The sequence below is a fragment of the Marmota flaviventris genome, chromosome 6, assembly GCF_047511675.1.
Source record: "Marmota flaviventris isolate mMarFla1 chromosome 6, mMarFla1.hap1, whole genome shotgun sequence".
NCBI lineage: Eukaryota > Metazoa > Chordata > Mammalia > Rodentia > Sciuridae > Marmota > Marmota flaviventris.
In genome coordinates, this window is record NC_092503.1 from 18903983 (window position 1) to 19192340 (window position 288358).

Sequence of the window (288358 nt, forward strand, 5' to 3'; positions counted from 1 at the left end):
GATAATGGAAGAGAACAAACAGATAAGAATGGACAGAGTTCCCTGATTTCAAAGGACTTGTATTCTACTTGTGAAATACAGAAATTTAAAAAAAGTAAAATATATTGGCGGTTGTGGGATTATAAAAACTAAGGAGAAAAATCAAGTAGAGAATGGGGAGAAGGCCCCATTGGAGGGGGATGGTGTTGCAATTATACATAAGGTGACAAGGGAAGGCCTCACTGAGACATGAAGTTATGAAGGAGGTTAGAGGGGAAGTCTTGAAAATATGTTGGGCAGAAGCATTCCAGGCAAAAGGAACAATATAGAGAAAAGTCTGAGGCAATTCTGTGCCTGTCAGGTCAAGAAACAGATTTCCAGGCAACAGGCATTGGGATAAGTTCTTTTTTATTTTTTTGTATTTTATCTTATACCCTCTCTACAGCACATTGATGTAGAATTTGATATAAATTCCATTTTGCAGAGAAGAAACGCAGCCTACGAGGAGATTGCCCACTGTGCCAAAGCTGGCCAGTGCTGTAGTGTACTTGCTATGCAGCCTGGCCCTGGGCTTGATGTTTTACACACTAAGCCAACAGCTGAAGGGTTGATCAAAGGGATTTCTCTTGGAGGTTGGACAGCAAGAAGGGGCAGTGGACTCAGAAGGAAAGGGTCTGGTTGAGGAACAGCCTGGAAATATCTAAATATTCTCTTTTTAGAGATTGGTAAAAACACAACCATTCCTTTCTTTGCAGACTCTTTCTTTCATAAATCCTGGTATAGAATTTCAATATAAAATCTCTTCTGATTTTCCATATTTTTGATATTTAAATTAGGCCTTCTAAGGTTTTTCCTTCCTATTTTCAAAAGATAAGGAAAAGTTGCAGTCTTTGAAGTTAATTCAAAAGTACTTGAAAGCCATTAAGTTGTCCTAAGAATCTGGTTTTGCCTCAGAGCAAGGTCTGGAAACCAGATTTTATGCTCTGTTTAAAACAGTGATAGATGTTAAATGTCTTCTTTCTTGACTGCTTTCTTATTATTTTTTAATTTTTAGTTCTCTTATCTCATTGGCTCCCTTTCATCTCTCATAGAGGAATCCCTCGGGATTTAGAGGATCACTACTTATTTAAGGGACTGCTCATGATGTAGCTAAGGAGATCTGCCATCAGCATTGTTAAGACAAATAATTACTATCGGAAATGATGACTGGAGGGCAGAATTTTGACAGGGTCAGGGGGAGAAGAAGGGGATCATGACTGGGCAACCAGGAAGCGGGGGCGGGGGGAGGAAGTGAACTGCCTGAAGTGGCACCTCCAGAAAGGTCATGGTGCCCAAGTGCCAAACCCAAGCTGCTGCTTTAGCTGGGATCCTGGATGGCCTGCCCTTCTGGGATCTGCTTTCCTTGGACCTTTTCCTTAGGACCTGCTTTCCTTTCTTCCTCTCTCCAAATTTGTGGGTAGGAAATCAAATCAATAGTAACTACTGTTACTTGTACATGTGTGATTGTTAAACACTTCGAGTTGTTTGTCCTTATAAAGATCAGCATTTACAGGGGCTGGGGCTGGGGCTCAGTGGTAGCACACTTGCCTGGCATGTGTGAGGCACTGGGTTCGATTCTCAGCAGCACATATAAATAAATAAATGTTTATTAACAACTAAACATATATATATATTTTAAATAATATATATAATATACATATTTTAAAAATATCAGCATTTACAAAAGCTACAGAGAGATCAATAAATTTGGCCAGTCCCAGTGGCTCAGGAAGCAGAGTTAGGAGGATAGCAAGTTCAAAGTCAGCCTCAGCAACTTAGTAAAACCCTGTCTCTGAAGCTTGTCTGTTATGTATTATGGGATCACTTTGTGCCTGGGTGATGAGGGGTCCTAAAATGATCTGCATTTGAATTTTGAGCACCATAAAAAAAGAAGAAAAGGATTCCAAAGTCGAGCTTCCAGACATTGGAAAGGATGGAGTAAAGCAGTGTTGAATTTGTCCCTGAGACAAGACAGCATATCATTTATGGAGCACATACAGCTGCCAAGCTCTGTGTGAGGCTATGGAAATGATTGGCGTAGGTTGTTACCATCCCTTTCCTTTGACAAATGACCCTCATTTTTCGAAGTTCAAGTTGTGAAACAATGTCCCCAGCACATAGTTTTTTTTAAAATTTTCTTTTTCTTCTTTTTGTTTTTTATTAAGGATAAAAAAACCTTAACAGACTCATATGATATGTTATGATCATATACATACCCAGTAGTGACTGTGATTTTTGAAACTAGATTTGATCTGTTCATTTGGAAACATGTCTTAGAAAATAACACGGTTTTGGTATGTCTAGTGTATATTTTATACTAAAACACCAAGATTTATCACTAAATTAAACCCATAGAGAAATCCTGCCATGGGTCACACAAACAAGCATCATATCTTTATTTCTACAAAATAAGACCATTGTCCATGAATAATGAATCAATTGCTTAAGGCAGTTTTCTTGTCTCTCCATTTAAAAAAATATTTTTAATCCATATGAGACATGCTTAAATTCTTCATCTATTTCTTACTTAGGGCGATTTTTAGAATCTTCACTTTTTCTGTCTCTCCCGCAGGGTGGTTTGCTGGATATATGGTGCTTAGGATCGAAGGTGTCACCTCAGGGGTCATGAGATGAAAGTTCACATTGTTTTCTTTTTGTGAAAATCATTTTTTATGCTGGCTTAAATGGTGCCACTTGTTAGTAATGCATCACAGAATTGTTTTATTTTGAGCTAACCCACTCAAGAATTTTTGCTCACAAATTCCAATTTTTAAAACCAATTCTTCTCCATTATTAAAATCTATTAAACTTAATTTAAAAAGCATAAATGTAAAAGTTATCCAAAGGAAACTATTCTATTTGTACTGATGAAATGTTGTTAATATCAAATTATCTTCTCTGTGTTTCAAGTTATTTTTTAATCTTGTTAAAGTTGGAAGGAAGTGATGGTACTAATGAAATAGTAAGTCCTGTGATGAGAATGGTTGAAACTAAGATGATATCGCATTGTCCTATTTTTGTATATCCTTGAAAATTTCCAAAATAAAAAACTTAACTTCTTGCTTATACTTAGTTTTAGCCATCTCATTTAGAAAAAACACTATTTTAAAAAAATTCTTGCTGTTAATTGTCTTGTAAATTTACCAGAATTTCTCAAATTGAAGTCAACATTAAAATATTAAATTAAAAAGAAAAATTCAATGTTTTCACAATATACATTAACTTTGTTTGCCTATCTTGGGCATAACTTTCTTACATATAACAATATTGCCTTGAGTTTTATTCCTGCCATAGCAACACACACACACACACACACACCTATTTATTAGAAGAGTTGAATCAAAAGGTAAACATCCCTAGGTATCATTCTATGAAGGTAGCTAAATGTCACTGGCTGCAAAGACATTGATGGGACTATAATAAGCAGAAGAAATCACATTTACCAGACTTCCTCCAAGGAAAAGTGGTTAAAAGAATTACTTTGAAAACCCAGGGGATAAGAGTAGAGACACCCCAAGATGAATGTTGAGTATAGACAGGGAGGTCCTACCTGATTCTGAGGCTGTGGTCAGGTAATGGCAGGCATGTGCTTGCAGTGTGTAGGGCTTCTCTAAATCTTGGACTGAACTTCTTAGAACAGTTTGGCAGAGCCTCTAGTCCCTCCCTCTATGCCTTATCCTACAGAACGTATGACCCATCTCCTCCATACATGTTGAATAAATATTTTTAAAGGATTAGATCAAAGAGGCAACAAATTACTAATGTGCTTACTTATTGAGGCGAACCCTAGTCCTCAAGGCAATTTGAAAAACAAATTAAGATGAATTTTAATCTTAAAATGAATTAAAATTAGAATATTGGAAAGAAACAATTGCATTCAAAAGACTCTCTTAGCGGGCAAGGCAGTAGGAAAGATGGTGGAATGAGATGGACATCATTACCCTCCGTACATGTATGACTGCACATGTGGTGCAATGCTACATGGTGTACAACCATAGAAATGTAAAGTTGTGCTGCAATTGTGTACAATGAAAAAGTGCATTCTACTGTAATATATACCTAATTAAAATTTTAAAAAGACTAACTCTCAAGATGTTCACCTCATTTTGGTTTACAAATTGTAACATTTCACATCCAGACTCCACTTGTCTTTACCACTAAATGTGCAAAGGCTTCAAAAGAGAAAATGCCCAACTAAAAAGAGGTAAAATGCCAAGGACAAATGACCACGCGACAGCTCAGAAAGCCTACCGGACTCTCCTGCAGAAAGTAAGACTCTCCCTTGGAGGATTTTACCCATGGTGTGTTGCTTGAGGTACTAAAGGCCTGTTTCCAACATTTTCCATGAGCATTGTAGACACAGTTTGCAGATATAAAGAACATCAAATTCAGCCAAGCAGTTCCAGGTTAACAGAAGGATAAATATAGTCATGACAGTGCTGGTTGTTTTTTTTTTTTTTAAATCTTCCAGAAGGCAAAAATGTGAAAGACATGGCCTTGATAGACCGCCACATCTTTCTCATCAGACTGTGGAAAATTAGTCTCCTCTTGTTAAATAGAAAAGGTTAGGATTTAATAGTTAATGAAGCCAAGGGAATCTGAATAGATAAGAGCTGCCTCTGTACAGGCTGCACTTGGACAAGCCCAAATCCTCTTATCTCTTTTCAGAAAGTCAGCTGTTTGAGAGATATTGTTTTAAGCAGCCAGGTGACAGGAACCGGAGCATATACAAGGAGAACCAGTAGCTTTTTGGAAGATTGCAAAAGCAGGATACAAGAAGAGGTGCTGCTTCTCAATTTTATTGGGTACTCTAACAACATACCGAATTTCCCCCCTGGATTCAAAACACTAATCCCTGGGTAGCTGAACTTTAAAATATTTACAGCATTATGGACATATTGTGAAATTCCTATTCTCTCTTGTTGCTTGCACTGTTCTTTGTTCTGTATTCTTTCACTCTCAAGTTGCTCAGGGTAGGAAATGTTCTGAGTTGAAGGAAACTCAGGAGGAATGAAGAGAGGGTCACAGAGGAGTTCAAATAGTATGCCTTTGAACTAAGGGTTATTTAGGGCCAGTAAGATAAGTCTCTTGCCCCAATTCAATCTAGTTAGTTTTTATCCCTTTCGTACTTACTTGTTTGCTCTGGAAAAAAAAAATCTATCCCAACCTCCCTAATTCTCCAGACAGCACCATGAGTATAGGTCATGATTAATAGGTCATGAGTATAGGTCATGGATTAAGCTTTATCCACGGCTCCCAAGCAAGACTCTTCCAATTCCCTGGGGACTGATGTGACAAATGCCTCCTAATGCTCCTACTTTTGTTAACTATACAAAACAAATCTCTTTCATTTTTCCCCATCCTTTCATTTTCAAATATTTCTTTGCTTTTCTTCCTACCATCTAGACTTTCACCCCAAAATTCTGCCCTCTCCCTCATCCTTTCTTATCCTATGTCTATAATGCCTAGAGCCCTCAGTTGCTTCTCTGAACATTCATTTCACATTCTTGCCTCAGCTGATGCTGGACTCATTCTGAGGACATTGTTTCTACCAATTACAGGGAACCCAATCTCAGTAACATGACCCAGCATACTTCTCACTCTCAAAGCTATGTCCAGGCCATGAGTTCTCCTCTCTCATGTGAAAAAAAAAAAAAATCTTTACTCTTTTGGGATTTGTGATACCCCACTTAATCACCAGCTCTCCTTGTCACCAAATTCCTTGATCTCTCTCTTTCTCATGCTTTAAAAGCACCTGTCATGCAGCCTTATTCTCCTGCCAAGCCCCACCTCCACACGGTTCATTTTCCTGTTCACATGTATCCTTGCAGCACCCTCTGCAAATTTTGGTCTTGCAGCTCCAATCATCTTCACCTTTCCTCACTTTAGCTCCTCATCCATGTGGTCTCATACTCAAGGAGACCTTTCTCTGATCACAGTGCCCTGCATGCTCCTCATTCACATTCAGGTACATAGGTACATAGCTTGTCCTTTGGTTCCTGTGTTCATCAGCCTCTTCCACGGCCTCACTCCCTCCACCAGGCCTCTGTCTTCCTGTCCATCAAGCACTCTTCATCCTTTCTCATGCAATTTGGAATCCTTGACATAGCACTATAGTCACTTTCTTTTACTGTTCTTGCCTGCTTGGCCTCTCATTTCACTTGCCCAGCTAAACCCTAACCTGAAGTCAACCTAGCTTTAAGTCGACTCCATCTTTACTTCCAACAACTGATGATTCTGATGAATATTATACAGCCAGGTATATTTGTGGCACTCAAATTTCATCGTCTCAGCCTCACTCTGGTCTTTTTAATGTTGATCCTAGAGCCAGTTTGCTTTCCTCTGATTCCATGACAGGTGCCTCTGCTTCTAACAGGAGACTTGTTTGGATCTGATATGAGTTCCTGTCAAGTCATCGTCTAGTCTCCAGAATCTGGGAATCACTTTAGATATTTAAAGTAAATTTGACTTCTCTGTCATGGTCCATTATGGATTGATTTGTGGTTTTATACATTAGATTAATCAGCGATTCTATGTTTCTCATTCTCAAGTTTACAATAAGCACTTCTCTGTGGTTCTCATCTATTGCCTGTTCCTTTGGGTGCTGGGAATTGTGCTAGCACTGAATACACACTGTGTTAAAATTTATTAGCGTTACCTATCAGCAAACAGTTCTAAATCCCATCTGGGTCACTTCCATAGACTTCAATTCCCGCATGCTCACTGCTCGTTTCCCTGTCCTGGTTGGAGTTTCTTCTAGGTCCCTGCTCCATCCTCATGGATCCTTCTGACCCAGTCGACCCCAGCTGTATCCTAATGAAACAGGTATTCAATTTTAATCCTTCTGTGAGGTTCCATTCATGTAATATGAGAATCTTAGCAACTTCCTTCTCTTTTTTTTTGTCTAAATCAAAGTTAGATGTTCTAACTTCTTTGATGTAAAATGAAATAGTTGTCCTTGTAACCCAAAGTATTGATTAAAGTCCTCTGACTCTAGAGTAAAATTGAACTTGAAAGCAATTTATAAATTTATTTTAGGGCCAAATTATCCCTCTCCTGCATTTTATAAGGATATATCTTCATACATACTTTGTGCATAATTTTATATTCTTTTTATTTGAAACATAAATATTAAAATAGTATATCTTGCTGTTTAAGAACTCTGTGCTTCAATTCCATGTCTAGAGTTGAAGTTTTTCTCTTTTTCTGTTTATTGAACAAGCTATACCCCATTCTCCTTTTGAATACCTGGAATAAAATATACATCATTGAATTATTACAGCTAACAATTATCTTTTCCATTATTCAGTAATTTAATGATCAACTTCTTCTCAAACTAATGGGCTTCAATTTGCTTGTAACAATTCTGAAATGATAATAATAGTTCTGTGCTAATCATATCTTGGTATAAGAAGTGGCATTTTAAAATGAGTAAAGTGAGAGAAAATGAGAAACCAAAGATCACAAAGCAATTTGTTTAAGATATAAAAACAAGACCATCAACGCCTACACACTAAGAATTCCCCACTCAGAAGACATCAGATTTAAAAACTCCAAATGGCCAGGCTCAGTGAAGCATACCTGAAATCCAGTGACTCTGGAGGCTGAGGCAGGAAAATGGCAAGTTCAAGGCTAGCCTTAGCAATTTAGCAAGGCCTTAATCAACTTAGTAAGATCCTACCTCAAAATGAAGAATAAAAAGGACTGGGGATGTGGCTCAGAGATAAAGCACCTCTAGTTTCAATCTCCATTACCAGAACAGCAACAACCACCAAACCAAGCCAAACAAACTCCAAATGCAATTGCCAACATACTGACAAGGGAAGGACTGGCATTGTTCCTGTTCCTATTGAGCCCTACCCAGCCTTCAAGTCCCACTGAACCTACTGATCTCACCAGGTCATATAGATATTTCCCATTTGAATTTTAAAAAATCCTTTTTTTTGGGGGGGGGGATAGGGATAAGTCATTATTTAGCAAAGAACAGATAGGATCATAGGTGTCCTGTCAGTTGCATGAGGCACACATACTGTAAATGGTGGGGAAATTCCCAGCTGGATCCATCTTGTGAAAAGAACGATAAACAAACCAGATGGGATGATAAACAGGGAAGCTGGGTCATTTACCAGAAAAAGAAGGAAGTTGGGTTGACCCCCATAAGCACAAGACCATTGACTCAAAAGCATATTTTTTTTTTTTTTAATTTTTTAGCTTTCGGCGGACACAACATTTTTGTTTGTATGTGGTGCTGAGGATCGAACCCGGGCCGCACGCATGCCAGGCGAGCGCGCTACCGCTTGAGCCACATCCCCAGCCCCAAAAGCATATTTTTGCTTAATAAAAAAGCTTGGGAAGAGAAATGCTGTCATATCACAATTCTACAACACAGGAGAATATTACAATAAGCATGTACCGATTCAATCAAATAATTTTTGAGTGACATAACAATGCAAGGTTTGCACCAGAATGCAAGCAGACTGGCAGTGTTTCTCATTTGAACTAAGTGTATCATCCTTATTTAAAGCAGCAGCTTCCCCCAAACCTTGGGAATCTCATATTAGAACTCACAGTTACTCATAGAAGGGCTATAACAAACTATTATCTGCCTCTAAACTCATATATGTCAAATCCCTCACCTGGTGTCAAAATCTATTCCTACAACACAGTTCAGCTTGAGTAACTTCCTTTCTCAAAAGTCTACAATGGCTTTGTCCTCACCAGGAGCAAGTTTCTAGCACAGAGTTCCAACTTCTCCATTCTGTAGCACCTTTCTGACCTTTCTGCTTCCTCACCCAGAGCTCCTTTGAATTAATCATGAATTTCCCTCCCTTTAGCTTTGCTCAGGCTGTTCCTACAGCTTGTTTCATTTTCTTTATCTCTCTGTGTCCTAAGATCCTTTAGTCCTTGTTCTAACATTCCCTCCATGAATCCTCTATTAATACTCCAACTCAAAGTTCCCTGGAACTCCCAAGTTCCGTCACACTCAAAGACGCTGCCTACTGCCTGGTGCGGGAGTTACTTGAACTCGTGTCTGATCTCCATCCATAGTTTCCTATGTTCTTGGGTCTCCTACAGGAGTGGTGCTCCAACTTAGCAAGCATCAGAGGGCTTGTTATAGCACAAATTTGTGGACTTCACCTCACAGCTTCTGATTCAGTAGTTTTAGGGTAGGGGTCAAGAATTTACATTTCTAGTAAGTTCCCAGGTGTTGCTATGCTGCTGGTCAGGAAACCCTTGTATTATGGGCCTGACATAATGCTTTAGACATAGTAGGTTCAACAAACACTTAATGGATAATCGGGGAGCAGGCATGCTGTTAGCCATGCTTTTCAACTAAAAATAAGTTATTCCATTAAGACTTACAATAGAATGTCTAAAAATATAGATAAGATGGGTTTTATTTCAGATTATGAAGAGAAGCAAAGTTTAAATAAAATGAAAATGTTGACAGATTCATGGTTAAGTCTCATTCAATCTATTCTGCTCTGTATTGGGACTCTTGAGAGTTGGGGTGATAGGTGAATAAAGAAGGGAAAGGAAGGAAAGAAATGAAAGAAAGAAGGGAATTGGAAGGAATGAAAACTGCAAATTTCCTCAAAGACTCATGTCAATTGGAGTAGTTCCTACTTTGCCAACAAGGAAATAGGAGCTCCAAAATGTCACATAGCATGCACAGCACAGAAACAGAGCTCCAGGTTTTCAGTTTGCCAGGTTTGATGCGCATTCTGCTCTGCTTGTGGCTCTTCTACAGAGTCAGTAACATCTTATGTGAAACTGAATACCAGGCATTAAGAAAATATTAGGATTGAGCCCAGGAAAGCAACCAAAAAATTCCCAATTTATTTTGAGTGAGTCATAATGAGTAGATGGCAAATACATCATGTACACGCTGTATGTCACTCACTATTCCCTAGACACCATAATGATGTGCCTCCTAGGCTGAAACATGAAACTCTGGCCTCTGCCTTCACCTGGTCAAGAATCAAGGCTCTGTGGTATTACCTGCCCTGCGCCCCTTTCAAATATGCATGTGGCCCTTTCCAGCTCTTTGGGAGAAATGGGAGAGATTAGAGCTGCTGCCACCCAGAGGTAAGAATAAGTCCATGAAACTAATTATCAGGGAAGGTCTATATCTGGAAGTAGGGAGAAAAGTTTTATGAAACTCTGTACATCATTTGTCTGCTTTTGGAGATAAAAAGACAAAACAGATCTAACATGACAGTCGAACAGAAGATTGCTGGCATAACATAGAGTATGGGGTTGGTTGGGTTTTTTGTCTCATGAATACAAAAAAAAAATGAAATCCACAGATAAAAAGGCTTGTGGGAGCAAAGTAACAGGATTTATTCAAATAGTAGAAAGAATTAAAGCAGAACTCCTGAAAGAGGAAAGGTCTCAAGAGACAGTTTCTAGTGAGTGGTTATTGTCTAGAGGTTTATATGAATCGACAGGGTTAAGGAAGTTAGGCTGTGACCCAAATCTTTGTACGGCTCTCAGTGTCCACGAGCTCTTCACTCACCCTTTGGTCCAATCAGGTTACTGTGCCTTTTGGGAAAGAGGGTCTGGGCACTAGGCAATGGATGTCTCAATATCAGTTTTTCTGCTTACATAGGAGTTGGCCTGACCTTAATGGGACCCAGCTTGTATCTGTGGTCTCTCACCCCTCTCAGTTTCTTCTCTGAGCATCCCAGCTCTTTCTTATGCTGTATTGGGCCCAGACAGCCCTCTTATGACAGGGACAGCTTAGGGAGGGTGTTGCCCAGTAGCAGTGGTTACTTGGCTGGAAACTTGGTGGAGATGCAAGGTCTTAGGTGCTATGTCAATGTACTGAACAAGAGACTTGGGGGGCTGTGCAGGGGACCTAGTAATTTGTACTTTAACAAATGGCCCTCCAGGAAATTATTCTTTAAGATATAATTTAAGCTTTTATTATCCATTTGTGGAAACTGTTTTGTAATCAAACATGTATGATACACCCCTACCAGAAACAGAGACTGAAATTACAGCAACTGTACATATGAGAATATAGCCATATTCCTCCAGAGTTGAAACCAAGGGGCATGGTTAAAGATGATGTACATTTAGGAAGAAATAATTATTAAATTTAATAAATAAATTATTAAATTTAATAAATAAATAAATTCTAGAAGCCAGAATTTGTTGTTGTTTTTGTTGTTATATTATATCCAGCTTGACAAATATAAAACACCATGTATATTTTATGTAGATGTCACATGAATATTGCATTTCATATGCAAGTGTGTTTAAAAAAGAAATGTGCAGCATTTGAGAAAATAAAAATTCAGAAAAGCACATAAAAGACTCAAATATACAGCATATTTACAGAGGACAAGACTACTATAAAGATGACCATTTTCCCCAAGTTAATTTATAATAATAACTGGTCAAAATTTCACCATGCTTTACTTTTTGTTAAAGAAGGGATGAAAGCAAAAACTTCTAAAATTCTTCTGGAAGATTATATAAAATTAGCCAAGAACTCTCTCATATGTAAGAGCAAATGTACCAGCTATCATTACCTGACACTAATAACACATTATTACATTACAATAGTGTGGTAATTTAAAGACCAAGAAATCACAATACAGAAAACTACATAGATAAATTCATTTGATGCAGGCTAAAGTTTAAGAACCACAGCTAGTATTTTACTAATCGACAAATAGGCAATCGTCCACGCTTCAGTTCTCTTTTCAAGGTCTGCCACCAAATCATCAGCAATTAATGGTTCAAGCCAAAAATCTCTAAGTAGTCTAAAGTTTTCTGACATCAAAATATCTTTATTTTGGGGGTAGTTTTTAAAAAAATGCAAAAGCTTTTTTTCCTCCTGATAGTTTTGTTATTTTTACAACTTTGTGTTGTATTGAATATATATTTGAAAACAAATATTTAAATCATGATATGAAAAAGACTGCAACATAAAATGTTGAAAGATCATTTAAATTATCACCATACCTAACATTTATTTTAGAGTAGGAAAAACAGGTTCAGAAGTGTTACACGACTCCCTGAGATCCTAGCACCCTGTTCATTCTCTTCCCTCCATCTGTCTTTCAAGAGACACTCTTTCATGAGGCACTTCGCTTTCACTGAGTTTGTGCATAAGAAAAAAAAAGGCTAAATAATAATAAGTACAAAATAATAAATAGATAGTATCTTTAATTTATCTTGGCCATCATTTAACATTACAATCCATATCTAGGTATAATATCTCTGCTAGTAATTAAGCATGTCGTTCTTTAGGTCATTTTAAGTGTTTGATTTTTTTCAGTTTTATAAGTTGCTGAGGTTATGAACTATCTGTCGAGACTCTGAAAATATTTAAGACTCTTATTCCCCAAAGATTCTTATTTGATTTGGGCACACACACACACATGCCTGCACACACACCTTACGTGATCCTGCATCTAAATCCAGAATTTTCCCTTTGAACTCTGTCAGTGAACCCCCAGAGGTTCCACAGACTCCAGGTTAAGAACTTGTACTGTAAGAAGTCTCATTTAACATCAAGGGTAAGGAAACATCCTCCCAGGGTTATCTTTTTCAGCTAAAGACCTGTTTGGGAAACTCTTTTGCTCCTCCATGAATGTCACGTAAGTAACAGTTCCCCATGTTTTCCTCACTTCAACACCTTGTTTCCAACTGACCCTATATTTGCTAATGTCCAACAGTAGTGTCTTTGGGCAGATCTTTCAGTTTTCCCTCTGTGGACATCCTATCTCCTTCTCCACATGAACTCCTGCCCTGTGAATATTATTGATGGCATATCCAATTTTAATTTTAATATACTTCATTTACTAGAGATAAGCAAGACATACAACTCTCTGCTTGTGTGCTGGACATAACAGATGAAGCAGAAATTATATGCACATTTGAAAGTCATGTTAATTTTAGGATTTTGTTCATGAATGAGTTGCTGGAGCCTCTCTTTTTCACTTATTTTCTCCTTTGTGACTCTGACTCTCAAAATGATAGAATTCCCAATGAGCAGTCACAAAGAGCAGATTAGTCTAAAATGTGTTCTAGTAAAGAAGCTCATCCAGAGTTAATGCCAAGGGACATGTCACAGCAGATTTAGTTTGCACAATAAATAAAGAGCTTGAAGAAGCCCAAAGGCAGGGTTTTGAGGGTGGGCATAGAGTATGCCCTGGGTGGTGAGAACGGTGAGAGCTACAAACCTTACAGACCAAGAAGACGGTGACAGTGTCTAAAATCCGTTATGTATATTGATACTTTGATGCAGTCATCCTGTGTTAGGAGATCCCAGGTGAAACTGTGATGATGCTATCTAGTTGTAGTAGCTCTAGAAGCCATTAACATAGGTTGATTTGGTGGGTCACATAACAGAAAGCAAAATTCATAGGACCCATCATGGTATGTGAATGGGAGTGGGTTAAGCAGGTAAGTAGAGGAGGGCCAATCAACTGCTTGGCTCAGTGGGAAGCACACCAAGGGATCCACACTGCCAAATGTCATTAAATGGCAGCAACAGGAAGATTTAGGGAACTGATGAGTAGGTAGATCTCAGTAAATCAAGTTTATTTATTTTTTTCTCAATTTCCTGAAAATTATTTTAAGAAAAATAAAGGACCATTACTATCTAGATTGGAAAAAAAAAATCTAGTCTTGCTTTGAAAGTATTTTGTAAAAGATCTGAAAGCCTCTGGCAAGTAATGAGGACTATGTAAAATAAGCTAAATAAAAATTATTTAAAAATCAATTTAAAGCTAGAAGATCATTTTTCAAAAGGGCCTCCTTTAAAAGTGAACCATCTTTGAAGCTCTAGGTTTCATAGTCAATAATCTTTATTATGTATGTTTTGAGTAACTAGATACAGCTAATGTATTCATTATTCATGACAATTGTACACTGCATCATTTTAATCTTCATAATCCTTTATAGACATTAGCTAATTTATCTGTAGTAGGGCCCCTGGAGAGTGCAGTATTATTTCTGTTACTGGGCAAGCAAAGGAATTAATGCAAGGTGAAGGGCTGTGATTCTCTAAGGCCTATTTCTAAGCACTGATTCAGCTGAAATATCGAAGACAAACTGTTGGCTGTGAGCAACAGAAAGATATAATATTTGCCAGTTTGATTGGGAAGTGTTGCTGCTGTTCACTTACTCTAGAAAGCTTAAATGAAGCAGGGATCTGGAGGCAATTAAGAGCCCGGCATGCATTTTCACTTTAACACTGTGATTATAAGGCCAGACTTTTGCTACCTGCAGAGAGTCACAAGGAGTGTTGCAGGTCCTTCTCCCTAGGGGGATAGAGACAGTTTTGCTTTCCTTGGAGCTCCTTGTACCCTTTCTGCCTGAGTCATGATAGAACCTCCTCAAAGTGGGCATCTGCACAATGAGGCTGCTCACAATGCTCTCTCTTCCTTTCCCTCACCATTTGTGAATTTCTTTTGATCAATCGTATTCATTGTGATGGAAAACAATTTTGCATGAGAACTTCCTAACATGTTGGAAGTCAGTACTCAAAGGTCTGTGTACATATGGATTTTAAGTGCAGTAACTGTCCTCTTGGTATCTGTGAACTGTGGGGCCCCTGGGTTCTCAGAACCCAGAGCATACTCTGAGCTTACCTCAAAGTGTTCCCTTCCCACTTCTTCCTAGAGCCAATGAAACTCTATGACCCTCTCTTGCTGATCTTTTTTTCATTTTTTTTTGTTTTCCCTAGAAATTGTAATGATGAAACTGATTAGAAGTTGATTTTGGAGGAACTGGTAGGATATTAAAATTGTGTATCTCTATATCCCCAACGAAGCCAAATCCTTCCTTTGGAGTTTTCCTGTATTGGCTAATCCAGTTTTAACGCAGAGGGTGTTGAGTAGGTTGTATAGGTTGGCAGTTTCACGATATAATAATTATGTGAATTTGGGAACTCAGGCAAATTTTTCCATTTCTTTTAGTTTTAGCTTTCTTATCTATAAAATTGGAGTGATCAAAGTATTGCCTGATTCATCTTAAGCATTACAAAATTGTGACTTTTCTCACTTCAGAGCAATTTTAATTTGACAATTAAATATATCTTAAATTTAGATCTTTTTAACAGACTGTTTTCCTTTGATTTGTTTTTTAAATAAATATTTACTATTTTTTATTTCTTACTGTTGGAATGATATTAAAGAAAATATCACCCTTCATAAGAACAAAAACTGGCTTTTCTATAATTCCCTAAAATTTTGTTACCAACATCATACCGGAATCTCTGTAGCTTTATGCTACCTCTGTCTACTGTTACTTCCTTTTTGGAAATTCCCCTTCAAAAACATTTCAACATTTCCCAACATCTTCCTCTCAAACTTTCAAATCCATCCCTCTGGCTGAACTTAGACTTTCTTCCATTTCTTTAAAGTCCATATAGTTTCTGAAAGCTAGAGATTAAAAAAAGAGAGAGAGAGAGAGAGAGTGGTCTGTCCACAAGAGATCATAACAATAAAGAGAAGAGGAGGGGCACTGAGGGGAGAGATAGTTCATCTTGATCCTGGTAGGAAAGAGAGGACTTTAAATACCAACACCTAAAATTTCTTTTATTTCCATTCTTACTGGAGTTGCTTCTCTTGAGATGCTGTCAGCAGAGAGGCACAGCAGTGGGGAACCCTGTGCATTAACCGTGGCACGAGCATGCTCACAGGGTGACAAACATTTTCAAAGCTAGTAAATAGCCAGTGGTTGGAAAAAACAGAGGTAAGACCCAACAGGAGGGCAGAAGTGTCAGTAAGTATTCAAGGGCTCAAGGGGGATCACAGAGTCATCTTAAAATGGCATCTTTCAGGGCTGTGCAGACAGGAGCAGAGACCTTCATCTTTTTCACAAGTCAAGGTTGCTGTCCTGTGACAAGCTGAGAGTAGCCTCTTGAGTTTCAGAGCAGTGAAAGGTTGTGTGTGATAGGAACTGGATACAGGGTTGTCTGGTGCCCTGAGCTAAACAGCACAGAAAGAAAAAGCTGGAGGGAGCAACTGCTTTGGGAAAGTTGGTTGTTTTGAGAACAGCTGAAATTTGGGGGGAAATATGGTAATATCACTTGAGTAAAATACTTGATATTAATACCCATAAATCTTTCTTAGATGAGAATACAAATGTTGAAACTTGCAGAGATGAGGTCTATTCTTTTTTATGCTTTTCCCCCTGAAATATAGTCTTTGTGTTAAAGGAAAAAACTGCTAAAATAATAACCAACTCTATAAACTACTCTAAAAATTTTTATAAAATTAAAGCAACTATTGAAAATTCTCCTATCATTTTTAGTAGCTTTCTTGTCACTTATATTAAATTAGGTTTTGGTCTGGCTTGGGGATATTACTTTCTTTCTCTCTCTTCTTATAAGAACCTATCTTGATTCTTCCAAAGGCAGAAAATAATTCATTTCACTTAATACTATTTCTCAAATATCTGTCTGTATTTACTCCTCTATAAATAGTCTGTCATCGTTTGTTCCTTTTATGTATGTTAGAGGCATTTTCCCTACTATAGGAAGTAAAAACTCTATGAATATCCCCAAACCAGTCATTGTAAATCTGAACTCCAACAAAAACATGTGAGAAAGTTAATCTTTTTGTTCCTAAAAGGACAAATACAGAGAAGCTGAAATGAATGAGCGTGGGAATGTGAGGGAAGTACAATACAATACAAATGTGTAGCATTTAATTATGAAATTGTGGTAAAGAGGTGAAGCCAACCTTTACTTTCCTTTGATACATCTAAAAACCACCCACCTGAGCTCCTTTATGTATGAAAGAGCTTGAGTACATCTTTGGGTTAGTGCAGAAAAGGAAATGGGATTCATCAGACTCAGAAGGTAGAGCCCAAAGTATCCATGAGAACATAATCTTGGAAGAAGCTACAGCAACCTTAAGAAAGGGAATGGATTTTCTCTGGATTATGATGTAGGATTTGAGGCCAATCATACCATGGACCTAATGGGACAGCATAACCCCAAATGTAGCTGATCAGGAGTCTAAGGCCCTGACTAGGTCCCATGCCTAACTTGGCCAACACACTAGCTGGTTAATAGCAGTAGATACAATTTAGAGCCCAAGGTTCCTCATCAGTAAAATGGGAATAATATTTTTGTAACTCCCAGTCTAATAATCTATTCAGGGTCACTAATGGATACTGAAGTATGTAAAATATTGTTGAAAAAAAAAGAGACAATCTCACGGTAGCAACACCATGTTACTTTTAGCTTATAAAAGAAAATGCATCTTCATAATTGATAAAATAGGCAGATAGTATCTTATCAAATGATCCAAATTAACATCACCAGCAATAATGGAACAGAGATCTTGTGGAAGAGCAACTTTGTTTTGGGGGATGCATGTTGAAGTATTTATCAGTGAAGTATTATGCTACCTATAACTTACTTTATACTATAAAGATAGAAAATAAGTGGGGCCAAACATTAATGATCAGTGGATAAAGGCGAAGGGTATATGGAAGTTTATTGTACTATGCTTTCAAATTTTCAAAATAAAATGTATAATGTCTGAATAATTATAAATAAAGCACTTGGTAGTGTATCAGGCACCGTGTCTGTGCTTACTTAGTTCATGTTAGTCAACCTTTTCCTCTGCTAAGTTTGCTCACTTCTCCCTAGTCATGATAAGCACCCACAATGTTTTTTTTTTTTTTTAAATATTCTTAGGTCTAGTTACATTGACCTAAACAAAAATAGTTTCTGAAAAAGCATTAAGCAGAAAATGGCAGAGTACTGTAGAAATGCCAGGAATGGCAATAACTGGCAGCTCTGTAAGGTTGCTCTGTTTCCTAAAAGGGCCATCTTAAAATGGTAAGTATTAAGTATTTTGCAAAATTAAGAGGAAGAAATCAGTAGTTTAGAAAAAAACAATAGCCAGAATATTACCATTTCTCAAATAAGAAAATAGAGCATTTATCTCATAGTAATGCAAAATCATGATTTTTTTTCTTAGAACCCTCACCCCAGGGTAATTGCTATATATATTATAAACTTTTACCCAAAGGTAAATTGTCATTATTATTTTATTCAGATGAGTAAAATATTATTAATTTTTATCCATATGATCTTATTAATATAATTATTTTAAAATTCATATTGTTAATATGAATATATCTTATTCATATGAATAAAATAATAATATTAAAAATTATTATCAGAATCACTATCCTCTATGTTCATGACTGTGAAGTTCTAAGGAATTGAGAAGGAAAAAGGAAAACAATTTACCATTTGAAAAAACTAATTACTGAATAGGCAGATCTTGAGTAAAAACCATCATGCTGAAGATTTCTAAAGACATGGTTGGACAAAGAGCAGGGCAAATGTGTTCAAATGGATAATGTAGCATATGGTAAGGTAGGGGAGAGAGGATGGCTAAACTCTGATTGCAATAGAACAGTAAATTAACATTTAAAAGATCTTATGCAATATGATATTCAGAGTGGAATAAGTATAAATAAAATGTGGGAACATGGGAAATCCAGTAGTTGGAAGGCATTAAAGCCTTGGTCTTAGATTTTGGTCTTGGATTTAGGAAGAAATTGAGAGTAGAATTTTATAAGAATTCTAAGAAAGGAAATACAGTGACAAAGTGATACTTGGAAAGAAAAGTTTTTCAAATGTTTTAAATAGATCATGGATAGAGCAGATTCAAGGAGATAAAGATCTTGTTTGGAAAGCAATGTTAAGACAGAGACAATGGATGTTTGGAGAGCACAGAAGGATTGCTTTGCTGGATTTTGAATGTGTGGGAACCAAAGAAGGCTGAAATGATCTGAAGGATATTGAGATTCCCAGAAAGCACAGGAAGGAAAGATGGTCCTATGTGAGCCTGGAGTGGGTTTTCTGAGGCTAGAAACCAGGCTAATATTACACCCATTGCTTTTACTCTCCTGTTCCTCTCAGTCATCATTGCAAAACAGCCAGTCCTTGTCTTCAATTCTGGTCCTCCTTCTTCCCAAACCTGCTGTGAAAGGCTCTTCTCTGAATGTCTGAGCTGCACGGGCTCCAGGTGCCTGCTTGCAGCCTCCCAGGACTGGCTGGGGCAGGGTCAGTGCCTGGGTGATTAGTAGCTTGCTGAGGTATGCACTTTAGCCACTGCTGCTCCTGTTTCTTTGTTGTTGTTTGGTTTTGGAGGATTTCAAATGATAATTGATTTTTAAAATGTTTATTGCTCTCTCTTGCCCTTTCCTCACAAAGAAAAAAATGAGTCCCCTGCAAATGTTCTCTCTCAATCCAGTTGTGTGGCACAATCATAGGTATGTGTACACAGAATAGATGACTGGGTTGCTGTCCTCTCCTGGAACTGCTGACCCTCTATGGGGTCACCCTCTCCACACAATGTGTGGAGTTCTCTCTCTCTCTCTGCTGCTCAGAGTCTTGGGTAGAAAAGGTGTTAGTCCTTTTTGTGATTGTCACTCAAACTAGCAGGGTACTCACACAACTCTATATGATATCAGATCATCTATTTATCATGAACATGGTGGTTTTTCACATGGAGCTAGGCTGGCAGAGAAATTTATGTGACACACAGTATACATTGTACTTATATGGAATCTTTGGAAGTAAAATATGTCCAGAGCTTTACCCCATAACTCATAACTTACCCATTCTATATGGTCATATTTAGGATCATTGGCCTCTTGTGAATACAAAGAAGACTGAAGACATAAGGAACATGAATACATGATCATGTCCTATAGGGTCTTTTCGTCATATTGTCCCTGCCTTATTTTGCCATTACATGTCAGTATTCAAATTTCAAAGGTAACTGGTATAAATAACTTAGTTAGGTTCTCTTACCTCTTCTGGGCAGAGGTTGTCGTGCCAGAACACCATAGTCATAACTGGTTGGGTTGTTTTTGTATCATTCTTTTCCCTGGTTCCCAACCAATGGGGTGGGGAACAGCTGGGCTGGGGTTTCTCTCCCTAGCAGAAGGTTGTGGGATGAACATTTTTAGCAAGAGGAGGCCTCTGAATATGGCATGCCTGATAACCTGCATATCCCCAACACCTGTCTCCCAGCCAGTGTGTGGGCTGCTACACTCCAAACCCATTTTGTACTTTGCTACTGTTTTTATCTGTTGGTTTATGTGTTTTCTGCCATTGTTGATGTTTCTCCCTTCACTTCAATTGCCAAAATTCTACCTACCCTTAAAATACAATTAAAACTGTCCAAGAAGTGTTCCATGCTTATCTGGGGGGGGGGGGAATAAATTTTATCATTGTTTTAATCAATTAATGTAGCTATTTGAAACAGGAAATGTTAAGACAATTCAATAGAGCAAAGTGGATTACTCCGTTAGGTTAATTACCATGACATTTTATGTGGCATTTATTTAGCATCATTATGTACAACTTTTTATCACCTATTCTCATGTCCATTTCTCATCTCCCCAACTGTTATATGTTATTTGAGATTACATAATAGGTGCTTAATAAAAGACAAAAGTCCCTTCTGTCATCTTGGAGAACTCTCACATGTCTGGTTGTCTCTTATAAATCAATGTCCTACAGAGCTTACCCAACTCCTTGGGGTACTAGTGGACCAGAAGTGTACTAAGGATCCACTCACTAGAGCTCTATTTTGTCAGAGAGGGGAAGGAAGATATCATATTCCATAACAGAGAGAAATATCAGGAGAACAGTGGACAAGGAAATACAATGAGCTTGATGACCTAATTTTAAGGCAGCAAGTATTTCAAACTCTCAGAATTTTATCCATTCCAAGTAAAGCCCCAAAGGCAGTTAGGTGGGTTATCAGAATTCTTTCCCACTGAGGTATGCCACTGCATAACAGCATACTTTGTTACTGCTTTTATCTGTTGGTTTATGTGTTTTCTGCCATTGTTAGTGTTTCACCCTTCACTTCAATTGCCAAAATTCTACCTACCCTTAAAATACAATTGAAACTGCTCAAGAAGTGTTCCATGCTTATCTGTGTAAGACAAGAGACTCACAAACTGGAATATTAATTTAGAATCTAGTGGGAAACCAAAGGCTGTGATAGTTTGACCTTTAACACAGTCTATTTCAGACTAAATGTTATTAGGGAAGTACATTACACAAGGTTTGTAGTGAGAACGAGAATCTAATCTACAGCTGATGGCAGTTCCTCAGTAGAATCACAGTTTAAGTGAGAACCTAGTTTGGTGGGAAGCTGAAAGGAAAAGGGAATAGAATTATAAGTGTACCAGGGTAACTCAGGAGAGCTGGAAGGACACACAGCAGTTATATGAAATAGATCAGCAACCATCAAAAGGTTTAAACAACTCATGTATTTACAACTAAATAAATGCTGGTTTTGAAGCCTGCCAACAAGAACTCAAGTTGAGAAGTAGTTAAAATCTACTAAGTTAGAGAAAATACATGAGAAAGAAATGGTATAAGAAGTGAAAGTTTTAAAATAAAAGAAATTACCTTAAAATATTCTACTCTTTCTCTGAAGAGCCCATCTACAGAAACAATTTTTAGAATGACGAAGCATGTCTAAAAAAATCCCATGGTTCAGCATTACATTTTATTTGAAAAGGGAATTTAAGTCTTTTAACCATTGTATAAAGAGTAAGATAGAAAAGTATAAAAAAGATGAAATGACTTTCTCATCATTAGACAATGAGTCAGCATGGGCTAAAATTTTGAAATATAGATTGCTTGGCACCAACTCTGGGAAAATGCTTTTGAACTCTAAAAATCCTATAAAAATGGAAAGAATAATTGCCCATAAAGTCTTAGTACCTTTCATATAGTAAGCATTTTACTCATTGTGTTGAATTCACTATATACAGAAAATTGCTTTTGTTCTTTCCTTCTTTTTCTCTTGAACTATTTTATAAATTATCTTTTTTTTGAGTCTTGATATTACCTGAGCTTGATATAAATTATTTTTCCATTTTTATTCTTATACTTTATTGCTTTATCCCTCCTAACTGTTATGTATTTCATTGTAACTAATTATTATAAATGAAGGATATATGTTTTTCATAATCCTGGTTCATATTTAGTTTGTTTCCAATTTTTTTTACATATTACCAACAGTGCTTCAAAGACATTTTTTGTGTATATTGATAGAACCTCTTTCTAAAGATGGATCTTGCTGGACCAATTGGTAGGATGCATCTGTACTTTTGTAGATATGCCTACATGATGTTCCACAAACTTTATTCCCACCAACAATGCATGAGAATGCCTGTTTTCCCAAGCCCCAGTCAATGTGAGCATGTTAAATATTTTATGAATGACAATTTTATTCATGCAAAATGTTATGTTATTTTAATGTCTTATTTTTTCTTAATGTAGTGAGCATATTGTTAACTATTTTAAAGTAATTTATTCATTTTCTTGAATAGGCAGAATCAGTTTTAAAAATTTATTATCTTTTAATTGTATTATTAATTAAGTGAATTACAATTTTTAAAAGTTAACAACACTTTTAGAAAAGTATTTGTGATTTATATTGTAATGACTGATGTCACCCTCACACTTGACCTATAGTTTTTGGTGAGCCCAAAACTTCATTTTTCTCATGCAAAAGCAGAGATGTGTGTGTGTGTGTGGGGGGGGGGGGGTGAAAGAGAGGGAGAGAGAGAGAAAGTAGTGCTTTATCACCAAGGTGGCTTTTATTCAGGATTTCTTCACCAAGCTTATATATCTGTCCCTTCATTATCTGTCTTATGATGTTAAAATATTCATGAGTACAGTCTATCTGGATACGTGATGAGATTGGTATCAATGAGGGAAAATGTCAGAATAAGGTGAGGGTTATTCTCTACCCCCCTTTGGAATGGATTATTAAAGGATCATTCAAAATTCTCCTTTATGATGAACATCTTTTGCAAATTCTTTCTGTGACTTCAGTTCACCATTAAACCTAACGTCCCTAATTCATCTTAGAGATTCTTCTTTATTCTCAGGAATGGAAGATAGATACACTAACTGAATCTTTTAGGGGGTTGTGGGGTTAGTAAAGGAAATTCCATGACAAAGGAAATAAATGACTTTTACTGGAAAAAAGTAAACATTTTTACTGGTTTTATTTTTTATCACGCAAATCAAGTCTACATTATCAAAAGAAATGTTCTTTGTGAGATCTTTTGGCAAATGATTGATGCCATCCCTGTGGCTGCTGAAAACTTCCCTGCGTTTGCACAGGCCACATTTCTCTAATCTTATTTCCATGAAAACTCCAGTGGAGAGTGACAGCCTATGTGGCAACACTTGACTGTGTCACATGACAACAGGGCAGATCAGAGTCCGACAAAGGAACCATACTGGTCTCTGTTGTCAATCTTATTGACAGAAAAATGGATCATTAAAAAGGGGCATGTGAAATTATAGACCTAATTTAGTTCCTGTGTATTAACTAGCAATTCGATAAGGCCTGAGAGCAGCCTTCATGCACTGGTTTAAAAATCTATTTAGTCTAGTCCCTAGAAAAGACAGAGACCTGCTGATCTCTCTCCCCTTCTCCAAAACCTGTTTTCTGCAGACTTAGAGAATATTCAGTCTTATAAAAGATGGAGGTATCATTTTAAAATGTTTCTCACATTTTAATTTTAGATGTAATTCAGGGAGAACAAATCATTTGTTTCCTGATTTGAAGATTTGCTTTTATACTTTGAAATGTTTCATTAAAATCTCTGTGATTCTTTTTAACTTTGGCACTACTGTTTAAAAAGATTTGCTTATAAGAGTCACCCATTTGACTCTAATTTTATCTCTCTATTGCTGTCACAAATACCATTGTTAAAAATTGCTATTGAATTCGGAAATAATTAGGGGAAATGTGACAAGCAGAGAGATTTATTACAAACCTAAATGCCTATAAATTCGAAAAGTAACTATAGTGATTAGTTCATCCTTCATAACTTTTGTTTTTTAAGACACATCTTAGTGATATTTTTAGGTCTAATGGAGAACCAAATAGAGAAATCAAGGAGAATATCCTGTGATTCTAACTTTCACCAATATGCACTTTGTAAAAAATATATTTTTTAAAAAATAAGGAGCCACTCACTTAATGAGGAGTTATCAGTTCAGCTTATACTGCATATTCCCAAGATAGTAAGAGGATAGTATTTTCCTCTATACTAACTTTACAGACAGAACATGGCAAAAAAGGTAGACCAAATTTTATGTTTTGGTGGCTGGTTGAAAATAAAATATTTATACTTTTTTAACATCGATAACCAGTTGTACTAACCATGTAGAAATATAATAGGTAAAGGATACCATTTAAAATAACAACAAATAGAGAAAATCTCTAGGTATTACATTAAAAGAAGTGTCTCTTTATGTGGACAAAACTAACCTTCACTAAGAAACACATGAATGACTTGAGTAAATGTCTTCCAAATTGGAAAACAAAGTATTGTGTGAATGCCAACACTTTCCCAAATGATGTTTACAATTGATGCAATCCTCTTCAAACATTTGAATTCTTGAGAAAATTTTCTCAAGTTTATTTGAAAGTGAAACCATTCAGAATTGCCATTTTGGAAAAAGAATTATAAGACAGAACTTGCTAAAGACTTGAACATATTAAAAAACTAAAAACATGAAATATCATAGTACGTGTCATGATAGATAGGCAGATCAACAAAACAGGGTAGATACAATAGAAAAAAAACACCCAGATTAAAGTTTTTAATACATGATTTAGTACATGATTAAAATGACATTTTCAATGACTTTCCAATGAGTAGGGAGAAGAATGAAATTGTTCAATAACTTGAATGGTTGGATATGTTTTCAAAGGTCACATTTTTATTTTGCTTGTATCAGAAGTGCCACAACATAGTGTGCTATACTGGGCCTGGATCCAGATGAGCTGGGATGAGATGCTCTCAGTTACCAGAGTGGCTGGTAAACTCCACTGTAAGCCCCCCAGAATGCCATGAAAAATAGCAATTTCTGATGCAAAACATGCTAGAAAGCAATGGGTTCAAAAATTAAATGTAAATGAAACTGTTAAAGAACTACCAGAAAATATGATCAAATGACTTGGGTCCAGGAAGTCCTCTGGAAAATTAAAACAGAAGTTGTGAAGGAAAATGAGAAGATTTGATGAGATAAAATGAAAATTTCTAAACCTCAATAGTAACAGAGTTAAAGGGCAAGTGACAAAATGTGGAAAATATCCAGCAAAGTAGAAATAATTGAAACATCCTACAAATCTATAAGGGAAATACAGAAGGCTCCATATTTTTAGAAAGTGAAAGTATGAAAGAAATTTATACCAATGGTTTTTAAAAACCATCAGTCTTGGGAAAAATGTTAAAGATCATTTACATCAAATAAATGCAAATTAAAAGAACAGTGATATTTTTTCAGTTATCAAATGAGTAGAGATAAAAAGATTCCTAATTCCCAGGGTTGGCTAGCACATGGGACATTGAGCACTTTCATATATTACTGAGGAGTAAGTGATCTGAGATAAACTGTTAAAGAAATATTTGAAAATCAATTTTCTAGGCCTTTAAATTTTTTATACACTAGGAACTGGGGTTGTGGCTCAGTGGTAGAGCACTTTCCTGGCACATATAGGGGACTGGGTTCAATTCTCAGCATAAATAAATAAATAAACAAATAAAATAAAGGTATTGTGTCCATCTGCAACTAGAAAATATTTTTTAAAAAGTCCACAAACTATAACTTATAAATCTTAGGATCTATTCTAAGTAAATAATTAGAGATGGGGCCAAAGTTCACTATTAAATGTTCATCTCAGCATAATCTATAAAAGGAACAACTTAAAGAAATTTAAAAGTTCTTTAAGAGGAATATCTAGACAGTTTGTTACGTTTTTACTATGGCATTCTGTTTAGTCATTGAAAATGTTACAGAAAATGCTTATCAACTGATAAGAGAAGATATTCACACTATAAGGCCAAGCAATAAAATGCAAGTTTTAAGAATATGATACCATTTCTGTAAGTCAATCAATACATAAGCAAACAAAAACATAGTTAGGCAGACAGCAAAATGTAAATGATTATCTAATATATCTAAAGCATAGATAACATTTACCTCCTCTAGATTTTTTTTTCATTTTTTAAGTTAACTACACTAAACATATTCTTTTCTACCTATTTGTTTTAGTCAGCTTTTTTGTTGCTGTGACCCAGAGACCCAACAAGAACAATTAGAGAATGAAAAGTTTATTTGGGGGCTTACAGTGTCAGAGATCTCAGTCCATAAAAGGCCAACTCCATTCTTTGGGAGCTGAGGTGAAGCAGAACATCATGGCGGAAGGGTGTGGTGGAGGAAAGCAGCTGGGAATCTAGCACCAGGAATCAGAGAGAGACTAAGCCCAGCTCACAAAATATATACCTAAAGGTATGCCCCTTGCAGCTGCACTGACCACCTCCTGCAGCCACACTCTACCTGCCTACAGTTACCTCTCAGTTAATCCCTACCAGTGATTAATGCACTGATTGGGTTAAAGCAATCATAACCCAATTGTTTCTCCACTGAACTTTCTTGCACTGTCTCACACATGAGCTTTTTTGGGGGAAAGATCATATCTATACCTTAACACTATTTTTAAAAGATTTTATGAAAATACAAAAAAAATTAAACTATGGTTCATTCCATTTTAACTATGCTCATATATGCATGATTTGAGTTGCTGATGAAAACTGTGGCCACGTATCAGGACTAACATCAGAGAACTGGTATTCTATTATTGATTTGCTGCAATCATAGAAGATAGGTATGATTTCGAAGATGGCATGACAAAACAGGATCAAAATATTCAGTCGGATTCATGCACTAGCCAAGATTCCACAATTCCAGTCTTGCCATTCCACAGAGATAGCTTTGCCTGAATAAATACTTTTTCAACATCTAATATATATATGGTAATTTTTATAAATTTTGAAAATTCCTACTCTTACTTAAATTGCAGAGCTGTACATCATTTTTCTGATGAAAATTATACTAAAATTCACTATTATTTTATATTTGTTATGAACAATTTATTTAGTACTATATTTCAATCTTATTTATTAGTTAAGAAGTAGTTTTACTTTTAGAACTGTAAATAAAAAGGGAATGCTTGATCTAACCTGTCTTGGTGGCACATACTAAGTGAGATATGGCCTCTGTGTTCATGGGTTTGAGAACTTAAAAAATTAATGACATACCGTGATTTATTTGTTTTTTTCAGATGCAAAATATTAAAATCTAATATTTCCATAAAAATTATTATGTTGAAAATGTATTCTTTTAAATTTTATTAATTTAAGGATTAAAAGTCAATTTTATTATACATAGTTCAAATTTACAAAATGATGTTTGAGAGACATAAAATAATTTTCAGGATGAATATCTTTTACCCCCTTGATTAAATTTGTTTCTAGAAAAAAATTGTAATGCTACTATAAATAAAATTGTTTTCTGTTTTCTTTTCAGCTATTTTTTTATTTGTATAAATGCAGTTAATTTTTACATGTTTATCTAATATCTTGCAAATTTACTGAATTTCTTTATTAGTTCTATCAACTATTTTGTGGCTATTTGGGATTTTCTACATACTGGGTCATGTAACTGGCAAATAGACATAATGCTAGCTTCTCCTTTTTGGGAGAGTGCCTTTTATTTCTTTTATTAACCTGATTGATCTCCTTGTACTTCCAGGACTATGATGAATAGAAATAAGGAAAATGGGCATCCCTGACTTGTACTCAATCTTAGTGGAAAGCTTTCATTTTTTTCCCGCTGATGATGATGTTAGTTGTGGGTTTTTCATAAATGCCCTTTATTATATTGAAGAACTTTTCTTCCAAAACTGTTAAGTTTTTATTAAGAAAGAAAACTGAACTTGTCAATTGTTTTTATCTTTAATTCAGTTTACATATATTTCACATAAACTGACTTGTATTTATGAAACTAGTTCTGCAGACCAGGCCACAAAGTCAGGATGTATAATTGTGTGTGTGTGTGTGTGTGTGTGTGTGCATGTGTTGCTGGAGGTGAAACTCAGGGCTTCATGCATGCTAAGCAAGGGCTCTACCACTGAGCCACATCCCCAGCCCCATTATGTATAATTTTTTGGTGTGTTGAATTTCAATTGCTAATATTTTATTGAGGATTTTTGTATCAATTTTCATCAGAAATATCGGCTTTCCATGGTTTTCTTGTTTGTTCACTTTTGTTTTTATTTTTTGTTTGTTTGTTTCTTGTGATGTTTTTGTCTGGCTTAGGATCAAGGTGATCCTGGCCTTGTAAAATGGGTTGGAAAATATTTACTCTAGCTTTAAGTTTTGGAAGAATTTAAGAAGTATTGGTAATAATTATTTGACTGTTTGGCAGAATTCAGCCAATCTAGTTCTGAAATTGTCTTTGTTGGAGGGATTCTAATTACTTCTTCAATTTGTTTACTGATTATTGGTCTGTATAAGCTTTCTTACTGATTTAATTTTGGTAGATTATAGTTTTTAGGAATATTATCCTTGCTTATCTAGTTTGTTGGCGTTACAACAGTCCCACCTTTTTTAATTTCCAAGGTATCTGTTGTAATAATATCTCCACTCTCATTTCTGTTTTTATTTATTTGAGTCTTCTCTTTTTTTTTCCTCTTTAGTCTGCAAGGACTTTGTTGATTTTATTTATTCTTTCAAAGAATTAACTCTTGGTTTTTATTAATTTTTCTGTATTTCTGTTTTGAGCTTTATTATTTCCTTCCTTCCTTTCTTGGATTTAGTTTATTTTTCTCTTTCCCTAAAGCATAAGGACAGATTATTTATTTGGGGTTTTTCTTCTTTTTTAATGTAGCCATTTAATGCTATAAATTTCCTTTTTATAACTGCTTTTGCTGTATCTCATAGGGTTTGATAAGTTTTTTCCACTGTTGTTTATCTCAATGCAATTTTAAGTTTGTTTCCCTTTTAATTTTCTTTTACCCATTCAGGTGCATGTTGTCAGTTTTATATAGTGTAAATTTTTCTAGATTCTTCCTGTTATTGACGTCTTATGTCATACCATAGTGCTTGGAAATAATACTAGTTATGACTTTTAATCCTCTTGAATTTGTTAAGACTTTTTTTATACCTAAGTTATTGTCTATCCTAGAGAATGTACTATAAACAATTGAAAAGAATGTGCATTCACTTTCTGTTTAATGGAATGTTCTGTATTTATCAGTTATGTCCATTTGATCTGAAATTCAATTCAAGTCCAATACTTGTAAAATTTCTGTCTGATTTACCTATCCACTCATTGTTTGAGTAGTTAAGTCTCCTACTATTATTGTATTTCTATTTCTTTTTTCATGTCTATTAATATTCAGCCATATTATATGGATGAGCACTATGATACTGGGTGCATATATACATATGCACATATAGATACACACACACACATACTTATAATTGTGTCTTCTTGATTAATTGATCCCTTTATTTTAAATAATGACCAATTTTGGCTCTTGTAACAGTTTTTAACTGTTACAGAAAATAGAAGCCTATTTTATCTCTTATAAACTAGCAACTTTGTCTCTCTTTTGATTACTATTTCATTGGAACAAACCATCCCTTTACTTTCCGCCATAATGTTATAATAGACCTCCTGTGGGCAGCATATAGTTGTATCTTGTTTGTTTTTTAAATCCATTCAGCTATTCTATGTCTTTTAATTGGAGCATTTAATCTATTTATACCCAAGTTCATTATTGATAGGTAAGGACTTACTCTTGCCATTTTGTTAATTGTTTTCTGGTTGTTTTATACATTATTTGTTCCTTTCTTCCCTTCTTGTTGTCTAATTTTGTGGTTTGGTGATTTTCAGTGTTAAGCTTTTATTTTTCTCTCGTTCTCATCTGTGCATTGGTTGAAATTTTTTGTCTTTGTGGTTATCACGGGGCTTTAAAAAAACATAGTTATAATGGGTTAATTTAAGCTAACAAAAACTTAGTTTTGGTTACATATAAATATTCTAGGATTTAATGCTTCCATACAAATTACATTTTTGTCACCACAATTTATATATTTTTATATTGCATATTCCTCAACAGTTGATTACAGCCATAGTAATTTTTGACCATTTTGTTTGTTGCCATGGTAATGAAAAATAAGATGTCAGGATTCTTAGTAGCTCAGACTTTATAGTTTTTCCTGTTCTCATTTTCTCCATAGTCAAAAGATTTAACTGCTGGGATTCTTCTTGATACTAGGTCTGACATGGGCCCCAGGTGCCACATGGTGCTGTTTCCCAGAGCACAGGTGCTCAACACTACAGTGGAGCTGGAGGTCTGGGTTCAATGTCTTGTTGACTGTTGTGAAATCTATGACTTAGATGCAGGTTCACTCTCTTAGGCACAATTGGATACAACTGTTCCACCAAACCAAGGAATTTAACTCTGAGTCCCTTACAAATAACTCAGGCTCAGGAGGAACAGATATATCGCTGACTCTCTCCAAGGGGTCAGAGTGATCAGAGGGCAACACTGGCACAGTTCCAGAGAAAATGCGGTATTCCAGAGGCTCAGGGCCAGCAGGCAGGGCATAGCTACAATTCAGGTTCCAGAACCAACAGGGTACAGTGGCAGCTTGGGCACTGGGACAAAGACTAATGTATAGTGGTGACTTTGAACCTTGGAGTGGTGAGACACAGTGGTGGTCCAGGTTTTGTGTGGCCAGGCACAGTGACATCAATACCTCAGGAATGGTGTGGTGAAGTGATGGTTGTGGTTCTGGAGATTGGGAAGCAGGGCAATGTTGGCTTCACTCCCCAGAGAAGTGGGTCAGCTCAGCAGCTCAGACTTGGGAAAACTGGTCAGCATAATTGGAGGAAGGTCACTGCACTCTTCATGAGAGTATGGGGAGTTATAGACCAGCCAAGTTTATGTTTCCATAGGGAGCCAGGTGACATGTAGCTAAAGCACCAGAGTCATGACTGTTTCCTTAGGTCAAAGCTCTAAATACCTAAGGCTGAGGTACTGGTTTAATTCAGGTACCAAAGGAATGCACCTGCTTTACCAGCTCAGGTGTGGCTTCCCCTCTGGGCTGGAGCATCTGGTCCCTAAGGGGCAGAATGCCAGTGAAAGTATCTGCTCCCCTGGACCAAAGCTCTAATTTTCTGGAGGCAGAGCACTGGATTGGTTCGGGCACATAGGGCCATGGATGCTCTGCCAGCTTGGTGCAGCTTCTCCTGATCCCAGAGAGGCAGGGCACTATGTGAGCTTGGGTGCTGCAGCCACAGCTGTTCTGTTGGGCCTCTGCACCAAGTAACCATAAATGTGGTATAGTTCCTGGAATGGGGAGGTCCTGGAATGGGGAAGATGGAGTGCCTCCTAGGTGTCTTGTTCCCAGGGGATAAAGAGCTATAGCCACTCAAATGGGGAAGGGTGCACTGCCATGTGGGTGGGCACGGTGCGATGATGTCAGACCTTAGGGATGGAAAGATATACTGGCTAAAGGCCTCAGGAACAGCAGGCAGTCAATGGCTCCTATTGTGCAGTGGCAGCTTGGGTCAGTGAGGGTCAGGGTACAATGTAGGCTCTATCTCTGGAGTCCTGCAGCTGGGTACATTCCAAATAGCTCCCTCAAGTTGAGTTCAGGATGTGTGAGGACTGTAGAATTCTCTAGTATCAAAGGCAACATCTGTCTGCCATGGTATTGGGGGTTGCTGGGGAACTCTTGGCTTCCTTTTCCCCAAGGGAGATGTCCTTCCTGGTTGTGAGCTGCCCTTGACTCCAGAGGTGGGGTGGCAGAAAGAACATGCTTTGTACCTTTCTCTAAATGGCCATCCTGAGTTTCTATGCTCCACAGATCTCTACTGGTCCATTCTTGTACTCCAACACTCACCTTTAGTCATTGTAATTGAAATTTAGTTGTTTGTTCATTGTGTGGGTCCATTGTTATGGGAGGGATGAGCATTAGGCACTTCTAATTCACCACCTTAATGATATGTGACAATGCATATCATTTAAAAAATTGAAGTCAAATGATGGGGTTTAAAGAAGAGAGTTCATGTCCATGAGCAAGTACATTCAGCAAAATGTCTTAAACATTTTGGAATCTTTAAATACGCTTTTTATTTCAAGGGATTTGTTTGAATAAAATTGGTCAAGGATGATTGTGTGATTTGTGATATCATGTTGGTGATTCTCAGAAAATTCTGGTTACTTAGACTACTTTTACTTCAGGTAGCTCTCCCAGTGAACTTGGGGCTGAACTTGTATCTGGAATGCACACATGAAAGGCCCTCCTGACAGAAGTCCAAGGCTCGTCTTAGTGGATCATGGGTAGTGCTCCACAGCATGAGTCACTGGTGTTTTGAAGCAGCAATTCGGCCATAATGTGTTTCCATGGTTTCCACACTTATCACTGTCTCCCTTGGTAATGAGCACCAATAAAATATGACCTGACTGAATTATAGCAAGAGAAGAATCTGAAGAACACTCTTTTTATAGTTTCTTTTCTTATAAAACACTTGGCTGACTCCTTTTGCTAAGGCTATCCTAAAATTTACTGTTCAATGCAGTATGAGGTAATTGGCTTTTAGTATTTCAGGATGATTCTGTGCTGCAATCAGATCAATATTGTGTGCCTTGTCTGTGTTATTAGAAGAAAAGGAAATCTGCCTAGAATTACTGGAGAGTGGCACAAGTAGGAAAAAGCTCAGTGCTACCAATGTCCCTAACATGCTTGAAATGTGCAAAACTCCACAGGTCACTGCATGCAGCAGTAACCGATGGAACTGTCAGGTAGTGGTGAATTAAAAATCAATTGTAATAGAAGTGATCTTCCTTGGAGCTGCTTTGAGACACACAGTATTCAACTTTCAGCTGGCCATGGTGGGTGATGGTAGCGATAGAAACAGTTTTTCATGCTGTGTGGTTTAAGGGTCACAGTTATGTTGACATTGTTCGTGGAGGATTCAACAACTCATTATGTTTTCTGTGCTAGACTGTCTTTATGTTTCATAAAAATTGCACCATTATTAGGACAAAGGGCCTGCTTTCTGCCACCCTTAAACCCAAGTCCCCCTCCCCTCCACTGCAGTCCCTTCTCCCTCTCCTCTTGGTTTTCCTGCACCTGGCTTGACAAGCCCTTTGGCTTCCCTTGTTGGGTGTGGAGGTGAGGGCTTTACCAGTGGACTCTTTGGAGCCTGTCTTAGAGGGAGATGTGACATGATTTTGTTGTCATGAAGGACCTTTCATCTCAAGCTTTTGGCAGATTAGTACAGCAAGCCAGGGCCGCTCTTCCTGGGGCAGTGCAACCTGACAGCAGGCATCCTGGCTGCTTGGGCTTTTACTGTTGATGAAGCCTGAGTCATGCAGAGAAAATCCCTGGCAACAAGCTATAGGGGCCTATTTTTTTTTTCCTGACTACTGGGAAAGCCCTGTGGATTTAGAAAACTCTGGTCACAGCCATATTATTCTATCATTTGCTTGTTGTGTAAGTTTAATCAACTTAATTGCCATCTCTTGTGTACAGGGTCCTCATTCACAAAAAGGGCAAAAACAGTGATTTCTATAACACAGTAATGGTGAATTTTAAGTGAGATAATGCATCTAATGATGGGGCATATGATAAAACTCGATAAATGTCATATAATTGTATCATGGTTTTTGAGATACAACATTTTTTTAATCATTGCACATTCCTAGCCATTTGAGGCAGTAGACTACTTTAATTCAGGATAATATGTATCTATATCTATATCTATCTATCTATCTATAGATATAGATATATTTTGAAGGATATATATATATATATATATATATATATATATATATATATCCTTCAAGAAGTACTTTTATCTTTCCAGAGGCTATTAAAATTCTATTATACTAATAAACATTAATAATGTATATGCTGAATGTCTGTTAAAATGTCTTATTATAAATACTTTTGCTTTCAGCTCTACAGACGTGCTCAGAAATGGTATAGATTCTGGGGCAGATGACTCTATGAATTTCATGGTGTAAGGAAGTAATGACTCCCACTTTAGGCAAGTTTGAAAATACACCCTTCCTTGTCTAAACTAAGTGGCAAGTCCAAATCAGGAAACAACCAAGAAATTATTTCTGTACTCTTGGGTCTGTTTTCATTAAGTCTTTATCAATTATGTATTGAGTAGCTATTGAGTTCTATATATGAAGTGTTATGTGCTATGTGTTTTGGGACTATATAAAACAAATAAGACACAGCTTGATGATCCCCCAGAGCATCCTATAGTAAGAATATATTACATGCAAAAAAAAGTTGGTGTGAAAAATTAAGAGTTATATAAATACAGGAGTTCAGAACATTCCCTTTTACACACACACACACACACACACACACACACAAGTTCAGATTTTGCCTATGTCTGTTGAAGAGGCACTTAATGCCTAGGATAAAAATAGACTAGGACCTTCAGCCACTTGAAGGCTCCCTCCCTGGACCCTCTTTAGAGATGGTGCATCCATTTACATAAGAGTAAAGTTATGCTGGATATTTTTCTTAAAAAAGAATTGTGGGAACTCAAAACTTAATTGAGGGAGGATGCATAAAATAGAGATGTGATCTCTTTTAAACCACAAGCTGAAAAAATGACTATCCTGGCTATACATAAATTTTATTAATGTAATTAATTTGTAGACATTTCCTGCTCTGATATTTTCTAATTCAATATTTTAAAGTGTTCATAGACTTTATTTTATTTATTTTTATTATTTGGGGGGTACTGGGGATTGAACTCAGGGGCACTCAAACACTGAGCCACAGCCCCAGCCCTATTTTGTATTTGTATTTAGATATAGGGTCTCACTGAGTTGCTAAGCCCCTTGAAGTTGCTGAGGCTGGCTTTAAACTCCGCGATCCTCCTGACTCAGCCTCCTGAGCCGCTGGGGTTACAGACGTGCACTACCATGCCTGGCCTATTCATAGACTTTACATGTCATAGTGGATATTGTGCTGAAACAGGCAGGCATAAAAAGAATACCTTTGGGGAAGTGAGAGGAGAAAACTTTGTGAAACTCCAGGGAGCCACCTCTAAAGAGGAACTTCTCTAACTCCTCTTTCCTAAGTATTGGCATTTATTTTTCAAACAAAAATGATAGCAGAAAGGACCACTTTGTGACTTGAGCATTATTTAGGGAAAACAGGTCTCCCTATGACCCAGGAGATAAGAGGTATCTTATGCTGATAGTTCCCAAACTTCACAAGACAACCTTTTGGGTGGTTCAGTTTGAATGTTCACAGAAATTTCTGTGTAATGCACTTCCACAAATATCATGTTGGCTAGTGGGAAGAGAAATGTCATAAGGTAATTAAGGCCACTGAGGAAATGTAATAAAAGTGCTATTATTTCTGAAAATATGTTATATAAACATGCATTTGCTTTTTACACTACTTGAGTTAGGCCCCATGAAAATGACTTAGGATATAGCTGGTCTCTTTTTGTGGGCTGTTTATGGGCCCAGAGAATGTGCATCTTCTCTGACCTCACCTGCTAAGTTGTTAATTGACTATTCCAATACGAGAAGTTCGTAACTGTATGTAGAATAGTCATTGTGACTTAGAGATAAACAAGTTGATTTTCTCCATTGCTATGCTGAGCCTCATTTCAGTACTTTTTAAAGGTACTGCTTATATCAGGTAATTGGAGAAGTTTCTGATAGTTTTGCTACATTCTCCCTTACAGAATTACTTTTTTGGTGATTATATTTTCTTATAAGTTAGAGTCACTCAACGGGCTGAATGAATGTGTATAAATAAATAAAATTCCATTTGTAAAAATGAACTTGCAAATGTGGAATTTATAATTCATGCGACTAGACAAAAATACTCTCTAAAGCCACTAAAGTTTTGGGCTTCTTATTGAATAGATCCATTTTGCTTCAACTGCCCTTTTCATTCTGAAAGCTGTTAGCATCATTTCTAGCACATGACAGTAGTGCCCTGTACACATGTGACAAAGTGATCCTTCCTCTTGGTATGTTGCAAACTATTTCACTTTTCTGTTGCCCAGCCAAGAATACTTATGAATCTCCACCTACAATTCTGTGCCGTCATTTATTTAACATATAAATTCATATTCAGAAGACTTAATAACATATGCTCTGACTTTTGGAACACCTAATGACTGCTTTTTAGAGCACCTAATGACTGCTAGAACCTAAATAGGTTCCAAACCCTGCTATGTTGCAGAGTGTAGGATTTGGAGTCAGAGAAAGTCTCAGGTTACCCCTGCCCCATATATTAACTGTTGCATGTCAAGTTAGCAATTCTGAAGGTCCCTGGTCAGTTTCAGAACTATATCACTGAAGATGAAACCAAGAAATACACCACCAGTTCTCACAGTTTCCTCTGTGCACTTATACTGCATCCTTCAGATGGGAAACAGACCCACTGCCTCTTCTTAGGAACTTCTGCAGTTGTCAGAGGGGATTCCATGCATGTTTACAGGGAAGAGCTCAGGGACCCGGTACTTCATTCTCTAGAGCATAACATGCTCTTATGCTCCTTGTCACAGCTGCATACACTCCAAAGGAAGAGACCAAGGGCTTTGGAGAGGTAGAAAGCCAAGCACAGAGTCACTGCACAGTCTTGGACTGGCTCCAACCACTCCACCCCCAAGTACACGTGGGATAATGTGTTCTGCTCTTCAAAGCAGGTCAAAGCAGATCATGGAAATTATTTTATGAAAAGTACCTGGGATGTTGCCAAGCTCTATTTTGGTTCATTAGACCATCTATTATTAACACATGGTTTCATAATGATCACATGGTCTGAATTCTTTCCTTCCATGCACATCGTGGTGGTTTCCCCCTATTTCTAGTGTGTGCTGACAGTGGAGGTAACCCATGGTGCACACTGAATTTTTAAATTTGATCATCAGAACACTGGCAGAAATTTTTTTATGATAAATGCAGGTCTTCTGAGCAATTATTGATGGACTTTGGCATTAGGCTCACCTTTCAGAAGATGAAACAAAGAAACACAAATTATCTTTGTGGATGTGCATCTGAGCACTGGAAAGAAATGCAAGGTGAAATGAAATGGTTAAGAACCTTGGGAGAAAATAACCATGTCCTTATTAAGTGGGGTTGAAAATACAGACACTAACAAAATATTCCAATTTTTAAATTAGTGTGGGAAATGGTACAACTCATGACTAGAGATTTTAAAAAGTCAAAGCAGCTCAAAAGGTATGAGATTCGAAATACATTCTGATGCATAATTCTGGAAGACTTTGATAAAAAGGCAATTTAAGAAACTAGTATATCAGGCGAGGCCTTCCTATCTATTTTTAGGAGGATTTTGGTCCCCAAAGGAAGGGTTAGTATATACAGATGAAACAGTTTTACATACCCATGATATGTAGTGTTTTCCAAAAAGATTGAAGTTTGGCACTATTTATTCACCTTTGTAACTAACTCCAGCATCTCTAGGGTCACCAAGTTCCTGTCATGGGTTCTAGAGTTTGGAGGACTTTTGTCACTATTCAAATAGGAAGTTGTTTCTTGTGTTGCTGGTATATGTGATGAAACAGAAAAATACAGAGGGATCCAAATACTCAAAAATATGGTGGCAGAGACACCTAGTTGCCATACCCCTTAGTGACTCTCCTTTTCTTCATTATTACAGAACTCTGATTTTATTTGGCAAGGGTGGACAATGTAATTCAAAGAAAAGTATACATTTTGCAGCCTCCCTTACACCTTGATATGACTTTGTCACTATATTCTGGGCAATAAAATACAACAACAGGTGTTAATGTGACTTTTGGGTTGAAATTATTCGGCTAAGAAAAGGGGTCTTTGCGTGTCTTTGCTCTTCTGACTACTGTAGTCTTGCAATGCAGTCGTGGTCCAGCCTAAACTGTCTACCTCTGACTTCTTTTACTTTAGGGAAAAAAAAATGTATTTTGATTAAATTATATTATTTTGAGGAATGTTATATGTTATATGCAGCTGAACTTAATCAATTAGGGTTATAAGTAGATTTTAAGAGCAGGATGTATATGTGGGTATAAATCCAAGGTGGGGGAAACTTTAAAGGAATTCTATCTCCTAGAATGTACTTACAGATAGAAATGGTGATTTAAAGGAGAAAAGACACATTCTATAGGAAGAATTATTGCCATGTCACCCTCATTTTGGGGGACCTTGTTTTTAGATTACCAGCTTTCACTTAGTAACTAACATTATTAGAGGATTTCTAGGTAATGTTTTAAGAATTTTTTATGAATTATGTTCCACAGCCATTGCATCAGGTTCTATTAAACTCTCTATATTGGAAATGATGAAATGGAGGCATACATATTTGAATAATGGACTTGATCTAATGAAACATAATTATTTAGCAATGAAGAAAGAATAGAAACTCATGTGAGTTCAGAGCTCACTATCTTTCCTAGTATACTTCACTGTCTTTCAATGTAGTAGTAAAGATAAGGTTGTAGTGTTCAATTTTAGGCCAATAGGGTGGAGGAATGTGAGACATGCATTTAGATAAATTCAAGATGCTCAATTAACACCAATTGGGAGGGAAGTCTGCTGGTACTTGCCAAAGTTTCTTACTCGATTGGTTTCTGCTTAAAATTTTTATTAATGACTGTGAATATAGAAGATATATTTATTGAGCTTGAAAGGAAGGATTAGAATAAGTTTAGCCTGGAAAAGAGAAGGCTCATGAAAATGCAGTAGTCTCATTAAACACTTATTCTATAATTTTAAAGCTTTATCCTCCAGTATCATCAGTTCATATCCTGATTGAATGGTGAGAATGCTAAGTGGCACAAGACCAATGGAGACAAAACTTGGCAATATCACAATAATTGACAGTTTCTTTGAAAACTTACATATTAATTTACAATTTGATTCAGAAATTTCACTTCTAAGATATTACAAAGATTCACTAATGAGAATTTTTTAAAAAGCAGAAGATTGAACAAGTGAATGCCAATTGACAAAGCTTTCCATTGCAAATAATTTGTAAAAGTAAAAGACTGAAAACAACCCCCAAATTAATCAATAAGGCACTTATTGAATAAACTCTGGTATACTCACTCCACTGCATTGTAAAATCGAATGAGAAATTTTTTATATACTCTACTGAAAGATCTCTGTGATATAGTATAAGGTGAATAAAGCAGTGTGCAGACAACTTTACATAGCATGCTACCTTTTACTTAGGAAAGGTTTATTGGAGGGGGATGAGGAGAGAGATGAATATATTCATTTATTAAAAATTAGAATGAAAACCCAGAAATTATGTTAAATGCTGAATAAAGAGGGAGGGAGCTTACAAGGATAGATGTTAGAGTTTTCTGAATATAGTTTGATTACACATGTACCTTTCTAATCATATAAATATTTTATATAAATATAAAATAAAGTGATATTTAAAAGTATAATCTCATTTATAACTGAAAGGAAAATGTAACAAATGATATCAACTATGCATCTAGCTGATGGTGTTACTACACAGGAAGAAAATAATTCACGTGACTCTAGAAAACATTGATGTCTGTTCATCCTTAATGAATAACAACAAAACCTTAAACTGTTTTTAATATTTATACTGTAGAAGCTAGTGTAGGCATAGTTAATGTGAGACCGTTCTTATAAAATAAAAATAGGATAGTGCTAATAATGGATTCTTCAGTTTTACAGAAGGATATACACACAAGAAACACATATGCACATACATAAAGGTATGAATACATGTGTGCATATATGTTTCTAAGGAAAAGCTTTGTAGTCTGGATTTAAGGAGAATCAGTGTGAACTCATGATGTATTTTCATCTTTAAAGACCTACAAACAATGACTAATTCCAGAGCAGCCAGCACCTTCAGAATCCAGACTATGGATTCTGAAGAGGCCATTCCATTCAAATAGAAACAGACTAGTGAAAGGTGGGACAAGCTGAGGATTATGGAGGATAATAATTACAATGAAATAAAACACATAAAATTTACCTGTATTCGTGAGTTCATAATAATATTTTAAAACCTCTTAGTTATCATATTTCTTGATGAGGATATTAGGGAACTAGTAATTTTGACATCTGGTAAATAAAGGTAAAGAAGCATCTACCTGCTTTACCTATATAAATTGCATTTCAGAATAAGCAAATAATTGACAAAAAATAAAAATAAAGAGGAATGATACAATTCAAATGTTCCACTTGTTGTATTAATAAATTTAAGTAAAAGTCATCAATGGCTTGAAAATTACAAAGAGAGAGGTGTCCAGATAGGATTTTCCTCCTGGTAGAAGCACACAACGTCTCTTGGGACCTATTCTGAATTAATCCTGAGCTGGAATCTCTTCAGATTTCTAGATACAACAATTTTGCCTCTGCCAGATGACAAAGGAAATACTAACAATATGATGGTGATGTAGAAAACTCCAGATACTAAAAAATACCCTCCAGGATAAATAATCTCGTTTCTTCAACAAATAAACTTTTAGTGAAAAACTAAAAATGAGATGGATAGGGCACCTGCAGATTAAAAGAGACTTAAGTTACATATTAAGAAAGTGTAGCAGTACGATCACCTTTGAATCCTGATTCAAAGGATCAAAGGGAGGAAAAATGTGAACACTAGAAAATTTAAGATACTTAGGAATTAGCTTTATTTGGCAGGGGGCATGACAATGATATTGTGGTTTTTAAAAAGTCAGAGTCCTTATGCTTTAGAGAAATAGTGAATCATATGGGTGACATTGTACAGTCATCCAAATAGGATTTGCTTCAAAGCAATCCAGGGAGGGAAAACTGGGTGAAGATAAAGATGAAAGAAGATTGCCCACAAATGGATCTATTCACAGCTGGGCAGTAGGTACAGGCAGGGCATTCATTATTGTATTATATCTACTTTTGTGTATGTTTCAAGTTTTCTGTAATAAAATGTAAAAATTAAAATTTATCTCTTAATTTAAAATATTTCTGTTTACAAAAACAATCTGCTAGAAATCTACAGATGTAGAAGTTTAAAAAAGAAATTTATAAGAACAGAAAAATGAAAATGAAACCTTGAAGGAAAAGGCTAACAGAATTTGAGCACAGGTCACACATTTGATTTGCAGTGGAGTGAAGAAGGAACAAATTAGATGTCCAGAAAGTAACTCCAGCGCTCTTTCTATTCATGGCTGACTCTTAGTCAAAGGAATGGATGCCAAAGGGAGCCCAGTGTTTTCTGGGTCAATAAAGGGAACCAATCAGTCAAAGTTATACAAAAGCATACTTGATCAGAAAATAAAAATTTTTCCTAAAATGGAGACTATCAAGCAGCACATGGGCTTTTCTTTAGATTTCAGGCAGCTCAGGTCTGGATGAACACAGGTAGATGCTGGATAGCCACCTTAGAGGGATCTTGTAGGAAGAATTCCTCTATCAGCTTTGGAGGCTGGACCAAGGGAGCTTGAAGTTCCCTTCTTACTTGCTGATATCACCATTCTATAATGAGATGATGCTTCTGGTTAACTCCTGCTGGAGACTGGCATGTACCAGAAGCAGCACAAGAATCTGACCTGGAGAGAATTTTAAAAACACTTGATTTTCAAATACAAACTATGTAGTCCCTCACAAACTCAAACTTAAATTCTCATATTGGTGATATTGAATAAGTATAGTTTTGCCAAGTTGGACTTTAGTACATTTACTGAATTCCTAGAAAGTAAAAAGTGCCCAGATAATAAAGAGGCCAGGCCCTTGTCTGCATGCCAAGTTCCCAGATGGGTTTGGTGCCTCAAGCTCTTGCTTTCTCTTTGCTGTGAGTAGCCTGTGGCATGTATACTTGAGCTCATTTTTCTGCAGGAAACCAGCTCCTAGACAAGGTTCCATTGCCCACCTTGTAGAGCCATTTTTGATCTTTCAGCAACGTGTCTCCATTCCCACATATTTTTCTTTCAACTTTATTTCTAAGTGAAATATGAAGATTTATTCTTCTTAAAAAATAAGTTCCTATGGTCAATAAACAACTGGGATAAGTGCTGAGGGGGGCATTTTGCAATGACCCATATAACCGATTGAGCTATTCTGCTGATTCCAAAGAGAAACTGACCACATAGTCTACATCAGAGTGGGTCAGGGCCCTTACTGCCTCAGTGACCAGCATTCAGAACCTCAGAGTTTGTCTTGTAATTGATGAATTCAGAAGGATACAGTGTGGGCCTACCAAAATTCTATAAGGGAGTCCATTCCATCTCTGTGACGTTCTTTCCTCTACTTTCTTTCTCTTAGTTGTCAGTGACATGAATCTCTGCCATTCTACATGGAATATTTCGGATCTAATTCTAATAGCTCCTACATTTCAAGAGATGGATATAAACACCAGATGGATATTACAAGAAAATTGGATTGATCTGCAGTGAGTGATATATGGAAAGGCCATTTCCCAACCAAGCAAAATTGTAACAGTAAGATGTATTTAAAATAAAATGCTTCATAGATCAAAGGTGATGCTGTCTTTGGTAAAGTGTGAAATTGTTCCTTCTGTTGGGCAGAATTTGGATCAAACACACACAAAAATTGGAACATGAGCAGTTTGCTAATTATTTATTAATTATGTTATTGTCTACCTCAACTATCTTTCTGTAATACAGCAGTAAGAGTCTTTAAAAGTCTATATATTAATATGTTTTCATGCTCAGTCCAGAGCAAATCTGGATTTTTCCTGCAGAAAAATCAACCCAGCTCTATAGTTCTAAAGAGCTGACTTTAAACAGGTACCAACTCTTCAGATTTTGCTGGATTTCCAACATAATAGATAAAAATGTTCTGCATCCGTTACTCAATTCTATTTCCTCTTTTATGTTTCAGTCCATACATTAGTCCATACACCCTCTACTATCTTCCACTCATTCTTCCACCTTCCTTAATCATTTCAGCACCTGGTTCACAAGTTTGCTTCCCATGCTACTTCTGCCAACATCCCAGGTGTCCTGGTCAAGTTTTGACCAATTCTAGAACCCTAGCATTTAACGCTGAACAATCTGTGTTGAAGCTTCCGTAAATACATTTTTCTTCCCCTATACATTGTAAATCTATTGAAACTGGCATTTCCCATGCAGAAGCCACAATGATGCACCACAAATAATATGAGCTTTTTGGATATTTGCTATGACTCAATATGTTGGAGGATGATTTTCATCTAGGGTTTACTTTCCTTACCCTCCCCCTCCACCTTTAATCCTTCCAAGTCTAGTAGCTATGAAGCCTACAGCAGTAGAAAAGAATGTTTAAAATGAATCAAGCTAAGAATGGGATATACTGTTTTCTTAAAGGAAAATCCAGGAGGAACCAACAGGAAGCTGATCCCAGTGCAGTGTTTCTGCTCCTCTCTTTGTCTACCGTTCAGAGGCCAGATCTCTATGAGAGACCCCACTCTTCTTGCCAGCCTCGGAACTTTCCAAGACCCCTTTCCTATGTTGAATCAAATGCACGGCAATTCACCCCAGGGGCATATCTAAGTGGAGAGTGCAATGATTATTATTTACTTATTTTTGATCAGTAGTGTGACCTGAAGGGGTACAAAGGGGTTTTGTTTATAAGTTTTTGTTAAGTTCTTGGCCTTTCCTTGCCCCTGCCTCTGTAACCAAACAGCCCTGGGAAATCCTGGAGACAGGAGCAAAGGAAAGGACAAGGCAAGCGTGAAACTAACATTTCCTAAACATCCTTAAGATTTTGTAAATTGAGCATTTGGCAAATTTGTTTTTTCAGTAAATTGGTGGTTCTGTAAATTGACTTGGATACTTGGCAAATTGTTTTTCAGTAAATCGGTGGTTTGGTAAATTGACTTGCCTCTCTAAAGCACAGTTATCTCCTAATTGTCTCTTTCTTAGCACAAGGTCATACTGCTGCTTTCATACTCAGTTGAAATAAGGAGGGACAACATGTGCAAGGACACTCTTGCACATCTGCACATGACAAGATGACATATGCGTACCTGTACATGGAATCCACTTCCTGAATTTGAGTCATAAGGTGCAGAACAACTTCTCAACTTCATCCCCTTTTTTCACATTATAGTTTTGACTCACATTAGGCCATCTTGAAAGCAAACATCCCCAGAGTTCATGCATTTAGACTTATTGAGCATTAATCATCACAGTTGAGTGATCATGTTTAAGAATAATGCCAGCTTAAATTGCCATGACAGTTCCATTGGATGGCTATAACAAAATACCATAGACTGGGTGGCTTATATAAACATATCTCACAGATCTGGAGGCTGGGAAGTCCAAAATCAAGGCACAGAAAGATTTGGTTTCTGGTGCAGACCCACTTCCTGGATCATAGATGGTTATCTTCTCACTATGTCCTCACAAAGTACCAGGCAAGGGAGCTTTCTGGGGCCTCTTTGACAAGGCCCTCATCCCATTCAGGGGGCTTTACTCTGATTATCTCCCAAAAGGTTTCACTTTTTAATACCTTCACATTAAGAGTTAGATTTTAACATATAAATTGGGGGCGGGGGACAGAAACATTCCATCCAGTGCAGGTCCAGTGTGGCTATAAAACATGTTTATGCAAGTGATACTGTCTCAGTAAATCTCAGATGTCTTAAATGCCACATTTCCATTTTTGCTTACAATGGAATCTAAGCCCTTTAGAAAGATCCAAAGATCCTTAAGAATCTGAGAAATTCAAGAGGAAAAAAAAAAAAACACAGGAATGCAAATGAGAACAACAATGACATACATTTGTAACCTACAAAACTGACAAAGCCCAAGAAAAGGACCTTTACTGGTATTGGCTCCTACTGTTAGTGAAAATACAAACTGACACAGTGCTTTTGGAAGAGCATTGCAGACACACACTGAGTATCTCCAAGTAATCACTGATCTTTATTTATTTTCTAGGGATATTTCCTAAGGAATTAAAATATAAATATATACAAAAATTACTAACCTAGTGATGTTTGCAAAAGTTCGTAAATGGAATATATTATGTTACATTTACATGACATGAAAAGGAATACTATGCAAATATTAGGAATTATTAAGATATTTTAAGGGAAACAATAGATATATGAGGGAAACAATAGATTTTTAATCAGTATGTGTAATATAACACTTTCAAACATAGCATATATAATGTCAGGAAAAATATCATCAACAAATGTAATATAAAATTAAGTGATAACCATTATCTTGAAGTTAAGGAGTTGTAAGAGCATTTTGTGGTTTTTTTTTCCTAGACGTGTGTTTTCAAAAATTTCTGCAGTTATGTCTTCAATGATATAAGCCCGGTTTTGACCTTTCAAATTTCTTTTAAAAAATTTAATGATTTTGTTTATAAGAAAGAGAGAAAAGGGATTAAACAGCAGCCCTATTTCCCTACCAGAAAGAATTCCATGCCTTTAATCTCCCTCTTTAATTCTTCTCTAGAACAGTTTTTAAAAAGATCACTGATACATTTGAAGGGAATTAACAAAACAAAGGCTTAAACAATAAAATGGAGAAAAGATGAAGCTCATTTAGGAAAATCAGGCAATTTTCATACTCCTGCTCATTCTCTAAACACAAGCTGGCTTTTCTCTGTCTCTGCCTCTCTTAGGTGGAATACATTTCTCTTTCTCAAGCTGTACTTAGCGCAGCAGGGAGCCTGGTGTGAGGAGCCTGATGCAGGACCCCCTGACAGCAGGTGGGAGGATAAAAAATGGCAGAAAAAAGATACATCATGCCTGTCCAGCCCCTCGCACCCTGGAGGCATTCAGGGGCGGTTCGGGAAAGGGTGCCTATAATAACCGTTATTATTTAATCATAAAAAAAAAAAAAAAATCAGGGCAGTCCCTTTCAGAAAACAAACAGGAGCCCTGAGCAAGTGTCACCCAGCTCACAAGCAGCTGAGAGCTGTATGCAGCAGCAAATCAACCAGAAAAGCAACTAAGCGATTTCCAGGGTTTCATGGGAAGGAAGAAGATTCCTGAGAGTCCGTTCTCTCCTCTGGGGAAATGGGTCCCAGACGTGCCAGTCTTTTCCCGACTCAGGCCTGCGTCAGCATCCCCAGGCGCTGGAGCCTGCGCCCTCATCATTGCATAATCTGCTGGCGCGCCTGTCCGCCGGCACGCTTGACATTGGCGCCCCCTGCTGGAGAAGCACGAAAATGGCATTTGGGCTACTCCTTTTCCCAAGTTTTCTCCCTTTCCAGGACACTTTTCTCATCGCGCCACCACAGGAAGGGAATTTTCTGCAGAGAAAGAGAAGAAACGTGCATCACGAAGCACACCGTGGAGCATCCGCCCGAAGTCGTTTTGGAGGAGGGAAGGCTGGTTCTCAGCATTTTCCCCACTCAAGCTTAGGTCCTTTCCCAGCACCTGCAGGAGGTAGGGGCCAGGCCTCACATGGACAGAGACGACAAAGGGCCAGAACGGATTTCTTAGTGCCCAGGAGAACGTGAAAGGGCTGTTTTTAAAGACTTCTCATGCTTTTAACTCTGCATCTTATCGTAGAATCAGACTCTCAGCAACAAACTGCCTGTCATTTCCATAGAACTACAGTGTTATCTCTCTTGCCATAAAATTTTTAGAAATATTTAAAATATAAATGTCTTTCAAAACCTATGACCCCAATATAGTTTGTCCCCAAGGGTTCACGTGTTGAAGGCTTGGTCCCCACTGGTAGAGCTTAATGGGGACTATTTAGGTCATGGGAGGTGCTGCCCTCAGAAGGAAGTAGCTCTTAGGGAACCTGCTTAGTGCTTTAGAGAGGGTGGTTATAAAAAATCAAGACTGGCCCCTTGAGACTCTCTGGCTTCCTATCTGTCCATGTGATCTCTTGGGGTCACTTCCTTTTACCAAAGGTCTGCTTAATCTTGGGCTTTCGGACTCTAAAACTGTGAACTAAATAAATCTCCTTATACATTTCTCAGCATCAGATATTTTGTTATAGCAGTGAAAAAACGGGCTAAGAAAACCCCTGAACCTAGGAAGGGTGCAGCCACACATTTCCCAAGCCACTGTGCACTTACATCACAGAAAGGTTATTTTGCTGAGAAAAAGTGACAGTGACACGTTTTCTTTGCTCAGTTTGAATCAGATGTGACACATGTCTCACCTGAGCTGTAGCTAAATTGTGGTCAGGTTGAGGTGATGACACTGAGCAGAGATGGAGGGGCGGGCAGTGCCATGCAGGCCAAGGAAATGGACCTTTCTCAGAGTACTCTTTCGGAAGCGTTGAGGCCTTGCTTTTAATTTTAATCTGTGATTTATGCCCTTGTCTTCTCACAGTTTTCAATCCCAGCTGCACTAGAATCATTCAGGGAATTTTAAAAAAATCAATGGTGATCAGGTTCTGCACTAGACGGATTCATTCAGAATCTCTCAGGATGGGACAGAGCCATGTGACTTTCTTTCTTTCTTTTTTTTAAGGTTTCCAAATGAAGTGTAGTTATCATACAAGATTAAGAACCACTTCCCTAGTCTTTATCTTCCCAGCTTATAGAACATGACTATATACAAAGTAGGAACTCAGTAATGTTTGATGAATGAATGAGTAAATGAATGAATGAAGGCTGGGAGAAGCAGAAACAGACAAATACCCTTTTATGACAAATACTAAACTATGTGATTAATGAATAAATAAATTACTAAAAGTAGGGGAGAAAATGAAGACAGTTCTTAGAGTTGGGGTAGAAAGCTCAGTAGACTTCAAGGGAGAGGTCAGCTATCTAATACTGATGGAAAAATGCCCCACAGTAACCTGTGTTTGTTGCTGTTAATGGCCTAGTAAAATTCTTTCTTTAAAGGTGGTTTAGATATGAGGTGTCCCCCAAAAGCCCATGTGTGAGATAATGCAACAAAGTTTGGAGTGAAATGATTGGGTTTTGAGGGCCTTAACCCAATCACTACATTAATCTACTGACATGGATTAACTGTGTGGTTAAGTAGGTAGGTAGGGTGTAACTGGAAGAGGTAGGTAACTGGGGACATGCCATTGGGGTTTATATTTTTGTCCCTGGTAAGTGGAGCTGTCTCTCTGCTTCTTAGTGTCATGTCCTGAGATGCTTTCCTTCGCCATGCTGTTCTGCCATGTGTTCTGCCTCACCGTGGGCCCAGAACAATAAAGCTGGCCATCTATGGACTGAGAGCTCTGAAACTGTGAGCCAAAATAAACTTTTCCCCCTCTACATTATTCTTGTCAGGTCTTTTGGTCACAATGACAAAAAAGCTGACTGAAACAGGATGCCAATCCTGCCTGTATTCAAGGAGTTGGCCCTACAGAGGGTTTTCCTGAAAATGCAGAGCATGCAGAGCTTGGCATGCCCAGGTAATTGGAGAGAGGGCAGAGTTCCTGTCTGCTTAGAGGAGGCAGAGCACAGCCCATCAGGGAGACTAAGGATCCCGGCACACCTGGTCTCCTACCCTAACCAGAAGGTGAACTCCTGAGTCAAGGAATAATGTCTTTCTCAGACACTCCTGGAAAGTTTTACTTCCCCAAACATATAAGAGTGAACTGGCTTCCAAGGTGGGGAACCTACTGAATAATTAAGGATAAAATTAAAATTCAATGGGATTGAAAATGGGTCTACCATTCTTGCAGTGAAGGATGGCACCAAATGGAGGCCTTCAGGGCAGGTGTATCTCTAGAAAGGAGCCAAGTGCTTAAGTCATGCCCAGAAGAAAAATCACTTTCTGTTGGACAGAGTTGGCCCTTAAACTTACATCTCCAGGCTTTGAGCTGACCAGTTACCACCTTTCTCTCTCTCTCTCTCTCTCTCTCTCTCTCTCTCTCTCTCTCTCTCTCACACACACACACACACACACACACACACACACACAAATTTCCTTTCTTATTTTCAGATTTTCTGTATTCAGAAAGTGGAACTAATAACACAGTTTTTCTCATTGGTCAGGGCAAAGCAACAGCAATGTGTCTTATTAGTCACCTCAGAATGATTTGCTTTATTATTCTAAAATATCATCTCTCACCAGCTGACATTCCAAATACAACGGGTTTATTTAATGCACTGGAGTTGTTGGGTAAAATTCCCTGATAGAGGTGGGAGATTTTAGGGAAGTCTTGAATACTAACAGATACTCATCAGTGTTTCTCTAGAAAACCTCGTCTAGTCTAAGAATCACACAATTTGTGCCTATGGTTACAATGCAGCCTTTGGATGCTCATGAAATTGGAAGCTTTTTCCTCCAGTTTGGACCTGATGCAGGCCTGGGAGTCCAGAGAAAGGTAAGACGCATAGTTGACCTTCTCCCTGCTTTCTGCCTCTGTCCTCATCTGTCAGCTACTCATGTTTTTAATTTCTCTGGAATTGGGTCCATGGGAGAGATGAATATAAAGAAATGGTAAAGGGTCAGTGGCTGATACATTGTCTTCAAGTTCTGGTCTCCTCTGGCCTCACTAGATATTTGAAGCTTTCTCAGGGGACATATGTTGTGAATCTTCTGAGGTTCTTGACCATCAAGTCCCTCAAAGTGGGAAAGCACTGTTGCCTGTCACCTGGTGGTCAGGTGTGACTCCCAGCTCAGTCCCTGGATTCACAGTTGTCCTCTGCTCTCTTCAGTTCTGCTAGGAACTGAATGTTTGTGTACCCAGAACTGCTATGTCAAAATTTAATTCCCTGTGTGTTGGCTTTAAGAGGCAGGGCCATTGGGAGGCAATTAACTTATGAAGGTGGAGCCCTTATGAATAGGATTAGTGTCCTTCTAAGAGAAATAGATGAATACAAGTGTGTGGTTTATATACACAGTGGAATATTATCTGTCCTTAAAAAAGGGAAATCCTGCCATTTGTGATCACTGGAAGGACAGTAGGCTAAGTGAAATAAACCAGACACAGAAGGACCAACACTACATGATCTCACTGACATGTGGAATCTAAAAACTTCAAGCTCACAGAAGCAGAGAGTAAAAGAGTGGTTAGGGAGTGGGGCAATGGAGAAGCATTGCTTGTACCTGACAGCAGCTGCCAATGCCCAACTAGTAACCCCACAGCACTTACCACTGCTCTTGGTATCACTGCTTCCTATACAAGCAAATAAGAGTCTCCACATAGTGGCTTCCTTTGGCCATAGGAACCTACTCAGCTGAATGGGGACCACTAGAAGGACTGGTGAATTAGGTCCTCCAGGCAAGGGGTCTTTGAATGATGGTAAGGGTTAGTGGATAAGCACCTCAGATACCTTCCCCATGTGTGGGCAACTTGAAGGTGTCTCTACACAGCAGCTCCGGAGCCATATCACATACTATTTGTGTGTGTGTGTATGTGTGTGTGTGTGTGTGTGTGTGTATCATTAACCTGTTCATTTCAAAGTCATATTATGTTGTCTGAGTCGGGACACATTAAACTTAGGCTAGTAACATAAAGTTGTAAAACACATTTAAGGTCTTAGAGTGCTTATTTCTTATTCATGCAAAATGCAATTGTATTTGTTTTCCAGGTGAATAGATGGCTGAACTTAAACCAACAACATTAATAAACATCATGCAAAATCTAATATAGGACAGGAGAATTTTCATGGCTATTGTCTTCCACATGTTACTTAAAGATGAATACTGCTGGATCTTGTGGCTCTGACATTTCAACATGTGCCCTCTACATTTTCTGCCTTAAGGAAATCAAACAATATGAAATCACAAAAGGGCTGTTTTTGCTCTAGCATGGAAATAATACTTGTATCTCATCTGTTCATATCCACTGGCCTCAGCTAGCCCAAACATCCTTTTCACTTGCTAGAGGCTGGCAAATATCATCTTTGGAAACCTAGACAGGAGAGAAGAATCATGTATTAGTGGGCACTGTTGAGGTCTAACATATACAGCTGAATAAAAATAAAAATATTTTCAGATAGATCCAAATATAAATTATAATATCGTAACTAATGGTAGAAAACATTGGCTACTGGTTGCAATAAACTAATGGTGGATGAAATCTATTTAAACAAGAAAATAAATTAATCTGCCATAAAGGAAAAGTGGCAAATGTAATTACAAAATATGCTGCAAACTGTTAATATCTCTAAGGTATAAATAAATTCCAATAAATGGGTAACAAAACAACAATAAACCAATTCAAAAATGGGGAAAAGATATTTGTAGAATGCCTAGAGAAGATATAATCAAATTGACAATGATGTTATAATCTCCAGCAATCAATGAAAAGTTTCACCTCTCAGAACTATGGAAGTTATTTCAAATGGGTGGTTCTAACTCCAAAGAAGCTGTGGGAAAATAGGCAACAGTTTAACATTATTGTAGGGAATGTGGATTTCAATAACTGTGTGCAAAGTAATTTTATTTTTATATAAATTTTATGCAAGTGTGTCCCACAACTCAGCAACTCCACATTTGAAAATCTATATAAAGAAATCGTTGCACTTATGCAGAAGGATGTAAGTTTAAAAATGTTCAACTTTATATGTAATAGGATCAACATTTATTAAATTTCTAAATATTAAATAAATCTATGAAGTGTGCTGAGCTTTTGGAATAGATTTTCCTATGCCATATATGATTGCCCTCTCTTAAGGAATTTGAAAAGTGTATATATTTGAATAAGTTTGAATATGTGTTTTTAAGACATGACTGTAAATCTCTGGGTCTAGCACTGGTTCTATTTGCACACTCCAGCTGCTGCCTGACAAAGATAATTTTCTAGTTTAGGACTCCAAGGTAAAGTAGAATCTTTTATCACGAATACCATCATTTTAAATAACAAATATATATTTTTTTGGTATAACAGGTAAATTCCTACTATTAAGTTTTGTTTCTTTCTCATGTTGCTTTTTGTTTTCATTTTTTAGGAGAGAAGAGACTTGGTCATGATAATGCTTTATGCGAAAACCCTGAGTTCCAGGTTTCCACTCATCTGCTGGCTGGAAAAACTGGTAAAAGGGGTTGGGAAATTGAAACTTGTATGCACTGCCACACCAGAGACAGGCAGGTCCTCACAGGTAAATTAATGAGGCAGCAGCACACTAAAGTCACACCAAGCTGACTTGGTTAACACCCCAGGGACAGCATTCTTTGGTTGAGTGTGGTACTTAGAAGTACTCAAAAAAGAGACAGCAAATAGACCTTCTTTTCCTTGAAATATAAACAAGAGCCTGCAACTGTGAAGAGGAGGAAGATGGAAGGTGGAAATTCAGGAGGAAGAAAAAATGTATAGCAAGTATACATTTGCTATACAAGCTGTAATTTTGTTGGAAATTGGAGTAAACAGACCTGCAACATCAAACTTTCCCCCTCCCCCGCTTGGTCTTCCTTGGTTTTAGATCCTCACAGGTTAGGATTGTTCTGGTTACTCAGCCCTGCGTCTGAGGCTGGGAATCATTCCATACCTCAACAGAGCTTTAAACGTGGCATCGAGTTATTTCATAACTGAGTCTGTGTTTTATCACACAAAATTTCAGCCAAATTAAAATATAACAGATGGGAAAAGTCACTTGGAAAGGAACACTAATGAAGCAATTTCACATTCTCTTTGAACTCCAGGATTAATATGCTGATTTCAAATAACTGAGGATATGTTTCGAATCCTTGGTAATATAAATGTGTGCATGCAGAATCCAAGCAGCAATCCATTCTTTGGAACCTGTGAGGAAAATCTCACCACTCCAGATGTCATTGTCATGATGTGTCTTCCCCATCACCAGGTGCTGAGCTTCTGCTGTGCACGGCCCAACCTCAGACTGCTGCACCCACTTCCTACCTAGAAGTAAAGCAAGCAGAAAGCAACAGGCAGACAGCTCTGGCCACTCCAGAGCCCTCAGGCCAGGCAGGCCAGGCAGGCCAGGCCATATGATGTCACAATGTCACAGTCGGGATCTTGGCATCAACAGTTCACCAGTTTTACTCAGATTTCCATGGTTTTCCTTGTTCTCGCGCGTGTGTGTGTGTGTGTGTGTGTGTGTGTGTGTATGTGTGTGTGTTGAGTTCACACAGTTTTATTACCCATGTAGATCTGTGTACCCACCACCACAGTCAAGATTTGGAGCACTTCATCAGTAGGATACCTTTTAAAACTGAACCAAAGCCTGGCAGCAACTACTCTGTCCTCCATCTCCAAAATTGTGTGATTTCATCAGTGTTAGAAATGGAACCAGTATGTAACCTTGTGTGATTGACCTTTGTTCACTGGCTGATTTCCTCTCTACTTCTATGGGTTGCTACAGAGGGCCGAAGAATCCCTTACTATGCTTGTGTCTATTTCTCCTTTCAGTTCTGTCAGTTTGGGGGTCATATTTGTTGAGATTCTGCTATTTGGTGCATACACATTTAGGATTGTTTTTCCTTCCTGGTGGACTAATCCTTTTATTATTATGTAACATCCTCCTTTCTCTCTAGTTATCTTCTTTGTTATATTGATCTAGCCACTTCTTATGTTTTATAAAAAATAATAGTTGCATGATATTTTCCCCACATTTTAATATTTTACCCTTGTTGAATTTAAAGCAAGTTTATTGAAGCAGGATTGTTAGATTGTGCTTTTGCATCCAAACTTTGAATATTTACACCTTTTGATTGGTCTCTGCAGGCAATTTACATCATAGTAATTATTGATAGGCTGGCATTGCAATCTAGATTTTTTTTATTGTTAGTTTACTAGTTGTTTTCCATGCCTCTTGTTCCTTTCTCTCTTCCTGGTGTATTTTTGAGTGTATCTTTTGGAGTAGCATTTGTTGTGGTTGCTCTGAGAGTTATAATATGCATACCTGACTCAAAGAGGGCACTGGTTTCAATATTTTATCACACAAAATGCAGATGCCTCCTTCTACTCCAGTCCCTTTACCATCTCCAAATGTCATCATCTTGGATGCAAGATGGTGCTGTGATTTTTGACTCAATCAGTTTCTAGAACTTATGAGGAAAATGCTCTTTGGGTTATTCCTTCTTCCTTCCTGATGCTATGATATTCCCATTTTTATCCCTTCCTTTCTTTTGAAGCATTTATTTTAACCACTCTTTAAGGGAGGTCTGCCCACAATGAATTCTTTCAGTTTTCTCTCACGTGAGATTGTTTTTATTTCCTCATTGTCCATGAAGGATAGTGTTTACCAGAAGCAGAATTCTGTCCTGACAATGTTTTCTCCTACAGTTTTTAAGTATTGTGCCTTCTGACCTCTCTAATTCCAAACGAGAAATCTGTTTCATTTCAGTTTATCTTTCAGAACAGGTCTATATCATTTCCCTCTTCTTGCTTTCAAGACTTTCCTTTATCTTTGCTAATTAAAAGTTTAATTATCCATCCATCTTGGCATATGGTTTGTTTTTTTTTTTTTTTTTTTGGATTTCTGTTATTTGGGCTTCAGTCAATTTCTTAGATCTGTAGGTTTTTGATTCTTTTTAGATTTGGAAAGTTTTCAGTCATTATTTTTTTAAGCATTATTTCAGCCTTATTTCTTTTTTTTCCCCTTTTCTTCTGGGACTCTGATGATATAAATGTATTTTTGACATTGTCTTAACAGAATCTGGAATCTCTGTTCACTATTTTTTTTAAAGACTTTCATCTATTTTCTTGTCATTCACATTATGTAAATTAACTTTCCTAAAATTAAAAATTTGCCAATTCTATCTTTCAAATCTCCCCTTTACTATTGATACAGCTGGTTATCCTGCTTCCCACATGTTGAAGTTTGAACATTAGAGAAGCACTTCTAGGCAAGCATATGAAGCAGGATTTATTTAAAAAGGGGTAACACAGACTTCTCCCAGGAGGGAGAAGGGGGCCATGGCTGGTATCCTGGTATCCCCAGAAGAGAAGTGTTTTGCCCTTTTTATATGTCCTCCTAGGCTTCCTTTGTTCTCCTGCCTTCCCCCCTTATCTTTCTTCTTCCTGCCTAGGTGACTAGGCTCAGGAACTGCTTGGTGGGATGGCCAAAAGGTGGGAAACAGGTGGGCTGAAGGGGGAAGGGCAGGATGTACACAAGGACACATTAACAACCTCATAGCTCCCTGTGGGGAGGGGAAATTCCTGGGACTTGGCAACAGTTTGGAGCAGGGGCTGGTTCTTGATAAGATCCCTCAGGGGTCAGTCTCCAACTTCCCAGACTCACTCAACATTGGCCTCCTAGATCCGACCTGACTGATTTACCCTCACGGACTGCCTAATTCTGGCTTCACTATTTAGTTCCTCCAATAACATTTTTCTTTCTGTTATCGTTTTCTACAATTCTGTAATTTCCAAGAGCTATTTCCATTTGCTTCTTTTTTATAAATTTCTTTTTTTTTTTTGCTGAAGTACTCTAATTTCTATTAGAATATTTATAATTGGTTGATGAAGAATTTTTATAAAAGTTCTTTAAACTCCTTTTTCAGATGATTTTTGAACAAGACAACTTTGATTTTCTTTCAGTGTTGGCAATAATTCATTTTCTCATTCCATCATAATTTTCTTGATTCTGGATATTAACCAATGATATTTTGGACATTTTGTCTCTTATGCTAGAAAACTCTGGACTCTATTTCTTTTTGAAGGCTGTCTCACTGATTAGTTTTAGCATGCAACTCTTCTCTATTTTTGCACTTTATTTTAATTTGCAGAGCCTTTATGGTGATGTTTTCATTACCTGGCTTACCTGGTGCTCATGGGTTTCTGTTGATCTTTGCTGGTATTGCCTCAGGAATGGATCTGGATTTCCTCAGGGAAGCTGCTGAGGGTTCTTAGTGGGAGTGGGGCATGATGGCATTCTTCTGTCTATGCCTCCTGACTTTCATTGTCTCTGGCCAGAGGAGAAAAGCCTCAGTCAGCAGACACAAAATGACTTTCTAAACGGGACCCCTTTCTCTGACTTGGTTCTTTGCCTCCCTGTCGTTTTTATGAGTGGGAAAAGAATCTTGGGTGCTTGGGGACCAAGAGGCTTCCTTGACCAGGTACCAACTATAGCTGAGTCCTTTCTCCTACTCCATTGACCTGTTTGGCATCTCAGTTAAAAAGGGAGTCTCACACTGAGAAACTGATGTAACTCCATTTTTGAGAAAACAGCTTCTACCTCAAGGCCTGTCCAAAGGAAGGGGTCGTGATCCTTGTCCTTGGAAAAACCCACAGAGCTCTCCTAGGCACATACCCACCCTGCTGAGTTGTTTGTCGGCAAATAACAGAAGAGATCTGTGGTGTCAGGTGTCCCTGACTCAGTTAGGCTACCTGAGGACCCATAGCAACCCCCTAGCAACTACCAATCAGCATGAGACAGGGAAAATACCTGAGATGCCAGATGACAGCCCCCCCCCCAGTAGCTTATGGTGGTTGATAACATGTTGGGAAAACATGTAGTTTAGCACGTACACCCCTCGTGGCCTAAACTAATCAGTTCAAAGGAATCTCCCTCTTGTACTAACCAATCACCCCTACCCAATTTGTTCCCACCAGTGAATGTGATAATCAATGTTAAGAGTTGTTGTTTGATTTTTCCTGCGGTGTGAAATGATTTGCTGTGTGATGTTGTGACGCATAGAGTATCCCAAAAAAACCTACAAAATCTCACTGAACAAAGGTGAAAAAACCAGCCTCTACCTCAGAGCAAAGCCTATCCAAGGAAGGGACATGATCTTTGTCCTTGAAAAGACCCATAGAGCACTCCTAGGCACATTCCCACCCTGCTAAGTTGTTTATCTACAAATGACAGGAGAGATCTGCTGAGCCAGGTGTCCCTGACTCAGTCAGGCTAGGTGGGAACCCATAGCAACCCCCTAGCAGCCACCAATCAGCATGAAACAGGGAAATACCTGAGATGCCAGATGACCCTCCCAGTAGTTTATGGTATTAGGAAACCCTGTAGTTCAGCAGGAACACCCCTCTTGGCTTAAACCAATCAGTTCAAACGAATCCCCCTCTTGTAGTAACCAATCACCCCTACCCAACTTGTTCCCCCCAGAGAATGTGCTAATCATGTTTTAGAGTTGTTGTTTGATTTTCCCGTGGTGTGTGATGATTTGCTAAGAGATGCTATGATGTATGTGGGGGTCCCTGCCTTCTCCAAAGAATGTATAAAATGCTGTAAACTCCGGGCTAGGGGCCTCTCAGTGTCACCAGTTGCTGTGTGCACGCATACACACCTCTTTGCTGTTTACATCGATCTTGGTCTCTGGTGGTCTTTTGGGGGTCCTGAATTCAAGCAATACAAGGACCAGGACTCACTTCTCGGGACCGCTGCTTTGGGAATGGTTGTGAGTCCAGGCTGGAGCTTGCAATAAAGACTCTTGTGTGCTTGCATCGGATTCAGCTCCTGGAGGTCTACTGGGTCTCATGAATCTGGCATTACAACACCAGGTCTAGAAGAAGAATATTTCCTCTGGTTGCTTGCTTGTGTTAGGTTACCAACCGATCATACTTACCAACTGTAGCAGTTCACCTAATATTGACAGAGGGATACCTAATCTAGGAGAATAAAACCCTATCGTCGCTGCCTTTTTCTATGCTTAGTCAGAAAACAATAAGTCTGAATGGGTGGGGGAGAGGGAAAGGGTTGCCCTGCTGCTGTGCTGTTCTCCAATGCTGGGATTTTAAACAGGCTCATCTTCTTATCCACTTAGCTACGTTGGTTATTTATTGAATCATTTCCAGACATTATAATTGGGTTAGTGAGGGGGATCAAAAATTAGACCAGAAGTCAGGATCTATCAAATAGATTTTTTTAAAGTCATAAATAAATGGTCACCTAAAAATAAAAGGTATACTAATATACAAGAGCAGCCCTTGAAACTTTATGAAGAATTGTACCAAAATTTTAAAGCCTGGAAAAAGAATACTATATTTCAAAGTAATCAATGTTCTTGTACTTTATCAAATATATATTTCTTTCTTTTTTTCCTTTTCCTTTATCAAAAATAGATTATCAAATATATATTTCTTTCTTTTTTCCTTTTCCTTTATCAAAAATAGAGCACGGGCTAAATTCCAATTTGAATAAGTATACTGATCTTCCAACTTCCCTTGGGACTAAAAATCACATGTGGTTTTCTTCATGTTCTATCTTTAACTAGTGGAACATGACATTTTTGTAAATTGAGGTAGATGCTGAGTTCTACCAAGGTCTGACTGGAAAGGAAACGCCCTGGAACACTCTGGAAATGAAACAATCTTCCTACTTGACTTACACACATATCCAAGCATAGGAAGCTATGTTTTTGAAGTAACACTCTGTCCCTGGTTTGAAACAGCCTTATTTTCCTTGACATCTTTTTATCTGCTTGATACTTTTATGAAAATAAAGGAATAAAGAAATGTTTCCTGAAAAAAAAAGTTAAAAACCTCATATTGACATTTACAAGTGCGACATTTGAATGAGGATCCTGGCTGCTACAGCAAATCCATGCTCACCTCAGCCCTCCCTCCTCCCACGTAACAATTCTGCTGCAAAAGGAAAGCATCTCCACCTTTACTTCTTCATTGAAAACCTTCCAATTAAGTCTTTCTGCTCCTATTTCATTCGGAACACCTGGTGGCCCAGAATTCTGATATCATACATCATTTTGTATTTAGATGCTATCCTACTTTTCTTCAGAACATGGGATCTTCAAACATGGAATTGGCAAGGGGTTAAGATTCACAAATTATCTAACTCAATCTTTTCAAGAGAGCAAGTTTAAACCAAGGATTTACATTATGTTTAAGGACCTACAGAGAAATCAATTTCATAGTATCACTTGATGATGCATTCTAATATTGAATAGCCTCTAAATTATTTCTATGTAAAAGTCTCTAAATTGACTGCATATTTGGATAGTCTTAAAAAGAAATCTTCATCAGAAGAAAATATTTTATTATTGTACTTCCTTATGATATTTGGAAACCAAAAATAAATTTCGAGAGCAGTAGTTCTTAGCAGTTTATAGGTTATAATTCCTGTAAGAATCTGCTGTAAGTTATGAGTTTCTCTTTATATACATCTGAAACCCCTCAGGGTAAATGTTGTAGAGATCCCCAACAAGAGGTGGAGAAAGAAGCTTGGTCAGGTCTGACTCTATAAGACTTCTCTAATCACTGGATCTCCATTGCTCCTGCTTCCATTCTCTTAGAATTTTTTTTTTTTTTTTTTTTAATCTGTTGTACTCTTTTGGTAGTTGCAGGAGGTACAGAGGTTGCTTAAAGCAATTGCAAAGTTCTCACATTAAAATCCTTTGCCTGGAGTACCGGTAATTTTCTCTCAGAACTCTCAAGCTGTATCTTCTAAACTTCAAAATCCCTCAAATAGGGATTTCAGGGAATAGTCTATCAGTATGGTTCTTTGAATTTATATAACAGAAACAAACTCTGGTTAACTTGAGGTGGGGGGAAGCCACTGAAGATGACAGCTGAGTGCCTCAGTTTTGAAGAAAACCCAACTAGCAAGAATAACAAGTAGTGCTAATGTAATGACCCCCTTGTAGAGATGGTGCTCAGAACTCATCTTCAGCTCTGTTTTGGCTGCCAGAAAACACACATACACACACACACACACACCAGTAGAAGGAATATGGGTCAGGAAGAGATGAGAAACATCCATGAGAGCAGCTACAGGTTTATAAGAAGTTAAGAATGTTACTGTCTTAGATTTTGCAATGACCATAATTATTCTCCTAACTCATCATTTTACATAAATCAGACCTACATGAATTTGGAGGAACCAGGTGGAAACATTAGTCAAAGTCAAGAAGGACATATTTTTAGTCACTTTAGATATCACCAGCTGGCTGGATATGAACTGGGTTCAAAGGAGCTGGCTGTACCAGTGACTAAGAAAATGGCAAAGAAACCACAGGGCACACGAATGCAAGTTTCTAAAGCAGGACAGCTCGGCGACCCCAAGAATTAGCTCCAGCACCGAAAGGAGCAAGACAGTGAGTGCACCTGGAACCCCTGTTTTCATTTAGGGGAAAGACATTCAAGAAAGTTCCACCCAAATAAGGCAAGGGATTGGGTTTTGAAGGGTGGAGTCTTGCTTGGTGATGTCTTGTGGTCAGCAGATTGGCTGACGCCTTGGAAAGCCACACCCATCTCAGGTACTATGTGGGATCACAGTTAGAGAGAGAGGAAAGGCACACATAGGTCATGCAATAATGTCGGGCCAGTCCCTCGTATGCTCAAATGCACATAGCTCTCACATACAGCCCATGGATGGCTTGCAACATTCAGATGTGACCAAACAATGCAACCCAGGAGAAGAAATTCTAAGAAGATGGAAAGGGGCTGTGGAGATCAGTGGACAGAGAGGTCTTAAAGGACAGAATCAGACCTGACTGAAGACCTTTCTCTGCCTCTTGGTGGGGATTTTGCAGCGTTTACTGTGAGGGATCTGAGAACTGCTTTGAATCAGTAATGGGGAGATCACCCATTTTCCCCTTTCTCAATGAGAGTGTTAAAATTGTTAATATCACTATCATATTTTATCATCACTCTCAAACTTTAAAGATTTTTGCAAAGGCAAGTTACATCTTTATTAAAAAGCAGGTAAAAAACAAAGGGATGCCCTTCTGGACAAAGATAGAGGTGAAATACGTATAATGCTATATATTTGAAACCTTCTCACTTTAATTGCCTATTGAGCTTCCAGATCAATGACTTCCTGCCTGGCTTAATGGTATATAAATCAAGATCCACTTTTGAAAATGAAGCCATCATCAAGATGGTTTGATGGTTCATGGTACAGGTCTTCTGTGGGCTTTACAAGATACTACTATTGACAAACTACCATCTGGTGTTATTGCAAACTAAGGGTGAAACTCTTTCCTTTAAGCAATGTGAACTGTGGTTCTATTTTCACTTGAAGACTATTCAATCTGATATTTTTGAAAAGTAACCATAAGTACATACGTGTTACATATGTAATTTGAATTATTTGGACCATTAGGCTATTAAAATGGTTCAATTATAATCTATTAAAAACAATTCTGTGAGTTTTTGTGCAACATTCTGTGGGTATTTAAAATACATAATACATGAAAATTGTGATATTTGTTTTTTGTTTACATTCAAGGGTACTATAGCCCATTATTTAACAGAAAAATGAAATCTTATATCAAATAATATAAAATGGTCTTAATGGAAAATTAGTTAAACAACAATGTATAACTGAAGAAATAGAAGTTATCAGCCATATTACAAGCATCCTGTCCAGATTTCTAGAGGATAAAGGTTTTTGAAATGTGTCAGGGATATTTAAACATCTCATCAGGAATTTCAACTTCCCTCAAGGAACTTTTTGTCTTATCTGCAAATCACAAATTAAACTACTTCTTTATCTTTGTATTTATGGAAGCAGAAATGAGTACTTAGGTGACTTAATGTTGATAGAAATGAAAAGGTATGGTAAATATAAGAAGACTATATGAATTGAAAATAAATCTTTGAATTCTAATTGAATATTCTAAGATCTATATTCCTAGATTCTACTTCTAATAATTTAATGGCTGTAGATGATTTTCTAGAGAAATTATAGTTCTTAGGAAAACCTTAATATTATTTTCCAAAGTTCATTTTCTACATAACAGATGGTAAAATATGCAGACTTTGAACACATGCTATTCTAGAAGTAATTGAATTAAAAATTAACTAAATCCATGGAGATGTTATATAAACAGTTCTGAGTTCCTTGAGAAAAAATACTTGGCAACAATATTATATTTTATTATTAATTAATGGAATGATCATTCATCAGTTTGTGTCTAATATGATTTTGGCCATTTACATAAGTATAAAAATAGCATGGAACTTGCCTTTTCAAAATCGTTAAAATGCGATAGTGATGTTAACAAAATTTGCCCATTTTCACCAATGATATAAAACCATGATTTATATTATTTAGTCACTTAAATATTAATCAGTCTTTAATATGACATAATTATTTGAATGTTTTCCCCAAAATCATACACATTTTTTGATGAGATGTCTGTGAATATATCAACTACCTAGAGTGAAGAGACTTCCTTGTATTACCTGAATTACTGATTCTGAATAGCATGACTAATAGTGAAAATAGGAAGTGTCATTATATATCAGATGGGAAAGGCATTTATAGATTAGATTAGTAAATATTTATAATTGTAAAATTAATGAAAAATATTTGGTTTATTTGAATAAAATTAGAATTGTTTAAAGTTATGAGAATATACATATGCATGGTAGAGTTATTTGTTAAATAGTTTCATCTAAAAAATAAATCATATGTGTGGTGATACAGCCATCTGGGCTCAACCAAAAAAGAAAAAAAAAAAAAAAACAAGGATATTTAGCTTAAAGTTCTAAATGCATTCAAGATGTAATGGAGCTATTCTATGAAAATACACCTGTAGTTAGAAGCCATTTTATCTAAATTAAATGAATAAAATCTGTTATATAATTGATTAGACAAAAACTTTATAACAACAGATTGAAACAAAATTCTTCACAGAGTTAATTTCAGAAATTTCTGTGAAAACCATTATAAATCTCCTTTAATCTAAAATTTAAAAAAAAATTTTATATAAACAGTTTGTAATAGGGCCCAAGCCAGGGCATGAAGGTGGCAGGGCACAGTGTTTCTTCTATGAGAAATTCTCCCTTCTTATGTGGCTCTTCTTGCCATTTCTCTTTTTATTTTCCTATTTTCCAGGAAGCAATGGCTGCAGTGGTTTGTTTGGAATGTGAGGAGGATACAAGGTAGATCCTGGCTATCATAACAGATTATTGTGCCGCCTTTGCTTGTGTGTAAGTAAATTATATGTGTGGGGCTCTGAGACTAGAATTTAACTTTTGTTTTGTTTTGAAAAATTCAATACCTAGAAGCCAGTTGAGAGTTAATTAAACTATCAGCAGTTTCCAGATTCATTTAAATGAAGACTATTACATTTCAAACAACACTTTAGTGGACACTGTTGTTATGTAAAGGGCGAACTACAATCCTGTACTTTGGTGGAGGCAATGAGTAGTGGAATCCCTCTGTGTAATGATAGATACTTCATTATCTTAGAGTTGCACCCTGAGGATGATTGCTATTATCTCAGAAACAGTCCTGTGACCACAGAAGAGAAACACTGTTTTTTGTTGTTGTTGTTGTTGTTGTGTTGTTCTTGTTTGTTTGTTTGTTTGTTTGTTTGTTTCTGCCCTTATAAGAGCTACAGAGGAAGGAGAGATTGACCTTGAAATATTAGGGAGGCTATTAAGAGGTAATATAGATACTGTAGGTAGTAAGGGGCTACAGAAGAGTAAATGGAGAGATAGGTCTGACCCTTTGTCAATGGCCAAAGGGATTTGAGGCACTGTGACATTCTTTACAGATATACCCTACTTCACTTAATGAACCCAAGGGAAAGTATTATATGAAAATGTATCCCACCAGTCATTTACTGTGATCCACAGACTTTACTACCTCAGCTTTTCAACAATCTCTACTCTTCTTACACATGGAGATCATGCTCAGTGCAAACAAGACATCGTCTAGGGAATGTTATTTTAGAACATATGTGGAGAAATTTTTAGCTATCTCAATAATGAAGAAGAACCACTGCTAATGTAGTGGTAGAAGGCAAGGATATTAGACATCCTGCAATTTTTGAGATAGTCACATGCCCAAAAGAATTATCTTACCTTTTATATGATTTGAATGGCCCACCACTTGTTTTTGAAAAACAGTTAATAACCCCAGAACCTAACTTTTTAAGATATATAAAACCAAAGTAATTTTTTAAACTTTTAATGTTCATGGAATATTTGAGGATTTAAATAATTATGTACGAAAAGGACAGTGTATATAATATTGTCCTTGGGAATTTACTCAGTAAACCAGATTTCAAAATGTGTCATACATGGCAATCCCATTCAAAATATTTGAGTCATGATTACAGACCACCTGTAAAAAAGTGTGTACTTTAAAGAAGAACTAATACTAATCCTCCTCAAGTTATTCCATGATACAGAAAAGGAGAGAACACTGCCAAAGTAACTCAACGCAGCCAGCATCATCCTGGTACCAAAACTAGTCAAAGACTACCAAGGAAAAAAAACTTCAGACCAATATCCTAGATGAATATAGATGCCAAAATTCTTAATAAAATATTGGCATCATGCATATAAAAAACACATTAAAAAGACAGTGTACTGTGACCACGTGGGATTCATCCTAGGGACAAAAGATTAGTTAATTTATTGATACAGAAATCAATAAATGTAATTCACCACATAAATACACTTAAAGACAAAAATCACATGATTTTCTCAATAGATGCAGAGAAAGTATTAAACAAAGTACAGCACCAATTCATGTTTAAAGCACTAAAAAAACTAGGGATTGAAAGAACTTACTTCAACATTATAAAGGCTATTTACAACAAACCAAGGCCAACAATATTTTGAAGGGAGAACAAAATGAAAGCATTTCCTTTAAAAATAGGAAGAAGACAAGTATGCCCAATTTCACCACTCCTATTGAACACAGTCCTTGAAACTCTAGCCACAGCAATTAGTCAAGAGAAAGAAATTAAAGGGATACAATTGGAAAAGAAGAGCTTAAATTACCTTTGTTTGCTTATGACATGATCCTAAAAGACTTCAAAAATAAACTTTAACAATAGATTTCCAGAGCTTAAAATGATTTCAACAAAATAGCATGATACAAAATCAACACCCCTAAATCAACTGCATTCCTATACTCCAATGAAGAATCTGCTGAAAAAAAATTAGGAAAACTATCCCATTCTCAATAGCATCAAAATAAAGTAAATAAAATAAAACATACTTGTTAATAATCTAACAATAAGAGTTTGTGAAGGACCTCTACAATGAAAATTACAAGACACTAAAGAAAGAATTGAAGAAGACATTAGAAGATGAAAAGACCTCCCATGTCCTTGGATAGGCAGATTTAATATTGTTTAAATGACCATACTACCAAAAGTACTATGCATATAGAATACAATCCCCATCAAAATTTTAATGACATTCTTTATAGAAATAGAAAAAAACAGTTATGAAACTCATTTGAAAAGAGAGAGAGAGAGAGAGAGAGAGACCCAGCATAGCCAAAGCAAGAGGCATCACAGTGGCAGATTTCAAATTATACTACAGAACTATAGTAACAAAATCAGCATGGTATTGGCACCAAAACTGACATGAAGACTGAGGGAATAGAATAGAGAAGACACAGAGACAAACCCACATAAATATAGGTATATTAACTAGACAAAAGTACCAAAAACACATTGAAAAAAAGGTAGCTCTTTAAACAAATTTTGCTGGTTAAATCAGAAATCCATATCTAGTAGAATGAAATTTAACCCCTTTCTCTCACCCTGCACAAACTCATGCAAAGTGGTTCAAAAACCTAGGAATTAGATCAGAAACCCTGCAACTGCCACAGTAGGCCCAACATTCCAACAAGCTGACCCAGGAACTGACTTCCTTAATAAGATTCCTAAAGCTCAAAAAGTAAAATTGAGAATCAATAAGTGGGATGGCATCAAATTAAAAAGCTTCTTCACAGCAAAGAAAACAATTAAGAGCATGAAAAGAGAGCCCACAGAATGGGAGAAAAATCTTTTTATGTCCTAAGTACATGAAAAGATGTTATTTTGGGCATCTTTATATATCCAAAGGTGCCAAAAATAACACCAAAAGCAAACAACCCAATAACTAAATGGCAAAGGAACTAAACAGACACTTCTCAAAACAAAAGAAAAAAGAAAAAGAAAAAGTCAACAAAATATGAAAAAATGTCCAATACCTCTAACAATTAGAGAAAGGCAAATTAAAACTACACTGAGATTCTATCTCACTCCAGTCAGAATGACAATTATTAAGAATACAAGTAACAATAAATGTTACAAGGATGTGAAAAAAAGGATTCACTCATACATTGTTGGTGAGACTGCAAATTGGAAAAATCACTCTGAAAAGTAGTATGGAGATTCCTCAAAACATGAGAAATGCAACCATCATTTGACCCAGTTTTCTGACTCCTTGGAATATATCCAAAGGAGTTAAAATCAGTATACTACAGTGACACAGTCATATTAATGTTTATAGCAGCACTGTTCACAATAGCCAAACTATGGAGCCAAACTACATGCCTTTCAATAGATGAATGGATTAAAAATGTGATATATATACACAATGGTGTATTGCTCAGCCATAAAGAAGAAGACTTTATTACATTTGCAAATAAATGGATGGAACTGGAGAATATCATACTAAGTAAAATAAGCCAGTTGCAAAAACCAAAGGTCAAATGTCTTCTCTGATATGTGAAAGTTAATTTTAAAATAAGGAGGTGGAGGGATAAAAAAAAGAATACAAGAAAAATCACTGCAGTAGACAAAGGGGAATGAAGAAAAAGGAGGAAAATGGGATAGGGAAAGACAGTGAAATGAATATTATTGGACTTTCCTAGGTACATAAAAGAAAATACCACAGTGAATCTCACTATCACATACATCCACAAGACAGATATTAAAAATTATATGTATATTTATATATGTAATTATATATATATATATATATGTAAATAGATAAAGATCAGTAGAGTAGAGGGAAGGGGATGGGGAGGGAGGAGGAGAGGGAAAGGGAAAGTACTGGGGTGCTGAGAGCCACGGCAGAGTCTGTATGGTCCCTGGCATTTTGCCAACAGTATTGATTGACAGGCGAGGCATTACTATCCGCCTCTGCCGCAACTTTTGAGTTCTCGCACTATTTTGGAGTTCTCGTGGGGATTTCCGGGGATTCCCCGAGAGTTCCCATTGGTTGGGGAAGTGCAGGAGGAGGGATTTTCCGGGAGAGATATTTCCGGCTGGGGGTTTCCTGGACCAGCCGCCTGGCGTTCGGGAGGGGGCTGTGTGAAGTGTTTTCCTGCAGTTCAAAAATAAAGTTTGTTCTTGCTTCAGTGGCTTGTGATTTGTGCCCAGCCAGACTGCGGCACTGGGGACTGAATTAGAACAAATTATATTCCATGCTTTCATAATTGTGTCAATATGAATTCTATTGTCATATATAACTAAAAAGAACTAATTAAAAAGTACTATGGTGGGGCTGGGGTTGTGGCTCAAGAGGTGGAGTGCTCACCTAGCATGCATGAGGCACTAGGTTCAATCTTCAGCACCACATAAAAATAAAATGATATTATGTCCACCTATAACTAAAACATAAATATTTTAAAAAAAAATACTACAGTAGTTTTCATCTGAGACTGTCGTGAGTTAGAAAGATGCTTCCTGAGAAAGTCAATTCCCTACTGTGTTCCTCAGTTAAATCACTAATTGTATTTTTCTTAAGCTGGTATATTAGGCTTTATTCTCTGCCTTACACAAGTATGATTCTGATAGGTGAAAGATTGTTTGCAACCACATTCTTTGTGCAGGGTCACCATACTTTTGTTAGGCTTCTAGTCCTAACCAACATTCTGGGTGGACTGAACCACTTTAGTTTTTGCACAATGAAGGAGATTTATTGAAATTTGACTAAAAAAAAACCTAACAAACAAATGAACAACAACAAAAAGAAAACAGGCACAATTCTGATTACACATTTATTAATATTTTAAAATCCTTAACATTGGAGACAAAATTTCTTCTAAGGACAATAGCTCTTTTTCTCATTGTTGAATTTTTCAAAGATAGTCCTCTTGACTCATTTATGATTGATCTTGTTTTACTACTAATTTGAAATGTAGGCAATTCAGAATGAGATATATAGAATATTATTACAATCTACAGATTTGTTAGCAATTTACTGAATCAGAACATTTTAAGCTCTAACAATTCAAATACTAACTTTAATACCAACGCATTAACATTAGGAACAATTTGTAAGATAGGGAAATTTCTATTTTCAATTACCCTGATACTTTATCAACAGGCAAAGTCCTAGATCACTAGATATATTTCTTCTCTACAGAAAAAGGGTGGTTCTGGGCACCTCCTGGTTACTTCTTCTTTCCTTTCTTCCCCTTTGTGTCAGGAGCTGGGGTCTTCTTCTCTGACTCCGCCCGCATTGCTGCCTCCTGAGCAGCCAAAGCTTCCAATCTTAGGTGCTCAGCTTCCAGCAACTTGTTTCTGTACTCCTCCCGGATGGTGAAGATCTTCTGTCTGGCTTCATCTAAGGAGTTCTGTTCCAAAATAAGGCCTCAAACAAATCAGTCCCACTTATAAAGGTTTATTGCCAAAGTGGGGGAGAGGAGTATAATACCTTTATCCTTCCTTAGGCCAACAGAAGGTTGAGGAAAATTATTGAAGATGAAAATCATGGTTTCAAGGTTTATCAATAAACAAACATGAGACAGCAATATAAGATTTTAACAAAATAATAAATAAAAGCTTTGGTAGGAGAAAAATAAAGAGAAAGGTAAAGAAAGAAAGTATGTAGGGATTTTTAGTAAAGAAACCATTTGCTTTAAATGAGTTGAGGTAATATCTATATAAAACAGCCCAGTGTTGCTCATAGAGTGACTGTGCTCAGTAGATGGCTAATTCCCCCATGTATTCTGGCTCTCACAACATGTATCTGAGCTGTACTTGAAGAACTTCCAAAAAATACCACAGTTTATTTTCTTTGTTGGCTTTTACTCACATCATTCTACAAAACTGCATTTCTCAAGGACACTGGTCACCAACAGGCGGCTAAATGCAGGAGTGTTTTATTGCTTTTGTTCATATTTAACCACACGCTGTCCTCCCGGATGAACTGATTGCCCTTGGCTTTCAGGACATCACACTTCACCTTTCTTCTGTCTTACTAGCTGCTTTTCAGTCACCTTTGCTGATTTCTCCTTGATCTCTTAGTGAGGAAGTGGTCATGCTGTTCATTACAATTCCAAAACTGATGTAATAAAAGAATAAGGACTGATGAACTGATACTAGCCTCAAGAGAACCTTCTAGAGATTCCTGCTCTTTTCTTCATTCTGAATTGTTCAAGAAATTTTCCATGTTTCTGCAACGGGTACAATTTTGTCAAGATATAGGGACCAATTGCTTGTCAGAACAGACTTCCCAAAGCGCCTGATGAAAGTACTGCCTCTACCATCCATCATAAAATTGGATTCCCTAAGCCAAATGCCCAAAGACAAGATGATAGCCTTGACATATGATATACAGAGAGAGCAAGAATGGGGGTGGGGAGACATACTAAGGTTTTGTGTAAAGTAAATTTAATCTGTGTCAGTATTCTCTTGATAATTGGCATGTTTTCTCCTGTTTGATAAGAAATATGTTACTATCATGTTTCTCTTAAAATGGCTCCACTCAAAACTAGGGTGTTTATTTTGCACCTTACACTTTAATGAATGGGGTCTGAATTCAAAGTTGTCCCAGTTAATATGCAAATTTTGAGAATGCTAATTTTGAAAGGGTACCTAGTGAGGTCCCTTTAATGAAGTGGTAATAGATAAGACAGATCATAAAATGAAGACGTAAACCATTTGGCTCTCTGGGGAAAAGTCCTTCTAGGGAGAAGCAGTTAAGTTCAAAGGCCCAGAGGGGCTTGTGCGTGGAAAGCCGAATTCAGTATGGTAAGAGCAGAAAGATAAGAGGGACCTGGGCTATGGCTATGTGGAGCTCTAGGGGTCATAAGTCTGTGTTTTGCCTACCTCCATTTTAAAAATACTTTGCCAAAACCATCCAGTTTTCTTCCAGGTACTTGGTAGTATTGACTTCTGTACTGATTTTCTAGAGATTCTATAACAAAGTACAAGGTGAATAGCTTGAACAACAGAAACTTAGTGTCTCACAGTTCTTGATGCTAGAATTTCAAAATCCAGCTACCATTAGGATTGGTTCCTTCTTTGAAGCTGTGTACCACAATGGGACTTCCTTTAATTAATAAAATGTGAATGGAAATAACGTGTCATTTCTGTGGAGCAATAGTAACACCTGATGTGCACTTTTATTGTTTTATGCCAGGGTTGGTAAACTAAAGCCTGGGGAACAAACAGAATAAAATTTGTTTTTCTAAGTAAAGTTGCTTTTATTTATAGGTGATCCCATTCATGTAAGTATTACCTTTGATTTATAAAAAATGTTTACTGTCTGGATCTTTACAGGGAATGTGTTTACCAAATCCTGTGTTAAACCACTGACATGTTGAGGGTTTTGTTACCATAGGTAACAGATTATCAGATAATCAATTGATTATGATATACAATGGATCAGCAACTGCTGATCATAGAACACATCCTAGAGATGGCAAAGATGAAGTAGGGATACCAGATAGGGGACCGTAGCAGACTCTGAATGGATAGCAATGATGGTTTGGACTAGGGTGGTGGGGACAGACACAGTGAGAAGGGGTCAGACTTCCTTCTATTCAGTTATTGTATGATTCTGTGTGTGTGTGTGTGTGTGTGTGTGTGTGTGTGTGGTGCTGGGGATTGAACCCAGGGCTTTGTGCATGCAAGGCAAGCATTCAACAAACTGAGTTACATCCCCAGCCCAGTTATTATGTGATTCTGATTGTTTTTGAATATTACAAAAGGAGGGTCAGCTGGGATCCATGTGTGCACAGGCGTATGACCCCTAGCACTCCACATAACCATAGGACCACTTCCCTCTTATCTGTTTCCCCCACCTCTCTGCTCACTTCGCCCTTCTGCTTTTAACATACTTAATTCGGCTCCCCATGAAACTCACCCGCATTTCTCCATACATGTCCAGGACTTCATCCTTTAACTTAGTCCGCTCTTCCTGATCTACGTCTCTAATACTAAGCATTCTGTTCCTGTATTGCCGAAACTGATGAATTTCTTCTGCCTTTTGCATTGTTTGCAGCTGATTCAGCTCCTCTGTTTGCAGCATAGCCTCATCATTTGTTTTCCTTGATGTAAAATCAACAAAACAAATCCATGTCTTTCGGGCACTGTAGAAGACACTTTACTTTAAAACTCAAAAATAAGTTAAAATTGTGTCAAGAATGTGGTGGTCTGAATCAAATCAAACATTAGGGATAGAAAAAAATAAACTATTAATTTTTAAATGCTCCATTTACTGAAGCACTGATATTTCAGGAAAATATTTTGGAAAATGTCAGTAAATTTGGATATATCATTTGATGTGTGATTGTGGAACTGTTTAAAACTACATGAATATTTTGTAGATTTTCCCTCTTTTGAGCTTATGTAGTTAAATAATTTTAATATTTCCAAATTTACAAATATGCATGAGTTACTGTCTCTCCATTAATCTGATTATCTGGTTCTTAAGAAAACTGAATCTGTAATTGAATAATAGTGGCAGGTATGATGGGAATTTTCTGTAGCTCAATTTGACTTAATCTGGCCTCAAATTAAAGTTTTTACAAAAAAGCATTTAAATGCATTAGTGATTGAATTCGTAAAATGATTGCCAAAGTTGATATGAAAAACCACATAGTTCTAAAAATTTTTTTAAATTACTAATAACATTTAATTTCAAAATTTCAGTTGCTTAACAACTGCCCATTGGCAATGTATCCAAAATTCTATAACAAAGTTGTCTGCATTAATAATGTTTATTAAAACTTACCGTACATATTGACTTAAGTCCACATATTCTAGTGCTTTTTGAATGAGTTCTGGAGATATTTCCAAAATTGTTTGGGATCTTGACTGTTGCCCTGCTTAAAAAAGAAGACCTAGGTTTGTTTTTTTGTCTTGTGGGAGTGTTTTGAAGGAGGAATTAAACCCAGGGGTTCTTAACCACTGAGCCACATTCCTAGCCCTTTTTTATTTTTTGACCTTTTTAATTTTTAGATTTGTTTTAATTAGTTATACATGACAGTAGAATGCATTTATGCACTTTGATATATCATACATAGATGGGATATAATTTCTCATTTTTCCGAGTGTACATGTTGTTTAATCATATTGGTTATTTTTATTTTTTGTTTTTAAGGCAGGATCTCACTAACTCACTTGGAGCCTTGCTAAGTTGCTAAGGATAGCCTCTACCTTGTGGTCCTCTTGCCTAAGCCTCCCAAGCTGCTGAGTTTACAGGCATGTGCCACCGCACCTGACAAGACGTGGGTTTTCAATAACTCATAAAGAACTAAATTGTTGCTATCTCTCAATTTAATTGAAAATAATATTTTCTGTTAAAAAAATAGACACCAATTTGACTTGACATTTATTAAGGTTTTATCAAAAATATGCATAATGATATTTTATATTTATCCCCAGTATTGAAATAAAGGAGATAAGAAGATTAATGTACTCCATTAGAAGAGTAACACATGTTTTCTAATTGCATTTAAATGAAAGAAGAGACCATAAGCCTTACTTTAAGTTACAGAATGACCCAAACTTTAAAGAGCTTAAGCAATGTGTGAAAACTATACCAAGCACTATGGGAGTTGAGATATAAATGTTTAAGACATTATCCAGCCTCCTAGAAACTTACCATAAGTAATACATAAAAGATAAATACTGAAAAATTAACAGCAGCTAAAATTTTACTACAGTAGACCCATGGATTTAAGGCTTTAGATTCTGTAGGTACTACTCTTCTGGTCTCTCCGGACCATTAAATCTTTTAAAAAAACTTTTGTTTTTATAAAACAACAAAATTTGCATACAATAACATTAACCCATTTTAAGGAGATAATTCAATCCATTTTGAGTACCTAGTTGTATGACCAAAAGGCAGTTTTAAAACATTTCCATGATTTTAATGAGACCTCTTGTGCCCTTTTGCATTCAGCCTCAACTTTCATCATTAGCTCCAGGCAACCATGAATTTTCCTTTGTCTCTATATTGGTAGCTTTTATTGAACAGTATCTCCCAAAGTTCATAGTTTGCATTAGGATTCATTTCTGGTTTTGTATATTGTATAGATTTGGATAATTGTATTGTGACATGTATTCACCATCACAGTTTTATACAAAGTAGTTTCTCTTCCTGCAAAATCCTCCATGCTCCACCTGTTCTTTCACTACACCCCTAACCCTGGCACCCACTGCTTTTATTTTTCCTCCTTTTATTGTTTTGCATTTTGCAGAAGACCATGTAGTTGCAACAGTGTTTATAGTCTTTTTATATTGGCTTCTTTCGCTAAGTAATACATCACTAAGTTTCCTCCATCTCTTTTCCAGTTTGACAGACCGTTTCTTTTTGTGGCTGAATAAGACTCCATTTCCTAGATGAACCACAGTTCATCAATCTCCCTATGGAGGTCATCTTGGTTGTTTCCAAATTGTGGATCTTATGAATAAAGCTGCGCAGTAAACAACCATATGTAGTTTTCTTGTTTTTTTTTGTGTGTGAATACGTTTTCAGCTTCTTTGGGTGGATACCAAGGAATGCAATTGCTGTATGGTATGGTAAGAATGTTTAGTTTTGTAAGAAACCACCACAAAACTGTCTTCCAAAGTGGTTTTGACATTTTTTTTTATCCTACCAGCAATAAATGAGAGTTCCTATTGCTCCAAATCCTCACTAGTACTTGGTATTATTAGTGTTCTAGATTTTGGTCATTCTAATAGGTATGTGGAAGTACTTCCTTCATTTACATAATGACCTAAGTAGAGCATCTTTTCATCTGTTTTTTTTTTTTTTTTTTTTTTTTTGCCATCTTCTTTAGTGAGGTGTCTCATCTGTTAAGGTCTTTAGCTCATGTTGAAGTCCTGTTGTTTGTTTTGTTATTGTTGATTTTTAAGGATTCTATGTATATTTTATTAAGTAGTCTTTCATCAGATATATCTTTTGCAAATATTTTCTCTAAGTCTGTGACTTATTTTTGAATTCTCTCCATCGAGTTTCTTGTAGAGCTGAAGTTTTTAATTTTAAGAAGTTCACCTTATCAATTTTTTCATAAATTGTGCCTCTGTTATCACCAAACACCAGACCATTTAGATTTTCTTCTGTGTTATCTCCTAGGAGTTTTACGTTTTACATTTAGATCTGTGATCCATGTTGTGTTAATTTCTGTGAAGGATTATAAAATCTTTTTCTAGACTCATTCTTTTGCAAATGGATATGGAGTTGTTCCAGCACCATTTATTGAAAAAACTCTCTTGTCATCATTGCCTTTGTTCTATTGTCAAAGATCAGCTGACTATCATCTTAATTCATTTTCTGCTGCTATAACAGAATCCAAATGACTGTGTAATTTAAAAAAATTTAGTTCATTTGGCTCACAGTTCTAGAGTCTGGGAAGCCCAAGAGCATGGCTCCAGCATCTGGCTAGGACCTTTGTGCTGCATCATAACATAGTGGAAGGGCAAGGAAGTACCTGTGAGACAGAGAGAGGAGATTGGGTCAAATTCATACTTTTTTACCAAGAATCCGCTGCTCACATAATAACTGACCCATTTCCACAATAATAATGACATTAATCCATTGATGAGGATGGCACTCTCGTGGCCTAATTGTTACCTATCAAAGGCCCACCTTTTAACACTGTGAAAATGGTAATCAAATTTCAACAAGAGTTTTAGAGAGGGCATTCACACCACAGCAGTTACATTCACTTGGGTCTCTCTATTCTGTTACATGCATCTATTTCTCTGCTCTGTTGCCAGTATCACACTGTCTCCATTATTGTATCTTCATAGTAAAACTTGAAGTTGAGAAGTGTCAATTCTCCAACTTTCTTCTTCTTCGATGTAGCAATTGCCTTTTTGAATCTTTTGCCTATCCAAGTAAATATCAGAATCAATTTGTTGATATCCACAAAATAACTTGCTGGGATTTTGATTGGGATTACATTGAATTTATAATTCAATTCAATCAGAATTGACATCTTGATAATATTGAGTCATTTTATCCATAAACACAGAATATCACTCCATTTATTCTGTTCTTTGATTTCTTTCATCAGAGTTCTGCAGTTTTATTCATATGTATATTTGTATATACCCTGTTAGATTATTATTGTTGAGGGTACTAATGTAAATGGTATTGTGTTTTTAATTTCAAGATTTACCTATTCATTGCTGATATGTAGGTGAGTTACTGATATTTATGTATTAGCAAAGCATATTGAAATCTTGCTATAACCACTTATTAATTCCCTGAGGTTTGTTGTAGCTGTTGTAGGTTTTTGTCAACTCTTACAGATTTTCTACAAAATCATATCATTTGTGAATAAAGAGACTTTTATTTCTTTTGGACAGCCTATTTTTTATTTCCTTTTTTATTGGAGTGGCTAGGACATGTTAATGGGGTACATGTGATATTTTTATATATGTATATATTGTACAATGTTTAAATAGGGTAAAACATGTCTATTTCCTCAAATATTTATAATTCTTATGACAAAGCTTTCAATATAGGTTCTTCTTTTTTGGATATTACAGTTCATTATTGTTATCTCTGCTCACCCTACTGTGCTAAACAAATCAAAATGCCTATCTATAACTTGGTACTCATTCTTCCTACCCCCATACTCCTTTGCCTCTGTTAAGTACCATTCTACTTTCAACTTCCATGAGATCAGCTTTTTAATATTCCTTATATGAGTGAGATCATGCAATAAATGTTTTTCTATTACCAGCTTATTTCACTTTACATAATTTTGAATTCTATCCATGTTGTTGCAAATGTTAATAGTTCGTTCATTTTTATGGCTGAACAGCATTCTGTACCAGATTTCCTTTATCCATCCATCAGTTGTTAGACATTTAAATTATTTCCATTTCTTGGATATTATAAAGAGTGTTGTAATAAACATGGAGTGCATATGTCTCTCTGACATTCCAATTGTATTTCCTTTGACTATATGTACATTAATAGGATTGCTGAATCACATGGTGATTATATATATATTTTGAGGACCGCCATAATGTTTTCCATAATGGCTGTATTAATTTACATTTCTACTAGTGTTCCCTTTTCTCCATATCCTCACAAACTTTTTTTTACTTTTTGAAAAAAAAACACTTCTATGGAAGCAAGGTGATATTTCAATGCAGCTTTAATTTGCATTTTCCTGATCATTAGTGATGTTGAGCATTTTTTACACATACTTGTGGGCCATTTGTATGTCGTTTTTTGAGAAATGTCTATTTAATTCTACTGCTAATTTTCTAGTTGGATTGTTTGGTGTTTGTTATCATTTTGTTTTTATTTGCTATTTAGATTTTGAGTTCCTTATATGTTCTGGATATTAATTCCTTTTCAGATGTTTGGTTTCAGATAATCTCTTTACTTTTAGAATTATTTCCTTTGATGTGAAGAGGACCTTTATCCTTTATCAATTCACTTTATGTAACTTTATGTAATTTCATTTTTTGATGTAATAAAACTTAATATAATGACATTTGTGCATTTTTGCCTTTTTTGTGCTTCTGAAGTCTTCTCTAAAATATCCTTACCAATTTCAATATTTTAAAGTACTTCTCTTATGTTTTCTTCTAGAAGATTCATGAGTTTCAGGCTTTATTTGTAAGTCTTTAATTTTGAGTTGATTTTCATGACTTATCAGATACAGAAATATAGTTTGATTCTTCTGTATGTGAATACCAAATTTTCTCAGCAACATTTATTGAAAAGAATATCCTTTCTCCAATGTGTGATCTTAGCAATTTTGTTGAAATGTAGTTGGCTGTAGAGGTTTGGGTTTACTTCTAGTCTCTTTATTCTGCTCCATTGGTCTATGTGCCTGCTTTTATGCCAATACTATGCTGTTTTGATTATTGCAGCATTGTAGTTATTTTGAAATCAGTAAGCCTAATGTCTCCTTTTTTCTTTTTGATCAAGATTGTTATTTTTTGTAATTCTAAACAAAATTTAGGATTGTTTTATATAGTTCTGTGAAGAACACCATTGTTATTTCGATAGGGATTGCATTGAATCTAGATTTCTTTGTGTAGAATGGACTTTTTAACATTACTTTAGTCCTTGGACATGGAATGTCTTTCCATTTGGTAGGTCTTCTTCAATTTATTTTATCAATGTTTAATACTCCCTATTGTAGGTACCTTTTACCTCTGGTTCAATGTATTCTTTGGTACTTTATTTTATTTTTGTAGCTATTATAAATGGAATTGATTTCTTGGTTTTTATTTCATATAATTCACTCTTAGCATTAATTTTTCTATATTGATTTTGTATTCTGCAATTTTGGCTAATTTATTTATTTGTTCTAATAATTTATTTGTTCTAATTTCCTGGTGAAATCTTTCAGTTTTTCTATATATATGTTTTACCATGAGCAAAGGTGACAATTTGACTTTTTTTTCCAATTTGGATATCGTGCATTGTTTTTTTCTTCATGGATTGTTTGCTTTGGCTAGGACTTTCAATGCTATTTTGTTTGCTTCTTCTCTCCCTACTTCCTTTTCTCCCTATCCAGGGTCCCTTTTTTCTATTGTATTAGTCTCACTTCAATTTTTATGAGACCACTCACCCACCTTTATTTTCCTCTTTCCTTTTTAGCTTCCAAATATGAAAGAAAATGTACAACCCCTGAATATCTTATTTTGCCTAAAGAAATGTTCACAAGTTTCATCTATTTTCCTTCAAATGACATAATTTTATTTTTCTTTATGGCTGAATAAAACTTCATTGAGTGTATATACCACATTTCTTTATCTGTTCATCCAATGTCGGATACCTTTGCTGATTCCATAGTTTGGCTATTGTGAATTGTGCTGCTATAAATGTTAGTATGCCTGTGTCACCATAGTATGATGGCTTTAATTCTTTAGGGTAAATACTGAGGAGTGCTACAGCTGGGTCATATGGTGGTTCTATTCCTACTCTTCTGAGGAACAGACATGCTGATTTCCATAGCAGTTGTATTAATTTATAGTCCCATTAACAGTATAGAAGTGTTCCTTTTTCTTCACATCCTTTCTAACATTTATTATTATTATTTGTATTCTTGATGGCTGCCATTCTAACTGGAGTGGGATGAAATTTCAGTGTACTTTTTTTTTTAAAAAAAAAAAAATTCCTTTCCCTAATTTTTAATGACAGTGAACATTTTTTTTCATATATTTGTCGGCCACTTGTAATTCTCCTTTTGAGAAGTGTCTATTTAGTTCATTTTCCCATTATCAATTGGGCTTTCTTGTATTAACTTTTTTGAGTTCTTTGTATGTTCTGAATATTAATCCTTTATCAGGAGAGCAGCAAGCAAAGGTTTTCTCCTGTTCTGTAGGTTCTTTCTTCACATTCTTATTTCCTTTGTTGCATCTTCTTAATATGATGCTATTCAATTTATTGACTATTGGCATTATTTTCTGAACTATAGGAGTTCTATTGAGAAAGATATTGCCCGCACCTATATGTTGGAATGTTGACTCTGTTTCTTCTATGAGTTGTATAGTTTATGGTCTAATTCGTAGGTCTTTGGTTCATTTTGAGTTGACATTGGTTCAGGTTGAGAAATAAGAATCTAGTCTCACTTTGCTACATATGGATGACAAGTTTTCCCTGCACCTTTTGTTATAAAGCCTGGATTTTTCTCTACTACATTTTTTGGCAACTTTGTCAAAGATTATGGCTATCTCTGAGGTTTTGTCTCTGTGTCTTCTATTCTCTACCATTGGTCTATGTGTCTGTTTTTATATCAGAACCATGACATTTTTTTATTACAACTCTGTAGTATAATTTGAAGACAAGTATTGTGATGCCTCCAACATTACTTTTTTGGCTTAGAATTACTTTGGATGTTCTAGGTCTTTCTTCCAAATAAATTTTAGGACTTTTTTTTCTTGTTCTGTAAAGAATGTCCTTGGTAATTCAATGGGGATTACACTGAATCTGTATATTGCTTTTGATGTCATGGACATTTTAACAATATTAATTCTGCATATCCATGAGTATGGGAGTCCATTCCATCTTCCTGTGTCTTCCTCAATTTCTTTCTTCAGTGTTCTATAGTTTTTATTGTAGAAGTTTTTCGCCTCCTTGGTTAGGTCTATTCCTAGAATTTTTTTTTGAGGGTATTATGAATGGAATTCTTTTCCTGATTTGTGCTCTCAGCAGATTCATTATGAATGTACAGGAACCCTGTTGATTTTTGTATGTCAATTTTGTAGCCTGCTCCTTTGCTGAATTTATTAACTCTAGCAGTCTTCTGATGGAGCTTTTTGGATCTTCTAAGTATAGGATCACATCATCTGCAAACAATGATAATTTGACTTCTTCTTTTCCTATTTTTATTCCCTTTCATTTCCTTCTCTTGCCTAATTGATCTAGCTAAAGTTTATAGTACTATTGAACAGGAGTATTGAAAGTGGGGATCCTTGTCTTGTTCCAGATTTTAAAGGAAATATTTTCAGCTTTTCCCCATTTACTATGATGTTGGTTTGGGGTTGGTTGTGTATAACCTTTATGATGTTGAGGTAGGTTCCCTTTATTACTAGTTTCTTCAGTGTTTTTTGTCATGAGTGCGTGCTGAATTTTTTAAAAAGCTTTCTCTGTGTCATTGAGATGACTAAATGATTTTTGTCCTTAATTCTACTTATATGATGAATTACAATTATTGTTTTGTGTGTATATTAAACCATCCTTGCATCCTGAGATAAGGCCAACCTGGCTATGATGTGTAATCTTAATATTGACTATCATTTGCTATCACTCTTCTACATGTGGATGACAAGTTTCCCCTGCACCTTTTGTTATAAGCCTGGATTTTCTCTACTATAATTTTTCTACAATATCATTTGCTAATACTTTATTTAGGAATTTTGCCTGTAAGTTCATCTGGGATATTGGTCTGTAGTTTTCTTTCCTTGAAGTGTCCTTATCTAGTTTTGATGTGAGTATAATACTGGCTTAATAGAATGCATTTGGAAGTGTTCCATCCCTTTCCATTTCAGAGAATAAATTAAGGAGAATTGGCATTAGTTCTTCTTTAAAGGTCTGGCAGAATTCAGCTGAGAATCCGTCTGATCCTGAGCTTTGTTGTTGTTGTTGTTGTTGGAAGGCTTTCTATAACTACTTCTATTTCATTGCTAATTATTAGTCTGATAAAGTTTTCTATGTCCCATTGGTTTAATTTTGACAGGCCATGTATGTCAAGAAATGTATCCATTTTCTCTAGGTTTTCCAATTTATTAGAATATACATCTCAAAATAGTCCCTAATGAATCTCTGTGATGTTTGTAATGATTTCTCCTTTTTCATTCCAATTTTTTCTTTTCCATTTTTCTTTTGATTAATTTGGCTATGGGCCTATCAATCTCAGTTATCTTTTGAAAGCATCAACTCATTGTTTCATTGATCCTTTGTACTGTTTGTTTTATTCTAAATTTTACTTTTTACCTTCCTTCTGCTTGTTATGAAATTTGTTTGTTCTTGTTTCTCAAGGACCTCGAGATGCATCAAGTTGTTTACTCCGAATTTTTCTGATTTTCTTATATAGGCACTTATAGCTATAAACACTCCTCTTAGAAACATCTTCATAGTCCAGAAATAATTTTGGTATGTCATATCTCTATTTTTGTTTGATTCTAAGAATTTTTAAATTTCTCCTGATTTGTTCTGTCATTCATTCATCATTCAAAAGTGTATTGTTCAATTTCCATGTTTTTATATTCCTCTTCTTAAATTTTATTTTATTGGTTCTTACTGGTTAGACATAACAGTAGAATTGATTTTGATAAAATTATACAAGCATAGGCTATATCTTATTCTAATTGGAACCCCATTTCTTGTGGGTAGGCATGATGGTAGGGTTCAATTAGGTAATTTAATATGCATACACAGGAAAATTATGTTGAATTTATTCTACTGTCTTTCCTATTCCCCTCCCTTTCTTTTATTCCTCTTTGTCTAATCTACTGAACTTCTCTTCTCTAACTGCCCCTCCTCTCTTTATTGTGGTTTAGTTTCCATACATCAGTGAAAACTTTTGGCCTTTGGGTTTGGGGATTGGCTTATTTCACTTAGCATGATATTCTTAAGATCCACCCATGTACTGGAAAACATCACAAAGTCACTCTTCTTTAGTTCTCAGTAATATTCCATCATGTATATATACCACAATTTCTCTATCCATTCATCTGTAATGGACATCCAGGTTGGTTTAATAGCTAAACTATTGTACTGCTATAAACATTGATGTGAGAAAACTGGGTCAAATGGTGGTTATGTTCCAGTTTTTTGAGGAATCTCTGTACTGCTTTCCAGAGTGGTTGTACCAATTTGCAATCCCACCAGCAATGTTTGAGAGCTCCCTTTTTCTCACATCCTTGCCAACATTTGCTGTTACATGTATTCTTGGTAACTGCCATTCTGGCTGGAGTTCTATGGAATCTCAGTGTAGTTTTAATTTGCATTTCTCTGATTGCTAGAGATGTTGAACACTTTTTCATATATTTGTTGATCATTTGTATTTCTTCTTTTTAGAAGGGTCTGTTCAATTACCTTCCTTATTTATTGATTGGATTTTTATTATTATTATTTATTATTATTATTATTATTAGTAGTAGTAGTAGTAGTAAGCTTTTGTAGTTCTTTGTATATTCTGGAAATAACAATCTATATGAGATGTAGATGGATAAGATTTTCTCCTATTGTGTAGATTCTCTCCTCACATTCTTAATTCTCTTGCTTGTTTCTTTTTCTTTCTTTCACTGAGCCACATCCTTACCCCTCTTAAATTTTATTTAGATACAGGATCTAGCTTAATTGCTTAGGGCCTTGCTAAGTTGCTGAGGCTGGTTTTGAACTCATGATGCTCCTGCCTCAGCCTCCCCAGCCACTGATTGTTCCCTTTACCAGTATGAAGTGAACTTCTTTGTCTCTTCTGATTAATTTTAGCTTAATTACAGGTGTGTGCCATTGTGCCCGACCTGATTTTTTCTTTTGCTATGAAGAAACATCATAATTTGATGCCATTTCATTTATTGAATTTTTATTTTATTTCTTGTACTTTACATGTCTTGTTCAGGAATTCAGTTCCTGTGCCAATATGTTGAAATGTTTTGCCACATTTTGTTCTAGTAGGTGCGGAGTTTCTGGTCTAATACCTAGGTCTTTGATCCACTTAGAGTTGATTTTTTTTCCTGCATGGAGGTAAGGATTAACTTTCATTCTATTACATATGGATTTCTAGTTTTCCCAGCATCATTTGTTGAAGAGGTTATCCCTTCTCCAGGGTGTGTTTCTGGAACTTTGTCTAGTATAAGGTAACTGTACTTATGAGGGTTTCTATCTGTGTCTTGTATTCTGTTCCATTGTGTTGAGAGCCACAGCCGAAGGGGCCCCAGCAAACTTCCAGCTGCCGGCTGATGATTGGCTCACAGCGGCCCCAGCAACATCTAGCTGATTGGCTCCTCTGCGGTGATGCTCATTGGGCTGTTTCCCTGCCCTTTCAGACCACGGAGCTGCTCATTGGGGGACTTTTTTGGCTCCGCCCACGTGACCCAGCCAATTGGCCTCAAGAGCAGGAGGATTGTGGGAGGTGGAGAGAAGCTTGTGTGGGAGAGAGAGGCTTGTGGAAAGCCGGTGGTGGCAGTTGAGGCTCTGAGGGTTTTTCCTGAGAGGCTGTTTTGTTTGGCGTGTGTGGTTCTAAAAATAAAGTTAGTTTCTTTTGACAAGTGGCTCCTGATTGTGCCCAGCCAGACTGCGGCATTTGGTGGGCCGCACGGGGAGCGACTGAGGGTAAGTGAAACTGCTCGCCCCTGAGGGCAGGGCAAGAGGATGGGTAGCCATTTTAAGATTCCTCTTTTGTTATTTTGTTTCACTTTTGTTTTAAGTTGCCTGTCCCTGGAGATATGTAAGATGGAAGAAAAACCGCTCACATCTGAGGAACAGATAGGGAGAAAGGACGGATGGACATTTCAGGAGGCTATTATAATGATTTTGTGTTGTTCCAATTTTGTTTCACTCTGTTTCAGTTTTGTTAGGCGTTATCTTGTTGGGTTGTATTATAGTAGAAATACGGGATCAGAAATTAGTAAAAAACAAACTGAAAGAGTGTTAAGTAAATTGTTAGAGGAAGGAGGCATCTCAGTAAAATCAAGAACAATCAGGGCATATGTTGATACAATACAAAAATGTAGCCCATGGCTTTTTAAGGAGGAGTTGTTAAATATATCACAATGGAACCATCATGGTGAAGATTTAAAAAGAATAGAAAAGAAAAGCCCAGGGACTCTGCCAGTTGGCACATTGCCATTGTGGACGTTCATATCTTGTTTGCTTAGTCCAAAGCCTTCAGTTCAGACAATGGTAGAGGAAGGAGAAGACATAATGATTCAAGTAAAAGAGAAGGCCTCTCAAGCTAGTCAGACAGAGGAAAAGATTCAAGTAAAAGAGAAGGCCTCTCAAGCTAGTCAGACAGAGGAAAAGATTCAAGTAAAAGAGAAGGCCTCTCAAGTTAGTCAGACAGAGAAAGAAAGTGTAAAACAGAAAAAGCCATCAGGGGGAAAGTTACAACAGGAGACTGCTACTAACACCTTTCTATCACCAGAGGGTGTAAGTGTCCAACCAACAGCACCACCTCTACAGGAGACTGCTACTAACACCTTTCTATCACCAGAGGACTAACAAGGCCACCTCCATATGCTGGGAGGTCCCCAACCCCCGCAGTTGATAGTTGGGATCCTGAGACAAGATCTCAAATATTAACATGCCCTGTATTTGAGGCAGGAGGGCAGCGATTTTACCAAGTTTTAAATTTCAAAACAGTGAAGCAGCTAAAAGAGGCTGTAACAACCTATGGTCCTCAAGCACCCTTCACTGTAAGCATGGTCGAATCCATTAACAACTTGAACATGACACCAGCAGATTGGGCTAATATGTGTAAAGCTGTGCTAAATGGAGGACAATACCTGTTATGGAAGGTTGCCAATGAGGAATTTTGCAAGGAGACGGCTAGGCGAAATGCAGCAGCTGGTTATCCTCAGAGAAATCTAGATATGTTGTTAGGAAAGGGACCTTATGAGGATCAGCAGCAACAAATTGCATATGATCCTGGTGTATATGCACAAATTGCTGCAGATGCAATTAAGGCATGGAAGACTTTACAAGGACATGGAGGTTTACAAGGTCAATTATCTAAGGTAATACAAGGAGCTAATGAACCTTATGCTGAATTTGTAGATAGGCTTATTCAAACAGCTACCAGAGTTTTTGGGAATACAGAACAAGCAATGCCATTACTAAAACACCTGGCTTATGAGCAAGCGAATCGTTGGTGCAGAGATATCATTAGACCATGGAAACATGAAGATTTAAACACATATATTAAATTATGTAGAGACATTAATGAACAAGAGCAAGTCGTGGCAGCTGCAGTAAAACAGGCTTTAGATGCCAGAGACATTAATGAACAAGGGCAAATTGTGGCAGCTGCAGTAAAACAGGCTTTAGATGCCAGGCCAAGAACATGCTACAATTGTGAACAAACAGGACATTTTAAAAGGAATTGCCCCATTGGAGGAGGGTTTAACAAAACTAGGTATCAAAGGAGTAGAATACCAGGTATTTGCCCACGATGCCGTAGAGGGAGACATTGGGCTAATGAATGCCGTTCTCAAACCACCATAGAGGGTACTCCATTATCAAAAAACGAACAAGGACCAGGTGTTTATCCACGATATCGTGGAGAAAGGCATCGGGCTCCATTGCCAAAAAATGGACAGGGGGGCCCAATGCTCCGGGGCCCAAAACCACAAATATACGGAGCACTGGAGGAACCCAGCAACCCCATCAGGGTAGTGCCCAGGACACATTGTCCATCAGATCCCTCATCAGACAAACCAGAGGGAGCGCAGGGTTGGACATCTGCGCCTCCGCCAGAGCAGTACTAACTCCAGAGATGGGAGTTCAAATCATTCCCACAGGGGTGAAAGGACCTCTTCCCAAAGGAACAGTAGGCTTATTATTGGGACGCAGCTCTTCTACTCTAAAAGGACTTATGATAAGTCCTGGGGTAATTGATCCCGATTATGAAGGTGAAATAAAAATTATAGCCAGTTCTCCAAAGGGTATATCAGTAATTTCACCAGGAGATAGAATAGCACAGTTACTAATAATACCCAGCCTACATGATAAATTTTCCAGTCGTACTGTAGAAAGAGGTTCCAAGGGATTAGGCTCCACAGGTGTAGACTGGGCTATGCTTTCTTTAAATTTAGATTCTCGCCCCATGCTAGAACTAAATATTCAAGGACATGAATTTAATGGGCTACTGGATACAGGTGCAGACCTTAGCATCATCTCTCGTCAAGAATGGCCAAAACATTGGCCATTACAACAAGCCACTCAAACGCTTCGAGGCCTAGGAGTGGCGACTAATCCCCATAGAAGTGCAATGGTATTAGATTGGAAGGATCCTGAAGGATGTGAAGGAACTATACAGCCATATGTATTGGATCATCTTCCCGTAAATTTATGGGGATGAGATGTCCTAGATCAATTAGGTTTGACATTAACAAATAACATCAACCAAAATGCACCCACTATTATGACTAGACAAGGTTTTAGGAAAGGAAAAAGATTAGAAAAACAAGAACAAGGTATAGCAGCACCAATACAAATAGATCAAGGAACAGAAAGACATGGGTTGGATTTTCAGAAAGGGCCACTGAGACAATAAAAATTACTTGGAAATCAGAAAGACCAGTATGGGTTCCTAAGTGGCCCCTGACTAAAGAAAAGATACAAGCAGCCCATGACCTGGTCAAACAACAATTAGCGGAAGGACATATACAACCTTCTGTATCTCCCCATAATACTCCCATTTTTGTCATCAAAAAGAAATCTGGTAAATGGAGATTATTGCAAGATTTAAGAGCCATTAATAATGAGATGGTTATTATGGGACCTGCTCAATCAGGGATTCCTCAGTTGTCTGCTTTGCCAAAAACCTGGTATGTTTTAGTTATAGATATTAAAGATTGTTTTTTTTTTCAATTCCAATTCATCCTGAGGATAGTCCACGTTTTGCATTTACTATCCCTGCACTGAATCATGAAGGTCCTGATCAGAGATATGAATGGAAAGTACTCCCTCAAGGGATGGCTAACAGCCCAACTATGTGTCAAATTTATGTTAACAAAGTAATCCAGCCACTTAGAAATCAAAATCCTGAACTACAAATATTTCACTATATGGATGATGTATTATTAGCACACAAAGATAAAAACACATTGCTAGAATGTTATGCCACACTTACAAACTTATTAAAAAATTATAATCTAGAGATAGCAATAGATAAAGTACAATTAAATTTTCCAATTAATTATTTAGGAGTTCTATTATCCTCAACCATGGTCCGTCCACCAAAAATTCAAATACGAGTAGATCAACTCAAATCACTTAATGACTTTCAAAAGTTATTAGGAGACATAAATTGGATAAGGCCTTATTTAGGTATACCAACAGGAGAGTTGGGACCTTTATTTGATATCCTAAAAGGTCCATCAGATCCAAATTCACCCCGAATGTTAACGCCTGAAGCAAGAAAGGCATTAAAAATCATTGAAACATATATGGAAAATATGCATTTGGATAGAATTGATATAAGTTTGCCTTTATTATTTATTGTACTACCAACAAAAAAATATTCCTACAGGAGTATTTTGGCAAGAAGGTCCATTATTATGGATACATTTATCTTATTCTCCTAACACTATTCTTACTAGGTATCCTGAGGCTGTAGGACAATTAATACTCAAAGGAATAAAAGCAGCAAAGGGAGTGTTTGGAATTTCTCCCAATAAAATTATTACTCCATATACTATGAATCAAATTGATGAGTTAGCTAATGAGTTAAATACTTGGGCAATAATCATGTGCAAATCTAATGTTTCATTTGATAACCACTTACCATCTAATCCTTTATTGTCTTTTTGGTCATTGCATCCTGTAATTTTTCCAAAAATGACAAGAAAAACACCTATCATGAATGCTCCAAATATATTCACTGATGGGTCAAATAATGGTACAGCAGCAGTAGTTACCCCTGATCAAACTTTTACATTTTTAGTACCCAAACAATCAGCTCAAAAGGTAGAGCTTAATGCAGTTTTACAAGCTTCTGTGATGTTTAAAGATTCTGTATTTAATTTATTTTCTGATAGTCAGTATGTAGTTAATGCTATAGTATCTCTTGAAGATGCTGGTAGGATTTCCCCTTCTTCTACTGTTTTCTCTTTGCTTTCCACTATACAAAGTCTAATCTGGGACAGAAAAGATCCATTCTTTATAGGACATATCAGGGCACATACAGGATTGCCTGGAGCCCTTAGTTTGGGCAATGATTTAGCAGATAAAACTACACATGACATACATATTTTTTCTACACTAGAAGAAGCTATAAATTTTCATAAAAAGTTCCATGTCAATGCTAATACTTTACAAAAGCGTTTTAAAATAACTAAGGAACAAGCTAGACAAATAATAAAACAATGTCAAAATTGTGTGACCTTTTTACCACAAGTTAATCTTGGAGTCAATCCTAGAGGATTGATACCTAACCATATTTGGCAGATGGACGTCACACACTTGCCAGAATTTGGAAAATTAAAATATTTGCATGTTACAGTTGATACTTCTTCTGGATTTTTGATGGGCTCCCTTCATGCCGGAGAAAAAACTAAAGATGTTATAGCTCATTGCTTACAAAATTTTGCCACTGTGGGTGTTCCAAAACAGTTAAAAACAGATAATGCCCCTGGTTATAATTCTACCTCTTTTAAACAATTTTGCTCAACATTTGGCATTACTCATATAACAGGAATCCCATACAATCCACAGGGACAAGGCATAGTTGAAAGAGCTCATCAAACTATTAAAATGTACTTATTAAAGCAAAAAGAAGGAATTGGGAAGGGGTATATATTCCCCAAAGATAAACTTAAAATAACCCTTTTTACTCTAAACTTTTAAAATTTGGATTCATCAGGACTTAGTGCTGCGGAAAGGCATATGTGTCCAAAAAATGTACATAAGCCCAAGGTACTTTGCAAGGATATTCTAACAGGACAATGGAAAGGTCCTGACCCAGTAATTGTCTGGAGTCGGGGGTCTGTTTGTGTGTTTCCACAGGGAGAACAGCAGCCGATTTGGATTCCAGAGAGATTAACCAAGGTCCTGACCCAGTGATTGTCTGGAGTCGGGGGTCTGTTTATGTGTTTCCACAGGGAGAACAGCAGCCGATTTGGATTCCAGAAAGATTAACTAAAGCGATTTCTACAGACCAAAAAGAAGATGATTTGGCTCAAATCCATAACAACTGATATCCAAAACTCCAGTTTGGCTATTCTTACATCTGCAACAGAACCAGGATGCTTTTTTCAATATCTATTTTATTATTGCCCTTTGCCATATCATGAAGTTCTATTTTGTTTTTTGAGCTCATACAGACCTAGGTTAATGTTTTGCTGATCAGTTCTATTTTTTGACTATAGAGTTTTTAAACATTGCAATGGAGATTTCACCTGTAAAAAGTTATAAGGCCTTTACTATAATGTTATGTGTTGTATGTATTATATTATGTGTGCACACTTGTGTTTTGTGTTATATGTTTGAATGTATGTATGTCCATATATCATATATGATGAGCGCTCATGATAAAATGGATCCAAATATTTTTTTTTCACGTGATTTATATGGTTTAATTTAAATTGGGTAAACTACTGTTGAGGATTGTTTTAATATGTAAACAAAAAAGAGGGTTAACAGATCTGTTTGTTTACTTTCACCTTTCCTTTTCATTATATTTAATAATTCTCTTAAAGATAATGTAAATTGTTAAGAAAATTGTTTTCTTTTAGTGCCTTCTGTAATGTTACATAATTTTTTCTTTAGCCATTATTGCCAGAATTCCTATCTTCATCCCAGTGCCGGTGAAGACAATGTAAATTGTTAAGAAAATTGTTTTCTTTTAGTGCCTTCTGTAATGTTACATAATTTTTTCTTTAGCCATTATTGCCAGAATTCCTATCTTCATCCCAGTGCTGGTGAAGACAATGTAAATTGTTAAGAAAATTGTTTTCTTTTAGTGCCTTCTGTAATGTTACATAATTTTTTCTTTAGCCATTATTGCCAGAATTCCTATCTTCATCCCAGTGCTGGTGAAGTCAAAGATAAAACCAATCTACAGCTTCTGCAATAGCCATCACTGAACTGCTTTCAGAACTTGCCTGGACACATTGTGAACTCACCTGTATGCATTGTGAACTATCTGTTGGTGCAGCGACTTGTGGTAGTGTTGGGGTATTTTTGCTGATGATGTCATTGGTGGTACAATTTTTCCAAAAGGAGCCGTCAATTGGCTTGGTGTATCTTCCTCCCTTCTGCTTGTCATGATTGTCCAGCTAAAATTTGGGGGCCAACAGAGGTGAGGCAAAGAACCTCACCCCCCGCTGGTACAAAGACCTCTCCACAGGTGTGGCTGTATATTGGACCGGTAGTCAATGACGGGTAAGATCCAATTGCAATGGTACCAACCTAACGGGTAAGGACCATATGTACTATTGGACAACCTAAGGCAGGCACGGTCCCTAAGCCACATGCTTTTTGTTTAAACAGAGAGGGGGAGATGTTGAGAGCCACAGCCGAAGGGGCCCCAGCAAACTTCCAGCTGCCGGCTGATGATTGGCTCACAGCGGCCCCAGCAACATCTAGCTGATTGGCTCCTCTGCGGCGATGCTCATTGGGCTGTTTCCCTGCCCTTTTAGACCACGGAGCTGCTCATTGGGGGACTTTTTTGGCTCCGCCCACGTGACCCAGCCAATTGGCCTCAAGAGCAGGAGGATTGTGGGAGGTGGAGAGAAGCTTGTGTGGGAGAGAGAGGCTTGTGGAAAGCCGGTGGTGGCAGTTGAGGCTCTGAGGGTTTTTCCTGAGAGGCTGTTTTGTTTGGCGTGTGTGGTTCTAAAAATAAAGTTAGTTTCTTTTGACAAGTGGCTCCTGATTGTGCCCAGCCAGACTGCGGCACCATTGGTCTTCTTGCCTATTTTAGTGCCAATACTATGCTGTTTTTGTTACTATAGTGCTGTAGTATAATTTAAGGTCTGGTGTTTATATTTCTATAGAGTCTCTTTTGGTTGATTTCTAATTTCATTTCATTTTACTCTTATAAGATATAAGAAATTATATCTTTTTTTTATTTTCTAAGAGTTGCTTTGTGGCCTAAAATATGACTCATTTTGGAGGAGTCTCCATGAGTCACTGAGAAGAAAGTGTATTTGCCTGTGTTTTATGAAATATTCTATAGATATCTGTTAAGTCCACTGGATTTATAATAATTTTTAAGCTCAAAAGAGTCTTTACTGAGTTTACATCTGGATGAAAGAGGTATGTTGAAATGACCCAGTATTATTATATTCTAATTTGTATAGTGTCCATTTTATGTGATTAGGTGCACCAACATTTGGGGCATAAATATTTACTATAGTTATATATTTTTTGATTGTTCCCTTTACCAGTATGAAGTGAACTTCTTTGTCTCTTCTGATTAATTTTAGCTTAAAATCTACTTTTTCACAGATGAGTGTATTTTCTCCTGATTGTTTTCTGGCTCCACTGGAATGGTATATAAATTTTCATCCTTTCACTTTCAGCCTGTGGCTATCTTTGCCTTTCCGTGTGTCTCTTGGCAACGTATAGTTGGATCTTGTTTTTTAATTCATTCTGCCAATTTATGTCTTTTAATTGCAGAATTGATACCATTTACATTAAATGTTATCATAGAGTGATATTAATTCCTGTCATTTCAATTTATTTCCAATTTCGTTCTAATGTTTAATTTGATCTTGTTTCTCATTTGCTTAGCTGCTGTTCAACGGAGACTTAGTAATGTGTTAGTCATAAGGTTTTGTTTTTTATTTTCTCTGTGTGAATTTAAGTATTTTCTGTTGTTTTAACTTAATTTCTATGAATTATTTGAGCTTCTGCTTCTCTTGGAAGGTTTTTATTGCTAATTTTATTCTGAAGGATAGATTTTGTGAATATAGAGAAGTTGGTTGACAATTATTTTTCTTTTTCTTTTTCTTTTTTTTTTTTTCAATACAATGCCTTTATTTTTATGTGGTGCTGAGGATCGAACCTGATGCCCATGCTAGGCGAGTGCTCTACCGCTGAGCCACAATCCCAGCCCTGACAATTATTTTTCTTTCAGGACTGGGAACACATGATTCTAAGTCCACTGGATTTTAGAGTTTGTGTTGAGGAATTTAAAGTAATTCCTTGGAATTCCTCTAAATGTGACCTGACATTTTTATCTTGAGGTTATTAAAATTCTTCCTTTGTTCTGTATTTTAGGCATTTTAATTATAATTTGTCATGGGGATGTTCTTTTTTGATATTGCCTATATTCCAAAGGTTTGGGAACTTTTTAGTAATTTCCCTGAAGAAGTTGTCCATTCCAAAAGCCTATATCTCACAACCCTTTTCAATCCCAATGATTCTTAACTGGGTATTTTAATGTTGTCCCAAAGTTCTTGTTTATTCTGATCATAGTTAATTATTTTCTTTTCTTTAATACTGTCTGAATGCTCAAGGTCAGTGACTTTGTCTTCCAGTTCTAAGATTCTGTCCAGTGTAGCCTACTCTATCAGAGAAACATTCAACTGGACATTTTATTTGATTTATTGTGTATTTCATTTCCAGTATTTCCTCTCCTTACTTGTCCTCTACTGACTTGCTTAATGCATACAATTGTTTTTATATGTTTCCTTAGAATTCAGCAATTATTTGTTATAATAATTTGAATTCTTTATCTTGTATTTCATCCATTTCAAAATCTCTGTAGTTGCTGATGAATTATGAACTTTAGAAGGCCTTGTGTTACCTTGCTTTTTCATAATTCTTATATTCCTATGCTGGATTTTATGCACATGTTGGGATAAACTTCTCTTCCACGCTTATGTATGAGGCTTTTGTAGGGCACAGCATTCTCTTGCCAAAGAGTCCTAGAGTGATCTAGATTGAGACCCTTCATAGGTGTGTTATCCACAGACTTTGTGTTTATTTTATCTGTTTTTGCTACAGAAGTAGATGTCCATGAGTGAGACCTAAGACTCCTCCCCTACAGCTATTCCTACTTGGGGCCTTGTTGGGGGTTTTGCCTCTTCTATTCTTTGTATTAAAGTGTAACTGAGGTTTGAGTGTCGTTAAGTTTTGTGTTCAGCAATGTATACTTTCTTTGGACTGGGTGTATTTCAGCAGCAGAGTTTCTACCCTGTGAGCTTGAAGTGTTCCTAGAGATTTCCAACACATTACTAAGAAGCAGGAATCCCATTTCTTGAATCCTGATTTATGGATCAACTGAAAACAGCCTTCCTCTAATCCACTATCTCAATACCCCATTTGAAAAGCAGAGATTCCATTATTTGCTTTTTATAATCCACAGAGGCTTACATGAGATAATACATATAAAGTCACTCTACAAATTAAATATTAATATAAAGGGAATTCCAATAAGTGTTAGTGCCACTGTCATGTGTATCATTGCTTATTAAATAGGCACTTTGTTTTCCATCAGCTCAGATATATCAGAATCTCTTATTTGTACAGTAAGAGAGGGGTCTTTGAATGTTGTAATTTTCCTCTTTACTATAGAAATCACTCAAGGCCATGTTTTACTCTTAAAACCCTTCTTAACTTTAAAATTCTCAGAATGAGTCAGCAATATTGAGAGTAGAACCAACACTGTAGTTTTTGAGAATATTTCCTTCCTAAATATTATTCTTTCTAGCTTGAGTTCTGAACAAGTGGAGAAACAAAGAATAACTGTTATTATTGATTCAGGTTAAATTAGAGATGAAGTTTGATGTGAGAAATAGAAAGACCATTTTCACAGAACCCCAGGGTTGGCAGACTCCTCCAGCCCATTGGGTTGCTCAGGGAGAAGCACATATTCAGGCTCCTGTGGGGGCCAGGCTCCCAATGGATTCCTTCCAAATGTATCAATAAATAAGACACTTAGCCCCAACTGGACTGAAAAAGTCCAGGAGTTTCTTAGGAATAATCACTCATCATGGAAACCAGGAGTGTGGAATGTCATTTCCCTGTAAAACCTTCCATCAAATATTTTGATTCATTTTAGTGAAGAATTATAAACCACATAGACACAAGTCAAGTCAATGTGACTCCTGTACCACTGAAAATTGCTCTCTTTCAGCATTTTATAAATAAAATACTTAAAATGTAAAAAAAATCTATCATACAGCATGCTGTAGATAAAAGAATGTGAATGGCATTTTCAGTATTTGTAGCCACAGAAAACTTATACACAAACATACACAAAAAAATACCTGCTAATTTGTTTTTTTTATGCCCACTTTTTCTTTAAATATTTAGCAATCAAGTTCTTAAGTAAATTATCAGTTCAGATAAGTAAAATGAAAACCTTAAATCCAAAATAAATTTTTTTTTGTTTTATTAACCTTAGCATCACATATATGTTAAGGGTCTTTTATAGAATTTTTATTTCAATACTTACCGATGGTTTCCTTCTTCAAACTTTGCTCACGCTCTTCCTTCCCTGGTGAGGGCACTATTCCACTTTCACTGCTAACAGTTTTTGTCAGATCCTTTAAGCCCTTGCTCAGTTGCCACGTCTTCCACAACATACTTCCTCCTCCTGATAGTAGTATATCCCTACTCTGTTGACACTGAAGACTCTTTGCATCTGTCTCTTTCAAAAATGCAGTCATTTCTCCTACAACATGACATGTACATTGCTGATAAAGTTTGCCTTCTACTAAATCATGGCAAAAAGTAACAGGGCTTGCATGTGGGAACACAGATTTTGGAGGAGGTGACTCAATAGCTTTGCAACTTATAATCACAGCACTAGCAAAACCTGTCATCTGTACCACCAGAAATGGTGTGAACTGCAGGATGGCAGTGTCTGGAAGCTGCCTCAGGTTATCAAAAGTTTATAAAAAAGTAGAAGCTTTTGGGAGCTGAGACAATACAAATAGAAATGAGACCTTGGAACTACTTGGGCTGCTGTGAAGGTGAGCCCTGGAGAAAGTGCCACCAGCCCTGTCCCGACCACTGTACATTTTAAGGTACTTCTCTCTGGTAATGGAGTCCTGTGTGTAGGCACTTATAAAATTGTTCTAACTTATATTTGAAAAGGGATTCTGCTTGTGAAATCCTAAAGCTTGGTGGTTTCTCTTTAATCCACTGTTTCAGTTCCCTACGCCATGCAAAAACTGTAAAACTTACCACAACTTCCACATTAGGCAGACTTCATTCCTCTATTTATTAATTTGGATGACTTAATTTGCACTATATTTTGCTTTGAATGAAAGGCAGCAATAGGGTAATGCTTAAGAGCATGAATAAATGTTGAAACAAAAGCAAGACATACAGTAGTCAAAATTTGGTTCTTGAAAAATATTATCAAAATTGATGTACCCCTAGAATAAGACTGATCAAGAACCAAAGAGGAGGAAATTAAAAATTATTTCAATAATTTTGACTTAGGTAAAAATAGATGAATCTCTTGTAAAAACAACCATGCCTGATATAGGAAAAATTAAACTGCCAAATAGTGAGACACACAGAGGACATATTGTATGAATATAAACAAATGAAATTAAAGAATAGGCCAAATTAATTGATGGTGGTGGAGTTTAGACTAGTGGTTACCTTGAGAGAGAAAATAACTGGGAAGGAGAATAAGAAGACATTTGGGCTGCAGTGAATATTTTATGTCTTGATTTAATCTAATGGTGGTTCCATATGCAAAAATCAATCAAGCTGTACCAGTAAGATTTGTGCCTCAACTCTGTGTATGTTTTATGACAAGGTTAGGCTTCTCAGAGCCTTGTTTTCAACTAGAGATTCTCCTTGGCCTGTTTTTCTCAGCTTTAGCAAAGAATCCTGCTAGAGTCTCCCTACCCAAGCTCCTCTTTCCTCAACCCTGATATCCAATCAAGTTTCTTTTCCCTAATCATTAATACTAAAGTTTCTCTCAGTAATTTTCCACCCACTCTCCCTACATTTGGGTATAAATACCCCCTTGTTTTTGTTATATTCTGAGTTGAATTCTATTTTTCCTTTCTATTTCAGTAGTCTTAAAGTCGTTCTTATTTTTTACAATTGTCTGCATATTTTGTCCAAACACCTTAATACAATTTTCAAAATAATTGAATCTATATTCTAAAGGTCAAGAACTGGATCCTATTCACCCTTGTCTTTCTAGCATTACATTGGAATCCAATAATGGAGGGATGGGATTGGGAGTTAGAAATATTTCAAATTCTAATTTTGTCACTTTCTCGACATATGACTTAGGAAGAGTAAAAGTGATTCTCTGAGCTTTGGTCTCTCTATCTGTAAAATGGAAGTAGTAATGGACTGCCTCATAATTATGATATATGCAAATGGGATAATACACAAAAAACATAATTCACAGTGCCCATTCCAGGAGTAGGGTGATATTGCTATTCACACTATTCATATGAAAAGGGATATTATTCCTGTAACAATTATTGATTGACATTCCTCAAGATGTGAACATGGAATAATACAATTTGGAATGTGAATCCCTCGTGCCTCCATGAAAGCCCAGAGGGATGATAGGTAGAGGTAGCCAAGGTGTTATGAGAATACATTGACATGGAGGGCCCATCTATGTGCTGGCTCAGTCTCTGGGTGTCTTGTGAACTTAGACATATTACTGAGGCACTCTGGGCCAGTGTTCTAATTGGTAAATTGGAAATAATGTTGTATACAGTTGATTCTACGTATTTGCAGATTCTGCATACATGGATTTGAACAATCATGGATCAAAAATATTTGAAAAAAGTTATATTGTCATACACTAGGTAGTTAGTCCTTTGATTTATGCATATGTATTAAACATGTACAGAGTATTTTCTTTATGTTATTCTCTAAGTGATATACTAAAAAACTGTTTATGTAGAATTTATATTGCATTAGGTATTTTAAGTAATCTAGAGATGATTCAAAGTATGCAGGAGAATGTGCAAACACTACATTATTTTACATAAGGGACTTGAGCAACATTGGGATTTTGGTATCCATTGAGGGTCCTGAAACCAATGCCCTGTATACGAGGGCTGACTAAAATTAAAATAATGTATGTTGACAGGCCCAAGGCAGTCGCTCAACAAAAGTACCTAGCTTTATTATGATGATGACTATTGTTATTATTTACTGTAATTGTTATTTTATAGGTACCAGATTTATAGCAGTAGACCTGCCTTCAAGTTTCATGCTAGTATTTTCTAGCTAGTTGTACTCTCACTTTGGTTTTCTCTAAAATTGGAAAATCCTATCTACTTGGGAGGAGGGAGTAGGATATAAATGATAAAACAAGTGGAAGTGATTTGATAAATTAATTATTATATATACTGATCTGAAATTGCAAGGCCTTGCAATACTTGAGACTAGGGATTCTGAAACATTTCCTCTTCACCAAGCATGAAGAGCTGACTAATTTTTAAGAAGTGCAGGCAATAGCTTTGTGTTCAGAGGCAGCAGGGACAGGATCCACTGACCTTCTTCCCCAAATTTAATCTGGCTGTCAGGCAAAAGCAAACTCTCAGGGAAATCAGGTGGTCTCTTAAATAACTGGTTGAGGTAGAGCAAACGAGCTTGAGAGGCCTATAGGAGAAACATTATCAGTCTTTAAAATGCTTTGAAAATTAAAAAAAAAAAAAAACAGTACAGGCAACAACATGTTAGTGGTGGGTGAACAAAATAGGAACACGTGAATGGAATAAGACAATTTGAACCAGGCTAAATTTAATAAATAAATTCAAATTTTGAGCCATCTGTGATTTTGACAGTTATTTTTAAAAAGATATGAAGAAGCAGTCCTAGGCATGCTATCTTAAATCCAGGTGCTCCTGAATCTTTCTCATCTACCCCAATTACCCTGAGTGGGGACCTGAAACACTGAAACAGTAGTAATAGTGTTTCACTGGGGCAAAGATTCCTGCCTCAGGCAGAGAGTGGAGGGAGAGAATATTTCAAGGTAGAGCAGCGTTTGCCTTCTATCTAGGGCTGGTCCAGGAACAGGCAGGCATACATTAAACACTGCTATGCTTTATGACTTGAGGGCCTTAAGGGTAAATGGAAATATAGCCCTGGCTCTGTGAAAGAGAGAGGAAACTTATAGTTTGGATGAATAAGTGGCACCATTACGTGCTTTGGTTTTGCAGATCCTCTGGGAATCAGGAAGGTAATATTTTACATTGTGTCCAAATGTGGTCTTAACATATTTAGCTAGGCAATGTCTGATAACATTCAGGTATCATTCCTAAAAGGAAAATTGCATGATTTCACCAACATGGCTCTTCCTTCATATCATGTCTAATGATGACAAGTAAAAAAAAAAAAGAGAGGTTTTCAGTCACATGACCTTAATGGCTCTTCCAGGCTCAGTAGTCTCCCAGGCCTGCTTCATGGCTCGGATTTCATCTGCTCTTTCTGTATCTTTTTTCACATCAAATAATTCAGTTTCACTGTGTTCAGAAACCAACCTCAAAATCCAGTAGGGTTTATTTGGATCTTCTTGTTGCAAGTGAACAGCGGGTACCTGAAAGGTAAAATGAAACTTTGAGGCAAATGCTCTTCTCTTTTCAGTAGGATCTAAGTTTTACACCCAATTCATCCTTTTACTATTCAGTATTTGCACAGGAGAAATGAAATCATAATTCACAGAAGACTGTACAAGAATGTTCATTGCAGTTTATCAACCGATGAAAGGATAAGTAAATTATATATTCCTATAATTGATAATGTATTATATAATATATACTCCTATATATATTCCTAAAGTTGCATACTACTTAATATGAAGCATTATGAAACTACTGTTATATACTATTGTGTGGATGAATCTCTCAGGAAGACATCATACTGCAATGAAAAAGTTGAGCACAAAAGAGCACACCTTGTGTGATTCACTTGTATAAAATTCCATAACAGTCAAAACTACAGTTTGAAAGCAGGTGAGTGGTTGTCTGGAGGTGAGGTATAAGGAGGACAGAACTGACTGCAGTGAGCTTAAGGATGTTATATAATCTATACCTTGATAGGGGCATGAATTATATCATGGTTACAGTTGTCAAAAGTCATTGAATTGTACAATTAATATTTGTACATATCACTCTCTGTAAAATATACTTACAATTATGCACAATAAAGTTTAAATTATACTGATTTGTACTCATAACATCTCTTCACAAAAATGAGAGCAGCATAGTTGACCATTTCCAGGTCTGTATACTTGCCATCCATTCATTATGAAAGTGAACAACATTTTGAGCTTTCATAGGATCCTGGCATGGACCATAGGCTAGGGCAGCCTTGACACAGAGTGGGCAATTTCTATATATTTGATGCTCATTGATGGCAATCAGGTAGGGAGAGAGACTTTAGTTCTTCACATAGCCTTTTTGCCATTGTTATGGTTTAGACATGAGATGTTGCTCCCAAAACTACTGTGTAAATGCAGGAGGTAAAATGATCAGATTCTGAGAACTTAACCTAATTTGTCCATCCTATTTGAATGGACGGAGTAGTAGCTGTAGGCAGGTGGGCAGGGCTGGAGGAGGTGCACCTGAGGCCCTGGAAGGGTGCATCTTCCCTGAGGTCCCTTTCCTTTCTCTTTTCTCTCTGTGAGTCCTGCCTCAATGGCATGAGCAGCCCTTTTGTCTTGGTGCTTTGTCTCACCTTAGGCCAAAGGGATGGAGTTTGCTAAACATCAACTGAACTTCTTAACCTAACAATAAACTTTTCCTCCTCTAAGATACTTTTGTCGGATATCTTGGTCACAGTGATGAAAAGCTAACATGGCCACTTTCTCTGGCTCCTATTTCTCTCTCATTGCCATCATGCCTGTTAGCATGCCGAGGTGTCTCTCAGATTTCTATGGATTGTTTTTTTTTTTTTCTCCACCCTTTATCTTCTGATTGAAAAATCTCATTCAAGCTATTTCTCATCAGGGGAAGAAGACTTCTCACTGTGAACCAGCCTGGAGTCAGTTTGGGAAGTGGGATTTTCCAGGAAATCTGCCAGACAATTAAATAATAAAACTTATGAAGTCACATAGCACTTAGGTTGAGACTGTCAGTTATCCATGTGCAATAGTGCATTTGGGAAGGGAATGGTTGCAGCCATTGAATGAGGTTTTCATATACAGTTTGGTTGTAGTGCTACCCAAAAGACCTTGCTTTTTACAAAATTCCTCTAATATTCTGTTGAGACCAAATCCCACAATCAGAAATTCTTTTATTTCTTACTTTTAAAAGAGGGGAGTGAAGGGGGAGAGGGGAGGGGATATGAAGATAGGAAGGATAGTAGGATGAAACAGACATTATATATATATACACACACACACACACATATGTATATATATGGTTGCATGACCAATGTGATTCTACAACATATATAATCAGAAAAATGAGAAAGGATACCCCATCTATGTATGTTATAGCAAAGTGCATAAATGCATTCTACTATCATGTATAACTAATAAAAACAAAAAAATTTTAAAAAAGAGTTTTTAGCTTTTATCATCTTTTAAATGGCTGATAAATTAGTTTTTCAGAAACTTTTCCAGGATCAAATTTTGATCAGGAAAGAGAGAGCTATGAAGGTACTAAGGGAGCTGCGTGTCTTTTTGTTGTTTTTAGATATTTGACAGTGAGTATATTTGGACATATTATACACATGCAACCCATTCCAATTAGGATTCCATCTTGTGTTTGCACATGATGTGGAGTTACACTGGTCATGTATTCATATATGAGCATAGGAGACTTATATCTGATTCATTCCACTGTCTTTCCTATTCCCAACTCTCCTCCCTTCCTTTCATTCCCCTTTGTCTAATCCAATGAATGTCTGTGCTTCCCCAAATACCAGACAGGTCCAAAATACCAGACTGACTTGATGTTGCCTCTGCATGTCTTTGCTCATTGCCTCAGTTCAGGGCCTACTTCTTTCTCCTAGAAGAGGTGGGATTAGATACCTACCATTCCTACCACGGCACACACAACATCTAACACTAAAGTCCTGTTATCTTTGGCTTCCTGTTTTTCAGTGTGGGTTATTTAAGGGTAAGGACTATATGATATTAATCTTAAAAATCCACATTCCAGTAATAGTGTCCTGCATACTGATAGTTCAATTAATACTTTTAAATATTGAGCTGCTGAAGGGGTTTTGGGAAAAATGTCCAAGAAATGTCCTCAAGGTATCTAGGTTGCTGCTGCAATCCGGGAGATATAATTATTCACAATTTCAACTTCTGTACAATTGGGCAAATAGGGAACCAATGAGCCAAGGTTCACTAAGTGACTCCGATAGGAGAAAAGACCACACCCACCTGAGGCTCAAAGCGAGGTGCTTGTTTTTCTTTGGTTGACCTTTCTCTGTCTGAAGACTTTTCTTTGCCTTTCCTTGTTGTTTTGGAAGTTCCTGAGGATTTTTGACCCTCACTGATGGTATGAGAATCTGGACTTCCCATGGTAATTAATTCTTCATGCTTCTCTCCATGAGCTAGAGAGACACAAAAATGGAAACTAGTGGACATTATATGACAATAAAATCATTTCACGTAAGAACCAGGGGAGTGAGTTGGTGAAATAAATTCATATTTGTTTTCATTCTTCAACAAGCAAACATATCTTTTATGAAGGTCTGCTTAACTCTTTTTATAAAATTGAGTTTAATTCATCTATCATCAACACCCTAGGTGTATGTGGGTCAGTGGGCGTTGACATCTGACACTGTGCAGCAATCACTACTATTTAATGTACTTACATTTTCATTTGTTGAATAATTTCCCTGTCTGGTACCTGCAGTGCAATATTGATCTCATTTATCTCAGGTCTAATCTTTGCTATTTCCCTCTTAACTATTTTTACTGCATCCCATAACTTTTGATATGTTTTGTTTTCTTTTTAATTTATCTCTAAGTATTTCTTAATTTATCTTGCTATTTAATCTCTGAGCCATGGGTTAAGGGTATATTGTTTAATTTCCACATATTTCTGAAATACCCAACTTTATTTATTATTGATTTCTAATTTTCTTCAATTATTATCAAAGAACACATTTACATGATTTTCAGACATTTTCAGACATAAATCTTTGACATTTATTTAGAGTTGCATTAGCTATAGTTTATCCTGCAGATCTTTCAAGTGCCCTTGAGAGGATTATCCTGCTGTTGTTGAGGAGACTACTCTATAGATATTTGTTAAGTCAATTTGGTTTACAGTGTTATTCAAGTATTTTATTTCCTTTTTGATTTTCTGTTTAGTTGTTCTATTCATTTTCAAAATTGGACTATTAAAGTTTCCAACTATTATTGTCAAATTACTTATTTCTTCTTTCAGTTGTACCCATTTTTTTGTATTTTAAACTGTGTTGTTAATATGTGTTTTCTTTCTTGAATATGTGACCCTTTTACCTTTATAAAATATGTCCCTTTGCTATTAGTGTCTTTTGTCTTAAAATCTTTTTTTCCCCTAGCATTAGTATATTTACCCTAGGATTCTCTGGTTACTATTTGCATAATACTGTTTTTCAATTCTTTTTGTCTTCAGACTATTTGTATCTTTGAAACTAAAGTGTGTCTCATAAACAGCATCCAGCTAGATCTTGTTTACGTTGTATAGTGTATTTACCTTGTATTTAAAATTATTACTAATAATGAGGGATTTATGTCTTCTATTTTACTGTTTTCATCTAGGGCTTATCTCTCTATCTCTCTTTCTCCCCCTCCTCCATGGATACCTTCTTTTGTCTCAAATAAATAGTTACTAATGTACAATTTTAATTCCCTTGTTTTTTGTTTGTTTGCTTATTATATATTTTTATTTTCTTATTGTTTTCCTTGAGATTACAATTCAAATATTAATTTATAACCATCTACTTTGGATTCATGCAGTTTAATTTCAATAGCATACAAAAATCTTTGCTCTTAAACAGTTCTGTCCTTTATGCTGTTATTCTAAATGTCATCTTACACATGTTGCGTCTATCAACATTGACCCATTATTGACTTTAGCTTGGAGTCAGCCTTGTGAGTAGGGTGTTTCAGGAAACCACCAGACCAATAATAATGATATGACTTTGGAATAAGACCTTGAAGAGCTCTAGCACCATTTTATTCCTGACGGCTGCCATCTTGGACTGAAACATAAACCATGGGTTTTTAATAGAATATATCTTGCTTTCCTTAAATAAACACTTTTTATTTGTTTTGTAGTTTTTTAATTGCTTTATGGAGAAGCTAATTATCAAAATTCTTACTCTACCATTTTCCCCAATATGCTCCTGGATTTGTTTGCTTCTCTAAACCTGCTAAGAATCTTTACACACAAATAGTCTGAGGCAGGGTCCTGAGAAAATGGGCAGTTTATATGTCAGTTCTCTCACAGCTGCCTGGAGACTTTGTTGGTAGTCTTTGGAATTAAAAAGAACTCAGGGAGAAAAGGTGAGATTCCATTCTAAGCAACTTGTTTCTTGCCTGTGGTGAGTAGGACAAGATACAAATGGACTGGTAACACGTGAGCAGAAAAATAGGATAAATGAGCCCTCAGAAAGAGAGTCAGGTTATTTAAACCAGAGAAGAACAAGGCATAAAATTAGAGATGATGAACCACAAAAAAACAGGAACAAGAGAAGAAAAAATAAGAAATAAAGACAAAGATTTTTATAGGAAGTCACACAGTAAAATCACCTTTCATCAGAAACCCAGGACAGGCTTCTGAATACACATTTTCTCCTGTGCTCTTTGGCATTCTTTGCCAGCCTAAAACTTGAAGGTTGAAGAAACACTGCTTGCACCGAAATGAACCTTTCCTTCAGTATGAGGGAAATGGGCTTCAGCCAGCCTCATTGGCTATAGTCACTTCTCTAAATTCTTGCCCCAGTAAAATCCAACTCCCAGAGATCTCATTGACAACAGAATATAAAGTAAACTGTATTTTATAGTCCTACTTGTGGATAGTGCTGGTTAAATGAACTTTATCAACACTGGAGTAGAAGAATGCTTTTTTCACTTGGTGCTTCCAGATAACTCTGTTACTGATGATGCTGTGGTTTCTGTAACAGCAATTCACAATTCTGTGAATGTACAAGTATCCTGTGGATCATACTCTGAGAAACACTGCCCTAAGAATTCTACACACTTGTCTCTTTTGTTAGATGCAAGTACTACAAAGGGATGGCCCGAAAGGCTGAGCATTAATGGCTTAGAATTCAAAGAAGCTAAAGATACTTTGCAAGGCTGGTTTTCAAATTTGATCCTGCATTTGAGCCTGTGAGGGCTAATTTTTGAAATGGATTTATGGCCACTCCCCTAAAGTTTCTGATTTGGTGGGTCTAGTGTGGGTCCTCCATGGGCACATTGTGGTGTTGAGGCTGCTAGTCCAAGGACCACACTTTGAGGATCACTGGTTTACATTTAGGTCCCATAGTTTGTGATTTAGAAACTTAATCCCCAGCGCAACAGTGTTCAGGGATGAGACCTGAAGAAAAGAGTTGGTCACGAGGGATCTGCCTTCATGAATGGATTAATGCCATTATTGTGGGAGTAGGTTTATTATTGAGGGTGTGGATTTCTTATCAGAGAATAATTTTGGTCCCCTTGCCTCTCTGTCTCTCTCCAACATGTTGCCTTCTGCTGTGTTGTGATATAGAAGGCCCTCACTAGATACTGGCACTTTACCCTGAAGTACCCTAGCCTCCATAACCATTTGCCAGTAAATTTCTGTTCTTTATAAATTATCCAATTGTGCTATTTTGTTATAGTAGCACAAAATGGGTTACAATACCTTATGTTCTATTAATTCTTTTTAATAGTTAAATATCCAGGTGGCAGAGAGGCAAGTAATTTTTTTTGAACCCTACTATGTTTCTTCCTAGTTTGATTCTCAATGGGTCCCAGACAGGCAGATTCGGAGAGTATCTGTTGATGTAATTTACTCAGTTAATGTAATTTACTGCTAAGAGTTGAATCAGCATTCAAATTTAAGTTCAAAAACGCTGTCAGTCCTTTACAAAATCAAAGTTTTGTGAGTCACCCCATTAGCCAAGTAAAATAGTAATCGTAAAAAATCCGCATTTCATCAATTACTTGATGCTCTGATGTTACGTTCACATTGGAAGCAGGTCACACTAGTAGATGGCCAAGGGATGATGGGTATCACTTGTTCTTCTACTGACAAGACCAACTGCTAAGAAGTGTTGGGCCATAGAAAATTTCATGGTTAAATAATTTCATGACTTGGCAGTGAATCATGGCTCAGGCATTGGATACATTCAATTTACCGGGTAATTTGAGCCTAAGTTGCCCCTCTGTATAATGAAGATACTAACTCCGCACACACAAATCAAACTAATCACTATAGAGCAGGTAAAATAGCATTCTACCTAGTATCATACACCCTGGGTTTCTAAGGTGTTTAATAAATTTCTGCTGAAATTGAATCTCAAGGTATTCCTGAAGTACTTCTGGGGCTCTCTTTTCTAACTGCCCATAGTTAGTAATGGTTGAGTCATACCTTAAGGTATATTTGAAACATACTTGATATGTAAATTTATACATTAATATGTATAAATTTATACTTGATATGTAAATCTATACCCACTATTTTGTCAGACACAGCTGGTGTGTGCTGCCCACTTTCCTAATGTTGTTAATATAAAACTAATTTCCATATTTCTTAATGGCATAACATATATTAGCTTTTTCTCCCATAAAGTACAAGTTTTTGGAAGGCCAGAACATCATTATATACCTCCTTTCAAATCCCTGATTTCACATCTATTATAATATGGAATTCATAATGCGCATTAACTCCTGTCAGCTTCCCCATCACTCTAATAAAATTCCTGAGGGAAACAAAGAAAGAAAAATTTATTTTAGTTTAAGCTTTCAGAGGCCTGAAACCCATGGTCACTTGACTATTGATTTTGAGCCTGAGATGAGGCAGACCACCATCACAGTGGAGAGTGTGTGGTGGAGCAAAATATATATGTTTTTGATAATGATACCATTTATATGTGTTTCAGCAAATATACCAGAACCTCAAAGGCATAGGTCAGCAGCATAAAGATGGTAAACATAGGCAAAAGGAATTTAAGATCATGCCACAAATTCATCTGAAGGCAGATGATAGCACTAAGTTCCTCCCTGCTCAAAGTCCTCCAGTTTCCTTAAGTGAAAGGTACCTTGATAAGCAATATTTACTGCAACTTAGGAATTAAAATATACTAAAGGTGGCACTGTTGCCTCATGTTAACCAGAGGCCACATTTAAAAAAAAATTTAAAAGAAATATCCTAGGTTGAATATTACTATAATTCGGGCCTTATTTTGTATTGTGAGATTGTGAGCTGAGCTATAAAGATGTGAATTTTTGAAAAAAAAAATCAAGTTTTACACTTATTTCTCACAGAAATTCAGTATTTGATATGAGTAAATAAAGCAACATTTCTATTGACTTTGGAATGAATATTTTAAACAATATAATAATAAAAAGAACTTGATCAATTTCTTATTGACATAAAGTATTTATATTTTAAAAGCAAACAAATTAATAATTTGAAAACTTTAGTAAATAAATGTTTCTAAAATATATCATACCCTTAAAATTAGGATATGTGGGTTTTGAGTTGTAAATATTATTGAAGCATAGCAGTCAATGCATTGATATGTTTTAATAATCAAACTGTCTAAAAATCCACATTTACAAATATGCCATTAAAGATCAATTATTCTGAAGTTGAAAGCTGCCTTTCAAAGATTGTTCAACATTTTCTTCCACATAGAAAAACATCCTAATTCATTTTAAACACAATTCAGCTTTAGTTTCTTCACTTGCTGCTTTTCAGCAACAAACATATTATTCAATAGAAGGTGTAATTTAATTTTAGCAGCTGCTCTTTCATACAATAAATTTTCAAATGTTATATCAGAAAAGAATACATATTATTTCTCCTAAAGCCTTTCTGCTACTTAGAGAATAACATCTTTTAAAATACCACTAGGACCTAGGAACTTCTATACATTATTTTGATTCTTCACAACAACCTTGAAAGACAGCACTTATTCTAGTCTTGCAGGTGATGAACATCCTGGTTCAGATCACTGAACCTAGGGTGGTTTAGCCACTATGCTGTATTTCCCCAATTGATAATACTGTTCCTTTAAAATTTTTAATTCATTTTAACTTTGTTCTCTTACATAACTCTGTTTTTCTTACATTATTTGATATTCTGATAGTATTGTACTATATGGTGCTAACTTGCCTTGGAAAGCTTAAAACATTTCCCCCAATATTTCTTCCTTTATTGTTGCAGGTTCTTATAAATCCTAATGGATTTACACACCAGTTTCACCTATGAATACAATCTTAAATTAAATTTAACCAGAACATTCAGTAGGTTTTATTGTTGTTGTTATCATTTTCCAGTGCCTGGGGCTGAACCCAGGACTTTGCAAGTATTCTACCACAGAGCTATGCTGTAGTTTTCTTTTCATGATTTATGCTGGGATTATTTATTCCCTGTCATGTAGTTTATATTTATACTTGCTATAAATTACAATAGTATGACTATTTTGGAAGTAGCAAGACAGGCATAACAAAATATTGCAACGTAAAAAATCATGAAAGAAATACAGGCAATTCATGAAAGAAGCCATGCAGGAAAAAAAAAAAATGGGATTTGGTTCTCACTCTTGATTTACTGTAATTTCTAGTTTCCAGGAACATAAGGTAAAATTTACTAATACTACAAACTGTCCTTGAAGAACAACAACAATGCAACAAAAAAATGAGAATAGCTTTGCTGAACACATTAGCATGAACAAAACTGTGCTGTTTTCCTATTATTTTGATTTATTTCTGTAATAGTGAATATTTTTTATTTGCACATAGGTCTTTAGCATAAAATATTTAATTCCACTGATATTAAGCAGAAACTATGTCTCTACATCTTGGGATGGGGGAATACACTACCACAATTTGTACCACTCTTTCTAGCACTGATTTACACACATAAAAAAGAATTTTTTTTAGGTATAGTATGTGCCAAGAAATTTCGATTTGGACCACGGGGGAGGTGGAGAAAGGATAAAGGCTGATTTAAAGGATAACAAAAGCAATAGCCTGACAGGAAAGAATATACAGAGAGAAAGAGAGAGAGGGAGAAAGAGGTGGTGGGGGGGGGGCGGGGGAGATAGTAATCCACAAAGAGGAATAAACAAATAAGATTAATAGTTTGTTCTCAATTATTTTTCATTTGAACATTGTGGGCATGGACAGTGGATTCCGAAATAAAGGCCTCCGAGTCACTGCTATAGGGAGTCTTTAAGGCAAAGTTCGGGAGAGTTGGGTGGACCTAGGACACCTTCACTGCATCCAAAGGAAGGCCTGGGGCCCACAGCACTGGGTCAGAGAGGCTGCTGCAAGAGCAGCGACAGCCAAAGCCAGTGCCTTTGCCACCACGAGGGAACCAGAGGGAACCAGTGGCACATGCAGCATTAGACATGGCCTGCAAGGAGCTTTCAGCTTGTATGTGATGCTTATTCATGGAAAAACTCTTCTCTTCTGGTTAGCAAGAACACCAGATCAAAATCTTGCCTGTTCTGTATTTCAGACATCCTCAGTGGTGCTGGGCAGTGGCTGTGGAGGGGAGGCTGAGCTAGAATGAAGAGATAGTTCAACAAAATTCATATTCCATGAGATTAACTAGGGAATACGTAACAAGGTCGAATGTATATCATTATTAAGCAGTTGCACAGCTTTTTTGTTCACAAACCAGTTTTGAGCACCTGAACAACTGCTTTGGGAGTTATACATGACACAGATGAATAGCAAAAGAAGTGGCCGCTATGTGGCTCAGAGGCCACGGCTTTCTCTTCCTGTATCTGTGTCAGACATCGATCAAAGATGACAACATTTTCTCACTGAGCACAAACCCAGCCTCAGAATCTTGTCAACACGGCAGGCCAGGGAGCCATCAGGATTTAGGCACCTGCTGACACAGGCATAACACTTACACGCATCCACTCAGTGAATGTTAGGGAACTAACATTCTGTCTGGATCTAGTGACACAGAGATGAGTCTGGGAAAGACATGGTTCCTCTCCCCAAAGAGAAGAGCACTACAGGGGAGGACAACAAGGTCAGGATTTCCACACAGTCGAGGCACACAGAGTACACTGGGAAGAAGTGGGGACTCTTCTTATTTATTTTAATAATTTTTCTTTGAATCATATGACCCACACTAGAATGTGCCCTTTTAATAAACGTACTAACAACCGTTTTCTCTTAACTTCTGTATAAATGAAGCTCTATTAACACTTACCTGTTTGGGTCTAGGTGATAACACAGGCAAGCAAACACCTGAATAGAGTTTTTAACAACTGGTAAATAAGGCAATAATAACAAGAGTAGTTTACATGTCTCCTTTCATTCAGTCACTCAACAAATATTATGGAGTGCTAATCGAGTGGACAATACCTAACCAGTGGCTACACAAGGCATCAGAAAAGCAAACATAGACAGAACTCCTTGCCTCCCAGGCTTCCATTCTAGTAGGGGAATTTAGAGAGTAAGTTCCCCCTTATCTGCGGAAAATATGTTCCAAGATCCTCAGTGGAAGCCTGGAACTACAGTTAGTACCAAACTCTCTATATATTTATATATAATGTTTGTTGCTATGTATACATACCTACAATAAAGTTTAACAAATTAGGTGCAATAAGAAATTGACAAAAATAAGTAAAAATAAAAGTCAATAATTATAACATGTAATATACCATATTAAAAGTTATGTGAATGTGGTCTCTCTCAAAATACCTTAATTCCTTATTGCACTGTGGTAATATGTTCAGTTAATGGTTGACCACTGATGACTAAAACCACAGAAAGGAAATTGGGAAAAGGGGAAATTACTGAACACTGTTAGAGGATGATAAGAGCAGAGGGTTTATCTTGTCACGTGTATGATAGATGTGCACTAAAAACTCTACAAAATACCAAGGAAGCTCTGATGTGGTCTAGCATGGAATGTTAGAACTAAGGCTTATAGGATCAGGGAGCTTTTACTTTTGATGTTATTCTCTCTTGTTTTGTGTAGTTTTATTTTATTTTAAAAATAATGTACATGTATTATTTTATTAGGCAATTTGGCTTCAATTTGAGCACATAAATAGAAAACACACACTTCATCCCAATCTGTAATTGAAAGATTTGTTAATATTTGAAGAGCTTGACTTTAGTTTTATGATTTTCCAATAACTACAGACAAATATAATTTTAAAATGTAATAAAGTTTCCTGTGTGTTTCTTGAAAATGCTAAGGTATAATCAATATGTAATTTTTGCAAATTATACAAAATGTGTTTAAATTGGCCTAAATAATCATGTATTTTGTTTTTCAGGAACTAGGCAGTAATAATGTGAAACATAATTAACACAATGGGAAATATGGCAGGTCACAGGAGATAAATTATAGACAACAGTTCTAATAATTATGTGATCCACTTAGTATTAAATATTTATATGAAACACAACATGCGCATACAAACATTTAGGGTGACATACCTTTGTTATCACTTTTCTCTAATTCTTTTAGTGCTTGAACAAATATCTGCTGACTTTCAGTGAGAGGCCAACTATTATACAATATCAAGCACTGTATGATATACTTGTAGTTCTGTGAAATAAAACACAGTGTTTAAGAATAAGCAATAGGAATATACACAATATGTACATAATAGAATTTGTTACACTGGGCATGTGATAAGTATATACTTTTCCTTATTATATGCTCATAATTTAATTCAATAACACTGGATGTTCTCAAACTCTATTGCACAACACTTCATAAGTTTAACACTCTCGAGGCTGGGCTTGTGGCTCAGCGGTAGAGTGCTCACCTCGCATGTGCAAGACCCTGGGTTTGATCCTCAGCACCACATAAAAATAAAAAAAAATAAAATAAAGGTATTGTGTCCAACTACAGCTAAAAAAATAAAATAAATATATATTTAAAAAGTTTACACTCTCATATCTCCACTTATGCCTGGCCATTTTCTGTTTTTATTTTTTGCCAGTACAGTGGGTATAAAGTGAAATCTCACTGCTGCTGTATTTTGCAGTTTTCAAATTATTAAAGAATTTGAGTAGTTTTTTTCATTCTCTGACTTTTAGGATTTTCTTTGTGCTCAGGCACAAAAATGGCCTCCTACATCATCATTTACTGCTTTTGTGGAGTAAAATTTCACAATTAAATCTAAAATACCTTTGGAGTCCACCTTTATTCATGGAGTTAGCTTTTGGTCTGGTTTTATTTCTGTCTTTGTAGAGGTCATTTCTGTAGTACCATCTACTTGATGGATTACCTTTCCTCCTTTGATTTATGATATCATCTTAATACTGTATCAAATTTTCATAGAAACATGATCTGTTTCTAGTTTTTCTCCTACTGCTTCATTTATGTGTTCTTGTACTAATATTATTTTATTGCAATGACTATTTAGTTTGTCTTAATATTTAGAAAGGGATGTCCCCTATCTTTGCTTTTCTTTTTTAAAGTGGACTTAACTGTTTGTGAGTTTTGATTCATTCCTATTCTGAAAAACACAGTGGGAATCTTGATTAGCACCACATCGAATTTAAAAATTAATTGGGGGAATAAAGGATGTCTTAAGACCATTATGACACCTTATTGAAAAGCATGGACTGCTTTCCTGTGTTAGAGAAGCCATCTATATTCTTTAGTTGTTCTAATCACCTCAATGACCTTTACTAAAGGATCAAGTTTTTCTATGTAGAGAACTTGTGTATTTTTGGTTAAGTTATGGTCTAGATACTTGCTGCTGTTGCAAGAGTTGGCACATTCTACTGTCTGATGCATTAGTGCTGCTTGTAGAGGAAGGCTACTGAGTGTTATAGTTGTAGAAGCAGCAGAGCATGGTGAGTAAGGGTATAGCCTCACCAGTTGGATCTGTCTGAGTTCGGGTTTAGTTTTAGCACACACCTGGTATTTGGCATTGAACAAATCACTTAAGGTCTATGTGCTCTTGGTTCCTCAACTGTCACATGGAGAGAGTGAAACTGTTTACTTCAAAAGATGATGGGAGGATTAAAGATCAATGTACATACACTGTAACAGGTACATAGTTGGTAAATAAGTAAATATACAAGAATTTGCTATTAGTAATGTCTTGCCAATCTTCCTAAAATCTCTTGTTAATTCTGAATTTGTCTATTCTGTTGGTTTCTTTGGTCATATAAGTCTGTAAATAACTCAGTAATTCTTTGAAGTGGAATTTCTATTTTGTTTCTTCTCATTGTTCTAACTTTCCACCATCATAATGTTCCAGTATCATTAAATATCAACAATGATAGTGAGCATTCTTATCCTAATTTTAGTAGAAATGCACTTTAATTTTGTATGTTCATATATTGCTTTTGTATATAAGATTTCTCAATTAATTTCAAGATTTTTGGTATGTAACATTTGCAGTTTAGAAGTTCTATGCCTAGTTTGATACGAGAATGTTTGAAAAATACCCAAAGGTTGTTGAACTTTATCAAATGTTTCAGGGTTATCCGATTGTTCTCATCTAATCTGTTACTGTGGTGACTTATACTGACAGATTTTTTTAATTGCAAGCCACTCCTGAACTCCTGAGATGAATGCTCCCTGATTGCCTGGCACATTAGAACTGATTATCTGTTATCTATACTTCTTCATCCATTTTTATAAATAAAATTTACGCATTTATCTTGTGTTACTCTTATCTAGTTTTGGAATCAGGATTACAGTAATCTCTTAAAAGGATTGGAAAGTTTAAACTTTTCTTCTGATTTTTGGAATAACTTACTCCTTGAAAGTCTGATCAACATGGCTTTTGGCACTTTGACAAGGGGAGTCTTGGGAGATGTTGATTACCTATTTAATTTTATAATTTTTTGTTCTTTTATTAAGATTTTCTTATGAATCAACTATTGATATTCTCCACCTCCTCTTCCCACACAGGAATTTGTGTATTTCCCAACCCCCATCCCTGCCAGGTTTTAAATTTGCTAGCATAGAGTTGTTTATAATAGTAATAGCATTAAAAACACCTATAGGGTGTAGTTATACATCAACTGTATTTTTAAATTTTGCATTTGGCTAATTTATATCTTCTCTCTGTTTAATTGATTGATTTTACTAGAAGTATATTTACTTTATTAATCTTAGAAATAAGTACTTAGGGTTTATTGATTTTTTTTTTTTGCGTTTTGCTCACCATCTCATTGATTTCTGACCTAATTATTAAAATCATTCTTCAGCTTTGAGTTGATCTTGAATCCTTTCCTTTTTAATAGCTAAGCCCACAGAGTTCTAATCATTCATACCTCCTTATTAATTAATCTAAAAGTCAATATTACACTAAATGCTACTTTAGATGTTGTATTTAGATGTTGCTTAAATTTTTCAATTTGAAAGTTTTCAAATAATCATTGAGTGCTATACTTTGCATAATTTCTTATTTGATATATTTTATCTAATTTTCACATTGGGGACTTTCACACTATCCATTAATTATTAATTTCTATTTTATTGCATTATGCTAAGAAAACATAACTACATAGTACAGATAGCTTGGATTTTATTGGATTTTAATCCACTAATTGCTTATTACACGGTCTGTATTTTTAAAAATATCCTGGATGTGCTAAGAAAAATTGTGTTCTCTGTTTTCTTGGTGTTTTATATAGATATCTACATAATTAGATACGTAATTAAATTTTTCAAATCATCACTGTTACGATTTGGATAAGGACTTCCCTCCAAAAGCTCACTTGTAAGACAATGGAGCAATGTTCAGAGGTTCATTTCATGGATTAATTATTTGAAAGGAGTACTGTGGCTAGGTCACTTGGGGGATGACTTTGGGGTTTGTATTTTGTCTCTGATACCTCAACCAGCCTCTCTGCTTCCCAGCTACCTTGAGCTGAGCAGTTTTCTTCAACCCTACCCTTCCATCATGATGTCCTCCCTTGCCCTGGACCCAGAGCAATGGAGCTGGATGACAGTGTATTAAGAAATCTGACCCCATAAGCCCAAAATGACTTCCTCCTCTAAGCTGTTACTCTCAGGTATTTTTGTCACAGAGGTGAAAAGCTGACAAATATATGCACGACCATTCTCATTTTGTTTTTCAGCTTGATTTATTAGTTTGTGAAAGACATGCATTAAAGTCTTCAATTGTGAATTGTACACTTATCTTTTTTTTTCCCCTGTGATCAAAGTTTTTGAGTCTTATTTATTGTCTCTTGGTAGTTAAGTGCCTCTGTGTTTCTTAATGTCATATCTACTTTATTTATTTGTTTTTTAATTTTCATATACTATCCCTGTTGAAGTCTATGTATTATGACATTTAAATTATTATTATAGCTCTCTCTTGATTAATGTTTACCAGATAGATTTTCCTCTCATTTTGTCTTTACATTATCTGTGACCTTTTATTTAAAAGTATTATTTAGAACTACTTATACTTGAATATTATTTTTATATAACTTTAGAACTGTAGCTTTTCAGTTGATTATTATGTTGATATTTATTGTAATTACTGTCATATTATGACATATTTCTGGCACCTTATTTTCTTTTCAATTCCTTTTACTATTTTATGCTATTGTTTCCAATGGCTGTGCCATATTTTATTCTGCTGTTTTAAAATAAATGCATTGTCTTTTTTCCTTTCTAACTTGGGTCACATACACTCACCTTTTATTAATGTGTAATTGTTATAAGAATATGACCTTTAGTGGTATGTATTATAACTTATTTTCAAACTAACATGATTACATATACATCCTACGGTTGGCATAGAGGTTAAGTTTGCCATTTGATTAAAGATCTTAGCATAGAGAAACTGTTCAAGAAAGTCTCATTCTTCAATTCAGGTTGTTCACTGATGGCATAGCAGATAGAAAGTATTTGACAACTTCTAGGAAGAGAATTATTTTATTGTTAGATTTTTTTAGGAGCAGTGCAATTGAGTGATAATTTTTAATGTTAATATACCTGCTGTGGTGTGCTAGAATTTTCTTCTACAGATGACATAGTGACCACTTCCTCCTCCACCAGAGGCTGACCAGTATCTACTATTGCACTTCCAGGTCTACTCTTATAGGATTTCTGACTTCCCTGTGCAGATTTCTTCTTAGAATATACTTCTGGCTCTTTTTTGGTTGATAGGTGACTTGAAAGAATTTGCTTGCTAGCTGAATGAGAAAAATAGTAAGTATAATATTAATATGTGATATGCACAACTATTAATAAAACAGTTATATCCCTTTATATTATGTTCAGAGGGAGAGGTTTATCTTAACAAGATAAAAACTACCACCACTGGATTCTTTGGAATATTATGGCTTTAAAGAAATCTACTCTAATAATATGTGACCTGCATAGAGTACTACATATTCTGAACAACCACTGATTGCTAAAAGAATATGTTACAATCTCTTATTCATTTGCTGTTGAATGAATGACACCACACACCAGGCAACTGGTTTCCTTTAATTTTTAATTTCTATATTAATTATTTTGTAATGAACAGATGATATAAGTACCACTGGGAGCAATAAAAACAGAAAGGTATTAAATGTTATTAATTAATTTTTCAAATATACTTGGAGGTACATTAAGTGAATGAGAAAGAAATTCCATTTCTAGTCATGACTGAATAATGGGCACTGGACACATTCTCCTATCATAAAAAGAATGATAAAATTGGACAAAACTTATAAATCAACTCTTTTCAGCAACTGGACAATATACAGTCCAGGACTGAAATCCTTGAGAGTAAGAAAATGTACAAGGTGATCTCTCTACTTCCCCAGATTTCTGCCTGAAAGCACTCAGGCAGACACAGGAAGGTGCAGTCCTGAGCAGTAATTCTGCCAGGTTCAGAAATAAATATGGAGTTGTCAACTGAGTAAGCAAAGAGACATATCTGAGCAGCAGAGGTGCTTAGGATATACACAGGAGTTCATCTGAATCTTTTGCTGAATTCTGAACTTCCTTTTTACAAACACTCAATAACTCCTGGCAGATCATAACTACTAGAAGAGATCTGGGAGCAGGAGTGGGGAGTTAATGGAGATTCTGTTAGTTGCACAGTATTGAGAGATATTGATGTTCTCACCTGCCAAAATGAAGTGAATTTAATAAACACACAGAATATGCTGTTGAGACCCAAGGAAGTCCAAGCTTCAAGAACAGAGTTAGCCTGACGTTAGAGTAATGGCAACTCAGGACTGGATTCAAAATATCTCATGATCAAATCTTGGTAGAAGCATGCTAAATTGTTAATAAATTAACTAACTTCCAGAACATAGTTCAACATTCTTTCAATGAGGAGAGCATAATCTAGATCATTAACAATGTTGCATGCACAATGTACAATACATAATTGATCTATTAAGAAACATGAAATGTGACCACATCTGAAAAATAAAGTCAACAAAAGTAGAAGTAGGAGGATTGTGAGTTCAAAGTCAGCCCTAGCAATTTAGTGAGGCACTAAGCAAGTAAGTGAGACCCTGTGTCTAAATAAAAAATACAAAATAGGGCTGGTGATGTTGCTCAGTGGTTGAGTGCCCTGAGTTCAATCCTTGGTGAAAAAAAAAAAAAAGGAGATACATAGCTGACATAGATGATGGATTTAACACACCTGTAATCCCAGCTATGTGGGAGGCTAAGGTAGAAGGATTACAAGTTTGAACCCACCCTTGGCAACTCAGCTAGACCCTGTCTCAAAATAAAAAATAAAAAGGTTAAGGATGTAGTTCAATGGCAAAAAAAAAAAAACTCTCTGTGGGTTAAATCCCCAGTACCACATATACACAAAATAAAAAACTTTTGCATAAGCTGTTAAGGGAAAAGATGAGAATATCTAACGAAAAATGGTGAACACCAACAAGAAAAATAAAATATATATAGAATCAAAAGAAATCTATATTTAACTATGTATGAAATATAATTTCCTATCAAATTGAGAATAATAGATCAGTGAACTTGAAGATAAGTAATAGAAATAATCTAAAAAGAAACATGGAGTGGAATAATGGATAGAGGCTAATGGTATGATATTGCAGTAGATTAAAAAGTGACCCTCACAAAACAAATACATACACACAGAACCTCAGTATATGACTTTAATTGACATAGGGTAGCTGTATCTGTAATTAAAGTATGGATCCTGAGATGACATCAGTCTGGAATTATACTCATGCTAAATCCAACAATGGTGTCCTTGAAGAATCAGAAAATAAGAAGATACAGAATCATAAAGAAAGACATGAGCCTTGTGAAGATTTTCGGTCTTCCAGAATAGTGAGAGAATATTTTTTGTTTGTTTGTTAAGTTACCCAGATTGTAGTACAATAGTCTCTCCTAATCTATAGGGATATGTTCCTAGACTCCTGTTTGATGCCTGAAACTGAGGTTAGTAACAAACTCTAAGATGATATTTCCTTAGAAGACACAGAAACAAACCTATATAAATACAGTTATGTCATACTAGACAAAGGATCTAAAAATACATTGGAGAAAAGGTTGCCTCTTCAACAAATGGTGATGGCAAAACCGGAACTCCATATGCAGCAAAATGAAATTAAACCCCTATCTCACCCTGCACAAAACTCAACTCAAAGTGGGTGAAGGACCTAGTAATTAGACCAAAGACCTTAAGCCTAATAGAAGAAAAAGGAGGCCCAAATCTTCATCATATTGGCTTAGGACCTGATCTCCTTAACAAGACTCCTAAAGCACAAGAAATAAAATCAAGAATCAAAAATTGAAATGGATTTAAACTAAAAAAGCTTTTTCTCAGTAAAAGAAACAACCAGTAATGTAAAGAGAGAGTCTGCAGGGTGGAAGAAAATCTTTACCACATGCACATCAGATAGCACCATAATCTCCAGGATATATAAATGACTCAAAAAACTTAACACCGAAAAAACAAATGACCCAATCAATAAATAGGCTAAGGAGCTGAACAGATTTCACAGAAGAAGAAATACAATCAATCGATAAATATATGAAAAAAATGTTCAACATTTTTAGCAATTAGAGAAATGCAAATCAAAACTACTCTAAGATTTCATATCACCCCGGTCAGAATGGCAATTATCAAGAATACAAACAACAATAAATGTTGAAGAGGATGTAGGGGGAAAAGGCACACTCATACATTGCAGGTGGGACTGCAAACTGGTGCAACCTCTTTGGAAAGTAGTATGGAGATTCCTTAGAAAACTTGGAATGGAACCACCATTTGACCCAGCTATCCCACTCTTCAATATACACCCAAAAGACTTAAAATTGGCATTGTACAGTGATGCAGCCACATCAATGTTTATAGCAGATGAATTCACAATAGCTAAACTGTGGAATCATCCTAGATGCCCTTCAGTAGATGAATGGATAAAGAAACTCGGATATATATACACACAATGTAATATTACTCAGCCTTAAAGAATAATGAAATTATGGCATTTGTAGGTAAATTGAAGGAGTTGGATAATATCATGCTAAGCAAAATAAACTCAATCCCCCAAAACCAAAGGCCAAATGTTTTCTCTGATATGTGGATGCTGATGCATAAAGGGGGTGGGTGTGGGGAGGTGACAAGGGAGGAATGGAGGAACATTGGATTGGGCAGAGGGGAAGGTAGGGGGTATGGGGGTGGGAAAGTTGATGGAATGAGATGTACATTATTATCCTATGTAGATGTATGATTGCACAAATGTTGTGAATCTGCATCGCATATAACCAGTGAAATGAAAAGTTGTGTTCCATTGGTGTATAATGAGTCATAATGCATTCTGCTGTCATGCATAACTAATTAGAACAACAGCACCAAAAAAAATCTAAGATGGGCAATCAATAAAAGAAAAAAAAAGCTTTCATTCACATATATATGATAAAATTATAAATTAAGCACAATAAGAGATTAATTATAATAACAAAATATAATAACATACTGTATTAAGAGTTATGTGGATGTAATCTGTCTGTCTGTCTCTCTCCCTCTCCCTCTCTCTCTCTCTCTCTCACTTAAAGTATTTGTACTTTCACATTTTCACTTAAAGGAAACACTTTCCAAATCCAAATTTCCAACATCACTAGTCTTGGGTATTGGGACTATTATTAAGTAAAATAAGGGTTACATGAACCTAAACACTGTGATACCATGACAAAGATCAATGATGACCTGATAAGCTAGATAGGCACTAAGTGACTAATGGGCATGTAGTGTATAACGTGAGGACACACTGGAAAAAGGGATGATTTGCATCTTGGGCAGGACAAAGAAAAATGGTGCAAGATTTTATCAGACTACTCAAAATGGCACAAGATAAATTGCTATTGCTAGAATTTTCCATTTAAGATTTTTGAACCATACTTTATCATGGGTAACTAATTTAACTAATCTAGTTCGCTAAAGCAACCCAAGGAAAGTAATGCAGATATCAATGGTATGATGTACGTATTTTTAGTCCTAGATGGAACTCCTATAAAAGTAAAATACTTAGAAATAAATTTTTAAAAAAGTATTGCAAAATCTGCTCATTGGCAATATGAAAATTGCTGACAGAAATAGAAGACTAAAATAAATTGGGAGATACACCCATATTCATGAGCCAGAAAAACTCAAATTTTGTTAAGCTCACCAAATTCAACACAAGCAAAAATAAAAATTGAAAGCTAAGATTTTCAAGCAAATGTGTTTTCAGAGTAAAATAGATATTAAATCAATTGATTAAAACAGAGTCTAAAAGTAGACTCACACAGACGTGGTCAATTGATTTTTGAATACTATCAAGGTAATTCAATAGGTAAAATATTTTATCTCCAACATACAATGCTAAGACAACTGGATATCCACATGGGAGTAAAAAGAACATTTACCTCATTCCTGATATCATACATAGAAATTATTTCAAGATGGATCATAAAAGCAAACATATGTTAATATTATACAACTTATAAAATGAGTCATCAAATAAATTATTTATCATCTTAGATGAAGCAATTTTTTATTAAATGAAACAAAAAAATACTTGTAATTTTTTTTAAACAACAATTTTGACTTTATCAAAATTAAAAGATTCTGTACTAAAAGTTTACTGTTAAGGAATTAAAAAGAAAAGGCTTCGATTAGAAGATCATATTTGCAAAGTATATATTTGATGAAGGGCTCTCTAGAATAAAAAGGATAGTTTAATAAGAATAGGGAAACTCATTAAAATATGGGTGTAATGTGTGCATAGAAATTCACTCAAGTTATATACATGAAAAAAACACACATAAATATTTTTAATCATTAAAATCATTAAATCCTTTAAATTAAAAAATAAAATTGCCTTTTAAAATCCCACTTATATAGACATCATTTAGAAATATTCTGTGGATTGAGCAAAAGGATCCTTACTGTTTTGTGCACTTGTTATTTAAGTAAGCTTCATGGGCTTTCTTATTTATTGTTTGTTGTTGTTGCTGTTATTGTTATTTTTTTATTTTATTTTTTTTAAATTTTTTATTACCGGGAATTGAACTCAGGGACATTCCACCACTGAGCCACATCCCCAGCCCTATTTGTATTTGAGTTGCTTAGTGCTTCGTGGTTTGTGAGGCTGGCTTTAAACTCTCAATCCTTCTGTCTCAGCCTCCCAAGCCGCTGGAATTACAGGTCTGAGCCACTGCATCTGGCTTTGTTGTTATTTTTATTTACTTATTTTTAAATTAATTTCTTGTGGATATACACGATGTTGAGATTCACTGTGGTGTACTCCTGTATTTAGGAAAATTATGTGAGATTCATTCCACTTCCTGTCCTTTTCCTATCCCCCTTACATCCCTTTATTGCCCTTTGTCTATTCCACTAAACTTCTGTTTTCCCCACTACCTGCCACCATTACATGGGTTAGCTTCTACATATCAGAGAAAGCATGCAGCCTTTGGTTTGGGGGATTGGCTTATTTCACTTAGCATGATAGTCTCCATTTCCATCCATTTACCAGCAAATGTCATAAAATTATTCTTCTTTATGGCTGAGTAATACTTCATCATGTACATATACCACATTTTCTTTATCCATCTGTTGAAGGGCACCTAGGTTGGCTCCATAGCTTAGCTATTGTGAATTGTGCTGCTATAAACATTGATGTGGCTGTGTCACAGTAGTATACTGATTTAAAATCCTTTGTATATATACAGAGGAGTCAGATAACTGGGTAAAATGGTGGTCCCATCCCTAGTTTTTTGAGAAATCCCCATACTGCTCTACAGAGTGGTTGCACCAATTTGCAGTCCCACCAGCAATGTATGAGTGAAACTTTTCCCCCACATTCTTGCCAACATTTATTATTAATTGTGTTCTTCATAAATTAACATTCTGACTAGAATGGCATGGAATCTCAGTATAGTTTTAATTTTCATTTCTCTAATTGCTGGAGATGTTGAACATTTAGTTGTACTGTTGTTCTGGATAGAACATTGTATTAGGAAAAGAAAAAGGCTCACACTACTAATTTCTGTGTAAAGTGGTTGGATATCAGAGTATTTGCAGTGGCCTGCAGCTCAGCCCACTCTTCCTAACCTTGCCCACCCACAGTTGTTAGGGAGAGAAGGAAAGAGGTCAATAGTCTGTGTCACCAGTTAATGTCTATATTGCTTGGTAGGTCCAGATATACCCAACCCTCAAAAAGCCCACATATACATATTAGACTAGAAATATGTACAAAACTTATTTTATATATAAAAAGAAATTTATTTTTAGCAGTTTGCTAGCACACTTAAGATAATCAACACCAGCTCTATTTGGAAGCAGCACCCAGGAAGCATGCTGATAACCAAATAGCTATGCAAAGGTCAAGTAGAAGATATAATCAATTAGAGAAATATAACAGGATGGCAGAAAAAAATTCTGCATATCAAATCAAATGTAAGTAGATTGTATCCTCTATTTAAAGTCTAGAATCTTGTATTGAACAGAAAAAAACTATAAGAGAAAGTAATAACCTAATTTTAAACTTATATTAATTTTAATAAATAGAATATTATAAAAAACAATAAATTAGAAATAAAAGAAAGGCAAAAGGTCTTTTAAAATGAGAACATTCTTCTAATTATTAAAGCCCATAAAGAAGAAAATAAATTTTTATTTTTCTTCAAGGTGAAGAGTCTTTAAAGTATAATTATAACCAGTCTGCTGATAGTCATAGCCTAATTTGAAACACAAATGTCAGTGGCATCAAATAATGGTTTTTTAAAAAATATATTATTCTACTACCAATTTTTACTGATTTAGATGGTAACTTGCTGTCTTATCTTTAAACCTTTAAAAAATGTTACAAAAAACATAATTTATGGATCCAGATCCCCCTGTCCAAAAGGCACACTTACACTGGGAGCTCACAGTTTTCTCACTCCCCAGGAAGTTAAATACTGGGATGAGAGCTTGGCCTTTTCCAATGGAGCTCACCATGGTTTCTTCATTTTCTAGCACCTGAAGCTTGATGAATACGTCTGGCTTGGATGTACGTACCTGTATTGTAAGAGGATGCTGTAATGCCACTTTAACACAATACCTATTGGGAAAAATATGAACTTCATAAGCAAGTGCATTGTTTTTCTTCAAGTCAGTAAACAAAATGGCATAATTTTCTAAAAGCATTGTCAAAAAGTAAAACCACGCTGTGAAGTCCTCTTTAGCAAAGGATCCCAACATGGTAGGGTGAAACAAAATGAGTCTACTTTTATCATCCTTAAATCCCCAAGTAGGAAATGCATCTTTTTGTTTGGATATGATGAGCCACTTTTGAAACTTGACAGACCCAAAAGCCACCATACTTCATAGAGCTGCAACCTGCTACTACCACACCAACTCATTCCATCAGATCCTCCTTCACGTTGCACAAAGAGCACAGCTTACAGAGGCAGAAGCCTTCCATGCATCACTCTTCAGTGTTCTCATTTATCAAACACACAGAGAAGCTGAAATAGCACCCACAGCCTCCACCCTCACCCTTTTCCGTATATATGAGAAACCTCAAAATCTAAAACGTGCAATCTAACCCATACTTTCTAACTCCTCCCTGGTGCCACTGAAGAGTTGTAGGGGCCTTGTTTGTTTTGTCTTATTTTGTTTTGTTTTCATTTTTTCTATTTCTAGTGATTCCTTACAAATGCTCAGGACTTTATCAACTTTCCACTTCTCTACAAACTTGCCCTTCTGAGTATCCTGCTACCTGTATCATAAACACTCTCTCTTTGTTCCTCCTTGTCATTAACATTCCTACATGTGCAGTTGAAGCAAATACATCCACCTTGCAGTCCGGATGGCCACACTTCCTTTCTGGGAGCCATCTCGGTAGATCACCTACTTCTGCTCTTCTCACCATGTCACTTTCTGTAGTCTGCTCTGTCACCAACCCAGGCGCTAAACGTGTTCTTGTCAAGGTGTCAAGCAGCTTATCACTACTGTATACAAACTTCAGTTCTCGTCTTCCTTGACCTCTCAAGAGAAACTGACAGGGTTGATTCTACCTTCATTTCCTCCTGCTTTAAAAATCCCCCCCATGAGCAGAGCAACATTCCCTCTTTTTTTCAGGACTGCTCTTTTCAGGCTTCTCAGACATTGACGTTCCCACAAATATCAAGAGAATCCTAATGTTCTTTTCTGAGTCTGATTCTCATTTTATACAATTTCCTGGGTACCCCACAAGCCAAAACAGAAAAACAATTCCCAAACAAAAGTGTCCTACCAGCCATATACCTGTGTCACGTGGCTATTTTGCTTGTCTATTAAACAGCTAGGAAGGAGTTAATTGTCTTCCTGTTGACCACCACCTTACACATGACTTTCTCCCTCTGTATCCTCTACTGCATAAATGGCACTATCCAAATATTTGTCAAGCCCCAGGTATTCCAATAAATCAAGACTCTCAGTTTTTGCCTTGATTTGTTAAAATCCTTTTTCCTCTCTCCAGATCCAGGTCACTATAATGGACTGAAATGCGTCCCCTCCTCTCACAAAAGATGTTTTATAGTTCTCACCACCCCATGTCTCACAATGTCACATTATTTGGAGATAGGAGTTTTCAGAGGTAATCAAGTTAAAATGAGGTCATTTGGGAAAGAGTCCTAATGGAACATAACTGGTGGTTTTATAATAAAGAGGGGGAATTTAGGAATAGAGTCACATAAGAGAAACACCATGCAGAAATTGAAGCAGAGATTGGGGTGCTGATCCACAAGCCAGGTAGCACCAGCAATTATCACCAAACCACAGGATGCCAGGAAAAGTGAAAGGACAGATTCTCTGCACAGCCCTCAAGAGTGACCCACCCTGCTGACACCGTGATTTCAGACTTGGAGCTTCCAGAGCTGTGAGACAATGCACTTCTGTTGTTTAAGCCCAGTGTGTGGAACTCTATAATGCTACTTAAAATGATCAGAATTATAAAACTCCAGTTATGATTCTAATAATGTTCAACTGGGACACTATATTAAAATACAACAAAATTCTAACAATAGTCATTTCTAGGTTGTCTGGTTATGGATGACTTTTCTTTACTTAGTAATATATTTATATATTTTCCAAATTTTCTGTGCATAATAGTATGTTGTGGTTTAAATGTGAACTATCCCATAAAAGCTCATGTGTGAGACAAATTCAAGAGAGAAAATTAGTATTGCAACAATGCACTCAACACCAACAAATATTTAATGAAGGCCAATTATGTATCAGGTGCTGTGCTAAGTCCCACATTGAAGACATGGGTTTGGCCAATTCACATAGAAGTTCATGGGAAGGTAATTAGCTAAAATTTGTATGTCATATTCTCAGAAAGAATAAAGGACTTGAACATCACCTGAATGAACTATATCTACAGTCTTTAATGCAAAGATTTTATTGATGAATATTATTATTAAAATGATAAATTTTTCTAAGTGTAGAAGTGGAGAGAGAATATCCCATGATAAGAGGAAAAACAAATACACAATAAAACTGTATGGTCTATATGTCAGGATGAGCTCTTTAGTTCCAGTGAGAGGTTTCACTGTGCTTGATGACTGGGTGAGGCTGATGAACTCCATTCTTTGTGATCTGGATTTTATTCTATAATTGGTGAGACACTGTCAAAGATTTTGTGGTAGGGAAATCACATTTAAATATGAGTATTAGAAAAGTGATTGCTCTGGAATAAAGTATGAATATATAAGTGAATAAAGGGAGAATGATAGAGTAAAAAATGGAATATAATGGAATCATAGATTCCAGAAACAACAGTTTTATAGCTTAAACATAATAAAGGCCTGAAGTAGTGCAGGGACATTGAGAATAGAGAGGAGGGCGAGCAGAGACATGTCAGAATTAGAATCAACAGAACCAGTTAATGAAAGAGCTTGGATTCCATGCACAGGATATTCAAGGAGAGTATAGATGAGCATAAAAGGGTCAAGGTGACAGGTAGAAGAGAAACCCCACCAGGAACTGAGATGGAGCAGAGATGGAGCTGAACAAGGAGAAAGAAGTATCAAGGAGAATGTGTAACTAAAGTCAAGTAAGATGAAGTCTAAGAAAACATCATTAACATTATGTGCAATCATGTAGTCTTGATCCTGTGAAACACCCATGTAATCACATTACACTAAATTCATTCTTTCCAAATGAGTATAGAAATTGAAATTCAAAACTGATGCAAGATTTTCCTGCAGAATCAATTTTTATCCAGAAATATTAATATTTTTAAAATAATGCCTGTCCCCATCTATCATATACTTATACCTGAATAAAATTTTCTTATCATTGGGTATGTAGTAATCTCTGATTTCTTTTATGGTGAAGGTATTGCAAGGTGATTCCCGGGAGAGGCATGGGAGTGGAGTGTAAGAACCAATGAGGCGTAGCTTCCATCGAGAGCTTGCTGCATACATGTCACCAGTAAATGCTTCAGCCACAAATGTGTATCCCTTCTATAAGAAAGAGCAATTACACAGACAGGACTTATATTGTCACTGTTCTCTTAAATGTATAATATAGATTATAATATTAAAATGCTTTACTATCTCGATATACATATAGATCCCAAGATCTCTTAATACACATGGAACCACTTTCAGTAGGCCTTGAAATTCCTCTTAGAAAGTATCATCTTAAATTTTTTCAGGAAAATTATTAACATTTTTTTGTGTGTGTGGTTCCATAAAAATAAAATAAAGTACTTTATTGTGATAGATAATTCTATGCTTTCTTTTAATTCCCCTAATGCTTCCTAAGGCAAATTTTAAAATGATTACATCATTCTGGAATAGCTCAATGGCTTCTTATTTGAGTTCCCACTCTCAAAGACACATCTTTCTCAAATACTGAGATGAAGAAATCAAGAATTCATAAGTGGAGTTCCCTTGAGATGGCAATGAAAGCTATGGAAGTAACAATGCATCTGATCCCAGTGAGCCTGGATTCGTATACCGAGATGAGCTCTTGAGATTGGAGAAAACAGACTATTAAAGAATATAGGAAATTGACTACTTCATTATAGATAAAAGTTTGGTTCAACATAATTGGATATTTTGTCAAAAGAATCAATTAATCACAGCTTGATATAACAAGATGCAAAATTTCAAAGAAATTCAGGGTTTGTAAATCTAAATGCTCCTAATAAGGAATAAAAAGAGTTGTCTTCCAGTTATTCTGTTACAGAGGAAACTATGATGCTTTTAGATTTCCAGAAACAAAAATTTGTATACACACAATCCAGAATGAATAGATAAAATCTCAGTAGCTATCTAGGGATATCATCCAGAAATCCAATATTCATAATGAGATGAGAATTCAAATACTGATAAGAAACTCCTGATATCATGTTTGGGACAAATAAAAATTACATATGCAAAAGCATATTTATTCACAAAGTGTAATATGCACGGATTTATTGCTATTCTTGTGTTTGAGTTTACTGTATTAATGCATTTAAAGAACAAAACATTGACTCTTGTGTTTGTAATTTTAAGAGAAAAAAGTTATAGAATCATCTGAGAGATATTGGCAAGTGAAAATCAAAGATAAACCAGTGCTAGGATTATAAGACAGGAGCTGGCTATGCTAAATGACTTTAGAACTATTAGAATAAAAGAGTGACATAATAAGGTACCAAGAATTGAGAAATCTCATAGGTGAGTATTCTGGAACATACTGTATGGTCTTGAAGAATCATGAAAAGAAAGAGAGCAAACTATTCTATTTTTTAATTAAAATGTACCTGCAAACATGGGCTAGTAAGTTTAATATTTAACAATGGTTCTTTACCAAAGTTGTACAGCAGATGATAAAAAGGATGCCTCATGAAAAAACAAAAGAAGAAGAAATCAGATTTCTAAAAACCAACATGAATTTATGAGGTCAAGAACTAACTTATTTTTCTCTTTCTCTCATTTTTTTTCTTTCTTTCTTTCTTTTTTTTTTTTTTGCAGAATAGCATTCCATTGTGTAAAGATATCGCATTTTCTTTATCCATTCTTCTTGCTAAAGGATAACTGGGCAACTAGGCTGATTCCATGTACTGGTCATTGTGACTACTGCTGTAACAGGAAAAAAGGTGCACACACCTCTTTGAGGGGAATAAAAATGTCACCTCCTTTGGATATATGGCCAGTAAAGGAATCAGTGGATCATATGGCGTTCTATTTTTAGTTTTTTGAGGAATCTGCAAATAGTTTTCCATATTGGCTATACTACTTTACATTTCCACCAATAGAGTACAAGAATTCCCTTTCCTCTGCATGCTTGCCAGCATCTGTTATTGTCTTCCTGATGATAGCCATTCTACCTAGGGTGAAATAATATTTCATTGTGATATTGAGTTGGATCTCTCTGATGATAATTGAAATTGAGTGCTTTTTTTACATACTTGTTGGTCATTTGTGTGTTTTCTTTAGAGAATTGTCTGTTATTTTTTAGCCCATTTTTAGTTGGGTTTGTTTTATTGGTGTTCAGCTGTGTATTAGTCAGCTTTTTCACTGCTGTGATTAAAAGACCTGACAAGAACAATTTTAGAGGAGGAAAAGTTTATTTGTGGGCTCATGGTTTCAGAGGTCTCAATCCATAGACAGCAGGCTCCATTCCCCTGGGCTCAAGGTGAGGCAGAACATCATGGTGGAAGAGTGTGGTGGAGAGAAGCAGCTCACATGATGATTAGACATCAGAGACACACACCTCTTGTCAGATATAAAATATGTACGCCAAAGGCATGTCCCCAATGACTCACCTCCTCCAGCCATACCCTACCAGCCTTCAGTTTCCACTCAGTCATTCTCATCAGGGAATTCATTCACTGCTTGGGTTAAGGCTCTCGTACCCGATCAGTTCTCCTCTAAACCTTCTTGCATTGCCTCACACATGATCTTTGGAAGACACCTAATATCTAAACCATAACAGGCTGTTTTAGTACCTTGTATATTCTGGATGTCGTCATATACATCATATACATCATATACATATGTTGGATGTATCATTTGCAAATATGTTCTCTCTTTCTGTAGATTGTTTCAATCCTCCTTCTTGTTTCCTTTGCAACGTGAAAGCTTCTTAATTTGATATACTCTCATCTGTCTATTCTTACTTTGGTTGCCTGTGCTATGTAAAAAATCATTGCCTATGCCATTGTCTTGCAGTGTTTCCTCCATTTTCTTATGGTAATAATTTCATAGTTCCAGCTTTAAGATTTGGGGCTTTGATCCATTTTTAGTTGATTTTTGTATATGGTGAGAGAAAGGGATCCAGTTTCATTCTTCCACATAAGCAATACAGTTTTTCCAGCATGATTAATTGAAGAAACTGTCTTTTCCGCTGTATATTCTTGGTACCTTTGTCAAAAATCAGTTGCAGATGAGCGTGATTGATTCCTGAGTTCTTTATTCTATTCCATTATTCTATGGGTTTGTTTTTAAGCTACTATCATATTGTTGTAGTAACCAGAACTTTGTAGTATGTTTTCAAGACAAGTATTATGCCTCTAGGTTTTTGTTTGTTTGTTTTTCTCATTTGTGTATCAGTTTGTCTATTCTGTTTTGTTATTGTTGTTTTATGGAATTTTAGGGTTTTTTTTTTTCTATTTCTGTGAAAAAAGTCATTGAAATTTTGATGGGAATTACATTGAACCTTTAGATTACTTTGGACAGTCTGGTTATTTTAACAATATCAGTTCTTCCAATCCATGAATATGAATATGAACATGTATTATCTATCTTTCTGTCTTCCTTTCTTTCTCTCTCCTCTCCCTCTCTCTCCTTTGCTGTCCTCTATAATGTCTTTCTTCAGTGTTTTACAGTTTTCACTGTGGAGCTCTTTCACTTCCTTGGTTAAGATTGTTCCTAAGTCTATTTGTTTTGTAGCTGATGTGAATGAAATTGCTTTAATTTCTTTTTCAACATGTTTTTTATTTGGGTACAGAAATGTGACTATTTTGTTGATTTTGTATCTTGCTACTTTGGTGAATTTATTTATTGTAAGGTCCCACAATTTTTAGAGTATTTAGGTTTTTCTATCTAGAGAATATGTATCTGCAAACACAGTTAATTTAACTTCATCTTTTCTAATTGGATTCCTTTATTTATTTCTCTTGCCTAATTGCTCTTGGTAAAACTTCTAGTAACATATCAAATAAAAGAGATAAATTAGATATCCTTGTCTTGCTCCCAATCATAGAGGAAACACTTTCAGTTTTTCCCCATTCAGTATATTACCTGTCTTATTATACTATATTTTGATTTTATGATTTTGAGGTAGGTTCTTTCTAGGCCAAATTTCTTGAGAGTTCTATTATGAAGGGATCTCAATTATCATGAAATGCTTTTTCTGTGTAAAGTGATCATATGTTTTTGTCTTTCATTTTGTTGATGTGTTGTTGTGTTACATTTATGGACTTGTATATGATGAACTATCCTTTTGTCCCGGGACAAATCCTACCTGGTCATGGTATATAGGATCTTTTTAATACACAGTTGAATTCAATTTTCTAATATGAACAGTTTAAGAATTGGGTTTAGTTCTTCATTCAATGTTTTCTAGACTGCACCTCTAAAGCCATTGGGTCCTGGACTTTTATAGAAGAGAGATTTTAAATTATTTTTAGTTATTATAATCTCATTATATATATGGTTATAATTAATATTAGATTGTTTCTTTTCTATTCAAATTAGGTAGGTTGTATGTATTTTAAAATTTATCTATTTGTTTTACGTTTTCTGTTTTTGAAGCATATAATTAATTGTTCAAGGTAGTTTCTTCTTCTTCTTATTATTATTATTATTTTTTGTATTTTTGTGGTATCAGTTGCAAGGTTTCCTTTTGGCCTCTCACTTTATTTGGAGCTTTCTCTCTCTCTCCCCACCTCTTTCTTCCCCCCCTCTCTCTCTTTCTTCCCCCCCTCTCTCTCTTTCTTGGTTAGCCCAGCTAAAGTTTTGTCAATTTTATTAATCCTTTCAAAAACAAACAAACAAAACTCTGTTGTTCACTGATCATTTGAACTTTTTTGTTTTGATTGATTGATTCTCTGATCTTTATTCTTTCTTTCCTTTCACTAACTTTATTGACTTTTTGTAGGTCTTTCAAGTGCTTTGTTACATTGTTTACATTTCTAGGTTTTGGTGTATGCATTATTGCTATAAATTTCCCTCTGTCCTGCTTTTACTGTATCCCAAAGATTTTGTTATGTTTGTTTTCAATTTCGTTAATTTCTATAAACGTTTTTTTCCCTTTAATTTCTTCCATTATTGATTGGTCATTTAGGAGCATGCTATTTAATTTTTACTTATTTGTATATTTTCCAATCTTCTTGTTGATTTGTAATACTAATCTGAGAAGATACACATGATATAATTTATTTTTAAAAAATTATTGAGACTTGATTTGTGACCTAATGTACAATCTATGTGTGAAAAAGAATGTGTATTCTACTGCTATTGGATGGAATGTTCTGTAAATATCTGTTAGGTCCATTTTATCTATAGTATGGTTCAACTCAGATGTTTCTTTATTTTTTTAATTGTCATTCCTTTGAGAAAAGTGAGGTATTGAGGTTCTACACTATCCTTTCATTAGAGTCTATCTCTTTCTTCAGGTTAAATAATATTTGCTTTATGTTCTTATGTGATCCTAAGAACATATATGTTTATAATTAATATATCTTCTTATTTAATTGACCTTTTTAGTAATATATAATAAACTTCTTTGTCTCTTTTTACAGTTTTGCATGATTTATCTATTCTAAACCCTTCACTTTTATTGTGTGTATCTTTAACAGTGAAGAGAGTTTTTTGTAGGCAGCATATATATTTAGATCTTGTGGTTTTTTGTTTATTTATCCAGTTTATGTCATTTGATTAGTTAATTTTAGTCCATTTACACTAAGGAATATTATTGATAGTATGAGTATATTCCTGAAATTTGGTTAATTGTATTCTGCTTGCTTTGTATATTTTTTGCTTCTTTACACCTCTTTTATTATTTATTTTTTGTGATTTGGTAGTTTTCTGACATGTTAAGTTTTAGTTCTCTTCCCTTTCACTTTCATGATCTGCTCTAGAGAGTATTGGTATATTTGTGTGTTTTAAGATGGTAGTTATTATCCTTTCATTTCTAGTGTAGAATGCCCTTAAGTATTTAAGTTGGTCTGGTGGTGATGAATTCCCTCAGACTTTGCTTATCTGGGAAAGACTTCATTTCTCATTTAGTTTTGAAAGATAATTTTTCTTGGTATAATATTCTTGGTTGGCAGTTTTTTCTTTCAATGTTTTCAATGCATCTTCCCCCTTTCTTCTGGCCTGTAAGCATTCTTTTTTTTTTTTTTTTTTTTTTTTTTGTTTTACTGAGAAATCTCTCTAGGTCTCAGGGGCCTTCCCTTTGACTTGACTTTTTTTTCTTGTTGATTTTGTGATGCTTTTTGTCGAGTCTTTTGAGAGTCTTGGATCTGGATGTCCATTTCTCTTTGAAGTTTTGAGACATTTTCAGACATTATTTCATAAAATGAGTTTTCAATGGCTTCCTCTTTTCTTTGTCTCCTGGAATTTCCACAATGCCTATTTTAGGTCTTTTGACTATGTCCCATATGCCTTGTAGGCTTTCTTTATTCTTTTAAATGTGTTTTTCTTTTTACTTGTCTGATTGTGTTAGTTTGTTAGACTAGTCTTTGAGTACTAGAAGTCTTTATTTTGCTTGATCTGTGTGGATGCTCTCTGTTGAATTTCTCACTTATATTGACTAAATATTTGGTTCTGAGTTTTATGATTGGTTATTTTTAAAATTATTATTTCTACCTCTCTGGTAAATTTTTCATCCATATCCTGCATTGTGTTCCTTACTTTTTGGTATTGTTTATTTGCATTTTTTTTTGTGGTGTGGGGGATTGAACCCAGGGCCTTGGGCATGCAAGGCAAGCACCTCTACCAACTGAGCTATGTCCCCAGCCCTGTTTATTTGCATTCTTTTGTATCTCACTACATTTCTTTAGGATCATTATTTTAGGTCCTTTAGGCATCTCATAGATTTCCTTCAATTGAGATTAGCTTATTGAGAATTATTGTTTTACTTTGAAGGTGATATTTTTTCTTTCATGTTTCTTGTGTTCTTATATTGATTTATGCACATCTGTTATTACATTTATTTCTTCCAATTTTTTGAAGTCCTGGAAGTGATGAATATGAATGAGCCTGACTTTTGGTCCCTTGGGACAAGTTTGAATGATATTGAGGCTGTTTACATTAACAGCTGAAATCCCAAGGTTGTAGGCTACTTTGGAGACCTTCCTTAGCTCCCATTAGTCACATGCAGATGTTGGTAGGGGTCCTGGTCCCTCCTTGTGATGTTCATAGAGATTGGCCAGAGCCCTCCCAGCTCCCAATGCACAGAAGATGAAATGGGGAACTTGCAATAAGTAGTCCATCTTCCAGAGACCGTGGGGTTAGGAGGGGACCTCCCTGAGAGTATGCTGTAGAGTATAGGCACTGGTAGGTGTCCAGAGCGTCAGGGCTCAGCCAGGTCTTTCCTCAAGACTAGATGCAGAGACACAGGTGAAATTAAAGCCTGCACAATCAGAAACCAGAGCTTTAACCATCATATTCTTATTTGGTTCAACTATTATTTAAATGTCTCTTCCAAAATTAAGTACTGATGATTAATATTAGTAACTTATCTAGCAAAGAAGAGCTTATTTGTAGAATCTGATGTTATCTATCCCTTTGATAGACTCTACCTTAAAACAAAATTGTATTTTTTTTTCTTGAACTTTTAAATTTAATCGCAAATTAAATTAACTATTTCTAGTCTGTGGGATAGGATTTTCATCACTATCAAAGGGGACTTAGAAAAGGGTCAGGCAGCCCAGGCCAAGGAACAACCTAAGCAAAACTTCATCTAATTAAGAAGGGAGTAAAGTAGGGGAAGGCAAAAGAGGAAACCAAGAGGCCCACGGAGGCCAGTCACAGAGGGACTTTTCTCCATACTCATACAGTTGTTAGGCTTTTTCCAGGTACCGCAGAGAGTCATTTAGAGTTATTAAGCAAGAGAAGGTCATTGTCACTTGGTGGCTAGTGTCAGGAAGGAGAGGATAGTGCTACTCCTGGTCAACCTTTAAGTCCTTCTCCCCTCTGTCCTTGAGGCTTGAGGCTCCCATTTAGCACCTGCTGTCCTTAAAACTGCCAGGCATGGAGGGAAGAGGGAGTATCCAAAGATCAGGGCTCAGAGGGAGAATTGGTCCCTGCATCCCTCCATCTCCAGCTCACCAGCCTCAGGCTGAATGTAATTGTCCTCATTGAAACCATCATCGTCCTCATCTTCACCTCTGGGTGGTTCCCACTTCCTGTTCTGGGTAGTGGGCGGTGTCAGTAGCTGGCATGGTAGTGGCAGCAGAGGTGGAATTTGGCAGCAAGTGCAAGGAGCACAGAGAAGATCACACCCCCAGAACAATCCCTACCAGCACAGGCCACACCACACCCACAGTCCAGGGGTTGTGGCTGATACTGTGAGGAGCTCCTAGGGCTCCACCTGGCTTTGGTTAGTCTCATTCAAGGAAGGGCTTGCTGACATCAGTGAGCCTTGACCCTTGCCAGAGGCCTATGCCTCTGTTCTTCAGGAACTGGGCACAGTCTGTGGCATAGAAGTGGCTTCTGGCTAGGCCAGCAGAACTTGGACAGGTCTAAATGAGCTATTTCTACCCAAAAGGAAATCTAAGTCAAACTTGATAAACAGGCACAAAATATCCATAATTTGTGTGAAGACACATTTGTTACTGAAGAACTGGTTCTCTTCTGCAATATTTGTTTCAGCACAGGAGTTCTGCTTCTGGGAGGTGTCATTTATAAGTAAAGTAAATTTCATAATACTATCATTTTGGGGGGGGGGGGGGAGTGCAGGGGTGTGCCTGGGATTGAACTTAGGGCCACTTGACCACTGAGCCACTACTATACTATAATTTTTAGTGGAACTTAACTATAATATAAAAGGAATTGTGGGTTAAATAAAGTTTATAAATATGTGTTTAATGTACAGAAATTGAGTTTTATTACCAAGTTATTCTATTTTAAGTGAGACATGAATATATTTTCAAAAGTAGATAAAATAATCAATATTAATAAAAGCAACTAAATACAAATAAAATAACATACTGATAAATTGGTTTTAATGAAGTGTTTTAAAATTATGTTTAAATGTATAATATCAAATAGATAACTGCACACAAAAATATTGTTTTTCATATTTTTTCATAAGTATGAGTGTGAAACTTGCCCCATTTAACTCAAAGTAAATATTTAAGCTCAAATTGCAATTTAATAATGTGTTCAAATTTAGTAAGATCTGACTATAATATCAAAAAAGTTTATCTCATGTAAAATAATTTAAAATGTTAAGGTTTTAATAAAGACATATAAGATTTTAAATTAGAATGAAATATCAGTGAAAATAATAAAAATTATTTTAAGATATCTTTATACATACGTATGTATACATGTGTGTATATATGCATGTGTGTATATATATATATATATATATATATATGAATCTATATACACACACATGCATATATACACACATGTATACATACGTATGTATAAAGATATCTTTAAAAAAATATATATATATACACACATATATCAACTGGATTAAATGATTTTATAAACATTTTATTGCTTTGACTTTGATAAAGTTTCCTAAAATTCCCAAAACAGTTCAAAATAACTATTACATTTTTATGCTGTTAATATATTTTTAATTTATCTCTGCATTCCTACAAATATGTTAGCTAGATCTGTCTTACACAAAGTAATGCATGAATCATAGACTGAAATGAATCTCAGAAGTCAAATACAACCTCAACCCAAACAGAAAAATGAAGAGATTCAAAACCATACAGCTAAAGAATGGAAGGAGAGAGCTAAAACAGATCCTGTGGCTTCCAGTCCAGGTATATACTATCCTTTGTCATGATTCCTTGTTAGAGGGAATGATTAAAAACATAAACATAAGACTTAAATATATAGAGAGGAAAAAGGGTTTGAGGGGAGATCAGAGATCAGGGTCTATCCTTCATTTATCAGGAGCATTGCCAAGTGTTTCTTGATGCCAAAGGAATTTATGTGGCCTTTGAAAAGACTAATGGGGGTGGTGAGCAGGTGTATAATCTCAATCTTCTGAAATATTTATGAGTAGAATAAAAACTCGGTGAGAAAGAGAGATGCCAACTGATTGGTTTGGGGATAAGACTAAAATGGGCTCTATAATTCATTTCTGCTTCAAGAGTTTGAATGATTTCAGTAATTAGAATTGCTGGGAGCCATTAGCCAAGTAGGTATGACAATTTCCTTGCCAGCGTACCCCATGTTGCTGACATGTTGCAGCGACATTGAATGTAGGTGACCTTGCTCAAGGACCAAGGCAGATTAGGGTGTTCCCGGTTTTAAGATAATCGTGTTTAGGGCGTTCCCAGTTTAGGTTCCAGGTTTAAGGTTTAAGATTATTCCTGCTGGGAATAGGGCGTATCCTGCTGCCTGAGTTCCCCTTGAGTTCTCACGGGATTCAGACAGTATATTTTGGAGATAGAAGCCCGGTGGAGGTGGATTTGGGCAGAGAACGTGGATTTCGCCAGAACGTGATTGTAGACGGCTGGTGTGAGTTCGGGAATAAAGAGTTGCTGTTTGAATCTACAAGCTGTGTGGTGGCTCGTGATTGTGTGCCCAGCCAGACTGCGGCATTTGTGCCCAGCCAGACTGTGGCATAGAATATCTAATGCTTTCTTTTTATAATATTTTGGGAGGAAAAAGTGAGAGGTCCAAGAGGTAAAGGATGCACTGTAATTCACATTAACCACCTCCCCCTGTCAAATGAAGAGGAATTGTACTAAGAAAACACAGGACTCTGTTCCTCTATTCTAAGTTGGTAGTCTTCACCACTGTTATATCACATGGGGAGAATTAATTTTACACGTACCTTATTCTTGGTATAAAGGTGAGGTACCACTTTTTGGAACACCTTTGGCACTTGTTCCATTGTGTCATTATTAACGACGTGTAGTATACAGACTGGAAGTGTAGTGTAGACTTTAGGGACCAAAATCATATCTTGAGGAAACAAAAATGTTTCTCTGCAATCACAAAATTATGGACTTTTCTTAACTTGAGTCTTAAAGTTTGAAATTAGATTTAGTGCCAAGAAAATTTTTTTAGAAGTTTAAATAAAGTTCCAACTAACTAAAAGGTTCACATATTATTTCTTCAGAAATTATCATTAATTATGTTATTTTGACATATAAATCTTAACTACATTAAGAAATCCCATTTTATATATAATTTGTTATTTTTAGCTGATATTCTATTGCTCAGAAGTGAAATCTATTTCTATACTACAAGCATATTAATGTGTTATATTACTTTAATCATATTTCTAAATGTGACTATAAAATTCACATCGTCATATTTTGATGAAAGGAACATAGATAAGGATGTCTATATTATTCATCCATAACAAATGTGGAAAATTTTAACCTACTTATGAAAGCAAACTATAAATCGAGTTATTACTACTCTACTTTTACTACTATAAGTAAAACTCTACAGATATAAATACTGTATGCCATTTAAAGATGATATAATTCACCACTATTTAATAGTCTCACCTGAATACTATAAACCAAGAATTTGGTGGCTGGTCTGGATAGGTCACAGAATAGTCAGCAAAAGAAATCTTAGTTTCTTCATCTTGATAGCAAGGGTAAGATTCAATAGATTTGCACTTGCTTTTGAACATTAGTCTAGAAATGTAAAAGTAAATTGAGTATAAATGAAAAACAGGCTACTTTTAAAATAAACTCTTAAACAGAGAATAAATAGTGCAGGCAATGGTTTGATAGATTGAGTCCTTAATCAAAGTGTGGCCATGTGAGCCAGTACCTGGTGCCAAGGTAAAGGAGCCCATCCCAAGCACTCCTAAAAGATGTCTCTTGAAGGCACCCTAAGTTGTCTGAACTCTAGATCAAGGGAGAGTTATTGGTGGTAATCAAAGTTCATCGGTGGAAAATGAGACCCGAGTTTATAGCTGGGGAAATCAGAAGCAAACCAGCTTTAGGTAGCAGCCACTAAATGATCTAGAACTGAGGAGGAAAATAAGAGACCAGAATGGAATTTAAATATTAAAAGTGGGTTTGGAAAAATAGACTAAAAACAAAAACAAAAAGAACTAAAGCCATGAACAAGGGAAGAGTACTAGAGCTTTCCTTCTGCATGATTTCTGCTATATAAGGAAGTGGTGAATGCAGCTGGTTAAAAGAATTATAGACTGCAGTCTGTCCACGTTTGCCCCCTGCAAGATTGGCATACTCCAAAATTTCATGTGATGGCTCCTCTTGGGTCTTTTTCCTCCCACCCTACCAAAATCTAGATCCAGCCTTTGTAGTACCAGCAATATAGGCTCTTTTATATGAAGTCTCAGGTATTTTCTGGGATAGAGACTATAATGGACATAGAAAATGGTTCTCTATTAGAGGTCAATTCAGACCTAGAGATGTTCTTGGCTCCCAGAAGGCAGATGGTTTCATTGGTGGTCAGTGGAAAGCAAAGCCATGGAGCCCTTATGGAGGACAGAGTTCATATAAGCCAGTTGATCCTCAGTCTTTGGTGATGGGAGAAAATTAGCAGGGTTATACCTGGAGGGGTTTATAAAGCCTTTTAAAATGGTAACAAGAACAAAGAGTAAGGGTTGCCTGGGGTAGAGGTGACTTCTGCTTATAGTCCTGGCATAAATATTAATAGTTCTCCATATTTTCTTGTCAAAGCGTCTGAATGTGAATGGCAAATGACGTGATCACCATAAGAGGAATTAAATGTGGTGGTCTGCTGATGCAGAACACTGCTGTAAGGCAGATGGGACTGACCCAATCTATACATGGGCTTTGGTTGAGCCAACACAAGAACAAAGCAGGTCATATGGAGCACTGAAATGAAACCTCCCACCATTCTAAAGTAAGGGTGAGACTGAGAGTCTTTCTAAACTGTCTCTTTTTCCCCCACACTCTGTGTGTGTTTTCATCTAACTCAAGAAATCCTAATAAATATAAGGTCATCCAAATCTTGATGTACCATGTGGAATATTGTGAATGACCCATAAAGACATCCACAATAGAGGTAAAAGATCTAATCATAATTAAGACTTAATTTAGTCAGATTTTTATTGACCCCACTTCTTCACAGGGGAACTTGTTCCTTAGCATGCCCTTTACATGAAAAGTAGGTGTAGGATCTGACTAGATAGAAATCTTCCTGTGTATGTGGGTGTAGTGGCACATGCCTGTCATCCTAGTGGCTTAGGAGGTGAGACAGGAGGATCACAAGTTCAAGGCCAGCCTCAGCAACTTAGTGATACCCTAAGCAACTCAGTGAGACCCTGTCTCAAAATAAAAAATAAAAAGGGCTGGGGATGTGGCTCAGAGATTAAGTACCCCTGGGTTCTAGAAATCTTCCCAGGAGAGCCTCCACAATGCAGAAGCAAAATGTAAAATGTACAATTTGCAGAAACAAATTGTAAAATTGCAAAATGTATTTATATATAATTTTCTATTTCTCTCTTGCCCACAAATAAAGTCAATTTTTAATTTATGTTAGTCTTGTATCCAACTTTCTTCAATTCTCTTGTTAATTCTAACAGTTTTTATGCATTTTTTGTTGTGTTCTACATACATAATCCTATTACCTGTTAATAGTGGAAGTTTTGTTTCTTCCTTTAAAGCCCTCGTGACTTCCGCTTTACTTTACTGCTGTTACACCCTTCTGGGAATTTCAGGACTATCTTGAGTGTAAGTGGCCGGACAGATATCTTTGTCTCATTACCAATCTCAGGGAAAACTTTCTCTAGGTGCAGTTTTCTTTATGTCTTTCCTACGTGGGGTCTGCAGATTCTCTTAAAAATATGGCTTGTTGTCTTTTATCAGCTTTTGGAAGTTCTCAGCTATTGCTTTCTTGCATTCCAGTCACTAACTACATATACTCTAGACTCTATGAGTGTGTTCCTCAAGTCCCTTGGACTCATTATTTACTTTTACATTCTTGCCTGCTTCAGTTGGATACTTTGCCATTGACCTGTCTTGTAGTACATCTGATCTCTTCTTCTCTTCTGCCTAATTTGCTGTTATATCCACTCTTGCTTTCAAATATTAAAATGTTCCAGTATATACTTTCTGTTTTACTATATTTTATTAATAAAAGTACTAAACTTTACATCTAGTTTTTCTTTCTTTCTTCTTTATGTTCCTGAGCATTTCCATAATAGTCATATCATAGCCAACTATAATAGGATTTTTTTTCTGCCACCTCCAATATCTGGATCAGGTGAGGCTTAAAATTACATATACATGAATAGTTTTCTCTTTATTTTATTCAGATTTTTCTATCTCTTGGAACAGACTTGTGGCTAGAATAAATTTTTCTTAAGGCTCAATCTACTTCCAATTTGCCCCTGTTGTCCTCTAGGGATTTTATCTGATTACTTTGTTTGTTGGGACATCTCCCTTACCTGATCCTAAACTCTTAACTTTTGTCTTCTTGGTTCAATAAGATTTCAGGAGGCTTTGTTCTGCTTTTCTATTTAGAATTTTAGCCATGTACAACTAAGACACAAACAAAAAGTAGCAATATTTTAGATAAACTGTAGTGAAATATTTTGGATAAAATGTAGTGGAAGTTCAAAAGCAGTGGTATTTCTAACTGTAATGATTCAGGAAAAACTCAACAGGTATGGTAGCATTTGAACTGGACCCTGAAGTACATCAATGTCACTATGGTGCCTTACCTTAAGAGTGAAACTGCATACTGTTCTAAATTCATTTCCAACATAGCCCAAACTTTTTGAAGTGTATCTGCAACAATAGCATTTTCCTTTGTCTCTAAAAATAATAATAAAAATAACAATATTAAATCTGTGAGATGCCTGAAAGATCATCTTTTTCGCAGTCTTCATTGCACAGATGAAGACTTTGAAATTCACAAGTAAGACAGCTCCAAACTCACAAGCTTCTTAACCAAAAAGATCATGTGTAAAGTATAGAACTATAAACTTTTAGGTAAGATCTCTGCTCACGACATTATGCTATTTTCCTTCATCTTTAGTTTGAATATCATAAACTGTTTTTTTTGATGTAGTGGAAGATACTCATCAAAAGGGTTATGTAAGAAGAGATTCTGTCACACCAGACATTTCTTATGGAAAATCTTCATCCCGGAAAAAGCAATTCAATCCATTTTTCTAAAGAACAAGAGCTAATAGGATTCCACTAATGCTTAATCTACTGCATTTATCCACAAATGGCTTAAAAGTAGGTGATCTTGTAGGAAGATGCATCCCATAATCAGCACCCTACAGTTAACTTGACAGAAACCAACATTCTTTTTCCAATTATCCTACTTCAATTTTTTTGTAGTGTTATGGTTTGATGCAAGGTGTCCTCCAAAAGCTCATGTGTGAGACAATGCAAGAAAGTTTAGAGGAGAAATGCTTGGGTTATGAGAGCTTTAACCCAATCAGTGAATTTCTCTCCTGATAGGATTAACTGAGTGGGAACCAAAGGTGGGTAGTGTATGGCTAGAGAAAGTGGACGGGCACTGGAGACATGCCCTTCTGGTATATATTTTGTATCTGGTGAGTGGAGTCTCTATCTCCCCTCCTGATCATCACGTGAGCTGAGTTCCTCTGGCATACTCTTCAACCATGATGTTATGCCTGACTTTGAGTCCCAAAGAATCGACCTGGTTATCTCTGGACTGGGATCTCTGAAAGTGTGAGCCACCAGCTAAACTTTTTCTCCTCTAAAATTGTGGTCATGTCTTTTAGTCACAGCAGAGAAAAAGCTGGCTAAAACACATAGTCTTTCCATAGATATCTAAAACTGATATCGTAAGATATTTACCTGTCTACTGTATATATACTTAATGCATATGGGAACATAAGTCTCATTAGAGCAGAAATTTTGTCTGTTTCACTGACTTCTATAATGCTAAAATCTACAACAGTGCTTCACTCATGAGTTTTACTCAATAACTATGTGGTGAGTGAAAGAAATGAAAATACCACTAAGAACATTATTAAATGGCTAAAGTTTTCCAGTTTCTAAAGGGGAAAATAAATCATTGTATGAATTTAATTTTAGAATATATATGGACAACTAAAAGCATATTTCACCATACATTTAGTTTGATAAATACATATATTTTTCTAATAGAAAAAATTAAAATCAGGCAATTGTAATATTTTCTGTCATAAAACTAAGCAGTGAACGTTTTTCCCTTGGTGTTTCTGTATAGTTTTGGCTCCTTACATGAATGTTTTGACTATTGGCATTAAATGTTTCAAATAGAGATTTTTTTATAACAAATATAACAAATATTTTTCAAGATAACCAAAAAATCTTATTGAAGATATTTTCCTATCAACATGCTGACAGAAATACCACAATAAAATAATTAAATATAATTTCTACTCTTTTCTCTTAAGCTATAATATACACATTTTCACATAAAATTTAAACACCTAAGTATATTTGATTTAATAAATCTCAGAATACACTTGAAAAAAATGCATTTCATGCATTCTTGAAGTGGTTACTCATATGGAGGCTTCTTTATTATTCATTCATTCATTCATTCATTCATCCATTCATTTGAAATCCACTCTAGAAATGTAGAAATCTCTACGACTTAACTGATGAGTGATACAGCTCGCTGATAGTCACTGGTTAGGTATTGAGAGAAAGATTAGTTCCTTCTTTGAAAGAATTTGCAATGGATTTGAAAACAAAACTGATCACTCCCTTGTTCCTTAATTATTCATGCATTCTTTCAGCAAGTATTTATTGTGTGCTCTGTATCAGGCACTCTGCTAAATTTGGGGAACAGGAGAGTGAGTGTTGACACGCTTATTGACCTCAAGTAATTTCAGTATTTGTAGAATGACAATTAATTAGCAGAGCCATAAAGTAGGACGACTGATTCTTAGATAATTTCAATTAGCACACATAAATACAGTTATTCTTATACACACCAGTTCATTTTATACGTGTTCAAAAAATACCTGGTGTTCTGGCTTTCATAAGTAATCTAATGTAAGCCCCTCTCCACATGGATTGAATTTTAATTGCTGCTGCCATTTCCTCAGGAGAATACTCTTTGTCATTTGATGATGGCAAAAAAAATTTAGTGTCTATCCATTCTGCTGGAAAAGAAAAACAAGCTCTGGACAGAAAAGCCATATTTAATCCCTTCCCCAAATTTCAATGCTTTTGCCTACTAAACCCTCTGACATGTTCAAGGCCACCATGCTGGATTTATCATTATATTGAATGTTGCCTGTTGTCTGTTTCAGAATGGGAACATTCTTGAGAAGGGAAACACGTGAACTAGGGATACCTCAGTGAACTATTAGAGATTGCTCTGTGCAAAGAGCCAGAGGTTTTCCTGAGAACTGAAAGGAAGCATAAAAATGATGGGAATGAAGATTGCATATGGGAAGAGGGGGAAGTAAAGACAATTGGTTTGGGGGATCTTCCTAGAGTGCCTTACATGATATCACCTAATGAGTAGCTTTCATATCTTTTTAAGGTTAGGAGAAAATAAAATGGGGAAATTCTGGAAGTAGGTGTGGCAGGAATTAGGAAGGATACTCAGCAGATCCTAGGAACTCCTTGACCTCTGTGACCATATCCACGTAGATCTGTTCAACCTACACCACAAAAATCTGAAGCGCATTCTTTACCAAGTACTTATCTCTATAGGGCTAGAGATTCTTTGGTCAAGTATTTAAAATTAATACCTAAAGAAACGTCCTCTAAGGAAGAATCAAGTAATTCCACATCCAAGACCATAGCACGGAATGCAAATTTAAAGTTTGAAAGAGGCTTTGCCATTTGAGCTTTTTTCATTAAACGCCATAAAGAAATATTAAAAACCTGAAAAAGATAAAATACATTTATACATTTTTGAAACCAAGAAAATGCCATAACCTGGCCATAGAATCTTAATGATATGTAAAAAAACATTTTTAAATATATATACAATCTAACAGAAGACTCTTTTTTTGGCGGGGGTGGTATTTGGGATTGAACTCTGAGGTGTTTTATCGCTGACCTCTGAGCTATACATCTCTAGCCTTTTGATTTTTTTTTTTTTAATTTTGAGACAGAGTCTCACTAAGTTGTTGAGGTTGGCCTTGAACCTACAATCCTCCTGTATCAGTTTCCCAAGTCACTGGGCTTGCTGGTATGCATTACCACACCCAGGTAACAGAAGACTCTTCCAAGCCTCACTCACCTAGTAAAGATCAAATTCATCATTTTCTTTTTTTCTAATTTAATAAAACTTAATTACTGCCATAAGTTTATGATAAATATCCAATCACAATACAGTGTTAAACTGGTTGAGAAGATACAGAGTAAGATAAAAATATGATCCATGTACTTAAGCAAGTTCAACACCATATTTCATTGTTAAAAGATGCTAGAAAGACATCATTGTTTAATATGGTAAAAAAACAAGAAAATATGTTGCTTAGAGTTTTTATCACTTTCTTATCATACAGGTGTATTTTTTATATTGAAAAAGTTCTTGCAGATATATTTAGTAAGGTTTTTCAGCATGTCACTTTTAAAATATATAATGGAGATGTTTTGTTACCAGAACACCCCCCTTTTTGTAAGGGATGCATGCATGAGGACCCTTTATATATTAAATCAGGGCTAGCCATGATAGGCCCAGGCACAAAGTCATGGGGAGCAGAGATGCTGACTACCCAAGGCCCTACTGCACAGTCTCTCTCTCCTCTAGGTGGTCATCTAACCTGTCAGTAACAGCAACTGACTATCCTTGACATGGTGCTTGATATTGTGACATCCTCTGAGGAGTCCAGCCAGTCACTTGGTGGCAAGTGAGTTTCCATGTATTTCCAACAAGGTGGTCATAGATTCATCTTTCCTAGAATTGACAGCTACCACAGGAATGAGTATCACTGTCCAGAAAGTTGTAGAAGATATGATTTATAAACATGCAATCCAGTCTAACATACTCTTGCACCAACAAACAGGCTATACAGTGAGGATATTTAACCTTTGAGAATTGTTTTGTACCCAGTGGTTCTAAAATTTTCTATAGATAGAATTGAATTCCTGGTAATTGGAATGGCACATGAAAGGATAAGAAAGAAGTCATCTTGGAATGAGAGTGTCCATCTATTGAGCTAAGACCAATATGTAGTGCTTTTTGGATCTTAGCAAGCATTTCTTGTAATTATTCCTTGTAATTGTGCCCTAGGTAAATGATTCTCACCTAGGGGTGATTTGCTCCCAGGTAAGGTTGATGGGTAAAATATACTACACTGTAGAGGCAAATGCACATTTAAAATAAGAGCCCCACTCATTTTCTTGGGGTATTTATTTTAGAAAACATGATTCTAAGCTCTTTCTTTCTTTTTAAAAGGTAAATAAGCCTCTTTCAGCTTTGAATTCCAGAAATGTCTTTCTTAAGGACCTGGGAACCAGCTCTTTGAAATGTTGTCATCAAGGAAGATAACGCCCTCACCTTCCAGTTTCTTTGGGAGGGTAGGAGTCTGACTTCGGTGGGTACTATGCTTAAGTTACAAAACTGTCCCTTGTCTGAAATGTGGGGAAAACTCATTTTTCTTTTGCAAAAAGACAATTAACTAACACAAATGGACACCCCTGATGCTTAGGGAATTTAGGATGAACTATGTGTGACAAATGGGGCCATTGGGTCTTTTTACTTGAGACCTCCCTGTTGTTTGCCTCTAGAGTATGTATGGGGGACTGCGCCTACTTGACTACAGAAAAAGATGAGTTTTTTTGTCTTTGCAATCTCTTAGCTGATTGCCTGTGATGTTTATCATATCCTGTTTTCTTCAATAGAAAATGTTTTTTCTGTCTTTGTAAAAAGGTCTTCTAGGTTGGAGAGAAGATTTTGTTTTCAATTGTTTCTTCAATAACACCCCATATCTACTTGTATTTGAATAACGAATAACATGAATATTTTTTAGAAATATTTTTTGTTATAAGCCTGAACTAAATATGGTACATACTGTTTGTTTACATTAAATTCAAATTTAACTGCATGTTCTCTATTTTTTTTTGTTTACATGACAATAGATTATATTTTGTTATATGTGACAATAGAATGTATTTTGACATATCATACATACATGGAGTATAACTTCCCATTTTTATGATCATTTTCTGTCTGGAGACATTTTCTATTGTCACAATTGGATGCTACTGGCAACTAGAGGGTAGAGACTTGTGATGCTATTTCACATCTTGCAGTGCACAAGACAGCCCCATCACAAGAATTACCTAGCCTAACAAGTCAATAATGTCAAGGTTAAAAAATGCAGACATATGTCCACTTGACTGCTGGGCAGCTAGGGTGTACAGGTTCAAGTATGCTCTCAGTCTCCCTTGTCAAGAGGCCACCAGGAAACCCCTGCGCTTTACTCCTCCTGGCTGTTTGTGAAGCCAGAATGCTACTTAGCCCTGGCAGAGACACAGGTTCTACTTGAAAGAAAGTTAAAGTTCCCAAGGGCAACCACATATCAATAGGGAAACAGTTGGTGGGCAAGGGTCTTAGTCTCTCCACCCTTCTGAGGGACAACCTATGGTTTATAAGGATGATGGAGGCCCAGTAGTCCACTGCAGCAATAATCACGTTCTTTAACCAATTTCTTCCTCTTTCTCATTCTCTTCTTTTCACTCCCTCATTTCTTCTTTCTGAAATCTCTTCCCAAATAAATTACCTCCATCCAGAATATTTTCTCTGGTTCAGATTCTGGAGGTCACCTGAGATAATATATTGCATTTCAAATAGAAAGCCCCTCTTCAGGAACATCCCATCTTGGACAAGCTTACCCTGAAGTGCTGGACCATGAGCTCTTTGTCGTGGAGAGGCACAGGGTAATGAGCCGCTTGCAGATCCTTCAGAGCTGCAGATAATCTAACCTTGTCTCTGAAATTAGCAATCACATTTCCAACAGCTTTCATAATAAGCAGAGACTGTTCTGTGAATTGGTAGCTCTCCTATAAAAATGAAGAATATATAGGAGCCAACCTTGAGTTTATTGAAGTGTAATTAAGTTTACAAAAATTTGATTTCTGGGGGGAAAACAAATTTTAACTATGTGGTTGACCCAGCAGCTCTCTGTGGAGAACTTACTTGAACAAAGCCTTTTTACTAGACGCTGTAGTCTCAGTGGTACATACACAGGAGGGATACCTAGCTGACACTGGAGGTCAGGGAAGATTTCCACACAGTATTAACATCCAGACTTAGTTCAGAAGGATGGCAAGGAATTAGTTTGACAAAAACCAAGTGGAGTTTGAGGACTGAGGGGCACAGAAAATTGTTGGGAGAAAATCATAAAAACAAACAAAAAACCGAGAGGGTGAGCTAGCTCGGGCTGTTGGCTATCAACTCTGAGGAAACAAGAAGAGCAAGAGGGAGACAGAGGTTTCAGAAAGTAATTCATATTTTTAAAAATCTGAGAACTTCCTGAGGTGATGGAAGACTGTCTTGTGTGGTGTGTGGTGAGTAGTGGTGGTTGCCTGGCAGGTACTTGGAGGCGCAGGAACAGAGCAAGGCCAGAGGAGAACCATGAAGTCAGCTTTACCTCTTCCCAGGGTGCATCACAGTGCCACCATTGCATCTTGGTTGCCTGCAGAAATACTGTGGAATGGCTCAGCCCATGTTCCTGGACAGCACAGATGCCTCACTGGGGTGAGAAACTGATGCTATCTTAGTGAATTTGCCTCCCCATTACCTCTTCCAAGTCCCAGTCTTAAAAAGGCTCATTGAAGCAGTGATTCCCCTTAAGGGGAATTTATGGCCAAGACAATGTCTGGGTAAGTAGCAGCATTGAGAATGATGGACATTATTATCCAAAGTACATGTATGAAGACATGACTTGGTGTGAACGTAACTTTATATACAAACAGAGATGTGAAAAATCATTCTCTACATATGTAATAAGAATTGTAATGCATTCCACTGTCATGTATTTAAAAAATAAAATCAATTTTAAAAAGTAAAATCTGCGAGATTAAAAAAAGAGAGAGAGAGAGAGAGAATGACCACTCAGGACTCTGAGGAGCATGAGTCCCCCGACCCTGGGGTCAGTCTGTCCTTCTTTGTCTCTTCAGTAGGATCAAAGAGACATGAGTACTGGGCTTGAGTCCCAATAATCTTTACAAGACACAGAAATGGTACCTCCAAGGAAACAAGCTCACACACCAAAACAATTAAGTCCCTAGGGAGTTAAATCACCTGCAGGAAGATGAAAAACTAGATAAAACAGATCATCTGAAGCCAAATTATTCTAAAATGATAAGAATTTGAAATAAGCAGGATAAATATAGTCAAGGAAATAAGGGGCACATGCATATAAGATGGACTTGCTAAGCAAATGTTCCTTCTGTGCCTCAAAAAGACATGGTGTCGCTGAGATGGCACAGTGGAGAGAGGAGAGAGGGTGAGTGAGGCAAGGAAGCTGCCCTTGAGCTTCACTGTTGCTAGCAGAATTGTGGGCTGGCATACAGCCCCCCATCAGTACAAGGTTGTTCACTTGGAGTTGGGTCTCTTTTGTTTTGTTTTGGTTGTTAGGGAGGAGTTGTTAGAGGTGAGAAAGTACCAGGAATTATGCTATGGGGAGGGCCATATTCTAGGCTTCCCCCAAATGCACATAGGCAGAGAAAAGATCTACAGAAAAGAGAAGACTTCAGAAGAGGTGCTGGCCCTGCTGGCCATGTCAGAACAGAGAAGCAAGAGAAATCAAGAAGAGACCAAGAAAAAGTGGCAACAGAAACAAACTCCCATGAGCCCTTTGCCTTCTGAATCCCAGGGACATACCCATTTCTTAAGCCAAGGAAGGAATGAAAGGAGTTTCAAAAATTTAAACCATATCAAACAGGACTGTACTGATTGTTTATTCCACAAAGGAACAATGACATTATGAGACCTCCCTGAGAAGTCAACAGATGTGAAAAGGGACTCAACAGAGAAGAGGTCAGGGCAGTCACTGGAGGAAAATTAAATTATTTTATTTATATCAATACAGAATTTAGATTGTCCACTATACAAATTGCAGTTAGGCATTTCATAAAGAATATACCAAATAGTTTAAAAGGGCAAAAAGTAAATGAAAAATGGAGATAGAATTTCCTTCAAAATCTTTGAAGATAAAACACACACAGAATGCAGTTGCTAAGATATTTACCGGCTCAAAGTTGGGCAGCACCACATCTTCATCCCCAATGACGAAGGTCACCATGCTGCAGACATGTATGGAGTGTCCCACTGGGGAGTACACGGTGAAGAGCAGCATGTGTCTCCTAAAGGGAATGGGTTCTGTGAGGACCAGCTGCCTCCTCTGCTGTCATGTTTGCCTTTATTAGTTATTCAAGAACAACTTAAAACTAAAACTAGGATAAAGGTCTCTGAAGCGTTGAGTTTTACTATATATATATATATATATATATATATATATATAATTTTTTTTTTTTTTTACATAGATGGGATAAAGAACTTTGAATCTTCACTCAAAAAAAAAAAAACTCTTGACGATCATGGAATATATATTTGACTAATTACATAGGACAAAAATAGTTATGCCAAATGACAAACTTGAACATGCTGGGGATACATCCCACACATTCCACTCACATTATGAAAGACTAGCTTTGATTTTTTCCTAACAACAACAACAACAAATTATGTGCCTATAGGGTTTTGTCAATTTTACAGTCTTTTTCTAAAAAAAAAAAAAAATGCATCATTTTATGTAAGTTAATAGCATATCAGCTACCAGCTGCAATATTACTGAGAACAGGGGTATTCATGTTGATGGACGGGGCTTGTGGGAATGTGGCCACAAGAGAACTCTTACTAATTCTCTGTCCTTGCTTGTGTCAATGATTGAGTGTTCAAAGTAACTTGGGAGAATCTTTTCTCCTAGAGTTTTAGGGCAGAAGTGAGAAATAGTGAAGTTTTAAAATTCATCATTTTCTGCAAATCCTAAATGCTTGCCATATATTAGTTTAGCATTTTATTTCATTATGTAGGCTTTGCCTTTTGCACCAGAGCCATTGGTTTATATTGATCACATAGAATTAGCATAATTGATCATGGGGGGAAAATTAGGTGAAAATATTTCACATGAAGTATGAAGTAATACTCTGAATTTTATTTACCAAAATCAAGAAGCCATGCTCCTTATGTATTTTTTTTACAATGGAATGTGTGATACATTTAGTCACCTTTACCTTAATTAAAAATAACATCTAACAAAAAATAACCACAGTTGGAACTCCAGACTGGTAGGGAGAGATGCTCTTTCTCAACTATGTTTAAATGGAATTAAGGAACACACTAAGATTTATGAGAAAAAAAAATGGATTTCTTTATTAATTAATATTAGAAATCTCTGGTTTAAATGAGTCTGAGCAGTTTTCTTAACCAAATGAGTTCCCAAAATTATTGGCAATGATGAATTTTCCAAAAGAGTGTCCTGTGTATGATTGCTCTCAATTTATTCATTCATGGAATTATTTCTCTCAAGGATCTGAAGGGTAGATGTGTGCATTTTGAAATTGCTTGGGGTATAAATATCCTGGAGTTAGTTTGTATTGTTCACTTCTTTATGAATCAGAGGTTTAAAGGGCTTTCTAAGATTCAAGGTGGGGAAACCAAGTCAGTCCATACCCGACAGGCAAGCGCAACATTGCAGCTTTAGCAGCATACGTGTGGATCTTCAGAACAAGGCTGCGTGGCTTCAGAGACTTCCAAGAAATCGTCTCAGCTGTTAGGAGGCCTGGCTCTATGGGAGGGCTGTCCTTCATTAAGGCTATAGGAAAAGTGAAAATAAAATGAAATTTGGATGTAAATGTACAGTTGACCTTCACCACTATTGCTTTTTGGCCAGTAGCAATATAATAGTAATAACTCAGATATGAGAGATATTCTAAAAAATCTACTTCAAGTAAATAATTATTGGAAGGAACACTTAGTTGGAACCCTGATCCTCCTCCCTATTCTGTCTGCTTCCTCATTTTCATTGCCTCAGGTGAATAAGTACTGAGCGGGAATATTATGAAAAGATGATAGGCAGGTGTTTCATTGCAGTAGATCATCATTTTATTATCTTTATGGCAGTAATTATGATACCTTCCAAGATACAATGGTAATAAAAGGAAATACCTAACATCTGGGGGCAGTAAGGGATTTCTCAAAGATAGTGTCAAAGAAAATCAAAGTAGCCCGTTGTTCGTCTAAATTTGATTGTCAGTGTTTGAGTTTATGTTGAGATTGAAAGTAATTAACAAACTTAGCAAGTTTTCTTCTTAACACGATAAAGAATATGAACTAGTTTTCACCAATGGCTAAAGACAAAATACTTTTTGCCCTATATCCAGAAAACACTCAAGGCTACATTATGACCTGGAATGTTCTAGGACATGGTGACCTAAGATATATTGGTGAGTTAGACATATTATATCAGATCACTGAATTTTGGGAAGTTAATTATACAAATATTAACTGGTCACTTGCTGTTTGCTAGACCCTACTGGAATCACTGGCAACACCCTGGTGGAAAATAAAAGTCCTTGTCCTCAATGTTGGCAAGACAGTCAACAGTAAGCATTCAGTGCATAGCTATTGAACACCTGCAGCCCTAGGTGCTAATGAGTTCAAGATAAATACTTTAACATAACAGGATACAGAATTAAAGAATGATGCTTTTGTGTGTGCAATGTGCTGGCCTTGAAAGGAGTGGGTACAGCCCACCCACAGCAGGAAGGCAGCACACTGGAGTGCTGGGCATTGACTGTGGGAAGATAAAAGGCTCATTTCTGGGCTTATGTCTAATTTCCTCCATCTCTTCATTGAAGTCAGGAGCATGGCCATCAGCTGAAAACGAATGAAGGTAAGAGTATGAGTTGAAAATCTAAAAATAGAGATTTAAAGGGCTGAAATAGTCATCAAGAAATGCTGGCAGAATTTATAGCTCTTGTGGAGATTTGAGCTCCTCAAAGTGAAGCGGGGCTAGCCAGGGTTTTGTTTTTTGTTTCATCTTCTCCAATCATATTCAGTTACTCTGTTACAAGCACAGGATGGGAATTGAGTTAAGTTTAACCAATATTGGGATTATTATCAGGAAATCAAGACGAGAGAGGGTAAGAACAAGTGTGCTTGGGGTATGGGCAAAGCTATCATTATAGTGGGGGCCATAAAATTCATGTTGGAGGTGAGAGAGAAAAGGACACAAAGAGATTGATGGACAGAGAAGTGGTAGAGTACATGAATAGAAACCCTGGAAGGTCAAAAACTGTGGAGCTGGGAGTTCTAGAGAATGAATTTGAGAGTCAGGGGGCAGTGGTCATAGAGTGGATGCTTGAAAGGAACACAATTAAGATGACACACCACTGGTAAAGATAGTCTACAGTCTAATCATGAGTGTAAGAGGTTGTATTGGTCTATTTGATGCTGCTATAATAAAATATTCAAGGCTGGGTACTTTATAAAGTAAAGAGGATTATTTATCTCACAGTCTGTAGGCCTAAGAGCATGATACTGGATAGAGAAAGAATATGGAACCTGGCCATGTGCAGAAGGGTTCAGGTAGGGGGTTGGGGTGACAGGTGGACTCCATTCATAACAGCCCACTTTCATAAAAACTAATTCATTCCATGGGACTAATCCTTTCTGAGGGCAGCATCCCCAGAGACCTAGTCACTTCCCAATAGGCCCCACCTCTTAAAGGTTCCTCTACCCCAAATCACCACATTGGGGACCACACCTCTAGCATATGGACCTTTGGGGGATGGATGAACCACATGTGAACCATAGCAAAAGCCAACATGGAATGGAGGAAAGGATCCTTCAAATTTTCAGATAAAAGAAGAAAGGGTTCATGATTTTAATAGATGTTGAAAAAATAAAAAATAATGACAAGTAAAACAGGATGTGAACAGACAACTGTGACCAGGAGAGGAGCACATGGCAGGAGTGAGCAGTCCTCTGTGTCATGCAGAGAAAGCATCAGAGGAGGTGGCCTAGGTATTCCTGAATGACTTTTGAGAAATTCTAGGAAGAAAGGAAGCTCCTTCATCTATGCCTAAAAATATGATCAAGTGTTCTCTGACCAACTGCATGTGATCTGCACATTTGCACAATTGCTTCCCCAGAGCCCTCTTACCTCCAGATTCCCCCCAGCGTACCAGTGCAGAAAAGCAAACCAGTAGCTCAATAGGTTTTAGACTATCCACAAACAGATAATAGGATACACGTTCATCTGAGAACTGCAAGAAATCAGATGTCAATCATTGTACTTATTACCAATCCATTCATGCTATTATTTTCTACTTCTAATGATGATATATAGTATAATGTCTGCTGTTTGAAAGAAAGTTACTGCATTCTAAACATCATACTACTTTATGGGTTTAATAGTATGAAAAAATCCTACTGGGTAAATGCTGGAGATAGTCTGTAGTGGTTGGGTCTATAGGGACTCAGGGAGACAGTCCACCATATGAAAGAGAAGCAAAACTTTTTACTGGGGTAAAGAAAAAGGATCTTCTTATTCCAGAAATGCAAGGGCAAGGAGCTGAGAGCTCAGAGAATGAGTTGCTGATAGGTAGTGAGACCACAGAGTAACTTGACAGAAAATGGAAATGTCTAATGGGGATGTGTATAGGTAGTGTGCAGGGACATATGTGATTAAAATAAACAAAACCCCTCTTTTCCTTCTTTTCACAAAATATTCAGAAATGTACCCATTGCTTGCTAATGCCACCGACTGGGTTTTTAGTTTGGACATGCAATACAGTACTGAGTAAAACCAGAAGGTCCCTGGAAATGATGACATAAAAGCTACTTATGATCTCAGTGCCTATATGGCACTATATCCCTAATTATGGACAAAGATCCTAATCTTCCTTTCAGAGCAGGTAACCAGCTACAGAACACTTTTCAAAGAATGCTCAAAATGTTTTCCTCTGCCTGCTTACATTTTTTTTAATCTATTATGAGCAATTTGAAGTTCTTCTTATTTCCACTGCCTCTGCATACTGCTAATGGACTTGTGGGATTATCATCAGAAGCTGTATGGTTCTTGTATCAGTACAATTTAGTCCCTGAGGATACATTTCATAGTATCCTCCAAATTCCACTCAAAGTAGTGTTTGTTAATCAACTTATTAAACAATGCCTTAATTAGTTTTTATATAATTCCATGAAAGTCTTGCAGTAGCAAACAAAAACAGTCTTTCTAAAGTTGCTAACATCAAGTGAGGGGCAGGAAGGGTGCAGGGAAGGAACCAGGCAGCTGGGATGGTCAGAAGGTCACACCTGGGTAAGCACAGAGCTGACAGAAAGCATGAGGTCCTGCTACTGGACCTGATGTCATAGCCAGGGAAAGTCAAGGACACCTTTTCTGCTCTATAGGACTTCTAGACATTAGCTGGATGAAGAAAAGAAGGATGAAAGCAAAAAAATGCTAGAAAGTAAAGAACATGGGAAAATATCCCACCAAACCAGACATGGTAGGGACAATGTGCTTGTGGTTGAGCAATTACATACTCTTCACTAAATACCAATTAAAACCAAATATAAATTTATGCATCTCTTTCATTTATTCCCAAATCATTTTTTTCCTTATGTGAATTTGTATCATAATACATACCCAGATTTAACCACTACAACATGGCCACATGTGGATCACATTTAGGGACTTGAGCTTGTGGAGTCTTATTGTTTTGATAAGGGCTGAAAAGTTTAAAGATACTTGAGAAACTTGAATGTGTTTTTGCTAGTGAGATTCAACTAAAAACTTAGGGGTATAAAGTTAAAGGTAAGAGATGATATATTTACCTTAAATTCTGACTTTTGAAAGTTAATGCAATAAGAACTTGGCTTGTGAAATACATATATATTCCTGAAGAAAAATATTTAAAACAGGTTATTTTCATCACATGAAAAGACATGTACCACATGTTCAGGTTCTTAGACTCAAAATCAAATAATCAGAGATAGAACGTTTAAAAATTATAGAAAGAAATATTGAATCAGTTTCCCTAAATGGACAAAAATGATTCAGTGAAAAATTTATGTGTCTCTTAACAAACAAATCTTGAGGAGAAACTGAAACTTATCTAGGATGGGTTTTGTTATTAATGTACTGTGTGGATAGTCAAAACATCCATTTTTTCCTTTCAAAACTGTTCTTTGATAGGCCAACACCCAGCTAAATATGGCTTAACTCTTTAATGATAGCTAAGAATTAATAAACAATATAACTATTACATTAAGTACAAAAATAAATCCTAATGTATATTGGTATAATAATGCAGCTAAGGATTTATCCAACACAGTAGGGTCTGATGATTCCCATCTGAATACTTACTGAAAGCAAACACAGAAGTCTTCAAAATCTAACCATATTTCTTTAGAAACACCATTATTTATTGTTACAAGTTCTTCCTGTGATTTTTCCTGTATTTCTGTTATCTGGCTGACGGCATCCTTTTCCGTACCATCAATTTGATGGATGTCATTCAATCCAAGGTCTATTTGTTCATCTGTCCATTTTTCTTTGGGGAGGGGCAACATTTAATGAGATAATCATTTACATACAGACCTCAAGTTTATGGAGACATATCTCATACATGTAGGTGAATTTGAACCTAAATTCTATGCAGACTAGCATGTTCAGAAGTTTGAATCATTGATAAATTTGTGAACACATTCTTCAAAAATTGTGATGTTACAGCATCAGTTAGCTTATGTACTTAAAATATATTCACATAAGTAAGGAAGGCTCAGAAAACAGAAAGGAAAGTGAAAACTTGACAGATCTGTTGCCCCAAATGCATTTTAGTAAGCCATTTAAGAGTTCCCAGTGGCCCAGGATTTTGTGTCTCCTTGGGTATTGGTAAAGCATTGTCAAACAGCTCCTGTAGAATTCTTAAACCAACATTGTGTGTATCTACATGCCACATGACATCTTTCTGGATCTGCATCCTATTTGAGTCTTGCTTCAGCAGCTGAAGATGACACATGATGTCAGCACTTTGACCATGCTATGCACACATAGGAAGGCATGGGCTCTACGTGTCGATCCTCCTCAGATCCTTTTCATTTTTAATTTGAATTTAACATTAAATTAAACAAAAATATATCTCACTTTTCCTAGCCCAAAGCAGATTAGACTCAAAAAATCAGGGGAGATGCAGAAGCGCTGTGGAGGAGAGACCCCTGTGTGCTACAGTGTTTACTGGGGGAAAAAAAAAGCCATGAAAGATTAACTCACCTTTTCCAAGTCCAACTTGTGATAAAGTATTACCCTGTGAAATGAAAGGAACATATTAAGAAATGATTTTTAGTGCAACAAAACACTACAGCTATGCGAAGCATCAAAGCTCTTAAATTTTTTTAACATTTCTAGAAAACTGAACTAAAACCTATAGTTGATTTTTAATCTTAAAATTCAAAAGGTGTGAATGCAATTAAATCATCAGCTGAAGATTTAAGCTTCTGATATTAAACAGAATATATGAATTTATAAAATGATAAAAACTTATATAATAAGAGTTAAAACAATAATATCACTTGTCATGAGGTAACTTCCATAAATACAGAGAAACTGAGAGTATGAGTGTCAATTAGTGTATAGAACCCAGAAAGGCTGGTCTCACTTACAAAAATGGTTCCTGAATATTTTAATAGAGAAATCATTTTGAATTCATATGTACAACTCTGTTTTATTTGGAACACAACTAAAATAAATGTAGAAAAATGAAATGATGTAAATTTTTCTAGACTGACTATGGGTGGTATATAATAGTTTGGATGATATAAAGTGAATGGAAGAAATACAAGAGTAGAAATAACAAAATACTGAGTGCTAGTTTGAAGCACTTCTGTCTTTAGGACCCCAGAAACAATTAGCAGGTATTTGAAGAGGAGAGAATGAGAAATGAGCTAGAAACATGGAAATGGATTGATTTGACTGTATAAGGAGCTCCTCTTCTCTCTAATCCCTTCTGCCTAAACCAGACACTGGAAAGTTCCTCACGGAGAAATGAGAAATCTCTAGGTCTGAATTCACAGAAGTGTGGAAAGCAGGAGAGCTTAGTGTACAGAAACCAGAAGGTTTAAATGAAAGTTCACAAGCTGAGTGTTGAGACTTTTAAGTTCCTCTGTGCTGCTTAGCCTTGGGCTTTAACATGGATGGATATATCCCTGTGGTTCCCCTCAGATGGAGATCAGGGGACTCCATCAGATGGAGATCAGGAAACTGATCCAGCAGCAGAGACAAACATGGGGATTTTGACATTTGGAGCCAGCCTCTCCTCCAAATCAATCTCGCTCATCTCTAATTCTCCTAGGTTAAAACCACCAGTTGACAAGTTGAGCTGTGCCACATGCTGCTTCCAATCAGAAGATCCTAGCACCTTAAATTCCTTATGTATTCATGTGCAATAAGTATCCTGAGTTGAGTCAAGGTTCTTATACAAAAAAAAAAAATCATGAGTATGGGTGAGGAGATTGATAAAAACCAGAAACAGTCCATAGGGAGTATCATAATACGCTAGGGAGGTTTACAGTTTTGCTCCTCTAAATACTTTCCTTTGGAAAACAAGCCCTGGAGGATTCTTCTCAGTTTAGCATGCTTAGTTCTAGAGGACGAGTACATACACTAAGAGTAACTACAGGGAATGGAAAGCTTAAAAAGTGGATCCTGAGAAGATGACACTCAAGCCATTTTAACAAATATATTTCTTTTAAACATCAAGGTCTACCTTGGAACAAACACTTCAGTGACCAAAGATCTAATCTGGTCTACTGAGGGATACACTTTGCTAAAGAAGTAACTCAATAAGGCTTGTAAATGGAAATGTAGTCCCCAAGACACATTCTGTTTAAGGGGCAATAAATACAGATGAGTCAAGAACACAACAACAATAGGGGGCATTTAAAAAATAATGATATCAGAGATATCATAAAGAGAAGAGGATATTCATCTATCAAATAAGGAACTTTTACAGAAAGTAATAAAAAATAAAGAAGACTTCGTCAAAATTGAAAATAGGATAGTGAAGCAAATTCAATAGAAAGGTTATATCTAACAGGTTATATATGTAAAGGTTATATCTAAAGTGAATACAAAAGACGAAGAGACAAACTGTAAAACTTTGAGAAAAATCCAGAGGGAAACCCCCGGATCTTGGTGACCCTGAAGTAGAGGCAGCAATAGCAAAAATGAATGTCAAAACAAAAACAAACAAAACAAAATGTACATCAAAGGATGCAATCCACATAGTAAAAACGTAACCTACAGAGTGAGAAAAAGTACTCGCAAATCATATATATGATAAGTATCACAAAAAGAACTTAAGAAATTTTCCAAAGAATAACAGCAACAATGAAACCCCCCAAACAACCTTATCAAAAAATAGATAAAGGTGCTAGGCGCATGCCTGTAATCCCAGGGATTCAGGGGCGGAGGCAGGAAGATTGCAAGCTTGAGGCCAGCAACTTAACAAAAGCCTGTCTCAAAATAAAAAAACAGAAAAGAGCTGGAGATGTAGCTCAGTTGTGAAGGTCCCCTGGGTTCAATCTCTTGTGCTCCCCCACAAAAAATAGGCAAAGGACTTGAATACTCGTTTCTCCAAAGAAGATATACAAATGGCAAATAGCCCATGAAAAGATTTTCAAACTCATTACTCATCAGGGAAATGCAGATTAAAACCAAAATGAAACATCAACTCACCCCAAGGAGGATGGCTACCATGGAAAACAAAACAAAATAAAATAAAACCCACAGGAAATAACAAGAGTCGCCAAAAATGGAGAAACTGGAACACTTGGGACCCGCTGAAAGAACTGAAAGCAGAGTCTCAAAGAAAGGTGTATGTGACCATGTTATGGAGGCCTGGTCCATGACAGCCCAAAGGTGGAAGCCCCCCAAAAGTCTCTTGAGGGATGAATGCATATTTCGAATGTGGTGTATGAGTAATGGTTAATTTGAATTGTCAACTTGATTGGATTAAGAGATGCCCATGATTAAGAGAATTATGGATGTGTGGATGAGAGTGTGTCTAGGAATGATTGGCATGTGGGACAGCCAACTGAAATGGAGACCCTCCCTAAGTGTGGGCAGCACAGCCCAATAGGATGATGGCTTGGATGGAATAAAAGTTGGGAGAACAAGGAGGAAGCACCAAATTCAAGCTTGATTCTTCTTGAACTGGTTCTTGATTGCTGCTGCAACTGTCTGAGGATATCCGATTATCACTTCTTCACTCTTCCAAAGAGGACTCTGACAGTGATTCACCAGAAGTCTTTGGTCTCAGACTAGGGTATCACCATTGATCCCTATGGTTCTGAGGTTTCAGCCTCTTGGGCTACTGGTTCTTTCAGCTCTCCATCTGAAGACAGCCATTGAGGACTATCCAGCCTTTGGTCACGTAAACCAACCTAATAAGTCCCCTTTTTATAATTATACTTCCTGTTGATTCTGTTCCTCAAGAGAACCCTGACTAATACAGTATGCATATAATGGAATATTATTCAGCCTTTCAAGGAAAATAAACTCCTAACACCAATCACGAATGTGACATGATATTAGAGGAAATAAGCCAGTCACAAAAATGCAAATATTTTATGATTCCCCCTTTATGTGGTACATAAAGCAGGAAAGTGAATAGAGATAGAAAGCAGAGTAGCAGTTTTCAAGGATCTGGGAGAAGAGAAAAGGAGGTTGTTGCTTAGAGAGAAAGTTTAAGCCTTTAAAAATGAAAAGAGTTTTGCATATTGGTTATACAGCAATGTGAATATCTTCAATGCTACTGAACTGTACATTTGAAAAAGTTAAGATGACAAATGTTATGGGTATTTTAGCACAACTAAACATTTTTATTATGAATCTAAAGTAAAGGCAAATAGATGAAAAAGAAAGGGGAAAAATTCAAGCACATTAGTGAGTAAATTGAGAGGTGGTGAGAATAGTAGAAAATCAAGAAAGCACAGAAAATAAGAAGGAATTCTCAAGGAAATAATGTAAGAAAATTCTTCAGAACTGAAAAATCATAACTTCCCAAGGACCTCACAGAACACCCAAAAGAGATTCATGCCAAAAGAGATCCAGACCCAGGACAATCATTGTGAAATTATACTGTGCCAAGAAAGAAAAGATGATCCTGAAACTTTTCTAGAGTGGCGCAGCAAGTGGCACACACATTAAGAATCAGAATGTCACCTGTATTGTCAAGAGCAATGAGTAAAAGTAGAAGACAGGTACTAACACAACCTTCAGAATTATGAAGAAAATGACATCCAAACTGGAATTTCATATCCTGCCCAAATATCAACCAGGTGGGAAGGAAGAATATAGGTACCTTCAAGCATACAAGTGCTCATAATATTACTTCTCTTACTTCTTATTGTAGGAGGTATTGGAAGATGTACTGCACCAAAATTAGGGTACAAACTAAAAAAGAAGACATGGTCTTCCCAAATAAACCCATCAGAGGGAGACAGAAGGAAGTTTCAAGAGGACAGTTGTCAGTCATTAGTTTTGTATGAAAAGAAGAGATCAGAGGAATCCAGGAGATGATGTGTCCAAGATAAAAACTGACATTTATACAATAGCAGATGTGTTTTGTGGATTATAGTGATTAGAGGAATTTTATATTTTTTAGAGCATGGGAATAAGCTTAAGGGGTTTAATGTGCCACACAGTGACTGTGTAGTTAATAATAATGTATCAGATTATTAAGCATTGCTAAGAGAGTAGAATTTAAGTGTTCCCACAGCAAAACATATGTTAAGTATGTTGGTTACCTCAATTCAGCCATTCAGTAATATATACATATTTCAAAATATCATGTTGTACATGATAAATGTGCTATTTTGTCAATTAGAAATAGATTAAAAAGAAAAAGACAAAAAAAGAGTGAAAAGATTAGACAAAAACTTGGATAAAACATACCACAACACATATAATTTGTAAAGGGTAACTGTTTCTATTGCACCAAGAGCATCTATGAATTGGTAAAGAAAAACACCAAATCAACAAAATCATGGTATTTGCAGGTAAATGGGTGGCATTGAAGAAGATAATTCTAAGTGAAGTTAGCCAATCCCAAAAAAACAAATGCTGAATGTTTTCTCTGATACTGGGGTAGGGAGGGAGAGCATGGGAGGATTAGATGAATTCTAGATAGGGAAGAGGGGTGGGAGGGAAAAGGAGGGGCCAGGGGATTAGCAAGGGCAGTGGAATGTGGTAGACATCATTCTACAAAGCACATGTATGAAGACTTGAGTTGGGTGTCAACATACTTTATATACAAACAAAGATATGAAAAATCATGGTAAATATGTGTATTAAGAATTGTAATGCAAAAAACCCCACAAAGTACATGTATAAAAGCATGAATTGGTGTGAACATACTTTATATACAGAGATATGAAAAATTGTGCTTTTTATGTGTAATAAGAATTCTAATGCATTCCACTGCTGTCCTGTATTTAAAAAAAAATCAATAGAATATATATATATATATATATATATATATATATATATATATATATATATATATATATAAAGAAAATTTCGAATCAAGAGAAAAGACAAAGTAGGGTAAAGACAAAAGCAAGTACTTCACAGAATCACACACAGAAATGGCAGTCAACATTCAGGAAGATGTCAGCCACATTATCAGTTAAGTAGAAATTTAAAAGAAAATGATCTACTTTTCCTTGCCAATCTTCTTAACAAAAATTGAAAATAGAATTTGCCATCCTCTCTGTGAGGCTGTAAGAAAATATTCATGCATGCTGGCTGTGAATGCAGAATAATACCAAGCCGAGGGAGGATATTGACAATAACCATAATAAAATCTTATGAAATCTTATTTATTGATCAAACCATGTACTTCATCCATAGGAGCATTATTATGGTAAGAAAAGATAGGAAAGGACCAAACAGTGCATTTATAGAGGTTGGTAGAATAAAAACTATGGTTCATTCGCACAAGAAATACAGACATTTCTCAGGTATAGATTAAAATTATCATATTTAATTTTTAAAAAAATTTGGATAAAGAGAAGTTGTGGAATATTGTGTTCGTATGTGTGCATTTCTTTCCTTTCCTTTCCCTTTTTTTTTATCATGAAACTGGGATAGAAGCCCGGGTGATTTACTACCAAGCTATATTCTCAGTTTTGTTTTGTTTTTTCTTTTTTTTTTTTTTTGATACAGAGTCATGCTATGTGTACAAGGCTGTCTTTGAACTTGCAATCTTCCTGCCTCAGCCTCCCAAGTAGCTGGGATTACAAACGTGCACCACTGCACCTAGTTAATTTCTTTGCATTTACATAAAGAAATTCTAAAAGTTTCCTATGGAAGATTTAAGATGGAGAGATACATAGATAGAAGCAATGAATGCACTATTTTTATTTTGGAAAATGTGAATATATTACCTATTTTATACATAAAACACCCCTTTACACCAAGTAGATTGACAAATATCATACAGTACTGAATGATGGCCAGTAAGCAGAACAAAGAAAACTCTCATTTAGTGCTGATAGAAGCGGTATTTCTACACTCATACTGGAAAATTCCTTGGCATTTCATTATAAGATTAAGCAAGTGAATGTTCCATGATCAATTGATTATATTCCAGATTCGTCATAGTTTAGATCTGGAATGATTCCCAAAGGCTCATGTGTTAAAGGCTTGGTCCCCCAATGCAGCAGAAATCAGAGGTAGGAATATTGGGAAGTAATTGGATCATGTGGGCTCTGATCTCCTCCATAGATAAATCCACTGATGAGTTCATAATTGAATGAACTATGGGAGGTGGTGGAAACTGCAGGAGGTGGGGCCTATTTGGAGGAAGTAGGCCACTTGGGTGTGTTCTGGAAATACATATACACCCACGGCAAAATTAGAAAAGTATAGATTTGATTAATACCAGTGTCTGAATGACAGATAGGAAATGCCCCAGAGGAGACACACAGGGACTGATCAATATTCCATTTTCTCACCTAAGTCAGCGATAAATAAGAAATTTATTTTAATAGTATTTTTTATGCAGTTTAATGCCTAATACACATTCTTTATATGCATACTATGTTTCACAATTAATAAAAATATATCATACATGCTGGCTGTGAATGTAACTAAAGGTTAGGCCAAATACCTGGGAAATCATTCCTGTTATTTGATTCAATTCTGGCTGGCTGAGGCTTATACTTTCATCATTTTCCATGAGAGAAGGTAAACCAGATCCTGGAGTTACCCCTTTCTTAATAACAGATTGTACATAATGCCTAATGGGGAAAAACACAAAACTTCCATAACTTTAATCTCAAGATTTAAGTGACTATGGTTTTTCAACAAGAGAAAGTTTGGATATTCTTCATTTTATTGTTCTCCCATTTTTTACAACCTGGAATTTTTTAAAGCTTCATGTTAAACCATGACCTTTCTTCAATACTACTGAAGAAATATTCAAAATCAGTCAATGTATCAGTATATAAGTTCTCTAAAACACTATTTATATTAAAGTTATGGTAACCATCTGGATGTTGATGATCAAAACAGAAATCAGATATTTAGAATTGCTCTAATTAATTATGAGGGTAATGTTCATGAAACAGGGCCCAGAGGCATAAGTTTAATTACAAATGCTGAGCACTAAAGTTCATAACTGTGATATTTATGGTATCTATACAAGTATTTTTAGGAATTCCTTTTGAATAATTGATATTTCCCCAAATCACTATTGCCAGAGCTAGAATTTTACAGGCACAGTAAAAACACATGTGTCATATTATATATATTTAGACATGTTCAAAAAATAATTAACTTTGACATGTATAGAAGTTATAAACTATAAATTATATTCCCAGCATGTCTGGCAAAACTAAATAACTACAAGCTCAAGTTTCACTTGTTGACTTGTTACCTGGAACTAAACTTCTCTGATTTACACAGATGGGCCACTAGAGTGCAGCACAAGCATATTTAAAAGACTCCCATTTTTCCATAGGCCAGAATGGGCAAACCTGGCCTGTTGCTACAGACACAGCCTTCCAAGGAAAGCAAGTTGTTACAGGGGCCACTTTGAAGGGCTTCCCAAGAAAGGGCTTGCTCTTATGTTGTTCTGGGATCTCTGACTGTACCACAAGGCAGGACTAAGGACACTGCCTTTCATATAGGATGTGATGCTGTTCACATTTTTGCACTGGAGTCTGCCAGATAGCAAGGACATGCAGATGAATTCATCAGAGATCCAAGCAGGGAGTAGATGAGTTGAATCCAATCAAGCCACGAAGTCACCTGTTTCAGGTATTAGAATTTCCATCCACCTTAATCACATAATAAAGCTGAATGAAAGTAAAAGAAAATCAGGTAAGGGGATTGGGTTAGGAAATCAACTCATTTATGGTTCCCGAGGGCCCAGAGAGTCTTCAAAGCTGGGTATAATATGAATTGTGAGAAAAAAATTTTCCTGCTGGGCTGCAGCTGCAGTTCTGATAGCCAGCTAGTCTCTGATTAGCACTCACACCCAGTCAGATGAAAGATAACCCAAAATTTACTCGGACGACAAAATCATACTCTTAGTAGAGGGGAGAGCTAATTTCAGGTGTTAACTTGACTGGATTAAGGAACGCCTCGCTAACTGGTTACTCATGGTGTGTCTGTGAGGGTGTTTTGGAGGAGACTGGCAGGTGCATCAGTGGGCTGAATGGGAATGATCAGCCTTCAGTGTGGGTTGCACCACCCATCAGCTGTGGGCCTTGATAGAACAGAACAGCATAGAAAAGGAAATTCATTCCTTACCTCCTGGAACTGGGACACCCTCTTTTCACATCCTTGGAGATCAGATCTCCATGTTCTCTGGCCTTTGGGCTCCAGGACTTGCACCAGCAGTTCCTCAGCCTCTGACCTCAGATGCAGTGTTACAACACTGGCTTCCAGCTCTGAGGCCTTTGGACTTGGATAGCCACACTGTGGCCTCCCTGGTTCTCTAGCTTACAGATAACCTGGGGGACTTCTCAGTTTCCACAGATGTGTGATCCTACTCCCCCAACAAATCCCCTCACACCTATCTATCACCTATCTGTCATCTATTTACCCATCCCATTGATTCTGTCTCTCAGGAGAATCCTGACAATACAGTGAGTAAATTTTAATTAACTTTTAATAAAATTAATTAGAAAAATTGTGAAGCATAAACATTTTTTTATATTGTTTAAAAAAATCCACGTGTATGCTAGAGATTGATGGTTTGCATCTCCTCAAATTCAAATGTTAAAGCCTAATTTCCAGTAATGGTATTTTGAGGTGGAGATTTGGGAGGCCATCAGGTTATAAGAGTGGAGTCTTCATGAGTTGATTAGTGGCCTTTCAAAAAAAGACCATAGAAAGGTATATTTTGGCCCTTCCACAACATGAGATTGCAGAGAAAAAAATGTCATCCATGATACAGGAAACACCACACTAGACACCAGCTCTACTGGCACCTAATCTTGGACTTCCAGCCTCCAGAACTGTGAGAAATAAATTTCTGTTGCTCATAAGTTACCCATTCTAAGATATTTGTGTTATAGCAGCAGAAACAAACTAAGACACTGTATGTGGTATTTTGTAATAAATAAATGTATTTAGCATGGTACATAATCTAATAAGTTAGGCTTTTAAATGTATGGCTTAGTATTTAATTTTACCTATATGATTAAGTTAAAAGTCAAATGAAAATTTTGGTTTATAAACATTAATGATCTATAGGAAAAATTAAGTGTCTATGAATACTTCAGTTTGGTTATATGACTTTTTTGTGATGATTTAAATACTTGCCAAGATTTTTTTTTCCTACAAGTTTTGGGTTTTAAAGTCCTCAAAAAGAAAATTATATATACATATATACGTGTGTGTGTGTGTGTACACAAACATATATATGTAAGTTTTAAATAAAATTTAAAATGTTTAAATAAATTTAATGTATTTAAAATGTTCATAGAAATTGATTTACTTATAACAAAAGTTTGAGTAAAACTAGATTTACAAATTTGTAATAGTAACAAATTTTTAAAACCAATGAAGAAATTTTTTTTTTCTGTTTATTAACCTCTCCCTCATGGCTTCTCACTACTAACTGCTAATATTTGTCTACCCATACTGTGTAGGAGTCCCTACCCATGCACCTTAGCATTCAATCATAAATTCATAAAACTAATAGAACCTTGAAGGTAAAAGTTGTAATGAGCATTTCTAGTATTCTGAAATTTATAAATAGAAGCTATAGAAATGTAAATTAACTGGGTATGATGCAAAGTGTCCCTAAAAGTAGTCTGTTAGTATAACTAACAGACTCTTTTCCCTTCTCAATTTATAATCCCATCAGGGATTATAGTATAGCCAAGAAAAGGCTAATGCTCCATCTGATGGCATTAGATGTGTGTCCATTATATCTTAAGATATCAGCTGGCCAACCATTTTTATTAAAGAGTGGAAAATACATTTTTTTTAAAGTGCCCACATAATATATACTTGCTGAAAAACTTCAACATTGTCACGGTTGTATCATCACCATTCAAAGGAAGGGATTGAGTGTCAGCAGCACCCCAAAAGCTCTCCTAGAGTACCTTCCAGGTAGGGTGAATATTCCATACCACAACTGCCACCACAACTTCTAAAACTTGTATCATTCTGGAAATTTTTCTTTTCTTAATGCATATTAAAAGAATAATTGCAAACAAACCATATAGTTTTACACCAGATTTCTTTGGTCTATTTTTTTTCTTTCAAGATTCATTCTCTGTTGCTTTGTGTAGCAGTGTTGCTTTCATTTTATGTCTCTATATTATTGCACTAGGTTTATCCATGGATTGATTGATGTGTCTAGTTGTGGTGTTCATTATATTTTTATTGCTTGGTGTTTTCAGGAATTACTGAATCTTGACTTTAATTTTATACTTCTGGGGTTCTTTTGACCAGTCTTATTATTTCCAAATATTTATCCTTTATTTCTGAGGGTACTCTCTGTACTTCTTGATATGTACTAAACACTGCACTGGGCGTTTTCAACTTGTAGTGTGTGTCTTTTCCTGTACTTGTTATATTCTCTCATCACCACCCCCACCATTTTCTCCATGCTTCAGTCTGAGTATTATCTCTGACCTATTTTTCATTTTGCTAATTCTCTTTCAGGCTGCATATAGCTTGCTATTTAACATACCTATTGAGTTCTTAATTTAGCTTATTATATTTTGGGGGTCTAGAGCTTTTATTTTTTAAAAAAATAATTTTACATACATTTTATATTTTTGCAGTTCTGTTGAGGGATAATTGAAGTATGATTAGATTAACAAACTCACATATTGTTCACAACAAATAAGCCTTCTTTTCACATAAACTATAGTTTCCTTGCTAGTAAATCACTATGCACTTCAACACTATTTTGACATTTCTGATAGGAAGGCTCACCCAGCCTTTCTCATGTTTTATGCCAGCCTGTTCAAAGCAGTAAATTTTACTCAATTTAAAATTTATCTTAAAATGAGTATAGATTACCATAAATAGAAAGCACAAACATTCCTCTCCTATAATCACTGTATTGATACAAATTTAGTATGTTTGTCATCAAAGCATTATTTTCTATGAAATAAAATTTACTGAAAAGATTGAAATACTTTATTACGTTAGAACAATTAAATTCAATTGACCTTTCTGTTAGGATGAAGAAAATTTTATATAACTGTATTATATAAATAAGCCAGCTTTTCTTTATTTTAATCAATAAATAGAAATACAGGTAGAGTTAATTTAAAAAAACTAAAACTAATAGCATTATAAAATAGCAAAAATAGCATTATAATAAAATGCTACAACTATGGGCAGGTTCCCGTATACAATTATATAATTATTAAATGTTCATTTAAAATATTTGACTATTGAGAAATTTGAATGTTGCTGATTTAACCAAGGGAGTTAGGTGTTTTTTTTTTTTTAAGGGATTTAGCTTTTAAGTTTACATAATATTAAGTAACAAACTCATATAGTACATGTGCCTTATGGCTACCATATTAGATGGAATATAATAAAAAATCTTTAATAACTTATATCTCAAAATATTTTCTATTCAATTAATATCTATGGAGTGCCTGTTATAACTGTGTTAAGTATCAAAGTGTTACAGTGTAGACGCAAAGCCCCTAGGCTGATCCTGAGGTCTTAATTATCAATATATATAAACCAATGTTAAATAATTCTAAAAATCTGGTAATATTTCTCATTGCATCTAGAACATTAGACAAATTGGGAAGAGGCAAGGCTACTAGAAGCAGACAATATTAAGTGTAATAAACAACTCATTCATAGTGTGGAATTAAAACTTCAACTAAACTAACAAAAGAAATAAAACCCAGAAAGGGCCAGTAGTTTGGGGTCATTGAGTGTTAGAGTAATTAATTGTATTTTCTCAAGTCCTTGAGGTTCGTTTGACATAATAAGACAGTATAGTAGTAATGCTGAATGTGATTGTCAAGGAAACAAGAATATGCTCTATTAAGAAACAAAGAATTTAAAACTTTCATTATATGTGCATTACAAGAAGCTACTAAAGCACAAATTTTGACTACATTAATGACAGTGATGATAAAATTGCATTTCATTTATACTATACTGCAGCATCAGTTAAGACTGATTATATCCCATGTGACAGAAGCTTTATTCATTGCAGCTTTAATAGGAAAAGAAATTCTGTGGGCTTTTAGGATGGAAAAGTACAGTGGGAATGAAAGCTAATGTACACAAAATTCAGTTACATACCAAGAAACCCCATAACATAAAGGAAATGGAGTAGGCATAAAACTGTTGCCAAATATTTGAAGATTTTTCATATAGAAAGGGAATAAAAAATGGAAACATATTACTTTAGCAGCTTCACGGGTTATTTCTCTAGGGGGAAAAACTAAATTCATTTTGGAAACCTCCTGAAAGAACACATAACTTAAGAGATACAGGGTGAGGGAAGTGCTGTGATCTGAATGTGTGTTTGTATCCCCAGAATTCATGCTAATTCCTAGCCCCTGAGGTAATGATATGAGGAGGCCAAAATTTGAGGAGGTAATTAGGTCACAAGGACAGAACCCTTATGAATGGAACAAGTGCCCTTGAAAAAGAAACTCCAGAGAACTTATCTGCCCCTCTCACCATGTGAGGAGACAGCCAGAGGGTCAGAAGCACAAGGAGGAGGTTTTTTCCAAACATTAAGTCTACTGGCAAGTGCAGCTTTCTTAGGTTCCAGAATGATCAAGTCAAATTTTTGTTGTTCAAAAGCCACCTGGTCTATGGTATTTTGTTACAGCAGCCCAAATAGATTAAGACAGAAAATTGATGCTGAGAAGTCAGGTTGCTGCTATACATAACTACCTAAAAATGTGGAAGCAGTTTTGGAACTGCATAATCGGGAGAGGCTAACAAAAAGCCAACGTTGCCATGCACATACTTTAAAAGATGATTCTGGTGAAAGGTCACAAACAAAAGAGAACTGTATAGAAAGTTTTCTCAGTCTTCTTAAGGAAGTGGTTGTGAGATAGAAACTTAGAAATAAAGAAGGAAAAAAAAAACTAATTTCTAAAGGAGAAATGTCCCTGTTGCAATGTGGAATGGGTGGCTTGTGGACAACTCCTGAGCTGTGAGCTAAACAAAGGAGGCTGAGGGACTGAAAGAGACCCTTAACTCTCTAAAGCTAGGGGCTCACATCTGAAGCCAGAATTAGGCAGTCAGGGTAGGTAAATCAGTCAGGTCAGATCTAGGAATTTTGAGTGAGTCTGGGATGTTGGAGACTGCCCCCTGAGGGATCTTATCAAGAACCTGCCCCTGCTCCAACCTGTTGCCAAGGTAACCTGTCCCAGGAATTTCCCCTCCCTACAGGGAGCTATAAGGACGTTAATGTGTCCTTGTCTACTCCATCCTGCCCTTTCCCCTTCAGCCCACCTATTTCCCACCTGTTGGCCCTCCCACCCAGCAGTTCCTGGGCCTAGTCACCTAGGCAGGAAGAGGAAAGATAAGGGGGGAAAGGCAGGAGAACAAAGGAAGCCTAGGACATATAAAAAGGGCAGAACACCTCTCTTGTTGGGATACCATGTTACCAGCTATGGCCCCGTTCTCCCTCTCAGGAGAAGTCTATGTTACCCCTGCTTCATATGCATGCTTCTCTAATGTTCAAACTTCAACATGTGGGGAAGCGGGACTTGTCACTGATAACCGGCGGTATCAACCTGATCAACCTGACCACCAGAAATTTTGATGTGAACTAAAACCTACATGCCACACGAGGACCACTATCAGTATTTCCCAATCCCAAAGGAAGTCCAGTCCCTTTGGATCAAACACAGTTCACCTAATTATTTACCTTAATAAAATCTCAGAAGTCAAGTGCTGTCACCACCCATCTTGCTTTCTAGATAGCACATGTTCTATCTGAGAATGCTTACTTTTACATTTTGCTTCCTAATAAAGCTCTTCTTCTTGTCTTTGCTAAAACATGACACATCTCTAAATTATTTTCTGTGATGTGTCAGGAGCCTGGAAGATCGGAGTAAAGGTCTCTTCTGCCTCTGAGAGACTTCCTCAAACTCCCATGTGGTGAGTTATAGGCACAGTGATGGTAGAAATATAGAAATATGGACGGTAAGGGCCAGTCTGTCCAGGTCTCACATGGAAATGAGGAACATATTATGGTGAAAAACCAGCCTCTACCTCAGAGCAAAGCCTGTCCAAGGAAGGGACATGACCTTTGTCCTTGGAAAGACCCACAGAGCACTCCTAGGCACATTCCCACCCTGCTAAGTTGTTTATCTACAAATAACAGGAGAGATCTGCTGCCAGGTGTCCCTGACTCAGTCAGGCTAGGTGGAGACCCATAGTAACCCCTTAGCAGCCACCAATCAGCATGAGCCAGGGAAATACCTGGGATGCCAGATGACCCTCCCAGTAGTTTATGGTGGTTGATAACTTGTTGGGAAACCATGTAGTTCAGCACGTACACCCCTCTTGGCTTAAACCAATCAGTTCAAATGAATACCCTTTTGTACTGACCAATCACCCTTACCCAACTTGTTCCCGCCAGTGAATGTGCTAATCATGTTTTAGAGTTGTTATTTGATTTTCCCTAGGTGTGTGAAGATTTGCTAAGAGATGCTATGATGTATGTGGGGGTCCCTGCCTTCTCCAAAGAATGTATAAAACTGCTGGAAACCCTGGGCTCGGGGCCTCTCGGCGTCACCAGTTGCTGTGTGTGCTCGCGTGCGCGGAGGACCGAGCTAGCTCGCAATAAACACCTCTTTTGCTGCTTACATCGATCTTGGGTCTCTGGTGGTCTTTTGGGGGTCCCGAATTCAAGCATAACAATGGGACATATTGTTGGCTATCATTTTTATCAAGTAGGCAAGAACACAACTGAATTATGTTTTGTGCTGGTGCTTTGTGGAAGGTGGAACTTTTGAGAGACTGTTACTAACTGTAGTCCCAGGAATCTGGGGGTTGTGTTGTGTTTCTCAGCTCTTGTGTCCTCATGTGAGAAGATTTCAAGCAAGACACAAAACATAGTAAAATTATAGCAAAGCTTATTAGAGGAGAAAGTAAAAGATGCCCTCAAGGAAGAGGATAGGTTCTCTCAAAAAAGAGAATGCCCTCATGCTCCCTTTGTTCCCTAGTTGGGGGTCTTAGGGAAGTTTCTAGACAGTCCCACCAGATATCACCTCTTAACTCTTGATTGACAGTAGTATTGCATCAGATTTCTAAGTCTCTATTGTGCATGGTCTTAGCCACAGGTACCCTAGCAAAATCCACTGAGAGGGATAATTTTGCGATTGTAATAAGATTAAAATAATGTTAAAGATCTAAAGGTAACTCTTGGTCACCTTGGCCAGTGTGAAATTGTTCTGACTGGAACTTGTTATTTCAGATTTTAGGATCAATGGTCTTCGCTTTTAATTATACTGTTTTTCTGGATCTTGGAATCTTTGGTCTGTATAAAGGTCACAAAAGTCCCCTCTTTAGGGTAATTTGTGTTCTTTTCTACAGGGAGGAGTCTTAGATTTCTCTGACCAGAGAATAATCCTGGGGATGACAGGGTATTTATAAGGAAATGTAAAATCTCACTGACCCAAGCCAGAGCAGGACCAGATTGGCCTCAGGTAAATAGCTTTTTAAAAAGCATCTGGGGGGCCAGCGAGTAAGCCCAGTCTATGGAATTACCCCCTGAACTTCATGTTCCTGCAACTCATGTCTGTCTGTTTCCTATTCAAATGAAATTGGATTTTTACCTGAGGAAATTTCTAGCAAACTGTTGAAGTTGTGGTTCAGTTTCTCTTGACTGCTTACTATAAAATGCTAGAAGATAAAATAATTCCAGAATTGTTAATCAAAAAGGAAGCGGACTAAAAATTTGGAAAACATTTGATGCACTCATATTGGAAAAAAATAAACTGAGAGAGAACACAGAAGGTATTGCCACATTTGACCAGGAGATTGGGCTCAATCAGTCACTGCACAGAATCTAGACAATGAGGAATTTAATCCTTGTCTATTTAAAAACCATCTAGGGCCTGTTGTTCAAGACAAGGGAAGAATGGACAGAGAGGCATTTGGCGATCAGGGGTGTCGCTCTTCTCACCACACACCCCTGACATAAAGGCCTAGGATGGGGAGGGGCCTCCCTGTCCAGTGCTGCTGCCCAGTGCTACTTCAGATCTCAGGCTCCACTCCCCACACTTGGTTGTTGGGATCCTTGGCACCCCAGGAGTGGCTCTGGCAGATGCCACACTAAGATAGGAGAGAAAGAGTACAAGGTAAGTACTGGAGAGCATGATCTGTAAGGGGGCTGTAATGCAAAACAAAAATGCAAGCTAGCCTTCTCTCTGAATAACAATGAAATAGGAGGATCAGGAGAGGAAAAGACAGGAGAGGCCACACAGCATGGTGAGAAGCTTGGGAGGCCAAGGCTGATGGTGACCAGAGGAATCCTCATCAGTGCCGTGACTGATGATTTAGGAGCAGCAGTACCTAGGATTCCCTTTTTACTTATTTGGATTGCTCAAATATGACCAAAATACAAGGCATCCCTCAATCTATCAAAAATTTCCATCAAAACTTCAGAAAAATGTGTGATTTTTGTTACTAATTGGGGTATTTTTCTTGATTTCAGGTTGTTTGGTTAATTGGTCATAAGAAACGGGGAATGCAGATTAATCAAGGTGAAGAGAGTTCTGAGTCTGACTGGGTAAGGAATGAGGAGGAGCAAACAGGCTTGGGAGGTGAAATGTCAATGAGGGGACAGCCCAAGAAGGCTTACACAGTTCAAGATAATAGACTCAATACAGAAATGTCCCCCTTCTCCCAACTACCATTCCACTGGGGTCTCAGAAGAAGTCAAAAAAATAAAAGCAAAGTCATGTAGAAGTGGCAAAATAGGAGTGCCATGATCTGGGCTGTGCTACATTCCTCAGGGACAGATGAGAACAGATTGTTGGCAAAACATCAGGCCAGAAAAAACCCTTAGTACCATTAGGAAAACCAAAAGGCACCCCAAATCAGAGAGAGTACCCAGAACCTCTCCATTGAATCCTAAGTCAAATCCTAAGTCAAAAACAGCAGAGGCTGGTGACAGACAAGGGCTGGGACTGTGTGGCAAGTAATGTTTGTAAGGGTAACCATGCAGTCACGACACAGCAGCTGCCTCCAAACTTTACCCCCCTGACAAGGCCTCCATTGTGTCTCCAAAGTGTGGACTTTCAACTGGAAGACCGCATGGGTGATGGAGGAGGAGGAAGAAGAAAGGACATCCAGCTCTGGATGAGCTTATGCCTGACAGGAAGAGGGACCTTGATAGTCAGAAGGAAAGTCACCCACATCACCGGCTAAAGGCAAGTTCTTCACCTCCTGCACAAGCACCGAAGCTAGGAGTCCTGTACTTAGGGCTCTAATTATTTCTACAAATATATTTTTGGAGATATAACCACAGAATCTGAGTCATAACTTTTTTAATGGCAATTATTAAATTTTATTGTAATTATTTACTTATACATGCAACAGATCCTTCCACCACCCCAAAAGTTGATATCTATGCAGGATGAGGTGTCATTTTTCTATCTTCCTATGAAATATGGTGCTTGCTCTGTCAGTCTGCTTGGGATCCCATGACAAAATTAAAGTCATGTGCTTGTATGAACTTTCCTCACAATGTGTGCTTGGAGAAGGCACTTCCTAGTGTCTCATACTTTAAGGACATTTACTTTACTGGATCAGGCCTGACCTCATACTTATGACCTTGTTTAACTTTAATGATTTCCTGTCTTAATCTATTTCTGTTGCTATACCAGAACACCTAAGAAAGGGTAACTTAGTTTTTTTTAAAAAAGAGATTCATTTGGCTTATGGTTTGGGAGGTTAGGAAGTCCAAAATCCATGCTGCCAGCATCTGGCAGGATCTTCATGCTGCATCATCTCAGAAAGGCAAGAGGGCAGGAAAGGAGTAGACCAAGTGAGCACAAGAAGTCAGAACCCTTGTCTATCATATATCCCTTCTTATCCTCTCATGATACTGACCCACGCCATAATAATGTCATTAATTCTTTCATGAGGGTCTTGAATTTTTGTTGTTGTTGTTGTTGGGGTTTGTGTGTGTGTGTGTGTGTGTGTGTGTGTGTGTGTGCTGGGGATTGAACCCAAGGCCTTGTGCATGCAAGGCAAGCACTCTACCAACTGACATATCCCCAGCCTCTGAGGGTCTTGGCCTTTAATAAGCCTTTTCTTACTCTCCATCTTCCCATGTGTTGCATTGGGTATTAAGTTTCTAATGCAAGAACTCTGGGGAACACATTCAAACCATCTTCAAACACATTCAAACCACTTCCATCTTCAAATAGAGCCACACTAGGGGTCAGTCCATCAACATATGAATTCTGGTGGAAATGCAAATTCTCAGTTGACAGCATTCTACTCCTGGATCGCAAATTCCTTCTCACATGCAAAAATACATTCACCCAGTCCCAAGAGCTCCAAATGTTAACTTGGCCTAACATCCACTCTAAAATCAAAAGTCCCAGTTTCCCAAATATCATCTATGTCAGATAAAATTGAACCTCAGGGTAGGATTTATCCTGAAGCAATAATCTCTTCCAGCTGTAAATTTGTGAAACTAGACAAGATACGTGCTTCAAAAATACAATGTTGATATGGGCATAGGATGTGCATTCCCATTCCAAAAGGGAGAAATGGGAAAGAAGAAAAGGTAACAGGTCCCATGTAAATCCAAACCCTAGCAGGTCAAATTTCATTAGATCTTAAGCATTGAGAATAATCCTCCTTAGTTTGCTGTTCTGCCTGCTGGGGTAGCAGTGTCACCTCCAGAGTTCTGTGGGGTGGCTCTGGTGCCTCAGGCTAAAACCAATGGCCTGTGGTGGGAGAGGTGGCCCAAATGACTTCTGAATCCTCTCAGGGGTCATTCTTTCCATAGTTGAAGGTGCATGTTTGCAGCTGAATAGTTCTGATGAGTTTCAGAATTCCCACAGCCTTTCCTTATTCAGTCCTATTCTCATCTCCTTCAGTACAAACTATTATTTCTGTTGGTGTCATCCCATTATCTAGTGATGGCTCGTATATACCCTTGGCCTTCTCCTCACAACATCCTTTCTCATTTTTTTTGCAATACGAGGGAGCTGACAATTTTCCAAATCTTTAAGTTCTGAGGTTTTGTTTTTGTGTTTTACTTGATAATTCCTTCTTCAGTGTATCTCTCTCATCTTGAGTTGCTTAGAAATCTCCTTGGCTAAATATCCAATAACATTGCTAGCAAATTCTATCTTCCATACAACACTAGAACGCAATTCAGCCAATTACCTTGTTACTTAACTATAAGGGTTTCTTTCTCTCCAGTTTCAAATAACCTGCTCCTTGTTTCCACCTGAGATCTCCCCAGGACAGCCATTAATGTTCATATTTCTACCAATATTCTGTTTATCGTCATTTATGTGTTTCCCGTGATAATGGGGCTTCCTCTCCAGCTCTCCTCTTTTCTTTTGGAGCCTTGTCAGCATTTCCTACCAACAGTTTCCTCCCAGCAATGTGCAATTTTTCCAGCATGTACCTCACAACTCCTCTAGCTGTACCCCATTCTAAAGCAACACCCACAATTTTCAAATTGCCATTACACTGTATTACACTTTTTAGTACCAAAATCTATATTAGTTTGCTGACATAATAAAATGCCATAGGCTGGTGATTTAAATAAGAAACATTTATTTTCTCACAGTTCTGGAACAGGAAGGCTGAGATCAGAGTGGGTGCTGGCAGGATTGGTTTCATAGAAGGGCCTCTTCCTTGCTTCCTTGCTGACAGTCACCTCCTCTCTGTGCACATGGCTTTTCCATGGTGTATGTGCAGGAAGGAGGAGAAAGAGACAAACTAACAGACCAACAGCAAACTCTCTGGAGTCTCTCCTCTTAGGCCACTAATATTATCAGCTCAGAGCCCCAACCATAGGCCTCAATTAACCTTAATCACTTTCTTAAAAGGTTTTGTCTCCAAATCCAGCCACATTCCAGGTTAGGACTTCAATATATGAATTTGGAGGGAAGACAAACATTTAGTCTATAAGATTCACACATAAAAAGGTGAGTCAAAGATGTTTAATATTAATAAGTGAATAAGTGTATTCACAAGTTTTAGGACATCAAGGAAATATCTATTTATCATCTATTTATCCATATATCTATCACCTATCTACCTACCTACCTATATTTTGCCTTTTCCTTAATGTTCTTCAAAATGCTTCCATTTAGTGTCATTTTTTTAACAACACACACCACATAATACTTTATTTGTCAACAAGATGTATTTCTGAGAAAGAATGTTTATACTTACGTTTCTGTTGGAATTGTAAATGGAGTCATTCTGCAATTCAAAAATGGACTTGAAATCTCAAGAAACTGTTCAGGCTTCTTTATTACTGGTTCTAAAAAGTAGCAGTTAGGAATTGTGGTATACATTTTAAAAAGTCTTTTAGAATTGTATGCAGTTCTTAACATTAAATGCAGTTCTGATTAGATTAATTATGCAACATATTTTTATGTTTATGCAACATATTTCAATACAGTTAAATTGAAATTTACAAAGATACTTAAAGGCTTTTTACTGAAACAGTTTATGATCTTGCCAATATTAATTTTTTTTTCTGTACCACATTTGCTTCCTAGAGTGTGACATGAAACAGTCTCGAGGGGGAAAGATGGTAATATCTTAAAGAAATATTACTTGGCATTTGCTGCTATTTCAAGTACAAGAATGATTTTTCTATAAAAGAAAGTTTTTTACTAAAAATATGTTCCCTTTGTTAGCCTCTACAACACAGTGACTTAAGACTGGAAGAGGAAACGGGAGAACTTAGTGGAAGAACAGAAAATGTAATAAACTAAAGGTCAGAGTAGAAACAAAAGCACCAGGTGAGAGAGGATCTGCGGACACTCCTAACTCTGAAGCTGATCTAGAAGTGGGAACACAGCTTGTGCCTTCCCATGGTGAGCACTGAAATTGGACATGAGGAAGAGAAGTGAGGCTATAACACAGTACAGACAAATTTTCTCTGATTATTCCATTGTCATCCTCCAAAATGATCTCTCTCCCTATTTTTTTTTTTTGGTTACTTTTTAATTTAATTATTGAGACTAATAGAGAGAATAAAGACAATTATATGACATCCCTAGGGTAAGGACACTGCCGGTATAGAATTTTACCAATCACGAGATTACCATCCCCAATTTACAGAGAATATGACATGGAATTACACACAACAGTCAGTTGCAAAATCAGAGGACACCTGTATGTTCAGTGTTCTTCCTTTCATTCTGTTGTTCCTTAATGCTCTGAATGAACAACTGTTTTTAGTGACTCATTGCATTTAACTAAAACATAGCATTTAGGAGGCAGGCAGGCAGGAAGAGATGAGGGAGGGAAAGAAGGAGTTCTTGGAACTCAAAGCAGCACACGCACTTTGTTGGTACCAACAAGTCACTGCTGAACTCAAAATAATATGTGGCAATGTCTGAAAGAATTTAGCAGAAAGGGGCGAGGTGGCTGAGCCTGAATAAAAAATAAATCCACCATTTCTCTTTTCCACCCCAAACAGACTTTTTTTTTTTCTTTTTTTTTTTATTCCTTTCTGGCAAGGATAACCCATGTTGTGCTAGAGAAATCTTTGCTACCAGCTGTACTGGTGGTGTCAATGTAGGCAGAGAGCAAATGTGAGGAAAATTACATGGTTACCAGTTGTAATTTATATTTTTAAAATGTATAAATTATGGTGGGATATAAGAGCGAGGAACAGGTAAATATTTCAATCTATGTGATTAGTGCAGTTTTAGGCTCCTGAGTACCACTGAGTCTTACAATTTCCTCTGTGACTGGGACACAGTTCTCTTGTCACTTGCAATGAACTATTACCCACCTTTGAAGTGATAGCAGGAGTTAAAGCAATGCAAAGACAGTCCCACCACTCATAAGGATACAAGGATGAATCCTGGGATCGACCGCTGAAACATATCTAAAATCTCAGCAGTGATGCCTTTGGTAAGTGGCAAGTGTACGTTCACTATGGTTCTGCCTTCACTGTTTCACTGTATGTTCAGATGACCTTTGAATGAAACTCCTGCTATAGCTTCAAAGTTGAATGCCCTCCAAAGGCCCAGTGTTAAATAAAGGCATGGTCCCCAGAATGGCACTATTGGAAGGTGGTGGAACCTTTAGAGGTAGGGCCTTGTGAGAGGTCTTGGGCCATTGGGGATGTGTCCTTGAAAGAGACTGAGGGTTCACAGTCTTTTTTTTTTTCTTCTTCATTGCTTCCTGGCTCATGAGATGAATGGTCTGCCTTTCATGTGTTCTGTGTATGAAGGCTCCTTAGAGTACCAAACCAATTTTAGAGTGGAATCTTCAAAGCATTAGCCCAAATAAACCTTTACTCCTTATAAGTTAATTGCCTCAGCTATTTAATTGTAGTAACAGAAAGTGATCACTTATACAATCTCTGATGCAATAGCTTCCAGAAAATGATGTTACTGAATTAATAGAATTATAAAATAATGAAATATTAGACAAAACAAATGGAAAACATGCAAAACCAAGGAGATGTACATTAAAATAATAATAAAATCTATTTTTGAACAGGATAATTTAAGCTTCTAGGAATGAGAAAAAAAAATTAATACTTAAATAATTTTACACACTACACACACACAACCCATAGCATTCCAGTTTTCCTCATCCTGTATTTAAAAGTATACATGTAAATTAGCTATGAGAAGAATATGTATGCTGAATAGACATACAAAAATGTGAATTATTGGTTTATGTCTCAATTGTTTGATTATTAGTATTTCTTTTTAAAAATCCATCCCCTCATTTCGTGTTTTTGCTTTAAAATTGATTTTGCACTTATGGTCTCATTCATTCCTTTTCTTGCCCTCTTGGTCCTGCTTTTATTTAAACATTATGTGCATGGGGGAAAAATAGAGTAAGAACAAAGACTTCTAGAGAATAAAGATATGAAAGTTTGAAGACATGGATTGTGAGGAATTTAAAAATGAATTGTGAGAATATAATAACAGAATGGGAACACACTCTTCTCTCTCCTTAGTCCATGAGAACCTATTTATTTCTAAGGAGACGACCATCATTCACTAAGTAAGTGTACATATGAAGGTATTAACTTGGGGGCCACTTCATAGTAGAAGTTCTATTTTTATAGGAATTCTAATTATAAATCGAATAACTCAAAGATTATGTTCTGCATGATATTCCATGGTGATTTTCCCCTTGGAAATTCATTCCAGAGGCTTGATGTACTCTATTAAGTTTCCATATTATTTACTATAAGCTACTTTCCTATCATGCTAAGAAAACAGTGCCATCACTCAAAGAGAGAGCTTGATTGGCTGGTCAATTTAGAAATGAACAAAAAGGCTTGGTTTCTGAGATGTAGAGATTTAGTCTTTTAAGAACATAGAATTTAGATATAAAATTCAAGTAGGTTTTAGGTCCTGCTAAATGGAGCTGGACCTCAACATTCATCTTTCATCACAAAAGAAATTATTAAACTTTTATGAAGAGAACTGGTAACTGGAAACATTTCAAGACAACACGACACTACCTTGAGCTTCATCTGTTATGACCATCTCTTTTTTGGGGCGGATGAGCTTCCAGCGAGGTAAGGGAGGTGGTTTTGGCGGGGCTGTAAGAGGACATGACCTGCTTCGCGTCACCAGCACAGGATGGCTACAGATGTGGGAGAGTCCATATTCTCTAAGTTTCTCAGAAGAATTTGCCTAGGAAATGGAGAAAAGATTCAAAAGGATTCTTTCAGTCACCTCCAGTTTTAAGATCCTACTTTCGTCAATATAAAAATGCTATCACCATGAGACTGGTAATTAGAAAATTTGACCATCTATTTTTGTACCTCCTTTATTATAACCACTGTCACCATTTATATTTCTTTCCATCTTTTAATTTTGATGGAGAGAGGCTAATGTTCTCGTTTGAAAAAAAAATGAGAGACTAGAACTAGAATCAGTTTTAAAGGCTCAAGATCCTCATGAGACAGCAACTTAGCATTCTAGTCATTGTCCAAAATTTTCACCATGATTTTTATAGGTCCAAGTTTTAATCCTAGTGTTTATTACTGGGAATTGTTACCTAATATTAAAGACAATTCACTGTCCTATATGTGCTCAGGTCAACTGGGTGGCAGGCGGTTGCCTTTTCTAAGACTGTTCCCTCACTTTCTTTTTTTTTTTTTTTTTTTTACACTTTATTTATTTATTTATTTATTTTATTTTTTTTTAGTCTACTTTTATTTTATTTTTTTTTAATTTTTTATTGTTGGCTGTTCAAAACATTACATAGTTCTTGATATATCATATTTCACAATTTGATTCAAGTGGGTTATGAGCTCCCATTTTTACCCCATATACAGATTGCAGAATCACATCAGTTACACATCCATTGATTTACATATTGCCATACTAGTGTCTGTTGTATTCTGCTGCCTTTCCTATCCTCTACTATCCCCCCTCCCCTCCCCTCCCCTCCCCTCTTCTCTCTCTGCCCCCTCTACTGACATTCGTTTGTCCCCCTTGTATTATTTTTCCCCTTCCCCTCACTTCCTCTTGTATGTACTTTTGTATAACTCTGAGGGTCTCCTTCCATTTCCATGCATTTTCCCTTCTCTCTCCCTTTCCCTCCCACCTCTCATCCCTGTTTAATGTTAATCTTCTTCTCATGCTCTTCGACCCTACTCTGTTCTTAGTTACTCTCCTTATATCAAAGAAGACATTTGGCATTTGTTTTTTAGGGATTGGCTAGCTTCATTTAGCATAATCTGCTCTAATGCCATCCATTTCCCTGTAAATTCTATGATTTTGTCATTTTTTAATGCAGAGTAATACTCCATTGTGTATAAATGCCACATTTTTTTTATCTATTCATCCATTGAAGGGCATCTAGGTTGGTTCCACAGTCTAGCTATTGTGAATTGTGCTGCTATGAACATCAATGTAGCAGTGTCCCTGTAGCATGCTCTTTTTAGGTCTTTAGGGAATAGACTGAGAAGGGGAATAGCTGGGTCAAATGGTGGCTCCATTCCCAGCTTTCCAAGAAATCTCCATACTGCTTTCCAAATTGGCTGCACCAATTTGCAGTCCCACCAGCAATGTACAAGTGTACCCTTTTCCCCACATCCTCGCCAGCACTTGTTGTTGTTTGATTTCATAATGGCTGCCAATCTAACTGGAGTGAGATGGTATCTTAGGGTGGTTTTGATTTGCATTTCTCTGACAGCTAGAGATGGTGAGCATTTTTTCATGTACTTGTTGATTGACTGTATGTCCTCCTCTGAGAAGTGTCTGTTCAGGTCCTTGGCCCATTTGTTGATTGGGTTGTTTGTTCTCTTATTGTCTAATTTTTTGAGTTCTTTGTATACTCTGGATATTAGGGCTCTATCTGAAGTGTGAGGAGTAAAGATTTGTTCCCAGGATGTAGGCTCTCTATTTACCTCTCTTATTGTATCTTTTGCTGAGAAAAAACTTTTTAGTTTGAGTAAGTCCCATTTGTTGATTCTAGTTATTAACTTTTGTGCTATGGGTGTCCTATTGAGGAATTTGGAGCCCGACCCCACAGTATGTAGATCGTAGCCAACTTTTTCTTCTATCAGACGGCGTGTCTCTGATTTGATATCAAGCTCCTTGATCCATTTTGAATTAACTTTTGTGCATGGCGAGAGAAAGGGATTCAGTTTCATTTTGTTGCATATGGATTTCCAGTTTTCCCAGCACCATTTGTTGAAGATGCCTCACTTTCTAACAGCGGGCTCCCTCTTGGGAAATCCCCCTGATTATTCATGACAGTGTGGCATTCAAGCAAGTGCAAGGGACACAGGCTGCCCTGCCAAATCTAGGAGTGTTTCCATGTTCAAATTCTCAGCTCTCCTGAAGCCACTCTACTTTGGAATAATTCAGAATAATATTTACATAGACTTGGGTTACTGACTTCTGCCTAATATATGCCATCAGAAATTAAAAAGTGTGTGGAATTTGAAGTTATAAACACACACAATGTAAAGTACTAGTCTAAATAACACATGTATACCATATCCAAATTCTGACTTTCACAGCTTGCTTTAACACTTAAAATAAAATGCAATATTACTACATTAAAGTTGGTTTTGCCAGTAACTCTTCCTTCCTTTTAATTTTGCATCATTGATTTTGATAGAATAACTGCAATTGAGTCTCTAAATTTATAAAAGGGTCACTTAGAAGAACCTGCAGTCTACCCATCAGCCTCTTCCAAATTACTGCTTTAGCTGGAATCTGCCTTGCTCTCAGGACTCAGCTCAATCTGTACTTTGCCAAGACATATACAAAACAGGTGGGGGCACCCATGAGCTAGAACTGGGGGAATCATCCTAAGAAGGATGAGTCAAGTAGAACCATGTAAAAGTAAAGATATTCAAAGTAAAGATAAAAGTGACTTAATGGTCTTTAGAGTGGCCTAATTAAGAAGTAGAGAATTTTTTTTTCTTTTTCTTTTTTTTTATTGGACTTTAGTAGTTTGCTGAAAAATATTCCAAAATTTCTGTAATTATGTCTTAAAGTGGCTTTAAAAAAACTTTCCTAGAAACTTCTCCTACAGCTTGAACTTTGTCAGATTTTAGAAATTTCCATGGATCAAGTTAATACTTGAAAGTAATCCTTTCAATGAAATCTTCTTTTTAAAATTTTGTTTCTTATACTTGTAGATGGACAGCGTGCCTTTATTTGTTTAGTTTGTTACATGATGCTAAGGATTTAACCCAGTGCCTCACACATTCTAGGCAAGCACTCTGCCACTGAGCTACAGCCCCAGCCCCTTTCAATGAAATCTTATGAAAGAATTCGAGGTCATTCAATAAAAACCTGCCTCATTTAGTATTTAAAAAGGTGTAGTTCTATAAAAGTCATACTTTTGGGGGCACATGCTTGTAATCCCAGCTGCCAGGGAGACTGAGGCAGGAGGATCGCCAGTTCAAAGCCAACCTCAGCAAAGGTAAGGTGCTAAGCAATTCAGTGAGACCCTGTCTCTAAATAAAATACAAAATAGGACTGGGGATGTGGCTTAGTGGTTGAGTGCTCCTGAGTTCAATCCCCAGTGACCCCCCAAAAAGTCACATATTAACAGTATCAAAAATAGAGGTCAGACTCAAAGAAGTATTTATACATTCAATAAATTGAACATTTTTTCAAGTGATATTTTTGGCCTACCTATGTTAATTTCTCATTATTGCAACAAGCCTTTGCATTTTTAAAGTCTTTCTTTATTGAACTGTAGAGTGTTTGAAAGTAAAATGATTTCAAGTATTTTGAAAATGTAAAGTACCAGTCCGAATAACAAAGTATGGTGTCAGCACCTACTTATTGTTTGAGTCATCTGCCAAAGTACCAACTTGACTTTAGCATGAGAAATTTTAAAAAGGCAATTTCTAATTTTTCATTTTATTGTCAATGTACTACACAATGATTCTGATTTATGTAAAACAATGTTATTAATAAGAGTTCAATGATAAGAAATTTCATCGAAGAATTCAAAGCTCCTTGGATTAGCATTAGAGGCAGACAGGGATTTAGAATAGTGCTTGAAACACCCAGTAGGTGCCCAATAAGTTTTTATTGAATAATTCATAACACTTACAATAGATATTTCCTTTCCTAAACTCCTTTTACTCTTTAACCCCATTTCATTTCAAACTTTCTGAAGGAAGGAGCAGGAGCTTTGGCACACAGAGGAACCTTTCTTAAAACTCCTAAGTCATCCATCTAAATAAAACTATAACCATTTAGAATACCCAAGTGGGGAGGATGTTGAATCGTGTAGGGTAATTCCTGGCATCTTGCTCCTTTTCAAGTTTTATTATAGTTTCTCTTGTCATCTTCTTCACTTATTTAAATAAATGCAAGTTATTAACTTTGTTTTACTTGATCTCATTGTCTTTGTTTAGCAGTGTTCTCCATTTAATAAAATTTTATTAGGAAAGAGATTGTTTCCTATAGGCTTATTATTAAAACACTGTATCTCTATTATAATCTGATATTTATCAGGAAACTAGAACAGCCTCATAGATAGAGCTAACCTAAAAGAATCAGCAGGCAAGCTAGGAGAAGCATGACCCTCATATGACCGTCATAGCCTTGGGGGCAGGTTAATTACTGTTGCCTTTGCTGTGTTAATTGCAGATCCCCTGACAACTTATACTATTTCAACATCCAAGGTGCGGATTTATAAAGACCTGACTTCCACCCACAACTGCGGCTGCCTTTACCATGTCTCCCTTTACAAGCTATTTGATTTCCAGTAGTTTCCTGAACCCAGTGGGGCCTCTTTCACTCCAGCCTGTCCAATGTAAGATTCTCTCTGCTGCTAACACACTCTTTCTTGTTTACCTGCATAACGTCTCAAGGTCTTAGCTTAAACTGTTAGTTTTTCTTGGGAGTTCTCTGGTTATCCATTGGAAAAACTGACATTTGTGCTTTTTCTTCTCCATTGATTTTTTTTTTTCATTCAATTATTCATTTGGTCACAACTCCAAACACACATGGTGCAGCTACATCTACCATGATGCAGGCACCTCATGAGCCTGGTGTTATGACAGGTTTCTAACTGTATTAGCAAAGTTTGCTTAATTGTCTGATTGCCTCATTAGATTCTTAAGCTTTGTGAGGAAAGACTTGGTCAATCTTACTTACTTTGTATCTTTAGGACATAGCATATTGTTAGCATATAATAGATAATTAATAAACTGAATTAACCAGCAAATGCACATATGTGCTTATAGGGTTTTTTTTTTTTTTTGTCTTTTAAATTCAAAATTAACTTTGTGTTTAATCTTAGATTTTTCAGTAATACCACCATAAGTTCAATTAGATTATTTTGCATACTGTTGTTTGTTAAGTAAAGCATTCATCCTAGGCCTACATGTTAATGTTTTTAAAAGAGTCTGAGTACCTCTCAAGACCCAAGGCCATAGCACTGTACAAAACACGCTAGTGTTCTTTAATAGTGCAGATAGTCTTTAACTAGAATATCTGAGCCAGACCGCATCAGTGGCAGGAAAAGAGGTTAAGAAAAGAATCAGGGATGAGGTGGCCAGCCCTAATCTCAACAAGATACTTGATTTGAGAAAGAAGTTGGAAGCACACTTGAAATATTGTGCTACTTATTTTAAGAACCAGAACAAATTTCTGATTCTGCTATTGAACTATAGCTAATCACAGCTTCACCTTAAAATCAGAGAAACTGCTACTATCCCTCTACTCAAGATGGCATGCTGTGCCTGGTCATTTTTATGATGTTATCACTGCTCCGTGGTATATTTTTGCAGTTAGGAATGGCTCTATCTAAAAAATTGAATGAGGAGGAAGGAGAAGAAAGAGCAAGAAGAAGAAGGAGGATGAAAAGGAAAAGGAGAAGAAGATAAAAATGATAACATTATGCTCCCAAGCTAATCTAAAAGACAAATACAATGCATATAGTAAAGTATTATAATCAGTATCCAATAGGAGTATTTACATTTCAAGCTAATTTTCATTAAAGTTTTAAAGCTCAGCTCTTTCGAACTAACCAAAGGAACATTCATATGCACTTATGTCACTGTAACTCTTAGTCTTATACTTTAAGGTAGTGACTTTAGAATGTAAGGAATCCTAGCAATTAAGTATTAGATGTCTAAAGTTCCAAAACAGTATTGGGACCCAATACACTCTAAATGCAATTTAGCATTTGTCGAAATATATTGTATAGAAACTTGATACACTTTACTATTACCAGGGAAATGGAAAAAAATTTCCCTAACAACAAAAGGTAGCTTACAAATTATACAACAGCATAATATTATGCATCTGCTAAAAATTATAATGACTAAAATGTAATGCCATGAGAAAAATGCTAATAATGTAATTGTTAAATGAAAAACTGGTTTCCACTCTATAAAAAAAGAAGCACACAAGTACACAGAGAATAGATGCATAGAAGAAAATTAAAGGATATGTGCCAAAATGTCAGCAGTGCCTGTGCTTAGGCATGTATACCATGAATATTTTGTTACTTTTGACCACATTTTCTAAAATTTGTTAAATTTGAAAGAAAACAAGCAAGTTGCATTTCCATCATATTATTTTCGGATACAAGGAAGTCCATAAAGTGGCTGTCCAGCCAGAGTGTGGATTAATTCAAATCATCTTAGGTTAGGAAAATATGTGTGGTCTATGTATGGGAAGTTCATTAATCAGTATTCAGGAATGGTATGTATCATTTTCACTGACATTTATAAAGTCTACGTTTCCTTCTGTGTATAATAACAAATATTTAAAACTAAAGTGTGACTATATTTTTTTCTCTTTTTAAAAAATCAGAATTGTAATCATCTAAGATAATTTTGGATGTGCCAGGTCCCTGTAAGTCAAAGAACCCCTCCACCCCACACCACCTACACACACCTTAAATAATAATGTATTTCTTGGTTTTGAATGCTTACCATCTTCTCTAATGAAAAAATCTTGTTTTCAAACAAATAGAGAGGTGTAAAGGTAGCATAAACAGCCATATGAGGGGACTGAATTCCTGAAGAACCTGTAAAACAAACATTGTCACAAGAAAATTCTAATAAAAATAGGTCTAAGCAGTCACATTTTCACTGTGCCTCATGTGACCTCACATGGCAAAGGGAAGGGGGGAGAGAGAGGCAGGGGGGGAGAGGAAGGGAGGGAGATCTACTGTCTTCCTCTTTTTATTAGACCAGTCCCCACTGAATTAAGGTACCACCCTTGTGACCTCATTGAACCCTAACTACTTCTCTAAAGAAATTATCTTCAATTAAATGTATGAAATATGATATGTCAAGAGCTTTGTAATGTTTTGAACAACTAATAATAAAAAAATTTAAAAAAAGAAATTATCTTCAAATAGACTCACATTGGGGGTTAGGGATTCAACACTTGAATATGGGGGATACACATTTCCTTCCGTAACCTTCTGATCTCAGCTCTTTAAATGTATGCCCTTCTTACATGCAAATGACATTTATCCCATCCTCAAAGCACCAAAAAAAATCTTAGCTGATTTTTACCTCAATTTCTACCTCAAACAAGTCCAAAGTCTTGTATAAATATCTAAATAGCATATGGTTAAGACTTGAGGTTTGAGTCACTGCTCCATAACTATGAGCCTGTGACACTAGACAAGGTAGATGCTTCCAAACACAATGTTGAGGCAGGCAAAGGAAAGATGATTTCATTCCAAAAGGAAGAAACAGCAAAGGAGGAAAGAGGAAGAAGAGACGGATTCCAAGTAAGTCTAAAACCTCACAAGGCAAAGTCCAATAGATCTTAAAGCTTTAGAACAATCTTTGGCTGGATTCTCTGCCTTCTGGGCTCACTTTTTCCCAATAGCTCTAGGTGGTGGCCCCAACCACTCAGACCTGGGTGGAGGCCTTGCCTGGTGACTCTTTGCAATGGATCCACTCATAAGGATATTGGCAGGAGTGCCCACCTGCTCTTTGTAGGGGTAGCCTGACTTACTGAAACAGGAAAGGTGAGCCTACCCGCTGAGGCTGGGGTGGAAACAGTCTAGCTCCGTGGGCCTTCATGACAGTGGAAGCCCTGAGTGTCTTTGAATCACTTCAAGGGATCATTCTTCCCTTTTCTTGAAAGATAACACATATTTATTTTCAAAGCCAGACAGCTCTATTGTTCTGTTCTGTAGACTTTAGAAGTCCAATAGCCTTCTTTTATTCCATCCTGATTTCTCTATTCCCTTAGTTAAAATGGTCTTGACTCTGTGGGTACAAATTCATTTGTATTCCTTATCTTTGCTGAGATGTCTAGTCCATTGCTAATCTCCTTACAGAGTGATTGTTCACACATTCTTGGTATTGTTTCTACAACAAGATTTATCTCTCTCTCTCTGTTTTGCAATAGAGACTGAGGATTTCCCAAATCTTCAAGTTTTTTTTTTTTTTTTTTTTGCTTCATAATCCTCACAATTTACCTCTCATCTCTCATATCTCACTATATGTAGTAAGGAGAAGTTAAGCTTCACCTTCAACATATTTTTGCTTAGAAATGACTTTATGTAAATATTTTTTAATATCATTGATTATACAGTGCCATCCCCATTAAAATACCAATGTTGTTCTTCTCAAACTAGAGAAAATAGTCCTAAAATTCATTTGGAAGAATAAAAGACCCACAATAACCATAGCAGTTCTAAGCCAATGCTTAGAGGCATCACAAGACCTAACTTGTTTACTACTACAGAGCCACAGTAACCAAAACTATATTGTATGAACATAAAAACAATTACATACAGCAATGGTACAAAATAGCAGGCATAAAGACAAACCCACACAGATATAGTCTTCTGATTCCTGACAAAGGTGCCAAAAATATACATTGGAGAAAAGACAGCCTTTTAACAAATGGTTCTGGGAAAACTGGTTATCTTTATGTAGAAGAATGAAGCTAGAGTTGCACAAAAGTCAACATAAAATGGATTGAAGGGCTAAAAATTAGACCAGAAACTATGAAATTCTCAGAAGAAAACATAGGGTCAACACTCCAACATTTAGGTGCAGGCAATGACTTTCTCAATAGGATTCTGAAGTTCAGACATAATGCCAAGTGTTGATAAATTGGGATAGCATCAAATTACAAAGCTTCTAAACAGCAATGGAAATCATTAAGTTTGTGAAGAGAAAGACCTACAAAATGGGAGAAAATCGTTGCTAGATACTCTTCTGATGGAGGATTAATATCCAGAATATATAAAGAACCTAAAAACTTAATATCAAAATGACCCCCAAATAACCCAATTGATAATGGGCAAATTAACTAAACTGACACTTTTCAAAAGAAGAAATTCAAATAGCCAACAAATATATTTTAAAAAATGCTCAATATGGTTAGCAATGACAGAAATGCGAATCAAAGCTGCACTTAGATTTCTTCTCTCTCCAGTTTAAATGGCAGCCTTCAAGAATAGAAGCAATATTAAATGCTGCAGAGGATGTGGAGAAAAAGGAACACTTTTACACTGTTGGCAGGATTGTAAATTAATAAAACTAACATGAAAAAGAAAAAAAAAAGTATGGGGTTTTCTCAAGGAGTAGGAATGGAGCTATCATATGATGTAGTTAGACCATGCCTCAGTATTTATCCTAAAAATTAAAAAGTCAGCATAGTAGAGTGATATATGCATATTCATGTTTATTGCAGCACAATTCACAATAGCCAAACCATGGAACCAGTGTAGGTTTCTGACAATGGATGAATAGATATAAAAAATTAGTATATATATGGAGTTTTATTTAGCCATGAAGAATGAAATTATGTCATTTGAAGAAAAATGAATGGAACTGAGAACATTATGTTCAGTTAAATAAGCCAAATTCAGAAAAGTCAAGGGTCATATGTTTTGTCTCATATGTGGAATCTAAAGAGGAAAAGGGAAAAGAAAATTGGGGTGAGAATGGAGAAATCTCATGAAAACCAAAAGGAAATCAGTAGCACAGAGGAAAGGGACCAGGGACTAGGGGGAGGGAGGAGGGAATGGCAAGGGGAAATACTGGGGAATGGCATTAGCCAAATTAGATTGTGTGCATGTACGAATATATAACAACTTATTACATACATGTATCTATATACAATTATAATGCACCAAAGAAAGATATTGGGGGGAAAGGCCCTCCAAGACAATCTTGGCTGCTTCTAGAAGGCACCTCAAAACTCTTCCAGCCACTACCCATCACAGTTACAAGGCCACCTCCATATTTGTAGGTATTTGTTACAGCAGCACCCTACTTCATGGTACGAGTATCTGTATTAGTCAGGTGTATCCAGAGAAACAGAACCAATATGAAATATATAAAAGGAGATTTATTATAAGGAATTGGTTCACATGATCATGGGGGCTGACAAGTTCTAACTATAGTTCCTGTCTGAAGGTCAACAGACGCAAGGCCCAGGAATAGTCAGAGTTTCACTTTGAGTCCGAAGGCGATCAGGCAGCAGGAATTTTCTCTTATTGGGGGACAGCCAGACTTTTTCTCATGCATTTAACTGATTGAATGAGGTCCACTTGCACTAGATCAAGCAGTCTATGTTACCCAGCCTACTCTTTTAAATATTAATGGCTTACAATCAAATATCTGGGCATTACATAATTCAGTGAAGTTGACACATAAAATCAACTATCAAATTAATTCTCTTCTAAATTCTGATTTTAAAATCTTTAAGTTTAAAAGTTTTTTAGGGTCTGGGGTTGTGGCTCAGAGGTAGAGCAGCTGCCTGGTGTGCGTGAGGCACTGGGTTCAATCCTCAGCACCACATAAAGTAAAATAAAGGCATTGTGTCCACTTATAACTAAAAACTAAATATTAAAAAAAAATTTAGTTCAAATTATATCCCATATTTGCATATTATACAATGAAAGTTTTTATGTCTTTCCTAAAGTTTCTTAAAGCTAAATATTTAATATTAAGGAATCAAATAATTTGCCATAAACCTATAATGTCATTTAAGCTCTAGACTCTATATGATATTAAAATAAAAATTTGACTATGATGCACGTATTTTGAGAGAACATTTTCCATTTATTTTATAGTATTGCATAATAAAATCTACAGAAACTTGGGAATTCTAAATTAGGTCATAGAACAATAATTACTAGAAATATGAGGTAAAGAACATGGTCTTAACATATAGCTATTAATAATGTTGATTGCCACAGTCTGGCTGGGCAAAATAACTGGGGGGGTGGTGACAAGCAACTTGAGAAGATTGATACAGCAGAAACCGCTTTATTACGGGACAGAGAGGTATATATACTTAACTAATTACACTCAGCTTAACTTAATTAACATAAACTAGATACAGCAGTCAACCAATAAGGAATCCTCATCATCTTAATGATTACACACAGCTTAACTTAATTGACATAATCTAGACACAGCAGTCAGTCATTAAGGAATCCTCATCATCCTAATGGCTTACTGGCGTTACTTCACAAACCTCTCCTCCTAGCATACTGCCAGGCGCCATCTTAACTTGGTTGTGGTCCTCATCAGTTGATGACAGAAAAAATGTGCTTTAAATTCTATGACAATAACATTTTTATGGGATTGCAATATTTAATGTGAAAATATTAAAAACATCAGCGTTTATTCAGGGGTCAACTTCTAAATATTTAATAAGCATATATCATGGCACAGACCATCAAATTGGAGCTGCTTATAAATACTGGTATCACAGTTTTGGTGTTATCATCTTATCACTAACCTATGAATTCTGGGTAGCAACATAATAAAAATAGATTATTTTAAGCTAAAATATTTACATCTTATAAAAGGGATTCAGGGGTCCAGAAACTCCCCAAAATAGGTAAAACATTGCACATTTGTGTACATAATAAGTGCCTTAGTCTATTTTGTGCTGCTATAGCAGAATACCTCAAACTGAGTAATTTATAAAGAACCAAAATTTATTTCCTCACAGTTAGTAGCTGGGAAGTCTAATATTGAGGAACTGGCATCTGGTGACAGTCTTTTTGCTGTAATATCCCATGGCAAAAGCCAAAGGGCAAAGAGAGGGTTAGACAGAAAAGAGGGCCAAACTCCCTCTTTTAGAGTAAGCCCACTACTGTGATAACCAGTTCACTTGTGCAATAATGCCATTAATCCCTCTGCTCCACCCTCATGACCTAAATCACTTCTCATTAAGCCTCACCTCCCCAAAATTTTGCATAGTGACCAAGTTTTCAAATCATGATCACTGTGGGGCACATTCAATTAATAGCACTAAGTATTTGGGAAAAGAGAGAAGTTTCATAATTTTCATAAGATTCTCAAAGAGTCTGTTAATGAAAAAGATAAGAGATATTTGAAAAGAGTCTCAGAGAATTCATATTTGGTCCATTATATCTCTGTAAATATGCTATCTGATTTCCATAATACTACTTCCTCATATCATTACATATGAAAAAAATGCTTTCAGAATATCTTAGAGGCAAATATTTGGATCCAGGAGCTCTGTATCTTTTAAAGAACAACTCATTGCATAAACCATAGAATGTTCTTATTTGTCTTCCCAGATGTTAAAGTAGTATTTCATGGAATCAAAACAAATGCATACAATCAAGTTGGATAATTGATGAATAAATTTAAGGGAGAAAAAAGACCCACTTAAGGAGATGACATTTAAAATTCTAACCTCTAAAACTGCCTTAAAATATTTGTACAGTCTTTAGAAGTTGTGCAGTTTCCAAAACTGCCTTGCTAATTACATGTATTTTATTGCTTAGGAGGATTTCATTGGTATAATTTAGATGTTTCAATTTAGTGCACCTCTTCTTATTCCCTATATTTCAGAAGACTCTGCTATAAAATAAATAAGATTGCTTAAGTATCATTTTTATCATTGATTTCATTTTATGTTAGACATTCACTGCCTTAATAAATAACAGTTTCAGCCTGAAACGATGATTCACAGTGAGATGAACTCCAAATTACTACATAACTACTGCAAATTCATAAGGGGTATTTGTCTAAGATTATAAATCATTTTTCAGTGTGATATTAACTCAATTTCTTATAGTGGCTAACTTTTATTGAATGCTCACTCCATGGTAAGCTCTGATCTAAGCATTTCACACAGACATGACTAAACCCCAGACAGATTCCAAGCAGCAATACACGTCTCCCTGCTCTTCCCAGTCTTCCGCCATCTTTAACAGTGTAACCTTAACCACACCAAGTTAGAAAAGGGGGATTTCACACAGGAGCATTTATTTCAGGGGTCAACTGGCAATGGTGCACATTGCTTCTGTTCCTGTTCCATGGGCTAGAACACAGGCACAGGCCACATTTTACTTCAACAGAGGCTGGAAAAATCTGTTCTCAGAAGGAAGAAGAAATTATGAACATCCAGCAAAATCTCTCTCATGGTCAGAAAATAGTCAACCTTACTCTTCCAACAAGACATATTCCAATCTTACTGATATGTATTTTTTAAAACAAAATTTTTAACAGTTACCATGTTACTGAGCTATTTTATATTACTAAACAAATTCTAAGTTTTCTTGTAGTTAGGTAACTTCAAAATTCAAATCTCTAATATTCCTGATACTACTTCTTTCTCAGCTATGAGAAGGGTCTGATTTGTTCATTTTTTTTCTAGAGCTTCAGTATTTTAAATTAATGTTACAATTTGAATTCAAGATTTTATTAAGTTACATTTCAAATTTAGTTGTTTAGAGAATAAGTGTTCAACAAATTTTAAAGCTGCTAATATCCACAGATATTGAAGGAGGTATAATACAGCAGTGTGAACTCTGGAGCAGTACTCCCTGGGTTCATAAAGCTAGTTAACACTTCATTTAGAGTTCCTCCAAGAGAATAGTCAATGCCAAGAAGCTGCCCCTTGTGCCAGAATAAAGGTCTGCACAGGGTCCTCTCAGCAGAGTTTTTTAGTTGCTGTGGTGAGTGACTACAATACAGCTCCTATTCTCTTCTTTTCATGGTGGAAACTTATATTGCAGATCTTCTGTCCTTCTTCAACAATACATTAGATATAGGGGTGGACCTACATGGTTGTGGGTATAAGCACATGACTTGGAGATCCCAGACTTTGCACTAGATGCAATTACTAAATAGCAATTTGGTTGAGATTCTTGGTAAGAGGTGAACATATTATATATGTGGGAAGAAGAATGACATGGACACCTGAAGATCAAGGAAGTGGAATGTGGCAATTATTGACGGTTTGCCACCAAAATGGTTCCCTCTTTCTCCAAAACATTCAGCTAAACTCTATTTCCTGATTTCCCTTACAGTTAGGTGGGCTATAGACTTCTATCACAGTCAGAAGGTGGTGAGCAGAAGCGATACAGGATACAGCTAGCTCTGCCCTTAAAAACGCCACTCTTGCAGAGCTCTAGGTCTTGCTCCGTCTGCGGGTATAGAAATTTAGAATCCACATTGCTGAAGTTGTCAGAGCCATAAGAAATAAGGAGGCTGGGTCTTCCAAACACCATTTAGAAATGAGCTTCTTGCCAATCATTAACACAGGTCTTTGATTTTATGTAATTTATATATATATGCCAGTCATTAACACAGGTCTTTGATTTTATGTAATTTATACACACACACACACACACACACACACACATATGTATACTGTTTGAACCATTTGTTAGTTACCTTAATTAATACATTTACTTTCAAAAAAACAATAAAAAACTCTTAAATGCCACATAGTTATTAGAGTATATATTAGATATATAAATGTAAATATATACATATATGTATAAACATGAATAAATATCTACATGATTTTTGACACCTTATAATTATATATTATTTATAACATTTTAAAACTTTGAGTGACATATTATTTTAATAACATCTGTGATAAATGCACTACTTTCATAAATTTAATAAAATAGGAGTACTTCATGTTAAACTTTCCATGATTTCTCAGTTACCTATGACATTTTATTTATGTCAAGTTGAATATAAATAATATAAATGTCATGTTATTTTTTTCATAGAGTTTGAATTGTAAGTCAATTACCTTTTGAATGCTCGGGGTCCCTGTATAATCTGGTATAAGTAAAACCAAAACAGCTGTTTTAAGGAAATGAATTTTAACAATACCATCTCCCAAACCACTTACATTTAACTGTATGGGAGAAGGAAGTTCATATGGCCACTGTCTTTTATTTATGGTAGATAGAGTCCTGTAGAATTCATTTTAACATGGTATCTTGGACATGTTTAGGAATTAACAAAGACTTCAGCAATAAGTATCCTAAAATGTATTTCTACCCACATTTACCAAGCACTTTACTTGGACTTTAATAATTAATTCTCAGAGGAGCCCTCACAGATACCATGCTCACTTTAAGAAATCAGAAGATTCTGATTTTAAGGAGCCTCCATCAATTGCCTGGTGCTTACTCTTTCCATAAAGGATTTGACTCAGGCAGTGGCTCCAATTGGAACCTGCGTTCTGTATATTGACATTGACCTTAACTGTGTTCCAGTGGAAAAAAGGCACCATTACCCTCACTTTCACAAAGAAAGAAACTAGAGCAAATTTCAGCCATTTTAATAAAGATGAACTTTGATAATGTGATATTTCCCACTTTCAGAAAATATTACTTAAGGCATCAATACAAGAAAATAAATTTTAATGAAAAATTAAAGATGCAGTAACTAGTGACTATTTTCTTTACCACATCACTGGACTCATTTCAGTAAACATCAGAGGCCAGAACTATTAAAATTTTCTAATAAAAATCATTATAATATATTAAGGAAGAATACAAAATGAAAATAAACCAGATAGATAAAGCACAGTGCTGGAGTCAGAAAGACATATTTTCAACCATGTAATGAAGGATGAGCTGAAAATTGTAATCAACACTCTGGGAGCACTAAGATAGAGGACTCCTTTGTTGGGACTACAGAGTCTCAAAAGAGATATTGAAATCTCCTCTTGAACAATCTGAAGTGTAATTTTTTTTTATAGTATATGATACCATTAGAGGCTGTTGTACTAGATTGTTTTAGGTGGTACAGAGGATAAAGGTCCCTTGACCCAGGACCTTTGGAACCATCTGTCTATGTAAGTTGGAAAGATATTAACTAAAACGAGGGAGATACAGTATGATTTTTATGTAGTAGATAGAATCCTGAGCATTTTCACTAAGAAAACATGATCTTTATACAATGAGACTGTATAGATCTGCTATATCTGTCCAGTCACAATGTGATACACAAAAAAAGTATGGTTGTCAGTAAACAGGCCACCACTATAGACCATGCTTCATGGTCTGAAACTGTCAAAGAGCTGGAGGTACATACACTGTGAGCAAAGAGTTACACATACACTTTTTCTTTAATTTGGATGTTACTAAACGAGGAATTTCAAATTTACTTAGATTTGGATGATAAATTTAGACTTGTAAGCATCTTTCAGAAAAATGCCCACATGGGGCTGCTTCTCCTTGGACTGTCATGCCGGAAGAACTTGGCTTGCTTCTGTCTTCTACAGAGGACCTGGCCGCGATGTGCACAGCCATCCTTTACATAGAGGGCCCAACACTTATGGGAAAAGCCCAACAATCTTTCTTAGATATTTCAAAACAGAAAATACATCTCTGTGCTTCCACATTTTCCAGCATTTTAGGGAACGACTAAAATAAAGAGCATTCTGAGACAAAGAGCTTACAATCGGAGAGGGACTGCATGGAGTGCTGTACATCTGATGAGGGTCTTGAGCCATGAATTGAAAATTTGAATTTTTCCTTTTCCTTTTCTCCATCTTTACTTTTTTTCTTCCCAAGATCTTTCATATCTGTTTTCTCTAACATAGCAAAAAAATCATAAATCTTTTAACTAGTAACTCTCAAGCTACATTTATTAGTCATTGTATTAAAAAAAGACCAGAACAATTATATTTTTTGAAATGTAAAACTATAGCCACAACTTCCCCCAAACATAATCTCCTTTAATTAGAAACATCACAATAAAGCCAGAGAAGTTTTTGAAAATCCACATGTACTTTGAAAGACATCCAACATTGCTTATTGTTATACATAATAACTAAATTATTATACATAATTTTGCATTTCATGGAGATCATTATTGGAATATATTTTATTTATGTAAAATTAGAGTGCCATGCTAATTTTCTCAATTAAAAAATGTAAACAACAAACAATAAAGCATGGGCTGAGGGTTGGGTCCTGACTGTGGGACCCTCTAAATCTTATCTGGGGCCTTCATCTCAAGGAAACAAGTTTTGTTCCCAAAATATCTTTTTGTGGAACTGGAACTCAACCAACACCCACAAACCAACCTCCTTTTGCCAGCATGGCATGTGTAATAAAACCCATGAGCCCAGAACTATCCCCACTGTTTGAATTCTTATGCATAAACGCATCTCTATGAAATATTTTATATGAAATATAAAACCAAAATTTCCTCCAAGATTTTTTTTTTTACTCTCAATCCCTTCCAATTCTAAATCAGAATTTTAAATTTTGGTCATTTCATTCTCTGTATAAGCTACTAAATTTATAATCACCATTGGTCACAGGGTTTATTTTCTTAAAACTTTGCATAAATTAAAAACAGTGGGTATTAAAAGCTTTATACAGTTCCTTAGTATCCAAAATATACCTGTTTCATTTCTTAGCGTTAACAGATTTAACACCTATGCTTGATATAAAATTGAGGAAAACCATAACTTTAAAGGGAGGAAGAAATATTTAACTGGGAAACTTCCATGCAAAAATGTGTTATTAACTTTCAAATGTTAACTTGATTCAATGCATCAAATTTGGTGTAGCAGTTTGTGATTTCATTTATAATTTTAAAATTGAACTTTAACAGTCTTCAGACACCTATGCTGAATTTATTATTTAAAAATAATCTACTATCTAATGAAAACAATAGAAAAAAATAAGCTGTTTCATTTAGAAATTTGGATAATATGTAACAGAATTTACCAAAATGTGTTTTTGACAAATATCCTAAGTAGTTGTTATTTCTCTTCCATTTAAGTCCAACCATAGGGCAAAACCCTGTTCTAAATAACTTGCTATCTGAGTCCTAATTGTACAATCCTCTCCACATCAACTCAAATCTCCAGGACACTACATTTTCCATCTCCACCTCACTCTCGGCTCAGAGCTAAGCTTTCTATTAATAGAGAAAGTAGAAGTCTTTTGTCAGAAATTCTCAACTTCTCCCAATTAAATAAACCTGTTCACCCACCCACATCTGTATCAAACACCCCTGTCCCTACATGACCTGTGTCCAGCCATTAAAATGGCAGAGCCATTAGTCTTCCTGGGCTGGGACAATCCCTCCTGCTGGACTGTGGATCCTACTCCTCCCACATTCTCAGGAAAAGTGCGCTGTTGAAGTCATCTCCTCTAGATCCTCCCAATCATCACCTAAAACCACTGCCATTCTCCCTGATTAGGTGAGCAAATATATATTCTGTCTGGGTCCCACAATATTCCCTGTCAGTTCCACTTTGTGACTCTCCTGTTCTTCAAGAACTTCTATAGATTAAGTTATTTCCCATTTACTTCGTTAAGTGCCTCCACTATGTACTTCATTCCCATCAGTCCCCAGTGTCTGATGACATTCCCATTAAGACAAAGAATGGAAAAAATTAAGTTCTCATTATAGTTCATCTCTCAACAATACCTGACAGTCTCTCTGATTCTTGAAACATCATTATCCCCTCTGATTTCAATGCCCACATGCTCTGTTTTGGGCTTTCCCTGCTTCTCTGACACTCCTTAATCTCATTCATCAGTCCATGAGCTCTCAGATGTGTAGGTGTTTCAAGTCTCAGCCTTCCTAGTCTTCTCACACTATACTTTGTCCTTGTGAAATATCTTCTATGGTTTTAGTGTGCACTTGTCAGTGACTCCCAAATGCACATTACCAGTCTTGAAACCAGTATAAAAAATTCTCTTGTCTTAAAGGCATTTCAAATTCAATATATTCAAAACCATTTTGTGTTCTCTCCTAATAGGTGCTACATCTATCCAGGTTTGCAATTCAAAATTTTCCCAATTATCTTTGCTAAGTTCTGCCATTTTTTACTTCTTAAATATCATTTGAATCAGCCACCTCATCTGCATCTGCTCTGCCAATACCTTCTTCCCTATTGTTATAAGCTGATGTGACAGTCGCCAAGTTGGTTCTTACACATTGGCCCACACCCCTAATACCCTGTTCCACCTCCAGACTATTTTTCTCAGGCATCAAAGTGATCCTTTGAAAGAGCAATCAGATTGTGATTCTATTCTAAACTCACCACTGGCAGTCAGTAACTCTGATGACAAAAAGATCAATAACCTTGGAGCGACCTATACGACTTGATCCAATTATTTTTCTTGAGCCACATTATCTCTTCACTTCCTCTCCTACTAAACACATTTTCTACCCACTCCTTCAACACATGGTCATCCCTCCTACTGCCTGATAATCGTTGTAATCATTATTTACTCTGCCTGGGTTCTCTTTCCTCTACAATCCTCATCTTCCTCTAGGTAATTCCTCAAAATTCCTAGAGAATTCTTCCCTGATGGCCTAGAACAGGTACCCCAATGAATTGCCAAAGATCCTATACTTCCTTTCAAGACTCATATTTTAGTATGTGGTTATATACTATTTTTGACATCATGAATGTTAGTCTCTTTCACTAGACTGTAAGCTCTAAAAGGCAGATTTCACATCTGATTTGTTTACCAAGATACCATCAATTCTTGGGAAACAACTGGTATTCTAATCAGCAAGCAGTATATTTGAATGAATTAGTGAATGGATGGATAAATGATAATTTGTGAGTCTACATGAGAAACAGCTTCTAGAAGCAAATCAGTTTGGAATATACTGGATAAAAGTAATTTAGTCAGGCTTCTTTTCATAATGAATACATGTTAGATCATTTCAAGAGGGGTCTATAGGGACAGGTACACATACACAGGGAATTTTGTTTATTTTTGAGGAAAATCTAAAGTAATAATTTCTGTGCAGTATACTAGAGGAAATGCTGGTGGACAAGATCTTAATAAAGAATAATTATAATAACAGTCAATATTTTATAAATAAACATTTGAAAGATCATTGTAAATAATACCAAGATATACAAATAAGTTGACTATTTTCTTGTATATTTGATTCTACTTCATTATACAAGCATTATTGTCCATATAAAATGTTTTAGAAGACACAAAATAAATAATTATCCAACACATTTTTCATCTTGACAAGAGAAATGATCCTGTACTTCATAAAATTAATCAAAATTACTTTTCTTCAGATTTGAACTTACACTTTAGAATAAATATTGGAAAAATCATCCATGCTTATTTCACCTTCCCTGGAACAAAACAGGATAACTTTTCCCCTTTACTGTTTGGGTCCATCACTCTGTGCATAAAAATATAAGAGAAAAATGTGTTTGATAAAAATTTAGAATTTGGTGTCTCTTCCTATATTAATATTTTAGTATATGATAACACAGAATTAATTTAGTATCATTGAAGTAGAGAATTGCCTTTAATTTTTAAGGAAAGCAAAATATGGAACAATAACTTATGCATGGTGAACACTGCTGTAAATTCTCAAGTCCTAAGAGAAACATGTTTATTACATGGCAGTTTTTACAACATTTAAGGATGATTGTGACACTAAAGGAGCTTTAGGTTCACAATATTGCAAGGGATTTACATGCAGTGTCCATGTTGAATGAAACTTTGATGTAAAATGTCTTACCCTTTGTAACCTTGTCACCTTTCTCAGGAGGCTTGAGAGTCGTCAAGGAACCATCAGTTTTGAATTCCTTCGAGTCTTTCACTTCCTTCCCATCTTTGACTTCTTTGTTATCCTTTGTCTCTTTCCCTTGTTCTTTTAGTTTGTTTTCTATCTCTGCTATTTTGCTTTCAGAGTTGAGCTCATCTGGCAGCTTAAACTCCGGCAATATTTCTTTCAAGAGATCCCAAACTTTGTCCATATATCCAGGGCTTAGAGAAAAAAACATCAATAATAACTTTCAAAAGATACCTTTACACTTCATATCAATAAATTATTGACAATTTGCTATTTTATAAGAGTAATTTTAATCATTACATGAATTTTTAGTTCAAAAACCCCCACCATCATACATTCATTCATGCAACATGCTTTTACTGAGTACCGACTGTGTGCTGGGATTTGCTGACACTAAGAGACCAAATACAGCTTTACTCATCTCAAGGATCATTCAGTCCAGCAAGGGAAACAGGTATGTTGAAACCACGATGGGGGAAAAAAATGTCTATTTATGTGAGTAGCAGGTGGTCTACCATGCAAAAGGGAGACTTAATAGACATTTGTCTGAAAAGGAATAAAAAATAAGAAACAAGTGTGTCCTGCTACCACCTTCTACTAAGTACTCAGAACTAAAAGCTGAGAATGACCAGGTCTCTCTCCTTAAAATCCTGATCAAATAAAATCCAGTGTCACTTTGACCCTATCTTCTCTCCCTGCAGTAAATCATGTTTTCTCCATTTTCATCAACGCTTCCTCAGCAGAAGGCCTTAGAAAATCCCTCTGGAATATTGCCTAAGCCAGTCTCCTTGCTCCAGTCCTGCCATTTGTTGTATGGCTCTGAGCCATCTTCCAAAATCACAAATATGATATGGTCATCCTCTCATCTAAATTCCTCAATGATATGCTTTCCCTGTGAGGATACTGTGGAAATTTCTTAACAAGCCATAAAAGGGCTGAGTCTATGTGGCTTCTGCTTACCTACACCCCAGACCCATTCATCTTCTAGAATTCAGCAGCACATAATCCAGCCACAAAGAATCAAGTGCTGCTCTAAGATTACGCTATTCTCCCTCCCACTCCCTTGCTGTTCTTCCTTCTCTGAGTTGGTTTTCCCACCTCAAACAGCTTCACTAATTTCAATGCCTTTGATGGAAGCTTAAGTATTATGTTTGGGGGAATTAAACTACTTGTTTTTGATCTAATTCCAAAGACTGTTTTACACACATCTAGTGTGGCCTATAAAAATACTTTTCAAGTTACTCATTTATCACACACTTACTCTATGCAGTTACTCTGAGGCATTGTTCTAACCACATTAGGCATAAAATTTAGTAAGATAAAAAAAGAATCATTATTCCCTACTCTCATGGACCTTAACATCCAGTGAATGGATACAGCAGAGAGAGAGAGAGAGAGAGAGAGAGAATATAGCATGGAGTATAACTTCCATTATGAAAATGAACCAAAAGCAGATGGGATAGGGCATAAGTTGCTAAAGGAATAATTTAGGTTCGATGGTCAAGAAGGCTTTGTCTGAGGAGTTGATATTTATGGTAATTGAGACCCAAATTCTGTAACATATTCAGCAAAGCAGATATCTGATGGACAAGCATTCTAGGCAAAATAAAACAGAAAGAAAACAACATAAACAACAATGTCAGGAACCACAACTCAAGAAAAGACCCCAAGGGACAATGAGTTTGTAGCCAATGAATGGTTGCTAGGATGGAGATAAGGTCAAGGAAGAGATAAGAGACTGTGTATGAGTCAGCATAGTGTGAGAACCAGGGTGAAGATTTGGAAACTTCATTCAAGTATCATAGCTAACCACTGAAAGGTTTAAAAGAAGGTGAGGGATATGATCTGACCGTATGTGTGTGTATACACAGGCTATATATAGAGAGAGGGGGGGAAATGTTTATTATGCTTTTTTTTTAACTACTCTAGTTACCATGTAGAAAATTCACTAGAGAAGGTTAAAATAGACCCAGAGAGGCCAGCTCACCCTGTAGCTGTGGTGGTGAGCTGAACTGGGAGGGTAATAGTAAGACAGAAAAACAAAAAGATTCAGCCCAAGTAGAGAAGCTACAGTGGGCAGAGCTCAGTGAAAGACTGCAAGTGAAAGGTGAGGAGATGAGTGATCAAGGAAGATTTCTAGAATTTTCTTTAGTTTGAGAACTAAGTGGATGATGGTGCAATGACCTCAGAAGAGGATGGTAGGAAAGGTACAGGTTTGGGAGACTGAGAATCTAGAGTTCCTTTCTGGATATTTTGAGTTTGAGATACACTTTTGACACCAATGTAAGCTATGTCATTTGGAAAGCTGTGTACCAGTAAAGTCTACAGTTAAGAAAATATCAGGCCTGGATATAAAAACTTGAGAGTTATAAGCAAACTGTTCATTAAAGTCATGGGACAGGATCTCTGTTACAAACCATCATTTAGTGGTTGAGGAACTATTCAGGAAGGCTGGGAAAGACCAGCAAATATGATAGGAGGAGAACACAGGGTTATTATGGAAGCCAAGAAAATCAAGTGTTGCAAAAGAAGTTGTTCAAGGGAGTCAAATAAAGGGATGGTAAGCAAATGGGGGAGTGGGAAATATGACCACCAGATTAAACAGTGTTGAAGTCTTTGTTGACTTTACGAAAAGCCATTTCATTGGTATGACAGAGAGGAAGGAAAGTTTGATGAGAAGACAGTGGGAGGTAGGAGGATAGTGGAGTATATTGACCCTAACCCTACCCTAACCTCTCATTCATTTGACATTCTCTGAGAATAATCAGTGAGATAAACTCTGATTTGAAAAGAATAGGGTTCTCTGTGTGTCTGAGACTGGCTTGAGTATCTGAACTGCCCCCTAGTCCTCTTGGATTCCCCATATATTGCAGCCTTCAGTATATTTTATCTGTGCATTTAACCCCACTACACCTCAGCAACATTGATTTTGCAATTTAATTGAGTGTTAAGAGATTGTAAATTTTACATGGTCACACAATTAGCAAATGAGAAAGTCAGGATTCAAAAAGATCTTTGTGAATCCCAAACACATGTTGTCATTTTTTTCTATCTACAATATAAAAAAATGTTATTCTATGAAGATGATATGTTCAAATGTCACCATGGAATGACAAATAAAACTTCTTGGACAATTTGACTTAAAGATGAGGTGGCAGAGTGCTGTATTCACAGATGGACCACCCATCAGATAGGCAAATGAATAATCCCTCTATTTGAAATTGTCTGATTTCTAACATCTACTCTGATATGTCTTTAATTTTGTGCTTCAGTCATTACATGGAGAATTAGAATCAATTCCATTTTTTATTTTCAAAGATAAAACTTTACTATCTGTAAGGAAAAAAATAGGGAAAAGGTCAAAATTCACAAATAGAGTAGTGCCTGCCCTTGGTGGTGGTCCACATGGGAGAATAGGAGGAAGGAGTTTTCTGATGGAGTTGCTACAAACACACTTTCTCCCTTACTGATTTTCCTATGGAAAAAAAATGTAGTCAATAAAAATTTGAAGTCTTGACACCCTACTTTTCCTTGACTTGCAGGAAACCATGAATAGGACTGCTTAATATTCAAATTCTTCTTATTAACAAAGACATCCTACTCCTGAACATGCTGTGGGCCTTTGCGCCTATTGTTTTCCTGTTTTTCATTCTCTTGCCTTCCTTTCTCTAACCTGCCACAGAAAATGCTAGAGGCTCAGGTCAAGTCAGAACCTTGTTCATAAAGCCTTACCTGACCCGTCCGTCCCCTGCCCTCTTGGCAGATGGTTTCTGTTCCCATGTTTCAATTTAAACATTTTTGGACAGTTTTTTTATATACTGTTTCATGACTTCTTATATATATATATATATATATATATATATATATATATATATATATATACACTTTTTAAGGTTACGGTATAATTGTAAGGTAGAATTAATGGTCTGGGTGAGTCTCACTTATTCTTCACTTGCTCTTATTCTCATTTATTCAACATGTTTCCAAAGGTTGATTATTAACTACCAAGCATCTTTCTAGATAATATTAAACAATATAATGAAAGTCATTAGAGATGGCAAAGGCATTTTGAATAATTATGTTTATACCATAATCTAACTACTTTTTTCTGAGTAGATGCCTTTTCTTTCACCTATTAAATCTCAGTACACCATCCAGAGTACATCATATTATCTCCCATTTTACAGATGAGGAAACTGGTCTCTGAGAATTTATATTACTTGCAAGATTCTCATAGCTTGAAAGTGGAAGTATAAGAAGTTAACTCTCAGTATACTGTTCTAACACCAAAGCTCATGTTTTTTTTCCCTTTTATGTCACTTTCATAGACATTTTGTCAACAATTATAATTCATGTGGTATCTTTATATTATGAAAGTATATGAATGCCTTTAATATTCACCCACAATCTTACTCTTAGCATTCCATCAACACTAGAATTAAAATTTTAGATCAGTTCATAGTCTTTCAATTTCATTCCCCTTCTACTTCTTTCACTAACGTTGTCCACACTACATCAGAAAATCTTTTGGATATCAGAAAAGGGATTTGAAAAGGTGCCATTTTTTACTTCTCCCTAAGATACAAACAAAGATCAACTTTCTTTCAGGAAAATTATCCATCAAGGAGGGTCAACCGAAGACAAACACAACTAAAAAGCAGCAGATAACAGGCAAGTGCTCTGTCTTCCTTCTATTTTCCTAAAAGCAGAACTTAAATTTGCAAAGACAGAAAGTATCCTAACTCCTTACTCACTTGTCTACCAGAAAGAATATAAGTTAGCCCCTAAAGGTAACAGTGAACTTCATCTTCCTGAAGATGGTGTCAGAAGAATCTATGTTAACAACCATTATGTCCGTCCCAACTTTTATTTGCCGTTCACAGGTTACCACTGTGGAGACTGAAAGTCTTTCATTTTTCATATCATTTCTCTAAAAATTTACTGTTCTTTACTGATGATAAGGATGCACTGAAATTCAAAAAAACCTCTTTTTTAAATATTTATTTTTTAGTTATAGGTGGACACATTTTATATTTATGTGGTGCTGAGGATCAAACCCAGTGCTTCACGCATGCCAGGTGAGCGATCTACCTCTGAGCCATAACCCCAGCCCCAAAACCACCTCTTTTAAAACAGCTAATTCTTTGTTTTTCCCATTTATATGTGACACATCAATTCTTAGTAAACTTCTAGGTTTATTATTATTACTATATTATTGATGTGTCTTTTGTTATAGGGGTCAGTTTCAACTAAGAATCTGTAGGGGGTTATTCTTCTATACAATGAAGTAGAATTTACCCTGAAATACCCAATGAGTTTTATATAACATTGTAAATGTTATTCTCACATACGTAAAACAGAAACTTTCTTGAATTTTTTTAATGATTAAGAATATTTTAAATACATCTTGGGAAGAAAGAAAAAATAGATATGAGCGACTAAATAGTCAAACTTACTGAAGAGAAATGACTTCCGGTAACCACCCTGTGAGCGCATGAATAACTGTGAACTCTCCCAGTTCTCGCCTCTGTGCTATGTGAATGCTAAAAGAGAAAACACATCATGCAATACTTACCAAAATTTGTAACACAGAGGAATATATAAGAACTAGAATCACTAATAAACAGCAGCATAATAATCAACATAAGGGGGTCATAATGGTTATACATTATAGTACAAGAAAATATTGTCTCATCAGTTAGATGATTCATTAAAACCCTAAGTATGCCCCAATGGTAAAGTTCAAAATATATGTGAAAAACATGCATATAAGTTGTATTTTAAAAAGATCTAAAATTAATATTAATGCCATATACATAAAACTTTTATCTTATGAAATATATAACATAAAAAATGCATAACTCATTCCATATTTTTAATATATGATTATATTGTTCTTTTGAGACTACAGCAGTGATTTTCATTGTTTCAATTCAATAAGTATTTTAAGTGGCCTATGAGAGTGTGTGTTAAGTCAGTCTCATCCATGGTAGGCCAAAATGGGCATCAGAAGTTCTTAATGAATTCCTTATATAACTGCAGAGAAACCAGACATCTGGTTCACCCTATAAAGAAGAGTGGACCTGCCAGTGTAACATAAAGTCAGTAGTGTTTAACCAAATAACACTCTTCTCATTTGCTCTCTTTATTCATATATATTTTTTGAGGTGTTCATACTATTTACATTCATAAACAGAAATGCCATTCCTCCATTCCACTCAGGACTCACAGCCACAGTCCACTAAACATCAATAGTGGTGGCAATGGCACTCACCAACATCTGTGTCCTTTTCTTCAGAAAGGAATCCTGTCTCATTCGTATTTAGCAGTATTTATAGATTTCCATTGGTTTGTTGTATATGGATTATGAATTGCTATATGTCTACATATCTCAAATGATTTTATGTATATAGATACACATTTTATATATATATATATATATATATATATATATATATATATATATATATATAAAATAAAATCATTGAGAAAGAGAAAATACCACTGTAGTCATATATAAATATTTTTCTCAAAGATTTTGTGTGTATGTACACACAAAATCTTTGAGAAAGACAAAATGCCACTGTGGTCACACACACACACACACACACACACACACACACACACCTGTTGATAAATTTCACAAAGTCTAGTCTGAACTCCTTTTTGTATGATTTTATTTATGAATCAACTGCAAACCTTATAGAAATAATGCTCTTTTCTTTACATGTTTCACATGGATATTTAAATAACTATTATGATTAGATTTTAAATGTAGAAAGCTAAACCTCATATGAAAATAATCTCTATATAGCATAAAAAAACCTAAGAATTTATAGAAAAATATAAATTGTACCATGTAGGGCAGGTTTCCACTAGAAATCAACAAAATGTATTCCACTTAGCTTGGTCCTTTATTTTCAAGTTGGATTTGTTCATTTTATTTAAGTAATAATAACCGTGTTACTCACATTCCTATTACATGCTACTGAACTATTGCTTTAAGAAAGACAAAATGCCACTCTAGTTACCCAGATTGTGTACTTCACGCCTTCTGGTCTTGCTGTTCCAGTTCTCAGAACTTCAAGTGAGGTCTGAGAATTAGAACCATTGGAATCATCCTTAATGATTATTGTCAAGTAAACATAGTTTCCACCAGTAAGAATCCTCAGTTAGTTTTCATCTATCATTTAAAAAAATCATTGAAATTAGGGCTGAATGCTGGGTAAAACAAATTCTCAAGAGAAAATTGAGGGTTAGTAAGAGAAAAGAGAGATGGGGAGGGTGGCAGCAGGAAGAACTGTTTTTGTTTTGTAGCCTCAGGAGACAAAAAAGAAGCTGAGCCAAAAGAAAATCCACACAAAGCAGACCTGGCTTCTGACTGACACTGCTATGTTTATTACTGAAAGGGAGGGGGCTGTGCTTCAAGCAAATAACTGACAGGGTCTGTAAAATATGTGGGTGTCTTCTATTGAATTCTGAGTTGCTATGACACGCTGCAGTAGGGTATGAGATCCAGGCTTGTGCAGTTCGTGTGAGGATTCTCCCACTGAGCAGTGATAAAAAGTCGCCATGCATTACCAGTTCAAGCTCCTATGTTCTTTACTTTTTATTTTTTATTTTCTTGATTTTTGCACTGTGAGTTGTATTGCTAGCACCAGGAGAGAATGATTGCTTGTCTATTGACTACAGCAGACATGCCTCATGATACGTTGGGTACTCAAGTCATATTGGCATAGAAGACACAAGCTGATTTGTAAGCATATTGAAGCAAATATGAGTAGTTCTTATCATGAACATTTTAAAAGGGGCCAATGTTACCAAAGCACAAGGAGCACATTGATATCATTCTGAAAAGTCCAGATTTTTCAAGTTGCATAAGATGTTGCTGCATGTACAGAACTTATAACTTTAACCAAATCCCAGTATATATTATTCAGTATTTAGATGAACTAATATTTCCCCCTACAAAACAATTTCTTTCTCCCATTAAACGGAAACTCTATTTTTCGCGATCTATTTTCCATTTATAGTAAGAGAGTCTGGAATCAAATAATTTCCAGTATTTTTCTTGAGGGAGTTTTGTGTGATAGCTGGCTACCCAAAACTTCAAATCAGTGACTTTGGCACATTAGCTTTTATACATGAACGTTCACACTGTTGGGAAGGAAATCCTTTTTAAAAACTAAAGCAACTCAATACGGATGTACAGTTGCTCTTGTGTGCCTTTTTGTTTTTATATAAATGATGAATAATTTCTCACTACATACTCAACATTTGCCAGCTTGATTATGGCTTTAGACAACAGCATTGGCCAGAGTTCAAATTCACAGGTTGAAACTGGAAGCAATAGATTGTTATCTTCATCAAAAGGCATGATGTCATCAATAGTTATCTTTCTCCAGCAACCCTAAAATAAAGAAGGAAAGAATGCAACACTATCAGTGATTTATATTATTTTTCTCACATATTATCACACACTGCTGACATTGTTACTTACTGTTGTATAAATTTATGTCAGCATCTCACATTCAAAGACTGAGATACTGCTTTTTAGTAATATATTGGTGGGGCATTTTAGCTTATGATTTATTTAATTATAGCACATCCATATTAATATTGTCCTTATTTATGAGAGCTTGTGAACACATAGTGCAGTAATTTAAAATGTTTCAAACAGCAAAACCAAAACATTATACAACCAGGGATTAGTTTAGGCATAATTAATTTACTTTATATTGTCATAATGTAAATTCCTCAAATATAACTTTAATAATTATAGCTTATTCTGATATGTGCTCATTGATCTTATACTTTAATTCCCATGTTATACCTACTCGAAATTTTAAAAGGCTAATATTTTATCATGAAGTAAATTCTTATCTCATTTAATGAAATCAGTGTATATTTGCCTATATGCATATTACTTTCTAAACAAAATGATAACATTAATTATTTTGAACTTTTAGAGTTTTTTTTTAATTTTAGTTTCATGTGCTAACTTTTATTATGAACTTATTCCTCAAAATATTTTGCCCAGTTGTGTCAACCATTAAAATTTCCAAAATACACATAACACATGGTCTATTACCATTAATTACTTACAATCTAGTGGGGAGTGCACGTATGCCAACAACACAGAATATCATATGTTCAAAGTATTGTGGGACAGAAAGAGAAGTGCAACATTTGGAAGTATGGAAAATGAAGTGAGACTAGAATAAAGATTCATGAAAGCATGGTTTTCTCAGGTACATGTGAACAATATGATTAAAAAAATTGTAAAACATACAACACTCACCATCTTGAATTTCATGTTGCTTTATTTAGTGGTTCTATCTCTTTTACATTCTTCCTTAAGAAATTATGTAGAGTTAGCCAGGATCAAAGGCAGGGGTATGACACCTGCCTTCTAATTTCAAATGAACTGACCAATAAGAATTTACAGATAAATAAGCAAGATGCAAGAGGACACTATGTGATTGACACCTATTTAAGGCAACTAGAAAAGGCAAATTTATGCAGATAGTAAGAGGTTGCTAGTGGCTAGGACAGGGGAGAAGAATGGAACATTATTTGTAATGAGTAGAGAATTTCTGCTTTGGATGATGCAATTTCTAGAAATAGGTAGTGGTGATGGTTGCACAACAGTTAAAAATACTTAATGCTGCTGAATGGTTCACTTAAATGATTAGAATATTAAATTTTACATTATGTTTATTTTACCACAATAAAAAAGCAGCAATTGGTGTTCCCTTCCTACACTTCAATTTTAAAGACAATTTTTTAAAGGGTTCAGGATTCCTATAAAGGAAAAGTTTTAAGCAACTATGAGATATTAATCTAGATCAATTCAACAAAGAACACCTGCTCACAGATGATAAAAGGTAACATTTTTCTGTTAAGAATGCTTTTATTATTAAACACTACTGAACAGTGCATTTAAATGAATAAAGTATACAGCATGTGAATTGTCTCTCAAGAAATCTATTTTTAAAAAGCACAGGAATAGATATTTAGCATTAACATATTTTTAAAGTATGATTTACTAGACCTATAGATATTTTCATGGTAATATTTTTGATCTACTGATATTACACATTGCTTCCTTAAAGTATAACAAATTAAATTGTGCAGATTTAATTTAAATATGCATATAAATGACATATTTAAGAAAACTAGACCAGAAGGGAACTGTGTAGAGGGGCCAAAAATTGTGGTAAAGTATCTACATTCCAATTTATGTAGTAAAATGTTAATATTAGTATGATATGTCAAGATCATTGTATTGTCTTGAGCAGCTAATAAAAAATGTTAATATTAGTTGAATGTCATAAGCTATACATATATATTTTTTTAATTCCTAGGGAACCACTGGAAAACAACGTGCAAAGAGATACGCTGAAAGCACTATGATTATATAGGTAATTCAAAAAGGAATCCTAAAGAACATTCAAGAATTGGGTTGGAGGATTCAAAAATGGCTAAAGAATCCAAAAGTGCAAATTTAAAAATAAGAAAAGTCATAAGCAGATAATAAAGTGGTAGACATATCACGATCTATAAATAAAATACAAGAGTAACTTGAGTATACTTATCAAAATTAACAATTTGCATTTTCTTAACAAAATAATTCCACATGTACGAATCCTAGAAAAAAAAATCCATATAAATGGGCAAAACATATATACATAAAAATGCTCTTTTAGAGCCTTGTTTGTATTGGTAAAACACTGATTATAACCTATCAATTATATTAATGTAGCAAAATGCATTTACTTATTTATATATCCATAGAGTCGATTACAATATACATCAGAATATATCAGCATAGAAATGCCCATGGCTAGAAAAAAGAATCGTTTACAGAACAATAAGTATTGTATGAACTTACTGCTATAAATTACATATAATACATTTATGTAAGTTTATAAGAATAGAGGAAAGCTCAGGAGGGTTTAGGTGAAATTGTTGACTGATTGTCTGAGTAGGATAAAATTACAGGGAACTCTCTTTTCCTGCCTTGAACATGTTAATAGTTTTTGAATTTGCTTTACTAAAAGCATGTATAATCATAATAATTAAACATTAATATAGCATTTTCTTTTTGAAAGATAGTAATTGATAGAAAAATAATTTGTCCTACCTTGAAAACACTGTTCCTCAAATTTAATAAACACCAATGTCACTGAGAGTTGATTTAAAGAGCAGCATTCAGGTTGTTCCACCAGAGGGACTTGGGAGGTCAGAGGTGAGACATGGGAGGCAGGAGTTTATGAAGCACCAGAAGTACTGTAGGTGCTGAGAGATTTTTGTATCCCCAGTTTAAGGATCCTTGAATTCTACAACTATATTGTGCTTAGCATAAGGGTCAATGAGAAATAAGAGCTAACCCATTTTCATATGAACATATTGATAGCAACTGAGAAAAATTATGTCAATGTGTCTTTTTTCCTGTTTATCAGAGACAAATGAAAGCATAGAGAAGTTCAGAGAAAAGCCACCGACAGCAATTGGTCTTCCTTCCAAGTAGAGAGGAAAGGGCTTCAGGGAACCAAAAGATGCTCATGCTCACTAGGAAAGCAACTGGTACGATGCTATGTGCCCTCCACATCATTATCAATGACAGTGGAAGAAGAGAGGAAACTGATCTCTCTTTTATGACCCTGTTCCTACAGCTGCTCAATACAATTTTTATCTGGCTGATGTCAAAGAACTTTTTGTAATTTTCTTAGAATCCAGATTGGAAATAATGGAATTCTTTTATGGAAAAATGACATTCTGGTGTGAAAGTCAGAATTTTGAATGTCATGAAGAGAGGCCCTGCAAGGTTGCTTTACCCCAATGAAGACATAAAGGCAAACACTTCAGGAAAACACAGGAAAGGGGAAGAAGAAATTCTGTAACAAGACAAGCAAGGAAAATCTATCCCCAAGAAGAAAAAAGTAAAAAGGTAGGAAAGCATCAAGAAGGTGAAGAATAGTGAAGGGGAGATGTCTAATGAGGGACCAGGAAGACACCTGATTTAGTCTGACTGCTGCAGTCCTAGCCCTGTAGAGCTGAGACAGACCTAAAGAGGTGGGCTAAATGACTGGATCAGACTGAGATTTCCAAAGTGGACTAAATATTTTTTCCCAACCTTATATTTCAACATAAAAGCGTCATAAATTTTAATGCACATGAACTTGAACTTACCATCCAGTAAAGTTTCACAACATACTTTCCATAGCTATTGAACAAAGGCATATGACCCTTCACAGCCTTGCATAGGGAATAGATATGTTCCCAGGGTTTCCAGAGGAGAAGAGGAGGTTCCCCTGGAGTTCCTTTAAAATAATTGCTCAAAATCCCTCCATTGAATATCTTCCATACTGCATAGATTTCACTGATAATCCACCTCATCAGCTAGGAACAAACAACATTCATGTTATTTGGCTACTTTTCAAAGATAGATACTGAATTTAGAAGGAAATACAGTAAAAAAAAAAATTACTTCAATAGTGATATTAAAAGTCATTCCACATTTCGATTTTTCACCTACCAAATAAAATCATAAGTCTTGCTTTTCTTTTTAGGAAATACAGTTACATTACAAACTAATATCTAATAAAACAGACCTCCATTTGACATTGACATTTGTTCAGCTGTATGTGTGTGTGAAAGTGAGAGATTGAATTTATCTGAGAGAACTAAAGGCTTTAACAAATAAGTGAGATAAGATAGTAGATTTTTCATGTTCTCAACACACACAACAATATGTGGGATGATGGATATATTAATTTTCTTGTTGATGGATGTTCTATATTGTATACGTATATCAAATCATCAAATTGTATACCATAAAGACATATGATTTTTTAATTGTTAGCTATAGCTAAGTATACTTTGAAGTATACTTCAAAAAGTTGAAAAAATACAATTCTCAATTATAGAAAAACTGAAAGGTGGGAAAGGTAGACTTGCAATTGACTTCCTGAAAGGTCTTCTGCAAGGAGACTTCAGACAATGTTTCCCTACATACCTCGCTGCAGAGCAAATGCTCATTTGCTGAAAACAAGTCAAACATAATTTCGTTTTTCACAACTACTGGAACCTGAAATAAAAAATATATGTATAGATATTACTCCATAAAAAAACACACACAAAGGAAACACAACCTAATGAAACAGGCCCAAGCTGATCTCATTTCTTTCAAACAAAAGAGAAAAAACACATAAGCACTTTATTCCCTAAGATAATCCTTAGAGCTATAAGTGACATTAATTCAATGTAACACTGATAAAACAGAGTATTTTAATATGCAAATAAAATATTACAATATATTATATATTCAGATAAACTTAACATGCATACACACAGAGAGAGTTTAAAAAGTGATTTGAAATTTAAATTAACCACTCAAGTAAAACCTGAAGCTTAGTTAACATCTGGTAGCTGGAAAAATATCTTCATCTTGCATGAAAAATATTAGCTCTGAAAGTTTTTAAAAATCTTGTCCACCTTTAAATTCTATCACATTTTAAAATAAATTTGATGGTCATTATTTAATTGGGGTAACTTAAAAAAACAATAAAATAGGAAAATATTGCTTATAACATTTTAAATGAGTTATAATTCACATTAAAGCTTATATAGTTAACATTACAAATTAAAATGCAGATGGTCTTGATTATAAAATCAGATTTTTATGGAAGGTAATGTGATCTTTTATCTTCAATCACTTATACAACTAGTATCTTTAAAAAGTCAAAAAATGATTTTTTTTTTATGTTTGAGAAAAATTTACCTAAATCTATTTTGAAGATCTGGATTGATTCTTCTAATCATAAATCATAAACACAGTTTTTTGTAGTTTGACTATGTTGGAATGCTCCTAAAATACCTAAGCTTTCCAGCAAGTACCAATGTGCAGTGAACGTGATTACAGATAAGATATTAGATACTTAAATTTTGAAGTATTAGACATAATAGTCACCTGCCGACAGAATAAAAATGGGCACTGACATCATAAAAGATAACAGATATTAAGCAAAGGTCTCTCCAGTGGCATTCCAGTGTCTCTATTCCCTCCACCTGTACTGGGGTGAGAGAAATCTTTAAGATGTTTCACAGTGCTCAACATGATCAGTGCTCAAGGGTCTGGATCACTGACTTCTAGTGCTAAAAAATAAGCACATCTGATCAGTCACTCTGTGATCACAGCTTACTAATTAATTCTCTTGGTTGGAATGACCTTTGTCAACCCTGTTACCTTAAAGCCAGGATTTAAAGATCTTAGTAACATAACTTCTGACTTCAATCATGTCCTTTGATTTTGTCTTTTGCTTAGAGAGTTCTGTGGTATGTTCTGTATTGTTTTAAATGTGGGTTGCAATTATTTAGTGATTCATGAAATCAGCTTAGGGGAACAGGATTGCAGAAGGAGAGAGAGGATAAAATAGAACATATCTTATATAAGAAGATTGTTATTGCCTTGTGAAATTTTTGTTTCAACTTTATATATATGTACATTTAAGGAGCATCAATATTAAAGATAAAAGGTAGGTATCACTGTAGATAAGGACAATGAGGCTTGAATGCCACTATTCTAAAACATTTCCTACTTAGCCAGACTTTCATTTCTCCCTGATCTGGCCCACATTCCAGATAATGGATCAAGATGAGTCGTGCAGAGGGAGTCCATGTAGAGAGGCACAGAGAGGCGCAAGCACTGTGATACAGTGGTAGAAGTTCCATCCACAATGAGTGTATTTTTTTCATTACCAATGTATCTCCCAGAACTAAGAGCTCTTTCACAAAATTTTTATAAGTATTCGAATTTATAAAATTCTCACAAAAGTAAGCCATGAATATATAATAATTATATGATATACTATATAATTATTAATATTATTACTAATATACTATTTTTTGGGGGGGACCAGGGATTGAACTCAGGGTCACTCAAACACTGAGCCACATCCCCAACCCTATTTTGTGTTTTTATTTAGAGACAGGCTTTTTGCTGAGGCTAGCTTTGAACTTGTGATCCTTCTGCCTCAGCCTCCCAAGCCGCTGGGATTACAGGCATGCATCACTAAACTCAGCTAATTACTATTAATATCACTATCAACTGTGTTATATTGACATCACAGAATTTATCTTCTTCATGTCAGTGTTATCTAATGTTAACATTGATTTAAAAGCATGCCTTGTATATATTTGACTTGTTTTATTTAAAATGTCTTACAAGGCATTGAACACATTTTGATGAGCTAGGATGTGCCTTTTTATTTTCTTGTTTTAATAATTATTTAAAATTTGCATATATCCAGTTTTGTCAATTAGTATTGTAGATAAATGATATTGCATTAGTATCACTGCCAGTGGAGGCTAGAACTTTTAGGAATAAAATGGCTTTGTGTAGAGACAGAGATACAACAGATTCTGAAAATGTACAGAATCAGCTCCACTACAACCATTTGGTTAGGACAGAATAATTTATCTACTGGTTTTCTATGCATTAAATGAAAATGATATGAGATTCTACAAGGAAAAAACGCATTAGTGATTACTAAACCCCTGGAAACAAACAAAAAAAAATACACTCAAACTAACATAGCTATTAAGAAGTTAGATTAGTGTGTTTTAAAGTATCTAAGTGCTGTTTAAAATGAAGGTTTCTCAGACGATGTCCCAGTCAATATGATTCAAGTGGGTGAGCACGGAGTCCAGAAATGAAGTGGCCTTTGGAAAATGCTTACAGAATCCCTGCAATAGAGGAATCCAAATGCAAGCCTTCTGGACTGGAAAATTAATGCTAATTAACACTACAGGAAGCAGACCTCCATGCCATGTGAGTTTGTGCTACGCAAAAGTAAGAAGAAAATCTGTGCATCATAAATGAAGGAATACTTCACATAACATCTAAGCAATCACCTGTCATTTTGGAGAGAAGTAGAAAACTCCTGTCTCTCAAGTAATTTCTTAGAAATCAGCACAAAAACATATTAAACTATACTGATAAACTTAAATTTCTAGTTTAAATCCCCCAAACAATTATTTTTCTTCTTATTCTATGCCACAGGAAAAAATTCCTCTAAGTTGTTTAAATATAGCATTTTTTTATCATGTGGATATTGTATTCCTGTAGTTAATAAATATTTTGTTTAAGAATAAAAATAAAAATATTTCTTACATGACTCATTATAAAATCTTGTGGCCTTTTCCAGGAATGGATTTTCAATGATGGTGGTAGTTCAATCTTTCCTTCAGGGTCTTCAAACAAATGCTATATGAAAATATAAATCAAGTTTTTTTTTCATGAGGTTTTATTAAAATAAAAACAACTCAATCTTGATAAAAAAAACAAGTAAGTATATAGATTTGATCAACAATTAAGGATATATAAAGTAATTTGCATGTTTATTCTCAGAGCAAGTTCGTGGAATATTTGGAGGATTTAATAATTCTGTATATCACTGACAGAACCTTGATCCCTGAGCAGCAGTTTGATTGTAGAGACAGCAGCTCAAACAAGCACAAACTGCTCTGGAATATAAATTAGATATGGTGGGAAGATTATTTTGAATGAGCCAGATATGGACAAACTTTCCACTGAAAATATTTTTATTTTACTTGAGAAGGACTGAAACTATTTACTTAGTTGTCAGCTGCAGGAAACATAAATAAGATTATATGAGGGCTGGGGTTGTAGCTCGGTGGTAGAGGTCTGGCTTTACACCTGCGAGACTCTGGGTTTGGTCCTCAGCACCACATAACAATATATGAATAAAATAAAGGTATTGTGCCCAACTACACCTAAAAATAAATATTTAAAAAAAGATTATATGAAACTTCAACCTTTGACTTGACTTTTGATTATTAGTTATTATAATTAATCTTGTTCCTTTGAGAGAATGACTTTATATAGAGTGCAGCTGTATGAAATAATACAAATAGTTATTGAATTCTCATTATCCAATTTCTCCAATAGTAACACTTTGCAAAATTGTGTAGTATAGTATCATAACCAAGACGTTGACCTTGACACAGTCAAGTCCTAGAACAGCTTCATTGCCACAAAGATCCTTCCTATGCCTTATATAGCTACACCTACCTTCCCCCTTTGTAACCTATGTTTCATCTTTAACGCATGGAAAACAGTTTGCCCCACTATTGTGTAGATAGAATCATAAAGCATGAACTCTTTTGGATTGGCTTGTTCCCCCTCTCATCACAATGACCTACAGATTGATCAGAAATGTTGCATGCATTAACAGTGTATTCTTGTTTGTTGCTGACTAATATGTCACAGCATAGGCATTTATTTGTTTATCACATAGGTTATTTGGGCTGTTTATTGGCTACTACCAGTAAAGTTTCTATAGACTTTCATGTGCAGATTACACATTTTTGTGAACTTAAACTTCTATTTATCTGGGATAAATATCCAACAATACAATTAGTTCATTAATATTTTAATCCTATCTCTAGAAAGATATTCATATGTCAATTCTCCAATCCTTGCAGTATAGTAAGCTAGATATACTTCAGGTAGCTACTATGTAAAAAAAGTTCTCAGAGCTCAGAAGATACGGGGAAAATGGATTCTTACAAGAAACAACATGAAAAGTGCTAGAATTAAGAATAAAACACTTAAGGAATATCAGCATGGGAAGAAAAGGCAACTGTATTTCACCTAATAAGGGTAGGGACAGATGAACTGCTTTGTGGTTTCCTTAGTAATCCTATTTTTACCCTAAGACTGGTGTGACCTAAGAAATGGACTAAATTTGAAGACATTGACTGTTCACTTGACAAAATAAGTACATATGCTTATCTGGAACATTTGGCTTATTGCCAACTTTAAGATGCAGGACAAATTTGAAGAAAAATCAGGACACTTCAACATCTAGCCAAAGGGCCCGCAGAAAGAGTCTTAGAAAAACTGAGGTTTCTCAAAGGACTTACAGACTTCTGGGTTTCCCCTCACTTTGATTGTTTTTCCTTTTTTCTTACAAATATTAACTTAGTTATTTTAAAGTACTCTCTATCTGGCAGTCAAAGCCACCTGTGGCTCAGTTTCTATTATCTGATTTTTCCTGTTGGTTTTCAGCTACTTGGTTCTTTTTTCTTCATGCTTGGTTATTTTTGATTGAATAATATTTACTGGGTATAAAAATGAATATAGTCCCTCAAAAATGATACTTTCTTCCAGAGAGGAGGATTTTATTTCCTTTGGGCAGGTAGAATATAAGATGAATTTGACCCAGTTAATACCTGTTCTCAGAATTGGTAAAGCAACATAGTACATATTTTGGGGTCTGATGTTCAGCCCCATGACTCATATATGCTGCCCCCAAATGAAACAGACATCAACTCTCCAGCATACTTACTATTGCTCCATTCTTTATGCTTCCACCCTGAAAAGTGTTCTAAAAGACTTGACCTTGCTTTAATAACACTATTAAAAAGAGCGTACTATAGGGATACTGCTACATCGATGTTCATAGCAGCACAATTCACTATAGCTAGACTGTGGAACCAAATTAGATGCCCTTCAATAGATGAATGGATTAAAAAATGTGGCATTTATACACAATGGAGTATTACTCAGCACTAAAAAATGACAAAATCATGGAATTTGCAGGGAAATGGATGGCATTAGAGCAGATTATGCTAAGTGAAGCTAGCCAATCCCTAAAAAACAAATGCCAAATGTCTTCTTTGATATAAGGAGAGCAACTAAAAACAGAGCAGGGAGGAAGAGCATGAGAAAAAGATTAACATTAAACAGGGACGAGAGGTGGGAGGGAAAGGGAGAGAGAAGGGAAATTGCATGGAAATGGAAGGAGACCCTCATTGTTATACAAAATTACATATAAGAGGATGTGAGGGGAAAGGGAAAAAAATCAAGGGAGAGAAATGAATTACAGTAGATGGGGTAGAGAGAGAAGATGGGAGGGGAGGGGAGGGGGGGATAGTACAGGATAGGAAAGATAGCAGAATACAACAGTCACTAGTATGGCAATATGTAAAAACGTGGATGTGTAACCGATGTGATTCTGCAATCTGTATACGGGGTAAAAATGGGAGTTCATAACCCACTTGAATCAAATGTTTGAAATATGATATCTCAAGAGCTTTGTAATGTTTTGAACAACCAATAAAAAAAAAAACTCAAAAAAAAAAAAAAAAAAAATCCCAGAACTCGATACCAGACCTTTCAGAGATCCACAAGCCATTGATGAACACAAGTAATTTTTATACCCTATGTCAAAGTTTTCAGGCACTGCTTGCTCTCCCCTTCATATTATTTCTCTGAACCTGGAATGACTCATCATTAGGTCTTTTCCACAAATTCTTTTCCAGAGCTCGATTGTTCAACTAAGGACTTTCATACTCTATGATGTAAATTCTGAAAGCAACAGCCAACACACACACGCACACACACGCACACACACACACACACACACACACTCCCCATAAGTTGTGAACTGATGCTAAAAATACATAGAACAGTTTACATTTGAATTGAGAGTTTCAGAGACCTTTTGCTTCTGCAAGTTCCACAATGACTTTAGGTATGGTACAAAGAATGCATACCCACACAAATTGCTAATTTGGAAATTGTTCTGCAGGTGCAATAGAGCCAGCAATTAGATACATTTAATAAATATCCTTTGTGAAAAAAATTTACTGACATGAATCATGCAGTTTTTGCTTCTACCTTTTCTGAATAAAATTTAAAAGTTAATATTGACCACTTTAGAATTATCTATGCAAATGAAAATATGATAATTCAATCTAGCCATTTTGGCAATTTTGTTTGTGTTTTGAAATTTTTTTTGTTTTACAGATATTTTTTAATGAATTGCCTCACCTAATAACCAAGTCATATTTTAGATATAATCCAGACCTACAGAAATCTTTAGTAATTGAATATAAATTTTTTAGACCTTTTTTTTAGTTGTAGATGGGCACAATATTTTTATTTTATTTATTTATGTGGTGCTGAGGATTGAACCCAGTGCCTCATGCATGTGAGACAAGCGCTCTACCACTGAGCAACAACCTCAGCCTGAATATAAATTTTTAAATAGACAAAATAACCTAAATTCATATGGTTGGAAAGTTGAGAAACTCCACATAGCCCCAACCTCAGGAACACATCATGCTTATAAGACTAAAAGTAAACAACGAACAGTTCAGATCCAGGTATTAGGAGGGGATTCTGGGTTCTTATTTGGTTCTTATCTCACCATAACATCTCTTTAAAACCATCTTTCCTAAAATCTTCAGAGAACAGCAATTGTGCGGCAGATTCTCATTATTTATACCACCCTCTCTAGATGCCTGGTTTCTGGTTCCATTGCCTACACTGCTCTCTCTCTCTCTCTCTCTCTCTCTCTCTCTCTCTCTCTTTCTCTCTCTCTGTCTCTTTCTCTCTCTTCATTTCCCTTTATTTTATTAGGACTCCAATCATATCTCATTCCTCCCACTTACCCCAAAGTGATTTACCTAAGCTCAAGACTAAGGCTTGGAAGAACAAAGAGATAAGGGAGACCAGGTTGACAAAGACAAAATTTCTCTTTGGAATGGAGACTGTGGAGAAGAAGAATGAATACCTTTCCTGTTAACAGATCTTATTCCATTCTAAAACTAAAAACCCAAAGAGGATCTGTCTAATCACTGGTAAACCTACTTACGAACACAGGGCTTTTCCCTGTCTTGTCCTTTTCTTTTCCACTTTTGCCTGCATCCCACTTTTCTGCATTGATGTCAGCTTCACTCCATTCTGGCCAGATTGGGAATTTCCCCTTCTTTTGTTCACCAGAACTGGGTACTACATTGCTGCCAAAGGAGTACAGCCTAAAGAGAAAGGGGCGGGATTAGTTTAATTAAAATTTCCAAGATAAAAATATTGAACTAATTGCATGACATACCTTTAATTATCTTGTCAGCAGAATATGTTAAAGACATTTGTCAATCAGACAGCTTCTATATGTTTAGATTCTACAACTGAAATGACCCCAGAGAGATTATTTTAGAAGCATATTTTGATCATAAATTAATCCCTGCTTGTTAATGCAAGATACTCAAAACAAGTTATGAATAGAACTTTGTATGTATATTATCCTGAACACATAAGGATATTAAATATAATTCACACTTCCAAAAATCTTTTACTCATAATAGTAACAATTCTGAAATATCAGTTCAAACGTAATAATTTTGATTTACCCTATTATAAAAGTACTACATCATTATTATTTTAAAAGAAATCTACAAAATACAAATCAGGCAAATAAAAACATATCCCCCCTCCCCCCAACACCACCATTAATGGCTGCAATCTATCCTCTCAGACCAACATGGAAGATACACATATTTATTCAAAATTAAAATCATTCTGAATTTTCTTTTATAATATATGTTATCAGTATATTATTATATGTTTAACCGTGTCTATACATGGATATCAAAGTAGTAATTTAATGACTGCATATTCTAGTGTATATTCTATAATATACCATATTTTGTTTAAATGAGCCTCCATATTTGGAGGACACCATATTTGGAAATTTGGGGGCTTTGATTTTAAAAAACATTCATTTTTATAAACAAGACTATTTAAAAGGTGATTATCTTTTATTATTTATTATTGATTATCCTTTATTGATCATTCATTATTGTTAATTTAAAATCAAAAGTAGGAATCTTACTTAATTTCTCAAGTTTTTAAACTGCTCATGAGGCTAGAATGCTGCTTCAGATCTTGGAATAAGCAGTTGGAAAAAAATAACAAAGATATTGCCCTTAAAATGTTCAAATTCTAGGGGCTGGTTGTGGCTCAGTGGTAGAGCTCTTGCCTAGCATGTGCAAGGTACTGAGTTCAATTCTCAACACCACATATAAAGAAATGAATAAAATAACAATCCATCAACATAAAAAAGTTCACGTTCTAGTGAGTTGTAGATACAAAATAAATAGCATAAATCGAGGTAAATATTTACCATTGTTTTAACAGTGAAAAATGCTCAGGGGAAATATAAAACAGGAGGAAGAAAACTAAAAACTATGGTAAGTGCTCTTTGAAACAGTAAAGGAAAGGATCTATAATAAGGTAAGAATTAAGTAAATAGTTAAAGTAAGTGATGGATCAAGTCAAGTGGCTATCCATAGGAAGAATGTTCTAGGTGCAGGAAATAGCAAATATAAATATCACAAAGGAATCTTCCAGAAGCAAAGAGTATGCTGGCTTTTATTAAGAATAATTTGGAGACCAGTATGGCTGGAAGGTGACTAGAAGGGGAAGTGAAGGGACCTGACTCCAGAGAACAACAGGAAACATGAATATGGTACATGTTATTTGAAACAGGGAAGAGCAAGACAGGTGGCCAAAGCGAGGTTGAATAAGAGGAAAACATGGTAGGATTAAATTTTGAGCATTATTTTTGAGACAAGGGAGACTTCTCAGAAGGTTTTGAGACAACATGTGAGAGCTCATGGTGGCCTGGACCAGGTGATGACTGCAGAGAAGGCAAGGAGTAGGGATGTAAAGACCTTGGGGTGGTCAAGACCCAGGACAGGAGGTGGAAATGTCTGGGGCTTAGAGTTACTGGAAAGGTTAATGTTAAGGCTACTTATCAATTAATAGAAAAATAGTTCAATATGTTAGCAGTTTCCACAGTGCCTTGACACTCTGCATTTAAATATCAGAAATATAAGGAGGAAGCAACTAAGAAAACTGAGGGGAAAAGCAGTCAGTGAATAATGATCCCTGCCTATACTCTTCCTGGTCCCTGGACACCAAAGATTCTTGACCTTCCATGGCAAAAGGGAGTTTGTAGGTGTGACTAAATTAAGTATCTTGAGATGAGAAGGTTATTCTGGAGTATCTGGATGGGCCCAATGTCACCCCAAAGGTCCTAAAATGTGGAATAAGGAGACAGAAGAAGTGACTCCCGAAGAATGGTCCAAAGCAAAATTCCTGGCTGTGGAGGTGAAGAAAGGTGGCCACAGTTCAAGGCATGCCAGAGTGTTCTAGATGCTGGAAAAGATAAGAAAGGAACTCTCTTCTTGAGCGTCCAGGAAGGAAGGCAGCCCTTCTGACACCTTGAGCCTAGCTCACTTTGGATTTCTAACCTTTGGAATTTGGAGACAATAAATATGTGTGATTTTAAGCCACTGAGCTTGTTGTATTTTATTAGAGCAGCAACAGGAAACTGACCTCGTGAGAAAGGTAAAGCATAGCAAAAGGTGGTGCCCTGAAAACCAAGTGAGGCAGTTTTTTTTTTTTTTTTTTTAATGAGGGAATAGCAACAGATCCAAATGCTGCTGATCGTTCAAGAAATGGAAAATAAAAACAAATAGATGTTAAATTTACCAACAAGACACTTGAATCCTCTCTCCCAGAAGGCAAGAACTGGGGGGAGGACTTTCCTGGATGTTACAGCAATGCTCTCCTCTCTCCTCTCGTCTATTCCTAGTGCTTCATTTTTATGGCACCTGACAGCTCTCTCTGGAATCCTTTATTCATGAGCTTATTGTGTGTCTCCTCGGGCAGGATTTGGGCATTCCACAGTGGTAGGGAACTTTGGAGTTTTTGTCAATTTCCTGTATCTTTAGCAAGTAGAACAGTGCCTGAACAAAGCAGGAAATCTGTCTCTATTTATATGAACTAAAAGAAGGAATGTCTTTTGTCTCTTTATTTTTACAGTTCCTAATTAGAGTTGCTTCAAATTGGGGTATGTAGGTAGAGATGCCCAGATGCTCACTCCTCCTATTTCTGTTTCTTTGGCAGTTTGGCTGATAATGTGTGCAATGATGCGTTGGCAAATACGATATGGGGAGATGTGCTGTATCCCTCCTTCAGGCTTCTCAGACATTCTGTCGCTCTTTCCCTGCTTGATACTGGCTGTATGCTATGAAGACACCTTAGAAAATGGTTACACCACAGATTGAGGGAGCCAGGAACCCTATTCAGCAAACCATATTTAACAAATGCAGACCACCACTGTACATCCTCTTTCAGGCTCTGTTATGACTGATAAATATCCTTGTTGCATTAAATTGCTGAGGTGTGGCAGGTGTTCGATATTATAGCTAGTATTAATAGCATTGACTAATGCAGAGCGTAGCTCTTGGGATTTCAATATCATCTTAAATCATATATATATATATATATATATATATATATATATATATATATATACACATATACATACATATATATGTATCTATAAATGTATACTAGTTATATAACAGATTATTTTTCTATCATCTTAAATTTTTTTTAAAGATCAGTTTTTAAAACTCTTTTTTTTAACATTTATTTTTTAGTTGTAGATGGACACAATACAATGCCTTTATTTTTATGTGGTACTGAGGCTCAAACCTGGGTCCCGCCCATGCTAGGCAAATGTTCTACCGCTGAGCCACAATCCCAACCCTTATCATCTTCAATTTTCTAACTCTTGATTTTCTTGTTTGTTGTGACTTCAGCTTCTTTTGTGTATTTTTATATGTTTGTCCTTCTTAGAATTTTCCTCTCCTCCTCTACCCTTCTGCTGAGGTCATCTGTGTTGAGAGTATGTTCTTTCAATATAATATTGAGTTTTCTTCTTTTGGAAATTCCAGTGACTAAGGCCACCAGGACTACAGAAATACTAACAAAGTGGCTATCAATCCAGCAAGTCCCAGTCGAAGTGTTCATTTCTCGCGCGTGACTTTCTCTTTCTTTGGAGTTACTGTCCTCTAAAGGGATTTAAACTCTGAAAGCCATGCCTTTCTCTGAGGTTGGAGCACTCCCTTTCCTCATTTCCTCAGGACTGTGTCCTACATGTGTAAAAATAAAATATTATAAAGGAATGGCTCAGGAGAGATTCCTTGATCTTCAACTCCCTCCTCATTTCTGGATCCTAAAGATTCTTATTAAAATAAAAGCACCTCTAGGTATCATTATTTTCTAAAGAAAAAACTCAATCTACTATCTTACTGGAAAAGAAAGTCTGAGAATATATACACTGTTAAGAAGAAGTCCTATGAATATGTGAGGTAAAGATGAATAGAATAACTGACAAGGAAAACTATAAGTTCTTCATAGTATTAACAGAAAACTCAAGACATTATAAAATCTTCATTTTACTGAGGATTGGGATACACCTACAGATGAAAAGAAATTGGTGATTTTGTATCCCTAAAAAAAATAAAAATGATAAAATAACTTCTTTCAGGAAGCTCAAAATCTTAAAACCTATTATTTGAAAGGACCATCTAATTTTTAAAGAAGTAATGGCTCCACCAAAATTGTATTTTGCTTCTCTTTTCATTCTGTTAAGTGTCAGTAAATGTTCTGGCTCCCTTTATCACTAACTGGCATGCTTTCCTCGGAACACATCAAAGGTGTTTCCACAGAATAATACTTAAAAGATCTGATTAGAGGTGTCAAATCAGTCCAAAAGATCACCTGTAGTGTTATGCACACAACACAAACTCTGTGTGAATACAGCCCAATGTCAAATGAACTGTAGGCTTCAAATGACCATGTCACTTTTGAAACTTGGCACAGGCACAGTATGTATGCCTTTGAAGTCTGCTGGCAGAGTGGCCCTAGTGCTCTGGCATACTTGGGAGCCTCTAAGTATTCAGAGCACGTTATTCCTGGTCTCATCAATTCTGAGAATGAGCTAATGTTTAATCACAAAGCAATCAAAGAATATTTAGGAACTCATAATATTAGAAAATAAATTGCCAAGCTTTAGAAAATCTAAACATGCAGCCCTGAAAATCAGCTATCCACAGCTACTTTATTCATTTAGCAGTATAGTCAATTAGTAGTAAATGATTCAATTCATTAAAATTACAAGTTGGGGGCTGGGGTTGTGGCTCAGAGGTAGAGCGCTGGCCTACCATGCGTGAGGCACTGGTTTCGATCCTCAACACCACATAAAAATAAAATGAAGATATTGTGTCCCCCTATAGCTAAAAAATAAATTTAAAAAAAATTACAAGTTGGATAAAAGATTTCAAAGATAAATACAATAATATGGTGGAAATATTACTTTAAAAAACATCTTATTAAAATCAGCAAGGAATGTTTATAATATAAAATCTGTATATTCCAAATGGCCAATGTGGAATATTCTAAAATAAGCCCATGTTTGGAGGGAGGAAAAAATTTGGATAGCCAGGCAAAATGCTGGATTCCAGAGGATAAATTCTAAGTGTGAGTGAGTCTGTTTCCAGAGGAAAGAGGCTAAGCACAAAGGAAGCAAATGATTATGACTGAGAATCATTGGAAAATATGGGTGGACTAATCACAGAAAGAACTTGTTGAATTTGGGGCTAAAATATCATAATCCACAGGTAAATACTAGGAAATGGATTTGGACAGTAGCAAACCAAGCTTGAAAGTCTACAAATCTATCCTGGAAAAGAAGCTATAGTTAACCCTATAAATGTTGGAAGATTAAGAAGTCTTCATGAAGGAGCAGGTAGCTAGAGGGTTCATAAGCTCCTAGACTTGAACCAAGACAGGCACAGCTGCTCCTGTAGATTATGGTATAACAAGCAATGTGCCATTTCCTGTAATTCTATGAGGAAACAGAGAAAAGTGAAGAGGGGGCCTCCTTCTGCACAATGTGTGTGGCACCAGGGGTAGCACTTCCAAGGTAACAGAAATGGTCCAAATTTCCAATGTTAAGACTTAGGAGGGCGGGCTAATATAAAACTTAGGAAAAAAATGCTCATGGCAAATGCATCCATTAATCAGAAGAGACTGCTTTTGTCTTGGAGCAAACTGCTACAGGTCATCAGAAATTAACTATAGCAGGCAAACTGTGGTTTGGTTCTAGAACTCCTAGGGAGGGGTCAGAGTTCAGAGGAAAGAAGTATTCTTCAGAGAGTTTGTCAACTGATAAGAAATTATTTCAATATTTTAAGAGCCACACTGTCCTTTTTGTCCTTTCTATGAGAGTACACCAACTGCATTTCAGCAATTAGTAGAGTTGATCATCCTTAAAGATTATCAATGGCAGAGAATTATGTGCATGAGTTTAAATTATCTACAACAGATGAACTAAAAAACTAAAATTATGGAGCAAAATTAAGAGAAAATTATATATCAACTTTGGGGAGAGATATTGAAGGATACCTAAATTAATGAATATCTATAGATATATACATATATAAATATATAGAATCAATATTGGTAAGACATTAGTGCACCCCAAATTGACGGAGTTTCAAGATAATCTAAATCAAAATCCTAGCAGGTTTTTCTTAAAGAGTTTGACAAGCTGATTCTAAATATCATATGGAAGCACAAATAATCCTGAATAGGCAAAACAACTTTGAAAAAAAAGAAACATATTGAAAGACTAAATAATATTTGTGTTTTAGTCTCATTAGTAAAGCTACATTAATTACAATAATTGGATGGTAAGATGGTGGCATTAAGACAAACAGATCAAAGGAATAGATATGAGAGTTGAAAAATAGGCCCACATGCACATAGAGACAACTGATTTTTACCCCAATCACAACCTATGTGTGTAAGGAGGTGGGGGGAAAAAGGAAAGAAGAGGAGCCTGGAATTTTAAAGCATGAATTAAGGAAATTCAAAACATAACTTCACAAGAACAATATTATCTGTTCATAGACTCATAATATGTAGTTAAATTTAAGTCTACACTCTGTCATATACTTGATTGTCAAGTCATACTACATAGGATATATTTTGTCTCCATCATATACACTATTTTTGGAAAAAAAATAGTGCATAATTTGGAATTGGAAAAACATCAAAGTTGTCTTTATGTATAATAATTAAGTTTATTAAAATATATTTTATATTTTATAATCCTATTATTAACAAAATACTAAAAAATAACATTTTTGAAACTTAAAAGCACTCATTAACCACATATTTTTCAAAGGCAACAAAAATGACAAGATTATATAACACAATAAAAGATCCTTGAAAAATTATCTTCAAGGAAAACATTGGCTGGTACAAATGTATACAGCCATTGGAGACTTTTAAGCATTAATAATAAAAGCCCAACTGAATCTGCTTTATGGAGACACAGACACATTCATATATCTGCTTTAATTAGATTATTTTATGGAAGCTGCTTGCTGTAAGGGTATTAAAATTCCAATAAAATGAAGGTCTGGAATTTTGCCATTGTTTTCTTAGAGCAAGCTGTTCAGTGTAAGAACATGATTTTATTCCTAGTGGGAGGCAGTAGACTTAGGCAATGTGCAGTCAGATGCCTTCCTAAGTAAGTTGTGTCAAAATAGCCTGAAGGAATCTGAATATGAATAGAATTACACAATCCACTTAATTTGGGCTAAGGGCATTCTCAGCTAAGGGCATTCTTCAGAAAATCAAATATGTAAGGAAACAAACTGCAAATGGAAAGTGTTTTTAAAATCAAAAATATTTAAAACCTTCTTTCCCTTCCGTTTCACCAAAATTCTTTAAGTAGATATTCAATTTGAAAATTCAACATCTATCCATTTTTTCCCCAGTACATTGCGCTTGAGTGAATACAGAGATTTAAAAGATTTTTGTTTCAATCCTCAAATAATTTAAAATTCGTAAGAATAAATACAGGAAATAGGCAAAACGTAAGGGCAAAAGTTGAAGAGTGTTATAACAAAGTTAAAAACGAAGTGCTTTCTTAGCACTCCCTCCCACAGGGAAAGTCAATGTTGTCTGCAGGAAAAGAAGACCTTTGGAATAGGATGGGATTGGGGTGGTGTGAAGGCCACTGCAGACACAGAAGAGGAGATGGGAAGGGGGGTGGAGGAGGAAAGGTGGAAGAATGGTAGTATATTTGTATTGGGCTGATGCAGGGGTAGGAGGGAGCTGAAACTGAAGCTTTCTCATTCTCTCTCCCCACCCTACATCCACCTCCCTGTTCCTCTACTTCTCCTTTCTTTCCTTCCTTCAATCTATTTTTTTTAAGCAGAAACATCCTACCAGCCTTTTGGTATAGTGAGAAGGTTACTAATAGCATCTGCATATAAAGTAAACTGGATAAGAACAAACCTGACTAAAGGCCAGGGGATTTGAATGTTTTCTTTGTGGTTCTACCTGGAGTTACTAAGGGCCTCAACTTCAGGAAGTCAGGGAAGAAAATAAATGGGAGCCAAGGATAAAAATTAGAAGAACAAAGAAAAGAGCTGGATGTAATAGGAAATGAGAGGAAGGGGTCAGAGGTGACTGACCTCTGAGTTAGGGTGACTGGAAGTTGGTGATAACGTTCTCTAATAGGAGCAACACAGGAGTGTGGCCTTTTGGGAGAGAAGAGGAGGCCTCTGGTTTTGTCAGGTTTGATTTGGAGCAGGAGGACACACCCGAGTGGGTTTTCCTTCTTACACAGGAGCTTATTTTCATGACAAGGATCACAGATGTTAATTTAGCTGAATTAAATCAGGAACAGTTGTTTTTGATGATCAAAAGGAAGTAAAAAGAGATTTTAAGTCAGACCATCCGAGAATGATTTACTTTGGGGTGTGGAAGGAAGAAAACAAGATGGGGCTAATGGGACAGAGAGGAGCAGAAAAGAGCCAGAAAGCGGAGATTGAGCTGCAGTTCTGTGTGTTCCCTTGCGGGTGTCTGAGCAGCCTGGCATAGGCTGCTGTGCTGCTCTGGCCCCAAGTCAAGTATGCAGGCCGCTAGGATCTTCAGCTTCTGCCATTTCCCAGGATATGACACCTTCAGCAGCAAAGCCGAGATTTATGAAGAGCAAACATTATCATGGTATGCAAATACACCACACAGCCTTCCTAATGACTCCAGTCGGAATCCAGGAAGGGAACAAACAGGTCTGTAGGACCCAAAGGCTCCTACATGCACAGGCTCAAGCCACCCTATTTTTACACAGACCCAACTATTTTTCTCATAACATCATTTCTTGTGGTGTAAATTAGTCTTAAATTTTTCCTAGACCTTGACCCAAGGTACAGCAAGCATGTAACTTTGTCTCATTTATTCATCTGCCTTTTCCATCACAGTACTATGCGGAAGTGTCCTGCTACGAATTTGTGCAGTACACAGACTTAACCCTTGACTTTAACCTTATCCAGTTAAACTCTCACTGCATTTCTGGCTCATGCCTGGGACAAAATCAAGCAAAATAGCCACAGTCCTTCCTTCTTTCTCTCCCTTTCCTTGTACATCCACAAGGATTTGATGACATGTATTTTATTAATGACTAAACTGACATGTGCTCTATTCTTGGAATCAATAGATGGTGCCCCTGAATACCCCCTCTACTAAAAGGGGTCCTCTTGGAGTTTTGTTACTCAAATACAAATGCTACAGAATGACTGAAAGTGAAGAGCCTGGTGGCAGCTTTGGGTTGACCCTGGCTCCTGAACCCTCTCCATGGACTGGAGACTGGGGGTTGAGGTTGGGGGCAGAAAGGGCGCACTGGTAGTCTTTTGAGAACTTAACTTAACTTAACTGAAGTGATATATAAAATTCTGATATTAATCAGAAGAATGGAAGAAAAATAAAATATTTGAAATACAGTGTTCATTTTGACACCGGTAACCAAAACAAAACAAATTGTAAGTATTTAAAATATACCATGAATTAATTCAGTTCATTCAGTAATATAAATAAATGTGCCTACCGCCATATAAAATGGAATTCATTAGCTTGCACCTACCTTGGAAAGGAAGGTTCACAATAAAATTTAAGGAAAGACCCATTGGGTGAAAATGAGAAAGACTGACAATATTTCATCCAATCTTTCATGTTACACAAATTTGTCAAACATATATTTTTAAACTGTCCTGGATATAATTTTTAGTCATTTTATGTCACATTTAGTGGAAAAATAAGTTTATTATATATTATTTAAATTAATTCCTTGATTTAAATAATCTGTGGCCTAGAAATGTCAAAGTAACATGAAAGTCAATTAATTGTTTTTAAATATTCCCTTTTCATGGAGCACTGGCCTGCTCATCCAGAAGCATTAGCAATGATGCTGTGAGTATCAAAGAATAAATTTGATTGTTTTTAGTTAACAATGAGTAACTCATTCTATGAGTCTATAAATTTAAATCTTTTCAAACTAACCTTTCTACCTGTCTAATAATTCCCCAGGGCAAACTTAAATCTGCTTCTGCCTCAAAGCTAAGAAAACTCAAATATGAGCAACTAAAAAAAATTTTTAAAAAAAGGCTTTATTGTCAGAGATGGTTCACAGACAATGTCAACTTTGAATGAATTACTACATAAATGTTCAGGTGAAGATTATTTCAATGGGAGATCTAAAGGCAGGCACCGTTAAGATGAGGGCTTTTTGGCTGAAGGTTTTATTAAGAATTTGCTAGTGACATGTATCTAAAGCCCTGATCTGCACCAACTGTTTCCTGGGGATGGGATGCCTATGACAGGACCTCTTCCCTCTGGCTTCTCATGGTCTCACCCTCCAATTCAGAGGGATTTATGGCTTGGCTACTATGCCAGGGTTCCAGTTCACCTCAGTCAAATCACACATGCATTTATTAAATACACACTGTGTCAGCCCCCAGGAGAACACAAATGACTTAGGTGAGGTGTTCAGAAATCTGTCCTTGAATCTCATGGACACACATTGTTTTCCTTTTCTTTTCAGACATGATGACATCACTGCCACATTATACTGCCACTGCAGGATGGAACCTTGGCTTCTGCAGTCTTCAACCACAATTAGCTCCCATGCCAGCAAACCCAACCATCTTTCACTGTGTTTCTCAATGTATCAGGAGTGCCCAGAATTGGACATGTCCCATTCTCTCAGACCACTGCCTTTTGTTGCTACGATGATTTTAATCCAGCACCAGATCCATGTATGTGGAATTATACCTCATAAATCATTATTTGGTTATTTAAAGTCATTTGCCTCCCCACTACATAGAGTTCAAGTTCTTTAATCTGTCCCTCTCCTACTGAACACTCACTTTAGATCTTTGATGTGTCAGCACTGAGTCAGTTCATAACCCTCCACCCAGCCAAGGAGCACCATCTCACTGCCCAGTAGCTGTTAAAGGTTTGCAGGAGTAGCTCCAGAGGGAAGCAGCTTCCTCTCCTCTGGCTCACACAAGCCTCACACGGGAAGTCTCAAGATTTCTTTTACCTAACCCCAAGCTGACACCTATGATTTCTAATACGCCCCTCCCCTTCACCATACCAAAAATCGTGATGTCACCATATATTTCCTACTTACTTCTGCATGAATCTTACCCCAGTCCAGTTTACAGATCCTTTGATAAAAGCTACCATGTTTCACAATCCCTTACTCTTCAGGGCTCACTGGTGACTTGAGAAGGAGATATGATCTTTAAATGGTTGGGAAATGTACATAGAGTTCCCTCTGGAGAAGTTTCTATCAATGAAATTAACCTCTTAAATTTGTTAATTGACTTGAGTTGTTAAAATCCACAAAGGTCAACTGGGGAAATCACAAAGCTCAGTACGCACCTGGTTTCCTTCCTCCAGGGTCCCTTCTCCTACCTCTGCCTTTCCATGTGGACTCTAAGGAGTGACCCTGGAGCTATACAGGACACCTCCTTACTCTGACTTGCTTTCTTTGGAAGGTTCTTTTTCTGATCTCTGCAGGCAGAGGATCATCTCACTTACCAACCACGATGCTTATTTCGCTGAACCTGCTCTCTTGAATCTCATGTTAAGAACTCACTGAATATTCAGTAAGATATTTATTTCATGTTGATTTAATATTATTATCATAATTCAGCTTTTGCAATAGTCCTGTCTTCAAATTTCATAGAAACAGATGTTAGTCTTTTCCAAAAATTCTACAATATTTAGATGTGCCTTATGTTTACAAAGAGATTCACTTGAAGACTAAAAAATGCATTTCAATTCTGTTTTGGAAAGAGGTTTGAAGATATTTCATCATCATTACTAATCTAAAAGTCTATACAGTTCTCTTTAGTAGAACAGATTATTTGTTTTTCCATCTTTGTTTGAATGTACTATTAGAAGTAAAACAAAATTTTGGGCCTATAAATGCCATATTGCGTTCCAATCTCAAACTGCCCATTAATGTGCCAGATATTGTAGTGTAGGAAGGTCCGTATTAATACTTCTAATACCATTTTCCCCACATTTTATTGAATGTCTACTATCTTTTAATAATTAAATCATATGCCTTCTTTGCCTCTGATGTAATATCCGTGATATACAAAGGCTTCTATTTAGTACTTCAAGAAGATAAAATTTTTGTCTTGATATCACTACAAATCGTTCTAGAGGTATCTAACCGGTTAAAGAATCTTTGCCATGCCTACTAGTTATCAAATCAATAATACGTCAAATCAATGCATTTGGCTGGGCACAGTGGCAGCACGCCTATAATCCCAGGGGCTCAGGAGGCTGAAACGGGAGGATTGTGAATTTAAAGCCATCCTTAGCAATGGGGAGGCACTAAGCAACCCAGAGAGACCCTGTCTCTAAATAAAATACAAAATAGGCCTGGGGATGTGGCTCAGTGGCTGAGTGACCCTGAATTTAATCCCTGGTACCCAAAAAAACAAATCAATTAATTTAAATGTGTTTATAATTGTGAATTATTATTAGATATCATTACAGACTGAGTGTCTAGGATCCCGCAAATGCATATGTTGAAACCTGAAGTCACAAAGGAGTAGTATTAGGACATGGGGCGTTTGGGAGGTACTTAGGTCATGTGAGGCTCTCAAGATGGGGTTAATGTCCTTATAAAAAGAGGTAAGAATGAGCTCTCCCTCCTTCTCTACCCTGTAAAGGTGCAAAACAAAGACAACAACATGTGAATCCACAAGAAGGTCCTCACTAGCATCTGACCATGCCACGCCCTGAACTTGGATTTCCAGCGTTTACAACTGGGAGGAATTGGTGTTGGTTGTTTAAGCTGCCCAGTCTACAATATTCTGTTAAAACAGCTCGAACTAAGATGAGTAAAGAGAACAAGAGTAACACCCTGTGAAAGGGTGGTAAAAATTATGTTAAAATCTGTTATGTGAAAAAGTTACAACCTGGAAAAACCAATTAAGTCAAGATGTTAAACCTTTTACTATAACAAAATGCCTTTATTATGGACTCAGAAGAGTTTTTAAAAAATCTATAGACTCATAGGAGTTTAGAATAGTAGGAAAAATAAAACAGAAAAAAGAACAAGAAGTGTGTGGTGAAAGCCATTTTAATTAGATATGCTCTTTAAAGACAGAAAACAAACGTCAGAATATAAAATGATGTGCCCGAGACCACAAAAATCACTAGTGCCAGGGTCAATCCTGGAAGAGAGATTTCATACTGGAGGTTACAGAGGACTAGAGATAAAAAGTAATAACAATGACTGAATCTAATGTAAAAACTGGCAACTCAGTAACTGGCATGATTTTTATTGCTGATTCATGGTCATATTTACTTATGAATTAAAGTCATAGTTCATTCTGCTATATTCCTAGTGACCTCTTGGTTTTTGAACTGTGCCAATAGCTGAGCAAATAGGAAAAGAAAGGAGAATTGGAATTCCAAAAGAATGAAAACTAAGGTAGGTAGCTAACCTATCAGCTCATTTAATAAACAGAAGAGCTTATTACGTGCTAGTCACCTTAGTAGGTAAAAGTCAGACATGGCCCTTGATCAAGACTGACACATCATTTTAGGGCAAAAAAGAGAAGCAACAGATGGCAGCTCGGGAGAATAGAGTATTATGGGGTGCCTTTTTCCAAGGCTCTGAAAACCTTTTTTCTTATTTCTGCATCCAGGATGAGTGGGTTGCTTTTATTGGATGTGTAACTACAAGGTGTGGTTAAGGCAACATAAAAATTTCCTCTAAATTTTCCCAGTGTATCTCAAATGACAGTCATAGTGGAGCTTTGCTAGACTTTGACCCCTGTACCTTATGGCAGGTAGCACTTTGTTTGTCTTCTGTCTATGATTTTGCCTGGTATCTCTGATTACTTCTTCAATAAACCTCAGAGGATAGACCTGATTTACAATGAACTCTACATCCTATCATTTAAGGCTACTGCAAAATCTGATTTGGTATTTAACACTTAGTAGTTTGTAGCAAAGCCTGGCTTTTTAAATTTTTGATAACAGCCCTTTTTTCTTCTATTTTCATAAATGAAAGCATATTGATAAAATTCAATTCAGATACTTCCTGGAAGAGAGAAACATGTGAGAAACACATTATCATGACAAAAAGAAAACAGAAGTCCTGGCAAGGGACAAGTCAGTGACCTACCAGCAAGGACCCTGTCTCTACTGTGCGCTCCACCCTCACAGGGCAGGGCCAGGTCATGTATTCTGTAGCATCTGGTTTTATCAGTTTCTTCATGGGAGTTAACAATTTCCTCTCTTTCAGAATATAAACTCAAAATCAATATGAACTGGAAGTCAAAGATTTTCCCTAGCTCCTAACGAGTTGTGAGCCTTCAGTGTGCATTCATCATCATTGCATAATCATCATTGAGTAAGCTATTTTTTTTTTCCTTTGGTGTATTTAAAGTTCTTTTGCAATACTGTTACAATCTCTTAGTCAAACACTATCATGCATGCATTTATTCACTCGTTTAATATTTGTATGACCCAAGAACTATTCTAGGCATTAAGAACTGACAGTGTATAAAAAGAAAAAAAAAGTCTTCATGAAAACTACATTCTGTTACGAAGACAAATTTAAAGACATAATTTTTAAAAGATGAAATATGTTCAAGAAGGAAAAACAAACAAACAAACAAAAAAGCCCAATGGAGAAAAATAAAGCAGTGAAGGAAGATAAGGAGTGTTTTGGTTTTGATTTTGGTTTGGGCAGGAAAGTGAGGTTTGTAATTTTAAATCAGGTGTTCCAAGAGGATGACAGGAGAAGATGACAGGTAGGCAAACACATGAAGGGGGTGAAGGAGAAATCATATGGAGATCTGGAGGAAAGAGCTTTCCACCAGCGGAAACTGCAAGTGCAAAGTCCCTGGGGTGAGAACAAGCCTGAGGTGTTTCCAAAAGTATAGAAGATGCTACTTAATCTGAAGTTAAGTGAACAAAGTTTAGATTAGAGAAGAAATAGAGACCTAATCCTCTAGGACTTTGTAGGCCTTGAACCTATAAGAATGGAAGCCATTAAACAACATTGAAATGGCCCAATTTGTCCTGGTACACAGAAATAAAACAATCATGTTAAAATCACTTACATATATAACACAGTATTTGAAATTTAAGGTAATAACATGAATGTATCATCTTCCAGATAGTTGGAAATCTGCCTGGGACTAGAGAATTACAGATGCTGGAATAAGTCCAGAAAAAGAGTTCTCAAAGTGAAAGAGTTTAAACTAGGGATCTGTGAACAAAAGTCCAATATGGATTCTTTAGGCAAGGAAGGAGATGCCCAAACATCAAGGGTTTAAGAAAACAATTTAGTATCCACCCACTGTAGGCATCGCATGAAGAACATGATTATCCCAATGAAGTAGGGTCAGGTCTTTGGCATTCTCTCAAAGCTGGAATGTACTAGAACTTATATACATTTAAGCCATAGGATATTGTTTAATATTAATTACTAGTTATTAATTCATAACTATTAAATAGTTATGCTATTGATGACCAGATATCGCCAAGGGAAAAAGATCAACAACACCTTATACCAACACGCAGAAAGGAGCATTATAAAGATCCCACGAGCTGTGGTCTCCTCAGAGTGAACGTTAGTAACTCGAACTATACACCTCAACTATTTTAATTTTCTGAAGCCACTTTATATCTGATTCCATCTGATACAAAGTAGGGGATCACCATTAAGATGAAAACTTTCTCTCTCTCATTATTGGGTCCAGGTAGACGTTGCCTTTACTGGAAGTCTTCGGCCCCTTCTGTAAGGAAGCTACAACTTTTGAACTGCCTGATGGGGCTCCGTGCAGAGGAAGGAGGGAGGTGGGGGATCTCAGGGTGGGAGTCAGACACAGTGAACTTCCAAAGCAAGAAAACCAGGGCCTCTGGGATAGGCGGTGGCTCAGGGGCGCCTCAGCTTTCCAGGGCAGATAGAGAAGCTGCAAGGGGCCCAGCTAACCTCCTGCCCGGGGTTCGCTCAGGGAGGCAGTCCCAGAGCCAGTGGCTACTGGGGGAGGTGTGGGGGCGGATGGGCAGGCAGAGTCCCTTACTCTTTAGACTTTTCCGATCCGTGCGCGGAGTTGATCCGATTCACCTCTTTCTTTTTGCCTTGTTTGGAGGTCATGGCCGGGCTCTGAGCGCAGAGCGTCGGAGCACCCAGGGCACCGCGTCGGCAGTTGCCAGGAGACAGCGCTGCGTCCTGAGCGCGGGGCGGGTCCTGCCTGGACCGAGCAAGCCGGCTGCAAGCCTGTCACCAGTCCCAGAGTTCAGGTCGCCACAACCAGGTGGAAACCGAGAGCTGGTGTATGGGGAGTAACTGAGGTGCCAGGCGAGGAATTAGTTGGATTGATGGCAGCTTTGATTAACTAACTGGAGTTCTGTTGGGCGGACTCTGCCTGGCTTTGCTCTTCTGAACTTAAGACACATGTGGCCTCTCCTGGAGGTTCAGCCCTTTGAATATTAGGATTCAGTGGATATTATTTGAGTCCCCCCCCCCCCCCCCACACACACACACACATCAGGTCTTCTCTTGGCTAACATAAGAAGTTCCTTGAATAATTCTCAAGGAAACATTAAGGACACACCGAGTTTGCCCATGACTTAAAAACTACTGAGATTCAAAAAATGAATCTGGTGGGTGTAGGGGGTATGTTCCCTATAGGAATGACAAGTCAGGTCACCCTTAGTCACTTAAGGTTAGATGATGTAAGATATGTAAAATAATCATGCAGGTGTCTTAGCTATTTGTATAAAAGAATAAATCCAAAGGGTACTTGATAGACTTTCTAGAAAAGTCTGTGGAGCCTGAACACACAGATCCAAGTAAACTAAGACTATTGAGACTGGCTCTTAATTATTAGTTAATCTATGAAGGTATTTATTAGTTATCTTGTCTTGGCTAGTTCTTCCCTTTGGGCCTCAGTTTACCCATTTATAAGCAGGAGATGCTAATACCTAATTCACAGTTCTGTTTTGAGGATAAATAAGAAGCATGTAAAACATTAGGCACACCATAAAAGCACAGAAAAATAGAGGTCACTCTCTTACAGATGACAGCTCAGATGACTTCAAGGAGCAGACAGATAACCTGAATAAATGAAGCCACCCAAGTAAATACTAAGTAGCGGGGCCTATATTTAGTTTGGAATAACTTTCCTATTCATTAAAACAAAACAAAATATTGTTCTGTCCCAACGTAGCTTCACTTCAGAGAGACTTCATGCACAACCCTAAGAACTCTAGGCTGTCTCTCCCACAAACCTAGAAATCTTTACATAAAATAAATACTTTCTGCTCTTGGGAAGAAGGTATTTCCCAGAGTACTAGTTGTGTAGATGAGAAGCAGAGAGGAAGTGAGCCTTGGCAAAGCAAATCTTTTGATTTCTCTGACAAATGAATGCCCATCCCCCTCCACCCAGCATAGTCTATGCCTTGTCAAACTGTTCTAAAATTATTACTATTGAGGGTTACAGAGATGACAGTCAGTAACTTCATTGTATTCCTATATGCAAATTAAATGAATTTAGTCAAAAGTATCAGGTTCTGACTGCAGGGGTGGCCTAAAAATCTCTATATATACTATATCTGAAGGCAATGAAATCATCTTCAGAGCCTCCCTGCTTATCCCAGGACTGGAATTTCCAGAGAATTATCCTGAATGATAGTTTCTCACTAAACAATGAGGAAATGTAATTTTACACCAAATCTTATTAGAATTAGCAAATGCATAGTCATAAGCATATGAAAAGACTCCTGGTTCAAAATAGCACAACTTAAGACAGGTAAGATTCATCTTGAGAAATGGCTATCCCTGAAGCCACTGTTAATGGCTGGAAGATACCAAAACCTGTAGAGAAGAAAAGCCGTAGAAATCAAAAGAACTACATACCACTCACATTTGTAGGAAAGCACTTCACAGCGAGAAGCAAAGTGTCTTGCCAAAAGTTACAGGGATGATTATTGATGGAGTTTGGGCCACAAGCATTAAAATAGTTAAGTGCCGACTTTTAAGTCAAACATCATTCTTCCACTTAGAATCTGCTTTCTTAATATCTGTTAAAATAGGATTAACATAAGGGGATTGTCATCAGAATGGAATGAGAGAACTTGACAAGTATACAGTGCCTATGATATGCATATGTGGAATTTCTCTTCTTTCTGGAGTTAAAACACTGGTCAAGCTATGATTATAAGAAGGAAATATATTCCTTTGTAAAAATCTAGCTACAGACCTTAAGATGATATTTATATGTGTCAGTGCAAAAATGTAGCTGCCCTTTTTTAAAAAAAACAATTTTTATAATCACAACCAATGTCACTTTGGAATAATAACAATAGCTGTAATTTACTGAGAGCCTGTGACATGTCAGGTTTAGGAAGAGGTTCTAACTCTTTTAGAGACAGACCTAGATTTAAATACTGATTCTTGTTAGCTGAGTAATCATGGGTAAGTTGTTCAACTTCCATTTTCTTCATTTGTGAAAAAGGAAGAATAATACCTTAAATATGATTGACACATCATAATACTGTATCATAGATAAAGAAACTTCAGTGCAGAGAGGAAATGAACCTTGGAAACCATAATGCAGAGAAGATGTGGAGCAGGTGGTGAATGATATAGCAAGACAAATCATGTCATGGCCTAGACTCCCCAATACTACAGGTTAACTGTTCATGGCCTGGACTCCCCAATACTACAGGCTAACTGTTCAGGTTCTTACCTTTCAGTTGTTTGCCCTGAACCTCGATGCAGGGATCAACATTCAAAGACTAAGAAACAAGAGCTTTAGAGCTACTAGGCATAGCACCTTTCCCCAATCTATACTTAATTTGGGGGGAAGAGATATTTGACTTAGGGCAGCAGCAGCCCCTGCTCCACAGGGAAGTGGTTAGAAATACTTCCCCATATTAGCAGAAACAAAAGAAGCAGGAGTCTCTCTGCTTGGGGTGGGGGTGGGGGGGTCTGTCTAAATGGGGAAGTGAGCTTCATTAACCTCTTCTCCCCCAGCCACTGGGAGTCCTGGATGGCTGGAACTGAGTTAGGGAATTGGCGAATGGCTGAAGAGCAATATTTTTATTTCTCAATGCCATAGTTCCAGGAAGCTTCAGAGGTTTAATTCCATGGCCTTAGGGAATTATAAAGATGGTGCTGTTAAGCCACTTCTGCACAATTAGGATTGTACAGTGGCTTGGACTTTAACCAATCAAATGAGCAAGTGTTAAATTCCACAGGCTCTGAATAAGTTGGAGGTTGACTGTCGTTTCAAGTTCAATTTTCTCATTTCTTTAGAAATTGATATCCTTTCCCTTTATTTTCTATAGAGCTTTATTTGTTCGTATTTCTATATTTCTATAATATTCGGCTTCATTTTTTATCATTACTTATGCCCAGGCTCTTCTCTTTTACTGGGGTGCAACCTCGCTCAAAGCAAGAACAGTTGTAATATTTCACCAAATGTTACCGCTGTTTACCTGTGAGGAGTCCTTGCTTCCCCGAATGCTGAAGTATAACACCAGAGAAGCAGGCCCAGGAAAGTTTAGAGTGGAAAGTAGAAGCTTTATTAAAGGACAGCAGAAAGGACTTCTCCCTGAAGGAAGAAGGGGACCCAAAAGGTGGAATCCATGGAAGGGGGAGGTCTTCCCTTTTGTATAGCTAAGGTCTTCTTTCAGCTTTCCCACACTCCTGTCCTTTGTTTCCCTTTATCTTGCAGTGTTAGAAAGCAGGTGGGAAGGACCAAAAGGTGGGAGACAGGTGGCTGAAGGAGTAATCTGGGCAGAAAGGACCTGGGGCGGCATTTGATTAGCATTGCCCTGTTTGCTGGGAGCCATTTCATTAACAGTTCTTTCGGAGGGGCTCTTTGCTTTGGGGACATTAACATTTCAATTTCTCCAAGTGCTGCTCTGCTTTCCTGGACTCCATTCTCAATAATGGTCTCCGTTTTATTTATCTTACTCCATATATTAGACCAGATTTACCTAACTACACTAACTACCTATCTTTAAACCTGGCTTCACAAATTCAGATTCAATGTGAAGACCTTAAGCCCCTGATAATTAGAGCTCAGAGTCATTGACTACCTGTTATATGCTTAGCAGGCTTCTAAGCAAAGCAACTTGCCTGAAGTCCAAAGCACCCAGGGAGTGGAGCTGGAATACAACTTGACTCCTCAGCTCCCCTTTACATTGCCTCCTTTAAGAGTTTAACAATGTTTACTGAATATTATTGAAAATAGTTTTGTAAATCACAGTTTAGATTCAGTTGTTTATACTAAGGTGCACTCTCTGCATTTGTTGTAGAGGATTTGAATCAGGGTAGATATAAAACCCTTTCATATAGTTTTCCTGACATGGAAATTCTCATTATTCTGAATAAACCTTAATTCATAGTTTTAATGATCTTTGAAAATCTGAAAAGAGATTTTTTTTTAAATGGGGAAATACGGAAATAAGAATTAGTCCCACTTAACAGATTGTGCTCAAATTATTTTCGAATTACAGCATCACAGAAAAAAAAATCTTAAGAATATTTAGAGGAGTACTAAAATATCCAGCATTCAACACGGGAAAGTTCACAATGAATGGTATTTAATAAAAATGACCAGGTATGAAAGCAAACAGGAAATGATGTCTCATTAAAAAAATCAATCACTTAAAAATGACTTAAGAATATGGACGACAGAATTGGCTGATGAAACAGTAAAACACTTATTATAACTGAACTCTATATGAGTGAGAAGCTAGAAGTAAGTTGAATATGCTAAGTTCATTTTAGAAACATTTAAAAATTTAAAGTACAATGTTTATAATGAAAAAGATATTAATGGTTGATGGCTGATTCGATATTGCAGGAAATAGATTAGCTAACTTGAAGACAAAAGAATATAAATGTCATTTTTTTTCCTGACTTTTAGTTGGTTGTGCTTATCTAAAGGTTTAGTTTAGATTTAGTTTTATGCACTGTGAATTTCTAAAAAGGTAAGTAAGATTTGGTTCCTGCCTCTGAAGAACTCATAATCTTGTGGGGCAAACAGAAACTGGAACTGATATTCACAAAACAATGCCTGTGAATTTTACAAGATAGCCATGAATCAAACTCTGAGGCAGCCCTAAATCACATTGTAACTGGAAAGAAGTCTCTGCTGAGATCAGGACACAGGGCATAGCAAGGGACAGATAGATAGGAAGCAGGTGAGAGGGACCATTCAAATCTGGACCGTTGAGCAGCCCTGGTAACTTGGTGCAAGAAGAAGCTCTGGATGGTAGGAGATGATGCTCTGAGGAACCTAGCACAAGAGAAAGAGCAGTATAAAGACATAGGGAAAACCTCCCTATTTTCCCACTCTTGTGAAAGTGTGCCACCAAATCAATTTAAAAGAGTCTACAGAGACTGCATGGCACTAGGGTACTGGCATTTAGACTTAGCCTTCAACTTACCTTCATCATGTGTTAGATGTCTAATGTTTTAGGCAAGCTATTTAGATTCTCTGAACCTCATTTTACTCATCTACAAAATGTTTATAAACTTCATTCATCCTCTGATTATTCTGATTTGTGATTAAGACATCTATGTTAAGCAAAAACAGAGCAAATAAAACAGTGCAGCTATTCTCTTATGAGACTCTGTCACTTCATCTTTATGAAGTTTCTAAAATAAATTGGCAAAAACTAAAGTTGCAAAAAAAAAGAAACTAATAAAATATTGTGCTATGATGATTTGTAAGGCTTATAAAGAATTCTAAAAACTTTGGAAAGGATAAAAATTCCTCAGAATTAAAAAGAAAACATAAGAATTTCATGATTATAATCAGCTATGTTATTCTCCCCAAAGAACCCTCACTTTATGTACCTTGTTAATTTAGTTGGAAGTCTCTCTTTTGACTTAGTTGCTTATAGTTCTTTACATTGATGAATCTTATTCAGTTTTCTATGCAGTTATATCTCATATCTTACAAAGACTATAAAATAAAATTTAACATTCATTAATATGATATAGTTTTTAAAAATAAAGAAAAAGTTAATTAGGAATGTGGAGCAGAAAAAAAGTTTGAAATATTTTATCATAAAAGTGTTCATTTTAGAAACATAAAAAAGTAAAGATATGTTGAAATTTTCGAATTCCAACTTCCAGAAATAGACACTGATATCATTTCACATAATATACAAAATTATTTTATAAAATCAAGATTATACTGTTTGACTTTTTCTTCTTAACTTTGTTGGTAATATTTATCCATGTAGTTTAATGGTTTTCTACATCATGAATTTTAATAACTGTGTAGCAAGCCAGCACATGAATGTACTTACCCATTGCTCTCTTGTTGAACTTTTAGGCTATTTTCTATATTTACCTAATGTGAACAGCAGGCTACAGTATAGAGGAGATTAACAGGAATGAGGAACTAAAGGCTTGGACTTTGGTTCCAACTGTGAGTGGTTCTGGTTAAATCACATCACTTCTGCAAATTCTAGTTTCCCTCACTTGGAACATTTTAGGTAGAGTAAATGAAGGTCCAGTTCTTGTTAGACCTAAAGTACTGATACCAGCCCTTCCAGGATTACTGCACTGTGGTGGGAAGGTCTTGGGTGGGGCATTGCAATGGGCCATCTGAACCACTGGAAGGTATCATGAAGACCTGTGCACTGTGGGCTGCTTGCAGAACTGAAACAGCAGGAAGTGAGCTGTGGCAGAGGCCCAGGAAAGCAGTGAAAAGGTAGAAAATTATCTTTGGTTCTGTTCACCCTTTCCCCACTGAGAGCTAAGAAGATGGACAGTAACTTGTCATCCTCTGAACTCCAAGTTTGCATTGGTCATTCAGAGGGATATTTTCACTGATTACATTTGTGCATATTTTCTGCTTTATAACCAAGTTCTTAAAAATCCTATGATTTTAAAATGCACATTGCTTGAAAAGTACTTCTTTTAAATTAAATTTGCTTTATCAAGGAGTCAATTAAAAAACACAGAACTAAAGTTTAAGGTTGAAAGAGGGAGAAGAGCATTGGATAATAAAGATAGGCCTAATAAACAGACCCATCCATTCTTTAAATTAACATGTATTTATTGGACATCTGCTATGTTCAAGGTCCAGTTCCAAGGGATGAAGAGATATATGGAGGGTACAAAATAGACAGAAAGCTCAGTCCTCATGAACTTATGTTCTAATGCACAGAGACAGATAATAAATACTTCATAAATAAATTACGTTGTTATAGTATTCAATGGGGGGAAGGGATATAAACGAAATAGGAAAGATGGAAAGGAGGAAGGAAGTTTTTTTTTTTTTTTTTGTTTTGTTTTGTTTTTTACATTAAGGGCACAGGAGTGACCACTCTGATAATGTGACATTTAAAGACAGACTTGAAGTACATAGAGAGTAAGCCACCTGGACCTATGGGGGGTAAAAACATTCTCTAAACTGTCAGCAGGAAGTGAAATTTTTGAGATAGGAGGGTACATGATGTTTTTTATGCCTCTGTGAGTAGAACAAACAGCAGAGAAAAGCAGTAAAAGGTGAATTTAGAGAGGCAGCAGGATAACAGGTCCTACAGACTTCTATTATGGATGTGGTATTTATTCTGAGTCAGATGGAAGCAGTTAAGAGAACTTGGGGCAAAGACGTGATGTGATGTGATTTAGGCTTTAAAACGCTCTCTCCAGATGCTTTATTGAAAATAGATGTGGGTGGGTGTTGAGGAGTGAGGAGGTTAGGAGCAAGGGAAATCCCATTAAAATGCTTAAGTTAATTTAGAGAAATACAATGTTTCTGACACAGGGATAAATTATAGGAGAATAAGACTCAGTGTGATTATTGGTGTATTTTGTAGCCACTAGGATATCTCTGATAGATTGAACACGGTATACAAAATAAAAGAGGAATCAAAACGACACCGAGGGTTTGGGCCTGAGCAACTGAATGACTGGAACTGCCTTTTCCTGAAATGAAAGAGATTTTGAGAACCTAAAGTTTGGGCAGAAAATAAGAAGTTGAGATTTGAATGTGGTTTGCTAGAGGTTAGGAACTCGAGCACTGAATTGCTACCTTCCTTTTATAGAGGGATATTGAGTTAGATAATTGAATCTGGAGTTCAAGCAATAGGTCTGAGATAAAATGGGAATGGGGGGGGGGTGATCATCATAAGACAAATTCTCTAAAAATCTTCACTCATTCCATAAAAATATTTTAATTTTACAAGAACATAGGAAACAACTCAGTTAAGTCAGAAAATGATTACTTTTAGGACAGAATGCAGAAAGAAATCTCTGGAGACAGAGTCTCATGCTCAGAAAAAAAAGTTTATTAACAGGGAAAACCTGCCAGGCTGCCCAGTGGAGTGGCGCAGCAGTCAGTTTCTTGAATAGAGTTTTTATATCATTTTTTTTTTTCTTTTAACAAGGAACAAGAGCAAAATGGAAATGGCCTTGAGTGCAGCAAGTTGGAATTGACCTTGAGTGCAGGTGGCTGGATAATAACAGAATTTTGTATATAGGAACCTTGTGGGGGGGGGGGGAGGTGGTTTATGGAACAGAGTATCTTAAGGTTCTTTTCCTTGACAGTTTATAAGTTTGGGTTCTGAGTCCCAGAATCAAAATGGAATTACTAATGCTAGGATATACCATTAATTACTAAGGATGTGTGCTTATGTTCTTTGTGCAAATAGTCTCCTTGATCACTAGTTTTTTAATTCAATCCCTGCTGCTTAGAGGAAATTCCCACTTTAGGATATTGTCTTTTATTGCTTTAGATGATTATTTTACTTTATTGAAAACATCACTCTAATGTTCTTCTCCTACTCCAAGAAACTATTGATGTACATGAAACTTGTGCTAGAAAGGATGGAAGTTTCACAAGCAATCATTGGATTTTAAACTTAGGATCTCATTTTGTCCAGGACTGCATTAGAAAGTGGGGTAGTGGGCACACCCTCAAGTTCAAAGAGTGAAATGACTTACTCAAACAACTAACATAATTATTACTTACTTAATACAACAAATATCTATGAATACTATGTGCTGGGTGATATTCTGAAGATTGGAGATAAAGCAGCCAACAATGAAGACTGTCACACAGAATTTAGAACCTCTGGAGGGAGCTCGAAAACAAACAGGTGATCTACGATATGATAGGAAATTGATAATCATCAGGAAGAAAAACAAATCAGAGTGAAAGTAGATTCAGTAATTCATTATATGAAAATTTGGGAGGGTCTAAAATGAGGATGATTATATTTTTCATTGAGAATAATATAAACAATATATCTTTAAAGAATATTGCAAAAAGACTTCAAAAAATTTCTGTTTCTGTAACAATGCTCCTTCCCATGTGACTTATCAATTGCTCTCAATAAGGGCAGAATCTATTTATTCTTTGAAATATGTATTTAGTCATGTGATTTCCCTACTGAGACATTAGTAAACATGACCCAAGCAGAGGTTTGAAAAGTGAAAGTGAATTGGAGCTTGCCTTTTTTTGGTTTTGTAATCTAGAAATGTAAAGTTTTACCAGCTTCTCAGACACCCAAAGCCAAGTCATGCCCACCACATTCTCAGTAAACAATGAATTAACCATCAGATATACAAGTGAGGCAGCACTGGATCATCTGGCTTAGGTCCGTGTGATTTTATGTCACTAAGCTATACAGCAATTTGTTACAAAGCAAAAACTAACCAGTTCAAATACCAACACTGGGGAGGATGCAAAGCAATAGCAATTCTTGGTCACGGATGATGGAAAATTACTTTGGCAAACTCTTTCAGTTAATTATGAAATTAAACACATGCCTACCCTGTTAAGATCCAGCAATTTCAATCTTATATATTTATCCAACAAATATGATAACATGTGTTTACACAGAGATAAGTGCAAGAACATCCACAGCAGCTTTATTCATGATATCAAAAATTGGAAATAGCCCAAATGACCAGAAACAGGAGAATAAAAAATTGCAATATATTCAGTAATCCTATTTGAGAACAAAAGAAACAAACTATGATGCATACCTGGATAAATTATTAAAAAAATTAAATCCAGTCAGTAAAACAACAGGAGAGAAATACTATGTGTATACTTAGGTTTCTCCTGAGAAAAAAGAATCAATAGGAGGACATGGATGATGGATAGATAGGTATTTATCATGGGAATTTGTCCATGTGAATATGGAGTTGCAGAAATCCCATCATCTAGCACCTGCAAGCTGGAGAACCAGCAAAGCTTGTGGTATAATTCAGTCTGAATTCAAAAGTTTGAGAACTGGGGTAAAAGTGGTGGTATGTTAGTGTACTCCCAGAGTCCCAAGAAGCTCTAATAATTGAGGGCAGGTATGGCTGTTCCAGCTAAGGAAGAGAAAAAGAAAATTCACCGTTTCTCTGACTTTTTGGTCTATTAATCCCTGCCTCTATGAATTAGATGATGAGCACTCACCTTGGAGAAGCCCATCTGCTTTACTAAGCAATTCAGATGCTAACCCCTTCCAGAAATAGCCTTGAAGACCTTTACCCAGAAATAATGTTTTACCATCAATCTGGATACCATTTAGCCCAGTCAAGTTGACACATAAAATTAACCATGGCACTCTATGTAACTGCATTTTTTTTCCAGGAGAAATATATAAGGAAAAAGAAAGAAAGGTGAGAGTGGAATGTGCAAGGATGTGATTAAAATGATAAGCCACAGCATCTCAGCTATGTGTGGGAAAAAACTGAGGCCTCAGAAATTGATGAACAGTATACTGGAGGAAGAATCTATAGAGTATTGGTCTTGGATGGGTTAAAATAAGCTAGAAAGAAAGGAAGATTTGCTAGAGGTTTGAACACTTGAAATTTTCACCTTATTTTTTGTGTGAAGAACTATTTTATTTTATTTTTTTCTCTTCTCTCCCCAATATTTCTGCCATGGTTTAAAGTCCCAATTAAATCTCAAGTCAACTCCGGAGGTCTTTATATGCAAAGTAGGCCAAGACGCTACAATATACCAAATGATCGACTATGGACCACAGAAAAGTGCAATGGAATAATTTTCTGAACAAGAAACATTAAAAAAAAAAACACAAAATTATTAGAAGCAAAATCATCAAGAACAACCATTCAATTTTTTTAACTAAAATAAATGGCTTCTACTCTGAAATATCCTGAGACATTTATGATCACTTGATTTTGAAATACAATCCTTCCAGGTAAACAGGGCAAGAATGGTCAATATTCTTTTTCTTTTATTTTTTCTTGATTCAGATACTGAGGGAGTATACATTAGCAACTTAACTCAGAGTCACACAGCTAATAGTTTCCCTCAAAGCCATCCCTTCAAATCATAGTACCTAAGACAGTTCTGCTAACGCAGAGTGCACCATGATTCTCTTCAGATGACATTGGGAAACTTATCAATCCACAGAAACACATGTTTACCTTTAATTCAATGGTAGAATCTGAAATAAAATCCAACAACCTTAAAAGGGACAAACCAATGTAGTTTTATATCACTGAACCCTCCTGTCCAAATATTGACAGATACACTCAGATGATAAATTCAAAAACTTACCTCAATATGTAGAGACTCCTATTCATAGTTACCTGAATCTAAAAGTTTTCTTTTAGGGTGACTGAGTTTACCGTCGGGTGGGTTATTTGCTTATGTTTTAATGTATTTTTAAAACATATCAGTGGTAACATAAAAGCTCAATGTCAAACAAACTTCTTGACACTATTCTGTTCTCATTTTATTAAAACATCCAAGCTTTATTGAGATAAGTGTTTAAAGTCTTGTCTCTATACATAAGTTTAGGGAAAAGATAGCATTTCAATTTGTTATATTGAAGGTTTTTGCAGATTTTTTATGTTCTTTTTTGTCTAGGACCAAGTGAAATATAAATTTGATTTTTGAAAGTAGATCAGGGCCACAGGCAACTCTATTGAGTTGCTAAAATTACCCTGAGAAAGTTCTGATTGGGGAGCAGGTGCCATTGTTCATATAGATCAACTTTCCTGACTTTCTATTCATGTTGCTATCTGTAATATTCAGCTTTTAACACAATTTAACAAAAATCCCTATGCCAGATGAGCATTGTGATTAGCAATTCCTGCACAACGAACCAGCCACGATTTAATAGCTTGAAGCATCCATTTTACTATTCCCCATAGTAAAATGGATCACTTGGGCACTTGGATCACTTGGGCACTTCTAGTTCTGAGTTGCTACTGTGACTACAGCTATCTGGAGGTCCTGTGGGACTGAAACCTCAAAGGTACCTCACTCACTTGGCTGTCAGTTAATGCCAGGTGACAAATGGTCATGCTGACCATAGCACCTCCACATGGCCCCTCACAGTGTGGTGGCTGAGTTTTGAGAGGCAAGCTTCCAAGAGTGACAGCATCCAGGGAGCAGAAGCAAAAGCTGCCTGTCTGTCCTCTAAAAGGTTGAGACCAGAATTCACACAGCGGCATTTTTTTTTTTTTTTTTTTTGTCATATCTATTGCTTAAGCAGGCACAGAGCCAGACTTGATTAAAGTTGATGGAAAATAAATTCCACTTCCTAAAAAAGAGAGTTATAAAGTAATATGGCCATCTTGAATTCACTACTTTGGATTGGATTGTACTCCTTCTTGCAAATTCCTATGAAGTTCTACCCTTCAATGTGATGGTATTTAGAGATGAGGCTTTTAAGTGTCATCTAAGTTTAGATGACATCAAGAGGGTGGGACATTTGGGATAGGATTAGTGCCCTCCTGAGAATAGACACCAGAACTTGAACTATGAGAAAAAAATTTCTGTGGCTTAACCTAATCAGACAACAGTGTCTTGTTATCCTAACCTGACCAACACAGGCACCAGGCTTCTTGTCAATTAGTACAGCTACCGATTTCACAATATATTTGTCTTGGTGAAGATATTTTCTCTTTCTTCCATTTCTTCAATGTTATGCCACTGACATGATAAAGGATACTTCATTCACAATCAGTAGAAAATCTATATTCTTGCTTTTATATATGGGTGATTAATTTTTTTTCTGTATGATACTACCATGAAGGCATAACTTGAACAGTCACATTTGTCCCTTCACAATAGACTTTTTTTCCCCTTCATTTACTTATGTGGAATTAAAGTCAGAGCTGCCAGAATTTCTTTCAGATTATAAAGCAAGTTCTCTCTACCACGAGGTCATGTTTCCATCTTCAATCATCAGCTCCATCCTACACAGAACATTAAGTGTGAACCTGGATGACCTTTCTCATTATTTATTCCCAATTTCTAACCTCTGCATGGTAAAATTATAACTGAGTGGGAAGCAATTTCTGTTCAGCTCAAGAATCTGTTGAAGTCATTCAAGTAACTTGCCCATAGCAACAGAGAGAAGCTGCATGTGAAACTTGCAATTTAATACTGAGCTCTGCAAATTGCACAGATAAAATGTTTCTTTTTCACAAAAATTAATGGTTCAAATCTCAGAGTAGGTTTACTCCTATGTATGAAACATAATATTCAAAGTCATAAATTGCAAATCTAAATTAGAAATGTAGTATTTTCCCTCTCATTAGCACTTACCTCTTTATTTTCAGATTACTTATTGCCATATATAGAAATATAGCTAATTTCTCAAAAAATCCATTTTTAAAGTTCATCTGGATCCTTCTGCCCCACTGCTCTCTGGTCTCCATGGATTCTAGACAGAAGCAGTTGTCATTCTCATGGGGGATCTCCTATGTGACATGTCACTTCCCCCTCCCTACTTTCAACATTCACTCTTTTTCTTTAGGTAGTCTGACTATGACATGTCTAGGACAGATGTGTCTGCATTTATTCTATGTGGAATCCCTTGAGCTCCACAGATGAATGGATGAGAATTTTTCATTAAATTTGGGAAATTTGCGTGATTACTTCTTCGTATATAATCCTCTGGGTTCCTCTCACACTCCATCATGCTGATGTTGGCATGCTCTGTGGTGAACTCTTTTCTTTGTTCTTCCTTGTCTTTGGTTTTTCCGACACCGTCATTCTAATTGTTAAGTTCATTAATCTTTCTTCTACCTGTCTGAATCCGCTTTTGAGGCTCCCTGTGGAATTTTTCATTTCCATTTCACAACTTCTATTTGCTTCCTTTCCTAGTTTCTGTTTTTTACAGTCTATATTTTTCAAGTCATGCATCTCATCCTTTCCATTAGCATTTTATACATGGCTTTCACTGGCTCTTGGACTATAGGTAAAATAACTGAGTTAGAGTAGCTCTGGGTCTCCTGAGGGATGCATTTCCTGCTTCTTGTGTGCTTTTTTGCACAATGAACAGAGATTTCCTTAAATGCCTGGAACCACAAAATCTTCCAATCTTTGCTGAGAGCTATGCCTTCCATACCCACAACAGTGATTTACAACTCTCTACCTTAGCCTTTAATTCCTGCTTCCACAGAGACCTAAGGACAGGAGGTGAGAGCTGAGAGCTTTTACAGGTCTCCTGAGAACATAGGCATGGTCCTAGGAATAGACAGACTTCCAGTGTATCAACGCTTTTCAAAGCCCTTATAACACTTCTCTTGATTTTTAAATAGACCATCTTTTACCCTAGTATAATATGTGCTTCAGCTCCCAGAGACTAAAATTCCTACCTGTTAATATTTTAGACAAATGCTCCCCTAAATAATAACTTTAGCAGTAAGTTAATTTGGAGTTAGGTGAAATAAATGTGAGTGTATTGAGTTGATCCTTCCAAGAAACAAGTAGATAGATAAAAATAATAGTATGAAATCCTCTAGTACCAGCAACAGGTGTTGTTGTTGTTGTTGTTTTCCCGAAGTTGTGTCTGAGCTGGGAATAGAGGGTGGGATAAATTTAAAAGGTGAAGAGCTCTGGGCTCTACTAAGATTCCCTATTGTTCTTGAACACATTTCCTGAGTTGCTGCAAGGCTTTGGCTACTTTTCAGAGTTCCAAAAGAATTCATTCTCACAGTTTTGTCAGGTTTTTCTTTGCTTTTATCAGGGTGGTGTGGAACTTCAGAACTCCTCTGTCATTTTTGCTGTTTAATATTAATTGTTTAATATTTCACAAATGTGAATGACCTAATCTGGGCCCCATTAAGTTTTTATAAGAGTTTTTTTTTTTTTTTTTTTTTTTGGTGGTACTTTACTTGGCTGAAGATCTCCCTGGTCCCAATCACAACTCCCTCTAATCCAGCTGTGGCACTCCTCATGCTCATGCTGTAAGGTAAATTCTGCACTCCTGTTATAGTATGAAAAGCTTGCCTAAGTCTGTCCCACCCCTGAGGGCAGGCTATGAACACAACAAACAGCTTTACTGCTTCACCCTGGATGTTCCCAAGTGCCCCATTCTCTCAGCTTCTTGGGTTCTGATTTTATTTCTTCCCTTCTTCCCTACTGTCGGAGGTACCCCCCCCCCCGCCCCGCCACACACAAAGCTTCTCACATGTGCAGTACAGTTTAAATGCTTTTGAATCATAACAGGGGCACTGTCATTGGATTAGAGGGAGTTGTAATTAGAACCAGAAAGACCAATGAAGAACACTATTTCAAAAATTCTACAACATAAGGAGGCTCAGATTAGGTCAGTAACAATTTATGAAATATTAAAGATGTAGCATCAGTAAAAAATGGTAAGATAAGGAATTTCAAAGTTTTGCCCCTCCATAAAAGCAATGAAAAAAAAAAACTGTCAAAACTGAGAATAAATAGAGGATCACTGTCGGAGTCCAGCTCGGCAGGGGGTCTCAGGAGATCAGCGGATGGATGGTGAGGCAGGGGTGAGGAAAGGGGGTGGAGAAACAACACAGACACAAGAGTGAAGGTGCTGAATCCCAATCTTTACTTGTGAAGTTAATCATATATACTTTTCATTTTGGCAGGCTCACAGTACTTTGTCGGGTTTTTTTGTGGTACTTTTTTTGGCTGAAGATCTCCCTGGTCCCAATCACAAATCCCTCTAATCCAGCTGTGGCATTACGTAGCTACAATTAGATAAGAAGAATGTATCTTGGCTTATGCATAAGCAAGCGTTTTTACTTTCAGGCCGCATTTTGCTTTGAGCTATTTCTGCTTAGTTAGCTTTTAATAATAGTTAGAAATGTCCTAGACTATTGGCCTATACCTTGACTATTCTTTCTTGACTTACTGACTAGAATCGGCACCATGGTTATGGCAAGTGGTTAACTTGAAATGAGAGGCTACTAATTTTAATCAAACAAGAGTAAGAGCACCAAGCCATTGTGCACAGGAACAAGAACAAGTTGCCCAGTACTAAGCACTAATCTGTCTTCTTAATATTAATTTTTATTCTCTAGATTTTAATTTAATTTCTCAAAAACTTCCTTGATTTTTCCTACGGGGGGTTTCTCATTAAACAATTTACGTTCCACAGCTGAATCACTGCATTTAGAGCAAACAGATTTATTCTTTAGAAGTAGCTGCATTAATTGGGAAAGTCGTTTTTTCCTTAATGGTCATATGAGAAGTCACAACTATACTTATTAAAGGAATACAAAAACAAACCAGCCCATTCCCAGAAACATACTGCGCTCCTCCAGAGGATGGATGCCTTGCGCCATCCACCTCAGTAGGGGAGGGGCGCAGCAGATCACATCCTCATCATATACCTGCATTGTGGAATTTTTATGAGGATTAAATAAATTTACATGTATAAAGTTCATACATAAATTGCATACATGTTTATTATTATGTTTATCATCACATAAATAAATGGCTAATGGCTGGCTTGCTTCTCTGCCTACACTAGACAGTGGAATGAAAGAAGAGACTCATTACTCTTTAGAATTCCTAGTGTCTAGTCCCATGTTTGATGCATGCCTTTTTCATCTATTGCAAGACATCTTTTACATTTAAAAAATTAAGTTGATAGTTGATGAAGTCTTACAATTTTATTAGCTACACAGAAGACTCAACAGGATTACTATTGCTTGGACATAGGAGAACTTGCTCATTCTCAACCAGGATTCATGAACTCAATTGAGTTTTGTGTATTATTGCTTCTGAACATGTTGAGTTTAACTGTTACTTAACCTCTTTTCAAAACATTAGAGCATAATTGGCTTTGAAATAGAAAGTTTCTCTGTAGCATTGAGGCATCAAATTGATATTACTGAAGAAAAACTTTGTTATATGAGATACAAGTTTCATTTTTCTGTGTCTGTTGCTAAATAACCAAACATCAAGTGTTTATTATATACCTAAAAAAATATGACACTGATTTAGTTGCTTATATAACTGAAGTCATCAGAATAGAAGAAAATCCAAGACAATGAGAAGCTAGTGGTATCAATGTTTGAAGGATTATCATTAAGGCATCAAACATGAATTTATCAGAAGTTTTTCTGCTATCCTAAACTTTTCACATGCAATTTGATAGAAGATAATATGGTATGATGCATATAATTTGCAAATTATATCTTTTCAGAGGAACATAGAATAGTGATGTGTTTTACAACATCTTTGACTTAACGGTATACTATAATAGCTACTCTGGAATTGTTTGTTGTATAAGTAATGAGTCAGCTCATCGGAATGGGCTCTGCCACACAGAATCATTTTTGAAAAATGCCTTATCTTTTGGAACCTCTAATCTTCTCATCTGTAAGAATATGGATGCTGCATACCTTATTAACCAGTAAGGATCAAATCCACACGCAGACACATGCATGCACACACATAACGAAAGGGGGCTTGTCACATAGTATGTGCCAAGTGTGCTTATCTCCTTCTTTCTGACAGTGTAGTACGACCTGGCAATGCAATTGTTGTTGTGGCATTCAGCAGCTGATTGTCTAGTGGTAAATCATTGAATTTTGGGCTTAGCTATTTAATTTCAGAATGAATTCAAATTTGGATGACACCAGAGAGGATTTCGAAATTAATAAGAGCTAGTTCACACAAACTAAAGGGGAGGATGCTTAATTCCTCACTTCTCTTGACACATGAGGACACTGGGAAACAATAGCTGTGTACAAGCCAAGAAGCAAGTTCTCCCCAGACACTAAACTGCTGGTGCCTTGATCTTGGACTTCTTAGCATCCAGAACTGTGAGAAGTGCATTTCCATTGTTTAGAAGCCACCTATTCTGTGGTCCCTTGTTATAACAGCCGAGCACACCAAGACAGAAACCATTTTTATTTTGTAGATTAGAAGGTCAGTTAGGATTTCAGTAGTGATATGGTCATAATCAGGAAGCAGTTATTAGAGTGCCTATGTTCCTTAAATGATTGCTTGAAAAAGCTATATAGAATCACTGGTTCAGGAAAGTCAACTATGGGGGATATATTATCAAAAGCAGGTGAAATAACCTTTTTTATATTGCTCAACACATGACGAGCACAATCATAATAATGAATCATTCCCTGCTAAATCAAAGATACACATTGCCTGAAGAAGGCTTTATTGCTACTATTTAAAATCGACTGCAGTTATTTTAGCAGTTAACTTTCAAAGTACTCTTAGTAACCGATAAGTTTTCATATTCCTGCATAAAAGATGTGTACTTTTCTGTATCAATGCCTTCATCTGGTTAAGAAAGGAGCATTACTGCACCATTCTGCTTCTAACCCGTGGTTTCCAAAGTTTTTGTTTTATAAATATCACTGCAATGAACATCCTTGCAAAATAAATTAAATTGAAAGTCATTCAAGTAACTGTAGGATGAATGTTTATGTGGGAACACAATGTTAAATAGCATCTGTGACTTCTGATAGGCACTGTCTTTCACATAAATTGCATTGAATTTCACTCTTTCAGCAACATGAAACATGTTTTGCCACAACCTAGCAGTTTTAGCAAATAAAGTTTTGTCCAATCAAATCACATTTCAGTGTAGTTCTGAATTTGCGGTTTTAAGCATTTTTCACATGTTGAATGGCCATTTATAATTCCTCTTCAATGAACTGTTTCTGTTCACTCTTTGCTCTTTTTTATTAGGTTGTTGGTCTATTTGATTTGTAAGAGATCATTAAGAATTAAAGAAAACAGTAAGTTAGCTGTTTTATGGGATACTTTTCCAGGATTATCTTGTAAATTCAGTTGTGGTGATTTGGGGCCATGTATTTATTTATTTTTGTGTAGTTGAATATCAGATGGGATAGTCTTTTTGTCATAATTAGAAAGGATTTTCTGTTTCAAAACTTTAAAAAAAAGTCCCATGTTTTATTTAGGAAGTTAAAATATATTTTTCATTTTAATTATTAATTTACCTGGAATTTTTTTTTGGATGAATAATGACAGGGGTCAACATATTCCTTAGATGGCTATCCAGTTTTTCAACCCATTTTATTAAGTAATCAGTTTTTCTTTGCTAATTCGAATAACACCCCATCATATACTACATTCAGATTTACTTTTGGACTTTCTAACTCTTTGATCCACCTTACTCTTCTGAGGCTGATATCAAGCTGATTTGCATCGATAGATACTCATTTCAGCAGGGTGTTGAATGGCCCAAGACGATATCACAGAAAGAAAACTTCTGGTGTATAGAAGTAAAAGTGAATTAAATTAATGGTTTGAATGATAATGTTTTTAATAGAAATATTATAGTAGCTAAATTTTAGAAACAGTATTAAAATACACAGGAAGTGTTTCTCAGCAAGATTGTTCTTGTCCACTCTACTGTAATCTGATACTAAATTGATGTTCACTAGAATCTTCTTTGATAGCCATGATGATGATGTTGTTCTTTTTACTTTCAAATTATAACTAAAATGTGCATTTATTTTCCCTACTATTTCTTGGTGATGATGTTCAGGTTCTTATATCTGGAAATGAAATCTCACATCCTGCTAGAAGAAGAGGCTATCAGAATATTTCTAGAAGTAGACATGGATTATTGCTCTTAAGCAAATGCTTACTCATATTTTCTTGCATTCCCATTTCACATTATGTGGCTCAAGAAATGAAACAATGAATGTTTATTCATTGTAAAAAAAAGTAGTCTCTTCATTTTTTAATCTGCATTTCAGTTACATTGGTTCTTCACCAATATCAGTGTTTTCCTTGGAGATGAATGATAAAATAATATTGTAGGAAATAACATATAAGAAATATTCAACCTCTTGGGGCTGGGATTGTGGCTCAATGGTAGAGCACTCACCTAGCATATGCGAGACACTGGGTTCAATCCTCAGTACCATATAAGATAAATAAATAAAATAAAGGTATTGTGTCCAACTACAACTAAAAAAATTAAAAAGAAATATTCAACCTCTCATTCATGCTAGCTCGGTTACTTCATCAGAAGACTCCAGCAAAGTTACTACATCCTCCACAATCATTGATCATTAAGAGAACTTGAGCTATTCAATAATTAATGATTTTGATTCCATTTAATTTCCTTTTTACATGTAATACCTCATGTTCTACCTGTTCAAATATTTCATAAATGTTAAGAACTGACAGTTGTAAAATCTCTTTTATGTCACATAATTTGTCTTTGACTCAAAAGAAGTGATTAAAATGGCTTGCTATTTTTATTCTTCTGTCCAGTAAATATTACTTTACCTGGGACTATAATTACTTACTGAATATAAAAATAATGTTTACAAGATGCTAAATTTCTCAGTCTCCAACATTCTTGTTTTACTGTCAATGACAATTTCATGTCACTGTGTTAATTTCTGTGAAGGACCAAGAAATCTCTCTGCTATTAAGTAAAACAGAAGCATTACAGAATTTGTTATTAATGTACCATGTTGTCAAACTTATTATTCCTGCATGTCCAAAAGTTTAAAATATAAGACTCAGAATAGTATACTTATTATCACTATGATTTTTTTTAAATGCACAGAATGTAGTTGGGGAAAGAAAAAAAATTTCAGTAACATCATCTAAAGGAATTTTTACTGTAATTCCTAACGGGAGAAAACCTAAAAAATTATCTTCTTCAACTTCTAAATATCGTTGGAAGTCTATGATGATACTTTAAGATTGTCCTTTAAATTTTTAGTTCTTGTAAACAGAAAATCCGGCAATTGTCTTGTTAGAATCTTGTAGCAAATCTTTTAATTTGAAGTCTGATTAACAGAAAAAAAAAAACGTTTAGAATATAAGGTATTTTCTTTAGAACTTATTTTTTCCTATTATTATTTAGATACTTCATTTTTGTCTGGCTTAAAGATTATCTATCACAGATGTTGTTTATATGTAGTTCTATTACTTTGATTCCATAAGGAGCAAAATAAACATTCTTGTTTTAATTTACTAAGAATTCCTAGGAGGAATCTTTTCTTGAAGACTCTTTGTTGTCCTAAATGGAATCAAACAACTAAAATGGAGATGGACCCTTTACAGGATAATTCATTAATGTTATGGAAACTAAGTAGGTTATTAGTGATTTCTACAACCATGAGAAGTCTGTAATTGAGAATTCCCCTCTACTACTAAGAGAAACATTCTTGGACTCAGGTAGGTTTCATTTGACATCATATTTATTTAGCTTGAATATAGGCCATCGGACAGCACAAAACATTTACAAAGGCATTGCACATGTCCAGGTACAGTTTTCAATCCCCAGTAACTCAGCGCACATGAAAGATCGAGAGGAGGGCAAGTGCGGGTGCACCATCTTGTCTCAGAAGGCCCTTCAGACTTGAGCCTACCCAGTCTTCTAGAGCTTATCCTTCAATAAAGCTGCTTCATCTAGGCTGATTGCTCTTTATAAATAATATTGGTGATGAATTAGAATTTCTTAATTTACTATGTAGGCCTCAGCCAGTTTTGTCTTGAATCCAGTGAAGACTTGAACAATTTTCTGAGTTAATATTTCAAGGCGTATTTGCCAAGGCTAAAATTCCCCAAGGGTCTTTTGAAAAAAATGCTAGTGAACCATTTAATAATGTCTTCCTTTAAATAATTTCAATCTTACATTTAAACTTTCATTTACTTTATATTAATTATATGTTAATACAATTTTGAATTACATTACATTTTTGGAAACATTTTTTACTTTAAAAAGGATATGCCATTTTTAGCTGAATATAATCTCCTAATATTGCTATTAACTATCAACATACATCTGTATTTAACTAAAGGACATTTACCAGTAACTTTTTGTACACAAAACTGTTTTCACAAAAGTTACAAGATGTTTACATAAGTTAAGATAGAAGACAGTATATAATGAAAAGAGAAAGTGAATGAAAAAACATGCATCTTTAACTGTTAAGTAACCTGTTTTGTTAGTGCACATATTTCTTAAATTATATTTGCCATAATAATAATTTAATCTTTTAAGTGTAGATAACATATATTGTTTTCAAAATAATAATATTGTCTCTTACATTTAATTTGCATCTAATTTATATTGATCCTTCACAATGTCACTATTTCCCCTAGATACTGAGTTTCGGTCACAGCAGATACACACACACTATATATATATATATATATATATATATATATATATATATATATATATATATATATATATACACACATATATATACATATATATATCTGGGAATTCCTTACTTCTATGATTTGTAAGTTGCAATACATTTTAATAAAATTCTGTTTCAGCATTATGAAAAAATCATGTAGTCCTCTTTTGATCTGTTTCATGGTACATTTCATTAACAGCTTTCCTAAGGATCTTAATACTGAGTGATTATGTGTCTCTTAGGCATCTTATATTGATTTTTATTGTAGTGTTGATTTCACTTGTTAACTATTTTGGCTTTTGAAATCCCTTAAAAATTTTGTCAAGTACTCTGTGACTTATTCTAGACTTTTATATTGTTATTTTTTATGATAATGCTTAGAGGGAGGGGGGCAGGAGGTTAAGTTAGATTTTCTTTTCACTCTGCCCTGCAATTCACATTAGTTCTTGCAACTAGCCCCATTTTTTTTTTTTAATCAGCACTCAAGCTCAGTGATCTACTATTAAGGATCAAGATAGATTTTTTTTTTCCCCACATGTAAAATTAGATTATTTTTCTCCTTGGGGCAGTGTAAGAAATTTGTTTGTCTTTGAGTTAATTTTCATAACTTTGGATACAATTTTTAATTAGAGTTCTTTTACTTTTTTATATAAGTGTGATTATTTTCTCTTACCAAAGTTTTTGGATATTATTTCTATTTTTCCTGTCCCTCCCAAAACCTTAGTAATTACTGTTTTCTAGCGAACTAACTTCTGCTTTTAAAATTATTTTTTCTGTCACTGTTTTTTTAAAAACCATTTAAACTTTTGTTAAGATACGATTAATACACAAAACGTTGTACATGTTTAATATATCCATTCTGACTAGTTTAGATATATGTATGCACTTGTGATATAATCAACACAACTGCAATTTTAAAAACCTATCTATCATCTCCAAAAAGTTTATTTTGTTTATGGATATGTGCTTTGTTTCTTTTGGGGCAAGAATACTGAGCATAAGCTTTGTCTTCTTAATATATTTTAAGTGCAAACTACAGTATTATTATTTATTATACTCATTGAGGAACAATTCCTCATTTTCCCTTTGCCCTGGTAACCACCTTTCTAGACTCTGCTTCTCCTAGCTTAAGTATTTTAGATCTCTCACATAAGTGGAATCATACAGTATTTGTCCATTTGTAATTGGCTTAGCTCACTTAATAGACTATCCTCTAGGTTTATGTATGGTCTTGTAAGTGGTAGAATTTTCTTGTTTTCATGGCAGAGTAATATTCTCTTTTATGCCCATAACCACGTTCTTTGTTCATGCATCTGTCTATGGACTTGTGGCTTGCTCCCATATCTTGGTGCTGTGAATGACACTGTGATGGACATGAAGGTGCAGGTGCCTCTTCAATATTGTGACTTCAGTAGTTTTGGACATGTATATCCAGAAGTGGGACTGTTGGATCATGCTCTACCTTGGCTTTTAATTTGATGAAACTCCATAACAGCTTCACCATTCTTCCTTCCCATCAATGTGTAAGGCTTCCAGTTTCTCCACATACTTGCTAACACTTGACTTTTGTGTATAATATAATCTTAACAAGTATGAATTCATAACTCGTTAGGGGTTTTGATTTGTAAAGCCCTAATGATTATCGATGCTGAGCATCTTGTCTTAAGACTTAAGTCTTAAGACTTTTTTTTTTTTTTTTCAAGCCTTTGTAGGATGTTTCTATGGTGATGCATTGTAGAAGAGTTTTCTATTTTGGATATTAGCTCTTTATCAGATAGATGGTTCAAATATTATATCTCATTCTGTAGGCTGCTTTTTTACTTTGTTGACTGCTTCCTGTGCTGTGCAAAAGAGTTTTAATTTGTTGGGGTCCTACTTATTTATTTCTGTTTGTTTGATTTTTGCCTGTGCTTTTGGTATTAAATCCAAAAATTACTTGCTGTGATTGATGTTAAGGAGTCCCACCACCACCATGTTTTCTTTCAGGAGTTGACAATTTGGGGTCTTCTGCTTAAGTCTTTGATTGATTTTGAGTTGATTTTTGTAAATAGTGTAAGATAAGCATCTGATTCTGTTCTTTTGCATGTGGATTTGAGGTTTTCCCAGCACCATTTGTTGAAGACATTTTCTTTTCCCAATTGTGTGTTCTTGGCATCTTGGTAAATATCAGTTGACCATATATGAGTGAATTTATTTTGGGGTTCTCCATCCTGCTCCATTGGTCTGTGTATCTGTCTTTATGCCAGCACTATTCTATTTTAATCTTAAAATCAGGAAATGTGATGCCTCCAGCTTTGTTCTTTTTTGAGATTGCTTTGGCTACTTTAGATCTTTTATAGTTTCATTTAAGTTTTAAGACTGCTTTTTCTATTTCTATAAAAATACCACTTTCATTTTGATAAGAATGACATTGACTCTTTCAATGGCTTTGAATAGGGTGGACATTTTTATAATACTACTTCTTCCAATCCACTAGTACGGGATATTTTCCTATTTAATTGTGTCTGCTTTAAATTTTTCATCAGTGTTTTTTAGTTATCTGTGTATCAGTCTTTCACCTCCCTGGCTAATTTTATTCTTAAGTATTTTATTCCTTTTTATGCATATATATTTGGGGGGGGGGGCGTTAGCACTTGACCACTGAGCCACATCCCCACCCCTATTTTGTATTTTATTTAGAGACAGGGTCTCACTTTTTCTGAGGCTGGCTTTGAACTTGTAATCCTCCTGCCTCAGCCTCCTGAGCCGCTGGGATTTTTTTGTGCACATTGTTTTAAGAGAGTTCATTTTCAGTGCATAAAAATTCAATAGCATTTTGAATGTTGATTTTCTGTCTTAATTTTGTACTGAACCAGTTTATCAGTTCTAATAGATGTGTGTGTGGGTGGGGGAGGGGTATGATTTTCTGTAGGTAAAAACATGTCATCTGCAAACAGAGACATATTTACTTTTTTCTTTCCAATTTAGATGCCTTTTATTTCCTTTTCTTGCCTAATTGCTCAGACTGGGACTTCCACAACTATGTGAGATCAAATGGCAGGAATCAGCATTCTTTCTTTATTCCTGATCCAAGAGTAAATGCTTTCAGATTTTCCAGAGTATGATGCTACCTATGGGCTTTCCATATATTATCTTTATTACACAGAGATACAGTCTTCCTAAACTTAATTTGTGGAGTGCTTTTATCTTGAAGGGATAATTTATCCCTTATCTTTATTCTTTAATTATTTAGAAGGAAACATTTTCCTTTGGCATTATGTTATCTGAAGCTCAGAACTTTCTATATAGAATATTTTCATTATAGTGATTTCCCAGACACTCTGTAATTTTGAGTTTGACTGTCTCCTTGGACTGAGATATATGTCCATGTTAGGTTTGCTTTATTTCATTTTGGGGGGTATCTTTCTGATCATATTGCTTCTGGTGATTGTTGATAATGCTCTTAATATTTTTAGGAGCTTGGTACTTCATTATGGTTTAGTCTAGTTACTTTTATGAGATTGATTATTTGAAGATCACTTCTGTATGTTCGCAGAAGATCTATCTTACGTTAATTCTCATTTGTTTGAGGGAAAGTTCAACTGAAGTCTCATACTTCAAATGTTTTTCTACCCCATAGGTCTTAGAACTTGCCTTATACATTGATTATGTCATGACATTCATAACTGCTAGGTCTTCATACTGAATTATTCTCTCTGTAATGAAGTGTTTCCTTGTGTTTCATTTAGGGCTTCTTGCCCTGATTTTATCTTGCTTGATTTGTGTCTTCTTTTGGTTTGCATTACTCTTGTATTAACTTTGACCATCTATTTTAATCAGCTTTGTGTCTGCCATGGCCAAAAGACTGAAAGGAACAATTAGAAGAGGAAAAATTTATTTGGGGGCTCATGGTTTCAAAGGTCTCAGTTCATAGATGGTTAACTCCATTTTTCAGGGCCTGAGATGAGGTAGAACATCATGGCAGAAATGTGTGGCAGAGGAAAGCAGCTGGGACCATGGCACCAGGAAGGGGGTCCACAGAGAGCCAGCAAGCACGAGGGGCAGGTGCTATGTTTAACAAGGACAAAATATAATCCCCAATGGCATGCCCCTAGGGACCCACCTCTCTAGCCACACCCTTCCTGCCTACAGTTATCACCAAATTAATCCCTATCAGGGGATTAATGCACTGATTGGGTTAAACCCCTTATAACCCAGTCATCTCTAAACTTTCTTGCATTGTCTCACACATGAGCTTTGGGGGATACAACATAACCAAACCATAACACCATTCTATTATTTTTCAAACCATATGTCACTTTATTTAAACATGTTCTAAATACATAATTATTACACCTCCATTATTCATACTCCCTTGTTTTCCTTTTAAAACATTGTATTTACTGACATTTCTCTTTGTGATCCTGTATTCTGTATCCCTTACTCTGTTTTCAACATTTTCCTTTGTACTGTTTCTAATTGGACCTTTATTTTCTGACTCTTTTCCCCACTCTTTCCCCCCATTTCTTCTGATCTAGTAGAAGTGGAGCTTAGCTAAGTTGTGGCACAGGCCTGTAATTCCAGTTGCCTGGAGAGGCTAAGGCAGGAGGATCACAAGTTTGAGGTCAGCTCTGAAACTCAGTGAGACCCTGCTGCAAAATGAAAGTATAAAAAGGGATGGGGATATGACTCAGTGGTTAAAATAATTCATGGTTCCATCTGCAGTAGCAGGGGGGAAAAGTGTAGCTGGTATTGGGGTATGTATTCATTTCTTAGGGTTGTTTTAACAAATCATCACTACCTAGGTGGCTTAAGACAGCAAAAATATAATCGGTAGTCCTGGAGGCTAGAAGTACAAGACCAAAGATGTCAGGGCAAGTAAAGGACCCTTCCTTGCCTCTTATTAGCATGCGGTGACATTATTATTATTAGCTTATTAGCTTGGTGACAATCTGTGTTGTTTCTCAGCTTGGAGACAAATCTCTTCAATCCACTGTCTTCACATATGTTTACCCTGCGTCTTCACGTAGCTGTCTTCTAATAAACACATCATTCATATTGTTCCTTTTTGTCCTAATATCTTTGTAAAAATTCTGATCTTGTTATAAAGTCAAGAGTGCCAACAATGTAAATTCTTTTATCAATGTAAATAATCTTGGAATACACCAAAACATTTTGTAAGGAAAAAGCAATTTTGTTTTGGTAAATAGCACAATTATTTTAAATGTGGTGCTCATCTTTCGGGGGGAAGATGACGGCCAGCGTCTCAATAAGGGGTTCTTCTTTCTGCCCAGGGAAATCCAAGCCACCCACATATCACCCATCTCAGGTGATACGTGGGCCACAGCAGAGTGGGAAAGAGATTCACATTGTCCCTGGGCAATTGACCAGAGAAAATGACCACTGGCCATTCCCAGACACCAGATGTCTCTATCCATGAGGCTACCATGCATGGTGATATACATGCAACCCATTAATGGCTTGTGACACTCATCATTACTAAAAAATTATTTTTAAATGTCTACTATTGATTTCTATATATAAAATCTTGTTTTAGAAATAGTAAAACTCTCACATTTTAAGGTGACCCCTAAAACAACTATTAGAACAATTACTGGCCATGTCATATTAGACATCTTACCCGAAACATCACGAGTGGGAACAAAATGAAAAATTGCACATAAGGACTTAATGGATTTTGTCTACTGTTGCTTCTTTAATAAGAGCAAATTGAGTGGGTAGAGAAGCTAATAGGTGACTCCACTTGACAGAACTCGTTTCTCAACTTCATCATTAACCTTGGTTTGAAAAGAACAAGGAAGCATCAAAAATGAACCTACAAATATGACTCTTTTATAATATGCAGTTCCAAAAATATCATTGCCAGTAGCCACCTAGAAGCTTGTCCACCCCATTAATGAGACAAGAAAGCATCTGTTTCCCTTCTTTTTCTGTTGATTTAGTATATGGTATAAGGAATTATAGGAGAGAAGAACTGTAGTCAGCACCTCTGAGATGTAACAATGGTATTGGGGAGCTAATAATCCAATAGTAGTTCATGCTCATGCATGGGCATTGCTTTAACTAAACTTAGTCATTACATCAGAATTGTGTCTGGCACCCACAAGTCAGGAGAGCCATAAATCAGTTAAGGAACTGGGCACAGGATTGGATTTCATGTACTGTGTATGGATTTAGCTTAATTTGTTTCATCTTAGAACTGAATTAAAACAGGCATGGAATAAATTATTTGGGGAGCCTTCATTAAGTTGTGAGATACCTTGAAAATCTCTTGCAGAGTGAAATACTTATTTTACATTACTTTTGTACTTAAATAAAAATGTGTGATGAGAATGCATTGAAATATTTTTATATACAAATACACAAATAATATCAAAACATAACATTTTAAACTTAGCCTGGACTTAGCAATCAGTCTTCAGTCTTCACCTGATACTGGGATGAAGTATAAGATGTTTAAATATTTGACCATAAGCTAGTTTCTACTTAATCTATTACCATTAATTCAGAACATTCTGGGCTTACAATTTTATGTCCCTGAGGAATGACTTTCATAACTACCCTTTCATCAAGTCTCTGTTTTACTGTAATTCCTTTCCATATAAGCTCTACTATTGCCATATTGTTCATGCATTGCATTTATCATCAAATCATCTTCCTGTTAAATAAGATCAGATAAAAATGTTTATATAGTACTACAAAACAGTCTGAGAATATATTAAGTTTTCAAAGATGTTATGCTAGGAAAAATTAGACTCTTCTTCTAGCTGTTAAAATTATTCTGAATCAAACCAGCATGAAAGTACAATGGCACTGTATTTCTATAAGAGAAAAGTTTTTGAAGGCTACTTAAGTTTGTAATCAACAACAACAACAAAAAAAAAACAACTAAATCCATAGAAATAAGTCTTTCACTACAGATAGACAAGAAAAGCAGTATGGAACTGAAATTGAAGTTAGATTTAATCATCATTATCATAAGACCCCATCTAAAGCAATTGCTGTATTCCTTTAAAGTTCTTTAGGCTCTCAAATCACAATTTAACAGCATGACTCTTAAGACTATAGACAGAAAAGCAAAGGTTCTATAAATGCATGCTATAAATTCACACAAATAATCATGCAACTACAAAACAGCATCATGTTATTTTATTTTGTACAGTACTGGAAATTGAACCTAGGTGTGTTCTGTCACTGAAATATGTTCCCAGGGTTCTCCATACATTCCCAGGCTGGCCTCATTGCAATTCTCCTATCTCAACCTCCAGAGTATCTGAGACTACAGGTGTGTGCCACAATGCCTGGCCATTGCATGTTATCTCAAGAACATAATCATAATTTATTAGATTGTAATATAGAAACATTTAAAACTTCAGAGCCTGATGGTGGAATGTGATGGTCATGTAATGAAGACACGAATTGGTGTGAACATACTTTATATACAACCAGAGGTATGAAAAAATGTGCCCTATATGTGTAATATGATTGTAAAACATTCTGCTGTCATTTATTTTTTAAAAATCAATACAAAAAAATAAAAATTCAGAGCCATTTTGACAGCAGTAAGAAGACTGAAAAACAATGAATTTGATGAATCTGGTTTGGGAAATGTCAATGGAAGTGTTGGAGAATACCAGGTATTAAAGTGACTTTTCAGAAATAGTGGATTGAATCACTAATATGTAAATTGAATCAGTAGTCCTTTAAATGTAACTCTACAACTGATCATCTCATCTTTCTCCTCTCCCATATATGCACCACATAAAGAAACAAAAATTTAAATTTTTCTTTTTTTTCTTTTTCTTTTCTTTTTTTTCAGTGCTGGGGATTAAACCCATGCTAGGCAAGAACTCCACCACTAAGCTACACTTCCAGAACTTGAATCATGTCTTCACAGGTTCATCTTTCAAAACAGAAGCTTATATAGGAAAAACATAAGGTGATTTTACATGCATATAAATCCTGTTCTTCAAATGGCAGTTGTCTGTCTTTGAACACTCTCTAAAATGAACAACAAAAATTCACCCCATGGAAATGTAGACATACACTTTAATTCTAAGTTTGATATTTTGTGCTATTAATCTTTAAGCAATTAACAGATTTGTTAAATAAACCAGATATGTAATATCTGGGATGGGTAAAATCAGTGATGATGTGATTAATGTAGTAAAAAAATAGTATAATAGTATAATTCAAACTACTTTTTGTTTTTTTAAAGCACTATGTTCCAAATGGAATTGCTTCTTTCCATTCCAATGATAGTGTAGAAAACACTGTGATTAGGGTGAAATAAATTGTCAATAACACTTGTAATCCATTGCCATGAAAATGTAAACATTGTCTAAAGCTAAACTCGGCTTTGACCAACATCACCAATTCTGGCACCTCTCTGAGGCAAATGCAACCTTTCCAGATGGCTCACTAAGTCTTTAAATTCTTTATACATATTTTTATATAAATGTTACCACACTACTGTACAATATCTCCTACTATGGATATAGCATTGACTGTTTTTACTTTTTTCCTACAGAAGGGCATTTAGATTGTTTCTATTTTTTCCCATAAATGTATACAACAATGCTGTGGTGAAGAGACTTCTTTATCTTCTTCCCCGTATACTCCCAAGAAGGTACTTATCCACAGTTGACAGTAAGAACAAATACTTTTAAAATGTTAAGCTTAATTCCCTGTGTTGAAAATGAAGGGGAAGAGACTCTTAAACATCCTTTTCCGTTATATTAAAAACGTTTCAAGTTATTTCTCTGTTTGAAATGTGCTAATTCTTTTATAAACTAACTTAGCCACTCACTAGCTTTCTTGAGGACCTGGGAGTCCAGCTCTGAAATGTGATCATCAGGGAGGATAGTCCTCTACTTCATAGCTTCTATAGTGGGTGAGGTAGAAGCCTTGAACCTGGTAAGTACCTCACACCAAGTCACAAACCTACCTTTTCTCATACAGCCCTGAGAAACTAATCTTTCCTTTAGATAAAAACAGCTGGCTAATAAGGATGATCATCTAATTTCTAAGTGGATTTAGGATGAACTGCTTAGTCCTTTTGATGGAGGACTAGTTATTGTTTATATTGAGATATGTAATGTGCTGAATCTCCCTGATGGAGATAACTGTAGCCTGAATATATAAAAGAATGAAATTTCCTCTTGTCTTTGCAAACTCTTATTGGATTTCCTGTAATTTGCATCACATTTTGATTTAACACTTATTCAATAATAAAACACTCATTTATCTTATATCTCTACAGAGAAATTTTCTGGATCAGGAAGGGATTTGGTTTTGAAGTATATTTCCCTATTGATTAACAGGTTCACTTCTTGGTAAGACATGGACTAGTTAAGGTAAACTGAATAGCAGTTTGGGGAGAAAACTTGGTAGCATCTATTTAGATAAATTAAATTCAACAGCAATATATGAGTACCTATTTTTATATATGTACATGAATATGAAAGACATAATCAAACTTACACATTTTTATGAATCTAATATTACTGGCTTTATTTTCTACTTTTTTCCTTACTAATATTTGACACATGCATACCTTTTCTGTAAAAATGGTGGTTTTGCATCCTTTGCCCATTTTTACTCATTGCCTTTGTTAAGCCTCACCAAATTGGAGAGATTAATTTATTTTCTTTTGTCTGTTGCTTAACTTTGCTTATTTCATCTTGCTCCAGAAGATAATTTGTTGTAATCAAAAGTATTTGTCTTTTCCTCTTTGGCTTTTAGCATTTGACAATGTAAAAAGATCTTAACATCAAACTTTCTCCATCCATGCCAAAGTTTTTGTACTATTTTTCTTATGTTTACATTTAAACTAATTTCCACATTATATCATGTTGAGAGGTGAGACTGAATTGTGACTTACTTTATCCTCAAAGGGTTAACTGGTGGGAGCAACAATACTTGGAGATAACTCTAACCGGTCAAAACCCTAAGTCTCTGTTACATTCAGTTCATGAAAGCAAATTTTTACTGCTTTTCCATTGTTCAAAGTATTCAGACTTTATAATAACAATGATTTATAAGCGGAAAAGAAAGTGCTATATTTTGAGTATTCATGTTTTGATTAATACCATACATTTTAAACTGAATAACATTTTACTAATGCTATTAAATATAGGAAGTTTTCAACAAGAACATCAGATTTTTTTTTTTTTTGTAAAAATATACTTCTGAGCTCCATCCTTAGAAAGCTAACTCTGCAGGCCTGAAGGAATTTTCATTAAGCAATATGAATGTTTCATATGTTTCTCAGGAAACAAATTATACCTTGAAAAGTTACAATTTTTGACAACAATCACTTTTAGAAATATTATTGAATTACTGACATACATGTAGCAGATTAGACCATTGGTAATTTCATGACATGAGATTAACACAATACTAGTTGAATTATGATGATTAATTAAATCAACATCTTCTATTTCTTTACCTCAGAAATTCTGATTCTATGTAGAATACCTGTCTAAAGAGATCATCTGTGTGATTTGGGTTTAAGGAACAGAATGATCTATGCCTTATGGCCAAGAGCAACTTCTATTTATTGACAGAACACACCTGTCAGTGCAAATGCAGGCCTGTGTTGGTTTTCTCCCTATTCTCAAAAAATGTAAGGATCTTTTCTACTAAGTTCACTTAAAAAATGAGACAAATTTGGCCAACATCTCATTTTGTGTTACTTTTGGACTAGGACACAAAGACCTTTAACATTTCTTTGAAAGAAATAAGTTGGAGCTTTCACATAATATATCTTTCAAAAATAAACAGCAAGGGCTGGGGATGTGGCTCAAGCGATAGCGCGCTCGCCTGGTATGCGTGAGGCCCGGGTTCGATCCTCAGCACCACATACACACAAAGATGTTGTGTCCGCCGAAAATTAAGCAATAAAAATTAAAAAAAATAAATAAACAGCAAAAGTGAACAGACACAAAGTTTTCTAAGGCAGAAAGTATCTTCTTAGAACATTAGTTTAAAACATGGGCTTTAGTTAAAATATTTATTCTTTTCCTCCTTTGGGTTAAGTGGTAATAGAAATATTGTGAATTGGCCGTAGGTTTCTCAAGCATTATATTTTAAATGTCTAAAATCTTCTACAAAAACTAACATGACTTAGTTTCTTTCACATCTCACAATATAGAAGCTGAAGTATAATTTTATGTACTCTGAAAATAGCTGCCTTGTGACCATTGCCATTACAGACCTGCAAAGCCTAACTCTGGTTAGAGCAAATTCCAACAGCCAGTCAAGGAGGCCCTTGGGGAGCAGCATAAGCACACAAGGAGAGAGGAGAGAAGAAATGGTCATTTACATTGTTTCTAAGTGACAGCAAACAAATCCGAAGGAGGCATCCAACATACAGGTGTTGCGGGAACACTTTCTGAGTAATTAGGAATGGCACCTTAAAGTGTTAAAGGGGGAGTGTGACCCATTCTACACCAGCCATGACTGCTATAATTACATAATTAAGGGTAACAATTTTACATAAAGTACTGAAGTTCTGAATAGAAAATATAATTGCTAGCCAAGCATGGTGGAGCACGCCTGGAATCTCCCTGACTTTCTAGGCAGAGGCAGGAAAATTGTAAGTTCAATGCCAACCTTGGCAACTTAGTGAGACTCTATCTCAAAATAAAATATAAAAAGGGCTAAGGATGTGACTCAGTGGTTAAGTGTCCCTGGGTTCAATTCCCAGTACCAAAATAAGAAAAAAAAAAGAAAGAGGAAATCAAGTTACTAAACATGAACTTCCAAGCGTTTGTATCTAACACCCTCTTTGTAGAGTGAGGATGGAATATGGGGACAAAGACATACTCAAAATGGAAGGAACACCACAGGGAAGCTTTATTACCACCCCGAGCATTTACACTAAGAGCTACCATTGGAATCATTTACAGAGCTGTTTAAAGGAATGTAAACATGATCCTGCAGATGATGGCAACGATAACAAAAGCCTAGGTGGGGGTCATCTATTTAGCTGCAGGGCCACTAGCAGGGATACTTCTCCAACTGTTCCACTTTCAAATGAGCAGCGGTGCCCTGTGGAGTTGCACTGTGATGTGCACCTGTGGGGAGATTAACAGTGCAGAGGGTTACTGATCACCATTCTTGGGCACATGCTTAGGACTGAGGCAGGCACATGAGAACCAGAAGCCACGTCAGCAGCACTGGGATCTGCGTGCTTCTGTCATGCTCTTTGGATCCAGTTTAATTATGCCCTCATCATTTTCTTCACTAGAAAAGCTTTGGTGGTTTGTGAGAATATTCTCCACAAGGAACCGGGCGGCTTCATCTATGTTTATGTTATCCTGTAATACAGAAGCAAAGAACAGAATCAGTGGTCTGGTCCATTCTTAGAGTAAAGCATTGAGTACTAAGGACAACTAGGGAAATTTGCCAGAGGGGGCACTGTAAGTATACCAGCTACCATTTTCTTTAGTAATAAAGTACACATTAAGAGTTCAATGCCACTGAGTCATGTGTCTATGAAAAGAACCTTCTTCTTTTTAGCATGGACACCCTATTTGATGTTCCTGTTGTAACTTTTGTCATTGAGGCTCAATGTGCTACCTCAGTGGTTGAAAATGTAAATATGATCCTACAGATGTTGGCAACAACAACCAAAGCCAACCTAGGGGTCATCTATTCAGCTGCAGGGCGACTAGCAGGGATACCTCTCCACCTGTTCTGCTTTCAAATGAGCAGCAGTGCCCTGTGGAGATGCACTGGGTTGACACATAGATGGAAGGCATTCAGATTAGAAAATCGGTGCCCTTGAATGCTGTGTTAGTCAGCTTTTTATTGCTGTGACTAACACCTGAAAAAAAAAATCAACTTAAAGGAAGATTTATTTTGGCTCATGATTTCAGAGGTTTCTGTCCATGGTCAGCTGATTTCCATGACTTGGACCTGAGGAAAGGCAGAACACTATATGGCAGAAGGGTGTGGCAGAGGAGAGCTACTTACCTCATGGCAGCCAGGAAGCAGAAACGAGAAAGGAATATGATTCACCCTTCCAGGGGACAGCCCCAGTGACCTACTTTCTCCAATTATACCCCACTTCCTGGAGTTTCCACCACCTCCCAATAATCCATTCAAATTATGAATCAATCAATGGATTAATCCACTGATGTAGCTGAAGTTCCCATGATGCAATCACCTTCCTAAAGGCCCTACCTCTGAACACTGCTGCGTTGGGGACCAAGATTTCTACATGTGAGACTTTGGGGGACATTCTAGATCCAAGCCATAACAAAGATGTAATTCAAATATTCAGTATATATTAAGAAGAAAACTGTGAAAGGGCTCAAACCACATAAAAAAATGTACCACACTGCTCCTCCATCTGTGAGTAAAGATTGCTACTTTCAGTTGTCATGCATAAATTAGACTGAAATGATGTTGTGAGTGTGATGTCCATTAAGGATATCCTAAGGAATTATTAGCTATCACAGCATTTGTGTGACTATTTTAGAAGTTATCAGAGAACACATAATAAGCAGCACATAGCAAATACTGTTCTTGCTTTATAAAATAAGTCCAGATTTTGCAAAATATCACAATAGTATGATTTACTGTATACTCTTCACTCATTCCTCAAAAGTTAACAGCTTAGATAAACCAGAGTACAACTTCTGAAATCAGGAAATGAGATAACATTATTGTGTCAACCTTAATCTATCAACCTTACTTAAATTCCACCAACTGTCTCAAGGCCTGTTTCTGACGCAGCTCCACAAGCTATATTCTGTTGCCACGTGTCCCTGGGCTCCTTTCATCTGGAATGGTTCCTCAGTGCCCTCTTGGAGACCACTAGCCAGAGAATACCCCTCATTCTGAGCCTGCCTGATGTTTCCTTATCATTCAAGTTTTACTTTCTTGGAAGGACTAAGACAGGAGCCTGTGTCCTTCTCAGACTATCAGGAGACACACGAATTAATGTCATGCTGCCAGGCTTGTTATCAACTAAGATGTTACCAGCTTTCCCCTTTGTACTCAGTAAGTGCAAATACGTAAGTACTCTGTTTCTCACCATGCTTTTCCTCACTGTTGTTAGATCTATTATTTCCTCCTTAAAACAATTATTATTACTGCAGGGTTTAACAGTTGACTTTTTAATTCCATCATTCCTTCTACATTTATTATTTGAGACTCCACTGTTAAGGAAAGGTTCTTCTTCAAGTATTTAACATTTATTTATGCATATTATGGATTATTTGCTTCAATTTTACTTTGTTGCTCTTATATGCAGGCTCCCATGTCTTTGTGACATGCCTCACATCTGGTGAATCCTTTTTTAGTTTCTGGAACCATAGAACATCTCAGGTACATCTTTACATGTCAGTTCCCCCAGCCATGGAGTCAATTATTTTTCCAGTCATCCTAAGTCTTTTTACTTTAAAACTATTCAAAAAAAAATTTCTGAGGACTAGGTAGGTTCACTAATATTACAGTGTCATTGCTTCCAACCCCTCTCAGCAGATAGAGCTAGTTAAACACACACACACACACACACACATCTTTACTTTTCTGTTAATTTCTCTTTATAAATATGTGTGTATATATGTATATGGAACTATACATATTTATATATGAAACATGTTTATATTGAAATCTCCAACTGAATTCAATACCATGAGATTCACTATTTGTATTCCCTTTCTCAGACCAGGGAAACCTGGAAGAGTTGTGCTATTTGTTTAGGTTTCTTTCATAGCATCGATAGTTTTTTAAAACTTTGTTCCCAAGATAAGAATTAACTTTAGTAGAAATATAGATCTTCAGATGTCCAACTGTTATCCAATCCACATCATATCCATCACATCAATAATTATAAAATTCTCTAGCTGCATTTGGTTATAATTCCCATACAAATTTCCATATTTTAGTAAAATCAATCTCAAAGTTTAAAGTCAGAAAATGGTGGTGTTTTTCCATAAAAGGGAAAGGATGAAATTCACAAATTCAAATTGTCTTTTGGCTGTATTCCTATTAGAATGCTGACCACTGGAATCCAAGCAAAAATCAGATGGCTGGCTCTAAAGTATAACTATTAATGACACTTAGGCAATACTTGAAGCTTGACTCAAAATTTTTAACTTAAAATTCATGTTACTGTTTTACTTTCTGAAGATTCCTGGCTTATTACACAGGAAATTCTTTAAAAGCCATTTTTAATATATTTGTAGGGAAGCGTAGAACATACCTGACCCTTTTAACCAATTTTCCCCTCACCTATCCATGTAATTTCATTTGTAAATATAACAAAGCAGATTGCTTACACACTCTCAAATTATACATCACGTGACATCATCACTTATGACACCTTACATGTAGTTTCTGGGAGAAAATATCCACCTATTAGCTGAAATATTAAGCCAAATAAAACTTAAAGTGGAATTTTATCTGCAATATAGAAAAACTATACAACCAAATGATATGCTTGCATAAACATTTTCATGTACTATTATGCTTTTTTTTTTTTCTTTTTAATGAAGCTAGAAAGTTAAGGCAATTCACTCAGCAGACAGAGCTGTAGCCCTGAAAAATTCTTTCTCTTTGGAATCCTTTCCTCTGGACACTTCATCCTTCCTGCCAGATGAGTGCTGATGCACCATCTCAGGACTTCATCTTTCTTGTGATGCAATTTTTCATTTGTGAAAAAAAGTCAGATGCATATTTATCTAAACAAGGAGTCTGTGGCATAGGTATGCACACTCCTGCCTCCAGGAGACACTCTTTTTGTCCTGAGACTCCACCATCACTTAACATCCCAAGGTGACCCCTCAGTAGAGTCTTTCATCATTATGATCACCACTGACATCAAATTATCTTTCATTTAAAGGGAAGTTTCTAGTAAAACCAAAAGTAAACTAGCGTTCAGTCTCCAGAAGAGGGAGGTGATTTGGAGGAACAATGATACACATGCACACACATTCTTATACATAAAAGAAACCTACGGAGCACATTCTAAAAGCTGGAACTCTATTATGAACATCAAATTCAGGATTTGGTGCTTATCATCACAGGATTTTCACAAATATCATCATTATTCATTTAACCCTCTTATAGAAACATCCGCTGCACCCAACCTTCCCCATATTTTGTACTTCTCATTTTCACCTTCCTTTTTTTTATACACCTAGATGGTTAAGCTTTTGAAAATTCACTTTACTAGGTTTTCCCCTTCAAACAAACATTTCATCCAGCTCCCAACAATGGAAGACAAAAATTCTACTATACTATTCATGAAGAAGCTTGACACGTACATTGACAGCTTCCTCTTGTTCCAATCTTTCCTACACAGTTAATCTAAAGCTTTTCAAACATCTTCTGAATAAATATGCTTGCTGACCGTTCAATGTCTTTGTTTATCCTCTATATGACATACACCTTCACCAGAGGCATGTCTCCACATTCTTTAAGCCTTTTGTAAAAGTCGAAAATTCTTGTAACTGACAATATACCTTATCTCTCACTCCAGTAGCATAAGAAGTACGTCCATTAAAAAAACCTCACAGAAAATGTCACTTGATTTGCTTGATTTACTCATTTTCGTTTTAATGCAAATATTCGGCTGGCCTTTGACTCACTTCCCCATTATCCAGTTTTTAAGCATTCCTGATACAGAATGGGGAAAGCTATAATATACCCACGTGTTGCTTTTTCTGGCCTCTGAAAACCCTTCACAGAAATCCATCTAAATATTTAACAGTTACGGCTCAAACTGAGAAGGTAAGCAGAAGGGCAGATTCATCCAGAGCAGATCTCACCTTGGCAGAGGTTTCAAACCAGCCAGTGAAGCCATGGTCTTTGCAGAACTGGTCCATCTGGAGAGGACTCTGGGCAGCATCCCTCTTCTGGTCACACTTGTTAGCTAAGAGGACTGCAGGAATAGGGCTGCCACTGGGAAGATGAACTTTACTATCCAGATCATTTTTCCACTTTAAGACTGCCTCAAAAGTGGAGCCTCTGGATATATCAAAGACTACAAAAGCACCAACAGCTTCCTTGTAATACACTCGGGTCATGTTGCCAAATCGCTCCTGCCCTAGAAATAAATATAAAAATAGAGTAAACACTCTTAATTCTTAAGAGTCATATTTAGGTCTGACCCCATGCCCAAAGAATAATACTGTCAGAAAATACCTCCCATTCCAGAGCAACATAAACCAGTGAGATTAAAGTCATCCATACAGAATCAGGACCTGCAAAGCAGAAGAGGCTGGCAATTTGCTTGAACACATCATTAACTAGTTTTGTGTTCTGTGTGTGTATAATTCAACATGACAATACTGAAGGCTACAAAGTTGGTCATTTCTTCATTCTCTCCTTTTAGTCTAAGAGAGGATAAACAATTGAGGAAAACAGAAAGCTTGAAGTGGAGGCAGAGACAAGAATAGCAGAAAATTGAGTTTGCAGGAAGGAGATAAGGGCAGTGGTCAAATGCTGGTCAGAATGATTAGAACTAGACAGGAGATTAAGTAGCTCATGCTCTCATCTTTCCTTCACATCTCGAGGCTAAACCCTCTTCTGAGTCAACAGGCAAAATTGAGCTCCTAGAGGATGCAGACACATGAGAACCTACAGTTTCAGAACAAGAAGTGGCAATTGGTTGTGATTATAAGCAGGATAAATTGCAGAGTTCTTCAAATCTCATTGACATTTGAAAATATTTCAACTTATGGTAAGCACTCTGGATAAATTATGTTCCTTCCTATATTTTTGTTCATGCATCACGCAGGATTATTACAAAGCATTGTCTCACAATCTGTGACCACACTAACCTTTCACATAGTAAGGCGCTTATCTTCAACTGACAGGTAAAAAGACAGACAAAATTATAATACCAACTAATGCAGGTCTTCTGACTCCTCAAGCCTCTAGGTTAAGATTCTCAACTATCTTGTAGCTACTTTTGACTTGTTTCAGGTGTCAAATTACTGACTAGGCTGGGAGGGGGTTAATAGAAATCAATGTGAATCTAAGATTTATAACTCCTGAATCTATGATAGGATATTTTCCTGTTAAAACACATGATGATAAACAAGCTTTATCTGTCTTTTATTGATGCAATTTTAATCTACACTTTATTCCCACAAATGAAAAGCTACCTTAAATTACAAAATTCTTTCTCCTCCAAACACCACAGTGCATCATACAATGTTATATATTGCTTTATAGAATAGGGAAGAAGAATATGACAACTGTCAAGCTATCTGAATACATTTATAGTTCACTTGCTTTGTGGAAACTCCTCACATGGGTGTATCTAAAGTAGTATTACTATAGTCCAAAGGTCAGAATTTTATTCTGACAAATGGACACATATAAAACCCTGATATTATAATTCATAGTTTATTGGTAAGATAAATCACATCAGCCAGCTATAGAGTTCATTTAATCAAAAGGCTAATATTTATAAAAAGTTAACATTGCACCATTTTCTGTAAACATACATATAATAATCATAGAGGGCATGCCAACCCAGGATATTTCAAATATTCAAAGTCAAAATCACTGTTCTTCAGAAAAACTACATATAGGTGCATTAAAATGGTTCAGACTTCAATTTCTACTGAAGATAAGTATCACCAGCCACTTCCATTTTTAGGCATTTTAATTATTGAACATGAAAGGACAGGAAGAGTAAATGCAAGAAGAATCATGGCAAGAATCATGGCATCATTAAGATAGATTAAGAAACATCAAAGGATTAAGATTTCAAGATATTTACATAGTTATAAGAAGTTACTTCTTTGGACTATCCTTTTAATCTAGCAAAGAGGATAGGGTGGCAAATGAGTAAAAGAAAAGTATAAACATCCAGATGTTACAAAGAACGACTAAGCTTTGGTGACTACTGCTTTTTTTAGTGAAGCACCTATAAATCTCAAGTAATTCCTTTTATTAATCACACTAAATGATGTTAAAATTTATTCATATAAACTTTCTGATAAATGTTAATCAATTTTCTTTAGATCCCAAGGTGAGGATTTAAATCTCCCTGACATCCCTCATATCAGCTGCTTTGTCTTAACAACTACACTATGTCAAATCGAAAAAGTGTCAATTAAGCAAATGAAAAGTAACTAGGAGATTAAAAAAAAATCTGAAAAAGATTTGTACTTGGAGTAAGTACATTTAAAAACTCTCAAGAATTCCACAGAAGAAGGTGAAAACTCAATAAATAATCGAAAGAAGGGAACACACACTTTACCAAAATGCAGGCAATTTCTGCCATGCTGAATGTCCTGGGTTGAGTCCCGGTGAAGTCCTGTGACAGGAGAGGCTGGGTAGTGGAGGAAGTCTATGTTTATGAAACACACTCATGAATTTTGCTGCATTGGGGTGCACATGTGCAAAGTTAAAGCTTGCTTAATCAGAACCTTGGGGAGCATCTTCATAATAGGTTTGTTGAATGAGTTCAGGTTAGTTTAGGAAGATATCTAACCAATAACATCTTCTTTGAGCAGTACTGGAATGGTCATGACTAACAATAACAGGGAGGCACCCCAAATTATCTAGTCTGACCTCTCTTATTTTATAGATGAGAGAATAAATTCCCAGGAGAAGAAATTACCTGAATTTACTGGGTTGATTTGTCATCTACTATGCTGTCTAATCTGAGTCAGATGTTTGCTGCAGTAGGCATTTCTGCATGTGGCCTGTGTGTCCACAGACCCTCAGCAGTGTGAGCATTTAAGAGTGACTTGCTTAAGGATGGCACAGTGCTACTACAGAAGTCATATCTCCTTCTGTATGTCATGCTGGGCTTCACCCACAGAAGCAAAGGAATGACCTCCTCTTGCAGAGTACATTAGTCACTAATATTAGGGACATTATTGTCATCCACATGCTGTTGGAGTACTGACAGCACATTCCTAATTACTGTCATAATGTCTTGACCTGTGAACAGTGTGCTGCTGCCTTCTTTGGAGGAAGGAATTGTGATTATAACTGGACATCTTAGCACAAAAAAGAGGAGAAACAGAGCACAGTGCTAGTCCACAGGCGCAAAAGATACTTAAATATTCACACAACCTATTCTACACGTGTTGGCAATAATTGAAATGTTTACCTTAATAATCAGAGATACCCAATAAGAATGGCACTAAGAAGAGCATCAGAGCCAGGCACAGGGGCACATGTCTGTAATCCCAGCAGCTCAGGAGGCTGAGGCAGGAAGACTGTGAGTTCAAAGCCAGCCTCAGCAAAAGTGAAGCACTAAGCAATTCAGTGAAACCTTGTCTCTAAATAAAACAAAAAACAGGGTTTGAAATGTGGCTCAGTGGTTGAGTGCCCCTGAGTTCAATCCCTGTTAACCCCCGACCAAAAAAAGAACATCAGTGTAGGGATGTAGCTTAGTGGTAGAGTGCTCACCTAGCATGCACTAAACCTTGGGTTGGATCTCCAGCAAGGAAAACAAAACAAAACAATAACAATCTAAAAAAAACATAAATAGAACATCATCAAAAAAAAGAAATCAAGACCCTGTCTCAAAATAAAAAAATAAAAATAACTGGTAAACCATCCCTAGGTTCAAAGTACAGTAACTAACAAAAGAAGAACTTACAGACAACAAAATTAGTGTTTCCAAGAATATGTATTCCCATTAAGTTAAAGACAATATACAAAACTATTTGCTTTATCTCCATCAAAGCTAATAAAAATCCTAAAAATGAAAGTATTTCCCTTCAGATATGATAAGAAAAATATTAAATTCTTCTGTTATCAGAAAAACAAGTTAGAGATATTTTCTCTAGGGATTTTCATCACTGGTTTTGTTTAGATATTTAATATCTGTCTCTAAATTTTATATTCATGCTCCCATATGATTAGGTAAATGTATGAAGTTGGAGAATATAATGCTAAGTGAAGTAAGCCAATCCTCAAAAACCGAAGGCCAAATGTTTTCTTTGATATGAAAATGCTGACTCATAATGGCGATGGGCAGGGGGCATGGGAGGAATATAGGAACTTTAGATAGGACAAAGGGGAGGGAGGGGAAAGGAGGGGGTGAAGGGGTAGGAATGATGGTGGAATGAGTTAGATATCATTACTCTAAGTACATGTATAAAGACACGAATGGTGTGGAAATACTTTGTGTACAATCAATGATTTCAAAAATTGTGCTCCATATGTAAAGTATGAAATGAACTGCATTCTGCCATCATGTATAACAAATTAGAATAAATAAATAATTTAATTAAAAAGTTTCTATTAATGTTAGTTGAAATTCAAAATATAAATCCCATAACCCAAACCCAATCAAAATGCTAGGATAAGGGGATGGCTAGCTAGTTTTCCAACTACAAACACTTACCTTTTCCCATCCACTGAGGATTACCAAGCTACACATTACTACTCAAAGTGTTTCACTGAAAATGTATAGTTCCTAGTTAATAAATGGAAAGTTATTCAAAGAAAATCCCTAAATCTCATTGTGCATTTCTGGAATGAAGTATTTACAATAAGCTACCACCTCTAGCCATTGGTTATAAATGAATAATTATCCAAATCAAAATCACTTACTGATTGGTGTCCAAACTCATAATAGCCTTTTCCTTATGAGACACATTTAGTCCACAGGAGCAAAATTATCCTGTCTCTGTCCTGAAAGTCCCTCTTGTATCCATATACCAGCCTTAACTAGAAACTCCTGATGGCTATGCAGGATGAGGATGTGATGCCACTTCTGGGAGTTGCTATGAATCTGAGAAAGGTACTGATAGGTCACGGAGAGAATGTGAGGGAGTATTGGCAGCAGGGAGCTTGTCTGGTAAGTGCAGAACTGGAGCATCTCAAGAAGATGGGCAAGATGTAAAGGGGAAGCAAAACCAAAGGCAGAACAATGCTTCTTAATTGCAGTAAAGATCAGACTTGCCCAGGGTGCTCGGCAGATTGCAGTTTTCTAGACTCCAGGAATTCTGATTTGATAGTCATGAAGGATTGCTAGTTGCCTATCCCAACTTCCCTTCACAGAATTTTATCTGGGGAGACCATGTCCATTTGATCAGACTACAGAGGCAAAGGACATAGTCTAAGGATAGTCCAATGGTGAAAAGCTTGCCTTTGTCCATGAAGACTTGGTGGTGCTGCTCCCAGTCCCGGAATTCCCAACCATAGACTTATGTATGAAAGAAGTAGCTCCTCTCCTGCTGAACCATCATGCACAGGCATGTTTATCAGATAAAGTCAAATCTGTTGACATGGTAGATGCTTAAAAATCTGCATCTTAAGCACCTCAAATGATTCTGATGGAAGAGGTACCATATAATCACACTAAGAACACTTAAACTCTTGGAATAATTTTAAGAAAGAACCAAAAACCACTGTAGAAGATGCTAAGAAAAAATGTGTGGAGAGAAGTGTGTGGAAGTAATGGGAAAGAAGATAATCTAGATCAACTGTCAGAAAAATCAACAGAAGTTCTGAATGAAATCTTCGCAATCCAGTTATTTTTCTGTGGTTGTCTCTCTCAAAAGAGTGAAGACCTATGCTTAGCTAACTTGAGCATAAAATGCAAAAGGCGTTTGAAAATGCAACTGAAAGGATGCTAAAGCACCTTTCCTTGGTCCTCTGTCTCACCCTCCAGAAATTTCCTTGCATTTATATGAATACATTATTCTCACCATTCAGAAAAGATCTTGTAACAGAATGTGAAATTGCCTACTTAGCCTGCTCTCCATAACCTAAGTATTGATTAAGTGTGAAGTGCTCACCATTTTAAGATTATGCTATTCCTGAGCTATAAGCCTAAGGTCTTCAAATTTTCTTTCTTCACAAGAGCATTTCTTCTTTCTATCTACTTCAGTATGTGCCAACAATATGTAATAATTTTTAATTTTCTATATTTTATGATGCTTTGACATCTTAAGGCCTTGCAGGCCTGGGGAGGTACTGCCCCTACCAGAATTTACTCATGTGTACAGATTGCAAACTACATGACTGCAAGCACACCTTTCATATGCAAACCAACCAATCCTAAATATATAAGTCCCCATCAGTCTTCACTTAGCAGGCTCCTGTAGACTAGGACATTATTTCCCTGCCCTAAATCACCCCAGGGACAGGTTTCAGACAAGGAGTCTATCAGAACATCTCAGAGACCATTGAAATTACTCAAATTATCCAATCACAAACTTGCTTAGCTTATAAACCCTTGCTCAGATTCCACATACTCTTTCTACCCGGGCAATGGTCCCTGGTACTTCTTCCTGTGGCCCTGTATTGCATAGTATGACTCCTCATCTTTGGAACTGTGTCAATAACCAAATACTTTCAGTGTCAATTGGCTCCTGGTCTTTGGCCTCATCATACAGAAATAAAATAAAACTCTGGGTACATTATAAAACAGAATGAGTATTATAGAAAATTCCATGTATAAAGTTTATCCTGAAATACATTTTAAAATAATACTCCAGCCCTGGAATAATAATACATGGCTTACAGGTTAGAAAACATCTATAATTACTGCCTTGCTTTTCCACAGTGTGTGCTACAACCATATACCAATAATACAACTTTGTTACATGGCAGAAGAGTGCATGGTTTAGAAATAGCTTTTCACAATATACAGAAAATGATGTAGCCAATCCAAAACTATCTACTTAAGAATTTCTAGTCTCATAAGTAGAGAAGTATAATAACTAAATTCCAAATTAAAAACAGGAGGAGATAGTGATTATTGCAATGAGTTATATGCTCCCATTTAGTGGTAATCAGACTGTTGAAAATATAAAAGAATTTTACTATTGATCTTACTAGTGAACCCAAACCTCCTAAACTATCAAGTTTATTGTATTCCTATCTCAGAATCATGAAGTCTGTCTCTATATCATTTTTACCTGTGTCTTCTTGTTCAAGTTAGTATACTTCTCTGTTTATACTCTGGGGCATCTAGAACCTATAATGCAGTTCAGAAGAGAGACATTGCAGGCAAATATCTGGGAATAAAGGAAGTTTTAGAACTTCCTATCAGCATTCCACTGTCTCTATTAACCTGAGTATCTTTCAACATAAAGGGCTGATTGAGGCTACTGAGAATGGCAACATATTCAGAAGGGAAAGGCCACAAGCATATCATTACCAGGAGAATGAACAGTTATACAATGAACAGTTATATACAACTATGCTGTTATACTGATAAACTATCTGTCTGGGCAATTGTGAATGACAACCCAGACTGTGGACACAAAGGTGTCTCAGAACTTGGAAACTGATAAAGATTTCAACATGTCAAGTGGAACAGCAGGCTTTTTTTTTTTTTTTTTTTTTTTTTTGTAATTAAGCACAATAATTGAGCCTCAATAAGGCTCGGATGGCAAGATTGTACAAGAGTCTGATCACTCATATGTAATTTAGCTTGAAAGAGCCTTTTAGATGAGTGTATGTCATCAGGCACCAATAAGCACCAGGAAAATTACTGTAGTATCTGTGTGAGACAGAGATTAGAAATAACTACCTAGACTAATTCTCCCAAACACTGACTCTTCATATTTAGAAAATTACTGAACGTTAATATCCCAGACTGATAGCTTAAAGGTCAGGAAAGCATCCAAGGTAGTATTTCAGATTCTTTCTCATGAAGGTTTAATGGAAAGTTATGAAAAAGGGTAAGAAATTACGAGGTATTACGATTGGCAAAGTAAAGATGGATGAAGGCAATCAGGATCAACATTCTGCTTTAGGATTGGAACTGAAATGAGGGAAAATGAATTTAAATATGGCTTTATAGTGTTATATAATTTATAATGTCTTCTAACCATGCATTTTGTGTTTGGGTAAAAATTATTACATGAACTTCAGAGTAGACTATTCCCAATTTGCCCTTGGTCCAAAGAAAGGTTGCAAATCACTTCAATCAATACATCAAATTTAAAGTATAAATGGGCAAACCTATTTTAGGATTTAAATCTGCCTGGAAAATTCCATAGTTGCTAGTAGCAAGTCTTACAAATCACAGTTACCCAAATATTATTTATCTACACTAAGCTTTGAAAGGAGTATCAAGGATATCTCTTAATACATCTGAATTTAGTGTGCATTTATTCAGCTCTCTTTAAAATATAATTAAAAATCTTAATATTAGTTTATTTGCTCTGTATTAGCAGCAGTCTTAAAGTAGGTATGAACTTAAGAGGCAGCAATTTGTCTTATACAAAAATAGTATTAACCTACATCTTTATTTTAAAACATGGCTTTAAAATGCCATGAAAAAATATTCATTAAGTTTTACAATTGAAAAGTTCTATGGTTCTTAATTTGAAAAGTTTAACTAAATCTGACTGGCTACATTTATAGAAACCATTCAACAATTCTTGCTTATTATATTTGCCAAAGCTTTCCAGGACACATACTATTGGCATAACTACTTTATGCCCATACCCAATTTGAAAGCCTCCAAAATAAGAATAATAATAAAAAGAAACTAGTAATAACACCAACCCTTAGGTTAGTCATATCAAGTGGCTGACTCCACCTCTTGTTTTGCAATCAAGGAATATTCCTATTCTTTGAGAATCTAATATGATCCAACTTTGTATTAATGCATAAGGCAAGTATGTTTAGCCTTGGGGGAAATTTTTGGAGTGGCCTTCATTACATCATTTCTACTAAATTCAAATGGCACAAGCTAAGGTTCTAGTTACTCAAATATTCAAACCAAACACGATTAATGATATAGCTCCCCAAACTTTAGCCCAAATCTGTTACTGTCTCTCAATATCCTTATATTAGGACCCCCTCTCTGAATATTTTACTTGGAAGAAGAACCTAATAATTTCTAATTACCTTATAATTTCGCCTCTAATTTTATTAATTGCTGACGGGTACTTGCTGAACGGTACAACAGTTCCTGTTGAAACAACAGTAGCTTTACAACCAGAAATCCCTTTTAGAGATCGTAAAATGCTGCTTTTCCTCCCTGGCAAAGTTTGAGCTTTGGATTTAGGCAAATTGCAAGGATATCCCATTATGGCAAGTGTGATAAAAAATAGACAGGTCTCCTTCCTGGCTATGTTAGTCTGTTCAAGGACAAAAAGGGAAGAGGTGATACCCAAAAAGAAAAACTCTTGTTTTCTTAAGTCAACAATAGAAGCATTTTTACCTTGAAGCTTAAAAGCACATGTCATAAAAAAAAAAAATATATATTGTTATTCATACTCTTGGCTTTTAGTAGGCCTCAAACATAATTTAGTATCTAAATACTGTACTAATTTACATAAAGAATGAGACAAGTCAACTGCCCTTCTAGACAGAGGATTAAAATCATGTTTGTGGAAAAGCTACACTGAGGATTGCTGGATGATGACTGTCACATGGTACGGCAACCTTTAAAATCCACGGCTTTGTCAAGAAGCAGTATAATGTTCACTTATGCTCTGGGCAACAGCAGGAAGTGTTTCGAAAGAACCTCTGGCTTCAAAAGATGACTTTTCAAACGTTCTTTTAGTTTCTGGTAGAAAAAGAAGAAACAGTGCCCAAAGCGCTCTTTCCCTGAGGATTTGATATGTGTTCTCTTATCTGAGATATAGAAATCTGCTCTTTAAGTAAATGAGTATAAAGTTAATAATTCTTCAGTACTTCCTTATATGTAAGGGGCTATAAAAGAGCACTTGGCAGACAGTAGCTTTGTGTTCCTCCCACTGTGCCCCCAGTTCATGTCCTTGATGGACTTTAGGGAAAGGGTCTGTAGGAAGGATGCTCTAAGGTGCCCTCTAACCCTAACCATGCTCCCATTCAATCAAATGCTCCATGGTTGACTGAACCTCTGCAATGAATGAACAAGATATACTTTGGTACCATTTCAGTAATTAAAATTTCCAGTAGTTTCCCTCTGTTTTAGATACCCACATTCCACCCACCACAGTAGCCAAAGTACAGTTGTTCATAAATGCAGTAAGAGGAATGTGTAGTTCCTCAAAGAGAATAAATCTTATATTATTCTCTTTGCCAGAGAAACAGTATAATATTTATGGAATGGGGAGGAGAAGGCCAGGGGTAGAAGCAGGTGTTGGTTTGGGGAGGGAAATGGGAGGACAAAGTTTCAGGGAAACTTTCCCAAGTCTTCACCTGGGTGACCCAGCCTAGAGCAAGCTATTTGAGGAATGGAGTTTCCCTCACAAAGGCTGGGCTCAGATCCAAGCTTTTCTTGTCCATGGCTTGTTATTAGTCAGTTAAAACTTCTGGAATAGTCTTCCTGACTTCCTAATCTTGTCAGGAGAGAGAAAACCCTCCCCAAACTAGGACAGATCCAAGATGGGTGATAAATAACGGGCTGAAAGGAGCCAGGCTTTTAGTTGGGATTGTGCCCCTAACTGGCACATCTTTCAGTCACTCTGAACTTCAGTGACAGTTGAAGGAGGGGAGCTGGCGGCCCCTCCAAACAGCCTTTCTAAGAACCCTGTCTCCCCTTCACGGGAACCCTCACTCCAACTCTTCCCGACATATTATGATCTTGTCATTCTTCAGAGTTAAAACTTCTGGAACAGCTCTTGTGGCTGGTCAGGCCAGAGAGCCCTGGGGAGCAGGTAGGGCCTCCTTTCCAACTCTTGGCAGTCCAGGGAGCGTCCCACCAACCCAGCAGGGCATCCACGCTGGGCGGTTGCTTATGCACTGCGCTGTCTTGCCTTGAAAGGCCTGCACTGCTGCCCACTCTGCTCCCCTCGAGGGTTCCCCGACCCCAACCCACGGCATTTTCCCACTTCACTTGAACTCTTTCTTCTAAAAGTACACAGGCAGAGAGTTCAGGGCGGAGGGAGGGAGAGCCAGGGGCCAGGGGCGGAGTCGCGGGGTGCCCCGCTGGGACTCGGGAAGCGGGTGCCCTGCTTACCCGCGATGTCCCACAGCTGCAGGCGCACCAGTGTCCTGCTGTCCCAGTTGAGGACTTTGAGGGCGAAGTCCACGCCGATGGTGGCCCGGTAGTGCTGGGAGAAGAGCTGGTGGACATAACGCTTGATGATGCTGGTCTTGCCCACGCCGAGCTCGCCGATGACCAGCACCTTGAAGAGGTGCTCGCGGGTCTCCGGCGCCGCGGCCGCGGCGGCCGCCCCGGAATCCCCTGCTCCCCCGCCCGCCATGGGCGCCGCGGCTCGGGCTGCTCTGGGCTCCACGCGGCTGCCCCGCCGCGCCCTCGGGGCCGCCCGGACGCGGCCACGGAAACTCCCCCGAGGCTGGCCGCCGGCCCGCCCTCCGCGCTCCGCCGCCTCGTCCGGCCGGTCACAGGACCCGGAACCCGCCGCACTCGCGACCGGGCGGGTCGGGGGCGGGCCGGGGGCCGGCCCGGGGAGGACACGCGAGAGGCCGCTCCCGTCGCGCCCTCGCCCGCGCCGGCCAGGCCCGTCCGCCGCCGCAGACTCCCTCCCCCAGTGCCCGCCGCCCCGCCGCTCGCTGGGAGGCCGGGCTGCCCCCTGGTGGGCCCCGCTGGCGCCGACGCAGAGCCCTCGGAGCGCCGTCCACTGATGGCCGGAGCTGAAGCAGGGGCCGAGCCAGCGCGTGCGGAGTGCGGCGGGTGCGCGGCTGCTGGGCCCGGCCTGGAGTCAAGCCCCTGAGACGGCCTGGAGGAGGGCAGCGTCTGGCGCCTTGGGCCTCCAGCAGCCCACGTTAGGAGGGTGGAGAATGTAGGATGAAGGCTGGGTCGTAGGTCTCGTTCTGGTTTTAATGTTTTGAGGACCTTCCCTGCCGCTTTGCACGAGGGCTGTTTGCACAAGGGCTGTACCAGTTTACATTCCCTTCTCCAGACCTCTGCCAACCCTAATTATCTCTTGTCTTTTTTTATAATAACCCTCTTCATAGGCGTGAGGGCATATCTCATTGTGGTTTTGATATCCATTTCCCTGAAGATTGGTGACACTGAGCACCTTTCATATGTCTGTTGGTCATTTGTGTGTCCTCTTTAGAAAAATGTCCATTAAGATCCTTTGTCCCTTTGTTAATTGGGTTTTTGAGTTGCATGATATTAACCCCTTGTCAGATATATAGTTCACCAGTATTTACTTCCAATCCATAGACTGATTTTTCATTTTATTCATTCTTTCCTTTGCTGTTCAGAGGCTTTTTGGCTTGTTGAAATTCCCTTTGTCTGTTTTTGCTTTTGTTGCTTGAGCTTTTCCTGTGATATCCAAAATATTATTGCTAACGCCAGTGTCAAGGCCCAGCAATCCCTCTTCATGTGTATACACAAAGGAAATGAAATCAGGATCTCAAGGAGATAAGTTCATTGCAGTGTTATTCACAATAGCTAAGATATGGAAACAAGTGTCCATGAGCAGATAATTATATAAAGAAATTACACACACATACACACACAATGGAATATTTTAAAACTTAAAATAGGAGATCCTGTCATTTGCAACAAGAGGAAGAAACTGGAGGACATTATGTTAAGTGAAATAAGCCTGACACAGAATAAAAAATGCCACACAATCTTAGTTACATGTAGGGTCTTTTAAAGAGTCAAATATATAGAAACAAAAATTAGAATAATGGTTACTGAAG

At 36.3% G+C, this 288358-nt stretch overlaps 2 protein-coding genes and 1 pseudogene across 10 annotated transcripts; all 3 read right to left on the reverse strand.

Moving 5' to 3' along the window:
- Positions 1 to 67460: 67460 nt before the first annotated feature.
- Adgb (androglobin) lies at positions 67461 to 236602 on the reverse strand. Of its 9 annotated transcripts, none has more exons than XM_071612930.1 (36): positions 236529 to 236602; positions 220064 to 220226; positions 215551 to 215643; positions 212395 to 212466; positions 211569 to 211778; positions 207644 to 207783; positions 204830 to 204916; positions 199320 to 199567; positions 195247 to 195381; positions 185496 to 185590; positions 178584 to 178758; positions 175307 to 175397; positions 161571 to 161700; positions 154670 to 154703; positions 153764 to 153950; positions 153232 to 153295; positions 151556 to 151658; positions 149062 to 149203; positions 147578 to 147692; positions 145218 to 145385; positions 142121 to 142256; positions 141383 to 141520; positions 139109 to 139202; positions 135945 to 136079; positions 135260 to 135413; positions 124565 to 124752; positions 121177 to 121361; positions 113785 to 113984; positions 109302 to 109413; positions 100062 to 100234; positions 97089 to 97265; positions 96223 to 96328; positions 93186 to 93404; positions 71363 to 71456; positions 70493 to 70718; positions 67461 to 67976 (listed from the first exon to the last, which is right to left on the reverse strand). In XM_071612930.1, the coding sequence occupies exons 1-36, from the start codon at positions 236600 to 236602 to the stop codon at positions 67794 to 67796; spliced, it is 5046 nt and encodes a 1681-aa protein (XP_071469031.1). In that variant the 3' UTR covers positions 67461 to 67793. The 9 variants fall into 9 exon arrangements, with proteins under 9 accessions (XP_071469031.1, XP_071469033.1, XP_071469030.1 ...); XM_071612932.1 differs by having other exon boundaries at positions 70493 to 70676; positions 71363 to 71453; positions 141383 to 141523; XM_071612929.1 differs by having other exon boundaries at positions 71363 to 71453; positions 141383 to 141523.
- Positions 132515 to 132862, reverse strand: LOC114095961 (type III endosome membrane protein TEMP pseudogene; annotated as a pseudogene).
- Positions 236603 to 270679: 34077 nt separating the features above from the next.
- On the reverse strand, positions 270680 to 286956 carry Rab32 (RAB32, member RAS oncogene family). The gene is made up of 3 exons (XM_027939513.2): positions 286695 to 286956; positions 275632 to 275909; positions 270680 to 271167 (listed from the first exon to the last, which is right to left on the reverse strand). Exons 1-3 carry the CDS (start codon positions 286939 to 286941, stop codon positions 271018 to 271020), a joined length of 675 nt encoding a protein of 224 aa, XP_027795314.1. The 5' UTR covers positions 286942 to 286956; the 3' UTR covers positions 270680 to 271017.
- Positions 286957 to 288358: the final 1402 nt, after the last annotated feature.

Coding starts and splice junctions, on each gene's coding strand:
- Adgb (XM_071612928.1), bottom strand. CDS start 236,602: ATGACCTCCAAACAAGGCAAAAAGAAAGAGGTGAATCGGATCAACTCC. Junction 199,568..204,829: donor CCGGAAGTCATTTCTCTTCA/GTAAGTTTGACT, acceptor TTTTTCTCTAAG/CCCTGGATATATGGACAAAG. Junction 93,405..96,222: donor GATTAAATTTGGGGAAGAAG/GTCAGTGGATCC, acceptor GTCATGTTGTAG/GAGAAATGACTGCATTTTTG.
- Rab32 (XM_027939513.2), bottom strand. CDS start 286,941: ATGGCGGGCGGGGGAGCAGGGGATTCCGGGGCGGCCGCCGCGGCCGCG. Junction 275,910..286,694: donor GCAGCTGTGGGACATCGCGG/GTAAGCAGGGCA, acceptor ATTTATTTCTAG/GGCAGGAGCGATTTGGCAAC. Junction 271,168..275,631: donor GGTTTGAAACCTCTGCCAAG/GTGAGATCTGCT, acceptor TCTGTATTACAG/GATAACATAAACATAGATGA.